The 288,358-nt window shown below is 40.3% G+C and overlaps 1 protein-coding gene and 1 non-coding gene across 8 annotated transcripts; both read left to right on the top strand.

Moving 5' to 3' along the window:
• Positions 1 to 88,089: 88,089 nt before the first annotated feature.
• On the top strand, positions 88,090 to 266,509 carry TBL1XR1 (transducin beta like 1 X-linked receptor 1). Of its 7 annotated transcripts, none has more exons than XM_003256479.4 (16): positions 88,189 to 88,550; positions 189,630 to 189,705; positions 222,275 to 222,377; positions 233,231 to 233,376; positions 235,426 to 235,648; positions 236,555 to 236,687; positions 237,321 to 237,462; positions 239,938 to 240,001; positions 240,090 to 240,187; positions 241,298 to 241,358; positions 249,034 to 249,155; positions 249,296 to 249,370; positions 252,932 to 253,059; positions 254,114 to 254,279; positions 260,806 to 260,907; positions 261,755 to 266,509. In XM_003256479.4, exons 3-16 carry the CDS (start codon positions 222,320 to 222,322, stop codon positions 261,779 to 261,781), a joined length of 1,545 nt encoding a protein of 514 aa, XP_003256527.1. In that variant the 5' UTR covers positions 88,189 to 88,550; positions 189,630 to 189,705; positions 222,275 to 222,319; the 3' UTR covers positions 261,782 to 266,509. The 7 variants fall into 7 exon arrangements, with proteins under 7 accessions (XP_012366185.1, XP_003256527.1, XP_030678699.1 ...); XM_003256480.4 differs by lacking the exon at positions 88,189 to 88,550 and adding an exon at positions 88,607 to 89,332; XM_012510731.2 differs by lacking the exon at positions 222,275 to 222,377 and having other exon boundaries at positions 88,090 to 88,550.
• Positions 160,638 to 160,741, top strand: LOC115837484. Its single transcript, XR_004032516.1, has one exon. It is a non-coding gene; the product is annotated as a U6 spliceosomal RNA (small nuclear RNA).
• Positions 266,510 to 288,358: the final 21,849 nt, after the last annotated feature.

Genomic DNA, 288,358 nt, shown 5'->3' with positions numbered 1-288,358 from the left:
AAATCTTCATCTATGTCTCCCTTCTGTCCCTGCATGCCCATTCTCTGAGGCTGCTGTGTGTCTTTGGTTGGAATTTAGTGCCAGTCTTTTCTGGTCCCTTTTAGATCTAAAGAAGAAAAAAGGACGGCTGGCCACGCTAGCTCACGCCTATAATCCCAGCACTTTAGGAGGCCAAGGTGGGTGGATCACCTGAGGTCAGGAGTTCGAGACCAACCTGACCAACATGGAGAAACCCCGTTACCTACTAAAAATACAAAAATCAGCTGGGTGTGGTGGCGTGTGCATGTAATCCCAGCTACTTGGGAGGCTGAGGCAGGAGAATCGCTTGCACCCAGGATGCAGAGGTTGTGGTGAGCTAAGATCGTGCCATTGCAGTCTAGCCTGGGCAACAAGAGCAAAACTCCATCTCAAAAAAAAGAAAAAGGAAAAAGGAAAGTCCTTTGCCCACTGTATTCCCTCAGTTTCAGTTCAGTTATTAATCCAATGAGTCCATTGGAATGAAAACTCTCAGCTTTCAAAATTTATGCTTCTCTGCTCCCCAGTTAGCACTGCCTCAGGCTAAGTTCCAGCAATGAGAAAGGGAAAGGAGTTTTGGGTTGCTTTATTCTTATTCTTTATTATTTTATTATTAGTTTTTGATACAGGGCCTTGCTCTGTCACCCAGGCCAGAGTGCAGTGGTGTGACTTTAGCTCACTGCAACCTCTGCCTCCCAAGCTCAAGCCAACTTCCCACCTCAGCATCCTACAGGCTACGCCACCACACCCAGCTAAGTTTTGCATTTTTTGTAGAGATGGGGTTTTGCCATATTGCCCAGGCTGGTCTCAAACTCCTGGGCTCAAGCCATCCACCCACCTTGGCCTCCCGAAGTGCTAAGATTACTAGCATGAGCCACTGCACCTGGCCTAAAGTGTGTCTTTGGTACATGCCAGAAACTGTCTCCTCCTGGTTTACAAACTGATGTCCCCAATAAACCCCTCCTTTCTACTATTTAGCCGTCAGGATGGTCTTTTGGAAGGTAACTCTTTCTCTCAAGCGTTTTTGGGAGACTCTCACTTCTATGACTTTCACTTTCGTAAGTGGATGTCTGCAAGATGGGTGACTGAGTCTTCCATCAGTCCCTACCTCCGACTTTTCTCAAACTCCTGACTTTGATTTTTTTTGAGACAGAGTTTCACTCTTGTCGCCCAGGCTGGAGTGCTGTGGCACAATCTCAGGTCACTGCAACCTCCACCTCCCGGGTTCAAGCGATTCTCCAGCCTTGCCTCCTGCATAGCTGGGATTACAGGCATGCGCCACCACACCTGGCTAATTTTGTATTTTTAGTAGAGACAGGGTCTCACCACGTTGGCCAAGCTGGTCTCGAACTCCTGACCTCAGGTGATCCACCTGCCTCAGCCTCCCAAAGTGCTGGGATTTTTTTTTTTTTTTTTTTTTTTTTTTTTTTTGAGATGGAGTTTTGCTCTTGTTGCCCAGGCTGGAGTGCAATGGCGTGATCTCAGCTCACCGCAACCTCTGCCTCCCAGGTTCAGGCGATTCTCCTGCCTCAGCCTCCCGAGTAGCTGGGATTACAGGCATGTGCCACCATGCCCGGCTAATTTTGTGTTTTTAGTAGAGACGGGGTTTCTCCATGTTGGTCAGGCTGGTCTCAAACTCCCGACCTCAGGTGATCTGCCCGCCTTGGCCTCCCAAAGTGCTGGGATTACAGGCATGAGCCACCGCACCCAGCCGTTAGTGCTGGGATTACAGGTGTGAGCCACCATGCCCGGCTCCTCCAGCCTTGCTCTACTGAGGTCTCCTTGCTCTCCTAAGTAGCTCTGAGGTAGAATCTAAGGCAACCCCCCAGACTAGCTCTTTCTCTTTCTTAGTTTGTATCTTGTCCACAGAAACATGCCCCTTTGGCCTTTCATACAAAGGCAGTACAGTTACTTCCTCAATTACAGTCCTCCAGGCCACGTCTACAGCCTCCTGCTCCAGATCTCTTAAGACGGAGTCAGTCAGATACTGGTCCACTCATTCCCCTCACATGCGCAGGGGACACAAATCAAGTACTGTAAGTGGCCAGGAGAAGCCCTTTTCACTGGTCATAGGGTAAGAAAAAGCACCCCCTTTCCCTGCTTCTAGGGTAAAGGGTACTAACAGCACACTGACAACGCTCTGTAAAGATCTAAACATCTTCCCATTTCCAGCTCCACTCTTGTTTTATTCCAAAGTGGGTGACGATTGCAAAACTAATTTTCAGGCCAGGCACAGTGGCTCACGCCTGTAATCCCAGCACTTTGGGAGGCCGAGGCGGGCAGATCACCTGAAGTCAGGAGTTCGAGACCAGTCTGACCAACATGGTGAATCCCTATATCTACTAAAAAAATACAAAAATTAGCTAGCTGGGCCTGGTGCCACATGCCTGTAACCCGAACTACTCAGGAGATGAACACACAAGAATCATTTGAATTCGGGAGGCAGAGGTTGCAGTGAATGGAGAGCATGCCACTGCACTCCAGCCTGGGCGATAGAGTAAGACTTTGTCTCAAAAAAAAATAAAAATAAAAAATAAGTAGTTTTCAACATCTTTTTACTGGTTCTGCCTAATAGATTTCTCCTACAATACGTTTTGAGTTCATATTTGTAACATTTGAACTAAGGTAATATTTAGATGAACTCTAAATATTTAGGAATTTGAAAATATTGAAAATCAAAAATAAGAGTTAAAAATGATTCTTGCCAGGCATGGTGGCTCACGCCTATAATCCTAGCATTTTGGGAAGCTGACACAGGAGGATCACTTAAGACCAGGAGTTTGAGACCAGCCTGGGCAACAAAACATGACCCTGTTTCTACAAAAAAGAAATTTTAAATTAGCTGGGCATGGTGGCACAAGCCTGTAGTCCCAGCTACTCTGGAGACTGAGGCAGGAGGACTCCTTGAGCCCAGAAATTTGAGGTTACAGTGAGCTGATCACATCACTGCCCTTTAGCATGGGGGACAGAGAGAAACCCTATCTCAAAAAAAAAAAAAAAAAAAAAAAGGTTGCTGGGGTCAAAGGTCAGCCTCCACCTCCATGAAATCAGTCAGGCATTTGCAGAATCTTTGAAATACCTGCATGGAGTCATCCCTGTTGACAAACACTAACCTTGTTCAGGCTGTTGCTATTTGAGATGAGTAACCTGAGGCCTAGATGAGTTCAGAGATTTACAGAGGATCACATAGTGATAGGCAGCAAAATAATGACCAAATCACGGTGCCTGGATGCCTATTCCTGTAAATTTATTGCCACTTGTGGCCAGATCCCATGACTCTTAGAGAGATGTATGTACATCCTGGGCAGGCCCTGTGGCTCTACAGTCAGAAACCTGGCTTCAAATCCTGGCTCCTTCATGTACCCCTTGAGTGATCCTGGGCAAATCTCTTATCTTCTCTAAGTCTTGGTTTTCTGTCTGTAAAATGACATTGATACTGGTATAAAGAACAAAATGGGTAATTTATAGGAAAGTACTTTTAAAACTGCTAGGCATTAGGTGAATGCTATAGTTGTCATTATGATTACGGTATTGGGGGTGGAAATAACCACGGTTTGTTCAGGATAACCTTAGTCTTAGAATTATTATGAGACTTATTATAAGATCGCTAATTTATAATGGCGTTTAGTCATAAGAATACATAATCTAGGCCAGGCACGGTGACTCACACCTGTAATCCCAGCAATTTGGGAGGCCAAGGCAGGTGGATCACCTGAGGTTGGGAGTTGGAGACTAGTCTGATCAACATGGTGAAACCCCGTTTCTACTAAAAATACAAAAATTAGCTGGGCATGGTGGCCGACGCCTGTAATCCCAGCTACTCAGGAGACTGAGGCAGGAGAATCACTTGAACCTGGGAAGCAGAGGTTGTGGGAGTCGAGGTCACACCACTGTACTCCAGCCTGGGTGACAGAGCAAAACTCCGTCTCAAAAAAAAAAAAAAAAAAAAAACCCAGAAATACATAATCTAAATAAGTTCCAAAAGTTAGTTTTCCATATAACCTTTATGCAACTGTAAGTCTATACAACCTTGCCTATTAAAAAAGAATTTTAGGCAGGGTACAGTGGTTCATGCCTGTAATCCCAACACTTTGGGAGGCCGAGGAGGGCAGATCACAAGGTCAGGAGTTTGAGACTAGCCTGGCCAATATGGTGAAACCCTGTCTCTACTAAAAATATAACAAAATTAGCCTGGCGTGGTGGCACATGCCTGTAATCCCAGCTACTTGGGAGGCTGAGGCCGGAAAATCGCTTGAACCCAGGAGGTAGAGGTTGCAGTGAGCTGAGATTGTGCCACAGCACTCCAGCCTGGGCGACAGAGCAAGACTCTGTCTCAAAAATTAAATAAATAAATAAATAATTTTAAAGAGTAGAAAGCATGTGTTACACTAATGTTATGATGTTAAAGAACAGTAAAGGAAATATACATTTTGTGTATATTCAAAAGCTGAGTGAAACAGCTAGACAAATAAACAAATTAAGATTACAAGACATCATGAAAGAAGGCACATCTGTCACCACCGGCCTGGGCAAAACAGTATCCAAAGCAAGAAGACATTTGCCTGCCACCAGGCTGTGGAAGAGGACACAGTCTTTCTCTGAGGAATCTCTGTAACAGGCCACAAGGCACCCACTTCAAAGTCACGTGGTGCCTGAAAGTCTTTCTGTCAGGCAGAGGAAAAATGCACACCAGGTGGCTCCCCCAACAGGAGTTCCTGGAACTAATCAATGTCAAAGGCACGGAGAAAGTCAGGGCAGGTCAAGGAGCGTCTTACTGAGGCTCAGAGGGAAGGCCGCTGGCAGAGGCTTCTTCCCCGAGCAGGAAACCACGCCCTTTATCCCTGCTTGATCTCTTTGGATTGCAAAATATATGCAATGCTCTTGTCTGACCTAAGAGCCCTTCAGAAAGAGGGAAGGGTGGGAGGGAGGAGGAGCACTCAACGGGGGGAAAAACTTTAATCTTCTTTGTTACCATTTTCTGAGAGAAGTGAGAGAGATCAAAGGCAAGGGTTTCACTTAGACTGGAAAGCTGTAGTTACCATCCACTTTCAGCCTTCTATAGGGGAGTACATGGCCAATCTTAAATTTGTTTTTATTTATGTTCAGTAAAAGCAAGAGGAGCAAGTTTGAAATTAACTATAAGCACTGACCTAAATGATCCGCATGTGGGAGATGAATGCCTTGTGCAGCATGATGCAATATTATACAGGTAAACCAAAGGGTGTGGTGACCAACAGGCAGCCCAGATCCCTTTATCTCTGCTGCTTAAAGCTACTTCATCTTGCATATTTTCTCAACATAATCATACATGTATATGCTAAATCATGTGTTGGCTACTACAATGTAAAAAGAACATGTTCAAAGGAGGCACAATAATTTTATTTTTTACTTAAAAAGTCTTTTCCTGACTGGGCGCGGTGGCTCACACCTGTAATCCCAGCACTTTGGAAGGCTGAGGCGGGCGGATCACTTGAGGTCAGGAGTTCGAGACCAGCCTGGCCAACATGGTGAAACTCCGTCTTTACCAAAAATACAAAAATTAGCTGGGTGTGGTGGTGCGCGTCAGTAATCCCAGCTACTCGGGAGGCTGAGGCAGGAAAATCGCTTGAACCCGGGAGGCAGAGGTTGCAGTGAGCCAAGACTGCACCACTGCACTCCAGCCTGAGCAACAGAGCAAGACTCCCTCTCAAAAAAAAAAAAAAAAAAAAAGCCGGTGCAGTGGCTCATGCCTGTAATCCCAGCACTTTGGGAGGCCAAGGTGGGTGGATCACCTGAGGTCAGGAGTTCGATACTAGCCTAACCAACATGTCAAATCCCGTCTCTACTAAAAATACAAAATTAGCCAGGCGTGGTAGCAGGTGCCTGTAATCCCAGCTACTTGGGAGGTTGAGGCAAGAGAATCGCTTAAATCTGGGAGGCGGAGGTTGCAGTGAGCCCAGATCGCGCCACTGCACTCCAGCCTGGGCAACAAGAGTGAGACTCGGTCTCAAAAAAAAAAAAAAAAAAAAAAAAAAAAAGACTTTCCCTTCGGTACTATGTTAGGGAGGCTCTGAGGACCATCTCTCTACTAGTCTACTAGTCTAGTTGTCCACAAGTCTAGTCATTCTACTCTGAAAGGCTAAACTGGGCTTAGCCCAGGTACCGTGCAGTTCATTCAGTGCATTTGGGAGAGTCCTGAGCATCCAGGCAGGACATGATGAGTGCAATTGAATGAGAATGGGGAGAGCAATGAACATTCTGGAAAGTTGCCTTGAGATCAAATCAGTGTTCAGTCAGCATCCATTTGCTAAGCTGGGGGTGAACTCTGGATATCCTCTGGATTCATCAGACTTCACTGAGCCATTATCTTCCCTCTGTGACTATGAGCCCCTCCACTGGAGATGTATGCTCCCCCGGGGAAGGAACCTGGCTCCTGGAACATAGTACTGGCTCAATAGATATTGAACTGCTTGATCATCAAATCCTAAATGTATTTTTTGTCTAACTATTTTCCTTAACTTACTTCTTATCTCCCCCAGGGACTACTGCCATATAGTCAGGAATGAGTGAATGAATGAATACATGGATATGTTAATAAACATATTATTTATTGTCTGATTATACATAAAAGCATTTGTATAGTTTGTGAATGTAATAGTGTTTTCTTCCTAATGTTGTTTGCTTGAATATGGTGCCGTTATTCATTATGATAAATGTATCTTTACATTTTTAAGACTTCGTGCTGTTTACAAAATTCTTTCACATACATTATCTTATTTAATCTTCACAGCAGTGCTGCAAATTAGATATTATTGTCTCCCAGTTTAGATAAGACAGGTGATTTGTCCAAAGTATGCAATAAGCACAGAGCTGGACTTGAACCCAAGTTTTGCCACACAGGCCTATAGCAGTCCTTTTACCTAGATTGAAAGGTGAGTAAGCAGGCAAAGGTTATATTCATTTTGTAAACAGATGCTTGTTTCTAAAGATATAGCATAGCATGCACTGCCCACATAGGGGAAGTGCCATCTCTAAACTCCTGGCAGGCTCTCCCACCAGGCACCTGGCTTGTCGCTGGCTAAGCCTGCTTTTGAATGCACAGCTGGTCTTATGCCAAGTCACTCAACAGAACTTACATTTGGCTATAGATACTTGATACCAAAACAACCAGTGAAAAGGAAGAAAATTCAAGCAATTAACCAGTTATTATTTTGTCTACACAATGACAAACAACCTTTGGGGTTGATTTAAGTTAAGCTGCTATATTCATGGAAATACCACAATTATTTCTTCTCCACTTGAATGTCAGCCCACAACAAGGATGCCAGCAGGCTTGAACAGCAGGAGTCAATATTTAAAACTAGGTCTCAAAACGTAGCCTGCGTCCTAAGGCTCCTCTAGGTGCTCTTTTTCCGTGCTAATGATCTCTGTTGTTGGCATTGCTGCTGAAGACATACTTAGTATCCTAGAGCTGTAAGGACCTTTGAAATCATTTAGTGCAGTAGTTTTCTAATTTCAAAAAAGTGGTACTGACATAGAAGCCCAATCAACAAGGCAAATCCAAGCGGATTTGCTTTGGCTGAAGAGGAGATTGTGAGAAGCCTGAGGGAGCCTGCTACAGTTTGGATGTTTGTCCCCTCCAATGATCATGTTGAAATCTTATCCCCAATTTTGGATGTGGGGCCTAATGGGAGGTATTTAGGTCATGGGGGTAGATCTCTCATTAATAGATTGATGCCCTTTCTCGGGTGGAGTGTGGGATAAATGGTGTGTTCTTATTCTATGTTCCTGTGAGAGCTGGTTGTTAAAAAGAACCTGGCACCTCCCCCCTCTGTCTTGTTTCCTCTCTCGCCATCTGACCTCTGCACACACTGTTTCCCCTTAGCCTTTGGTCACAAGAAGCAGCCTGAGGCCCTCACCAGAAGCAGACACTGGCACCATGCTTCTTATATAGTCTACAGAACTGTGAGCCAAATAATCTTCTTCTTTACCTATTACCCAGTCTCAGTTATTCCTTTCTTTTTAATTTTTATTTTTTTGGAGACGGAGTCTCACTCCGTTGCCCAGGCTGGAGTGTAGTGGTGTGATCTTGGCTCACTGAAACCTCCGCCTCCCGAGTTCAAGCAATTCTCCTGCCTCAGCCTCTGGAGTAGCTGGGATTACAGTCGTCCGCCACACCCGGCTAATTTTTGTATTTTTAGTAGAGACAGGGTTTCACCATGTTGGCCAGGCTGGTATCAAACTCCTGACCTCAGGTGATCCGCCCGCCTCAGCCCCCCAAAGTGCTGGGATTACAGGCATGAGCCACCACACTCGGCAGTACACCTGCTCTCTGCATACAGAAACACCCCAGCAGTAACGTGACCACCACTGCTTAGAGAACATATTTCCCAAATGTCCCTGGTCAAAAAAGTGCACAGGAACCCTTGTTAAAGATGCTGATCCTTTTTTTTTTTGAGACGGAGTTTTGCTCGTTGCCCAGGCTGGAGTGCAATGGTGCAATCTTGGCTCACTGCAACCTCTGCCCCTTGGGTTCAAGCGATTCTTCTGCCTCAGCCTCCCAAGTAGCTGGGATTACAGGCACCCGCTACCATGACCAGCTAATTTTGTATTTTTAGTAGAGACAAGGTTTCTCCACGTTGGACAGGCTGGTCTCCAACTCCCGACCTCAGGTGATCCGCCCACCTAGGCCTCCCAAAGCGCTGAGATTACAGACGTGAGCTACCTCGCCCAGCCTAAAGATGCTGATTCTTAGATTCCCTTCTTTGCAGTTCTGATTCAAATGGCTTGGGATGAAACCCAGGTAATGCTTTTGACCAGTGAAGTTTGGGAAACACTTGCTGGATGGAATGGGCTAACGATGTTCTTTTACAGGGAAAGTAAAGAGTATAACCAGGTGGGCCATTCATCACCTGTAAAGCCAGAGATATTTATTTATTTATTTATTTGTTTGTTTGTTTGTTTTAAAGCCAGAGAAGATCTAAGTTTCCTCTCTTCATAATCCAGAAATGTCTGGTATAAAGGGAAAAAAAAATCCATTCCTTTTTCAGCCCACAAGTTTGTAAAGGTGTGTCACTCTGTAAAGTCGTGCTTGACTTGCTTCAGTAGGAATGTGGCTTTAAGATGTTGATCTCTGCTCTCTCACTGACCACCAGTTCCTGACCGTCCACTTCTGCTCAGGCACCCAAGCTACTTGCTCTTTTCTGAAAGGGTCTACTCCAAGTCCTTGATTCCTTCCCAAATTGTAAGTGTACTTTATCCAACACCCCATTCCTAGCCTCCCAACGCAGCCTGGACTCAAGGATCAGCTACATTCATAGTTCACTCACTTACCCACTCTAAACTTACCGTCGTGGCTTGTTTACCTGCTTCCCTGGAAGCATCCCAACCTTCTAGTCTGCTGGGATCACCCTTTCCTTCGATATTTACATAAAACAGCTTGAGTTCCCTTCCCACTTACAAATAAGGTTTGCACCCACCCCTCCACCAACACACACACTTTGTTATAGGAAAGGTAAGTAATTAAATATTTATCTTTGAAAACACAAGGCTCATTTCCTTCCTAGAGACCATCTGGCTATAACCTGCCTCCTCACTGACCTTGACTCCAAGTCAACTCTGACTTGGTTTCTGGTTGCCTTTTTGCTTGTCGTGGAAAAATAGAACCACACTTTTCTTTGGAATAATGCTGTTGTTGGTGATGACAGCATCAAAAGATGGAGTCACAAAGAACACCAGGCCTCTCAACATCACCTCATCTGCTAGTTCCCTACATATTAGTAATACAAGACTACTTTATGAACAGATTGTACTGAAGATTGGAGGACAATTAGTGGGAATATAGCTATATGCTGAATTTGATTGTTTCCAGAGTCCAAGGAAAGGGGATTTTATATATACATATATATATATTTTTTGAGACGGAGTCTCACCCTGTCACCCAGGCTAGAGTGCAATGGTGACATCTCAGCTCAGTGCAACCTCCGCCTCCTGGGTTCAAGCAATTACCCTGCCCCAGTCTCTCAAGTAGCTGGGATTACAGGTGCGTGCCACCACGCCCAGCTTTTTTTTGTATTTTTAGTAGAGACGGGGTTTCACCATATTCGTCAGGCTGGTCTCGAACTCCTGACCTCAGGTGATCCACCTGCCTTGGCCTCCCAAAGTGCTGGGATTACAGGCATGAGCCACCGTGCCTGGCCTCTAGTCCTGTGCTTCTTCTACTGGATTTTCATGTTATCTTCTTCCAAGCACTGTGAAATATTCCAAATACTCCAAGTTCTCCCAAGACAAGGCATATGGCCAGTTATCTTTCAATATCTGACCTTCCCTTCCACAGACAGAGTTTCCACTGAGGCCATGGCTTCCTAATTAAAGACCACTGCTTTATCTAGCAACACCTGCAGCCAGAGGAGGCCATGTGACTAAGTTCTAGCCATGAAATGTGAGAAGGTGATAGGTGCCCTTTTTGTCAGTTTTGCCCTTACAAAGATTGTGTATGCCTGACCCTTTACTTCCTTCCTGCTGGCTATGAGATGGGCAGAACAAAAGTAGGCATCTTAAACCCAGAGATAGCCAGGCGTGGTGGCTAATGCCTATAATCCTAGCACTTTGGGAGGCCAAGGAGGGTGGATCACCTGAGGTCAGAAATTCGAGATCAGCCTGGCCAATGTGGTGAAATCCCGTCTCTACTAAAAATACAAAAAAATTAGCCGGGTGTGGTGGCGTGTGCCTGTAGTCCCAGCTACTCGGGAGGCTGAGGCAGGAGAATCTCTGGAACCCAGTAGGCAGAGGCTGCAGTGAGCTGAGATCATGCCACTGCCCTCCAGCCTGGGCCATAGAGCAAGAATCCATCTCAAAAAACAAAACAAAACAAAAACAGAGATGAACTACCTATTTCTGGACGTCTATGGAGAAAGAAACAAGCATCTACACTTTTGATTATTTTTTTGAGACGAAGTCTCACTCTGATGCCCAGGCTGGAGTGCAATGGAGCTATCTCGGCTCACTGCAACCTCCACCTCCCAGGTTCAAGCCATTCTCCAACTTCAGCCTCCCGAGTAGCTGGGACTACAGGCACCCGCCACCACGCCCGGCTAATTTTTCTATTTTTAGTAGAGACGGGGTTTCACCATGTTAGCCAGGATGGTCTCAAGCTCCTGACCTCGTGATCCGCCTGCCTCAGCCTCCCAAAGTGCTGGGATTACGGGCGTGAGCCACTGCGCTCGGCCTTTTTTTTTTTTTTTTTTTTTGAGCCGGAGTTTCACTCTTGTTGCCCAGGTTGGAGTGCAATGGCATGATCTTGGTTCACTGCAACCTCCGCCTCCCGGGTTCAAGTGATTCTTCTGCCTCAGCCTCCCAAGTAGCTGGGATTACAGGCGCTGACCACCACATTAGGCTAATTTTGTATTTTTAGTAGACACGGGGGTTTCACCATGTTGGCCAGGATGGTTGCAAACTCCTGACCTCAGGTGATCTGCCTGCCTCAGCCTCCCAAAGTGCTGGGATTACAGACGTGAGCCACCGCACCCGGCCAAGCATCTATTTTTAAAACCAATGTATTTTGGCACTCTCTGCTACAGACGCTTAGGTGGAACCCAGTTAAATACAGTGACCATCCTCATGGATGCCAGGGTCCTTACAGGAGACACAACGAGTAAGAGGCAGAGCTGGGGCTTGGACCCAGGGCTCTACCACGGTGCTTTCTTCAACCTTTCTAAAGATTATGACATCTGACATTATAGTCCATGTCTTTTTGTAGTTTTCTTGTTTAAAATAGCTACTAATTTTTCTTCTGTTAAGGTAACACTGTCCAGTGATCTGTCAACGTCTACCTCAGCAGCTGACTTAGCTCAGCCTGGGAGTTCAAGACTACAAAACATTTTCTGGAAACAACACTTTCTTTGCAATAGGTGCATCAGGTAATCTGCTGGCTTGAAACTCACAGGCAGAAAACTTACATCCAACAAGGATAAAAGAGGCTTTACAAATACATAGAGGAAATGGAGGGCCCAGGTCATGAAAGCTAGTCGCTATGGACTCAGTGAATGTACCTCCCTCCCTCGATCGTCTCTAATAATGCTAAGGTCCTCGAGTGAATGAAAGTGAAACAATCTTATCATACCAACAAAAACACAGGGAGGCAGGAATTTAATTTCAAGCCATCATTCTTCACCCTCACTAGGAAGAATAAATCACCATTTGACAACCCTATACTAACTTCATCCAAAGAACAGATATTAACTCTATTTTCTGATTTGCTTAAATAACAAACAATAGTAAACTCATAGAGCATTTGCTATATACCATACAACATTCTACATGATTTTCCCATATTAACTCACAAGTTTGAGTTAAGGTAGGTATCATCATTTTTCTCATTTTACAGATAAGGAAACAAAAGCACAAATATATTTTCCATGCTTGTAAGTAGAGTAAATATATTTTGGTTAGCATAAAAAATGCCATCTTCTAGAGATTCTTTGTTGATGGTGTGCTGAATGATAGTTGTTGATGAAGTGTGTTCCCTCATCAGTTTTCTCCTACCTAAAATTGTACTCCTCTGAAACTAACCTGCTTCTTTAGTGGGCAAAACTATCTGGGCCGGGCATGGTGGCTCCAGCCTGTAATCCCAGCACTTTGGGAGGCTGAGGCCGGTGGATCACCTGAGGTCGGGAGTTCAAGACCAGCCTGACCAACATGGAGAAACCCTGTTTCTACTAAAAATACAAAATTAGCCGGGCATGGTAGCTCACGCCTGTAATCCCAGCTACTCGGGAGGCTGAGGCAGGAGAATCACTTGAACCCAGAATGCAGAGGTTGCGGTGAGCCAAGATCATGTCATTCCACTCCAGCCTGGGCGACAAGAGCAAAACTTCGTCACAAAAAAAAAATAATAATAATACAAAAAATTAGCCGGGCGTGGTGGCCGGCGCCTATAATTCCAGCTACTTTGGGAGGCTGAGGCAGGAGAATCGCTTGAACCCAGGAGGCAGAGGTTGCAGTGAGCCAAGATCACGCCATTGCACTCCAGCCTGGGTGACAGAGCGAGACTCCATTTCCAAAACAAAACAAAACAAAAAAAAAACAAAAACTGAAGTACTAATATGAATCTTTGTTTTAGGAAAAATGAGTGTTTAAATACTTATCTTTCAAAATATGTACTTAATGCAAATTAATAGTTAACAAAGAACCCAAAAAAGGGTTCATTGGATTTTAACCATTTTAGGTATGAGAGAACTCTACTAATGGAATTTATGTGTACTCTCTGTTTAAATAATTTCAGAGATTTTTATAACTTTTTAGTGTCAAACTATTGTGTTGCATTGTCATATTGTTTTATGGTAGCTAAATCTACCATTGAAATGTTGAAATAGTTTCACTTGTCAATTCAAGGTTAAAGAGCCTGTATATCTTCTCTTTTTTAAGTAATATCGTTTTTTGTCTATGCTATATGTGGCCAAGATTTATAATTTTCTCTATGCTCACTTTCTTCTACTTTGAGATAGCAAAGTGATTAAAAACAAAACAAAACAAAGATGTGGGTGGGGTGTGGGTGCTGTGGCTCACGCCTGTAATTTCAACACTTTGGGGGGCTGAGGCAGGTGGATCACCTGAGGTCAGGAGTTCAAGACCAGCCTGGCCAACATGGTGAAACCCCGTCTCTACTAGAAATGCAAAAATTAGCAGGGCATGATGGCAGGTGCCTGTAACCCCAGCTACTCCGGAGGCTGAGGCGGGAAAATCACTTGCACCCAGGAGGCGGAGGTTGCAGTGAGCTGACATCGCACCATTGCACTCCAGCCTGGGTGACAGAGTGAGACTCTGTCTCAAAACAAAACAAAACAAAGATGTTAACTAAATTTCTTAGCAATCTCCCATGCCAGATAAAATGAAATGTAAGTGGATGCCATTGGGTGGGACTTTTAGGAAATCTCTTTAAAAGAAGTATACTGTCAGCTAACAAACATTTTCCATTGCCCTTTCTCTTCTGTCTTTGAGCGTGGACATGATGGCAGAGGTGGTGCAGGGAGCTTGTGCTCATCAGGCCATAAACATACACTAAGGATGGCTGAGGGGAAGCAGAGAAGGAGCCTGGATTGGGAGACACCATGCCAGCCCTGAAATGCCTAGCTCCAGACATCACATAATAGGAAGAAAATATAAGTCTTAATTTTTTTTTTTTTTTTGAGATGAAGTCTCACTCTTGTCCCCCAGGCTGGAGTGCAATGGCACGATCTTGGCTCACTGCAACCTCCGCCTGTCGGGTTCAAGCGATTCTCCTGCCTCAGCCTCCCGAGTAGCTGGGATTATAGGCATGTGCCACCAGGCCCGGCTAATTTTTGTATTTTTAGTAGAGATGGGGTTTTACCATGTTGGCCAGGCTGGTCCTGAACTCCTGACCTCAGGTGATCCGCCCGCCTCGGCCTTCCAAAATGCTGTGATTACAGGTGTGAGCCACCACGTCCGGCCTAAAAGTCTTAATTTCCTTAAAATTCTGTTTTTCCTATCGCAAGGACAAAAAACCAAACACCGCATGTTCTCACTCATATGTGGAAATTGAACAGTGAGAACACATGGACACAGGAAGGGGAACGTCACACACCAGGGCCTGTCATGGAGTGGGGGGAGGGGGGAAGGACAGCATTAGGAGATATACCTAATGTAAATGACCAGTTAATGGGTGCAGCACACCAACATGGCACATGTATACATATGTAACAAACCTGCACGTTGTGCACATGTACCCTAGAACTTAAAGAATAAAAAATAAAAAATAAAAATAAAATTGTTTTTCTGCCTTCTCTTACAGCCAAATGAAATTTCTAAATTGTAAGTGATTAGATAAATAGCAGCAGAGGCTATAAAGGTTTTCAACATCTTGAAGCTTAAAAATTGGGATAGGTCTACAAAGCATGGTTAAACATTCTGTTCTACAGCCACTAGGTATTTTCAAACAGTATCTGAAATTAAATCATCTGTTGGTGAATCAGATCAATTATTCAAAAATAAGATTCAGTTACCAAGAAAGGAAAAACACTAAATGCTACCATCCGCTCTCCATTTATTTCAATAAAATTAATTTGGACATAGAAAAGGAGACATGCACTGATTTTTTTCTTTGAAAATGGACAATAAGTACATAAAGTATTTTGATTCTTTTTTAATGACGAATTCTTGTGCTCAGATACATGCATATAGGTAGTATTGCTCACTCAGGTGAATGGGTTTTAACTTAACAAAGGAAGCAGTAGAAACTGCTGGGTTGGTAAAAGTTAAGTTCCTTGCAATACAGGACTGCAGTCCTCATTTTCTGGCTGGCTGTTGCCCTCAAGTTCTTGAGATCACCCGCAGGTCCCAGCCATGTGCCCGCCTTCGCTAACAACCTGGCAGTTGGCTTGTCTTCAAGCCAGCAGGAGAGTTCACTGATGCTTCACCTTCTTTTTGAGACAGAGTGTCCCACTGTCACCCAGGCTGGAGTGCAGTGGCACGATCTCTGCTCACTGCAACCTCTGCCTCCTGGGTTAAAGCGATTCTCCTGCCTCAGCCTCCCAAGTAGCTGGGATTACAGGTGCACACCACCACGCCCAGATAATTTTTGTATTTTTAGTAGAGACAGGGTTTCACCACGTTGGCTAGGCTCGTCTCCAACTCCTGGCCTCGGGTGATCCACCCACCTTGGCCTCCCAAAGTGCTGGGATTACAGGCATGAGCCACCGCGCCCAGCCTGCCTTCTTTTAAAGAGCTCATTTGATTAAGCCAAGTCCTCCCAGGACCATCTCCCTTGCAATAAAGTCAAGGTGAACCAATTAGTAACCTCATCGTGGGAATCTGTGGAATCACCAACAATGATTCCATCATAGTCACTGTTCCCACTCACACTCTAGAGAAGGGACTTTTACAGGACATGTGTATCAGGGGACAGAATCCTGCGGACATCTCAAAATCCCTCCTACCCCAACAACCTAGAGCATTTTGTTGCTTGAAATTATCACGATTATGTTAAATTTACAGCCCTGAAGAAGGTGGCAATGCCCAGATTCTTACCTAATTATCAGGAAGTGTCATTATCAGCACCGCACTGTTGGGTCCGGAATTGGTGGGTTCTTGGTCTCACTGACTTCAAGAAAGAAGCCGCGGACCCTCGCGGTGTTACAGCTCTTAAGGTGGTGCGTCTGGAGTTTGTTCCTTCTGATGTTCGGATGTGCTCGGAGTTTCTTCTGGTGGGTTCGTGGTCTCGCTGGCTCAGGAGTGAAGCTGCAGACCTTCGCGGTCAGTGTTACAGCTCTTAAGGAGGCGCATCTGGAGTTGTTTGTTCCTCCGGTGGGCTCGTGGTCTCGCTGGCTTCAGGAGTGAAGCTGCAGACCTTCGCCATGAGTGTTACAGTTCGTGAAAGCAGTGTGGACCCAAAGAGTGAGCAGCAGCAAGATTTATTGCAAAAAGCAAAAGAACAAAGCTTCCACAGCACGGAGGAGGGGCCCGAGCGGGTTGCCACTGCTGGCTCGGGCAGCCTGCTTTTATTCTCTTATCTGGCCCCACCCACGTCCTGCTGATTGGTAGAGCCCAGTGGTCTGTTTTGACAGGGCGCTGATTGGTGCGTTTACAATCCCTGAGCTAGACATAAAGGTTCTCCGTGTCCGCATCAGATCAGTTAGATACAGAGTATGGACACAAAGGTTCTCCAAGGCCCTACCACAGCAGCTAGACACAGAGTGTCCACTGGTGCACTCACAAACCCTGAGCTAGACACAGGGTGCTGATTGGTGTGTTTACAAACTTTGAGCTAGATACAGAGTGCCCATTGGTGTATTTACAATCCTTGAGCTAGACATAGAGGTTCTCCACATCTCCACCAGACTCAGGAGCCCAGCTGGCTTCACCCAGTGTAGCTCGCACTCCTCAGCCCTTGGGTGGTCGATGGGACTGGGCCCCGTGGAGCAGGGGGTGGCGCTCCTCGGGGAGGCTGGGGCTGCACAGGAGCCCATGGAGGGGGTGGGAGGCTCAGGCATGGCGGCTGCAGGTCCCGAGCTCTGTCCCGCGGGAAGGCAGCTAAGGCCGGGTGAGAAATGGAGCGCAGCACCGGTGGGCTGGCACTGCTGGGGGACCCAGTACACCCTCCGCAGCCGCTGGCCCAAGTGCTAAGCCCCTCATTACCCGGGGCCGGCAGGGCCGGCCGGCTGCTCCGAGTGCGGGGCCCGCCAAGCCCACGCCCACCCGGAACTCCAGCTGGCCCGCAAGCGCCGTGCGCAGCCCCGGTTCCCGCTCGCGCCTCTCCCTCCACACCTCCCTGCAAGCTGAGGGAGCCGGCTGTGGCCTTGGCCAGCCCAGAAAGGGGTTCCCACAGTGCAGCGGTGGGCTGAAGATCTCCTCAAGTGTCACCGAAGTGGGAGAACAGGCAGAGGAGGTGCCGAGAGCGAGCGAGGGCTGTGAGGACTGCCAGCAAGCTGTCACCTCTCATTGTCACCACTGTTTTGAAGTTAGATACTCAACACTTGAGGATGGCAATTCCTTCAAACTAGAATAAAAACAAATGCACTGTTGCTATACCATCCTTCTATATACATGTCATAAGCAATGCACTTTCAGACCTCTGCCCTTGGGGCTGGCACTCAGGAGTTTTCTCATCAGGCCAGTTCTGCTGCATGGTCTGGAACTGGCAGCAATGGTGGCAACTCTCTCATTAGGGTAAGTGCTTCAGTATGGCTCTAGACCTTATTTATGGAGACTTAGCCATTTACTCCAGCCTTCTCAATTATCCCATCAACTACCTAACATCTTTTATTAAATCTATTTCAGCTGAAATTAGCCAGGGTGAAAAAAAGAGGTACGGGGCGTGGTGGCTCACACCTGTAATCCCAGCACCTTGGGAGGCCAAGGCGGGCAGATCACGAGGTCAGGAAATCGAGATCATTCTGGCTAACACAGTGAAACCCCATCTCCACCTAAAATACAAAAAATTAGCCGGGCGTGGTGGCGGGCCCCTGTAGTCCCAGCTACTGGGGAGGCTGAGGCAGGAGAATTGCTGAAACCTGGGAGGCAGATGTTGCAGTGAGCTGAGATGGTGCCACTGCACTCCAGCCTGGGCCACAGAGCGAGACTCCGTCTCAAAAAAAAAAAAGAAAAAAGAAAACAAGAGCCTTGACCAATATAGTAATTAATAGCAGATGTGGTGATGGGCAACAGACCTTTCAAGAAATGCTTATGTGATGTGGTCAGGTTAAAAGGCAGCGAGGATCCAGACCACGGCAGCAAGGGAGAGAGAGTTACCTAAATGATCACTTGGCCATGTGGAATGAGGAGCCTATCAAAGACAAGCGTTTCAGGGACCAAATAATCATAGTTATACAAGAGACAAGAATAAGATGGCATGTGGAAGATTAAGCTGGATGCTTCTAACTGTTATGAGAACAAAAAGACAGTGGGATGGTTAATGTGATATGTCATTGGCTAGGCTACAGTTCCAAAATACGTGGTCAAATGCTAGTCTGGATGTTGCTGTGATGGGTTTTTTTGTTTTTGTTTTTGTTTTTTGTTTTTGAGACGGAGTTTCACTCTGTCTGGCCTAGGCTGGAGTGCAGTGGCACCATCTCAGCTCACTGCAACATCTGCCTCCCAGGTTCCAGCAATTCTCCTGCCTCAGCCTCCCAAGTAGCTGGGATTACAGGCACCTGCCACCACACCCGGCTAATTTTTTGTATTTTTAGTAGAGATGGGGTTTTGCCATGTTGGCCAGGCTGGTATTGAACTACTGACCTCAGGTGATCCGCCCGCCTCAGCCTCCCAAAGTGCTGGGATTATAGGCGAGAGCCGCCGCACCCAGCCTGTGATGGTATTTTTTAGGATGAAATTAACATTTAGATTGCTAAGCCTGTAAACCTAGCAGTTTGGGAGGCCGGGGTGGGTGGATCACCTGAGGTCAGGAGTTCAAGACCAGCCTGACCAACATGGTGAAACCCTGTCTCTACTAAAAATACAAAAATTAGCTGGACGTGGTGGCAGGGACCTGTAATCCCAGCTACTCGGGAGGCTGAAGCAGGAGAATTGCTTGAACCTGGGAGACAGAGTTTGCAGTAAGCCAAGATCACGCCATTGCACTCCAGCCTGGGGACAAAGTGAAACTCCATCTCAAACAAAAAAAAGAGAGAAAGATACCTGTGATCAGGTGACTGAGAAGAAAAACATTCCAGTTTAATTTACTGTTGGCTCCATTGCACATGGCAATACTAAGAAGCACCCTATAGGAACCTCTGTGTTATAGAAGTATTTTTCTTTTTTCTTTCTTTCTTTTTTTTTTTTTTTTTTTTGAGTCTTGCTCTGTCTCCCAGGCTGGAGTACAGTGGTGCGATCTTGGCTCACTGTAACCTCCGCCTCCCGGGTTCAAGAGATTCTCCTGCTTCAGCCTCCCGAGTAGCTGGGACTACAGGCACATGCCACCAAGCCTGGCCAATTTTTTTGTATTTTTAGTAGAGATGGGGTTTCACCACGTTAGCCAGGATGGTCTCGATCTCCTGACCTCATGATCCGCCTGCCCCGGCCTCCCAAAGTGCTGGGATTACAGGCGTGAGCCATGCGCCCAGCTATAGAAGTATTTTTCTACATCCACATTATGTAGCAGCATTTCTTTGTCACTTTTTAACGTAGCTCCATAACCCCACTTGCAGAAGTGCATTGCCATAGCATGCCAGTCCCACTCAGGGGTGACCTGATGGTCGGTGTAGAAAAATAAATATTCCCAATGGGCATAACTTAAAATAGTACATCTCATAATCCATTTATCTGGAAAGAAAGATGAGTTGCAGGTCAACATTAATTTGTAGCCAATAGCTAATAATTTCACTGGATAGTTAGGGACTTGGGAGTAATAAGATTGGAGGATTGGTGATAAAGAGAACTGGAGCAAAAACCTCTCAACCTAAGTCTAGAGTTGAAGAATAGTTGTGTCTCATGTAAAAACCCATATAGATTGGCGTTGTGCGAAAGATTTTCAATAGATGGTTGGACAAGACCAATGAGCAGATTTTAAAAAATGTGGTATATCTACACCATGGAATACTATTCAGCCGTAAAAAATAATAATCATCATGCATTTTGTAACAATCTGAATGGAGCTGAAGGCCACTATTCTAAGTGAACTAGCTCAGGAATGGAAAACCAAATACCGTATGTTCTCACCTATAAGTTGGAGCTAAGCTATAGGTATGCAAAGGCATACAGAGTGTTGTAACGGACTTTGGAGACTCAGAATGCAGAAGTTGGGAGGTGGTTGAGGGATAAAAGACTTAATATAGGGGCCGGGCATGGTGGCTCACACCTTTAATCCCAGTACTTTGGAAAGTTGAGGCGGGTGGATCACCTGAGGTCGGGAGTTCGAGACCAGCCTGACCAACATGGAGAAACCCCATCTCTACTAAGAATGCAAAATTGGCTGGGTGTGGTGTCTTGCGCCTGTAATCCCAGCTACTTGAGAGGCTGAGGGAGGAGAGTCGCTTGAACTGGAGAGGCAGAGGTTGCGGTGAGCTGAGATTGCACCATTGCACTCCAGCCTGGGCAACAAGAGCCAAACTCCATCATGTGAGCCACCACGCCCTGCTGAAATCAGATTAATTTAAATTTATAGAATCTATTATATCAATAACAGTTGACTTAATGTAGCCATATGCTTGTTGCCTAAAGAACCATGACTTACACTGATGTTATGTGTTGTTAATGAAGCCTACAAAATGGAAACAAAGTATCTCATAATGTTTTTACAAACAGATTCACTGACTTATATATGAGTTGAGGTTGTTAAATAAAATAATAGGCCAGATATAGTGCCTCATGCCTGTAATCCCAGCACTTTGAAAGGCTGAGACAGGAGGATCATTTGAGCTCAGGACCAGCCTAGGCAACATAGTGAGACCCCATCTCTAAAAAAAAATTTTCTAGGCCGGGCGCGGTGGCTCACGCCTGTAATCCCTGCACTTTGGGAGGCTGAGGCGGGTGGATCACGAGGTCAGGAGATCGAGACCATCCTGGCTAACACGGTGAAACCCCGTCTCTACTAAAAAATACAAAAAATTAGCTGGGCACAGTGGTGGGCGCCTGTAGTCCCAGCTACTCGGGAGGCTGAGGCAGGAGAATGGCGTGAACCCGGGAGGCAGAGCTTGCAGTGAGCCGAGATTGCACCACTGCACTCTGGCCTGGGTGAAAGAGCAAGACTCTGTCTCAAAAAAAAAAAAAAAAAAATTTTCTGGCCAGGCGCAGTGGCTCACGCCTGTAATCCCAGCACTTTGGGAGGCCAAGGCGGGCGGATCACTAGGTCAGGAGATCGAGACCATTCTGGCTAACGCAGTAAAACCCCGTCTCTACTAAACATACAAAAAAAAAAAAAATTAGCCTGGCGTGGTGGCGGTCGCCTGTAGTCCCAGCTACTGTGAGGCTGAGGCAGGAGAATGGCGTGAACCCAGGAGGTGGAGCTTGCAGTGAGCCGAGATCCCTGCACTCCAGCCTGGGTGACAGAGTGGGACTCGGTCTCAAAAAAAAAAAAAAAAAAAATTTATTTTTTTAATTAGCCGGGGGTGGTGGTACACACCTGTGGTCCTAGCTACTTGGGAGGCTGAGGTGAGAGGATTGCTTATGCCTGGGAAGTTGAGGCTGCAATGAGCCACTGCACTCCAGCCTGGGTGACAAAGTGAGACCGTGTCTTAAAAATATATACACATGGCCAGGCGTGGTGGCTCACGCCTGTAATCCCAGCACTTTGGGAGGCTGAGGTGGGCAGATCACGAAGTCAAGAGATCGAGACCATCCTGGCCAACATGGTGAAACCCCTGTCTCTACCAAAAAAAAAAAAAAATTAGCTGGGCATGGTGGTGTGCGCCTGTAGTCCCAGCTATTTGGGAGGCTGAGGCAGGAAAATCACTTGATTTGTAATCAAGGATTACAAGGAAGATTGATTGTAATCCTCCGCTGAGGCGGAGGTTACAGTGAGCCGAGATTGTGCCACTGCACTCCAGCCTGGTGACTGAGACTCCATCTCAAAAAAAAAAAAAAAAAAAAAAAAAAAAATATATATATATATATATATATATACACACACACACATATGCATGTCTATTACTAGGACAAAATTTATACTTTAAGAAATCTATAAGTTGGTGTGTATTAAAATTGTCATAATCTAATTTCTGTGCTGGAAATATAAATCATTTTGTGATATATATAGCTATATGTGTATTGTTCTATGCTATAAATATAAGCATCTGTCCTATAATACTATTAATGTCAGAAATCCAAGAAGAATTACAGATCAGTTTCATTTATCATTCCAATGTCTTCATTGAAACCACATTATTGAAGACTTACTGGCACTTTACTTCCTCATTCAGCAATTCGTATGGGTACTGTGCTAGAAGCTGATATTGTAATGAGCAAAATAGACATGATCCTTTGGACATAATTATGAGTCTAGTAGTCTCAGAAAAGACATGCATTAATTAAACTATAATACAAATAAATATAACTACAAACTGTAATGAGTTCCCTGAGAAAAATACTACATGCTCTGGGATCTAGATTATGTAGGAAGTCAGGGAAGAGCTTCTTGAGGATGTGGTATTAGAACTGAGACCTGAAATGGCTAAGCAATAACTAAGTGTTAGAATGTATGAAAGAGGCTGCTCTAGACATAGAGGAAAGCATGACTAAGCAATAACTGTTAGAATGTATGAAAGAGGCTGCTCTAGACATACAGGAAAGCATGACTAAGCAATAACTGTTAGAATGTATGAAAGAGGCTGCTCTAGACATACAGGAAAGCATGTAAAAAGCCTGTGAAGCAAAACTGGGCATACGTTTTAGTTCAAGGCACTGAAAGGAGACTGTGTGGCCGCAGATGAAAGCAAGGGAGAGGGGGACAAGTGGGGGCTCTCAAGGCAGCTACCACCGCCACGAGCCATGCAGAGGCCTTGCCCAGCTCCTCTCTCCAGTCCTGGGGGATTAGACAGGTCAGTAACAACTTTAAACACGATACCAAGAAGAGAAATTAGGTTCGGAGATGATAGCCAGTGCAGGAATTCCATCAGAAATAGTAAAAGCAAGGAGAGATGGAGAGGGAAACCCGAGCCAAAGTCCTTGTGCTACAGCCAAAAACTAGGAGCCCAGATACCAAAAACAGCAAAACCAAAGATGCACATGAGGTTTAGATCAAGGCGTCAGACCAAACACATATACCTTTCTATTCTTTCTCTCCAAATCCCTTTAGCCTACCAAAAAAAAAAAAAAAAAAAGTTTAAATTTTCCCTTGTCTGGGTGCAGTGGCTCACATCTGTAATCCCAGCACTTTGGGAGGCCAAGGCAAGTGGATTGCTTGAGCCCAGGAGTTCCAGACCAGCCTGGGCAACATGGCAAAACCCTGTCTCTACAAAATATACAAAGATTAGCCAGGCATGGTGGCAAGTGCCTGCAGTCCCAGCTACTGGGGAGGCTGAAGTGGAAGGATCACCTGATCCCAGGGAGGTCGAGGCTAGAGTAAGCCATGATTTCATGATTACACTCCAGCCAAGTTAATAGAGTGAAACCTTGTCTCAAAAAAAAAAAAAAAAAAAAGAAAAAGAAAGAAAGAAAAGAAAAGAAAACATTTCTCTTATAAACGGTAATCTTATAAGGGTAATTGTGCTTAAAAAACAAACAAACAAAAATGTACCATCATCTGACCAGAAATTTGAGGAAGAAACAAAGTGATGTGAAATTAAAGGGAAATAGCCAATAACTAAAAACAAAACAAAACAAAAAACCCACCCAGTCTACAGCACAAACAGAAGAGTATTTCAGTGAATTTGTATTTTACAAGCAAAAATTGTTTATAATTTGCACTGACAAGGTATTTATTTTCCCTGCACTCTTTTGTACATTTAAAATGTTGTACATTCTGCATGTATTACATTGGGAATAGTTTCAGGAGGCCCAGCTGGGTCTGCTAGAGGGTTAGTACACCTGGAAAAACAACTCTGGGCAATTGATCTCCAATTCGCCTCTTCGGACAGTAAGCATTCAGGAATGTGCTGGGGTGGTCATGAGTTAGTTTGCATCTGGTGACCATTAGAAATGTAACCAAAGGATCCAGGACAGTTTAAAGTGATCAAGAAGGAGTAAAGCCTCTGAGAGAATGGCAAGAAGAGCTCTTAAGGACCCTTAAAAGTTCTATCGGCCGGGCACGGTGGCTCATGCCTGTAATCCCAGCACTTTAGTAGGCCAAGGAGAGTGGATCACCTGAGGTCAGGAGTTCGAGACCAGCCTGGCCAACATGGTGAAACCCCATCTCTACTAAAAATACAAAAATTAGCCGGGCATGGTGGCATGACACATGTAGTCCCAGGCTGAGGCAGGAGAACTGCTTGAACCCAGGAGGCGGAGGTTGCAGTGAGCCGAGATCGCGCCATTGCATTCTAGCCTGGGGGACAAGGACGAGACTTAATCTCAAAAAAAAAAAAAAAAAAAAGAGTTCTATCCATCAACAGGTGGTACCACCAGTAGCAAGACACCTCTGTGGGAGAGGGCAGCCAGGTGAGTGTCCCCTCCAACAGGGAGATTGCTGCTGTGCCTTTTGCTCCGCATAGCTGTCTGGATGTAGCAACTTGTATCTTTTCTATTTCCATTCAAGGTATTTGTGTTGTTTACCTGGCACACTTCACTGTCTTCCAACTAACACAATCATCTTTATGAAAACTTCACGGCCGGGCGCGGTGGCTCACGCTTGTAATCCCAGCACTTTGGGAGGCCGAGGCGGGCGGATCACGAGGTCAGCAGATCGAGATCATGGTGAAACCCCGTCTCTACTAAAAATACACAAAATTAGCTGGGCGTGGTGGCGGGCGCCTGTAGTCCCAGCTGCTCGGAGAGGCTGAGGCAGGAGAATGGCGTGACCCCGGGAGGCAGAGCTTGCAGTGAGTGGAGATCGCACCACTGCACTCCAGCCTAGGTGACAGAGCGAGACTCCGTCTCAAAAAAAAAAAGAAAACTTCACAATTACATATTTTTAAAAACAAATGAATAGGCCGGGCGTGGTGGCTCATGCCTGTAATCCCAACACTTTGGGAGGCTGAGGCGGGCAGATCACTTGAGGTCAGGAGTTTGAGACTAGTATGGACAATAAGGTGAAACTCCATCTCTACTAAAAATACAAAAATTTGCCAGATGCGGTGGCACACACTTGTAATCCCAGCTACTTAGGAGGCTGAGGCAGGAGAATCGCTTGAACCCAGAGGTGGAGGTGGTAGTAAGCCAAGATCGCACCACTGTACTCCAGCCAGGGCAACAGAGCGAGACTATGTCTCAAAAATAAATAAATAAATATCCTTGAAGAGTTTTTGGGAATAAGGCCACATTCCATAAGCATCCAGCACAACTGATTTTTCCTCCACATTGGAACAGACTGACATTTCTTTGATTAAACACCTGATGAAATGCTTAGCTTATGTTTAGAAGCCATGCTATAGAAACAAATCTATATCTTTAGTCATTATTGTCACACTAAATGTGGTGAATGCTTTTACTACAAGAGGCACATGCTCATTCTGGGAGAAAGCTCACTGAGTTGAATGACAGGCAAAATCATCTGCCATATTTTAAAACTTATTTTTTTTTAATTTTTACCCTATAATCTAATTGAATTTTGGAAAATTAAATAACAGTATACCTCCGCTGTAAAAATAAGAGTCATAGGCCAGGTGTGGTGGCTCAAGCCTGTAATCCTAGCACTTGGGAGGCCAAGGCAGGTGGATCACTTGAGGTTAGGAGTTTGAGACCAGCCTGGCCAACATGGTGAAACCCCATCTCTACTAAAAAAGTATAAAAATTAGCTGGGCATGGTGATGCGCACCTGTAGTCCCAGCCACTCAGGAGGCTGAGGCAGAAGAATCACTTCAACCTGGGAGGTGGAGGTTGCAGTGAGCTGGGATCACACCACTGCACTCCAGCCTGGGCGACAGAGCAAGACTCCATCCCTTCCAAGAAAGAACCATTCCAGGTATGCTCTTAGCTCAGAGGCAACAAAAATGAAAAGTAGAGGAGCCTTAACATAATTGTCAGAGTAATTCATTAAATTGTGAGTTTTAGATAAGAAGCCATGTGAGTCAGAGTTTTTCCTCTTCCACTACAATCAGTAAAGGGTAGCTACTGCTGCTTTCTCCCCCAGTGCCCAAAGTGAACAAGCTGCCTGGAATGTAAGTGTAATGAGTGTTGAGCTAGAGAAAGAAGGGGACTGAAGTGACTCCAGACCTCCACAGTGAGGAAAGGAAGAGAAGGAAAAAGGAGAGCAGATAAATCAGCCACTCATCTCTAGGATAAAACTGTAAGATACTAGGCCGGGTGCTGTGGTTCACACCTGTAATCCTAGCACTTTGGGAGGCCGAGGCAGAAGCTCAGGAGTTTAAGACCAGCATGGGCAACATAGCAAGACCTCATCTCGCTAAAAACAAAGATTTTTAAAATTAGCTGGGTATGGTGGCACACATCTGTAGTCCCAGCTACCCTGGAGGCTGAGGTGAGAGGATCACTTGAGCCCGGGAGATCGAGACTACAGTGAACTGTGATCGCACCACTGCACTCCAGCCTGAAGTGGAGTGCAAGAGAGAGACCCTGTCTCAAAAAACAAACAAACAAACAAACAAGCAAAAACCACTATGGTTTCTAGCTTTCTCTCTTGAAATACTTGTTAAAGGTGAAGCCTGTCACCATATCATGAGGACACTCCATTAGCTATGTAGAGTAATCCCTGTGGAGAAGAACTAAGTCCTTTCACCAATAATGGGCCCCATTTTGCCAGCTATGTGAGTTGAGCAACTCAAAAGCATTTTTCCCAGCCGCAATAAAACCTTCAGATGACTATAATCTTTTTTTTTTTTTTTGAAACGGAGGAGTCTCGCTCTGTTGCCCAGGCTGGAGTGCAGTGGCACGATCTCAGGTCACTGCAAGCTCTGCCTCCCAGGTTCACGCCATTCTCCTGCCTCAGCCTCCCAAGTAGCTGGGACTACAGGCACCTGCCACCATGCCTGGCTAATCTTTTTGCATTTTTTTTAGTAGAGACAGGGTTTCACCATGTTGGCCAGGATGGTCTCAATCTCCTGACCTCGTGATCCACCTGCCTCGGCCTCCCAAAGTGCTGGGATTATAGGCGTGAGCCACCGCGCCCGGCCGATGACTGCAATCTTGACTGCAATCTCATGATAGGCCCCAAGGTACAAATGCTCAGTTAAGCCACTTGCAATTTCCTGACCCCATAGAAACTGATTTTTTTAAAAATGTCTATTGTGGCTGGGCACAGTGGCTCATGCCTGTAATCCCAGCAGTCTGGGGGGCTGAGGCAGGAGGATTGCTTAAGCCCAGGAGTTTGAGACAAGACTGGGAAAGATGGCAAGACCCTATTTCTACAAAAAATTGTTAAAATTAGCCAGGCAGGGTGGCAGGCACCTGTAGTCCCAGCTACTCAGGAAGCTGAGGCATGAGGATCCCTTGAGCCTAGGAGTTCAAGGCCGCAGTGAGCTGGGATTGTACCAATGCACTCCATCCTAGGCAACAGAGCAAGACTCCATCTCTAAAAAAAAAAAAAAAATTCTATTGTTGTTTTCAGCCACTAAGTTTTGATCTAATTTGTTATCCAGCAGTAGATAACTAATACATATTTTGAAGCTTACACTTTATTTTAGGGAAATAACCTTAAGTATTATGGGCATCTAGCTAAATAATCCTCTAAGGCTGTTGTCTTTATGTCTGGCACTGGAACTTGAAGTCTGCAGGAAAGCCATTGGAAAAAAAATACTGGAGTGTGGGGAGCAAGGACTAATTGGAACTCACAGTTACAATCTGGATGAACTAGAAGTTAGGCCAGTCACTCTGCACCTCCAAAGCTAATGAAGAGTTTTCTGCAAAAGAAGTTGGCACCTGGGCCGGACATGGTGGCTCACAACTGTAATCCAAGCACTTTGGGAGGCTGAGACGGGTGGATCCCTTGAGGTCAGGAGTTCGAAACCAGCCTGACCAACATGGAGAAACCCTGTCTCTATTAGAAATGCAAAATTAGCCGGGCATTGTGGCACATACCTGTAATCCCAGCTACTCGGGAAGCTGAGGCAGGAGAATTGCTTGAACCTGAGAGGCGGAGGTTGTGGTAAGCCAAGATCATGCCATTGCACTCCAGCCTGGGCAACAAGAGTTCATCACAAAAAAAAAAAAAAAAAAAAAAAGTGGCAATCTTTGTCAGGGACCTAAACACATAGTGACCAAGAGTCAGAGAAACTGAAGGAAGACCAGGAGCAGAGGAAGTAGGGCACTGAATGCCTGTCCGTTGGCCCAGTCCAACAAGGTAAGCCAGCAGATAAGTGACAACATGTATGAGCTGCAACTACACCTGGTGTCTTTGCATGACCTGCTGAAAAAAAAAGCAGTATGGCTGCTGCTTAACTTCTGCCTTCCAAACCTCACTCCAAATATCTCTTATGTTCCACATAACCAGAAACACAAAAGGAAGGAATTTCTGGAAAACAATTCCACCTAGCCAGCTGACACATTACAAAGCCATTATATACAATACAAGGAAGAACATAAGAAGAAGAAAAGGCCGAGGCAGGTGAATCACTGGAGGTCGGGAGTTCAAGACCAGCCTGGCCAACAGGCTGAAACCCCGTCTCTACTAAAAACACAAAACTTAGGCGAAGGTAGTGGTGCACGCCTATAATCCCAGCTACTGGGGAGGCTGAGGCAGGAGAATTGCTTGAAACCAGGAGGCGGAGGTTGCAGTGAGCCAAGATCACACCATTGTGCTCCAGCCTGGGCAACAGAGTGAGTGAGACTCCATCTCAAAAAATAAATAAATGAATAAAGGATGATTGTGAGAAGTTGAAGATGCATATGGCAAACATTAAAGCAAAGTTTATAAAAGAAAAAAAGACAATAAGCCAGTAGAGAATATTAAATGGAAAACTAAAATATCCTTAATTAATTCACAAGGAGTTAGAAAAAGAGGAAAAAAGGAATTAAAAAGCAATGGTATAAATAGAAAACAAGAAGGAAGTTGGTATTTTTTAAATAAAATATATCTTATCAATACTTTTGTAAAAAGTATTGATAAACATTTGTAAAAAGTATTGATTACAATTACTTACGTAAATGTTTCAGTATATCAAGCAGAGAGATTAAAAGTAAAAAGTTGGAACATGATAAATTGCAAATACTAAACATACAAAAATGAGAATGGCTATGTTTATGTTAGACAAAGTAAATTTCAGACAGAAATATTATCAGAGATAAAGAAATAAATTTCAAGGCAGAGGCAAGTGGATCATCTGAGGTTAGGAGTTCGAGACCAGCCTGACTAACATGGTGAAACCCCGTCTCTACTAAATACAAAAAAAAAAATAGTACCCGGGCGTGGTGGTGGCTGCCTGTAACCCCAGCTACTCGGGAGGCTGAGGCATGAGAATCGCTTGAACCCAGTGGAGGTTGCAGTGAGCTGAGATCACACCATTGCACTCCAGCCTGAGCAACAAGAGCGAAATTCTGTCAAGAAAGAAAGGAAAGAAGGGAGGGAGGGAGGGAGGGAGAGAGGGAGGGAGGGAGGAAGGAAGGAAGGGAGGGAGGGAGGGAGGAAATTTCATAATGGCATAGAGTTAATTCGTATTCATAAAGAAGACATAACAAAACTAAATGTGTATGCATCTCATAAATCCACAATTATAGTCAATGTCAACACTTCTAGCTCACTTGTGATGCAACAAGTAGGAAGTAAGTAATGATAAAGGGTAAGTATATAGTAAAGACAGAGAAGACTTGAACAACAGAATTAATCACCGTGACAAAGTTGAACATTATACCCAACAACTGTAGAACAGGCATTCTTTATAAGGGCTTATGGTTTGTTCACCACAAAAGAGCCTATACTGGGCCACAAGACACATCTCAATAAATGTTAAAAGGAATGAAATCACACAAAGTATGTTCTCTGACCACAATGGAATTAAACTATAAAAAACAACAAAAAACATATGTGGAATATTCCCAAATATTTGGAAATTAAATAACATACTTCCAGATAATTTAGGGGTCAAAGAAGAAATTGCAAGGGAAAGTAGAGAGGTATTTAAGCTGAATTATAATAAAAGCATAGTATATCAAACTGTTTAGGATGTAGCTAAATCAGTGAGTAGGAGCCAGGTGCGGTAGCTCATGCCTGTAATCCCACAACTTTGGGAGGTTGAAGTGGGAGGATCGTTTAAGGCCCAGAGTTTGAGACCAGTCTGGGTAACCCCATCTCTACAAAAAAAAAAAAAAAAAAAAACATAAATAAATAAAATAAAGTAAAATGAATGACAAAGGAGAAATATACAGCTTTAAGTATATTAAAAAGTGAGGCTTTAGAACGATAATCCAATATTCCACTTTATGAAGCTAAAAAAGGAAGACGAAATGAAACTTAAAAGAGAGAAAATAAGTCAAGCGCAGTGGCTCATGCCTGTAATCCCAGTACTTTAGGAGGCTAACGGGGAAGGATTACTTGAGGCCAGGAGTTCGAGACCAACCTAGGCAACATAGCCAGACCCTGTCTCTACAAAAAAAAAAAAGCAAAAATTAGCCAGCCATGGTGGCACATCCCTGTAGTCCTAGCTACTCAGGAGGCCGAGGCATGAGGACACTTAAGCCCAGGAGGTCAAGGCGGCAGTAAGCTATGATTGTGCCACTGCACTCAAGCCTGGGTGATAGGGCAAGATACTACCTCTAAAAAAAAGAGACAGAGAGAGGCCAGGTGCAGTGGCTGACGCCTGTAATCCTAGCACTTTGGGAGGCCAAGGCTGGCGGATCACCTGAGGTCGGGAGTTCAAGACCAGCCTGACCAACATGGAGAAACTCTTGTCTCTACTAAAAATATAAAATTAGCCGGGCATGGTGGCACATGCCTATAATCCCAGCTACTCGGGAGGCTGAGGCAGGAGAATTACTTGAACCCGGGAAGCAGAGGTTGTGGTGAGCTGAGAACACATCATTGCACTCCAGCCTGGGCACCAAAAGGGAAACTCCATCTCAGAAAATAAAGATAGGAACAGATATCAATGAACTAGAAAACAGAAAAATATTTTTTTAAAATCGACAAAACCAAAAGCTGGAATTTAAAGAAATAGTAAAAGTAATTAACTCATGAATGGACTAGAGAGAGACGGGAGGAGAGGGAAGAGAGGAGACAGCTGTGACATTGGAAATGAAAGATTGGACATTACTACAAATCCTACAGACATTTGAAGGATAATAACAGAATACTGCAAGAATCAGTATGCCTATAAATTTGACAACCTACAGGAAATGGAAAAATTCCTTGAAGAAAACAAACTGCCAAAACCAATACAGGAAGATAGAAAAAAGCTGAATACACTTTTATCTATTAAAGAAATTAAATTTGTAACACGAAAGCTTCCCACAAACAGAACTCTGAGCCCAAATGACTTTACTGGTGAATTCTATCAAACACTTAAGGAAGAAATAATGCTAATCTTACACAAATCTCATCTTATAAACATTACTCTTATTCAGTCCTCCCACTCATTTTATAAGCATTACCATGATACCAAAACCAGATAAAATATTACTCAAAAAGAAAACAATATTCCTTATGAATATAAACACAAAACCTACAGCTAAGAAGTACATTTCAAAATTGCAAAGAAATACAAGTGACATTTATACAATGAATACAATACTTAAAAACTGAAAACCAGGTTGCAGAACATAGGAGGAAAACTATGATCCTATCAATAGATGTAAAATAAGAACTGACAAAATTCAATACCTATTCACGATTTTAAAATAATAATTCAGTAAACTGAGAAGAGAAGGTAACTTCATAAATTTGATAAAAACATTTGTAAAAGCCCTCAGGTAACATATTAAACTTAATGATAAAAGATGTATTGTTCTCTCCAGGTTTGTAAAAAAAAGGCTAAGATGGCAATTCTTAAATTTCTAGTCAACAGTGTACTGGGGGTTCTAGCTTGGTAATAAAATAAGGCAAAGAAAATAAAAAAGCATAGGCCGGGCGCGGTGGCTCACGCTTGTAATCCCAGCACTTTGGGAGGCCGAGGCGGGCGGATCACGAGGTCAGGAGATCGAGACCACGGTGAAACCCTGTCTCTACTAAAAATATAAAAAAATCAGCCGGGCGTGGTGGCAGGCGCCTGTAGTCCCAGCTACTCGGAGAGGCTGAGGCAGGAGAATGGCGTGAACCCGGGAGGCGGAGCTTGCAGTGAGCCGAGATAGCGCCACTGCACTCCAGCCTGGGCGGCAGAGCAAGACTCCGCCTCAAAAAAAAAAAAAAAAAAAAAGAAAATAAAAAAGCATATGGATTGAAAAGGAGTAGGTAAAACTGCCTATTTGCAGATGACACAATCAGATATTTAGGAAATCTGAAGGAATTTTTTTTAATTAATAGAACTCATAAGTTAATTTGGCAAAGTAGCAAAATACAGGTTGACATACTAAATTCATGTGTATTTATATATAACAGCAACAAGTAATTGAAAAATAAAAAGTAAATAAAACCATTTCAAATGGCACCAAAACACATAAAATACTTAAAAGTGTCGGCCGGGCCTGGTGGCTCATCGCCTGTAATCCGAGCACTTTGGGAGGCTGAGGGGGGCGGATCACAAGGTCAGGAGATCGAGACCATCCTGGCTAACACGGTGAAACCCCATCTCTACTAAAAATGTAAAAAATTAGCCAGGTGTGGTGGCGGGCGCCTGTAGTCCCAGCTACTCAGGAGACTGAGGCAGGAGAATGGCATGAACCTTGGGAGGCGGAGCTTGCAGTGAGCCGAGATTGTGCCCCTGCACTCCAGCTTGGGCGACAGAGTGAGACTCCGTCTCAAACAAACAAACAAACAAACAAACAAAAAACCTTAAAGTATTTGTAAGACCTATATACTGAAAACTATAAAACATTGCTGAAAGGGGATTAGAGAAATCCTAAATAAACGGAGAGGTACACCATGTTCATGAGTTGCAAGATTAGATATTGATATGATGTTAATTCTCCCCAAAGTTACTTATAGATTTAAAGCAATCTCAATCAAAACCTGAGATATTTTTGCATAAATTGACAAGCTGATTTTTTTTTTTTTTTTTTTTTTTTGAGACCGAGTCTCACTCTGCCGCCCAGGCGGGAGTGCAGTGACGCAATCTCGGCTCACTGCAAGCTCCGCCTCCCGGGTTCACGCCATTCTCCTGCCTCAGCCTCTCCGAGTAGCTGGGACTACAGGCGCCCGCCACCACGCCTGGCTAATTTTTTTGTATTTTTAGTAGAGACGGGGTTTCACCGTGGTCTCGATCTCCTGACCTCGTGATCCACCCGCCTCGGCCTCCCAAAGTGCTGGGATTACAAGCGTGAGCCACCGCGCCCGGCCGACAAGCTGATTTTTAAATTTATACTAAAATGCTAAAGACCAAGAATCGCCAGAAAATAGTCATTTTCAAAAACAAAAAAATTAGAGGACTAATACCACCTGATTTCAAGACCTACTACAAAGCAAAAGTAGCTGGGTGTGGTGGCTCACACCTGTAATCCCAGCACTGTGGGAGGCTGAGGTGGGCAGATCAATTGAGGTCAGGAGTTCGAGACCAGCCTGACCAACATGGTGAAACCCCATCTCTACTAAAAACAAAAAATTAGCTGGGCATGGTGGTATGTGCCTGTAATTCCAGCTACTTGAGCGGCTAAGGCCGGAGAATCACTTGAACCCAGGAGGCGGAGGTTGCAGTGAGCAGAGATCACATCACTCACTGCATTCCAGCCTGAGTGACAAAAAGCAAAACTCCATCTCAAACAAAAACAAACAAAAAAACTACAAAGCAAAAGTCTAATATTGGTGTAAAGATGGGCATATGGGATTAATGAATCAAAATGAGAAGTCCAGAAATAGACCCACAAATATATAGTCAGTTCATTTTTTTACAAAGGTGCCAAAGTAATTCGAAAAGGAAAGGCCAGTTTGTCTTTTCAACAAAATTGCTGAAACAACTGAATATCCACATCTCCAAACAACTGGGGGAAAAAGAACCTTGAATAATTTCTCATATAATACACAAAAAGCACTAACGAGCCGGGCACGTTGGCTCATGCCTGTAATCCCAGCACTTTGAGAGGCCGAGGCGGGTGGATCACGAGGTCAGGAGATCGAGACCATCTTGGCTAACACGGTGAAACCCTGTCTCTACTAAAAATATAAAAAATTAGCCAAGCATGGCGGCAGGCACCTGTAGTCCCAGCTACTCAGGAGGCTGAGGCAGGAGAATGGTGTGAACTCGGGAGGCAGAGCTTACAGTGAGCCGAGATCGCGACGCTGCACTCCAGCCTGGGCGAAAGAGCGAGACTCTGTCAAAAAAAAAAAAAAAAGCACTAACCATTAAAAAATTATAAATTGTACTTCATCAAAATTGAAATTTTCTATTTTTTAAAAGGCACTACTTTTTCAAAAAACACAAAAACAAACAAACAAAAACACTATAAAAGTGAAGCCACAGACAGGGAAAAACTATTTGCAACACAAATAAAGGACTTGCAATCAGGATCTTTACAAATCAATAAAAAGAAGAGAAATAACTCAATTTGAGAATGGGCAAAATACTTGAACAGGCAAACAGGAAAATGTATGAATGACCTCAAAGCACCTGGACAGATGTGTGACATCATTACATATTAGAGAAATGCATTTTTAAATCATAATGAAATACATGCCCACTAAAATGGTCAATTTTTTTTGTTTTGTTTTGAGATGGAGTTTCGCTCTCTCTGCTCAGGCTGGAGTGCAATGGTGCTATCTCAGTTCACTGCAAGTTCCACCTCCCGGGTTCAAGTAATTCTCCTGCCTTGGCTTCCCAAGTAGCTGGGATTACAGGCGTGCACCACCACACTGGCTAATTTTTGTATTTCCAGTAGAGACAGGGTTTCACCATGTTGGTCAGGCTGGTCTCAAAGTCCCGACCTCAGGTGACCCACCTGCCTTGGCCTCCCGAAGTGCTGGGATTACAGGCATGAGCCACCATGCCCAGCTGGTCCAATTTTTTTTAAAATTTTTTCCTTAACTGCCCCTTGTGGAGCAGGGCTAACCCATGGGCAATGTGCTCAGGGTAGCTAAAATGGCCAAAATTCAAAAGCCTAATAATAACAAGTGTTAATGTCCATCAGCTGGTAAGGTGATCAGCAAATTCTGGTATATCCATATAATGACATACTACTCAGAAATAAAAAGGAACAAACTAGCCTCCACTTGGGAGGTGGAGGTTGCAGTGAGCCGAGATTGCATCATTGCACTCCAGCCTGGGCAACAAGAGCGAAACTCTGTCTCAAAAAAAAAAATAAAAAGGAACAAACTACTGCTATATGCAATAGCATGGATGATTCACACAGATAGTATGGTTGTATGGTTAGCAAAAAAGCAAGATGCAAAAGACTGCATATGATATGATCTACTTATACAAAGTCCTAGAAAATGTAAAGCTAATCTGTAGTAATAAATGTCACTACTCAATGGTTTGGAAGATGGAGGAGGATTGATTTCACCAAGGCATAAGGAAACTTTGGAGTTGATAAAATGTCCTATATCTTGTTCAGAGTGGTAGTTATATGGGCATATACACTTGTCAAAATCCATCTAACTATGTACTTAAAAAATGACTATTTTATTGTGTGCACATTATACCTCTATAAAGCTGATTTGTTTAAAATAAAACTGTCATGTTACAAGCGAAAAAAATGTGTCTCTGAAATTCAATAGGTGGGATAAATATAGAATGGACTCAATAGGAGATCAAATTAGTTAACTAAAATATCTAAAGTAATGTTTCTTAGCCAAAAAAGAATACTTGACTAGCAATATCAAGTATTACAGAACAGGTGAATACTTCAGATAATTAAAAAGATTCCATTAATATGGAACTCTAGAAAGAGGAAACAGAAATAAAGAATAGGGAATTTTTTAGAAGAAAAGTACAATTTCCCAGAATTGAAGAAAGTCAGTGAGCTTCACACTCCAAGTACCACTGGCTGAAGATAAAGCAGAACAAATGAAAAAACAAAATTTTTTTTTTGAGATGAAGTCTTTTTCTGTCGCCCAGGCTGGAGTGCAGCGGCACGATCTTGGATCACTGCAATCTCCACCACCTGGGTTCAAATGATTCTCCTGCCTCAGCCTCCCAAGCAGCTGGAATTACAGGAGCGCACCACCCCACCCGGCTAATTTTTGTATATTTTTAATAGAGACGGGGTTTCACCATGTCGGCCAGGCTGGTCTCAAACTCCTGACCCCAGGTGATCTGCCCGCCTCGGCTTCCCAAAGTGCTGGGATTACAGGCATGAGCCACCGCGCCCAGTGGAAAAAAAAAATTTTTTTTGTTTTGTTTTGCTTTTGTTTTTGAGACGGAGTCTTGCTCTGTCGCCCAGGCTGGAGTGCAGTGGCGCAATCTCGGCTCACTGCAAGCTCCGCCTCCTGGGGTCACGCCATTCTCCTACCTCAGCCTCTCCGAGTAGCTGGGACTACAGGTGCCCGCCACCACGCCCAGCTAATTTTTTGTAATTTTAGTAGAGACGGGGTTTCACCGTGGTCTCGATCTCCTGACCTCGTGATTCGCCCGCCTCGGCCTCCCAAAGTGCTGGGATTACAAGCGTGAGCCACCGCGCCCGGCCGAAAAAAAAAAATTTTTAATCAACAGAAATGCTGGTGAAATTTCAGGATCCTCAGGAAAACCAGAAAATTCTAGACACAGTCTACAAAGGAACAAGGATTTGACTGGAATCAGATTTTACATTGACAACATTGATTATCAGAAGATAAGCAATGTCTTCAGTATTTTGAGACAAAAAAACATGATTCGAAGTCTAATTTTTTTTCTTTTCTTTTTTATTTTTAGAGATCGTCTTGCTGCTTTGCCCAGACTGGCCTCAAACTTCTGGGCTCAAGCGATCCCCCTACTCAGCCTACCAAGTAGCTGCGACTACAGGCGTGCTCCACTGTACCTGACTGAAGTCTAAAATTTTGAATCAAGTCTAAGCAGCATTTACTTATGATGGCAGAATAAAGATATTTTCAGACATACAAAATCTTTCCGTCTCCACTTGGTTTACTGCCACCTGATCTCTCTGCTTCTGGTCTTGTCTCAGCGCATACTTTCTCCACTTTGCAGCTGGATGATCTTTTTGTCAGGCAAATTGCATCATTAACTCCTCAAGGAATTTATTTTCCACATTCAGCTCCACTCACTCTTTTTTCCCACCAGCTACTTCTAGTCACACGCGAGCCCTTCCTTCTCCACCCTTTCTCTCTGGGTTATGGTCTCTGAGTCTCTAGAATGTACCATGGTCCATTCTGATTCCCTCTGCAAAAGATTCTCTTCTAGCTCATTCTTCATCTTCCTTCAGGTCTTAGTCTTGACGTTATTTTCACAGAAAAGTATTCCACGGACCCCCACTCCCATTCCCATCGCTCCATCAAATTAGGTTTGACTCCTTTGTTAGTGACCGTAATGGCACCTGTGCTTTTACTTAAAATAATTGTATTATACAGCTATAATTTGTATTATCTGTTTAATGTCTTTTTTCTCAATAAGCAGTAAGCTCTATAAATGCAGCCTTATTTAACCTACAGCTCTGTGGGTGAGAATACTGTCTATCTGTTCCCAATATCTAATTTCTTTTTCTATTTTTTCGTGTGTGTGTGTGTGTGTGTGTGTGTGTGTGTGTTTGACAAGTGCTCACTCTGTCACCTAGGCTGGAGTGCAATAGCACAATCGTAGCTCCATGCAGCCTCAAGCTCCTGGGCTGAAGCAATCCTCCAGCATCAGCCTCCTGAGCAGCTAGGACTACAGGCATGAGCCACAATGTTCAGCAAATTTCAAATTTTTTAAACAGAGGTGAGGTCTCCCCGTGTTGCCCAGGATGGGCTCGAACTCCTGGGCTCAAGGGATCTTCCTGCCTTGTCTTCCCAAAGTGCTGAGATTATGGATGTAAGCCACTGTGCCCAGCCCAGCCTCAATGTCTGTTTTCCACTTCTCCAGTAACAGACTAGATTTTCCAGTCTCTCTTGGCTATGTGACTAAGTGCTGCTAATGAGGTGTGCGCAGAAGCAACACGGACAACTTGTGGGTTGTGCTATTAAAGGAAGCGGGTTTGATTTTTACTTCTCCACTTCTCCTTCCTGCTGGTTAGTTAACCATTATAAACCTTACTAAAGTAGGCCGGGCACGGTGGCTCACGCCTGTAATCCTGGCACTTCGGGAAGCCGGGGTGGGTAGATTACCCAAGCTCAGGAGTTTGAGATCAGCCTGACCAACCTGGCAAAACCCCGTTTCTACTAAAAATACAAAAATCAGACGGGTGTGGTGGCACGCACCTGTAATCTCAGCTACTTGGGAGGCTGAGGCAGGAGAATCACTTGAACCCAGGAGGTTGCAGTGAGCCGAGATTGTGCCTCTGCACTCCAGCCTGGGTGACAGAGCAAGACTCTGTCTAAAAAAAAATATAAAAACCTTACTAAGGTCAATGCCTTAAGGATGGATAATCAATAAGGCAGGAACAAGTATCTCCGACCGAGCGGCCACCTCATACCCATCCTAGAATAATATTCTTGAACTATTACATGAGTTTCAAAAAATACTCCAGATTATATGGCCAGAGCCCAGCCTCCCTCCCAAAAAGTAGTACCCTTATCCCCAAAGAAAGAACTCTAGAATCACCTCTCATTTCACTGATGGTTCTTTATATGCTTTTTCCTTTCACTCATGGGTACTATAAATATTTATTATAGTCAATTATCTATTTATATAACCTTTCAATTTTTTATTATCCAGTTATCTGGATGCCCTCTATAAGACCTGCTGCTTCCATGTTATCAATCTTAAATTATAAAGGGAAAAGAAGATACACCCGCAAAATGCATTCTTACACTTGGAGTCCTAAAGGTGTCCTTTTCCAAGGAGAGATGGGCCATCCATGCTGAAACAAGCAAAATACAAGTTAGTACGGAAAGTTTCTTATTGTATCTTAAGTTTCAAGGGGGATTGGTAAGGACAACTTCACACGTACTTTCGGTGGCCAGTTGCATAAATGTAAGCACGTACGGACCATTGCACTGGCCTCTTAACTCATCTACCTGTTTCCACTATGTACCCCTCAAATCTGTCTGCCAGAAAGATCTTTCTAAAATGCAAAGGATCACGTCGCTTAAAATCTTCTTCTTTTTTGGGGGGGAGGGGATGGGGCGGGCAGGGACGGAGTTTCACTCTTCTTGCCCAGGCTGGAGTGCAATGGCGCCATCTTGGCTCACCACAGTCTTCGCCTCCTGGGTTCAAGCAATTCTCCTGCCTCAGCCTCCCGAGTAGCTGAGATTACAGGCGTGTGCCACCACACTCAGCTGATTTTTGTATTTTTTGGTAGAGATGGGATTTTGCCATGTTGGCCAGGCTAGTCTTGAACTTCCGACCTCAGGTGATCTGCTCGCCTTGGCCTCCCAAAGTGCTGGGATTATAGGCGTAAGCCACCGCGCCTGGCCCTTTTTTTTTTTTTTTTGAGACAGAGTCTTACTGTGTTGCCCAGGCTGGAGTGCAGTGGTGCAATCTTGGCTCACCACAATCTCCACCTCCCGGGTTCAAGTGATTCTTTTGCCTCAGCCTCCCAAGTAGCTGGGACTACAGGCATGTGCCACCACGCCAAGCTAATTTTTTTTTTGAGATGGAGTCTCGCTCTGTTGCCCAGGCTGGAGTGCAGTGGCACGATCTCAGCTCACTGCAAGCTCCGCCTCCCGGGTTCACGCCATTCTCCTGCCTGAGCCTCCCAAGTAGCTGGGACTACAGGCACCTGCCACCATGCCTGGCTAATTTTTTTGTATTTTTAGTAGAGACGGGGTTTCACCGTGTTAGCCAGGATGGTCTCGATCTCCTGACCTCGTGATCTGCCCGCCTCAGCCTCACAAAGTGCTAGGATTACAGGCGTAAGCCACCGCGCCCGGCTAATTTTTGTATTTTAAGTAGAGATGGGGTTTCACTATGTTGGCCAGCTGGTCTTGAACTCCTGACCTCCTGATATGCCCACTTCGGCCTCCCAAAGTGCTGGGATTACAGGCATAAGCCACTGCGCCTGGCCCCTCCCACTTAAAATCTTTCATTGGATTTCCATTGCTCTTGGGAAAGCACCAAAATCCTCACTGTGACCTGACAGCCCCCTTGGGACCCTAATCTTCCTATGCCTCCCTCTCCTGTGCTGAGTGCCTCTCACATTTGTCTTTCTTCAATTCCTTTCAAACTACTATCTTCTTCCTTTTGAAGAGCCTTTACAAAGGTTATTTCTTTTGCTTGAAATAGTCTTCCCTTCTCATGCCTCCCTCAACTTATTTAACTCCTACTCAAATGTCACATTTTTAGGGAAGTAAGCCTCTTCAGACTTATTTGCATTCCCCATCATGTACATTTATATGATTACACTTTTTCTCAGAACTTTTACAGTCTTAATTTTCTGTGTATTTGTAAGCATATTTGATTCAAGTATCGCCACAAGGCTCATGACAGGAAGGACCACGTCTATTTTGCTCACAATTGACTCTTATGGCTTATGAGGGGATTAATAAATATTGGTTGAATAAAATGAATAAATGAATGAATGAAAGATAATTTGTAAGGTAAGGATAAAAGGCCTGTTCTTAGAGCCTGGAATTCTCTTCATTGTTTGAGTCTGATGATGTAACATGAATTGGGAAATGTATTAAGGATTTCTGGATTTTTTTTTTTTTTTTTTTTTTTTTTTGAGACAGTGTTTCACTCTTGTTGCCCAGGCTGGAGTGCAGTGGTGCGATCTCAGCTCACGGCAACCTCCGCCTCCGGGGTTCAAGCAATTCTCCTGCCTCAGCCTCCTGAGTAGCTGGGATGACAGGTGCCCAACACCAGCGCCCAGCTATTTTTTTGTATTTTTAGTAGAGATGAGGTTTCACTACGTTGGCCAGGCTGGTCTCAAACTCCTGACCTCAGGCGATCTACAGTCTCGGCCTCCCAAAGTGCTAGGATTATAGGCGTGAGCAACCGCGCCCAGCTGATTTCTGGAATTTGATTGTTGAGCCTGAAATGTATGTTTAAAAGGCTCCATTTCTCTTTCTTTCTTTCTTCCATTCTTCCTTTCTTTCTCTCTTTCTCTCCATCTCTCTTTTTCTTTCTGTCTTTCTTTTTTGAGATGGAGTCTTGCTCTGTCGCCCAGGCTGGAGGGCAGTGGCACAATCTCGGCTCACTGCAACCTCTGCCTCTCGGGTTCAAGCGATCCTCCTGCCTCAGCCTCCCAAGTAGCTGGGATTACAGGTGTGCGCCACCACTCCCAGCTAATTTTTGTATTTTTAGTAGAGACGGGGCTTCACCCTATTGCCCAGGCTGGTCTCGAACCCCTGACCTCAAGTAATCTGCCCACGTTGGCCTCCCATAGTGCTGAGATTACAAGCGTGAGCCACCGTGCCTGGCCATGAGGCTCCATTTCTATTTGTAACTACCAACTAGAAACAATATGAAAGAGCAGTTGCCCTATAAAAATGTTAGCCAAATCCCTACTTGTGTACATGATATCCTGGAATGCAAACTCAAGTGTGGCAAGAGAGGGAGAGGCTTACATGAGGACAGATAGCATGGTACGGTGGTTATGAGCTCAGCCTTTGGAACCCAACTCTCTGGTTTTGAATCTCCGCCCCATTGTTTATGAGCTATTATTCTTAGGCAGTTTCCTGTTTTCTCTGTGCCTCAGTTTTCCCAACTACAATATGGAGCTAAACAGTGCCTCATAGGCTTATGAGAATTCAATCATTTCACATTAGTAAAGTGCTTCGAAGATTTCCTGCAAGAGGACAAGCGCTACCTAAGTGTTAAATAAACAACACACACTTCATAGGAGTTACTGTTCCCCGAGAGGTAAAAATATATCAGTAGTCACAATAGTCAAGTACTACATATATAAATGCCACTTCAGAGGATATAGGTCAGGTCTACTCCCTTCTCACCATCCTCAATCCATTGTCTTGGGTTAAGGAATTGCGTCACCAAGACTTTCTTGTTATATACAGATGTTTTCCGGGAGCTATAAACAGGGAGTTATTACCACAGCTTTAGCGAGGTCTAAGTGTAAGGTCTAGGATGATTGATTTCAATATACAGAAGTCAGAAAGAAGTAGTTCATTTAGGGCCAGGCACGGTGGCTCACGCCTGTAATTCCAGTAATTTGGGAGCCCGAGGCAGGCGGATCACAAGGTCAGGAGCTCGAGACCAGCCTGGCCAACATGGTGAAACACCATCTCTACTAAAAATACAAAAAAATTAGCCAGGCGTAGTGGCACGTGCCTGTGATCCCAGCTACTTGGGAGGCTGAGGCAGGAGAATCGCTTGAACCCAGGAAGCAGAGGTTGTGGTGAGCGGAGATCGTGCCATTGCATGCCAGCCTGGGCGACAAAGCATGACTCTGTCTCAAAATAATAATAATAATAATAATACATAAGAAGTAGTTCATTTAATCTAACAAATATTTACTGAGAATTTCTGAGATTGGCTAGCTGTTTCCCATTTGCCATGTTCTTGCCCTCCTGGGCACACTGCTGGCTTGCACAGCCCAGGTGCCTTGAATCTAGGAAGGGACCACAAAGAGCTCTCTCTCCAGTGCCTTGTGAGCAGGGTGATGGGAGGCACTTGCGGGCCACGGCAGTTGACAGGTGTGCTTTCTGCATCCACTCTCTTTTGTCCCTTATCTGAGGCTGTGCCGGAGGACTCCGACGGCCTGGGTATTGCAAAGACTTTGGAAAGAAGGTCTCTAAGTGACTGCACAGAGCAGAGCTTCCACCTCCCCTAATTCCAATCTGAGGTTTCTCTGTTATCTGAGTTTAAATTGGAGCCCAGGAGTCATTTTAATGGGGCTTCATCACCAAGCAGCTTGATGAATGGTATTACTATGTATTTAAAACTAGCTTTGGGCTGGACATGGTGGCTCATGCCTGTAATCCCACCACTTTGGGAGGCTAAGGCAGGTAGATTGCTTGAGCACTCATGGCAAAACCTCGTCTGTACAAAAAATAAAAAAAATCAGCTGACGTAGTGATGCATGCCTGTAGTCCTAGCTGCTTGAGAGGCTAGGTGGAAGAATCACCTGAGCCCGTGAGGCCGAGGCTGCAGTGAGCTATGATTGTGCCACTGCACTCCAGCCTGGACAACAGAATGAGACCCTGTCTCAAAAGAAACAAAAGACCGGGCATGGTGGCTCACGCCTGTAATCCCAGCACTTTGGGAGGCCAAGGCAGGAGGATCACTTGAGGTCAAGAGTTCAAGACCAGCCTCGCCAACATGGTGAACCCCGTCTCTACTAAAAGTACAAAAATTAGCCGGGCACGGTGGCGGGCACCTGTAATCACAGCTGCTCTGGAGGCTGAGGCAGGAGAATCACTTTAACCTGGGAGGATTGAATCTAGACAGAGCTGGGATTACAGGCACGTGCCACCAAACCCAGCTAATTTTTTTATTTTTAGTAGAGACGGGGTTTTGCTTTGTTGACCAGGCTGGTCTCGAACTCCTGACCTCAAGTGATCCTCCTGCCTTGGCCTCCCAAAGTTCTGGGATTACAGGCATGAGCCACCATGCGTGGCTGACTCATTATATTTCAAGGGTCCTTTTCTCAAAGACATACCAAAAAAAAAAAAAAAACACACAATTACTACCACACCACTTCTTCCACACTCCCAGGATTCCAGGAACAAGGAGCAAAGCTGGCACAGTTTCTGTCCACTCCATTCACTTGAGAAGGAAGGTCTCTGCACTTTGAGGAAATTACGGTAGTTTCCCCTCACAAAAGGGGAAGAACTTTTGGTCTATGACTTTTTAACTTCATGACAGTTTTCTCTTTCCCTGTGGAAAGAGAATTAAATCCTATCTCTTCCACTCCAACCCCTCAAATAGTAAATTGAGGCTATCAAGACAATTCCAATTCTAGGTTTCTTTTTGCTATAAGGGCTTAAATTGGAGCCCTCGAGTATAGTTTCTTTGCTGAGAAGTATTATGAATGATTTCATATCTAACACTAGCTTTGTTACTGAGGCTATAGATAAATGACTCTCAGCAACAGCAGCCTTTGGCACCTCTGTTCTGGAATATCACATTATAAGTAAAGTACAACCTAGAAAACAACTCAGCACCATAAGAGCCTTCTATAATACAACTAGAATTGTATTACTAATTCTGGGCCAAAGAGTTTATTGCATCAGATGATACAAATTAGAATGAGAGTGCAGAAGAGAATACTATGCAAGGATAATCATCCATTACAGGGCTCATATTTCATAGCAAGTGTTAATTCATTTTCATTGCTAAGTATCCACTGAAAACGCAGATACTATCATAGTAGTATGATCTCTGAATCAAGGGCTCAGATTTTTGTTAGAATCTCATGATTAAACATGTCTTAATTGATAAATTGAAATAATAAAGCTTATTTCACTTAAGGTAATATGTTTTCTGGTCTCAAATCCTTGTTGTCTCCTTTTGTCCTTTAAGCATTAATAGGTATAATCTGGCCGGGCGTGGTGGCTCACGCCTGTAATCCCAGCACTTTGGGAGGCCAAGGCTGGTGGATCATGAGGTCAAGAGATCGAGACCATCCTGGCCAACATGGTAAAACCCCGTCTGTACTAAAAATACAAAAATTAGCCGGGCATGGTGGCACGCGCCTGTAGTCCCAGATACTCACGAGGCTGAGGCAGGAGAATCACTTGAACCCAGGAGGGCAGAGGTTGCGGTGAGCCAAGATCATACCACTGCACTCCAGCCTGGCGACAGAGTGAGAGTCTGTCTCAAAAAAAAAAAAAATCATTTTATGATAGCCATAAAGAAAATTAAATTCCATTACTATTTATTTTTAAAATTAGGCATAGATTCTAAGTTTCCACTCTGAATCACTGACTGTTCTTTTTCCATGGAAGTGTAAAGATTAATAAGGGGCCGGGCGTGGTGGCTCAAGCCTGTAATCTCAACACTTTAGGAGGCTGAGACGGGTGGATCACTTGAGGCCAAGAGTTTGAGACCAGCCTGGCCAACATGGCGAAACCCTGTCTTTACTGAAAATACAAAAATTAGCCAGGCAGTGGTGGTGCACACATGTAATCCCAGCTACTTGGGAGGCTGAGGCAGGAGAATCACTTGAAACCTGGGAGGCGGAAGTTGCAGTGAGCCGAGATCACACCATTGCACTCCAGCCTGGGCTACAGAATGAGACTCCATCTCAAAAAAGAAAAAAATAAAAAGGTTAATAAGGAACTGAAGAGAGTTAGAAATATCTTATCTGCACTTATTTAAGAATATAAAATGAAAATACTACATATGCTTTCTAAGCCTAGCTCCACTGAACTGACACTCGAAAGCAGAGATCTTAGATAAACCTTGTGTTCTAAATTAGTATTGGTTGACTGGCTGTACCTTTGAATCAGTGTATTATATTTCACTTTCCAAAAAACAGCTGCATTTTAATAAGCCTTTTATGTTAGTATGTTCCCCATAGAGAGTTAGACCTGCCAATTGTGTGTGTATTTTTCTAACATCTATAAGACTATCTGAAATAAAATCATAGATTTTAGGAACTGCAAGTTACTTTGAACTTTTCAATTGTAATCTAGGCAGCTTATTTGCCATTTGTCCTGTGGCATCTGCTTGAACAACAAGAAACATTTCAATCAGACTTCGAAAAAGAATAAAATGTAATTTTTAAAACCAACACTTTATTAAATTGGACAACAGGTAATTCAACAAGTAGCAGAAAGACTATTTTATTATCTTAGTTTTAATTGCTTCTTAAAAATGGTTCAAGAGTTTGTATTTATTTATTTATTTTTGGGGGACAGAGTCTTGCTCTGTTGCCCAGGCTGGAGTGCAGTGGTGGCATCTTGGCTCACTGCAGCCCCTGCCTCCTAGGTTCAAGCGATTCTCCTCTCTCAGCCTCCTGGTTAGCTGGGATTACAGCATGCCCCACGATGCCCTGCTAATTTTTTTGTATTTTTAGTAGAGAGGGGGTTTCACCATGTTGGCCAGGCTGGTCTCAAACTCCTGACCTCAGGTGATCTGCCCCCCTCAGCCTCCCAAAGTGCTGGGATTACAGGCAAGAGTTTGGGGTTTTTATTTTGAGATGGAGTTTCACTCTTGTTGCCTGGGCTGGAGTGCAATGGCGCACTCTCCGCTCACTGCAACCTCTGCCTCTTGGGTTCAAGCGATTCTCCTGCCTCAGCCTCCTGAGTAGCAGGGATTACAATCATGTGCCACAATGCCCGGCTAATTTTTTTGTATTTTTAGTAGAGAGGGGGTTTCACCATGTTGGCCAGGCTGGTCTTGAACTCCTGACCTCAGGTGATCCATCCGCCTTGGCCTCCCAAAGTGCTGGGATTACAGGCGTGAGCCACCGCTCCTGGCCAAGAGTTTTGTTTTTAATTAATGTATTGTTTTTTAATCTGTTTTTCCTGTACTTTTTTTTTTTTTTTTTTTAGACTGAGTCTCTCTCTGTCACCCAGGCTGGAGTGCAGTGGCACGATTTTGGCTCACTGCAACCTCTGCCTCCCAGGTTCAAGCAATTCTCTTGCCTCAGCCTCTTGAGTAGCTGAGATTACAGACATGCGCCACCACGCCCAGCTAATTTTTGTTATTTTCATTTTAGTAAAGAAGGGTTTTCACCATGTTGGTCAGGCTGATCTCGAACTCCTGACCTTGTGATCCACCCGCCTCAGCCTCCCAAAGTGCTGGGATTACAGGCATGAGCACGGTTTTTCCTGCACTATTAAACCCAAACTTCCTGGACCACAGGGAAGACTATAGGGGATTTAGGGGAATGGAGAGGGGAGCATAAAAGATGAATGAGCTCCAGCAGGAGAGGCCTTGGGGGCAACCGGGGTTAGTGGGTCCCCGCCTGCAATGCATTGGAAGCACTCAGTGGGTTTTTGAAAATGCAGAGTCTCAAGTCCTACTGAGGAGATTTAGATTCAAAAGTTGTAAGTCATGACCCAGGAACATATATTAAATTTCTCTGGTAATTCTGATGATCATCTGACCTGTTGCACCTCCATTTTAGTTCAGTTCTTCCACTCTACAGGGCAAATGACCGGCAATGGCTTTCACAAAATTAATTAGTAATCAGAATTGAGGTTGGAATCCAAGTATCCATATGCCACGGATTCCCTTATCCATGTTCCTTCAACGTTACCATACTCGAGGGAGAGAGGAATGAAGGGCCCACGGGCTGAGCACTAAGAAATACAGAGGACCTGATGCGGGCAGTGGCTCATGCCTGTAATCCTGGCACTTTGAGAGGCTGAGGCAAGTGGATCACGAGGTCAAGAGATTGAGACCATCCTGGCCAACATGGTGAAACCCCGTCTCTACTAAAAATACAAAAATTAGCCGGGCGTGGTGGCCAGCGCCTGTAGTCCCAGCTACTCAGGAGGCTGAGGCAGGAGAATTGCTTGAACCCAGGAGGTGGAGATTGCAGTGAGCCAAGATTGTGCTACTGCACTCCAGCCTGGGTGACAGAGCGAGACTCCATCTCAAAAAAAAAAAAAAAATACAGAGGACCTACCTACACGCCTTTACCTTGAATAGTCCTGATAGCCTGTTCTGAAGAATCTGACTCAGTAATTCCACTGGGATATTTACGGTAGTGAAAATTGGAAACAACTTAATTGACCAACAATAGGATGTTGAATATATAAATTATAGTACATAGTTATGGCACAAGGGAAAAATATGTGGCCTTTAAGAATGATGATACAGATGTACACTTTTAGCATGAAAATATAGTCACAATACATATACATACAGAGAAAAAATTTCTGAAGTATATACATCAAAACAGTGGGTTTCTCTGGGTAATTGAGATCATAGGAATTTTTTCAAAAGTTTTCTAATCATATTTCACATATTTTCACAACAAATAATCAACACATACACACAGCACATTCACATATAAAACCAGAGGTTTTTTTGGTTTTGGCAATTTGTTACAGTTCATTGATTCTTTGTTGAACCAAATACCAACCCAAACAAGAATAAAGATGAGAAGGTTACATGCTTTACATGCTTTTCTGTGAGCTCTTGAGGGTTTCATAAAGCTGAAATAAAATTATGCACCATGTCTATATTTGAATTGATTGTATATTTGTTGAATGTCTGTGCTTATGTGAAGACTCTTCCTAGCATATAAACGTATCATAATAAATGTTCATTTTCCTTTCCCTTAGGGATTTGATTAGTGGTTTCAGAGGACATGGTACAAAGGGATAAAATAATAAAAAGGTATAACAGTTTTTTTGTAAGAGGAAAGGAGTGAGATTCTGTAATTGACCCAATATTAGATCTACAGCTCTACCAAAAATCTTGCTGTCTACTGTGCTTATTAATAATTTAGCTATAGTGGTACACAAAGGAAGTGGTTTGTATTTACTGAGAAAATATTGAAACCTCCATTGAAGATAAGGTTATACGGTCTAGCAATAAAAATGTGTGCCTGTGCAATATATTACTATATTTTCCAATTTGACTGCAGCCCTAGTAAGTCAAAGGTGGTTATTTCTTCTATGAGACAGGGGTGTGATGGAAAGAACATTTGCTCATTTTATGATTCTAATCTTGTCTCTGCTACTCACTAGTTCTGTGATCTTGGGTAACTGCAACATGTAAAGTTCAGGGTTCAAAACAAATCTGGCTCTCTCTATAGAAAGTGCTCCATTTAGATATGTGTATACCTATACAAGTTTAAGTACATATCTATATATGCAATATTCAGCCCCAAACTAAATATACAAAGTTCTTATAATATATTCGTATACTAGCCGGGCGTGGTGGCTTACGCCTGTAATCCCAGCACTTTGGGAGGCCGAGGCAAGTGGATGACCTGAGGTCAGGAGTTTGAGACCAGCCTGGCCAAGGCGAAACCCCGTCTCTACTAAAAATACAAAAGCCAGTTGGGTGTGGTAGCAGGCACCTGTAATCCCAGCTACTTGGGAGGCTGAGGCAAGAGACTTGCTTGAACCCAGGGGGTGGAGGTTGCAGTGAGCCGAGATCACACCGCTGCACTCCAGCCTGGGTGACAGAGCAAGACTCCATCTCAAATATATATATATATATACACACACACACACACACATACTAAGAATTTCAGAGTCCGTGATCTAGATGTCATTTTTTAAAGGCCATCTAAAAATAGAATATCTTTCATTGAGTCAGAGCCCTGGAACATTAAAAGTTAGACATTAAAAATATAGGAATGGGCCAGGCGCAGTGGCTCACACCTGTAATCCCAGAACTTTGAGAGGCCGAGACAGGCAGATCACCTGAGTTCAGGAATTCAAGACCAGCATGGCCAACATGGTGAAACCCCGTCTCTACTAAAAATACAAAAGCCAGATGGGTGTGGTGGTACATGCCTATAATCCCAGCTACTTGGGAGGCTGAGGCAGGAGAATCGCTTGAACCTGGGAGCAGAGGTTGCAGTGAGCTGAGATGCCGCCACTGCACTCCAGCCTGGACAACAGAGCAAGACTCCATCTCAAAAAATATATATATATATTTATATATTTATATTTATATATTTATATATCTTTATATATTTATATATCTTTATATATTTTTATATATTTATATATTTATTTATTTTTATATATTTATATATTTATATATATTTATATATTTATATATTTATATATATTTATATATTTATGTATATTTATATATATTTATATATATTTATATATTTATGTATATTTTTATACATTTATATATATTTATATATTTATATATATTTTTATACATTTATATATATTTATATATTTATATATTTTTATATATATTTATATATATTTATATATTTATATATTTTTATATATTTATATATTTATATATTTATATATATTTATATATTTATATATTTATATATATTTATATATATTTATATATATTTATATATATTTATATATTTATATATATTTATATATTTATATATATTTATATATTTATATATATTTATATATTTATATATTTTTATATATATTTATATATTTATTTATTTATATATTTATATATTTATATATATTTATATATTTATATATTTATATATATTTATATATTTATATATTTATATATATTTATATATTTATATATTTATATTTATATATTTATATATTTATATTTATATATATTTATATATTTATATATATTTATATATATTTATATATTTATATATATTTATATATATTTATATATTTATATATATTTATATATTTATATATTTATATTTATATATATTTATATATTTATATATATTTATATTTTATATATATTTATATATGTATATATTTATATATATTTATATATTTATATATATAAAATCACTAAAAGAGTGATTTTTTAACTATATGAAAATTAAAGCTTCTCTTTGACAGAAGACACCACAAAGTTGAAAGACAATTGATATACTGGGAGAATATATTTACAACTTGTTCAATGGAAAAAAGAATTAATGTTCACAATACATAAGGAACCCTAAACATTAAAAAAGACCAAAAAAGGCAGGGCATGGTGGCTCATGCCTGTAATCCCAACATTTTGGGAGGTTGAGGCAGGCAGATCACTTAAGGTCGGGAGTTTGAGACCAGCCTAGCCAACATGGTGAAACCCTGTCTCTACTAGAAATACAAAAATTAGCCGGGCGTGTTGGCGGGCACCTGTAATCCCAGCTACTCGGGAGGCTGAGGCAGGAGAATCGCTTGAATCCAGGAGGCGGAGGTTGCAGTGAGCCCAGATCGCGCCACTGCACTCCAGCCTGGGCGACAGTGCGAGACTCCATCTCAAAAAAAAAAAAAAAAAAAAGACCAAAAAAAAACCAAACACCCCAGAAACCAATGCTCTGCAGAGGAAATACCAAAGGCCAATTAGCTTACAAAGAGATGCTTTACCTCAGTAATAAGAAAAAAAAATTAAAACAGCAATGAGATAGATGGCAAAAATCAAAATGATTAATAGGAGTCTAAGAAACACTGTAAAGAATTATACCAGGCCCGGCATGGTGGCTCACGCCTGTAATCCCAGCGCTTTGGGAGGCTGAGGCAGGTGGATCACGAGGTCAGAAGTACGAGACCAGCCTGGCCAACATAGTGAAACCCAGTCTCTACTAAAAATACAAAAATTGGCCAGAGTGGTGGCGCACGCCTATAGTCCTAGCTACTTGGGAGACTGAGGCAGGGAGAATCGCTTGAACCTAGGAGGCAGAGGTTGCAGTGAGCCAAGATCACACCATTGTACCCCAGCCTGGGTGACAGGGCAGGACTCTGTCTCAAAAAAAAAAAAAAAAATTAGACCTTCCCTTACAGTGATGGTGAGAATATACATTGGCAGTGCCTCTTTCTGAGGGCTATTTGTCAGTAGTTCTTAAAATGCATATTCTCTTCAACCCAGCTCTAGCTTTTTATCTTACAGAAATTTGTATGTACACAAAAATGTACGGGCAGGATATTCATTGAAGCATTATTCATAGTAGGAAAAAATGAAAAACCAGTCTAAATGCTCAACAACAGTGGAGTGTGAACTAAATTATAGTGCATCTATGCCATAGACCCTTACACAAAGCAGTAAAAAAGAATGAGAGGAATGTAATTAGAAATTTCAGGAAAAACAAAAACAAAACTCCATAAGAAAAGGTGTGATGCTAATATTTTTTAATGTGCCATGATTTTGGCAGTTGGTAGATTGGAACAGGGAGAACTCATTGTATTCATTCTTTGACTATTACCAGTGTTGTCATATTGGAACAATAGAGCAGGAAATATATCACATTGTTTATCTCTGCAGTGAATAATATTTACATAGTCATGATAACTTAAGTGCTATTTATTACTTTTCATCTTTTAGAATCAACCTATAGTCCGAACACAGCGGCTCACGCCTGTAATCTCAACACTTTGGGAGGCTGAGGCAGGCAGACTACTTGAGCTCAGGAGTTTGAGACCAGCCTGGGCAACATAGTGAGACCTCATCTCCACCAAACATTTAAAAATAAAAATTAGTCGGGCATGATACTGTGCACCTGTAGTCCCAGCTACTCAGGATGCCAAGGTGGAAGGATCGCTTGAGCCCAGGAGATTGAGGCTGCAGTGAGCCATGATTGCACCACTTCACTTTAGCCTGGGTGACAGAATGAGACCCTGTCTAAAAAAAAAAAAAAAAAAAAAAAAAAAGACAAGAATCGACCTATAAAACATTAAATACTTAAGGTTTAAAAGATTCAAAATGTTGGCCAGGCGCGGTGGCGGGCACCTGTAGTCCCAGCTACTCGGGAGGCTGAGGCAGGAGAATGGCGTGAACCCGGGAGGTGGAGCTTGCAGTGAGCTGAGATCACGCCACTGCACTCCAGTCTGGGCGACAGAGCAAGACCTCATCTCAAAAAAAAAGAAAAAATAAAAAAGATCCAAAATGTTACCAACAAAAATTGTTGGGGCTTGGTGCGGTGACTCATGCCTGTAGTCCCAGCAGTTTTGGAGGCTGAGGCAGGCAGATCATCTGAGGTTGGGAGTTCGAGTCCAGCCTGACCAACAAGGCGAAACCCAGTCTGTACTAAAAATACAAAAATTAGTCGGACATAGTGGCCCGTGCCTGTAATCCCAGCTACTCAGGAGGTTTAAGCAGGAGAATCGCTTGAACTCGGGATGCAGAGGTTGCGGTGAGCCAAGATTGCGCCATTGCACTCCAGCCTGGGCAACAAGAGCAAAACTCCATCTCAGAAAAAAAAAGGAAAAAAAAAAAAGAAAAAAATTGTTATCAACCATAACAATAATGCAGTGAAAGTAACACTGACATAATGTAGTGGGCTAGGAAGCAAAATGGCTTTGTGTAAGGATGTGCCAGATACTGCTCACCAGGGAAGATACAGAAGGAGCAAATAATAAGTCAGAGTAGAACTTAGCTCTCATTAATATATTTGTATGCCTTGACATTCTCCTTTGTCTTTATTTGACATTGGAAGAAATAGCACAGAAACTCAGAGGACATTAAGGTGTTTTTAGGGTTTAATTTTAATTTTTTTTTTTTTTTTTTGAGACAGGGTCTCACTCTGTCAGTGAGGCTGGAGTGCAGTGGCACAGTCACTGCAACCCCCTCCAGGATTCAAGCAATTCTCCTGCCTCAGCCTCTTGAGTAGCTGGGATTACAGGTGCCTGCCACCACACCCAGCTAATATTTTTTGTATTTTTAGTAGAGATGGGGTTTCACCATGTTGATCAGGCTGGTCTCAAACTCCCGACCTCAAGTGATCCACCTGCCTTGGTCTCCCAAAGTGCTGGGATTAGAGGCATAAGCCACCGTACCCAGCCTAAAGTGTTTTTAAATAGTAAATAGGTAGTTGGCTATCAGATCAAATGTTTTTTCTTTTTTAATGCTACCATTTTTAGCTATGACTCAAGACAGTTGGCTTTTTGGTAAGGATAATAATTTGTTATAATTGGGGCTTAAGAGATAATTATATTAGATAATTAAGTGCTCTTTAAATCATATTAATGTAATGTTACTTTTCTGTTTTTCTCATTTGGTATTATATTAAATATTATAGAAATATCAAATGTGTTACTTTAATAGATATTGATCTGAATGGGGAAATTAAAGAGGGACACTGGATTCTTTATATGGATATACGTGGGAACATTTTAAAAATATATTTTAATGATGATTCTACTCTACACACCTAAAATGGAAAATAGGATTTTCCAGATAATTAGATTAAAAAATACATTCACAGGTATATCAAGATATTTAGGTCTTTGAGGGCTTTTTTTTTTTTTTCTGAGACGGAGTCTCACTTTGTCACCCGGGCTGAAGCGCAGTGGTGCGATCTCAGCTCACCGCAACCTCCACCTCCCAGGTTCAAGCAATTCTCCTACCCTGCCTCCGAAGTAGCTAGGATTACAGGCGTGCACCACCATGCCTAGATAGTTTTTGCATTTTTAGAAGAGATGGGCTTTCACCATGTTGGTCAGGATGGTCTCGATCTCTTGACCTCGTGATCCCCCCGCCTTGGCCTCCCAAAGTGCTGGGATTACAGGCGTGAGCCACTGAGACTGGCCCTCTTTTTCTTAATAAGTAGAAATTTGACCGGGTGCTTCCTAGCATCTGGAGGCTGCTAGAGACTCTGCTGACTTCAAGGGCTGCCCATCACCAGTAACAAAGGAAAAAGCCAATGGTGGTTGCCATCTCTCTTCTGCCTTCCAAATCTCTCACCAGTATATCTGATTGGCAGAACTCAAGCTATGTCTGAAACTGTGCTGGCGAGGGAGTATGAGAAATGTTCCCAGATTTCCAGCCGCTGCAAAACAGGGGAGATAGAAGACTGTAAAAACTGCCAGATGCCGATAGACAATATCTGGCTCACTTGTGTATTAACAAATCAATAAGAGTAGCTCTGTTTGACTACAATAGAAACATTAAATATGTATAAAGAAGACTGATTATTGGTTAAAGAGAGTTGGAGAAAGGGGGAAGGAAGGGAGAGAAAGCTAAACCTATAGATGGAATAGATTAGACAGATTTTTACTAGAGATCTATTATGACCCTAAAGCAGGAAAATTACATTAAAAGCAGTCCTTTAGGAAAATGAGAGAATAGATTTTGTGTTTGTGTGGTGTTGGAATGGAAAAAAAGAGGAAGTAGAGATGAAATAGAGAAATCTTTTAAGAGACAATTTTAGGAATCCACCAGTGAGAGGCTAGGAAGATTAGAGTAAAAGTGGTAAAGCTGGGTGCGGTGGTTCACACCTGTAATCGCAACAGTTTGGGAGGCTGAGGCAGGCGGATCACAACGTCAGGAGTTCGAGACCAGCCTGGCCAACATAGTGAAACCCTGTCTCTACTAAAAATGTAAAAATTAGCCAGGCGTGGTGGTGGGTGCCTGTAATCCCAGCTACTCGGGAGGCTGGGGCAGGAGAATCACATGAACCCGGGAGGCAGAGGTTGCAGTGAGCCAAGATCGAATCATTGCACTCCAGCCAGGGCGATAGAGTGAGACTCCATCTCAAAAAAAAAAAAGTCCTAAGAGTGGAGACCAATGGGCATATGTGAGAGATATGGCCCCTAGGTCCAGAAAAAGAAACTTGTCCCTAGAATATTCCAGTGTCTATCATCAGTGGCCACATTCTCTGACTGATCTGTGGCTCCAACTTCAGTCTCCTGGGGAGCAGCAAGCCAGCTATGCAGAGCTGGCTCAATCACATCTCACGGTCTCTCCAATTAGCTCCATCAGCAAATAATCCTTTCCTGATAAAGAACCCAGGTCTGCTTCTGCATTTTTATCTCCTTTCCAACTTCTTTGGAGTAATTACACTAAGTATGGAAATGAGGTAAGGTGACCCTAGGAATTCATCAGGTTCCCCTCTTGTCCATTGTCTAAAGTAAAGCTACAAACCCCTTTGTCGCACTCCAACATTCTTACAACGAACTCCATCTTCTACTCCAACTCCACTGGAACACAGCTTCAGTCATGCTGATCTTACCATTTCCTGCATTCACTCATTCATTCATTCACATACTCTTCAATCAACAAATATTTACTGAGGAGCTACTCTGCACCAGGCCTTGCTGAGGATTTAGAAGTTAAACAGCAAAACAATAACAAAAAATCCCTGCATTATGGAGCTTACCTTCTAGTATAGAGTGCGTTAGGAGGTAAGTGCAGGGCTTCAGTCTAGGAGTTTGAGATCAACCTGGGAAAATGGTGAGACCCTGTCTCTAAAAAAAAAAATTAGTGGAATATGATGGCACATGCTTATAGTCCTACCTACTTGGGAGGCTGAGGTGGGAGGGTCACTTGAGCCCAGGAGTTCAAGGTTATAATGAGCTATGATTGTACCACTGCACTCCAACTTGAGTGACAGTGAGATCTTGTCTCTAAAAAAAAAAAAAAGACGGTAAGTGCAGGGAAGAAAAATGCTATAATGCCATTTTCATCTTCATGGAGTTATTTCTCTCTGGTTTTTTTTTTTGTTTTTTTTTTGGTGGTTGTTGTTGCTAGCTTCCAAACCCAATCTTCTTCTCAACATTCACAGCATATTTTCTTTGTATTCTGTGCCTTGGGTAACCCCTTTGGCACAACAACCCATCCTGTTCAATGCCTCTTATTGTCTGTCATGTCTCTGTGTGCTACTCATAACACAACACTCCCCTCTTCCAAAAAAGGATTGTATACAATCAATGTGGTCACATGTAAATACAGGAACTTGAGAATTTTTCTTGTAAATGTTCAGTGAGATCATATGACTTCTGTAGCAAGATGATAATGTTTTATAAGAATCTAATTGATGTATCTGAAGTCATAAAGTAAAACTTGGAAACAAAAAATAAAATGACTAATATTAGAAATTTAGGGTTAGGACAGCAGGCAGAGGTTGCAGTGAGCCGAGATCACGCCACTGCACTCCAGTCTGGGCAACAGAGTAAGACTCCGTCTTGGCCGGGCGCGGTGGCTCACGCTTGTAATCCCAGCACTTTGGGAGGCCGAGGCGGGTGGATCACGAGGTCAGGAGATCGAGACCACGGTGAAACCCCGTCTCTACTAAAAATACAAAAAAATTAGCCGGGCGTGGTGGCGGGCACCTCTAGTCCCAGCTACTTGGAGAGGCTGAAGCAGGAGAATGGCGTGAACCCGGGAGGCGGAGCTTGCAGTGAGCCGAGATTGCGCCACTGCACTCCAACCTGGGCGACAGAGCGAGACTCCATCTCAAAAAAAAAAAAAAAAAAAAAGACTGCGTCTCAAAAAAAGCAAGCAAGAAAGAAAGAAATTGAGAGTTAGGAAAGTAAAGGGAGAGATAGGGTCAAAGCCGAATTGGGACAGATTTATAAGAGATGAAGAGGCCTTTTTAACCAAACCATAGAGACAGGAGAAAAAACATAGATAGAGGGATTTACCTGGAGTAGAATATTTTGAGAACAACATTGTGAGTGGAATACTTAAGAGAAAGAACATGAGAATGTAGATAGGGAAGAGGTGGAGCAACATCTGAAGGAAAAGAATGTGTTAATACAGCTCTGTTTATAATAGTGTCCTATAGGTCACTTGAGGTCAGGAGTTCGAGACCAGCCTGGTCAACATAGCAAAACCCCGTCTCTGCTAAAAATACAAAAATTAGCCAGGCGTGGTGGCATGCGTCTGTAATCCCAGCTACTCAAGAGGCTGAGGCATAAGAATCGCTTGAACCTGGGATGCAAAGTTTGTGGTGAGCTGAAATCAGGCCAGGCCACTGCACTCCAGCCTGCATGACAGAGCAAGACTCTGTCTCAAGAAAAAAAAAAAATAATAATAGTGAGAGGTGGCAGCATGCTGGCAGCCCTCACTCTCTCTTGGCGCCTCCTCAGCCTTAGCGCCCACTCTGGCTGCGCTTGAGGAGCCCTTCAGCCCACCGCTGCACTGTGGGAGCCCCTCTCTGGGCTGGGCTGGCCGGGGCTGGAGCCAGCTCTCTCTGCTTGTGGGGAGGTGTGGAGGGAGAGGTGTGGGCGGGAACCCCAGCCAGCGTGAGTTCCAGGTGGGCGTGGGCTCGGTTGGCCCCGCACTCGGAGAGGCAGTGAGGGGCTTAGCACTGGGGCCAGCATCTGGGAGGAGGCACCAGGTCCCCCAGCACTGCCGGCCCACCCGGGCCACGCTTGAATTCTCGCCAGGCCTCAGCCGCCTCCCCGCGGTGGGCTCCCGAGAGGCCTGAGCCTCCCCGACAGGTGCCTCCCCCTTGTGGCACCCAGTCCCATCCACTGCCCAAGGGCTGAGGAGTGCGGGCCCACTGCATGGGATTGGCGGGCAGCTCCGCCCATGGCCCCTGCGCAGGATCCACTGGGGAAGCCAGCTGGGCTCCTGAGTGGAGTGGGGACTTGGAGAACTGTTATGTCTAGCTGGAGGATTGTAAATGCACCAATCAGCACTCTGTGTCTAGCTCGGGGTTCGTGGATGCACCAATCAGCACTCTGTATCTAGCTAATCTGGTGGGGACTTGGAGAATTTTTGTGTCTAGCTGGAGGATTGTAAACACACCAATCAGCACTCTGTGTCTAGCTTGGGGGTTCATGGATGCACCAATCAGCACTCTGTGTCTAGCTCAGGGATTGTAAACACACCAATCAGCACTCTGTGTCTAGCTAAAGGTTTGTAAATGCACCAATCAGTGCTCTGTGTCTAGCTAATCTAGTGGGGATTTGGAGAACTTTCATGTCTAGCTTTGTAAATGCGCCAGTCAGCACTCTGTGTGTAGCTCAGGGATTGTAAATGCACCAATCAGCACCATGTCAAACAGACCAATCAGCTCTCTGTAAAATGGACCAATCAGCTCTCTGTAAAATGGACCAATCAGCAGGATGTGGGTGGGGCCAGATAAGGGAATAAAAGCAGGCTGCCCTGGCCAGCAGCCGTTGCAGTCAGCTGAGATTGCACCGTTGCACTCCAGCCTGGGCAACAAGAGCGAGACTCTGTCTCAAAAAAAAAAGTGCTGTGACTGGCAGCACCCTATGCCTTATTCCCAGCTTGAAGGTAGGTATAGTGCCTTTCTAACCACAGCAATCAGGTAAGATTGAAGGCAACAGTACAAAGGAAGAGTCAAGAAAGACATTATTCTAATATTGTGAATATACATTGCTAGAAGTAGGAGGAAGAAGAGCAACAACAAAGCAACTCTATTTTTTAAAGTCATTTAAAAAATTCGTTTTCCAGCCGGGTGTGCTGGCTCACACCTGTAATCCCAGCACTTTGAGATGCCAAGATGGGCAGATTGCTTGAGCCCAGGGCTTTTGACCAGCCTAGGCAACGTGGTGAAATGCCAGCTCTACAAAAAAATACAAAAATTACCCAGGAGTGGTGGTGTGAGCCTGTAGTCCCAGCTACTCAAGGCTGAGGTGGGAGAATCACCTGAACCCAGGAGTTCGAGGCTGCAGTGAGCCATGATTGCGCCACTGCACTCCAGCCTGGATGAGAGTGAGACCCTCTCTCAAACAAAAATAAAATAAATAAATAAATAAATGGGGCTTCAGCCATCAGGGCATCTGTTGGTGGTTTCCCGGTGGCAAAAAGCAAAGCATCTGATAAATCAGTAACCTCTTTTTCTGACAATTTAATCTCTTATAGAGTAGAAGAAACAACCAGGGTAACTGCTACTTTGAATTTAAGTCTAGCCAGAAAAAGAGAAAGTAGTTGTAAAATGGATTTTGGGTCTGAGGAGAAAGTGTCCAGGTCACTTTAGATTTTGTGGTAGCCAATGATGTCAAATGTGCTTTTAGACACCAGGAAATTAGATTTTAAGAAGTCGAAGAGGAAGGGCGCGGTGGCTCATGCTGGTAATCCCAGTAATTTTGGGAGACCGAGGCAGATGGATCACCTGAGGTCAGGAGTTTGAGACCAGCCTGGCCAACATGGTGAAACCCCATCTCTACTAAAAATACAAAAATTAGCTTGGCACAATGGTGCGCGCCTGTAATCCCAACTACTCGGGAGGCTGAGACAGGAGAATCGCTTTCACTCTGGAGGTGGAGGTTGCAGTGAGCCGAGATTGTGCCACTGCACTCCAGCCTGGGTGACAGAGCAAGACTCTAACTCAAAAAATAAATAAATAAAATAAGTTGAAGGGAAAAATAAGCCAGATGCAAAAGTCTAAAATTCTACAGGAAAGATTATTTTAAAAGCCTTTAAAAAGCGACATTTTCAACTCAACAAATATTTATTGATCACTACTACCAGGGGCTGTAATTCTCACAAGGAATTTATCATCTGTGGAGGGAGAAAAAAATGAGATAAGCACTCAGGTACCCAGCTACCACTTATTGAACATCTACTGTGAAAAACAATATGATTCATAATTTATATAATATTTATAACATTTACAAATACTCTGCAAGGAAGATATTACCTTCAGTTAACAAACAAAGAGATTAAATGTTTGGACTGGTTAAGCAGATTGCTCAAAGACTCACAGCTCATGAGGAAATCAGAGCTCCAGTCCCATTCTTCTTGCGTTACTGAATCCACCTGGTAAGGCAAAAAGGGAACTTTGCTCTGTTCTGCTTCTCCCATATGTACCCAAGAACACCAAGAGTTCATTTGTATGTATTTGTCCCCTAAAACGGGCAACTATTAACAGCTGACTGCAAAGGACTAAAATTGGTTTCATCTTTGAAATTGAGAATATCTGCTAAACTTCGTAGGAGAATCAGTTAATTGAATGAAAGGCTTACCATCATCATCCCTTCTATATTTAAAATCTCCTGAACTGTCAGGAACTTCAGAAAATCGTCACTTAAAATACAACTGTTTAATGACAGGATGTGTAAAAAAATTGTATCTTACCATCCTAAGAGAAGTTATATATTTTTAAAAATAGATCAACTCTTTAATGTTGAAAGTAACTTAGTTGTACAATGTGTTCAGAAGCTTAAAATGTTGGCTGGGCACGGTGGCTCATGCCTATGATCCCAGCACTTCGGGAGGCTGAGGCGGGTGGATCACAAGATCAGGATTTCAAGACCAGCCTGGCCAACATGGTGAAACCCTGTCCCTACTAAAAATATAAAAATAAGCCGGGCATGGTGGCGTGCGCCTGTAGTCCCAGCTACTTGGGAGGCTGAGACAGGAGAACCGCTTGAACCCAGGAGGCGGAGTTTGTGGTGAGCGAGATTGTGCCATTGCACTTCAGCCTGGGTGACAGAGCGAGACTCCATCTCAAAAAAAAAAAAAAAAAAAAAAAGAAGGTTAAAATGTTTTTTGGTTTTTGTTTTGTTTCATTTTTGAGACAGGGTCTTGCTGTCACCCAGGCTGGAGTGCAGTGGCTCAATTCTCCCACCTAAATAGCTGGAACTACAGGCGCACGTCACCATACCCAGCTAATTTTTAAATTTTTTGTAGAGACAGGGGTCTCCCTAAGTTGCCCAGGCTGGTGTCAAACTCCTGGGCTCAAGCGATCCTCCAGCTTTGGCCTCCCAAAATGCTGAGCTTACAGACATGAGCCACTGTGCCTGACCTAGTAGTTTAAAATGTTAAGTAGATACAATTATAAGAGTTTTTCTTTAAACATTTAATAAGTTACACAATAGATTAAAATGGTTATTTAAAAGTAAATAAAACTGAAGACCTTATCAATTATATACTGGTAAGTTTTGGCATATACATATACATATGAATACATATATATTCAATTTGAGTGAATATATGTTAAACATATATATTTATATATGTTAAACATCTACTTTCTTCTCTGTAGTAAATTCTTTTTTTTTTTTTTTGAGACTGAGTCTTGCTCTGTCACCCAGGCTGGAGTGCAGTGGAACGATCTCGGCTCACTGCAACCTCCACCTCCTGGGTTCAAGCCATCCTCCTGGCTCAGCCTCCCGCATAGCTGGGATTACAGGCATGCACCACCTCGCCCAGCTAATTTTTGTATTTTTAGTAGAGACAGGGTTTCACCATGTTGGCCAGGCTGGTTTCGAACTCCTGACCTCGTGATCTGCCCGCCTAAGCCTCCCAAAGTGCTGGGATTACAGGCATGAGCCACCGTGCCCAGCATGTTAGTTAATTCTTGACTGAATTATTGGAATATTATATTTCAAATCCACATTTACCTATTTAAATTCAACTCATATGTTTTAGTTAAAAATAATAAAGCCAATGAGGTCACAAGATGGGAGTGGTCTAGGAATTAAGTCTTCAGAAGTTCACTGCCTCTGGTACTTGAGGTAGCAGCCCAGGAGGTAGTTTTAGTCAAAGAAGTTCATTGCACTGAAAGAACCACATAGTTAACCACACCCTATTTCCTGTATATTTCTGGATGATGAAAATATCCCATAAACTGAACATGAAGATTATATTATAACAGCTTTTATCGTATACAACACTTGCTTTCCTGAAAGGTGTCCATGCTTTCCTTTCAGTGGCAAAAAACAAAAAACCAAACCAAACAAAAAAACAAACAAACATGTTTAGAAGTAAATAATGGTGAAATTTGGTCCATTCACATCTCTCCCTACACAGAAAATTTTGAGAAACTCATAACACATCTTTAATCAATTATTTGCTTTGTACAGAGACACATGTATATAGAATTCTTCAAAATTCTCTTGTTACCTACAGGGCTGCCTTGCTGTCGGGGTGAACCCAGAACAAGTAGCGTGATGAAGGTTGTAATGGGGCTGGGATCTAGCCAGCTCCCTCTGGCCAAGACTTGATTTCTGGTCCAAGAGGAGGAAGGTGTACCTGGTTCTAATCAGTCCACACAGAATGGGCACAAAGGACCTGGCTGTGTTGCCTGAGGCTCTCTAGGGCCCTGCTCTCATGAATAAGAAGGACAAAGGAGGTAGCCTACAAAAAGACTTTCTTATAGGGGTATGGGAATGAATGTATAAATGTAACCTCAGCTTGGCCCTTATGGGCTCTGTACATTTTTTTTTTGAGACGGAGTCTCACTCTGTTGCCTAGGCTGGAGTGCAGTGGCATGATCTCAGCTCACTGCAACCTCCGCCTCCTGGGTTCAAGCAATTCTCTGCCTCAGTCTCCTGAGTAGCTGGGATTACAGGCATGCACCACCACACCCAGCTATTTTTTTGTATTTTTAGGGTTTCACCATGTTGGTCAGGCTGGTCTTGAACTACTGATTGCAGGTGACCCACCTGCCTCGGCCTCCCAAAGTGCTGGGATTACAGGTTTGAGCTGCCGTGCCCAGCTTCTGTACATTCTTTTCTTTCTTTTTTTTTTTTGAGACGGAGTTTTGCTCTTGTTGCCCAGGTTGGAGTGCAATGGCACGACCTCAGCTCACCGCAACCTCCCCCTCTCAGGTTCAAGCAATTCTCCTGCCTCAGCCTCCCAAGTAGCTGGGATTACAGGTATGCGCCACTACGTCCGGCTAATTTTGTATTTTTAGTAGAGAGGAGGTTTCTCCATCTTGGCCAGGCTGGTCTAGAACTCCCAACCTCAGGTGATCTACCCACCTCGGCCTCCCAAAGTGCTGTGATTACAGGTGTGAGCCACCACGCCCAGCCCTTTTGTACATTCTGAACGCACAGATCTAAGACTACAGAGAGCAGGGCCATAGCATCTGTGTTTTGCTAAAGGGAGTGGGATGGAGTGTAATCAAGTACTAGCTATGCTTGCACACTTCTTGGCCAGTGAGCACTGATACAATTCTTCTGGCCCTCAAAGAACATAACCTTATTTGTCGATCAAAAATCTGGCCTCGGCTGGGCATGGTGGCTCACATCTGTAATCCTAGCACTTTGGGAGGCCTGGGTGGGCAGATAACCTGAGGTCGGGGAAGTCGAGACCAGCCTGACCAACATGGAGAAACCCCGTCTCTACTAAAAATACAAAATTAGCCGGGTATGGTGGCACGTGCCTGTAATCCCTGCTACTTGGGAGGCTGAGACAGGAGAATTGCTTGAACCTGGGAGGTGGAGGTTGTGAACTGAGATCGTGCCATTGCATTCCAGCCTGGGCAACAAGAGCAAATTTCCATCTCAAAAAAAAAAAAAAAAAAATTCTGGCCTCAAATAGACCCCTGGCCAATAATATTTTGTGGCTCTGATGGGAAAAATATTTAATAATTTGTACTCTTCACACCTCCTTATAATCCCTCTTGACCCTAATTACTGCCTGAACTAGAATCCCAGGATGTGAAAAAGTGAAGGATCCTTTGAGATCAAGCCCATCAGCCTCTTGCCTTCTGCATGACAGAACTGAGGCCACTTTGTGCTTTCTTCCCCACTTAATTCTTCTGCTATCTGTTCACATTTTGCATCATTCACAACCTCCTGGGCAAGAAAATATGAGCGAGAAAATCTTGTTCACCGAAAATCTTGCTCTGCATAGCCCCCAGCCCAAACTAAAGAGTATAACAGAAAGAAAATAAGAAAACTACACGCTTTGAGAACTTAAAGCACTGTTGTCCTTCATTATATATTATTTGTACACCATACAAGCCTTTTGTTTCATTAGTAAAAAACTTCTTTGAGAGTAGGGGCTGTGTTTTTAAAATTATCTTTTAATATACATGGAATGTAGTACAGTATCGTGAATGCCCAGGAGTTTAATAAATTATTTGTTGGTGATGAGCAGGTCTATTCCCTGGCCTACCAGGAATATCCCACATAATCATCCCAGACAGATGAGAATCCATCCTTACTTTTAAAGATCTCCAGGGAGTGAGAATCTAAACCTTCTTCCATAACTCATTTCAGTGCCTAATAAGCCTTAGTGTCTGCTGGAAGATTCTTCCCAAGAAGGTGGTATTTAGGAATGCTACATAGTAAATGCTAGAAGGCACTAGAGCCAGTCGCTTGAATTACTACTAGGAACTCCCCTGGGAGGAAGGAGAAGTGTGGGAGCCTAGGTGGGTGCTGGTAGGGAAGGCAGTCAGATGAGGAAGAAAAAGGGCAGAGAGTAGATTCCTTTCCTTCTCAGAGGAAGTGGCATCATACACACTTGGTAGTAGAGTTGTCCAGTGTTAATATGATTTGAGATAGGTAGTAGTCAGGAAGTCGTAGAGTTGGGAGAGCTCTATAATGGTGGAAGGCAAGTCTGCTATTGGCTTCCCAGCTTTTTATACCCCTCCCTGAAGCAGTCTCCCTATGAAAATAAAATTGATGTTACTATTCCCCATTATTATTCCATGGACACCAGGGTTTTCTGTTAATAGAAAAGGAATACACAGGCCAGGCGCAGTGGCTCATGCCTGTAATCCCAGCACTTTGGGAGGCCAAGGTGGGTGGATCACCTGATATCAGGAGTTCAAGATCAGCCTGGCCAACATGGTGAAACCCCATCTCTACTAAAAATACAAAAAAAATAGCCAGGAGTGGTGGCGGACGCCTGTAATCCCAGCTACTCAGGAGGTTGAGGCAGGAGAATCGCTTGAACCCGGGAGGCGGAGGTTGCAGTGAGCCGAGATTGTGCCATTGCACTCCAGCCTGGGCAAGAGCAAAACTCTGTCTTGGAAAAAAAAAAAAAAAAAAGAATCTGCATACCCTAATACCCTAGCTGTGCAAAAAGCAATCTGAATACTTCCTCTGCAAGGGTGCACGTGCAGGAGTGTGCACGCATGAGTATGTACATGTGTGTGAAGAAGCTTGGCTGGCGTGCGCCCCCACACCCAGCTAATTGTTATTAGCCAGAGTGACAGGATGTGAATGAAGGAAGGGTTAGTAGGAAACTTGCAACCTCTCTGGTCAAAGCAGACACAGACAAGGGATTCTGATTAGGGCTGAAAATCAGACCTGAGGCTAAAACAGAGGAACTACAAATTCAGGGAAAGCTTAGAAGAGGAAGGGGGAAGGCCAGGTGCAGGGAGAATAAGTGGGGAAGTACAGGCCAGAGAAAGTAGCACTGTTCAGTTATCTGCACTGGAAGAGGTGACACAGAGTTCTGCCTCCAGGAAAATGGGTTGGCAGGATCCAGTTCAGAGGTCGGTAGGCTTCAGCCCTCTGGTTAGGATGTAGGACGAGGCTTCTGACCACCCTCTGCCCATGTCCTTCCTGAACTGTAGGAAGGGCAACAGGAATGCTGTGATCAGGGAATCTAGGCAGAAGGAAGGCAGGGAGGTGGCCTGGCCTCCCTACTAGGGGTTTAGGATGAAATGTAACTGGATGGAGAAAGTACAGCTGGATAGATTTGAGGAAATATTTAGATAGGGAACAACCAAAACACGTTTCAAATCCTGTTAGGCCCTGATTGTTTGGAGGAGAAAACACAGCCTGCAACAAGCTGGAAGCTTGCTTTGAGGTAACTGAGAGCAGGGGAGGATCGGGCACACAAGGCCGGCAGAAGGGATTGGCACCTCAGTGACAACCAAGAAATTAGTCACTTAGGAGAACTAGGTCATTTTGGGTGAAGAATGACCTGGTTCACCATACCTTAGTGTATCTTTCTCGAGGTCCCCACAAACAGAGAAGGCATTTGATTGGAGAACAGTGGGAAGCAGTGGATTTCAAAAACTAGGATAATACAGCAAGCCCTAGTGATATGAAGAACGTGGAGAGGAAGTGTAGGTGGAAGTGAGTGAGTCATAAACAGTGGTTCGTGAACCTTCTAAAGACTGTCAACTCCTTGGAATAGAACAAAGGCTGCGTACTGTTTCAACCCTTATTTCACATTAGCCCCCACAAGTCATTTTCTACAGCTCTGCAGGAACCTGATGTTATTTCGCCCAAATTGTAAACGATTTATTTTACAAATACTGAATCACAAAACTATGGTTGAAGAAAAGAATCTCCACATAAAAGAAATGAATCCCTAACTTGTACCCTACATTTTTTTCTCCCTTGTGTGTGTACGTGTGTGTGTGTGTGTGTACTGTTGATTAGGATCTATTCCAGATTTCAGCATTTTCTTTAAAACACAAGGGTTTTTTGTTTGTTTTTTGAGACAGAGTGTCACTCTGTCACCCAGGCTGGAGTACAGTTGGCACAATTTCAGTTCACTGCAACCTCTGTCTCCCAGGCAATTCTCCCGCCTCAGCTTCCTGTGTAGCTGGCATTACAGGCACCCACCACCATGCCCAGCTAATTTTTGTATTTTTAGCAGAGATGGGGTTTCATTTTGTTGGCCAGGCTGCTCTCAAACTCCTGACCTCAGGTGATCTGCCCGCCTTGGCCTCCCAAAGTGCTGGGATTATAGGCATGAGCCACCATGCCTGGCAAAACACAACTTTTGAGAAGCTTTTAGGTCAAAAACTTGAATTCAAATCCAAAGCTGGCCAGAGCCCTAAATACTATTCCTACTTTTCTTGGCAAAGAAATTTTCAAATTTCTCTGGCATATTTCTGTGAAAAGTAATAAAATATGATTTATTAAACTTTTTGGTTATAGTGGACCTTTTGTTAACATTTGCTTATATGCTATTATGTGCCTCGTTTAGATCAAATCAAGCTCACTTAGGTGTTTATCAAATGCAAGCCTGACCTGTCTCTGCCAATACAGTACTGGACTTTCCTTAACACTTCACTAGCTCAAATATTTCCTCTATAAATCCAGAATATAGGTATATATATTTTTGAGTCAAGAATATTCACTGTAGAAAACAATGTTTTGACCAGGTACAGGGGCTCACACCTCTAATTCCAGCACTTTGGGAGGCCAAGGCAGGAAAATCACTTGAGCTCAGGAGTTTGAGACCAGCCTTGGCAACATGGAGAAACTCCGCCTCTACAAAAAAAAAAAAATTCGCCAGGCTTGGTGGCATGCACCTGTAGTCCCAGCTATTTGGGAGGCTTAGGTGGGAGGATCACCTGAGCCTGGGGAGGTAGAGGCTGCAGTGAGCCATGATTGCGCCTCCGCACTCCAGCCTGAGTGACACAGTGAGACTCTGTCTCAAGAAAAAAAGACAAAAAAGAAAGAAAAGAAAACAATGTTTTACCACGTGTGAATTTAGGCTAAAGAAATTGCTAGGGTGCAGGGATAGATCTTACTTATTACTAATATTCTAATCTCACATTTTAAAAAATCATCATAGGCCGGGTGCAGTGGCTCACGCCTGTAATCCCAGCACTTTCAGAGGCCGAGGCAGGTGGATCACAAGGTCAAGAGATCGAGACCATCCTGGCCAACATGGTGAAACCCTGTCTCTACTAAAAACACAAAAATTAGCTGGGCGTGGTGGCATGCGCCTGTAGTTCCAGCTACTCGGGAGGATGAGGCAGGAGAATCGCTTGAACCTGGGAGGCGGAGGCTGCAGTGAGCCGAGACCACGCCACTGTATTCCAGCCTGGTGACAGAGCGAGACTCTGTCTCAAAATAAATAAATAAATAATACAAATAAAATTAAAATTAAAAAAACATTATAGTAAAAGGAATCCTAGGCTGGGCACAGTGGTTCATGCCTGTAATCCGAGCACTTTGGGAGGCCAAGGCAGGCGGATTGCTTGAGGTTAGGTGTTCGAGACCAGCCTGGCCAATATGGAGAAACCCTGCCTCTAATAAAAATACAAAACTAGCTGGGCATGCCTATAGTCCCAGCTACTCAGGAGGCTGAGGCAGGAGAATTTGCTTGAACCTGGGAGGCGGAGGTTGCAGTGAGCCAAGATTTTGCAACTGCACTCCAGCCTGGGCAACAAAGCAAGAACTTTTCCAAAAAAAAAAAAAAAAAGTCCAGGCACGGTGGCTCACGCCTGTAATCTCAGCAGTTTGGGAGGCCAAGGTGGGTGGATCACCTGAGGTCAGGAGTTCAAGACCAACCTGGCCAACACGGTGAAACCCCATCTTTACTAAAATATAAAAACTAGCTGAGTGCGGTGGTGGGCACCTGTAATCCCAGCTACTTGGGAGGCTGAGGCAGGAGAACTGCTTGAACTCAGGAGACAGAGGTTGCAGTGAGCTGCCACGGTGCCACTGCACTCCAGCCTTGGTGACAGAGACTCTGTCTAAAAAAAAAAAAAAAAGAATCCTTCCATATTTAGGATGTTTTATAATCCTCTTTTTAAAGCACTTCTCAACGTTTCTGCCAAGCTACACCCAATGGTAGAACTCATATCCCTGGCAAATAAATGCTCTGCCTTCAGCTTAAAAGCTCTTTAAAATATTGTTTTTATCTTGGGCTGGGCCTGGTGGCTCCCACCTGTAATCCCAGCACTTTGGGAGGCCGAGGCGGGTGGATCACAAGGTCAGGAGTTCGAGACCAGCCTGGCCAATATGGTGAAACCCCTTCTCTGGTTAAAAAAAAAAAAAAAAATACAGCCGGGTGCAGTGGCTCATGCCTGTAATCCCAGCACTTTGGGAGGCTGAGGCGCGCGGATCACCTGAGGTCAGGAGTTCGAGACCAGCCTGACCAATATGGTGAAACCCCGTCTCTACTAAAAATACAAAAATTAGCCGGGCGTGGTGGCAGGCGCCTGTAGTCCCAGCTACTGGGGAGGCTGAGAGGAGAATTGCTTGAACCCAGGAGGCGGAGGTTGCAGTGAGCCAAGATTGCACCACTACACTCCAGCCTGGGCGATAGAGCAAGACTGTGTCTCAAAAAAAAAAAAAAAAAAAAAAATATATATATATATATATATATATATATATACACACACACACACATATATCATTATTATCTTAAGACTCTTTCTTTCCCTTTTGAGACAGGGTTTCTCTCTTTCGCCCAGGTAAGACTGCAGTGGCTCTATCACAGCTCACTGCAGCCTCGACCTCCTGGGCCCAAGCCATCCTGTCACCTCAGCCTCCCAAGTAGCTGGGACTACAGGCATCTGCCACCATACTGGGCTAATTTTTGTGAGGTTTGTTTTGTTTTGTTTCTCACTCTGTCACCCAGGCTGGAGTGCAGTGATGTGACCTGAGCTCACTGCAACCTCTGTCTCCCGGGTTGAAGTGATTCTCCAGCCTCAGCCTCCCAAGTAGCTGGGGCTACAAGCATGCACCAAGAGGCCCAGCTAATTTTTATATTTTTAGTAGAGACAGGGTTTCACCACGTTGGTCAGGCTGGTCTCGAACTCCTGACCTCATGATCTACCCACCTCGGCCTCCCAAAGTGCTGGAATTACAGGCGTGAGCCAAAGGACTCTGCCTAATTTTTGTATCTTTTATAGAGATGGGGTTTCACCATGTTGCCCAGGCTGGTCTCGAAATCCTGGAATCAAGGGATCTGCCCATCTCAGCCTCCCAAAGTGCTAGGATTACAGGCATGAGCCAACCTGCCTGGTAAGGCATTGGAGGTTTTTTTTTTTTTCTGAGATGGATTCTTGCTCTTGTTGCTGAGTGCAGTGGTGTGATCTTGTCTCACTGCAACCTCCACCTCCGGGGTTCAAGCAATTCTCCTGCCTAAGCCTCCCAAGTAGCTGGGAATACAGGTGCCCGCCACCATGCCCGGCTAATTTTTTTTTTTGTAATTTTAGTATAGACAGGGTTTCGCCATATTGGCCAGGCTGGTGTCGAACTCCTAACCTCAGGTGATCTACCCGCCTTGACATCCCAAAGTGCTGGGATTACAGACATGAGCTACCAGGCCTGGCCAGCACTGGAGGTTTCTAAAAGTTGTTTTGTGCAAATGTTTTGGAGAAAAGCCAGCAAGTAGGTAGGAGAGTAGTTAGGAGGTTTCAGAGATGACAGATACTGTTGCTAGGTCTAATTTGCAAATATGCATATTTTATTCAATTCATAGAATTTAAAAAGATCTCTAAGATGAAATTCATGTCAAAGCTTCCAGGTATTTACTTACCTAGACTACTAAAAGTAGAAAATTATTTATAATTTACAACCTCCACAGAACATAATCCTAAAATTTATTGTGGGACAACTCTCTTACTATCTTTTGAAGTCACATACCTTGTTCGACACAAGAGCCCTTATCAGGGAGATCTCCCTGAGCTTCCCCAGGAAAGGGCCAGTGCTGTGAGCTCAGTGGGTGCTTCCCCAAGATGCCTTCAGGCAGGCTCCAGACAATTGTGAAACAGGTGAAATCGTTTCCACGCCTTTTCTGCCTGGCCAGTGGCCCACTTCAGGTCTCTAGGCCATGGGGACCAAAGCTTCCCTACTTGCTGCTTTTCTCAGCCCGTCTCCCCTCTTATTTTTTCTTCCCAAATGTCATGTTCCTGTTGAAAACTCTTTTGTCGACTGGGCGCGGTGGCTCGTGCCTGTAATCCCAGCATTGTGGGAGGCTGAGGTGGGCAGATCACCTGAGGTCGGGAGTTTGAGACCAGCCTGACCAACATGGAGAAACCCCATCTCTACTAAAAATACAACACTAGTCGGGCGTGGTGGCACATGCCTGTAGTCCCAGCTACTCGGAAGGTTGAGGCAGGAGAATCGCTTGAACCCGGGAGGCAGAGGTTGCGGTGAGCCGAGATCGCACCATTGCACTCCAGCCTGGGCAACAAGAGTGAAACTCTGTGTCAAAAAAAAAAAAAAAGAACACTCTTTTGTCCTTTGCCTTACACCAATAACCTTCCCCTGTATTCCATTACAAGTAGCCTCTCTGACATGTTAACTCACATTAAATGTATTGTAAAGTTCTTTTTTTTTTTTTGAGACAGAGTTTTGCTCTTGTTGCCCAGGCTAGGGTGCAATGGTGCAATCTCGGCTCACAGCAACCTTTCCCTCCCGGGTTCAAGTGATTCTCCTGCCTCAGCCTCCCAAGTAGCTGGGATTACAGGCATGTGCCACCATGCCAGGCTAATTTTTGTATTTTTAGTAGAGACAGGGTTTCTCCATGTTGGTCAGGCTGGTCTTGAAGTCCTGACCTCAGGTGATCCACCCACCTCAGCCTCCCAAAGTGCTGGGATTATAGGTGTGAGCCACTGCACCCAGCCTAAATGTATTGCAAAGTTCTAATAACTATTTGGAAGTCATGGCTTTCTGTCACTTCTTAGGTAAAGAAGTGTTTTATAAGTTCCCTCCCCTCCTCTCATGTCCTGGCCTTAAAGCCATTTCTTTTTGTTATTTAAGAATAGCTTTAGCGCTTAGTAGCTCAAATTTAAGGTAGGAAAAGAAGACTTTGGCCAGGCTGATCTTGAACTCCTGACCTCAGGTGATCCACCCGCCTGACCTCCCAAAGTACTGGGATTACAGGCGTGAGCCACCATGCCCGGTTTTACAACTGTGTATTCTTATTGCAAAGCCAGGCTCTGTAAAGACAGTGTTTTATCTGAGAGTCAGGTTTACCAACAGGTAAAACTCTTCTTACTGAGGGCAAGCTCTTCCCAAAGACACTGAGATATTCCATTTTTGGCTACGAAGAGAGAAAGGTTGCTACTCCATTTCCCTGGAATACAGTAATGCTGGGTTTCACTGCTCTGCAATATTGTCTTGGGCATCAGTTCCCAAATGGAATGTGGCATGAAACATAATTCTTGCAGAGTTGCTCATGCATGCAGCTATGTGTGGCATAAAAATCCCCAGAGCAAACCTTCAGGTCGCCAAATGGTGTTAGTCCTGAAGTACTTCAGTGGAACATACCTCAAATTTCATGAAGCCTCACCATAGTCAGAACATTATGCTCCTTTCCTCATCTGACTGCCTCTCTCATGGCTTGGGAGGCCCTACTTCAAGTTAAATGGCCAGCACTGCAAGGGAGGGCAGGATCAGACTCAGGTAAAATGGGGAGGTTTACAGATTACGTCTTTAGGGCAGAAAATCAGCAACTCTAACCCATAGGCCAAATCCAACTGAAGCTGGAGCTCCGAATAATTTATACGTTTTTAAATGGTTGGGGGAGGGGGGAGGGGGAAGAGGGAGACAATAGAGAACGTGGCCTACAGAGCTTCAAATAGTTACCATCTGGCCCTTTACAGTACAAGTTTGCTGGCCCCAGCTTCTGAGACCTCACACCTCCCTTTCTCTGCCTTACTCCTCTTTAACCCTTCTTCATGCTCTCTAGAAAGGAGTCCCGCCCCAGCCCTCAGCTCCTGGTTTATATGCTCCACAATTAGAGTTAATCCTCCTATCCAAAGGCAAACCCATTGAATTGACTGCTTTTTCTCAACTAGAGGGAGGAGCTGCTGTTCTGGTTCTTCTCCTTTTCCCCTCCTCACTTTCCCCTGACTATGGGGCCATGGAACAGAGATGCCCTTCCCCAGCCACCCAGGCAGGGGTATTCCAGTTCTCAGCACCTGGGGGAAGGGGTTCCCATCAGCCAGGGGCTTCTGGAGACTCTCGTGTACCCTCTGCAAAAGCACTGGAGAGGTCTGCTCCTTGGGTTAACTCCTTTGGGTTATGACACCTGTGGTCCTAAGAGAGGATTTATAAGAACTCTGGGCTCACCTTCGTGACCCATAATGCTCTCTGGATACCAGCCCTTCAACAGTTTTCTTTCTCCCTTGCCAGGCTTGGATGTGTTTGTAGTATAGAGTGGTAGTTACAGGCATGACCTCATCTACCTAGATAAAAATCCACCTCTGACATTTGCTAGCTAAGGAACCTTGGTCGTTTAATCCGTGTGTGTTGGGTTTCCTCATCTGTGGAGAGGAGATAATAGTAGTCCTTACTTCATGGCCTGGTGCGGTGGCTCACGCCTGTAATTCCTGCACTTTGGGAGGCTGAGGTGGGCAAGTCACCTGAGGTCGGGAGTTCAAGACCAGCCTGACTAACACGGAGAAACCCCCGTCTCTACTAAAAATACGAAATTAGCTGGGCATGGTGGTGCATGCCTGTAATCCCAGCTACCCGGGAGGCTGAGGCAGGAGAATCGCTTGCACCTGGGAGGCAGAGGTTGTGGTGAGCCGAGATCGTGTCATTGTACTCCAGCCTGGGCAACAAGAGCAAAACTCTGTCTCAAAAAAAAAAATAAAGTCCCTACTTCAGGCTGCAGTGAGGTTTACATGAGTTAATCTGCATGAAATTGTTTTGAAGAAGGCCTAACACATAGTAAGTACTCAAGACAGTGCTAGCTCTCACTATTGTTTGAGTTTAAGCTGTGTCCTGGCTGGTCTTGGCCCAGTTCTGCATGTCCTTAGGCTATTATATAGCTCAAGGGGAGGTGAGCTCTCAAACTGAGGCCAGGCGACCCAACAGGGTAGGCAAAACTGTGAAACAGGTGAAATGTTATGAGAGGCTTCCACTTCCCTTACTCTTTGTGTCTTCCTACAGAGAATAATGACTAAAAACACCTTGCTTTTGTACGGAGGTTATGATCTGCTTTCACAAACATTTAATTTGACACATGCAACAGCCCCGGTACATAGACGTCACATGGCAGGCAACTGCAAATGTTGACTGAGTGAGGGAAATGAACTGGGAGGCTGCCAATTTGCTGTATGATTGGGTGTGGTGTACCCTCTGCTCTCTGTTCTGATTGGTTGCAAGGCATACAGAACTGGTCAATAAGTATTTTGACTATCCACTCTGGAAATATGTTGTTAATGTGGTGCTTATTTTATCAATAAGGAAACTGCGTTTCTCAGCCATTTGATGCCTGTCTAAGAACACACAACAGTGAAGGTAGAGCTGTGTCTAAAACCCAGTTTCTCTGGCCTATAATCTATCCCTGTGGCTGTTACACCTATTGCTAAATATGCATAAAATAAAGTTTGTTTTGTTCAGTGGCAATAATTAACTCAGTACTGGCACGCACTGTCTTCCTAGTTTGTTGCTCAAAGAAGACTCACGATATTAGAAGGCTGTCTATAAAGGGGAGTGTATTTGTTTTGTGTTGCTGTAACGGAACACCGGAAACTGGGTAATTTATAAAGAAAAGAGGTTAATTTAGCTCAGGATTCTGCAGGCTGGGAAATTCAAGAAGCATGGTGCCAGCATCTGCTGTTGAGGGCTTTCATGCTGCATCATAACGTGGAGAAAGGTCAAAGGGAAGTGGACATGGGGGAAGAAGTAAAACCCTGATGGACATCTTTCTTTATAAAACCTGTTCTTGTGAGAACTAATCCACTCCCTCAAGAATTAAATCAGTCTTGAGAGAGCAAAAACTCACTCACGGCCCAGAGAACAACACAGAGCCATTCATGAGGAATCTACACCCAAGAGCCAAGCACCTCCCACTAGACGCCACCTCCCAACGCAACCCATTGTGGATCAAATTTATAAACATGAGTTCTGGTGTGGACAAGCCATATTCAAACCATAGCAAAGAGAAGGCTCTTATGCCCCAGAAGGAGCTCTCTGCAGTCTTTGCAGGTTCCCCCTTTCCTCAGAGAACAAGTGATTTACAAGGAAAGACGGTGAGTGAGTACAAGTGCACAGCGACGTTCCCTCTCTTTTTGAAGGAGCCTTGCCTCAGGACACATACTTTCTCTTGTCCTCTGCCCCTTGATAAGCAGTTTCCCTGAGAGGGAAGGGCTGCCTATGGCTAGGTAGGACAAGTTTAGTGGGAGGGAGCTACCAGAAAGTCCAGCTGGGCATGGTGGCTCATGCCTGTAATTCCAGCAGTTTAAGGGGCTGAGGTGGGCAGATTGTTTGAACACAGGAGTTCGAGACCAGCCTGGGCAACATAGCAAGATCCCATCTCTACAAAAAAAATACAAAAATTACATGGGTGTGGTGGTGCATGCCTGTAGTCCCAGCTACTTGGGAGGCTGAAGTGGGAGAGTTGCTTGAGCCCAGAAGGCAGAGGTTGCAGTGAGCCAAGATCACGGCACTGAATTCCATCCCAAGTTATAGAACCAGACCCTTTCTCAAAACCAAAAAAAAAAAAAAAAGCCCATTTGGTTGCATATCCAAGCTTTGATCTTACAAAAAATTAAAAACAAAAGATCAAGCAATAAAATAAAAACATTTTACCAAATAGAGACACAATTTACCAAACTGTGTTCCACAGAAAGCAAACTTTGCATGACCTTGAAAGGTACGTCTTTTTTTTTTTTGTTTGAGATGGAGTCTCACTCTGTTGCCCAGGCTGGTGTGCAGTGGCGCGATCTCAGCTCACTGCAACCTCCGCCTCCTGGGTTCAAGCTATTCTCATGTCTCAGCCTCCCGAGTAGCTGGGATCACAGGCGCCCGCCACCGCGCCTGGCTAATTTTTGTATTTTTTAGTAAAGACGGGGTTTCGCCAGGTTGGTCAGGTTGGTCTCGAACTCCTGACCTCAGGTGATCCACCCACCTCGGCCTCCCAAAATGCTGGGATTACAGGCATGAGCCACTGCGCCTGGCCAAAAGGTATGTCTTCAAGAAGTGTTCAATAGGCTGATAATATTGTTTTTATTTTTTTATTTTTTTTGAGACGGAGTTTCACTCTTGTTGACCAGGCTGGAGTGCAATGGCGCGATCTCAGCTCACTGCGACCTCCCCCTCCAGAGTTCAAGCGATTCTCCTGCCACAGCCTCGTGGCTGATAAGATTTTTACAATGTAAGATTTCTCAGTATTTTATATGCTAAAAAGCAACGCAGACCTCTAGAAGGTGAATTTAACATTTATTAGCAGGATGTTGTGGTGCACAATCCCTGGGTGTTGTGGCCTGTAATCTCAGCTACACAGGAGGCTGAGGCAGGAGAATTGCTTGAACCCAGGAGGCGGAGGTTGCAGTGAGCCAATATCACACCACTGCAGGCCAGCCTGGGCAACAAGAGGAAAACTTTGTCCCAAAAAAACAACAACAACAAGGAAAATAAAAACGTGACATTTCCCAAACATCCTTAATGTTGGAACTCTTTACTTCCAGAAGCACAGACTACATGCCCGTTATGAGTGGAACACAGTTTGGGAAATGCTGACATAAGGAAGTGATAGTAGTTATAATGGCTGTTACCTGACCAACAGATATTTGGGACAATCTCAGAAAGTGCATTTGGCTCACTTTCTAGTAGCTATAACAATATTGGGGGTGGGGTGGGGGTGGTTGGAACTACAGAGCCAGCCACAGACATGAGCAATATACAGTTAATTTCTACAAGAACTGAAGCACCATCAGGAGGAAAACAATACAAAGATTCAGGATAAAATGGAGTACTATACAAATTGAGCTCAGTCATGTGTCTCAGCAATCTGGTAGGAGGGGTGCAAGTTCATATCATTTCCAAGTGGTGCAACCTGAATCTGTGGACTTGAATTGTGGCAAGAACATCCCAGTTGAAGGCAGGAACTTAGTGTTCCCATTGGCTGGCATAAGCAGTGTTCAGCACATCTTAGCAGCTTTGAGAAAAACTGCCCTGATGTCTGCATCTCCAGCCAGAACCACTCAGGTCAATAAGCTACTCAGTCCACTGGAGAGGTGTCTGCTATAATGGGAATGTGTGTGGCCTCCCAAAATCCATACGTTGAAATACGAATCCCCAAGGCGATGATATTAAGACTTGGAGCTCTTTTGGGAGCTCTCATGAATGGGATTAGTGCCTTTATAAAAGAGGCACGCGGGAGTGTGTTTGCCCCTTTTATCACGTGAGGACACAGCAGAAAGGTGCCATCTATCAACCAGGAAATAGGCCCTGACCAGACACTGAATCTGCCAGTGCCTTGATCTTTGACCTCACAGCCTCCAGAACTAGAAGAAATAAATTTCTGTTGTGTAGAAGTCACCTAGTTTATGTATTTTGTGATAGCACTCCCAACTGACTAAGACAGCAACTCAGTTCACCTGGGCCAGTAGAATTGTTTATTTAAGGCATTACGTTTTTTTTAGCCTTAGGAGAGCATAAAGTCAAAGCGATAAAAACAAATCAAACCCATCGTCTTATTGTATTTACTTATTTGTTTGTTTATTTGTGAGACAGGGTCTCTCTGCAGCCAGGCTAGAGTGCAGTGGCGCAAACATGGCTCACTACAACCTCCGCCTCCCGGCTCCAGCGAACCTCCCACCTCAGGCTCCCCAGTAGCTGGGACTACAGGCATGCACCACCACAGCCAGTTAATTTTGGTATTTTTCTGTAGAGATGGGATTTTGCCATGTTGCCCAGGCTGGTCTTGAACTCCTGGGCTCAAGTGATCTGCCCACCTTGGCCTCTCAAAGAGCTGGGATTACAGGCGTGAGCCACTGTGTATGGCCACTATTGTTTTCATTTATGTTTAGAAATACTTGTGCATATTTGTATTTGGTATTTTAACTATTTGTAATCTTTTACGTAATTTGACATTTTAGGATTTCTAACAAGTTATCCTTGTGAAACCAGTTTAAAATACCTAAGTGAGAACTGTAATTAATTTAGATTCATGATTTTAAGTGAAAATATATGAGAATTTTATTAAATCTGAAAACATTTTTGTAATGTTCAGGAGAACTTGATTCATAATATTTTATAATTTATCATATTTATAAGCATTACTTAACTACTTGTGATTCTTTTGTTTGTTGAGCAACTGAAGTATTTTAAAAAGACTGAATACATTAAATGAATTAGTGTAGTTTAATAATTCAAGGAAATTTAATTAACCAAATTGTAAACATTCTCTTAAAAAACAGAGTTAGATTTGTAATCTGAATTTCAAAGCTCAAAGGAAAAGTAGGTTTTCAAATTTGTAATAAATGAAATGGAATTACTATATATTGTCTTCTTTGCCCACAAAACCTGTCTTCAAGAATACCCTATACTGGCCGGGTGCAGTGGCTCACACCTGTAATCCCAGCACTTTGGGAGGCTGAGGTGGGTGGATCACCTGAGGTCAGGAGGTCAAGACCAGCCTGGCCAACATGGTGAAACCCTGTCTCTACCAAAAATGGAAAAAAATTAGCCGGGCGTGGTGGTGTGTGCCTATAGTCCCAGCTACTCAGGAGGCTGAGGCAGGAGAATCACTTGAACCCAGAGGGTTGAAGTTGCAGTGACCTGAGATAATGCTACTGTACTCCAGCCTAAGCGACAAGAGTGAGACTCCCCGCTGCCTCCCCCGCCAACACACACACACATCCTATAACCGGGCCGGGCACAGTGGCTAACCCCTGTAATCCCAGCATGTTGGGAGGCTGAGGCGGGCGGATCACCTGAGGTCAGGAGTTTGAGACCAGCCTGGCCAACATGGTGAAATCTCTTCTCTACTAAAAATACAAGTATTAGCTGGGTGTGGTGGTGGCCATCTGTAATCTCAGCTACTCGGGGAGGCTGAGGTAGGAGACTTGCTTGAACCCAGGGGGCGGAGGTTGCAGTGAGCCGAGATCATGCCACTGCACTCCAGCCTGGGTGATAAGAGCCAAACTCCATCTCAAAAGAAAAAAAAAAAAAGAATACCCTATGCCTAAATTGCTATGAGGCAGCAGGGGTGGTGATGGTGAGAGGGGTAGGGAGTGAGTAAGACAATGGTCTTCCTTTTGTAATCAGTAGATACACTAATAGTACCAAAGCATGCAACAGATGGAATCCAACAGATTGATCATAACTACGCCTGCATTCAGCAAACATTTTTCTAGATTCTAGCCTAAGATATGTGGGTCATATAAATGTGATTAAGGTGTGGTTCTTCTCCTCAAGCAGTTTCTCCTTTTTTCCACTTTGCATTTCTCTGCTCTTAAGTACTTTTTAGCGAACACTTGAATTTTCCTGCCTTGATCTGCTTAGTTTTATTCATTGGAAAAGCAGGTACTGCACTTGGCCTTGAGTTCAAATCCTTGTTTCGCCATTTCCCGCATGACCTTAGACAAACTATATGGTCTTGTTACTTCAGTTTCTTCATCAATCAAATAGAGATAATAATATTATTTACCCGTTATGGACTACATGTTTGTGTTTCTCCAGAATTCATATATGGAAACACTAGCCCTAAATGGTATGGTATTAGGAGGTGGGGCCTTCAGAAGGTAATTAGGTCACAGCCTATATGATGGGATTAGTAATCTTGTAAGAAGAGACAGGAGAGAGCTTGCTTCCTGTCTTTCTGTTTTACACCACTTACACACAGCAAGAAGATGGTCAGCAGCACCCAGGAAGAGGCCCTCACCATAAATTGATCATGCTGGCACTTTGCTATCAGACTTCCCAATTTCCAAAACTATGAGACATAAGTGTTTTGTTTGTTTGTTTGTTTTTTGAGACAGAGTTTTGCTCTTGTTGCCCAGGCTAGAGTGCAATGGTGCGATCTCGGCTCACTGCAACCTCCGCCTCCTGGGTTCAAGCAGTTCTCCTGCTTCAGCCTCCCAAGTAGCTGGGATTACGGGCATGCGCCACCATGCCCAGCTGATTTTTGTATTTTTAGTAGAGATGGGGTTTCGCCACGTTGGCCAGGCTCGTCTCAAACTCTTGACCTCGGGTGATCTGTCCGCCTTGGCCTCCCAAAGTGCTGGGATTACAGGCGTGAGCCACCGCGCCCGGCCAAGTGTTTGTTGTTTAAGCCACTGAGTCTATGGTATTTTTGTTAACAGCAGTCCAAATTGACTGAGGCATTACCTTTTCAGGTTGTTGAGAAAATTAGAGACAATTACATATTAATATACCTTGAAAAGAATTGATAACATGCTTCATAAATGGTAGCAATTAACATTATCTATGGTTTCCATCAATATCCTTATGGTTAGAAAAGTCACCTTATGCTGACCCATGATTTCATATGTTTAGGCTTTTCACTACATCAAGAGCAGAAAAGCACTGGAAAGAAAACATTTGAGGTAGGAGACAATTGAGGTGACAGAGAACTCAATGCTTTTTTACTTATATTCACTCTCTAGGTGATTGCATCTAGGTCCATGATGTCAAATATCATTGCTTTACTAATGAGTCTCAAAGTTATATCTCCAGTTCCAGTGGCACCTCTGAACATCAGATTTATATATCTGGCTACCTATTCAACATCATCATGAGGATGTATAATAGGCACACCAAACACTAAAACAAAACTCTTGATAGTTCCCTCATAAACTAGGTCTTCTTCTAGCCTTTCCCATCTCAGTAAACGGCAACTCCATTCTTCTACTTGTTTCGTCTAAAATCTTGGAATAATTTTTTTTTGGTTGCTTTTTGTTTTTGAGATGGAGTTTTGCTCTTGTCGCCCAGGCTGGAGTGCAATGGCATGATCTCGGCTCACTGCAACCTCTGCCTGCCGGGTTCAAGTGATTCTCCTGCCTCAGCCTTCCGAGTAGCTGGGGTTACAAACGTGTGCCATGATGCCCAGCTAACTTTTTTGTATTATTATTAGAGATGGGGTTTCATCATGTTGGCCGGGCTGGTCTCCAACTCCTGACCTCAGGTGATCACCTGCCTTAGCCTCCCAAAGTGCTGGGATTATTACTGGCGTGAGCCACCTCGCACGGCCCCCAGTTAAGCTTTTAAAAGTGTTGGGATTACAGGCGTGAGCCACCACACCTAGCCTCAGTTGGTCCTTTAAAATGGAAGGTGGTTCAAGTCACTTCTTTGCTCAAAGCCTGCTGGTGGCTTTCTTTTATTTTTTTTATTTTTATTTTTTGAGATGGAGTCTTGCTCTGTCACCCACGCTGGAGTGCAGTGGCACCATCTCGGCTCACTGCAAGCTCCGCCTCCCGGTTTCACGCCATTCTCCTGCCTCAGCCTGCCAAGTAGCTGAGACTACAGGCGCCCGCTACCACGCCCGGCTAATTTTTTGTATTTTTAGTAGAGACGGGGTTTCACCGTGTTAGCCAGGATGGTTTCCATCTCCTGACCTCGTGATCCGCCTGTCTGGGCCTCCCAAAGTGCTGGGATTACAGGCGTGAGCCACTGCGCCCGGCGCCTCCTGGTGGCTTTCTATGACATGAGAAGAAAAAGGTCCTTCACATCTGGTCTGTGTCCCCCTCTCCTGCCACTCCTTTCTTCATGCCAATTAACTGACATCATTTTTATTCTTAGAATATAGCACATTTGTTATATTATTCTTTTGTACATAATATTTCTTTTGCCCAGAACATGCCTTTTTTCTGATAGTGGCATACTCACGCTGCTACTTCCTTTATTTTTTTGCTCACATGTCATCTTAACTGAGCAGCCTTCTCTAAACCCCATATCTAAAATAATATATACTGGCTGGATGTGGTGGCTCACGCCTGTAATCCTAGCACTTTGGGAAGCTGAGGTGGGAGGGTCAGTGAGGCCAGGAGTTACAATGAGCTATGATCATACTGAGAGGTGACAGTGTGCTGACAGCCCTCGCTCACTCTTGGCGCCTCCTCCGCGTTGGTGCCCATACTGGCTGCGCTTGAGGAGCCCTTTAGTCCGCCGCTGAACTGTGGGAGCCCCTCTCTGGGCTGGCTGAGGCCAGAGCCAGCTTCCTCTGCTTGCTGGGAGGTGTAGAGAGAGAGGCATGGGCGGGAACCAGGGCCGTGCACGGCGCTCGCGGGCCAACGTGAGTTCCAGGTGGGTGTGGGCTTGGTGGGCCCCACACTCAGAGCGGTTGGGCAGCACCACTGGCCCGGGCAGTGAGGGGTTTAGCACCCAGGCCAGCAGCTGCAGAGGTTGCGCCAGTTCCCCCAGCACTGCCGGCCCACCATGCTTGAATTCTTGCTGGGCCTCAGCTGCCTCCCCATGGGGCAGGGTTCAGGACCTGCAGACCGCCATGCCGGAGCCTCCTGGCAGTGGGCTCCCGTGTGGCTCAAGCCTCCCGGACAGGTGCTGCCCCCTGCTCTGCAGTGCCCAGTCCCATCAACCGGCCAAAGGCTGAGGAGTGGAGGCGCACAGCACGGGACTGGCAGGCAGCTCCACCCGGGGCCCCAACGCGGGATCCACTAGGTGAAGCCAGCTGGGCTCCTCAGTCAGGTGGGGACTTGGAGAACTTTCATGTCTAGCTGGAGGATTGTAAATGCACCAGTCAGCACTCTGTGTCTAGCTCAAGGTTTGTAAACACACCAATCAGCACCCTGTGTCTAGCTCAAGGTTTGTAAATGCACCAATCAGTGCTCCGTGTCTAGCTAATCTAGTGGGGACTTGGAGAACTTTTGAGTCTAGCTCAAGGATTGTAAACGCACCAATCAGCACCCTGTCAAAATGGACCAATCAGCACTCTGTAAAACAGACCAATCAGCTCTCTGTAAAATGGACCAATCAGCAGGATATGGGTGGGGCCACATAACGGAATAAAAGTAGGCTGCTGGAGCCAGCAATGGCAACCTGCTTGGGTCCCCTTCCATACCCTGGAAGCTACCTGCTTGGGTACCCTTCCATACCCTAGAAGCTTTGTTTTTTCGCTCTTTGCAATAAACCTTGCTGCTGCTCACTGTTTAGGTCTGCACTACCTTTATGAGCTGTAACACTCACCACGAAGGTCTGCAGCTTCACTCCTGAGGCCAACGAAACCACAAACCGACCAGAAGGAAGAAACTCCAAACACGTCCGAACATCAGAAGGAACAAACTCCGGACACGCCACCTTTAAGAACTGTAACACTCACTGCGAGGGTCCGCGACTTCATTCTTTAAGTCAGTGAGACCAAGAACCCACCCATTTCGGACACAATACCGCTGCACTAAAGTCTGGGTGACAGAAAAAGACCCTGCCTAAAACACAATACAATAAAATAGCATATATACCCATTATCCCACTTTATTTTATTTAAGCTTGGTTGTCTTTTACCTGCCTTCCTAGCAGCTAGGTGTGGTCATAAGACCAAGCACTGGCTAATGGAATATTAGAGGAAGTGATAAATGCAACTGCCAGGATGTGCCCTGAAAGGAAAGGCATGGCCCTCTATTTCTCCTTTTTTCTTTTCCAATGGCTGGACTTTGAAAATGATGGCAGGGGCAAGAAAAACCATTTTAGACCAGTGGATGGAAGATATATGTTGAGACAGAACAATCTGGGTCTTTGACATCTTACTCCAGAATACCAGTCACATAAGATAATACACTTTAATCTTGTTTAAGCCATTTTTATATTCCTTTTTTTTTTCACAGTGGTCAAACAATAGCCTAATATAGACATATTTTTTGAAAATCTGTCTGTACTCCCAACCCTCACCCAATGTGGGACTGGAATGTAAGCCCCGTGAAGAGTAGGGGCTGTTTTTGGTTCACTGAGACAGTGCCTGGCACACTAAACATTCAATAAACATTGAATGAATGAATAGCAAAACCATCAACATAATACTAGGCCTTGAGTGCTTCCCTGAGAAAGTATGTGGCTGGTCAGTATAAAGTAAGTGATTGTACAGCAACATGCTGTGTGTGGGGTTGGTTTTCTGTTTTGACTTAATCACAATTGCAGGATACAACCTGCTATTTTCATTATCTGAGAGGCATAAGTACTTGTAAGAGAGTTGTATGTTTCTTTTGTAATTTAAATGAAGACTCTCAAGTAAAGTTTATTGTTGTAATGAAATTGGGTCATAGAAGCATGGAAAACTGTGACAAGGTTCACACTGATGAGGAAAGGTCACAGGCAACACACTATGCACTGAAGGAGAAAAGCAGCTTGTGTACCGAGATCTTGAGATGTGTGGTTGGCATGTGCCTCATCTCAGAAGAACCACAAAGAATTGCACAAGGTAAGTCAAAATGAAACGGAAACATCACAGGGTATCAGCAAGACGCCTGGGGGTAAATGCTACAGACGTAAAGCCACTGAATTCCAGGGTGAGTAAAGATTATAAAATGAGTTATAGCACCAGGAGAATATTTTTGGTATCAAATGTCTTTTTTATACAATTAAGTTTGTTTTGAATACTTTATGTAGATGAGCCAATGTAAACAATTTAAAACATCATGATGATTTAAAAATATATATAGTAATGAGACCCTGTAGTCCTGGGATTGAACCAGTTTAAATTTAAAATGTTCCATGTCTTGAGCGATGAAAGTTGCAAAGGTGTAGGCTATCTTGCCATGCCACACCCGTCTGGGAAAAATATTACTGAAATAAGTCAGGATTTTTTTTTTTTTTTTTTCTGAGACGGAATCTCACTCTGTCACCCGCCCAGGCTGGAGTGCAATGGCGAGATCTTGGCTCACTGCAACCTCCGCCTCTCAGTTTCAAGCCATTCTTCTGCCTCAGCCTCCTGAGTAGCTGGGACTACAGGCATGTGCCACCACGCCCAGCTAATTTTTGAATTTTTAGTAGAGACGGGGTTTCACCATGTTGGTCAGGCTGGTCTTGAACTCCCGACCTCGTGATCCGCCCGCCTCGACCTCCCAAAGTGCTGGGATTACAGGCGTGAGCCACTGTAACCGGCAAAACAAGTCAGGATTTGTTTAGCCATTTTACAATATATAGGTAACTTCTGATAACAGTTACTGGTATGAGGTTTCTCTTCATTGAGTAATTAGCTAGAAAATTCAAGAGAGAACTTTTTTTTTTTTGAGACGGAGTCTCACTCTGTCGCCTAGGCTGGAGTGTAGTGGTGCGATCTCGGCTCACTGCAACCTCCGCCTCCAGGGTTCAAGCGATTGTCCTGCCTCAGCCTCCCAAGTAGCTGTGATTACAGATACCTGCCACCACGCCCGACTAATATTTTGTATTTTTAGTACAGACGAGGTTTCACCATGTTGGCCAGGCTGGTCTTGAACTCCCAACCTCAAGTGATCTGCCCGCCTCAGCTTCCCAAAGTGCTAGGATTACAGGCATGAACCACGGCACCCAGCGGAGAACTTAATGTGTTCCTTTGCTTTACAATTTCTTGGTAATACAGTAATATCTCTTTTCTAGAAACACATTAACATTTAATTCAAAGTGTAATGGGAGTGTTAGATTAGGACAAAGTACTAGGTATTAGTAACAATAGTTCCTTCTTTGTCCTTTCCTCACCCAGTGAGTCTAATCATTGCTTGTATTTTGGTGCAGCCCTGATCCTTTATGCTGGATATGTTGGGACAGCTAGAGGGCAAGGCGACAATACATGTGACCTTTGAGTGATGGTTTATTTCTGTGAGTATTTAATGTTTAAGCCACACTGTTGTTTCAGATAGTTTCCAGAATATATAAATCAAAGGGATCAAAATATGATCTGATTTAAAACCCCCTTTGCTGGAAGAATCAAGGCCTTTCCACATTTGGGTGCCCCTATTTTTTTTGTTTGTTCGTTTAAAAGCACTCCAGGTAGCCGGGCACAGTGGCTCACACCTGTAATCCCAACACTTTCGGAGGCTGAGGTGGGCAGATCACTTGCGGTCGGGAGTTTGAGACGAGCCTGACCAACACGGAGAAACCCCATCTCTACTAAAAATACAAAATTAGCCGGATATGGTGGCAGGCGCCTGTAATCCCAGCTACTAGGGAGGCTGAGGCAGGAGAATCACTTGAATCCAGGAGGCAGAGGTTGCAGTGAGCCAAGATTGCGCCACTGCACTCCAGCCTTGGCAACAAGAGCGAAACTCCGTCTCAAAAATAAAAAAATACTCCTGCTCTCTCTTCAATTAGTATGATCCAACAGTGGTGAGTAAAGTACATTTTACTGCAACGGATTTATAAGTCCCCAGCCTCGATGATCTTCATGATATTTAAATGCAGTCATTTATGCACAGAAATGTCTTGTAAACTACAGGGATATAAACAAATGCATGGATTATTATCATTGTGAGGAGGCTCAACTAACACTGAACAACTTTAGGAGGCAGTTTGGTGTAGGGTATGAGAACTTCAGGCTGGAAGGCCAGATCCTATGAACCTGAAGGAGGGTGTCTCCTCCCTTGTGGAATGAGGGATAGAGGTCATTTAGGGGAAGGAGAAGGGGTGGGGTGGGCAGCTTTGAATATGACGCTTTAAGAACTGGTATGGTTGAGAAGTCCTCACTCACTGAAAGTGGGGTTTGATTTTACAGTCACTGCTGTATGGAGAAGACCCACCCGTGGTGGCACAATATGAAACTTAAAAAATAATCTAAGCCAATAGATATGTTTCATTGAGTGGCTCCACCGAGATAGTTTACTTATTAAAGACAGGGTGTGTTTAGTGATATCTACGTCATTAATCAACTCAAAAAAAAAAGGAAGATACTATATACTCTTTTCAATTCTGAAATAAAGTCTTCTGAAAGGTGTTAGTTCTGAGGTAAACAAGCCTCAGCTTTAGAATCCTATTGAAATGCAAAACTCGCTTTGTGCGGTTTCCCTGTACACTCTGCATAGTGTTTTGGAAACCTGCAGTTATCTAAATTCCCATCGGGTGACATTGTTTAATCCAACATCCCCACTTTCATACATGAAAATAGCTCTAAGGACACACCACTAATACGCTTTGAACTCTCTTTCTAGTGGTTGGGAGTTTCCAATCCTACTCCCTTTCCTCTGATGGTTTTCCTGCTCCCTGCCCCACCAGGTCATTCAGGAAAGGCCTCTGGCAGCTCCCCTAAGCAAGAGCTCAGGGGGGAAAGAGACATTGACCTTGGCCAAGAAAGCACCTGCCTAATTACTGAACTTATTAGGCCACCAGGAGTCCAGACTGGTGCAAGTTACAAGTAGTGTGTGTGTGTGTGTGTGTGTGTGTGTGTGTGTCGCAAAACTTTAGGCGTCTGATATTGAGAGGAAATGATGGTTGCTTTAAAGTGATCACTACATCTATTTTCAAATATTGTGATGAAAAGCAGGAAAACAGAACCCTTCACCTTTAAGAAAGCTGCAAACATTATTTTGTTTTGAAGGCAGTAATAACCGAAATAACAAAAAGGTTTCAAGTCGTATCTTAATTTAAAAGGGTGGCTGCTTCTCCAGTCCTGAGCTTATACAGAGCTCTAAGAAGCACCCCACCCCATCTTTCTGAAAGTCTTAGAAAAATTACCACCCCATTTGCTTTAAAACCTGTGAGGCGCCTCCCTTCTTTAAAAACAACCCTCCCTCAATCATACTGCCACATTATCACTCATCTAAGTTATACTTGCAACCCTCCCTCAATCATACTGCCACATTATTACTCATCTAAGTTATACTTTATAAACCGCCTTGCTGTGCTTCACACATGCAAAAAGTACACAAAGTGGATAAACTTCTACTGTGGATGCCACCATGGAGGTATATATTTAGTAAACATTTAGTTACATTATTTTATTTTTGTGAAATAAGAACTGATCGAGCAAACCTTTCAAACAGACCCACCAGATGATAAATACCACCATATGTTTGATTCACAGTACATTTGGGCATAAACACTTCAATTACAGCTTTGTGTTTAGTATCAAAAACCTTTTCTTGTGTGCGTGTGTTTTCTCTCCAGATCCCGTGCTCTGGATCACATTTTGAAAGTCGCTTATTACAGATAAAGCACCTTTCCAGGTACGCTTCGGAGAACCATATGTATTTACGCACACAAAGGTGTTCACAGAGATTTTCACAAACAAATGTCCATATGATGCCGCGCCGCGCCGCGCTCCCTCACATGCCCGCCGCGTGTGCGCCCAGCCCCCAGCGCCTCCGGGCCGCCCCCCGGACACGCGGGAGCCCGCGGCCTCCTTGGGAAACTTCGCCGGCGGCTCCACCCCGGCCACTGCGCGGGCCTCCCCGCCCCCACCCGTCTCGGGCCCAGCGGCCCACACCCGAGCACACCCAGGCCGGCCCGCGGCGGTGGGGGCGGGGCGGGCAGCCCGGGGCCCCGAGGCGCCTTCGAGTGCCCGCGGGGCTCGCCTGATTTTTAAAAGAATGCGCCGCACGGCCCAGCCCCCAGTGCCGCCGGAGCGGACCGGGAGAGAGAGGAGCGCGGCCGCTGGAGCCCCCCCTGCCGCGCCGCCACCGCCTCCCCGCGTCCGCGGCGCCCCTCCCCCGCCGGCCCCTCCCCCGCGCGCCCGCCCGCCCGCTCGCCCGCCCGCCCGGCGCAGGCCGCTCGGGTTTGTTTTGCTGCGCGGCCGCCGCCGCCGCCGCCGCCGCCGCCGCGGGCCTCGCGAGCTCATTTGTGCCTGGCTGGTCCCCATTCCTCTCTCCCCAGTGTTGAGTGTCTGAGCCGTTGGCTGCTCCGAACCGTTTGGCTCTTTCCCTTAGTAACAGCTTTTACCTTCTGCCTCAATTCCTCTCCCCGCTCGCGCCCTTCCCCCGCGCGCCGCCTCCCCCCGCCGCCGGCCGCGTGCGCCCCCGCCCCTCCCCCCGCGGCGGGAGCACCTCCGCTCGCCACCTGGGGACCCGCGCCGCGCTCCCCGCCCCCGCCCGCCCGGCGCCCATCCCCCGCGCCCTCCGCTCGCTGGGGTTATAATTGCCTCTCACCCCCCGGAGGGGTTATTTTGGGGGTGGTTGGAGGCGGTGGCGGCGGCGGCGAGGAGGGGAATTTCCTTGTGCCTCCATTCCCGGGAGGGGGGAGCGGCGTTGGAGGCCACCGTTTCCAGGTAAGCGCTGGGGGCCGGACCCTGGAGTGGGGGCGGCCGGGGGCCTGGGCGGGGGGCGCGGGCCAGAGGCGGCCGGGGGCGCTGGGCCGCGGGGGGATGGGCGCGAGTGGAACATGCATTTTTCAACTTGGCCCTTGGGGGAACTGGGCTTGCGTGGGGGAAGGGAAGGCAGGGAGGGCACTTGGGGCGCCCCCATCCCCCCGTTTTCCTCTCTCAGGTTTCTTTGAAATGCTCACGTGCCTGCCCACCCCCCTACCCTTTCCTGGTCTCGGGGGATCCTCACCCTAATTATGTTGTCCCCGAAAATGTGCACCTCGGCCTTCTCCCCCTCTTCCTCCCTTCGTGCATTTACACCCCCTTTTTGTGCGTGTGTGTTTGAGGGGGGGAGGCTTTCAGGAAAGGATTTGCAGCAAATTGAATCAAGGAGCCATCATGAGGCCGACTCCTTTATAGCCTATTTTTAGCAGAGGAGAAGGAGCTTTTCGGTGCATGCTATTTTGTGAAACCTCCGGCGGCAATGGAAATCTCCCCTCCCCGGGCGCGTCCCCGGCCCGGGCGCGTCGACCCCGGCCGGCGTGCTAGGGGCTGCGGGCGGCTGTTGGGGCCGCGCGTCCGGGGCGGGGGCGCCGGCCGGGGGAGGGGCGCGCGGCAGCCGGGCCTTGCTCCGGGACGTGTTTATTTGTAACTTAGTGCTTTTTGTCGTCTTAAGGAGGTATTTGGTGGAGGCTCTTTGAAGTTGGGTTCAAGAGTGTAGAATTGGCAAAGTTATTGCCAGCTTCTTGGTAAGTTTTGGGTGGCACAGAGTCACGTTATTTTCTGACAGTGTGTAAAGGCCACGTTGTGAGGGTGGTTTCTCGGTAACTTCCTCTTTGCAACCGATTTAATTTTTTGAACAGAAGCAGACTTTTATTTAAGTGGAATATTAATCTTAAATGGCAGCTCGAGGGAAGCCATGCATGTGTTAACGTGTTCAGTATTTTTGGAAGTTCTTAATTTGCTGAAACAGGCATCACTTCGCAGTGACAACCGGGATTAAATTTAGGTTGTGAAAATGGTGTATTTCATGTAAAATTTGGGTTGTGGCTTTTAAAAAATGCTCTCTTTGTTAGGTTATCTAAACGTCTCTAAGATAATTTGGTGGTTTACAAATGAGAAATGTTGGAAACTAGTTAAAAATTAGGTGTTCTCAATGTCTGGAGTTTACTTGAAATCTTGGACTGTTCAGGCACCGGGGTGAAGAGTTTTAGTACCTATGTGATTTACAGTTGAGTTAGGAAAGTTTGCTATTCACTTTCTTGTTTTCCAAACAGGAACCGTATGCTGATCTTAAACAAGCTTGTTAATAAAATGTGGTGGGTGACAGGTTATTTTTAGTCTGAATTTTTAGACTGAATGGTTTCTCCACCCCCCACCTCATATAATTAAGTGATCTTCTTCCCCCTCCGTTTTTCCTAAAGGCTCCTTCACGAGTTTGGATAATAAGGCCCTCGTGGTGTCTTCATCCACTTACCTGAAACAACTTGGAATAAATAATTTCGATTACACGTTGAAGATACAATGAGTGACTGGGTTTTCCAGTGTGATTCATTTTCATTTTTGTTAAAATAAGACCCATGCTACATTGATGTATTTTAGTAATACCGACTTTCTGGGATTGTATGTTCTCACCATTTTAATAGTTTATAGTCTGGGAAAGTAGGGCACCTTTGTCTCCCCGAAAACATGGTGTGTGTTGGGTGGTATCACGGGAGTTGATGGCAAGCTTCCCAAATTGTTGAGAGTTCTAGAAATAGTTAGCATTTACCTGTGGGGGAGGGGCTGCAGGAAGAAAGTATGCCTGAGAGCAGTTAGGCGTGTGATGTGTGATTAGGCTTCTTGCTCTTAAATCCAGGTTTTCTTGTTTGGAATATGATTTTTTTTCAACCCTATCCTGCACTGAGATGTATGTAATCACAATCATTAAATTCGTAAATAACTACTATTTTTTTGACGTTTGAGTTGTTAGAATCAGACCTACAGGACAAAATACTAAACTGTGTGGGGGATGAAAACTACGTGCCTGGGAAAAGTTTTTCTTACTGTTAAGGAACTTAATAAAGTGACATATTAATGGCGTAAAAATTGTTGCAAAGCTCACCGTCAGTTTATAAGATATTTTTCTTTTAACATACACCAGCTTTGGGTATTAATGCGGGAGACACTGGTGGTAAATGGAGTGGCCCCTTGCAGAGATGATATTTTTGCATTGGTTGCTTCAAAGAAGTGTTAAGCATTTTAATACATATGTCTAAGAATCTTTTTGATATTTGTATTCTCGACACCTAATTAAAGGTTTTGCATGATTACCATGACACCAGTCTCCCGAAAGAACTAGAGGTAACTGCTTCCTGTGTTCTAGGAGCCTTTCAAGCTAACATGTAGAAAGGGCAGAAGATAATATAAACATAGGGGTTACTGATAAAAGGAAATGTATTAATAGACCTTTTGAACATCAACTTGTTGATTAAATGTATCAGTGCAGTATATATACAACCTTGTCAGATGAGTAGCTGACAAAGGAATCTCCCTTGTACAACTTGTAGCAGTACTATTATAAAGAATTCCTGACTTGACACATTTTGATGATGTTGGTTGAAATAATTTGTTGGGTTTGTTCAATTTTTGGTGTCATTTATATAAAAAGAATAGAGAAGAATGTGAATGGTGGGAAGTCACGGGAGAGGCATGGCAGAAACATTGGTATTCACTAGAACTTGTATTTTTCTAGTGCATGTGAATTGGACTCATTTCACAAATAACATTTACAGTATAAGTCACTGAAATGCAAAAAAGGAAAGCAGCTAACACGAGACATTTATGCTTTATGCTCAGACATTCTGGTAGTAGAGGAGGGCTAGGACCCTAGAGCTGTGTAGTAAAGAATTGTTGAGTATCGTTCAGTTTAGGTACCACGAAGATGGTATCTCCTGCTCTGCCACCAGTAGAAACTTGAAGTTAAAACGAAAAGACTCTCTGAGAGAGCTGATGCTGGAGAGATTTGGCTGTTTACCCCTCTGGGATTGGATTCGGTAAGAGTGCAATTAATTGCCCTGTTACCATAGAGCCAGAGGAGAGGGACTAGGTGCTCCGAGCTATGCTCTAGGAGGTGTGAGGTGCTTTCTATGCCATTTATACCCTATGTTAATCCTATGAGGTAGATAGTGTTGTGCTTTTTTTGTGGATGATGAAACAGAGATGCAAAAAAGTTAATTCACTTGTTCAAGGCCACAAAATGATTAAATGAACACTAGGATTCAAACCTGGGTCTGTCTTAGATGTCTGAATCTGCGGAATATTCCCAGCTGTTTTGTTAGTCTTGATTCGTGTAGATATCCTTCCAAAAACTTGTGTTTCTAATCAAGTTTATGATCTATAGTTGAGCATCTGTACTAACTGGGTCAAGTGATTGCATGGGTAAATGAAATTGATAGAACTCATATCATTGTGCTGAATTCCCTAGCACCATTTAATAAGATGCAGTCTTGCTGGGCACGGTGGCTCACGCGTGTAATCCCAGCACTTTGGAAGCTGAGGCGAGCGGATCACAGATCAAGAGATTGAGACCATCTTGGCCAACCAACATGGTGAAACCTCGTCTTTACTAAAAATACAAAAATTAGCTGGGCGTGGTGGTGGGTGCCTGCAGTCCCAGCTACTCGGGAGGCTGAGGCAGTAGAATCGCTTGAACCCAGGAAGTGGAGGTTGCAGTGAGCGAAGATCGTGCCATTGCACTCCAGCCTGGGTGATAGAGGGAGACACCCTCTCAAAAACAAACAAAAAATTTGTGTAAGAAAAATCATTGAAGTCTTTGTGTTGTAGCATAGTGGTTACAGTGAGTTCAAACTCAGGCTCTATCCTTTACTAGCTGTGATGTTGCAGTAGTAGCTCCTGATGCGTTTTATTTATTTTTTAAATTTTTATTTTATTTTATTTTTTTGAGATGGAGTTGCGCTCTGTTGCCCAGGCTGGAGTGCAGTGGCGCGATCTCGGCTCACTGCAGCCTCCGCCTCCTGGGTTCAAGTGATTCTCCTGCCTCAGCCTCCTAGCTGGAATTATAGGCATGCGCCATCACGCCCAGCTAATTTTTGTATTTTTAGTAGAGGCGGGGTTTCACCATGTGGTCTCCATCTCTTGACCTTGTGATCCGCCCTCTTTGGCCTCCCAAAGTGCTGGGATTACACAGGCGTGAGCCACTGCGCCCACCTTCAAATCTTTTTTTTTTTTTGAGACAGAGTCTTGCTCTGTCGCCTATGCTGGAGTGCAATGGTGCGATCTCTGCTCACTGCAACCTCTGCCTCCCGGGTTCAAGCGATTCCCCTACCTCAGCCTCCGAAGTAGCTGGTATTACAGGCGCCCGTCACTTGCCCGGCCAATTTCTTGTATCTTTAGTAGAGATGGGGTTTCACCATGTTGGTCAGGTTGGTCTTGAACTCCTGACCGCCCTCCTCGGCCTCCCAAAGTGCTGGGATTACAGACGTGAGCCACCGTGCCAGGCAAACTCTAAAAGGTCTACCTTTTAGGCTGTAGTGATTACTTTGGGTAGGTGGTTTTATTTTATTTTTCCTGACCACCTTTTATCTGTGTATTCTTTTCCGTATTATCAGCTGCTGTCAAGATAGTTGTCCTTGGAAGTTCAGTTCCTCTATGAGCCTTGTCTTATGTTCACTTCCCATTTTTAACCATACTTAGTTTAGCTCTAATATTCACTTTACTAATAGTCAAAGTTCTATGTATCAGGACTATACAGGTGCTTTGACAAGTACTGTGACAGTCTGAGTGCTGATGCCTGAATTTAACAGTGAGAAAATTGAGGCTCAGGTAGTGGGGGACAGAGCAGGAATTTAGGCCCAATTTGTGTGAATTCTAGGCCAGTGTTGTTACCTAGCAGTCTGTCTTCTCAATGAATGAATGGTTGTAGGTCTGGATTATTAAGTTTTTATTTGGTTGCCCTGAGCAACCTTTCTTATTCATTTTATCTTCTGTAACTACTGACAGTGTAATTTATTTAAAGTACTGGTTTCATCTTGTCAGTTCCCCTGCTGGAGAACCCATAATGGATTCTCTTTGCCAACTGGATTGAATTTGTATGCTTCAGTCTGGCTTTTTAAGAAGGTTCCATTCTACCTATTCAGCTTTATTTCTCACTCTTAGTTGGGATTCTTGCTGGCCTCTCAAATACTGTAGTTTTTGCCATACTCACTGCTTTGCTTTTGTGCATGCTGTTCTTTTTGTCCTTCTTATAGCCTAGTTTCAGTCCCCCTTCTTCATGGATCCTTTTCTGGCCATCTTGGCTCAGGATATTTCTTCTCTGAGATTCCATCGCACTTAATGAAGATCACAAATCCCCCAACGGTTTATTGTTTTGTTGCCCCAACTACAATGTTACATTTCTTGAAGGGATGGACCTTTTTCCTTCTAGCATTTGGCAGAGTTCTTAATACCATTTTCATGTTAAAATGGATTGTGAGGGCCTGTGTTAAACTGGGAGCAGTGACAGCCCTGTTTCACTGTAATGTGGCAGCAGCATCTTTTTGAGTTAGACCTTAAAGATTTAGGTGTACTATAGTCACATTTAACTGTTCATTTAAATTTTAATGCTGCTGGAGTTGCAAAGGAAGAAAAATTTGTTAGTTTCTTAGAGTTAGATAAAAATGGATGGTTTTGGCTGGGCACGGTGGCTCATGCCTATAATCCCTGCACTTTGGGAGGCCCAGGCGGGTGGATCACCTGAGGTAAGGAGTTTGAGACCAGCCTGGCCAACGTGATAAAATGCGTCTCTACTAAAAATACAAAAAATTAGCTGGGAGTGGTGGTGCACGCCTATAATCTCAGCTACTCAGGAGGCTGAGGCAGGAGAATAGCTTGAACCCGGGAGGCGGAGGCTGCAGTGAGCTGAGATTGCGCCGCTGCACTCCACCTAGGCAACAAGAGCATAAACTCAGTCTCAAAAAAAAAAAGAAAAAAAAAAAAAAGAAAATGAATGGTTTTGCCCTTTTAATTCTGGAATAGTAGCCACAGTACTGGGGAAAACCTAGTCTAGTTAGGAATTGTGTCACAATAAGTTGACTTTATCTGGTTATATATGTGTCAGATAGTTAGGTATAATGATGTTTAAGATTTTGGACTCTTTTTTTTTTTGAGATAAGAGTTTCATTCTTGTTGTCCAGGCTTGAGTGCAATGGCACATTCTTGGCTCACTGAAACCTCCGCCTCCTGGGTTTAAGCGATTTTCCTGCCTCAGCCTCCCGAGTAGCTGGGATTACAGGCGTCTGCTTACACGCCCAGCTAGGACTTTATTTTCTTAATCTGTTAGGTTTTTTCCTTATTATTTCCTCAGTAGTGTACCTAAGTTAAGATAGTGTTTTTAGATCTCACTGTTTTACAGCATTCTGAATGCACTGGAGTTTCATTTGAACCATTACTATTAATTTATTAACATTCAGTATAGGGTATATATATTATACAGTGTAAATGAGTTTAATCTACCAGAAGAATGTCTCTTAACCATTTCCCTTTAGTAAGTTTTTATGGTAAGTCTATGCTATTATATTGGTTCCAGCCAACCAGGGTAATTGACTATAAAGGCAACTAATTTGGTATTACATCCTTCTGAAATTTTAGTTTTTTTTTTTTTGCCCTGTCTCCCGGGCTGGATGCGATCTCCACTCACTGCAACCTCCGCCCCCCGGGTTCAAGCGATTCTCCTGCTTTAGCCTCCCAAGTAGCTGGGATTACAGGTGTTGGCCACCATGCCCGGCTAATTTTTTTGTAATTTTAGTAGAGATGGGGTTTCACCATGTTGGCTAGGCTGGTCTTGAACTCCTGACTTCAGGTGATCCACCCACCTCGACCTCCCAAAGTGCTGGGACTAACAGGCGTGTACCACCACGCCCAGCTAATTTTTGTATTTTTAGTAGAGATGGGGTATCACCTTGTTGGCCAGGCTGGTCTCGAACTCTGGGCCTTGTGATCTGCCTGCCTCGGCTTCCCAAAGTGCTGGGATTATAGGCGTGAGCCACCGCACCTGGCCTGAAATTGTTATTTTTTATTTTTATTTTGAGACAAAGGCTCATTCTGTTGCCTAAGCTGGAGTGCAGTGCCATGATCTTGGCTCACTGCAACCTCCACCTCCTGGGTTCAAGCGATTCTACTGCCTCAGTCTCCAGAGTAGCTGGGACTACAGGAACGTGCCACCATGCCCGGCTAATTTTTTTGTATTTTTAGTAGAGATAGGATTTTGTTATGTTGGCCAGGCTGGTCTCAAACCCCTGACCTCATGATCTGCCCACCTCGGCCTCCCCAAGTGCTGGGATTACAGGCGTGAGCCACCGCACCCGTCCAAAATTTTTAATATTTATGTATAGAATGTAAGCTTTTCAGCATGATTTTGAATCAAACAAAATGAGTTAGATTGAAAGCTCTGCTTTCTGAGAGCTTAGATTTGTAACTCAGAATTAGTGTAGACTGTAAGGGTCATGCTGAAAGGTTAATACATTTTAGTAAACATAGAGTACCCAGATTCAGGAGATTTATGTGAAATGAATAGGTTTGAGGGATGGGGGAAGAGGAATACCTGTTGAACATCTAAACTGGGAGGTTTGCCACCTTTTTTCCCCTTTATTGAAGGTTTCAGGAGGTAGAATTTAAAAACTAGAAAACTTTGGGAAGCAAGGGTCAGAGATGGTCATTCCAGAATCTTAATAGAGTAATTTCTTTTTTTTTGATGGAGGTTTGCTCTTGTTGCCAGGCTGGAGTGCAATGGCGCAATTTCGGCTCACTGCAGCCTCCGCCTCCCAGGTTCAAGCAGTTCTCCTGCCTCAGCCTCCCGAGTAGCCGGGATTACAGGCATGCACCACCATGCCTGGCTAATTTTGTATTTTTAGTAGAGACGGAGTTTCGCCATGTTGGCGAGGCTGGTTTGAACCTCTGACGTCAGGTGATCTGCCCACCTTGGCCTCCCAAAGTGCTGGTGGGATTACAGGCGTGAGCCACTGTGCCCGGCCAGTAATTATTTTTTATATGAAATTGTGCTCTGGGCCGGGCACGGTGGCTCATGCCTGTAATCCCAGCACTTTGGGAGGTCGAGGTAGGTGGATCATGAGGTCAGGAGTTCGAGACCAGCCTGACCAACATGGTAAAACCCCGTCTCTACTAAAAATACAAAAATTAGCTGGGCGTGGTGGCACGTGCCTGTAATCCCAGCTACTCAGCAGGCTGAGGCAGGAGAGTAGACTGCACCTGGAATGTGGAGGTTGCTGTGAGCTGAGATTGTGCCACTGTATTCCTGCCTGGGCAATAGAGTGAGACTCCATCTCAAAAAAAAAAAAAAAAAAAATGGAAATTGTACTCTGGACTCCTAAAGTTTTTTTTTTTTTTTTTTTTTAAGTCTTTAAAATTTACCTTAAAATGGTGGATTTTTTTTTAACTTTTTAACAAACTAGATATCAATCTATTTGATATCTTTGGTATTTTGTCTGAGATCGGATGTGGAATCAATAAGTGCTTTTTTCCCCCCGATACCTTTTGTGTTTCTCTTCTCATTGTATCTTTTTCAGCACAGTAGAGAGCGGGACATTGTAAAGAGACAATCAGTGACTCAGTTTCTGAGTGGATGCTTTTGTTTTTGTTCTTAGTTTGCATCTGCTTGAATGGGGTAGCATTTTAACATGGGTTTAATATTAAGCAAACAGTATTTTTAAACCAATTCTTTGTAAAGCCATGGTTACATGAGTAAATCACTTAGCTTCTATAAATGTCTATTAAGATTATCAGATGAAATGTTACCTGAAAGTTCTCTTATTTGTGCAAATACTTGAATGAGTATACTCGATACTTTAATTCCTTTATTAAGATTCTAGGGTTCTTTTTTTTTTTTTTTTTTTTTTTGAGATGGAGTCTTGCTCTGTTGTTCAGGCTGGAGTGCAATAGCACAATCTTGGTTCACTGCAACCTCTGACTCCCGGGTTCAAGCGATTCTCCCTGCCTCGGTCTCCTGAGCAGCTGGGATTACAGGCGCCCGCCACCACACGTGGCTAATTTTTGTATTTTTAGTAGAGATAGGGTTTTGCCATGTTGGCCAGGCTGGTCTCGAACTCCTGACTTTTAAGTGATCTGCCAGCCTCAGCCTCCCAAAGTGCTGGGATTACAGGCATGAGCCACTGCACCTGGTCAGGATTTCAATTTTATGAGTTTTGAGTGGGATCTACATGGAAAATTTTAAGTACTAAAAATCTACAGCCTTTCATAGAATAATACTCTGGGAAGTATGTGACATGAGCATAAGCAAATACCTTGCCAGATGGGGTATAGTAATAACATATTTTAGTGGTTACCTTCAACTGTGAATAGAACAGTTTACCGGTTAGGGAGAGGTGTGTTATTCTGTTCCTTTAATTTCAACAGGCCAATTGGGAAGAGTATATACTAATGTTGTTGTTACATTTTTGTTTAGTGGCTATCATATGTCATTAACTCACAGTATAAGGCAGTTGACTCATCTCCTTTGGGTTTCTGAAATAAGGTAATGAGAATAGATAATGAATTTATCTTTTTCTTTTTCTGCAATTACCTTTTTATCTGGTAGAACTTATCAAAAATAAGGATTTGAGGATACGATTTGTAGCTGTAGCGGTGCTCTTTGGCACTCATTCATATAACAATGTAATATACATGCTTAAGATTTTTCCCCTAGTAAAATGATGGGTTTTCTTTAAATTACTGTTCTCTGTCCTCTTTAGTAACTGATGTACATTTGTAAAATTATAGACTGGGGTTAGGAGTGCAGACTGTTATTGTATTGTGTTCTTGTGCAAAAAAACCCCAGGTGTATCATGGGAATACATCTTTGACCTTGGACTTCCTTGTGTCCTGCTAGCAGAGGTCTCTAGTTTTGACACCTGGTAAGAGATGTCTTTGTGTGAATTGTTCCTTTATTTATTTATTTATTTATTTATTTATTTATTTGAGGCAGGGTCTTGCTCTGTCACCCAGGCTGGAGTGTAGTGGTGTGAACACGTCTCACTTCAGCCTCCAACTCCTGGGCTTAAGTAGTCCTGCTACCTCAGCCTCCTGAGTAGGTAGGACTACAGACGAGCAGCACCATGCCCAGCCAATTTTTTTGTTTTTAATTTTATGTAGAGACAGAATCTCAGTATGTTGCCCAGGCTGGTCTCGAACTCCTGGGCTCAAGCAGTCCTGCCTCTCAAAGTGTTGGGATTATTGGTGTGAGCTGCTGCGCCCAGCCAATGCTTCTTTTATATATTTATTTAGATTTGGTGTTTGATTTTTTGTTAATAGTTAAAGGACCTTCTCAAAGATACTTTTAAATGAAAAGGCAAAGGGTCAGAAAATACCATATGGTTGGCTGCTGTTTTTTTTTTTCCCCTTTTGGAGACAGTCTTGTTCTGTTACCCAGACTGGAGTGCGATGGCGTTGATCTCGGCTCACGGCGACCTCCGCCTCCTGGGTCCAAATGATGCTCCTGCCTCAGCCTCCTGAGTAGCTGGGATTACAGGCTTATGCCACCATGCTTGGCTAATTTTTTTGTACTTAAGTAGAAATGGGGTTTCGCCATGTTGGCCAGGCTGGTCTTGAACTCCTGACCTCAAGTGATCCACCCTCCTCGGTCTCCCAAAGTGCTGGAATTACTGGCGTGAGCCACTGCCCCTGGCCGGTTGGCTGCTATTTTAACTTAAGGGGCAGAAGACTGGAAAGGAGGATACATGCAATACAGTGTGTATGAGTATGTGTATTTATATATGCTTGTTGTGTGTACTTAGAGTGACTCTAGAAAGCTGTGGAAGAGACTGATAACAATGGTGTTGGGGTGGGTAGATTATGTAGTCAGATGTCGGAGAGACTTATTTTCGTATGTAACCTTTTGAACTGTTGATGTTCGTATTACCATTTTGAAAAAAAATAATTGAAAAATCGAGGCATCTGGTTAAGCTTTTAAAATCTTTATTTCTTTGGATTTGGATAGGATGATCAAAAGAAAGGGGAAAATGACGTTAATTTCTCCTGTGCTTTTGTCTATTTCTGTAAACACATTTCATTTTTCAGACTTCGTGGCAGAATTAGAGTAGTGGTATGATTAACAAGTGTTGTTTCTGTTTCATGATTGGGTCCTTAGACCAGTAGTGAATCAGTGATGATTTTGTTTTTTTTTTTTTTTTTTGAGCCAGGCTGGAGTGCAGTGGTGCGATCGGCTTACTGTAGCCTCCGCCTCCAAGGTTCAAGTGATTTTCCTGTCTCAGCCTCCTGAGTAGCTAGGACTATAGGCATGTGCCACCATACCTGGCTAATTTTGTATTTTTAGTAGAGACAGGATTTCACCATGTTGGACAAGCTGGTCTTGAACTCCTGACCTAAGGTGATCCACTGGCCTCAGCCTCCCAAAGTGTTGAGATTACGGGCGTGAGCCACCGTGCCTGGCCAACTGGTGAATTTTGAATCCTATCCAAGCTTGATACTTAGAAAATAATTTAGTGAAAACTTTAGGAGGTTTCGGTTATCCAGAAGTACTACATTTTGTCTTATTTCAAAGGTATTGCTTTGCCGAGGGTTTGGACATTAGGTGAATATTGGGGTTCTCATAGTAGTTGATTTTAATAATTATAGTATTTGGCACAATGGGATTTGTGGAACTATGGCTTCTGATACTGCACCGATCCTCTCATGACTTACTAACTTAGATGTATGTGTTATTGATGTCAAGGTGGCAGATATATTAGATTTTAATGCTATTTTGGTTGCAGTTGGTGTCATTTGTAATTGTGTCACTTGCAGCTTTTTGTTGGCTATTTAGTTTACCAGTAAAGGGGCTTGCCTTCTAGTTGTGCTCATTTTCAACTTCAACTGGAGCAACCTCAGAGAAAGGGAGCACCTGTTTTTGTGCACAGAATTCTGCTGCACTGTGACTTGACACTAGCCTTCCTTTGAGGGCACTGTCAAGGCCTTCTTCTCAGCAGTAACAGGAGACTAGGTAGGAGAGTCTGTGTCTCATTTTTGGCAGTGAACTCTCAGTATGTTACTGTGGTGAAGAGCTGGTCTCGAGCTCCTGACTTCAGGTGATCCACTTGCCTCGGCCTCCTGAAGTGCTGGGACTACTATAGGTGTGAGCCACTACGCCCGGCCGATTAGATGTTTCAAGAAAAAAAGATTTGTACCTTTCTTAAAAATAAAGTTTTTTGGCTGGGCGCAGTGGCTCATGCCTGTAATCCCAGCACTTTGGGAGGCTGAGGTGGGTGGATCACCTGAGGTCAGGAGTTTAAGAAAAAAAGTTCGCAGGGTGTGGTGGCAGGCGCCTGTAATCCCAGCTACGGAGGCTGAGACAGGAGAATCACTTGAACTCGGGAGGGGAGGTTGCAGTGAGCCAAGATCGCGCCACTGCACTCCAGCCTGGGTGAAGGAGAGTGAAACTCCGTCTCAAAATTTTTGCTTTCTGGAGTGGAATCCCTACTTTTCTCCAGGCAACACTGCTCTGGTTGACAACTGACAACTGCTTTGATCAGTCACTTCAAATATACATGTTAAATTTTACACAAACGTTAACATGGATTCTCACTAAAAATCCATATGGCACAACACAGGGTATGTATACATGCAGAAATAACTGAAAGGTTATCAGGAACTTATGCACACATATTTTATATACTCTCAGTTTTCACTTAAAAACATGCTTTTATAAACCTAAATGAATTTATTACTTAATTTTATTCAGTGAATTTAGAAAATACTCGTTCAAAGGAGTATAGAATCGTACTTTTCTACTTCTATGGATTTAGAGTCAGTACTCAGAATGAGAAACATCGACGTTCTGAGTGACAGAGCACGGATTAGTTGTATTTATTGGTGCTAATGTCTTTAGGTTGTATTCTGAAGCTGTATGAGGATTCTGAAGTTCTGGTGCCTCAATTTTGTAAGGCATAAATAAGAAGTAAGATACAAATGATAAGGAATTTTGATTGCTCTTAAATGTAAATTTAAGAGTTTTGGAGGGAAAATCTGAACAGCTGTGGCTTAGCAACCCTGAATGCTTCTCATAAAGGACAGTAATTAGAAACAGAAGAATGACCATTACATAAAGTTTCTTATATCCCATTAGGGAAGAAGTTTGGATAATTATATTTTAAAAAAATTTACATGCCATAACATGTTGCCTGCATGAAGTTACACTATTTGATTGAAGATTAAGCATTAAGCTTCCTTCCGTGACAGTCTTAAATTAACATCCTTGCCAATGATGACCACTAGTCTTCTGTTTCTAGCACAGGCCTCTCCTTGATTGAGAGTTATTTGTTGTCTCATCTCACTAGGCAGAGATCCTTCCTTGGAGACAGGCGTCTCTCACCCATCTTGACCCTCAGCATCTGGTATAGTTGCCTGGCACTCTTTAGCCTTTCCATTGTTGAGTTGAATCCCATGAGGCTCTGACTGAGGCATAGGTTTGCTAGTGCAATAGACTCTTGTTGCTTTTGTGAGTGATTCACATATACAAAACTGGAAAGGAGATACATCCAGTTTCAAAAATTAATTGTCCTTCGAACTTACTATGTTCCTGCTGTCAGAGCTTTCTTCTTTTTTTGACACAGGATCTTACTCTGTCACCCAGGCTGGAGGGTAGTGGCACAGACATGGCTCACTGCAGCCCTGACCTCCCCGGGCTCAGGTGGTCCTCTCACCTCAGCCTCTTGAGTATCTGGGACTACTACGCCACCATTCCCGGCTAATTTTTGTGTTTTTTTTTTGGTAGAGATGGGGGTCTCACTATGTTGCCCAGGCTGGTCTTGAACTCCTGGGCTCAAGTGGTCCACCTGCTGTGGCTTCCCAAACTGCTGGGATTACAGGCATGAGCCATCGGGACTGGCTGTGCTGTAAGAATTTTGAGGGTCTACTTGATAACCTAGCACCCTGCTCTTTGGTTTTGGTCATCTGCAGAATCCTTTTGGCTTGATAACAGTGTAGAACTTGCTAGGACAAACAGGGAATATACTCAAAATGTGGGTAAAAGATTCAAAGACCTTGGCCTGACCGTAGCAGTTAAACCTGAATTGGGGAGTTATTTGGGCTTGCCCACTTCTTCCTGATATTTATGTACTCTGCAGTCTCTTTAGACCCTTCATCATGTGTTTTTTGTTTGTTTTGTTTTTGTTTTTTTTCCTAACTTGAACCCTTATCTTTACCTGATACTGGCATATGATTCTTGCCTGGCTTTTTTTCTGATTCATGGTCTTGCATACCCAGTCCATACATCTACTGCTGTCCTTCTCTTTGACAGTGGTTTTCCCTCAGAGGTCAAAGGATGTGTACACTCTGTGCCCTTTGTCTCTTTAAACCAGTTGCACAAGTGATTCTGTGGCCCAGATTGGTTCTTTCTGACCTCCTCCTCTCCTGATCTGCTAGCATGGAACCTATCACAATCTAGCATGGGGGACATCTTGTATTTTCCTGTGTTTTCTACTGTTGAATGTAGGCTGGCAGGGACGTTCTTTTTTTTTTTTTTTTTTTTTAGACAGAGTCTGGCCCTGTCACTCAGGCTGGAGTGTGGTGGCGTGCTCTTGGCTTACTGTAACCTCCACCTCCCGGGTTCAGGCGATTCTCATGCCTCAGCCTCCTGAGTAGCTGTGATTACAGGCGTGTGCCACCACGCTTGGCTAATCTTTGTATTGCTAGTAGAGATAGGGTTTCACCATGTTGGCCAGGCTGGTCTGGAACACCTGGCCTCAAGCGATCCACCCACCTTGGCCTCCCAGAGTGCTGAGATTACACCTGCGCCAGTTCAGATTTTCTTTTAATGACAATGAGATGTGACAAGACAGAGTTGGAAAATAGAGGAGGTTCAGAGTTGGAAGAAATAGAGTAGGTGATGGCAACACCAAGTTGTCAGAGTGAGCTGGGGCAACATCCTCTACTTCTAGCTAACTGGTGAAAATATCCAGGATAGCGGGTCTGGGGCCCAGTGCCCTGGGTCACGCCTCTAATCCTAGCAGTTGGTGGTAGGCTGAGGTGGGTGGATCACCTGAGGTCAGGAGTTCAAGACCAGCCTGACCAACATGGTGAAACCCCTGTCACTACTAAAAATACAAAAAATTAGCAGGGTGTGGTGGCCTGTAATGATAGCTACTCCGGAGGCTGAGGCAGGAGAATCCCTTGAACCTAGGAGGCAGAGGTTGCGGTGAGCTGAGATCACGGCATTGCACTCCAGCCTGGGCGACAAGAGCAAAACTCCGTCTCAAAAAAAAAAAAAAAAAAAAAAATTCCAGAGTCATCTGAGATCTTGATTATTTAGAGACATTTAGTTGGGATGAGGGGTCTTGGTAGATTTGATTCTGTTATCATTTGGAACCTTCCAGAGTAGGGGATGACGCCTTTGTCTTTGAGCTACTTAGAAACCAGAATTTACTGTCAGAGAATATAGGATTTTCGGTTTTAAAACTTTGAACTTAAAATGATTGCAACAATATTTTAGTGATATTCTAAAAAAATTTAAAAATAAAAGTTTTAAAAATTCGTCAGCAGATTAAAAAAACTCCAAGGATAGTAATATTTAAATGAGTAACATGTTCGGTTTTCCTCTGAATGTTATTAAAACAGACAAGGTACTATTAAATATGGGGGGAATGAATGTATTATGGGCTTTTCCCGTTTTTACTCTTTGTTTACTTGTCTGTAGATTACTTTCCAGTTTTTACTCTTTGTTTACTTGTCTGTAGATTAAAGTAGATACTTTAATCTTTTGTATCTCTGGGCTCTGTTTCTTGTAGTGGGTATGCTTTTTTTTTTTTGAGACGGAGTCTTGCTCCGTCGCCAGGCTGGAGTGCAGTGGTGCGATCTCAGCTCACTGCAACCTACGCCTCCCAGGTTCAGGCAGTTCTCCTGCCCCAGCCTCCCAAGTAGCTGGGATTACAGGCACGTGCCACCATGCCCAGCAAATTTTTTGTATTTTAGTAGAGATGGGGTTTCACCATGTTGGCCAGGATGGTCTCGATCTCCCGACCTCGTGATAGCCTGCCTTGGCCTCCCAAAGTGCTGGGATTACAGGCATGAGCCACTGTGCCCAGCCTGTAGTGGGTATGTTTTTTAATTTGTTGCTTCTCTACTTGGTTTGTTCCCTTTTTTGTGTCAGATATGCTGGTGAAGCTGGCTGCCTTATTTTATCTAGCCTCATTTGCCTTTCTTGTGTTTTCTTCCAGATGATTCATGTGTATTTTGCTAGTAGATATATTGGTTGGTTGGCTCCTTTGTTCTGACAAATCAACATAGAAGTGACTTGTTACAAGTGAGAACTGGTAATGGCAGGAGCCATAGCAGCATACTAATGGTCTTTGATAAATACGGTGAATGCACATGGTAGGATTTAAAGATCTTGGTTTGAAGCCCTCCCAAGAGTAGTTGCAAGTTTGAGGTTGGGTTTAGGAATAACTTCTGCAACCTTTAGCTTCACTCCTGGGAGAAACTTTGGATACATTTTACTTGCCTCTCTTGAGCTTCAGTTCCCATATTTGCAAAATGCCATGACTTATCTCTTAAGAATTTAGTTAGAATAAAAGAGATACCATAAGTTAAAAGAATACTTGGTTGTGCTGCGGCATGTGTCTGTATCCGGAATAGACTCATATGTAATTGGTAAATAGGAGAATTATGTCAGTACAACAAGGAAATTGCTCTGGTTCATACGTGATTTTCCCCAGCATATTCATGTTTTGCATCAGGTAACAATAGTCGAGCTCAAAGTACACTAAGAGCTGAATGAAACAAGCCCCGGGTGGCCACTTGTGAATTCTTCCTGTTGGCCTAGTTTGGCCATGTTTTTTTAGTCTTTGAAGTTTTTGGAGGGGCTTGTTGTGCGATTCTCCCCAATCTCTTCGCAGCTCGAAGTATCTTTTTTTTGAGACGGAGTTTCGCTCTTGTTGCTCAGGATGGAGTGCAATGGCGTGATCTTGGCTCACCACTATCGCTGCCTCCCGGGTTCAAGCAATTCTGCCTCTGCCCCCCGAGTAGCTGGGATTACAGGCACCCGCCACCACACCCAGCTAATTTTTGTATTTTTAGTAGAGACGGGGTTTCACCATGTTAGCCAGGATGGTCTCGATTTCCTGATCTCAGGTGATCCACCAGCCTCGGCCTCCCAAAGTGCTGGGGTTATAGGCCTCCCAAAGTGCTGGGGTTATAGGCGTGAACCACTGTGCCTGGCTGATAATCAGGTTATAGAGGAAAAGAAACCACAGCAGTTCCACGGGTGAAGAATATTTATACCCTACCCAATTTGATCCTGGAACCTTTTCCACAACTTGTCTTAAAATATGGTCCCATCTCCTTTATTTTTCCAATGGATGGCTGGATTCCTGTATAATTAGGGCTTCTCCATGTTGGTCAAGCTGGTCTCGAACTCCTGACCTCAGGTGGTCCGCCCGCCTTGGCCTCTCAAAGTGCTAGAATTACCTGCTTAATGTGCTTCCTTCACCTGAAAGTTGTATCTTTATTAGGAACTTAATGTTAAACATTTTTATTTGTATTTTTATTCACATTGCTTTTGTTAATATTTTGGTTACAAAGTGACATAGGAGTGGTCTTCCTTTTTTTTTCTCATAAAGTGCTTGTTACTTTTAGCATGTGACCGTATAAAGTCAAGTTTTCCAGGAATGCATATATTGTTTTATAGAATGCACAGAAGAAACATTTATACTTATTTTTAAAATCTGGTACTACATTAGATGCCCAGTAAATGTCATTTTCTTCTCTTTCCCCTTCCTTTAAGGGTTTTTTATCACACTCAGTATAAAGTTCAAACATCTTAGCCTATGAGGGTCCCTCCTCCCCAACCTCTGCCATGTGATCTGGCCCCTGGCCACCTCACAAACCTTATCTTGTTTCACCTTGTTCACCATGCCCAGCCATTCCAGCTCCACACCCACTGAACAAGCTTATTCCTGTCTCAGCGTCTTAATTACTTTGTTCTTTGCCTCATACTCTGCCCTGAGATTGTTATATAGCTGATTCTTTTATGTCATTCACTCTCAGTTCCAATGCCAACACCTCAGAGAGGTTACACTGAAATTACTGCCCACCCGCGGCAGTTTTCAGCCATAGACCCTTATTCTCCACGTAGCAGTTTTGTCTCTCTGAAGTAACTTTGATCATTTTTTTTTTTTTTAAACTTCTCTCCAGAATTTAAACTGCATGAGAACAGGGAGGGGCACTATTTTATGTGTCATTCTGTCTGCAGCTACCTAGAACAGGACCTAGCAGGTTCGTAATAAATACTTGAGTGGATTGTTGTCTTAGGTATGTTTTCATGATTAGCTGGTAGTCTTAAATTGGTTCATCCTTACAATTAGAGTACTGGAAATAATTTATTAAAAGGTCAGCATTTAGGGGAGGGTCAGAAGAGGTTTTACTAAATGTTTAAATTTGGAAGCCCAGGGACATATATGAGTGCCGTACTTGAAGATGGCAATCGAGTCAAATAATAGCAAAAACAGGTAAATGGATAATTGATGGACCAATCTGAAAATGTGCTTTGTACTGATAATCATAAATGAGAAGTTAATGTTTTATTTTTATTTATTTATTTTTTTGAGATGGAGTCTTGCTCTGTCGCCTAGGCTGGAGTGCAGTGGCACGATCTCAGTTCACTGCAACCTCCACCTCCTGGGTTCAAGTGATTCTCCTTCTTCAGCCTCCTGAATAGCTGGGATTACGGGTGTGCGCCACCACACCCAGTTAATTTTTGTATTTTTAATAGAGATGGTGTTTCACCATGTTGGTCAGGCTGGTCTCGTACTCCTGACCTCGTGATCTGGCTGCTTTGGACTCCCAAAGTGCATGGGTCAGAACTCCTTTATATGATAGAAACCTCATGCAAACTTTTGGCTTAAGTTAAAAAGGGGATTCATTGGCATTGGCATATGGAATCCAAAAGTGGACTGAATGATTGGGAAGAGCATTGAGTCTTCTGGGATTTAGGAGCAACCAGAACCAGACCCATTTGGATGTCAACAGCCCTGCTTTTTTCCTTTTTTAAAAAATTGAGATGGCTTCCCTTTGTTGCCCAAGCCGGAGTATAATGGTGCAATCACTGCCTCTTGCAGCCTTGACCTTCTGGGCTCAAGGAATCCTCCCACCTCAGCCTCCTCAGTAGCTGGGACTACAGACGTGCCCCACCATAGCCAGCTAATTTTTTATTTCTTTTTTGAGACAGAGTTTTTCTTTTGCCCAGGCTGGAGTGCAGTGGTGCGATCTTGGCTCACTGCAAACTCTGCCTCCCGTGTTCAAGCGGCTTTGCTGCCTCAGCCTTCTGCATAGCTGTGATTACAGGCATGCGCCATCACGCCTGGCTAATTTTTTGTGTTTTTAGTACAGATGGGGTTTCTCCATGTTGGCCGGGCTGGGTCTCGAACTCCTGACCTCAGGTGATTCACCCGCCTTAGCGTCCCAAAGTGCTGGGATTACAGGTGTGAGCCAGCATGCCCAGCCATAATCAAACATTTAAATAATATTAACATTTAAGAAAATTAACCGGTGGCTCACACATGTATTCCCAGCACTTTGGGAGGCCGAGGTGGGCACATTACCTGAGGTCAGGAGTTCGAGACCAGCCTGGCCAACATGGTGAAATTCCATCTCTATTAAAAATACAAAAATTAGCCAGGCATGGTGGCGCAAGCCTGTAATCCCAGCCACTCAGGAGGCTGAGGCAGGATAATCGCTTGAGTCCAGGAGGTGGAGGTGTTGCAGTGAGCCAAGATCGCACCGCTGCATTCCAGCTTGGGCGACAGAGCAAGACTCCATCTCAAAAACAAAAAACAAGAAAATTAACAAGTTGCGTATTCTGAACAACTTGTTATTTTATTTATTTTACTTTTTTAATTTTCCCCCAGATATCGGTGCTGCAAATTTATTTATTTATTTAACTTTTTTTTTTTTTTTTCTAGAGATGGAGTTTCGCTCTGTCACCCAGGCTGGAGTGCAGTGGCGCTATCTGGGCTCACTGCAAGCTCCGCCTCCTGGGTTCACCCGCCATTCTCCTGCCTTAGCCTCCCAAGTAGCTGGGACTACAGGTGCCCGCCACCACGCCTGGCTAATTTTTGTATTTTTAGTAGAGATGGTGTTTCACAGTGTTAGCCAGGATGGTCTCGATCTCCTGACCTCGTGATCCGCCTGCCTCAGCCTCCCAAAGTGCTAGGATTACAGGCGTGAGCCACCGCGCCTGGCCTGCATAACTTATTATTTTAATGCTTCATCAGGTCACCAAAATAAGTAAATGGGTTGCCATGTAGAATAAGCCTTTTGTGACTTAAGAGATTTGTTTCTGGATTTCAGTTGCTTCATCTTTAACACATTGTGTTGAATCTCTGAGAGGTTTTTTCTGGACCTAATGCTCTTTTTAACCCTATGATTGCATATATAATTAAAAAACTGACTGTGTTCACCCAAATTACAGGGAGTATGTACAATACTGAACCCTGCCTGCACTGGTTTTTCTTAAAACATTGGCATTTTCCAGGCACGTTCTCAATTTTGAATACATTAGTCTCAATATTTTTTAGATATCTGAAGAGGAAACTTCTATTTTATTCATTAAACTTGTGAGTTCAGGTGCATTTGTTACATTCTGTTTCATGGAAGAGAGAATTAAAATAATGTCACCAAACACATTTTTGAGAATGATTTTTTCCTTTAATATCTTTATTTTCATGGTATGATTCCTGAATGTCAAAGCCAGTTCTTCAGCAGCTAAGCTTTTATTTTGCTTTGTCTTAGAAATTGTGTACTAAAAATATGTTTGTTAAGTACTATGATACAATGTTATTCACATTTATAATCTTTTAAATTCTAAAATAAGTTTCAGGAGCTGCTTATATTAAGTGCTAATTGAGAACCAGTGTGCATTAAAATAATTTACCATAAAAAATAAGACGTGAGAAGAAGGCAGGTATCAGGGAATAAAGATGCCAAACAGCTTGGTCGTTTCTGGCAAACAGTTTGTTTTCTGTCTAGCATACAGTTTTTAAGTTGGTAAGTGAAGAGAAGGAGCTGGAAATTGGTAAGCAGGGCTCATATCATAAAGTGACTTCTTTGCTGTGCCTAAAGACATTCCTCTGACAGTGATAGGAACTAGTAAGGATTTTAAATGGAACGGCAGGATTATATATACTTCAACCTTGAATGTGTAGTGTGTGAAGGATGAGATGAGGATTTGGGAGGGAAGGGCCTTAGCTCTGGACAGGGGAGAAAGTTGAACTGGTAGTAGTGTAATAGGTGTGAATGACACCAGTAATTCTTGGAGTATTGCAAACTAGTTCGTGTTTCTGAATTCTGCAAAAAAAGCAATTGGAGATTCACAAGAGAATGGTATTGAAAAGAGATAAGCATCCGGGTCTCCTTTCTGGCTTGCTACTGCCTCTCTTTTTCTGGGGAACAGGAGTATGAAGATTGGGAGTTTGTTGGGATGGAGAATTAATTTGCTTCTGAATATCTAATGGACAAAAGCTAAAGCAGGCGGGTGTGGAATGGGAAGTTGCTATTGAGAATGAGGAATCCTTTGTCATCATAATAACCTTTTTTTTTTTTTGAGACAGAGTATCGCTCTGTTGCCCAGGCTGGAGTGCAGTAGCACGATCTCAGCTCACTGCAAGCTCCGCCTCCTGGGTTCATGCCATTCTTCTGCCTCAGCCTCCCCAGGAGGTGGGACTACAGGTGTCCACCACCACGCCCGGCTAATTTTTTTGTGTTTTTAGTAGAGATGGGGTTTCACTGTGTTAGCCAGGATGGTCTCGATCTCCTGACCCCGTGATCCGCCCGCCTTGGCCTCCGAAAGTGCTGGGATTACAGGTGTGAGCCACCGCACCTGGCCTGTCATCATAATAACCTTAACCAAGAGATACATAAGTTAGATGCTTATTTGAGAATAGTCACGTGAAAAATCTATTGGTATAAGTAATTCATGAAGTTGCTAGTGGATGTAATTTTTGAATTTCAGATTAGTCCCTTTTTCATATATTTTGATATTTCTAAAGATTTCACAGTAATATAAAAGTCATTAGAATTTCTTTGATAACATTGGAGTGTTAATCTGGATTAAATAATGTATAATTGATTATAATTTAAAAATATTAACTTTTGAAATAATTTTAGACTTACAGAAAGTTGCAAAGATAGTACAAAGTTCCAGTGTGCCCTCACTCTGCTTCCTCAGTGTTACAGTCTTACCTAACCATGGTGTATTTATCAAACGTAAGAAATGAACATGGATATAATACTAAACTATAGGCGTTATTTGGATTTCCCCAGTTTTTTCCACGAATGTCTTTTTTTTTGTTCCAATAGCCAATCCAGGTTCTCATGTTGCATTTAGTTGTCTCCTTAGTCTCCTCTGACCTGTGACAGCTTCTCAGTCTTTCCCCTTTTTCATGACCTGGACAATTTTGAAGAGTACTGTTTTGTCTGATATTTGTAATGATTAGACTGAGGTTATGGGTAGAATACCATAGAGTTGATGTGCCTGTCTCATCACATCATATCAAACAGGGGACACTTATTGGTATATGTTAATCTTACCTCTTGGTTAAGGTAATATGTGCCAAGTTCCTTCGCTCTGAAATTACTGTTTTTCGCTTCTCAACCTGCTCATTAGAAGTGAGTCTACTAATCTAGCCCTCATGCAAAGCAAAGGGACGTTAAGTTCTACGTACTAGAGGGAAAAGCATGGGAAAATTTGTGGATATATGTTAAAATCACCACGGTAATTAAGAAATATGGTGTTTTGTTTTGTTTGAGATGGAGTTTTGCTCGTGTTGCCCGGGCAGGAGTGCAGTGGTGCGATCTCGGCTTGCTGCAACCCCCGCCTTCCAGGTTCAAGCGATTCTCCTGCCTCTGACTGCCGAGTAGCTGGGATTGCAGAGATGCAGCACCACGCCGGGCTAATTTTGTATTTTCTTTTTTGTTTTTAGTAGATACGAGGTTTCTCCATGTTGGTCAGGCTGGTCTTGAACTCCTGACCTCAGGTGATCCGCCCCTTTGCCTCCCAAAGTGCTGGGATTACAGGTGTGAGCCACCGCACCTGGCCAAAGAAATATGTTAAAACCACTGTGGTAATTAAGAAATACTTTGGGGAGATGCTTTGAGGCTGTGCAGATAGCCATTTTTTTCCTTGAAAGTTTTGTCCAATAATTTTAGCATTCATCAGTGGATCTTGTCTGGAGCAATACTTACTATGGCTCTCCTCTTTTCTCTTTTCTCTTCTCTTCTCTTTCTCGAGATGAGGGTCTTGCCTTGTCACTCAGGCAGGAGTGCAGTGGTACGATCATGGCTCACTAACCTTCAGCTCCTGGGCTCATGTGATCCTCCTGCCTTGGCCTCCCAAAATGCAGGGATTAGAGGCATGAGCCACTGCATCTGGCCGATGACTGTGGTTTTCTAATGGTGTGATTTTTCTAGTTCCCTTATTCCTTTTTACATGCATTAATTGGGTTTTTTTTCTTTACAGGAGATTTGTTCCTTTTCTCCTGTTTATTTACTTATTATTCACTCATTCCATGATTTATTTCAGTGTGGACTTGTGGATATTTTTGTTCTTTGGGCTATAAGGGTTATAATTTTTTTTTTTTTTTTGAGACGGGAGTTTCGCTTTGTCTCCTGGGCTGGAGTGCAGTGGCGCAATCTTGGCTCACTGCAGCCTCTGCCTCCTGGGTTCAAGTGATTCTCTTGCTTCAGCCTCCCAAGTAGTTGGGATTACAGGTGTGTGCCACCACACCCAGCTAATTTTTTGTATTTTTAGTAGAGACGGGGTTTCACCATGTTAGCCAGGATGGTCTCAATCTCCTGACCTGTCCACCTGCCTCGGCTTCCCAAAGTGCTGGGATTACAGGTGTGAGCCACCCCATCTGGCCATTCTTTGGGTTATAATTTAATGTTACCACTACTTGATTTGCTGCTACAGTTGTTCCACCTTTTGCCACTGGCACCTCTTTCAGGCTGGCCTCCTGTGCCCTTTCAACATGCTGTGTCCTTTGATTTTTTAAGCAGTTTCTTACTTTCTGACATAACAATTTGCTCCAAACTCATCTGGTATTTTTCTTTCCTAGCCCTAGAGTCAGCCATTTCTCCAAAAAGCCCTGGATTTCTTTTATCGGAATCACAGCAAACGGTTTTTTTTTTTTTTTTTTTTTTTTTTGAGACGGAGTCTGGCTCTGTCGCCCAGGCTGGAGTGTAGTGGCGTGATCTCGGCTCACTGCAAGCTCCGCCTCCCGGGTTCACGCCATTCTCCTGCCTCAGCCTCCTGAGTAGCTGGGACTACAGGTGCCCGCCACCATGCCCAGTTAATTTTTTTTTTGTATTTTTAGTAGAGATGGGGTTTCACCGTGTTAGCCAGGATGGTCTCGATCTCCTGATCTCGTGATCCACCCGCCTCGGCCTCCCAAAGTGCTGGGGTTACAGGTGTGAACCACTGCGCCCGGCTAACAGCAAACTTTTATTCTAATTCAGGAGGTAGTCTCTTCATAGGGATTTTATGTATGTATGTATGTATGTATTTATTTATTGAGACGGAGGTTCACTCTTGTTGCTCAGGCTGTAGTGCAGTGGTGCGATCTCAGCTCATTGCAACCTCTGCCTCCCAGGTTCAAGCAGTTCTCTCTCAGCCTCCCGAGTAGCTGGGATTACAGGCATGTGCCACCACACCTGGCTAATTTTGTATTTTGAGTAGAGATGGGTCAGGTGTGTCTTGAACACCTGACGTCAGGTGATCCACTCGCCTCGGCCTTCCAAAGTGCTGGGATTACAGGTGTGAACCACTGTGCCTGGATTTTAATAAGGTATCAGTATTTGCTAGAACATGATTGTATAATAGTTTTTTCTTAAGGCTTTTGAACCACAGTTATTCACTCAGTGGGCTTCAAAAAGGTGTTTGCTACATGCCAGCATTGTTAGAACTAGGGATCCAGGGACAGGTAAGACATGATCATTGGCTCGGCATGGTGGCTCATGCATGCAATCCCAGCACTTTGGGAGGCTGAGGTGGGTGGATAGCTTGAGCTCAGGAGTTTGAGACCAGCTTGGGCAACACGGCGAGACCTCGTCTCAACAAAAAATACAAAACTTAGCTGGGCATGGTGGTGCATGCCTGTATTCCTACCTAGTTGGCAGGCAGAGGCAGGAAGATTGCTTGAGCTGGGGAAGTGGAGACTGCAGTAAATGACACGGTGAGACCCTGTCTCAAAACAACAACAACAAAAACAATTGATTTCAAGGACTTTAGAATGTAAATGTGAGAAAGACCTTTTTCCCCTGCCCCGATTCTGTTTCATTGAGTGCCTATTACGCTCCAGGCACTGTGCCACGTCAACAGGAAATAAGAGCCTGGTAAGCATAGTACAGGCTGTTTTTAGGAGCACATGGGGAGGGGTTATTAACCCAGTGTTGGGCCAGGTGGAGTGTAGAGCAAATCTTGAAAGATTTGCTAGATACGAGGTTGTGGAGGGGTGGGGGAAGAAGGACATTCCAAAAAGAGGAATATTAGTGGAAAGACCGCCAGGGATAGTAATTTATGAGTTAGGTCTAGAGGTAAGTATTCGTGTGTGGGACGGTTGGTGTGGGAGTTGGAGGTAGTGATGACAGGATCCTAGGTCATGAGAGGCTTGTGGATAAGCCAAAGCTTTGGAAAGTTGAGGGACCTAGTGAAGGAATTTGAGTGGGACTGCAGTGTAATCAGATAATCCTGGCAGCACCTGGAGAATGCATTGGGCTTCAGGAGGCTATTGTCATGATAGAGGTGAGAAATGAAAGTCTTAACTAGGAACAGTGGAACAGTGGAATAGTGGTTCTCAGACTTGTGTGCATCAGAATCACATGGAGGGCTTGTTAAAACACAGACTGCTCAACCCTGCCCCCCAGTTTCTGATTCAGCAGGTCCCAGGCTAGGACCTAAGAATGTGCATTTTCAGCAGTTTCCCAGGTGATGCTGATACTACTGATAAAAGGAGTATTTTAGAGCCCCTGGGTGGGATAAAGGGAGTGAATTAGGCGGAAGGATTTAAGTAAGTGGTCATTATGGATCTCTTCATCTCCTCATCTTTTTGTTGGCAGTGCTCATGCACTTTTGGTGTTCATCTCATTTATATCTTTTAGAGCTGCTGACTGTTTTGACCAATGAAGAAAGAGTGAGGGATTAGTGTTTGGAAACAGTTATATGGGTATGTGTGCAGTTTGTCTTGTATTACCTTTGGAAAAGTTGTACCACTCCATTACTGGATGTCTTTGTCATTTCTCTATTAAGCTTCAGTTATAACAGTGGTTTTGTAGTAGCATTGCCTGAATGTACATGTGGTGCATAGTTTACAAAATGTTCTAATATGGTAGCATTATTTTGAATAGTTTCTTATTCTGTGTATCTGCCATGATCATGCTTTTCTTAGCTTTGACTCTTTAGTGTCTTCCTGGAACCCTTGTGATAGTAACTGAAATGTAAATCTGATTATTTTTATAACTGAATCTTAACATAATGAAATAGTGCTTTTTAAAAAGCAGAGAAAATTGTAAAATTCAAAGATTTATCCACTTTTGTGGCTGCAAGGTGATTATAACTTATTTCTCCTTTAGGCTAATGATTACAAAAGTATAAATTCTAGATTTAAAATCTAAAGAAATTGGTATCCATGGAATTTGGTCTTCACTGATGTTGGAACATACTGAAGTGATAAATTCCCACTTTATCGATATTGATTAATGAACAACATTAAGAAAATAATAAAATGTAATTACTATTACCACCTTAACGACTGAAATGGAATTTTTCATTTTTGTAAATATGTGGTCAAGCTTTAGGGATTCAAGAATCCTAAAAATAAGAAAAAAAAGTTAATCACTTAGTCTAAGATGATTGACTGACTAGAGGGTAGTTGGATTGGTAAGGCAAAGACAGGGTGAGCCTACATTTGTTCCCCCTCTCCAAATCTGTATTTTCCTATTATGGAAAACCATAAAATGGCTAAAGATTTCAATGAAGTGAATACTTTAAATAATTGTAAATCAAATAATGCAGCTTTTAGATTTAATAAGTAAATGTAATTCAGAAATGATTGACTTTATTTTAATACTTATTTTGTAAAGTGTATGTTTATTGTAGCATTAAATGTACACAGGTTTGTAGAGAGAGCAAAGTTCAGTATGTTCATATCCTTTCATGAACACCAAGTGAAGCAGTAACAACTGATTGTGAAATATGTTGTATTTGGAGCCTTCAGAAAATGGTCGTGGCTGGGCGTGGTAGCTCACACCTGTAATCCCAGCACTTTCGGAAGCCCAGGTGGGTGGATCACCTCAGGTCAGGAGTTCAAGACCATCCTGGCTAATATGGTGAAACCCCGCCTTTACTAAAAATAAAAAAATTAGCCGGGTGTGGTGGCGGGTGCCTGTAATCCCAGCTACTCAAGAGGCTGAGGCAGGAGAATTGCTTGAACGTGGGAGGCGGAGGTTGCAGTGAGCCCAGATTGCACCACTGCACTCCAGTCTGGGCAACAAGAGCGAAACTCCGTCTCAAAAAAAAAAAAAAAAAGTTTTTCTGTGTTTTCTTCCATGTTGATTCTTTTTAACTTGAAGTAGTAATGTATTTCTTAGAATTTTGTGTGCCTAAATGAACACTTTAATTAGAAAAAGATTCATAAATTATTTTTAATTTACCTGTGACAGAATCCTAGTTTCTATTATATAACATGGCCTAATTTATATTGTTTATATATTTATCTCATTACATGGAAGAATTTAGCTTAACTGAAAAGATGCTGAAGGTTTTTGGTTGTTTCCCATTTATTATTTGAAAGTCCAGAGTAGTAATTATAAAACTTGTGTTGGAGTTTTTGTCCTATAACAACACTTTTTTAAGATACTTAATTTTTTTTGTTTTTTTTGAGATGGTGTTTCGCTCTTGTTGCCCAGGCTGTACTGCAATGGCATGATCTTGGCTCACTGCAGCCTCCACCTCCTGTGTTCAAGAGTCTCAGCCTCCCAAGTAGCTAGCTGGGATTACAGGCATACACCACCACACCAGGCTAATTTTTGTATTTTTAGTAGAGATAGGGTTTTTCCATGTTGGTCAGGCTGGTCTCTAACTCCCAACCTTAGGTGATCCGCCTGCCTTGGCCTTCCACAGTGCTGGGATTACAGGCTCCCAGTGCTGGGATACACTGCACCCGGCCTAAGAGACTTAATTTTTAAAGAGCAGCTTTAGGTTCACAATAAAATTGAGAGAAAAACACAGAGGTTTCCCATACCCTCTGCCTCGTGTCCCCAGTTATCAACATCCTGCACCAGAGTGGTACATTGGTTACAGTTGATGAACCTAAGTTGACATCATTATCACCCAACGTCCATAGTTTACATTCGGGTTCACTCTTGGTGTTGTACGTTCTGCGTGTTCGACCGATTGTATAATGAGATTTGCATCTTGCCTTATAGTAGAGAGGATTTTCACTGCTCTAAACGTTTTTTGTGCTTCACTTATTCATCCCTTCCCCCACTTCCTGGCAACCTTCTGGCTGCCTCCATAATTTTGCCTTTTCCAGAATGTCATATAATTGGAATCATGTAGTAATGTAGCCTTTTTAGATTGACTTCTTTCATGTAGTAATATGTATTTAAGATTCCTCCATGTCCTTTCATGGTTTGATAGCTCATTTCTTTTTAGTGTAGAATAATATTCCATTGTCTGCATGTACCAAGTTTATTTATCAACTTTGACCTACTGAAGGGCATCTCGATTACTTCCAAGTTTTGGCAATTATGGATAAAGCTATTATAAACATCCACGTACCAGTTTTTGTGTGGACATAAGATTTAAACTTACTGAGTAGATACCAAGGAAATGTTTGCTGAATCATGTGGTAAGAGTATGTTTAGTTTTAGTAAGAAAGCGTTAAACTGTCTTCCAAAGAGGCTGTACTATTTTGCAATTCCACCAGCAATGAATGAGAGTCCTCTTGCTTCACATCTTCACCAGCATTTGGTGTTTTCGGTGTTCCAGGTTTTGACCATTCTAATAGGTGTATAGTGATATTTCATTATTGTTTAAATTTGCAATCCCCTGATGGTGTATGTAGTAAGTCCATTCTCACACTGCTATAGAGAACAGCCCAAAACCGGGTAATTTATATAGAAAAGAGGTTTAGTTGACTCCCAGTTTTGCATGGCTGGGAAGGCCTCAGGAAACTTACAATCATGGCAGAAGGGGAAGCAGGCACTTCTCATGTGGCAGCAGGCAAGAAAGTGTGAAGGAAGAGAAGGAGGAAGAGCCCCATATAAAACCATCAGATTTTGTGAGAACTCACTATCATCAGAACAGCATGGGGGAAGCTGCCCCCATGATCCATTCACCTCCCATGAGGCCCTTCCCTCAACACCTGGGGATTACAAGATGAGATTTGAATGGGAACACAAAGCCAAACCATCTCAGTATATGATGTGGAACGTCTTTTCACATGCATATTTACGTATGTATGTGTTATTTGAATAAAGTCTCTGTTTAATATTCTGGGCCTATTTTTAAAATAGGGTTGTATGTTTCCCTATTGGTGAGTTCTTAATATATTTTTCCTTTATTGTATTTTATTTATCTCATTATTATTGTTATTATTATTTTTAGAGATGGGAGTTTCACCGTGTTGCCCAAGCTGGTTTCAAACTCCTGAGCTCAGCCAATCCACCTGCCTTGGCCTCCCAAAGTGCTGGGATTACAGGTGTGACCCACTGTACCTGCCCTATGATCCATTTTTTTTGGACAGGGTGTGGCTCTGTTGCCCAGGCTGGAGTGCAGTGAGGTTATCTTGGCTTCCTGCAACCTCCGCCTCCCAGGCTCGAGCAATCCTCCCGCCTCAGCCTCCTGAGTAGGTGGGTCTACAGGGGCATACCACCATGTCCAGCTAATTTTTTGTAGAGATAGGCTTTTGCCATGTTGCCTAGGCTGGTCTTGAACTCCTGGCCTCAAGTGATCCTCTTACTCAGCCTCCCAAAGTGGTGGGATTACAGGTGTGAGCCACTGAACCTGGCTCTGTTTTGAGTTAGTTTTTGTGAAGAGTGTGAGGGCTGAGTCTAGATTGGTTTTTTTGCATGTGGATGTTTAGTTGTTCCAGCACTCTTTGTTGAATAGACTGTCTTTGCTCCATTGTATTGTCTTTGTTACTTTGTCAGAGATCAGTTTTCTAGTACAGATGTATTCTGGGCTATTTTTTCCCACTGATCTATTTGTTCTTTCACTAATACCATATTGTCTTGATAACTGTAGCTTTTTAGGAAGTCTTGAGGTCAAGTAGGGCAAATCCTTTCATTTTGTTCTCTCCTTCAAAAAAACTTCATATAAACTTAAGACTTAAGTTTGTTGATATCCACAAAATTTGCTGAGATTTTGATTGAGATTGTATGGAATTTGTAGATCAAGTTGGGAAGAAATGACATCTTGACAGTATTGAGTCTTCTATCCAAGAAAATGGAGTATTTCTCCATTTATTTAGTTCTTTGATTTATTTCATCAGACTTTCTTCATATAGATCTTATCCATATTGTTAGATTTGTGCCTAAGTAATATAAATGGTTTTGTGTTTTTCACTTCAAATTGGAAAGTGATTGACTTTTGTATATTAACCTTGTATCCTGCAAGCTTAACTGTAATTGCTTATTAGTTCCTGGAGTTTTTTTTGTCAGTTCTTTCAGATTTTCTGTGTAGACAATCATGTCATCTGTGAACAAAGATAGTTTTATTTCTTCCTTCCCATTCTGTACCTTTTTCTTATTGTGTTAGCTAGAACCCATAACAAATTTTTAGATAGAAAAAGAAGGAAGGCATTAAAGTTAACTAAAATGTAGTGCTATCATACATTTATTTGCCACGGTAAAAAAAATTTAAAAAACTTCAACAAACTCGAAAATATGTTTAAAAATATTTTGAAGTAAATATACATTTTTTTTCCTACAATGCTGTAGAGTATTTGAAATTTTTAGGGATACCATAGTCTTGTAGTTCATAATTTTTATTCAGCCCAGCTCCAGAAGATGTGAAGAATGTCACTGAAATTTTGATAGAGATTTCATTGACTCTGCAGATAACTTTGGGTAGTATGGACATTTTAACAATATTCTTTCAGTTCGTGAACATGAGACATCTTTCCATTTATTTGTATAATCTTTTTCAATTTGTTTCTTCAAAAATTTAGAAGTAGGCTGGGCGCAGTGGATCACGCCTGTAATCCCAGCACTTTGGAAGGCCGAGGCGAGTGGATCATGAGGTTAGGAGTTAGAGACCAGCCTGGCCAAGATGGGGAAACCCCGTCTCTACTAAAATGCAAAAATTAGCCAGGTGTGGTGGCAGGCGCTTGTAATCCCAGCTACTCAGGAGGCTGAGGCAGGAGAATCGCTTGAACCCGGGAGATGGAGGTTGTAGTGAGCCAACATTGCGCCACTGCACTCCAGCCTGGGCAACAGGCAAGACTCCATCTCAAAAAAAAAAAAAAAAAAAAAAAAAAAAAAAGTAACTGAAAATAGGGAGTGATGTGTAAATTAAGCCATTTAAGTTTTAGCGATTTAGGGACCATTTGAAGGTCTTTGCAGGAGGGAATACTCCGATAGCCAACATTGTGGTAGTTGTAAACATGAACAGTTTTTAATGTCAAGTCAGGGAGTCCTAACCAAGCCACAATAATGAATTTTACTCAGCTCTGGAACAAGAATTTTGAAATGTTATGTTGTTTTACGATATGTTGCTGAGCGTATGCATGTGCAAGGTTGGTGTTAAGAAGGGCGTATAATCTGCTGGGCTTTCTCTATTGTTGATTGTTGCTAATAATTCTCTGGTCGAAGAAAAATATTTCCTTTTCAGGAACATATTAGGAATATATTTGAGGTGAGTAAAGGTATATATTCTTTTTTGTCCTTGGGCAAGAAGTACTGAGTTTTTACTGTTTAATGATAATAACAGATGTAAACTATTGATACATTTTGCGTATTTATGTGTACCTATGTGTACAGAAAGTGATACATATGAATTGAAGCTGATTACTGCTTTAGAAAAGATTTGTTGGCTAGGTAATATATTCACGTTGTTCAAAATTCATAAGTATTCTCTCCCCTACCCTTAGCCACCAAGTTACTTTCCTAGAGCTAACCACCGTCATCAGTTTTCTTTGTATCATTCCAGATATTTTATATTTATAAAAGTAATTAAGTGTATACATCACACCCTCTCCCCAGTATTGTTTTAAATACAAATATTAGGGTACTAGTCACTTTGATGTGTTTTTTTGTTTGTTTGTTTTGTTTTTTTGAGATGGAGTGTCCCTCTGTCACCCCGGCTGGTGGCACGATCTTGGCTCACTGCAAGCTCCGCCTCCCAGATTCATGCCATTCTCCTGCCTCAGCCTCCCGAGTAGCTAGGACTACAGGCATCCGCCACCACGCCCCTCTAATTTTTTGTATTTTTAGTAGAAATGGGGTTTCACTGTGTTAGCCAGGATGGTCTCGATCTTCTGACCTCGTGATCCACCTGCCTCGGTCTCCCAGAGTGCTGGGATTACAGGCGTGAGCCACCGTGCCCGGCCTTCACTTTGATGTGTTTTGCTGTTTTTACCTTAAGTATTTTACATCTTCTCACATCTACACAAAGAGCTTTCTTTTTTTTTTTTTTTTTTTTTCAGATTTTTTTTTTTTCCAGATGGAGTTTTTGCTCTTGTTGCCCAGGCTGGATGGTAATGGCATGATCTCTGCTCACTGCAGCCTCCACCTCCTGGTTTCATGTGATTCTCCTGCGTCAGCTTCCCGAGTAGCTGGGATTGCAGGTGCCCGCCACCATGCCTGGCTAATTTTTTTGTATTTTGAGTAGAGACGGGGTTTCCTCATGTTGGCAGGGCTGGTCTCGAACTCCTGGCCTCAAGTGATCCGCCTGCCTTTGCCTCCCAAAGTGCTGGGATTACAAGCGTGAGCCACCGCGCCCGGCCTCTTTTTTTTTCTTTTAAGTGGCTGCAAGACATTTTACTGTATTGGTACTCCATAGTTTAACCAGTCCCTTCATTGATGGATATTTAGGTTGCCTCAGTCTGTGGCTGTGGCAATGTTGAGTGAATAACCTTGGTACATAGATCATTCCCTATGCATAAAAGGATATCTGTATGATAAATAAATAATTGGAATTGCTGGGTCAAAGGATATGTGCATTTGTAAATAATTAGGGTAGTGACTGCCAGACTGACTTCACAGAGGCTGTACCGGTTTACATTCCTGCTCTCAATGTGTCTCTGCCCACGTTCTTGCCAACATGGTGTTACCAAATGTTTTGCTCTTTGATAATCTGCTAGTGAAGATATTACTTGAGTTTCTTTCTAATTTCTTTTTTTATTTTGAATAAGATCAAGCATCTTTTTATATATTTAAGTTATTTCTTCTTAGTGGACTGTTTTATTTTGGTCTCTTCCATTTTTTATTGTGCTGTAATTTACATAAGGCAAAGTACACACTTGTAGATGTATAACTCAGTAAACTTTCTTTTAGTTGAGGTATGATTTACTTTCAATAAAATGAACAGATGTTAAGTGTACTGTTTTGATGAGTTTTAACAGCTTTATCTGACCATGTAACCCACCCCAGTCAAGATTTAGAACATTTCCATCACTCAGAAAATTTCCTCAGGCCCCATTTTGTTTTTCCTTCTCTCCATCTTAGGCAATCAGTTTTCTAATTTTTGTTACTATAAATTAGTTGTGCCTATGATTTTTTAAAAATTAAAACATATTATCCACCCATGTAACTACCAACAAAATTGAGACATGGAACATTTCATGCCTTCTAGCAGGCAGGCTCCCTTGTCTGTTCTCCCAGTCAGTATCTTGCCCACCAAAGGTAACCAACTGTATTGACCTGTGTTCACTAGAGACTGGTCATGTAAATCTGTGCTTCATCATTTATTGTATCAAGCAGTAGTTTCTTTTTCATTGATACACACGCACAAATGTAATACTACTACTGTCTGTTTTACTCTTTGGACAGATATGTGGAGTTTTCATCATTGGGCTATTCTGAATAAAACTACTGTGAACATTGTAAAGCACTTAACGTCTTTTTGATGTATTAGAAATGAAATTGATAATAGGATGTAGATATATGTTTAACTTTAGAAACTGCCATAACCATTCCTCAAAGTGGTTGTGCCAGTCTGCTCTTTCGCTAGCAATGTTTGTGAGTTCTAGTTGCTCTGTGTTTTTACCAACACTTAATATTTGTTGGTTCTTTTTTAGTTTCAGCTATTTGAGTGGGAGTGTGTGGTATCTTATTGTGGTTATAATTTGAATTTCCTTGGTGACAGATGATGTTGAGAATATTTTCATGTGCTTATTGTTGATACTTGATTCCTAACTGGGTGATGGGTCTTAGATTTTTCTTTTTTTGAGTCAGAGTCTCACTCTGTCACCCAAGCTGGAAGTTCAGTGGCATGATCTCGGCTCACTGCAACCTCTGCCTCCCAGGTTCAAGTGATCCTCCTGCATCAGCCTCCCGAGTAGCTGGGATTACAGGCACCCACCATCGTGCCTGGCTAATTTTTATATTTTTTTGCAGAGATGGGGTTTCACCAAGTTGGCCAGGCTGGTCTCAAACTCCTGACCTCAGGTGATCCACCTGCTTCAGCCTCCCAAAGTTCTAGGATTACAGGTGTGAGCCACCACGCCTGGCCAATTACTGCCTTTTATGTAGGGTTTGACATTCTTAGTGCTGAGTTCAGAATCTTTTACTTGCATTTGATTCACTGAAAAGTGGAATTAACCTAACTGGCTCATAAGGTAAATAAAAATGTGAGATGTGTGTAGGAAATAACCTGTTTGCTGACTGCTTGTAGAAGTCTTTTCTTCAGTCTGGGTTTTGGGGAAAAGAGAACTTAAGGGGCATGTAGACTAGCTGAAAGAAACACATGGAAAAGCAAGGAGTCAAGGACTGGCACAGGGGTTATCTAAGATAATAGGCAAAACAGTCAGAGAAACAGGAAAACAAATTAGACTATAACAAATGGAAAATTATGGTGTTAAGCATTTACCAAATTTCCAAAACAGAAACACAACAAACCTAGGTGTGTTTGTGTACATTTGTGTATCTAAGATTAACTGGGTTTGTTTTAGTACTTAATATGTATTAATTTTTTTACATTTCGAGAGAATGTTTTAGATCTTTGTTATTATTTTTTTTGAGACAGAGTTTCACTCTGTCACTTAGGCTCGAGTGCAGTGGCGTGATCTCGACTCACTACAACCTCCATCCTCTGGGCTCAAGCAGTCCTCGCACCTCAGCCTCCCAAGGAGCTGGGACCTCAGGTATGCACTACCATGCTTGGCTAATTTTTGTATTTTTAGTAGCGATGTAGTGTCACCATCTTGGCCAGGCTGTTCTCGAACTCCTGACCTCAGGTGATCCACCCTCCTCAGTCTCCCAAAGTGCGTGGATTACAGGTGTGAACCACCACGCCTGGGCTAGAATGTTTTAGCTCTTTATAAACATATTTTATGATTTAGGACTGAGTTTCAAACAATAAAAAATAATTGAGAGCTTGATGAAAAAGAATTTATTGGAAAGTATCCCATCAAACCCAGTGTAAGTAATCCTGGAATTGGAAGCAGACTGGGAACTATGGACTCAGTGAAGATTGTTCTGGACATTATTTGATTCTTCTTTCTTGCTGCCAACTGGATACTTTTTTTTTTTTTTTTTTTTTTGAGACGGAGTCTCGCTCTGTCGCCCAGACTGGAGTGCGGTGGCGTGATCTTGGCTCACTGCAAGCTCCGCCTCCTGGGTTTGCGCCATTCTCCTGCCTTGGCCTCCTGAATAGCTGGGACTACAGGCGCCCGTCACCACGCTTAGCTAATTTTTTGTATTTTTAGTAGAGACAGGGTTTCACCGTGGTAGCCAGGATGGTCTTGATCTCCTGACGTCATGATCCATCCGTCTTGGCCTCCCAAAGTGCTGGGGTTATGGGAGTGAGCCGCCGCGCCTGACTGGATACTTCTACTTACATGGTTTGCAAAGCAGCTAACAAGGCTTCCAACAGCTCTTTAATTTACTTTGTTATTTGAGCTTCTTGAGAAAGTACTATTATTTTGTTCCCTCTTGGTCCATTTTCCCCACTCTTTATTGGATTAAGTAATGTGCTCAGGGTTACATGCATATCTAGCTCTCTAACCTTGCTCTTCACCACTACTTTATATTAAGTTAAATTAAACCATGAGGTTAAATGCATTAATGTGGTGGTATTAACGACCTTGACCTATTAATATAGCTTAAAAAATTTTAAACAAATAGACATCCTAAATTTTACTGCAAAAAACGTAGCATCCTTATGAAGATGCAAAACTAGTGTCTTGAAACTCAGGGGCCAGCATCGCTTCACTTGGAAACAGTGGCTATCATTAGTCTTTGCTAAGCCCTGTGCATCAGGTGGCAGCAGGGACATTACTTACTTAGGACTTTCGTAGGAGCTGGTACTTCGTAACACTTAACGCTGATTAAATTATTTACCTGGATGACTTTTTTCTTTTCCTACCTGATTTTTGCACACTGACATATCTTTAGTGCTTCAAAAGGCTACTATAAATTTCGTGCTTATTTTAAGAAAGAAGAGAGAATGGATATAAAAACTCATGCTGCTGAAAATGTGGTGAGAATTTTGTGTCTTGGTTTTTCAAGTAGTTATTTTGATCAAGCTTGTCATTTATATGTGTATAAATTATATATATTGACTTTTCTATAGTATTTCTTTTAAATAAATCATACAGTTCTCACAACAGCATTGAATGTGCTTTATTTTAAAATAGAGGGTCCTTATTTTATAAAATGCATACTCCAGTTGTGCTGTAAGTGGTAATTTACTTACAATTTTTAAGATAATCTTTTTAGCATTAGAGAATTGATATAATTTCAAGTAGCTACTGCTTTCAGTATTGGAAGTGAGCTATTTACTTTCCTCAGCAGCAGGAGAATCAGCCTCAGCTTTTTAAACCTATGGTAGAAACTGATTTCTCTCTCTCTTTTTTTTACCCATTGAGAAAATCCAACTGAGTTCCACATAAGTAAATACTGTCTTTATCACTGCAGGAATTAAAAATAAAAAATTCTTCTTGTTCTTTTTACATTTTAGTAGAATTAAAACTTTTAATAGGGTATCTCTACATTGAGGCTCTTTGAATGCTAATAATTTTAGAGACCATATTGTATTTATTATAGCTTAGTTTTGGAGGTGGGAAAATATGTCCATTTAGTGGCCCAGTAGTTTAATGTGCCCTGCAGGATGGATGTTTCTCTTCTTGATTTATATTGTTTATAGAAGAATGATATCTCTTTAATATTACTTGAGGGGCTGGGGACGTTAGGTTAATTTCTTGGGTTTATATAGCCTTAGGCTGTTAGTAGTGTCCAATTTTCTTTAATCTAGAGGTGCTCAACCAGAATCCCTAAAGCGCCACAGATGATTTTCTAATCATATCTATATGCGGGTCTGTCAGCTTCTTAGCTCTTCCTGGTTACTGCTGCTGAAATGTCTCCTGGGAGCAACACCATAGCAACAGGATTTTCAGGGTCTAATATATAATATGGAATTTAGGAATATACCATAGGGATGAATGGCTCTTCTGTCAGTTGTAGTCTTGTTTTATTTTTTTATTTTTTGAGATGGAGTCTCACTGTCACCCAGGCTGGAGTGCAGTGGCGCGATTTTGGCTCACCGCAGGCTCCGCCCCCCAGGGTTCACACCATTCTCCTGCCTCAGCCTCCCGAGTAGCTGGGACTACAGGCACCTGCCACCTTGCCCAGCTAATTTTTTTTGTATTTTAAGTAGAGATGGGGTTTCACTGTGTTAGCCAGGATGATCTCGATCTCCTGACCTCGTGATCCACCCGCCTCGGCCTCCCAAAGTGCTGGGATTACAGGCGTGAGCCACCGCGCCCGGCCCTGTAGTCTTGTTTTAAATTCCTGTATTGGCCAGACGTGGTGGCTCACGCCGGTAATCCCAGCACATTGGGAGGCCGAGGCGGGCGGATCATGAGGTCAGGAGTTCGAGACCAGCCTGGCCAACATGGTGAAACCCTGTGTCTACTAAAAATACAAAAATTAGCTGGGCGTAGTGGTTCGCACCTGTAATCCCAGCCACTGGGGAGGCTGAGGCAGGAGAATGGCTTGAACCCAGGAGGGTGGAGGTTGCAGTGAGCCAAGATTGTGCCACTGCACTCCAGCCTGGGCAACAGAGCAAGACTGTCTTAAAAAAAAAAAAAAAAGAAAAGAAACAAATCCTATATTTACAGTGGAATTTGCAGCAGGTTTTTTGTTTTGTTTTTTTCTTTTCTTTTTCTTTTTTTAGAAATAATGTTATAAAAAATATCCAGTTTTCCATGTAGATTGTTTTATTGAAAACTACCGTGGTGGGACCTTAAGATACATGAGATAGCCTCACAGTTTTCCAGCCTACCTGTGAGCAAACCTATTAGCCTTGGGGGTGGGGGGAAACAACTAAAATAAAATACTTACAAGGATAGTATTTATGATCTTCAAACAAACCTCATTGACCTATACTTTACATATGATAAAATGCATTCATTTGAAGTGTATTGGAATAATATACAAATGTATATACCTGTGCAACTACCACAATTTAAGACGAAGATCATGTATAAAACTGGAAAAGTTCCCTTGTTCCCAGTTGCAGTTAGTCCCCTTTGGCACGCCCATCCCAGGAAACCACTAATTTGCTTTCTAACACTGCAGGTTAGTTTTGCTTCTTGAGAAATTTCATATGAATGGAATTCCATTCCATTTTGTGGTTGGGAGAATAAAGATCCCTCTAAGACATCCATACTGTAATTCCCAGAACCTGTAGGTATTTAACCTTCCATGGCAAAGGGATTTTACACATGAGATTAAGAGCCTTGATGCAGAGAGTGATGCCAAGGTAATCCTCATTTAAACCAACAGGGTCACCTATAACCCAGAGTGTTCTGAATTGAGTACAAATGTGCTATTTCTTTGTTAAATTCAGAATTTTATAGTATTATGTACTGAATCATGCCAGAAGTCTAATCTCATCATACAGATCCTTAAAATCTGTAGTGAGAGGGCGATAGGACTAATGACTGCTGAAGAATGGTCAGATGCACACATTTCTTGGCTTGGAAGATGGAGAACGAGGCCCTGAGCCGAGGGAATGCTGGTGCCTCTAGAGTCTAGAAAGGTCAAAAGAAACTAATCTCTTTTAGGAGCCTCTGGAGAGGATTTTTTTTTCTTTTTGTTTTTTGAGATGGAGTCTCATTCTGTCACTCAGGCTGGAGTGCAGTGACACAATCACAGCTCACTCCAGCTTTGACCTCGTGGGCTCAAGCAGTCCTCTTACCTCAGCCTCCCAAAGTGGGATTACAGATGTGAGACACTGCCTGGCCCAGAGAGGAATGATTACACCTGTTTACACCTTCATTTTAGCCCAGTGAGACCTGTGTCAGACTTGTAACTTACAAAACTACAAATTAACGAATTTGTGTTGTTTTAAGCCACTACGTTTGTGGTAATTCATCATCTAGCAAGAGTAGAAAGTAATACATACACTGTGTATTTTGTGCTTGACTCCTCCCTCCTTGAATTGACATTTTGTTGTGTGGATGTAGCACAATTTTTTGTCTATTCCCAGTTGATGGATATTTGTGTTGCTTCCAGCGTTGAGCTATATTCTAGTGTATAGTAGTATATAGAAACTAGTGTCTCCTTGTGTTTTAGTTTTTACTTTTGAGGACATTCATACATCTTTTTGTGAACTGTTCAAATATTTTGCTCCTTTGAAAATTTGGGTCATATGTCCTCATGTAATTGTTGTGGCATTCTGTTTCATATTCCAGATACAAGTGTTTTGTCAGAATTATATATATATAAATGTGTGTGTGTATATATATAAATGTGTGTGTGTGTGTGTGTGTGTGTGTGTATATATATATATATATATAAATTTTTTTTTTTTTGAGATGGAGTCTCACTCTGTCCCTAGGCTGCAATGGCGTGATCTTGGCTCACTGCAACCTCTGCCTCCTGGGTTCAAGGGATTCTCCTGCCTCAGCCTCCCGAGTAGCTGGGATTACAGGCGCCCGCCACCACACCTGGCTAATTTTTGTGTTTTTAGTAGAGACGGGGGTTTTGCAATGTTGGCCAGGATGGTCTCAAACTCCTGACCTCAGGTGATCCGCCCTTCTTGGCCTCCCAAAGTGCTTAGATTACAGGTGTGAGCCACCATGCCTGGCCGGAATTACGTAGATTTCTTCTTCAATATATGTCTTGATTTTTCATTCCTTTCATGCCTTTTTTTGTTTTGTTTTGTTTTGTAGAGTAGAAGTGTTACATTTTCATGAATTCTAGGTTTTTTTAAAATGGTTTCTGCTTTTTTTGTTCTAAGAAAGTTTATCCTGTATTTCTATTTAGAAGTTTATAGTGTTAGCTTTTAGATTAAAAAAATGGTTTACTTTTTTTTTTTTTTTTTTTTTTTGAGATGGAGTTTCACTCTGGTTGCCGAGGCTGGAGTGCAGTGGTGCAATCTCAGCTCACCGCAACCTTCGCCTCCCGTGTTCAAGCGATTCTCCTGCCTCAGCCTCCCGAGTAGCTGGGATTACAGGCATGTGCCACCACGCCTGGCTAATTTTGTAATTTTGGTAGAGACGGGGTTTCTCCATGTTGGTCAGGCTGGTCTTGAACTCCTAACCTCAGGCGATCCGCCCTCTTCCCAGAGTGCACAGATTACAGGCATGAACCACTGCACCTGGCCAAAACTGATTTAATTTTTGCGTATGGTATGAGGTAAAAGTTGAAGTTCATTTTTTTTTTCCATGTGACTATTCAGTTGTTTTCTTATCATTTCTTGGAAAAAAGAAAAAACTATCTTTCTCCTTTTGGAAGTCCTTAGTATCCTTTAAGATCAGCTTTTCTTATATATTCACATTATCTATAGACAATGACTATTTATTCTTTTAAATTCATACACCTTTTGTTTCCCAAATTAAATTTCTTTCATAGATACAGAACAATATAGATCAAAAAAATCTTTTCTTGAGTCATTTTTGGTAATTCATGTCTTTCAAAGGAGTTTTATTTCTTAAAGAATTTATTAGCTTAATATTCTTTCAATTAATGTGGAGTCTGTGGCTATGTTTTTTTATTTTTCATAATTCGCAATATAAATCTTGATCAGTTTAGTGAGAGGTATCAGTTTTATTGATTTGTTCAAAAGACAGTTTTGTTTCACTGCTTTTTCAGTATTGTGTGTCTGTTTTCTGTTGCATTGATATTAGCGCTTTCTTTCTTAGTTTAATTTGCCCTTTTTCTAGCTTCTTAAACTTAGATCAGTCATCTCAAATTCGTTTTGTTTGTGAAATAGTGCACTTAAGGTGTTGCTTTAGCTGCATTTTACTATTTTTGATATGCTCTTCTCTTTTCATATACTTCAGAATGATTTTTAATTTTCATTGTGATTTCTTCTTTGAGCCTTTGTTTATTTTGGGAATATGTTTATCTGATTTCAAATATTTGGTAACTTTGTATGGGACTTTTTTTTTATTATTATTATACTTTAGGTTTTAGGGTACATGTGCACAATGTGCAGGTTTGTTACGTGTGTATCCATGTGCCATGTTGTTTTGCTGCACCCATTAACTCGTCATTTAGCATTAGGTGTATCTCCTAATGCTCTCCCTCCCCCCTCCCCCCACCCCACAACAGTCCCCGGAGTGTGATGTTCCCCTTCCTGTGTCCATGAGTTCTCATTGTTCAATTCCCACCTATGAGTGAGAACATGCGGTGTTTGGTTTTTTGTCCTTGCGATAGTTTACTGAGAGTGATGTTTTCCAGTTTCATCCATGTCCCTACAAAGGACACGAACTCATCATTTTTTATGGCTGCATAGTATTCCATGGTGTATATGTGCCACATTTTCTTAATCCAGTCTGTCGTTGTTGGACATTGGGGTTGGTTCCAACTCTTTGCTATTGTGAATAGTGCCACAATAAACATACATGTGCATGTGTCTTTATAGCAGCATGATTTATAGTCCTTTGGGTATATACCCAGTAATGGGATGGCTGGGTCAAATGGTATGGGACTTTTCTTTGTAGCCAGAGAAAATACTCTGTGATTTAAACCTTTTAGATTTGTATCTGTTTTTTTTTTTTTTTTTTTTGAGACGGAGTCTTGCTCTAGCGCCCAGGCCGGAGTGCAGTGGCGCGATCTTGGCTTACTGCAAGCTCCATCTCCCGGGTTCACGCCATTCTCCAGCCTCAGCCTCCCGAGTAGCTGGGACTACAGGCACCCACCACCACGCCAGGCTAATTTTTTGTATTTTTAGTAGAGACGGGGTTTCACCATGTTAGCCAGGATGGTCTCAATCTCCTGACCTCGTGATCCGCCCGCCTCGGCCTCCCAAAGTGCTGGGATTATAGGTGTGAGCCACCGCGCCGGGCCGATTTGTATCTGTTTTGTACTCTGCGTGTGATCTCTTTTGTTAATGTTTTATTTGCACTTCAATGTTTTGTATTATTTTTATTGGATGTTGTTTTCTGTAAATACGAGTCCAGTTTGTCAAGTGTTGTTTAGATCTTCTGTGTTATTAATTTTTAAGTTTTATTTTTTACAGAGAGAAGGGTGTTAATCTCCAACTCTAAATATGATTTACCTATTTCTTTTTAAAAAGTTCTGTCGGCCGGGTGCGGTGGCTCATGCCTGTAATCTCAGCACTACGGGAGGCTGAGGCGGGCAGATCATGAGGTTAGGAGTTTGAGACCAGCCTGGCCAACATGGTGAAACCCCGTTTCTACTAAAACAAAAATTAGCTGGGCATGGTGGCAGGCGTCTGTAATCCCAGCTACTCGGGAAGCTGAGGCTGGAGAATCGCTTGAACCTGGGAGGTAGAAGTCACAGTGAGCCGATATTGTGCCATTGTACTCCAGCCTGGGCAATAAGAGCAAAACTCCTCCTAAAAAATAAAAAAAAAAAGTTTGTCAATTTCTAGATTACAGATTTCCAAATTAAGGTGTTAGGTACACACATTTAGAATTTTTATGTTATCTTGATGGATTAACCACTTTATCATCAAGAAATGTTCCTCTTAGTCCTTGCTCTAGAGTACCTTGTTTGATATTAATGTATCAATAATCAGATTACACTTAGAGCTTCCTTATGCTTAATTTTATCTGAGATATATTTTCCATTTTTTATTTATCATCTGTTTTCATGGTTAACATGGGATTCTTTTAAACAAGATATAGTTGGATTTTTGTTTGTTTTTAAATCCAAGCTGATAATGGGATTTAGATAATTTGCATTTAACATAATTATTAATGTGGTTGATTTATACCATATTGATATTTGTTTTCTATTTGTCTTATCTGTTCTTTTTTTTTTCTTTTTCTTGGCGCCTTGATTTAGTAATTTTTAGCACTCCATATTATTTCTACTATTGTCTTATTAGCCATACCTCTTTGTTTATTTTAGTGGCTGCCCTGCAGTTCACTTATTGCATACCTTTTTTTTTTTTTTGAGATGGAGTGTTGCTCTTGCTGCCCAGGCTGGAGTGCAGTGGCGCGATCTTGGCTCACTGCAACCTCCGCCCCCTGGGTTCAAGTGATTCTCCTGCCTCAGCCTCCTGAGTAGTTAGGATTACAGGCGCATGCCACCACGCCCAGCTAATTTTTTTTAGTAGGGGTTTCATCATGTTGGCCAGGCTGGTCTCAAACTCCTGACCTTAGGTGATCCATCCGCCCTGGCCTCCCAAAGTGCTGGGATTACGGGCGTGAGCCACTGCGCCTGGCCTTTATTGCATACTTTTTACAGTCTATGTTCAAGTAAAATTATTGCATTTCACATATAGTGTTAGATTTTTTATAATAGTATACATCTATTTCTCCCTTTTATGTTCTATTTTTGCTGTACATTTTATATGCTATAAACACTGGATATTATTTTTACTTTAAACAGTTAATTACTCATTTAGAGGAATTTTTGAAATGAAAAGTCTTATATGTGCATGCATATTTACTAGTTCGGGCACTCCACATGCCTTTGGGAAGATCGAGGTTTTCCACATGTATCTGTTGTTTTCTTTCTGCTGAATAAACTTCCTTTAACACTTCTTCTAGTCAGGTCTCTTGGTGAGAAATTCTATCAACTTTTAGTTTGTCTGGTAGAGTCTTTGTTTCCTCCTTCATTTTCAAGGATATACTCATTTTCACTGAGTATAGAATTATGTGTTAATCTTTTTACTTGAACACTTTATTTATTTTTTTGAGACACTGTTCACTCTTTTGCGCAGGCTAGAGTGCAGTGGTTCGATTTTGGCTCACTGCAACCTCCACCTCCTGGGCGATTCTCATGCCTCAGCCTTCCCAGTAGCTGGGATTACAGGTGCCTGCCACTACGCCCAGCTAGTTTTTTTATTTTTAGTAGAGATGGAGTCTCACCATGTTCATCAGGCTGTTCTCCAACTCCTGACCTCAAGTGATCCACAAACAGTGTGGTTCTGTTGGGTAGCACCAGCTTAATAGGAATGTGAGCCAGAATTGCAAAGATCTAAGCAGGCTTTTAGGAAAGCTGTGTGGAAAATGGAAAAAGAGCAAAGGGAGATAGAAGCAATAATAAGGTAATTAGGGATAATCAAGAACAAAGTAAATGGGCTATCAAATTCTGAGATGGCTCTAAGAATGATGGTTAGAGAAATCTATATAGAAAATAAATAATATGTAGAGATATATAGAACCTAGGACCAACATGACTTGAGTAGTAAGGAAATAAAGATGACAGCTTTCTGCAAAAAGCTAAGAAAAAGAGTGGGGCGGCCGGGCACCATGGCTCACGCCTGTAATCCCAGCATTTTCGGAGGCCGAGGTGGGCAGATCACGAGGTCAGCAGTTCAAGACAAGCCTGGCCAAAATGGCGAAACCCTATCTCTACTAAAAATACAAAAATTAGCTGGGCATGGTGGTGGGTGCCTGTAATCCCAGTTTAAACCCCGGAGGCAGAGGTTGCAGTGAGCTGAGATCGTGCCATTACACTCCAGCCTGGGCAAAAAGAGCAAGACTCTGTCCAAAAAAAAAAAAAGGTGGGCCTTAAATTAGTCAAGTAATTGGCTCTGGGGAAATTAATGAGAAGATAGATCTGGAGTGAAAAGTAAAAAGCATAATCTAAAGTGAATGTAGCAACTTAAAAGGTTCGTGGACTGAAAAAGGGTGACAGCTGGGAGCATCTTTGGAAGAAGTTTTCAACATAGCCAGGCTGAATAAACTTTTAATTTGCTATAATAGTTAATTTATTTCTCATTCACTCATACTGTTAACCATTTGAATCAACTTGGAACAAATTGTATTCAGTAGTATTATTTAGGACAAAAGAGTACAGTTTCTTTCTTTCTTTCTTTTTTGAGATGAAGTCTCGCTCTGGTCCCCCAGGCTGGAGTGCGATGGCGCTATCTTGGCTCACTGCAACTTCCGTCTTCCAGGTTCAAGTGATTCTCCTGCCTCAGCCTCCCTAGTAGCTGGGATTACAGGTGCCTGCCACCACGCCTGGCTGATTTTTGTATTTTTAGTAGAGACAGGGTTTCACCATGGTGGCCAGGCTGGTCTCAAACTTCTGACCTCAGGTGATCTGCCTGCCTTGGGCTAGGATTACAGGTGTGAGCCACCGTGCCCGGCTGGGAAAATTCTTTTTATCCTCAGGTGATGAAAAATTAGTCTGAGATTTCACAGTGGCTGAGACAGAGCATATACCTCAGGTGTTCTGGAGTACAGCTGGTTTCACACTCAGCCTGTTTTTCATTTTATTTTGTAAACCAGTGGTCCCCAACCTTTTTGGCACCAGGGACCAGTTTTATGGAAGACAGTTTTTCCACAGACAGAGGGTAGGGGGGTGGTGGTTTCATCAGGCATTAGTTAGATTCTCATAAGGAGCATACAGTCTAGGTCCCTCAAATGTGCAGTTCACAATAGGGTTCACACTCCTGTGAGAATCTAATGCTGCAGCTGATCTGATAGGAGATGGAACTCAGGTGGTAATGCTGGCCCCACTGCCGTGGACTGGTACCCACAGCTGCAGCCGGGGGGTTGGGGACCCCTGGTGTAAACCATCACCAACTAAGAAAATCAAATGCAACTGTTTTTAATACTGCTTTTGATACACACTGGTAATATTAAGCTATACTGAAACATAAATACTTGAAAAATACTTCATAAGGAGAGGTGGTTCAATGTGAAAAATGTGTGGCTCTGAGAGTCATAGATTTGGCTTTCTTCCCAGCTTTGCTTTTATATACCACTGTGACCCTTCACAAGTGACTCAACTTTCTCTTCACCACAGCGGTGCTATGTATAAAATAAAGGAGTTGAACAGCATGTTTAAAGTGTCTGATTCTGTGATTCTATGTGTTTTTGTTTATTATTACTAGCTTTTCTGAGCTACCTCAGAAACAAGTATATTACATATAGTTATAACCTGATTTGTAAGAAAGAATGTTTTAAGTTTTGAACAATTCACCTTCCAGTACAGTGAGATCTGATCTCAGATTCTCACACGTTCCAGTTTGTGTCTTAATTTTCAAATGAAGGTAAAATAAAAAGCTTTGTGACTGTTTCTCCTTATTAATTCTTTATTACTTTCGTTTTTTTTTTTTTTTTTTTGAGACAGAGTCTTGCTCTGTCACCCAGGCTGTAGTGCAGTGGCGCAATCTCGGCTCACTGCAAGCTCCGCCTCCCGGGTTCACGCCATTCTCCGGCCTCAGCCTCTCCAAGTAGCTGGGACTACAGGCACCCGCCACCACGCCCGGCTAATTTTTTGTATTTTTAGTAGAGACGGGGTTTCACCGTGGTCTCGATCTCCTGACCTCGTGATCCGCCCGCCTCCCAAAGTGCTGGGATTACAAGCGTGAGTCACCGCGCCCGGCCTACTTTCTAAGCTTACCTTAACTGGAATTATGTCAGCGTCCTTAGATAATTACTTTCTGTTAGAGCCTGCTCAGCTGCATGGCATCTAGACAAAGGCCTATACAGGACATATTTTTCCACACAGAAAGGTCATTTTGGGAGTTCAGGTTAGTTAGGTAGAGCTGGGAATACTACCAAGAAATGGGAAGAAACATTCTACAACATTAAACTATGTGACGTGGAAAAACAGTACCTGAATCTGAGGACTTCAAAGAGACATGATATTTTGTTTTGTTTTCCTAGGTAACTCAGTCTGTAGTTGTTGAAAGGATTGGACACTGGTCAGTTTTCAGTTTTAGTGACCTGATAGCTTTTGGTCTCTGGATTTGGCATGCATGAAGGCATCCATCCTGCTTGGAGTATTTCATAGCAGCTGCACATTCCTGTTGTCTGGCTTATTTTGCCGAGTTTTAAGGAACTGAGGACTCTGTACTCTGTTAAAATATCAACCTCTTTGACACCACACTGTTTGCTCCTCTGTTGTATTCTTGAATACCATTCCATATGTCTCTCTAAGGCCAGTTTGTTAATTAAAAAAAATCTTCCTTACTACTGGGCTTTTCAGTTTCTGGGGAAGATAAATAATTAGGAGGGTGCATTTGGCTCTTGGTTGACAACATGTTGATTGTTCTGAAAACAACCCTTTTTGACACTAAATTCTAGTTTGATACTCTTGTTTGGAATCAGGTAAGAGAAAAAACGGGACTTTGTGGTTTAATTATTGAGTAAATTGTATAGTACGCTACGTATGGCATGTTCTCAAAGTAGATAAGCTGGGATGATAACAAATATATTAATACCCACTTTAAGATTTATTTAAATTGACATTTCCTTAGTTATATTAGAATAATTTTAGAGCAGAGGTCAGCACACTGTTAATGTAAAGGATTAAGGGTTAGATAGTAAATACTTTAGGCATGTACTGAAGTCTGCTGTTAGGAAGCAGCCATGGATAGTATGTAAATGAATAGGCACGGCTGTGTTCCAGTAACGTTTTATTAATGATACATCCAAGTTTGTATGATTTTCACAGGGGCGTTGTGTCCCCCTCCGCACCCCCCCACCCCCAACCATTTAGGAATGTAAAAATTATTCTTAGCTTGTGGGCCATACGGAAGCAGGTAGGATTTGGCCCACGGGCTATCGTTTGTCAACTCCTGTTTCAGAGCAACAGTGATGAGATTTGTTTCGGTTGCTTGCTTGTACTATTTAAGTGATTAATTGTAGAATTAGTATAATACAAAATTAGTTAAAAAGCTTTAAAATCTAGGTGGCCTATTAGTAAATTAGCCATTTTAAACCCCAGTTTTCTTATATGTAAAATGAGAATAAGTATTATAAAATATATTCTTCATTATAAACAACAGAACTTACCCTGGCTTCTGTAATCAGAGTAGGGAATATTAAATATTATTAAGGTATATTAGGTGGTTCACAGAGTCATTGGGGGAGTGCTAGAGATATAGATTTAAGTCCAAGCTTCGGGGAACATTGCCTGAAACCATGTGCAGAACGAGATTTGAGAAAGCCAGGGATACTGAACACTAAATACTAGACACTCAGGTTGATTGCAGATGCAACTGTTGTTGCCTCTGGTGCTGTTCCATTGACAGGTACTGCACATTGCAATCACTGGGAAATGGCTAGCATTGGCTGTTGCCATCATCAAAAGCCAAATATGTCGCCGTCTTGGGACTGAGCAAGAAATGGAAGCTCCGCTCATTGCTTACTTCTAAAGCAAAGTCACCTGGAGTTTTTTTTTTTTGTTTTTTTTTTTTTGAGGGAGTTTTGCTCTTCGTTGTCCAGGCTGAAGTGCAATGGCGTGATCTCGGCTCACCACAACCTCTGCCTCCTGGGTTCAAGTGATTCTCCTGCCTCAGCCTCCCGAGTAGCTGGGATCACAGGCACGCACCACCACGCCCAGCTGATTTTGTATTTTTAGTAGAGACAGGGTTTCTCCATGTTTGCCAGGCTGATCTCAAACTCCTGACCTCAGGTGATCCACCCGGCCTCCCAAAGTGCAGGGATTACAGGCGTGAGCCACTGCACCCAGCCAATTTTTATTATTTTTATTTTTTTCTCGAGTCTTATTCTGTTGCTCAGGCTGGAGTGCGATCTCGGCTCACTGCAATCTCCGCCTCCTGGGTTCAAGTGATTCTCCTGCCTCAGCCTCCCGAGTAGCTTCTGTTACAGGCACGCGGCACCATGCTCAGCTAATTTTTTGTATTTTTATTAGAGACGGGGTTTCACCATATTGGCCAGGCTGGTCTTGAACTCCTGACGTCATTATCCACCTGCCTCAGCCTCCCAAAGTGCTGGGATTACAGGCGTGAGCCACCGTGCCTGATGGAGGTTTATTTTTGAGATCAAAGAGTATGCCATGTCTTTAGCCATAAGGGAAGCTGGGAATTTTAAATTCCAATTTCTAGTTTAGATAGTAAGTAGATTTCAGAACGTGGAAATATCCACAAATTAAAAAGTCTTTTCAAACTTGATAGATGTCCACAGCAGTAAATACTTAACTGTCCCCTATCAGCATGTATACCTCCTTTTGTACTTAAACTTCCAACATCCTTAACTAGCTGTCATCTAAAAAATCTACAATTTATAAAAAGTTTGTGTTCTATTCTAAATTGGTGAGTTGGTTATTTAGATCCTAAAATTGATTCTTCATTCAGAACAAAAAAATTATAAATAACGGACTTGTTTCCAAGGTAGCCAGAATAAGGTTGTTGACAAAAGCTAAGGGTCTGTTTCACAGAGATAACTTTCTTAATGGTGGAAAGATTCTGAGCGTTATCATATTGCTACCAGGTAGCTCTGTGTTCTCTGTGAAATGTGGTACTGTTCGGTGTGGAGGTGAGAGGAACTCAAGAGTTAATTGTTGCTTATAGTAGATCACATTATTCAAAAACAGTTGCTTCCCTTCTTTACTGGCTTTTCCCTACAGGACCTCCTACTTGTGGGAGGAGTACTTGCTTGTTCCTGTGGACATCAGGAATGGCCGTGGAACTTGATTTGGCCACTGGAAGATGAGTAGAAGTGATTATTTGTCATGTCTAAGCTGAAGCCTTATTAGGAGCCATTGCATGAATGATTTTTGCTTATTTTCCTCAGCCCCAAGAAAAATGGGTCAGATAAAGGCTATTTCTTTTGCTAGATTCCAGAATGAAGAAGATGCCTGTAGCCAACCTGTAGCTGACAACAAAAATGAGCAATACGTTTTGCGCTGTCTGTTGAACCCAAGACCCTTTCAGAGTTAAAACTAATTTAATAATCATAAGTACTTTCTTTCACTGTGTTGACATTTGCACTTCGGCTCGAAAGTGATGTTTTGGAAAACTTGCTGGTTAGGAAAAAATCAGTGCAGTTTCTTCAAACTATGTTCTGCACCACCATCACCACATATTTATGGTAAACGAAGTTTTACTTGGTGGGGCATGGTGGCTCATCCCTGTGATCCCAGCACTTTGAGAGGCTGAGGCAGGAGAATTGCTTGAGCACAGGAGTTTGAGACCAGCCTGGGCAACATAGGGAGACCTCGTCTCTATAAAAAAACCTTGGGAGGCTGAGGCAGGCGGATCACAAGGTCAGGAGATCAAGACCATCCTGTCTAACACGGTGAAACCCCGTCTCTACTAAAAATACAAAAAAATTAGCTGGGCGTGTTGGCGGGCACCTGTAGTCCCAGCTACTCGGGAGGGTGAGGCAGGAGAATGGCATGAACCCGGGAGGCGGAGCTTGCAGTGAGCCGAGATCGCACCACTGCACTCCAGCCTGGGGGACAGAGAAAGACTCCGTCTCAAAAAAAAAAAACAAACCCAAAAAAACCCAAAAAAACAAAAAAAAAAACCAACCAAAAATGTTAGCTGGTCTTGGTGGTGCGTGCCTGTAGTCCCAGCTACTTAGGAGGCTGAGCTGGGGTGATCCCTTGAGTCCAGGAGGTTGAGGCTGCAGTGAGCCAAAATCACGCCATTGCCCTCCAGCCTGGGTGATAGAGTAAGACAACATATCTTAAAAAAAAAAAAAAAGTCTTAAGAATGTCCTTGATGAAGCAGTAAAAAGTATTAATCTAAAAAAAAAATCTGAATCGTTTTAATGGTCTTTGTGATGAAATGGGAGATGTTCATAAGATACTTATGAATGCAAAAGTATGATGGTTTCAGAGGGAAAACTCTTGGGCATTATTTGAGTTATGAGCAGAATCAGCCTTCTTTAATTTTCGCTTGAAACAGTGACTCACCGGTGATTCTGACATGAGCATTTGAGAGATATTTTCTCAAACAAAGTGAGCTTTTACTTTAAGGAAAACAACGGACGGTATTTGTTGCCAGTGATAAAATCTGAGATTTCATGTGATAGTTTGGGTTTTGGAAAATTATTAGGTACTGTGAGCTTGATAGCTTCCTGTTATTTAGACTTTTTCTGATGATCTTGGTGAAAGTAATAGTGAATACAATTTTTTTGTTTGTTTGAGACGGAGTCTCGCTCAGCTGCTTAGGCTGGAGTTCAATGGTGTGATCTTGGCTTACCACAACCTCCGCCTCCTGGGTTCGAGACCAGCCAGGTGAACATGGTGAAACCCCTATCTCTAAAAATACAAAATTATCTGGGCATGGTGACGGATGCCTGTAGTGCCAGCTACTCGGGAGCTTGAGGCAGGAGAATCACTTGAACCCAGGAGGCGGAGGTTGCAGTGAGCCGAGATCGCGCCATTGTACTTCAGCATGGGCAACAAGAGCAAAACTCCCATCTCAAAACAAACAAAACATATCATATGAAAGCCAGAAAACTGACTTAACCTGAGGCAGTATGGTGAAGATGTACTGCTGTACAAGCCAAATGAAAGCAGATTGCTTCTGAAATTCTGTTTGTAGAGATAGAAAAACCTTTGCCAGAATGATAGCTGCATATCAGGTACTGAACTAAGCAGATCACATTTGAATACCAGCTCTTCCTTGTAGTCATTAAGATTAAAACACAGTCATCCTCTAAAAATACTTGTTTTCTGTATTAGCCAGACAGTTGTATTAAGTAGGTACCTGCTAGGAATTGCAATCCTTGCATCTTTCAGTTCTTTGACAATTCTTTCAGGAATGCAAATTACTTTTGTTTGGAGGGAGAGCTCCTGGGATCTCCATCAGACTTCCTGATAAAAACTACCCTGCAACTCCATCTGTCATGGCATCAGTATGGGAATTTTGTCTGTTGGAAAACTAAGACTGCCCTTTGCAACTATATGTTCAACACGTGGAGAAGATAACCAATAAATTGGGAGGGTTAATCTACTCTGATAAATGGACTTTTGACCAAAACTTTATTATTTGACCACTGTCATTCCTCTTTCTGACAAATGTGCCACATTGGTGCTATCTGGGTCTTTTAGAGATTTAAGAGTTAGCTTTTATAGTCCCAGAAAGGTCTGGGTGTTTCACTTTTCAAGTGCATGGTTACCTTAATAAGTGGCTGTTGATCTTTGTGGAAAGCCAAGAGGGAAATCACAGTACTTGTGATGTAATTATAGAGCTTTGTCTAAAGGGTACCTTGCCTTACTGCCTTCATTCTAGAGGGTCTGCGAACTTTGAGAGGCTGTTATTTTTCTGTCTTGGTGGCTTATGTCCCCCTTGTCAGGTCTCTGTATTCCATACATATTTGTTTACCCAGGTTAGGAGTCAGCAGACTTTTTCTATAGGCGGCCAGATATACAGTCACTGAAAAAAACAATGCAGTGCTGCCATTATAGTGCTAAAGCAACCATAAATAGTACATAAATGAGCTTTTCTGTTCTATTAAAACTTTATTTACTAAAACACAGTGGGTCAGATTTGCCTCCGGTTGTAGTTTTCATACCTCTGGTGTAGATCACATAGGATTATAGTGGAATGTCTTTATGTTACGGTTTTAGGGACTTTCCAAGGTTCCTGCAGACAAACCAGTTTGATAACCACTAGGTTCCTGTTCTTTAAGCTTGCCTGGTACCACTTGAAGTTATAATTAAACAGTCAACAAAATCAGACTGTGCATTTGAGTTTTGGTTTTAAAGCCTTAGAGCAGGGTTTGGCAAACTGCAGTCTGCAGGCCAAATGTGGCCACCCTGTTTTTTTGTGATCCACAGGTTAAAAATATTTTCCATAATTTAAAATAATTGAATAAAGAAGATCAAAAAAGAATATTATTTCGTGACAAGTTAAAAATTACATGAAATTCAAATTTTCCTGTATAAAGTTTTATTGGAATACAGCCGCATTGATTAATTTATGTATAGGTTGTGACTGCTTTCTTTTTATTTTTTATTTTATTTTATTTTTTTGAGGTGGAGTCTCCCTCTGTCGCCCAGGCTGGAGTGCAGTGGAGCAATCTCGGCTCACTGCAAGCTCCGCCTCCTGGGTTCATGCCATTCTCCTGCCTCAGCCTCCTGAGTAGCTGGAACTACAGGCGCCAGCCACCATACCCAGCTAATTTTTTTTTTTTTTTTTTTAAGTAGAGATGGGGTTTCACTGTGCTAGCCAGGATGGTCTCAATCTCCTGACCTCATGATCCACCCGCCTTGGCCTCCCAAAGTGCTGGGATTACAAGCGTGAGCCACTGCGCCCGGCCAGGTTATGGCTGCTTTCACTTCACAACTACACAGTTGAGTAGTTGCAACAGAGACCTTTGGCCTTGGAAGAATTACTATCTGGCCCTTTACAGAAAAACGTTTTCTAACCTTGGCTTAAGAGGATGGAGAACGATTCTTTAATGTTGTACTTAGTAACTGCCTCTTTCTTTGTCAGTGCCATGAGTCAAAAATTTATGCCGTGAATATGTCACTTTGTGTTTTTTTTTTTTTTTTTTTTGAGGTGGAGTTTCGCTCTTGTTTCCCAGCTGGGGTGCAGTGGTGTGATCTCAGCTCACTCCAACCTCCGCCTCCCGGGTTCAAGCGATTTTTGTGCCCCAGCCTCCTGAGTAGCTGGGATTACAGGCATATACCACCATGCCCGGCTATTTTATTTTCAGTAGAAACGGGGTTTCTCCATGTTGGTCAGGCTGGTCTTAAACTCCCTACCTCAGGTGATCCGCCTGCCTCCTAAAGTGCTGGGATTACAGGCATGAGCCACCATGCCCGGCCTGAATATGTCACTTTCTTAACTCCAACACCGTTAGAAGCAGTCATCCCCACTCCACTGTCCTCGTATATCTGTGGCATGACCTTCATAGTTTTCTACCAGTCTCACTTGGTCCCCAAAGCGTTGTTTTCTTTAGTCACTTCATTGCAGATGACCACAGTTGATAATTTAATTTTGTTAGAGCCTGAATGAACTATCAGAGACCCATCTTGTATAATTAACGGTACCCTCAAACTGAATTGAAACCTAAACAATTGGATAATATTCTCAGATTCCCATTACCTTGAAAGTTTGCTCATTTACCTACTTCACAGGGTAGTTATAATAATTTAATGAGATAAATATAATCTAGTATTTTACTGAGTTTTCACTTGCACAGGCACTGAGCTAAGTGCTTTTCACACATAACAAAAAGTTTAATTTCAAAGGTCAGCTGATAATTATTTTAAATTTAGGAATAAATACCCCCTGCCCCATCATCACTTCCTGTACTGTAAACTTACAGCATTTACAAATTTTAAAATCACATTAAAGTAAAAGTGGTTGACATAAATTAATATCTTTGCCTATAATATTCCTTCCCTTTTTTTTTTGACTTGCAGATACAGTTGATTTTCATTATTCACTGTAGTTATGTTCTTTATAGTTGCCTTGGACACCAACTTAGCAAATACTGAGCCATCGTTCCTACGGGAATATGCAGGGTTAGGTTCCTGTAGGCCTCGGTCATAACATTTTTGTCAGCTGATCAATAGTAACTTTGTGTGTTTCTGTTTAAAGATAACTTCCTAATATATATTGTTAATTGATTAATATTGCATTTAGAGTCAACAGCACTAAAACTCATATAAACAAAGCTTATTTCCCACACATATTTTCTCCACAGGCTTCTTGTACTTAGCAATACTAGACAGCCCTAAGCATAGTGATAAAGTGCTATTTTAAATAGTGAAATGACCAACAGAAAGCACAAACGTGCAAAAATGTGGCACTAAATAGATCACACAAAGGACATTTTTTTTTTTTACAATATGATGGCTGAAACAAGGCAGAATGCTGTCTTTTTTGTCTTCAGGTGGGTAAGTGCACAATGGGCACCTCAAATTTTTCACCATTTTGTGCATGTCTGCATATGACTGCAAAAGTGCTGCAAGTATTAATTTTGGTGCCAGCAGGCAAATTCATAAATGTGAAATCCATGAATTGGTGAGGATTGACTGTATTTCCCTTGATGCCACTAATTTATTATTGTAAATTTATTATCTTAAATTTTTATTTCACTTGCTTCTTAAACTTATTTATTTTAATCGTAAATAGACATAAAAATTTACTGTATTAATTGTTAAAAAATATATAGTTCAATAGTGTTAAGTAAATTCCTACTGAGGTAGGAGACGGGACTTGACTCCAGAGTTGGGGCTTGGACTTTGCACCAGGTGAAGACTAGCTGAAGCAGGGAAGAGACGAAAACACTTCTCCATAAAGACATGCCCACCTGTGTCATGTCAGTTTATCATTGCCATGGCAACACCTGGAAGTTTCTGTCCCTTTCCATGACAACGACCTAGAAGTTACCACACTTCTAGAAATTTCTGCAGAACTTGTTCCTTAGTTTCCGTGTAATTAAGAGTAGGTATAAATGTGACTACAGAACTGCTCCTGAGCTGGCACTCTGGTCACACTCCTTATGGGGGAGCCCTGCTCTGCAAGGAGCAGTACCTCTGCTGCTGCTTCCACTAAAGTTGCTGTCAAACACCACTGGTTCACCCTGAATTCTTTCCTGGGTGAAGCCAAGAACCCTCCTGGGCTAAGCCCGAATTTTGCCTATTGTCTACCCTGCACCACAATCAGTCTCCAGTATTCATCCTGCTAAACTGAAACTCTGTGCCCATTAAGCAACTTCTTCTCATTCCTCTCGCCTCTAGCCACTGGCAACCACTATTCTTATTTTCTGTCTTTATGAATTTGAGTATTATAGGTACCTTATGTAAGTGGAATCATGTAGTGTTTGTCTTTTTGTGAACTACCTTAATATACTTAGCATAATGTCCTCACAGTCATCTGTGTTGTAGCATGTGTCAGAATTTCCTTGCTTTTTAAGGCTAATATTTCACTGTATGTATAGACCATGTTTTGTTTATCTGTTGATGGACACTTTGGTTGCTTCCGACTTTCGGCTATTGTGAATAGTGCTGCTGTGAACACGGGTGTACAAATGTCTCTTTTGAGATCCTGCTTTGTTTTGGTCCACTAACAGTTTATCTTTTATATGCCATACATACACATTGTAAAAATGAGTGAACCAACCAAATGGAACAGATGTACACTGTAAAGTGATACGTTGAAAGTTCTTAGTTTGAGCTCATTCTGTTCACCAAATACAGCTGTTGTTAAGACTTTGATATGTAACCTTGCAAATGTGTTTTTATGCACTTTCAGGTGTATATAAAAATATATGAAAAATAATATGATTTATATGTAGTTTAATAACACTTGAGATCATATGCATACTGTTCTGTTGATAACCTAATTGTGAATATTCATGTAAATACAAATATATTTTGTTCTTCTACCTGGTATTCTGACTTACCGTAACTTTTTAGAAATCAAAATCAGTTTTTAAATTATTTAAAAGTAATGCATGCATGCAGCAGAATATCCAAACAGGATAGAATGATATGAAGAAAACTAAGATCTTTTTCCCCCATCCCCAAGCTTTCTAGAGGCAGCCACTGTTAATAGTAATGTTTATTTCTTGCTTGCTTTATTTTAAATGATAAATTATACTAAGGAGTCGATATTAACTATGGGACATATTTCATTTGAAAGCTTTGAGAAAATTAGTGCATTTATTCTTCCTTACATTTTCTTTTTCCAGTTAAATATATTATTTTTACAAGATAAGGATTAGAGCAGGGGTGTCCAATCATTTGGCTTCCCTGGGCCACAATGGAAGAAGAAGAATTGTCTTGAGCCATATATAATATACACTAACGATAGCTGATAAGCTAGAAAACAGAATCGCAAAAAAATCTCATAGTGTTTTAAGAATGTTTATGGGGGGTTGGACAAGCTTGGATTAGAGTTTGCAACTACGTGATTTTGAACTTCCTTTTTTCCTGTAGGATGATTTTTAAAATTGAAAAACAGAAGTATTGTTATGACTGTTATTCACTTATATTTATGAAGAAGGAAATAATACTGTCGTTTAACTTGTTTTAAAGGAGAATCTCCCACTGTCAGTGACAAGGGTATACTCTTGTTTTCTTTTTTGCTTGTTATTTCTGGTTCATACTCAGCTGCCACTGTTTCTTCCAGGTCATGTTGTGTTTTCTTGGATTCCTTTGTTGTTTTGCCACTTTACCTTTTCAGTTTTTTCATATAAGTAAAATTTCAGTTCTTGAATGTCTGAAAATGCCTTTATTTTGACTCTGTGGCAAATCTGACTTGACAGCAATGCTTTCAACCTTTTTCATGTCGTAAATTGATAGAAAATGGTAATATTTGTGTGGTGGATGAGACTGCTTGTAGCAAAGGCCTCTGGCTGCTCACCTGATAACCTGTTGGTAGCACGCATTTGGGTTATAGGAATATACGTTCAAGGTACTTTTTTCCTTTTTTGAGATGGAGTCTCACTCCGTCACCCAGGCTGAGGTGCAGTGGCGCCATCTTGGCTCACTGCAACTTCCGCCTCCGGGTTCAAGCGATTCTTCTGCCTCAGCCTCCCGAGTGGCTGGGACTACAGGTGTGTGCCACCATGCCCAGCTAATTTTTGTATTTTTATTAGAAACGTGGTTTCAACATATTGGCCAGGCTGGTCTCGAACTCCTGACCTGGTGATCCGTCCACCTCGGCCTCTCAAAGGGCTGGGATTGCAGGCGTGAGCCACCGCACCCGGCTGTTGCAAGGTATTTTTCTTGTAGAACTTGGTAGACACTGCTATATTGTCTTCTAGCACCCGTTATTTCTGATTAGAAGATGAGCGTTAAGGTGATCTTAGTTTTGTTCTGGAAGCTTTCTTGGCATTCTGAAATTTTACTGGTGAGACTCCAGTTACAGGTATTTTTCATTTGTTTTTAATGTTACTCTGAGTGTTTTCAGTTTGACAACTGAATCATTCTTCAGCTCTTGGAAAGTTTAACTTGCCCCCTCCATCTCTCTCTGTTCTTCACTTTTGCATGTCTTAATGTTTAAGTAGATGTTGGACTCTCTAGATTGTCAGATTTTCGCTTTTTTTTAAACTATGTTTTTGTTTTTTTTGCTTTACTTTCTGGGAAATGTTTATATTCTAGGCAAGTAAATTTGGTGTTTAGTTATGTCCCATTTTATTACACAGTTGAGTTTTTATGCTTTATTTTTTATTTTTTATTTTTTTTTGAGATGGAGTCTTGCTTTGTCACCCAGGCTGGAGTGCAGTGGTGTGATCTCAGCTCACTGCAACCTCTACCTCCTGAGTTCAAGCGATTCTCCTGCCTCAGCCTCCCAAGTAGCTGCGGCTACAGGCATGCGCCAGCACTCCCAGCTAATTTTTGTATTGTCTCTTTTTTCTTTTAGTAGAGACAGGGTTTCACCATGTTGGCCAGGCTGGTCTCGAACTTCTGACCTCAGGTGATCTGCCTGCCTTGGCCTCCCAAAGTACTGGGATTACAGGCATGAGCCACCACACCCGGACAGTGCTTTACTAATTTTTAATAGCCATTGCTATTTGTTTTTTTCTTAAATGTGGCCTATTTTTTTTTTTTAATCTAGCAGTGTGTTTTTTGAGTCCCTATGAGGATATTAATGAGAATTAAAATATGTTTGTCTGTTCCTTGATTTCTGTATGTTCCTCTTGCACCTTTTATACTATTAGGTTTCGGCAAATTTTTGGTGCATCTTGGTTAGTATTGTTGGTTAAAGTATGTTTCTGTTGCAGTATGTATAATCGTTCTTTTTCTATGAGGCTTCTCTCTTGAATAGTAGCTTTGGTGACAGGTTCTGTGAAATGGGGTCAGGTATGGACCAGCAGTACTCCTTTTAGGGAGTATCGGTGAGGAGTCAGCAGGCACATGGTACCCTGCTCGCTTGGGTTACTGTGGTGTCTTCAGTACTTCCAAGGAGCAGTGCTTTGGTATATTTCACTCAAATGGTGAGAGATCCCTTCGTCTTTCCCTCCTTTTTCTCCCTTTTTGCTTCCAGCGCCTTTTATTTCTCTTTCAGCATTAGAGGTCTGGTGTTGCCTTCATCTTTGTGCTGTACTGCTCTCTCCGGCCTGGCTACTCTCACAGAAAGCCTTACCTGGCAACGATGCCCACTTTTTTTTCCCTTCCAGACAGGGTCTTGCTCTGTCACCCAGGCTGGAGTACAATGATGTGATCATGGCTCACTCCAGCCTCAACCTCGAGGCTCAAGTGATCCTCTCGCCTCAGCCTCCCAAGTAGCTGAGATCACAGGAGTGTGCCACCACCCCAACTAATATTTTTACTTTTTATAGAGATGGAGTCATACCATGTTGCCCAGGCTGGCCTCACACTCCTGGGCTCAACCAGTCCTCCCACCTCAGCCTCTCAAAGTGCAGAAATTGCAGGTGTTTGCCACTGCACCCAGCCAATGCTTTTATAGAGATTCCTTCTCTGACTTTATCCTTACCTTTAAGAGCTGCCACCAATCAGCATTTCTGTTAACAGGGTCAGAGGATGGGGTCATCTGTCCAGAGTGTGGGTAATGCAGTGCCCTGATGAAATACCATCATTGTTTCCTTCTCCTTGTAGTTGTGATTAGTATATAACTTGGAACTTCTCTAGTACGGCCTTGAAAAGACTTTCATGTCTTAAACTTGGGGTTTTTGGCAGTGTGCTCTACTTTCAACCTGACCAAAATTCTTTAGAATTTATCATCATCCAGTGACATCTACTCGCTTTGCAACAGTGCTGTTGTTTCATTTTATCTTTGAGACAGGGTCTTGCTCTGTCATGCAGGCTGGAGTACAGTGGCATGATCACAGCTCACTGCAGCCCCAACTTCACAGGCTCAGTTGATTCTTCCACCTTAGCCTCCCTAGTAGCTAGGAGTACAGGTACTGCCACCATTCATGGCTAATTTTTATATTTTTTTGTAGAGTCGGGGTTTTGCCATGTTGCCCAGGCTGTTCTCAAACTCCTGGACTCAAGTAGTCCACCTGCCTCAGCCTCCCAAAGTGCTGGGATGACAGGCCTGAGCCAAGGACCCTGACCTGTTATTTCATTTTAATTTAAGTCTTTTCCCTTCATTTTGTGTGGGGCCTTGGGAAGGAGGAGCAGTAGATACATTTGTCTGCCTTGAACTGTAATTGGCTAATTTATGAGTGTAAATGTTCCCAGACATGTCTCTCTTCTTAAAAAATGTTTGATTTTGTTTATTTTTAATTAATTAACTAATTCATGTATTTATTTTGAGACAGAGTCTCGAGTTCTATTACCCAGTGGGGTGCAGTGGTGTGATCACAGCTCACTGCCTCCTCAACCTCATGGGCTTAATCAATTGATCTTCCTGCCTCAGCCTCCCGAGTAACCGGCACTACAGGCGCCCGCCACCACGCCCTGGTGATTTTTGTATTTTTTTTTTTGTTTTGAGACGGAGTCTTTCTCTGTCCCCCAGGCTGGAGTGCAGTGGCACGATCTCGGCTCACTGCAAGCCCCGCCTCCCGGGTTCACGCCATTCTCCTGCCTCAGCCTCCCGAGTAGCTGGGACTACAGGTGCCTGCCAACACGCCCGGCTAATTTTTTGTATTTTTAGTAGAGACGGGGTTTCACCGTGTTAGCCAGGATGGTCTCGATCTCCTGACCTCGTGATCCACCCGCCTCGGCCTCCCAAAGTGCTGGGATTACAGGCTTGAGCCACCGCGCTCGGCCAATTTTTGTATTTTATGTAGAGATGAGGTTTTGCCATGTTGCCCAGGCTGGTCTCGAATTCCTGGGCTCAAGCAATCCACCCGTCTTGGCCTCCCAAAGTGCTGGGATTACAGGCGCGAGCCACCATGCCATGCCGGGCCATGTCTTTTCTCTTAATGTACATTACTTCTTTAGTATATAGTGCCTTAGAAGAATTAATCAGTCATCTTTCCCTCCCATAACATTTTAATTTTAATGTATGCCATAATGCTTAAAGCTGTTTTCTGGGCTTATGGCCTGTTATAGAAGTAAACATGCATAGTCATTGTCATATTGCTTGCCGTCACTTGCTGAGTGCTTTTTCTGTATATAAGGTTATATATGTGAGTCAGGTCATCTTTTTTGAGAGACAATATATATTGGAGGATATTTATCCAATTACTCATGACAACGGTCAGAAAACTGATAAAGTTGAGTAATTGTCTTTAGTGAAGCATAGTAAAGCAGGGAAACATTTTTGAAAATGATTTAGTAAAAGCCCTGGGGGAAGAGAGTGAAAGACAGGACCAGCCAGTTCATTTTTTCTTCTTTACCGTATTATGGTTGTACACTGTAGTTTTAGGGCACACTTCTGCAGGGGAGAAATATGGTACTTATGCCCCAAATGCCTTTTCACGTGATGCCTTTTAAACCCTGTTTATTTATTTTTTGATAATGTAGGACATTATGATAGATTTTACTGCTCCAATGTTTTAAACATCAGGATTTTGATTAAAAATTGAGAGGATGGCCAGGTGTGGTGGCTCATGCCCACAATCCCAGCACTTTGGGAGGCCGAGGCGGGTGGATCACTTGAGGTCAGGAGTTCAAGACCAGCCTGGCCAACGTGGTGAAACCTTGTCTCTACTAAAAATACAGAAATTAGCTGGGTGTAGTGACTGGTGCCTGCTTGCCACTAGGAGGCTACTTGGGAGGCTGAGGCTGGAGAATCGCTTGAATCCAGGAGACGGAGGTTGCAGTGTGCCGAGATCTGCGCTTTTGCGCTCCAGCCTGGGCAATAAGAGGAAAAAAAAATTGAGAGGCTTTGTCAGTGCATACAACAGTAAGACAGTGCTTTTGTCTATGGCTTTTGGACTTTTGGACTGTGATTCACAGGTACGTATTTCTGCCTTGTACATGTGTGTATATAAAACTGAAATTAGTTTCATGAAACAATATTTGCCCTTCATGTGATGCACTCATATTACATTCATTAAAAAAGGATATGGCTCACTAAATTTATTTTATGATCCACAAACTGATTGTGACCTGCAGTTTGAAAACCCCTGATTTTAGATACTGATCTATTGGAATAAAAGGAAGATGGAGAGATTTGGATTCCAGTAGATCTTGGTTCTTGTAGCTTAACAGTTTTAGGTAATTTCCTTATTGGGAAGGAATAAAAAGCACTCTGGGGTTAATCCCAGAAGGCCAATTCCAGCCCTCTGGAATTAACCTCCAGAGTGCTTTTTATTTATATGGTTTAAAAAAAAAAACAACTTTCCACCAGAATGTAAATGCCAGTAGAGCAGGAATCTTGTCTTTGTTGGAAGTTGTCAGTGATTTCATTACAGTTGCTTATTTTTGCAGCTGTAAGCTGGAAATAATATCTTGTTAGCTTGGTTGTGATCACTAGAAATATATACAAAGTGGGCCGGGCACGGTGGCTCACTCCTGTAATCCCAGCACTTTGGGAGGCCGAGGTGGGCGGATCACGAGGTCAGGAGAGCGAGACCATCCTGGCTAACATGGTGAAATCCTGTCTCTACTAAAAATACAAAAATTAGCTGGCCGTGGTGGCAGGCGCCCGGTAGTCCCAGCTACTCGGGAGGCTGAGGCAGGAGAATGGCGGGTGAACCCAGGAGGCGGAGTTTGCAGTGAGCCGAGATCGCGCCACTGCACTCCAGCCTGGGTGACAGAGCAAGACTTCGTCTCTAAAAAAAAATATATATATATATATACACACACACACATACACACAAAGTGAGGCCTTGTGCGGTGACTCACACCTGTAATCCCAGCACTTTTGGAGGCCGAGGTGGGTGGATTACGTGAGGTCAGGAGTTCGAAACCAGTCTGGCCAACGTGGCGAAACCCCATCTCCACTAAAAATACAAAAATTAGTCGGATGTGGTGGTGTGCAGCTGTAATCCCAGCTACTCGGGAGGCTGAGGCTGGAGAATCTCTTGAACCTGGAGGCAGAGGTTGCAGTGAGCCGAGATGGCACCATTGCACTCCAGCCTGAGTGACAGCACTGCACTCCAGCCTGAGTGACAGAGCAAGACTCCGTCTCAAAACACACACACACACACACACACACACACACACACACTGCCTTGCAGTGCCAGGAGTGATACAGATATTTAATAATTGGAAGGCTTTTATTATCATCATTATTTTTACTATATACCCGTTAGTATATTAAGTAGGCTCTGAGATTCAGCCTTATTCTTGCTTTTAGAGAGACAACATGTTATTACTGGAGACATATAGATATAACTGCCATACAGGGTGAGGTGGATGTTAGTGGAGTATGTAAGAGGTATTGTAACTTAAAGGAGGCAGTCAGGGTAGGGAAATTACAGATGTATTCCGTATTTAAAAATTTTAAGGAACAGAGTCTCTTAAATTACCACCAGCTAAATGGGGTATTTCTTTAAGGAAACATAAGGGGGAAAGACCGGAATTATCTTAAAGCTGCAAAGCCAAGTGTTTCAGGAAATTGTAGTACTGTTTTGCCTATAACTGATTGTTTTCACTTTCTGGCTTCATGGATAATTGGCATGTGTTCTAGAATGTAACACATTCTTAGGGACTGAATTATCATGTATTCCCCTTAGTAGCAACAGTACTAGGCTTCCAAGTCTAGTATTCTGCCATAATTCTGTTTTCTCTCTTTCTCCCTGCTCCCAGTAGACCAGACTTTCCTCTGATTTATGGTTCCTCCTTGTTGCTATGTGACTTGTGCGGACCTCTTTCATACTCTTGGTTCCTTGACTCCAGGTTTTTTGTTTGCAAGCAACAGAAACAGTCTAGTTATCTGAAGCAAAAAAAGGGAAAGATGGGGAAGTTCATTGAATTAACAAAAAACAGAGGAATAAAGAATCTAGGTTGTAGACATCACAGTGGGCTGACTTGGCAGTGGTTAAGAATCAGTTTGAATTATTTTCCTGTATAATTTCTCTCTTTACATTCACATATCTAGGAGACTGTCTGATTTGCCTAGCTGGAGTTATGTTCCAGTCCTTTGCCCGGGGAAGAAAAGGGCACTGTGATTGAAAATCCCAAGACTGTGCAGAAGAAGCTGTGTAGTTTCTCTAAAGCAAAAGCGGAAGACTAAAAACAACAGACGTCCAATCTATAGTGTTAACATGGAGTGTTACTTTTTTTTTTTTTTTGAGACAGGAGTCTCACTCTGTCACCCAGGTTGGTGTGCAGTGGTGTGATCTTGGCTCACTGCAGCCTCTGTTTCACCCTCCCAAGTGGCTGGGATTACAGGCGTGCGCCACCATGCCCAGCTAATTTTTGTATTTTTAGCAGAGATGGGGTTTCACCATGTTGGCCAGGCTGGTCTTGAACTCCTGACCTCAAATGGTCCATCTGCCTCCGCCTCCCAAAGTGTTGGCATTACAGGTGTGAGCCACCACACCTAGTGCATAGAGTGTTACTTCTGTGCATGTATGCGTATATTATTATGTAGAATAACATGTAGTGTTACTTCTGTGTGTCTGCGTATGAGTGTATTATTATAGTCCAACTCCAGAGAGAAGAGACGTATGACTGTTAATCATACCTAGTATAGATTGTGTTTATTGGGCACACACCTGGTGTAAAAAGTGAGCAGAACTTTGATGCAATGTGCAATGAAAGCTCAGGGTGTATATCTTGAAACTATGTCATATTGTTGGGGGGGGTGGTAAATACAGATAATGTCAATCCAAGGATTGTGGATTCATTTATTTATTTTATTTATTTATTTATTATTTTTTGAGACAAACTTTTGCTTTTGTTGCCCAGGCTGGAGTGCAGTGTCGCGATCTCAGCTCACTGCAGCCTCTGCCTCCCAGGTTCCAGCTATTCTTGTGCGTCAGCCTCCCGAGTAGCTGGGATTATAGACGTGCGCCACCATACCCGGCTAGTTTTTTGTATTTTTAGTAGAGACGGGTTTTGCCATGCTGGCCAGGCTGGTCTCAAACCCCTGACAGGCAATCCTCCCGCCTTGGCCTCCGAAAGTGCTGGGATTACAGGCGTGAGCCACTGCGCCTGGCCGATTCATTTATTTTAAGTAGTGAAATTATATGATTGTATTTATCTCAGAGCATTCATTCTGGAGGTAGTATATGTATTGAGGTGAGGGTGAAGGGCCGTGTGAGCAGATACAGGCATCAAGAACAGTAAGAAAGCTATTGGGTTGAAATCTGAATTTATAAGGCTCTCCGTGACTGCCCCTGGCTACCTCTGATTTAATTTCCTACCATTTGTTTATTGCTTGCCACTCTGTAGCCACCCTTACTTTTGTGGGAATCAAACTTGTTCTTGCCTTAGAGCCTATCCCTGGTTGTCACTTTGTTGGATTCTTGTTATTTGTACCTCATTTCATGTTCTCCATCTCCTTTCTTGGCCATGTTCTCTAATCCCATTTTGTCTCTCTGACTTTTCACTATCATATCATCCGGTTTTATTTTTTTTAACCACAGTTATTACAATCTGTCAACCTTTTTTTTTTTTCCCCATCTCTGTTAACAGTGGCAGTTGGACAAGGTTTGATTGCTAAAGAAAAGTCACATGATCCAAAGTAACAGTGCTCATCAATCTGTGGTTTATTGCTGAAAAACGATAATTAAAGCAAGTGCTTTCAAGTTAGGTTGCACATCACAAGCAAAGGGTGCCTCCCATCAGTGGACCTGAAGGGGCTGAGTGTGAGGTTCAATTGTCCCCCTTCTGTAGGGCCATATGGATATCTTTCTTTCTTGGATCAAGATCACTGATGTGCGCAGAGAACACCTTGGAACCAGGGATCCCACAGTGGAGTCTCAGTGGGGCTTATATTCCTGCTGGCCACATAGGCATATTTTTGCTACATAACCAGCCTTCATGGCAGAAACCTCAAGGGGCTCACCAAAGCCAGGTGCAAACCATCAGTCTCACGGTTAACAGTAAACAATGCTGACAAGCCGGTACAGACAGGCCATAGCTCATGGGATTCATGGTTTCAGAGCAACATTATTAATCAGTATGTTTCGTGCTTTGACCAGGTATCAGTGCCATGCCATTACCTCTCTTATTTCAGGAATGTACACAGGACAGTTCCAGCCTTCTGGGGTTAAGAATCAGAGTGCTTTTTGTTTCCTTTTTTTTTTTTAAACTTCCACTTGAATGTAAATGCCAGTAGAGCAGGAATCTTGTCTTTGTTGGAAGATGTGATGATTTCGTTAATGTGTTTTAAGATTTGACAAAGGATATTCAGGGCGGGGTGCGGTGGCTCACGCCTGTTATCCCTGCACTTTGGGAGACCAAGGAGAGTGGATCACTTGAGGCCAGGAGTTCGAAACCAGCCTGGCCAACATGGTGAAACCCTGTCTCTACTGAGAATACAAAAATTAGCTGGGCATGGCGGTACATGCCTGTAATTCCAACTACTTTGGGAGGCTGAGGCGGGAGAATCACTTGAACCCGAGAAGCGGAGCTTGCAGTGAGCCGAGATCACGCCACTGCACTCCAGCCTGGGCAATGGAGTGAGACTGTGTCTCCAAAAAAAAAAAAAAGGATATTCAGAATGACAACATGTTTTTTTCAATTTAGTTTTTTTTCTTTTCTCAACTTTTAGATGTGGGAATAAGTATCTTTGGAAGACCAGGCACTTTATGCAGTGTTGAGCTCAGGAGGCAGTGAATGTTAAGGAATGGGTATAAAAGTGAGTGTGATTCTCGTTCCCATCTTGCTATTTCTTTATTTTTCCTGGACTCTCTCTTAAGGGTCTTTGTGATTAGGCAAATAGCTTTTGACTTTTTTTGTGTGTGTTGCTATGTGTCTTTGAATGAAGAGTTAGGCATTCAGTATGTTCTCTTTGAAGTGTCTCCTACGCTTGACATGGATTCCCCTGATTTGCTGAAGAAGTTCTCAATATATTCTCTGAAACCTAGTTTCTGTTGCCATTGTGCAACTGACTGCGTGATAAGCCTCAGTAAGTTTTAAACTTTTTTATTTTAGAGACAGGGTCTTGCTATGTTGCCCAGACTGGTCTCTGACTCTCTTGTCTCAAACAATCCTCTTAACCCCAGCCTCCCAAGCAGCTGGGACTATAGGTGCAAGCCTCTGTGCCCGGCTCAGTAATTTAACCAATTTCACAGTACGTCTAAACCCCAAATATGGTGGCCTTTTCTTTCAAAACATTTCTAGATGGACCTTTTCTGAGGAGTTAACAATTGTTTTAGTCTGGGCTTTGATAATCTCTTTATAGGTCTGTTTTTGCCTCCCTTTCAGGTAATTATTTTTTTAACTCGTTAACTTGTTTTGAACACTTGAGCATTTTATATGGTTCAAAACTTAAAATGTACTAAAGTGTATACAGCAAAAAACCTTTCCACATCTGTCCCCTGGCCACTGTGTTCACCTCTCTGGAGTGACAGGTATTATTAGTTTTTTATGTGTCCTTCCGGAGATGATGTTACTATATACAGAAAAGTATGTAATACGCTCTCTCCTAACGTATTTCCCAAAAACATTGTAGAATATTATATGCACTGCTTTTATTGCCTGTCTTTCCTGGTGATCATTCCCAAATCGGTATCTGAAGAGTTTCTTCATTGTTTTTTTTTTTTTGACTGAGTAATATTTTATTGTAATTTTACCAGGCCCCTGTTGATGGAGAATTGGTTGTTTCTTTTTCTAATGCAGCAGTGAATAACATTGTATATAAGTTATTTTGCATGTGTGCAAATGTTTTGATGAATAAGTTCCCCACAGTAGAATTTCAAGGTCAAAGGATATGTGCATTTTTATTTTATTTATTTATTCTTTTTCTTTTCTTTTTTTTTTTTTGAGATGGAGTCTCAGTCTGTCGCCCAGGCTGGAGTGCAGTGGTGTGATCTCGGCTCACTGCAACCTCCGTCTCCTGGGTTCAAGCGATTCTCCGGCCTCTGTCTCCCGAGTAGCTTGGACTATAGGCGCGCACCACTACGTCCAGCTAATTGTTGTATTTTTAGTACAGACACGGGTTCGGCATGTTGGCCAGGCTGGTCTTGAACTCCTGTCCTCAGGTGATCTGCCTGCCTCGGCCTCCCAAAGTACTGGGATTACAGGTGTAGCCACTGCACCCTGCCGGATATGTGCATTTTTAAATGTCACTGCCAGGTCGTCTCCATGGAGGTTGTAGTTATTGATACTTCTACCACCAGTGTGTATTATAACACTATAGAGTGTTATAAAACTTTTTGTCTTTGCCAAACTGGTAGATGAAGAATGGTATGTTGTATTTTTTTTTTAAGATACGCTTTTCATTATGATATGCAGAATACATTAAAAGGTACAGACTACAGATGGTGAAGTTCACAAATTGGACAAACCTGTGTAACCACTATACCAGTCATTACTCTATCCCCAGCCTCTGGAAAGGTAACCATTATCCTGACTTAAAGTATCTATTCATTATTCTTGTATTTCATATAAACATACCGTGTGTGCTCTTGTTTATGGCTTGTTTTTCTCAGCATTATAAGAGATTTATTTTGCTGAGATTCATCCAAATTCTATCAGAAGTTCTCAGTGAAATCTTAATTTGCATTTCTCTTGCAAGGAGGTTGAGCACTTTTTAATGTTTTAAGCTTTAAAATTTTTATTTTCTGTAAGCTGTTTACATTCTGTATCCTTGAGTAGGGAATCATTTTCTTACGGATCTCATTACATGTAAAGGAAGCTGATTGTCTCGGATACGAGTTGTAGTTGTTTTCTTCATCTAGTCCTGCTTTTGATTTTGCATATTATAGTTCTTGCCATAAAGGGTTTTTACAAAAATTATAATACTATTTTTTGTGGCCATTTACCTTTTTTCTCAATTACTTGTTTTTTCCTGTGGGCCTACTGTCTTTTGAGCATCCCATAGCCCTTAGTTAGATTACACTTTAATGTCACCAAAGATTAAAGTGCAAAAACCACTTCTAAAAATGACCGTGCTGAACATGAAATTTGAATCATGTGTAAGTGGAGTTATAGAAGAAATAGCTGACGGGGAGAGTGTTGCAAGAATCTTCATGTGCAGCTGGAGAAACTTAGTGAAGGCGAATTTATGGACATAAATGAGGAAAGTGGCTGTGATGAAAAAGGCGACGGCCTCATAGGAAGTGTCACTGGCCAAAAACTTTACAATAAAGGAACTCTATCAGAGATATTTCATGACATTTAAAATTCAAGGATAAAATGTTAGAAGCTTTAGACTGTTGTGTGAAAATGCCCCAAGAAATTTCCCCAAGAAATAGAAAAGATATTTGCTCTGTGTCATAAGTGGCCAAGTGCGGTGGCTCAGGCTGGGCGCGGTGGCTCACGCCTGTAATCCCAGCACTTTGGGAGGACGACGGGGGCAGATTGCTTGAGCTCAGGAGTTCTCAACCAGCCTGGGCAACATGACAAAACCCCATCTCTACTAAAAATACAAAAATTAACAAGGCGTGGTGGGATGCATCTGTTGTCCTAGCTACTTGGGGGACTGAGGTGAGACGATCACGTGAGCTTGGGAGATCCAGGCTGCAGGGAGCTGTGTCTGTGCCACTGCACTCCAGCCTGGGTGACAGAGAAAGACCCTGTCTCCAAAAAAGAAAAGATGCCTGCTCTCTGTGTCATAAGTTATATGAGAAGAAAAGTCGCTATTCAGAGTTCTCAATAAGCCATTTACCAAGAAGTAAAATAATTCACATCGGTTCTAATGTTTTAAATTACAGTGTACTAAAAGAATTTTTTTTTTTTTTTGTCTTTTTTTCCTGAGACGGAGTCTTGTTCTGTCACCCAGGCTGAAGTGCAGTGGTGTGATCTTGGCTCACTGCAGCCTCCACCTCCTGGGTTTAGGTGATTGTCCTGCCTCAGCCTCCTGAGTAGCCAGGACTATAGGTGTGCACCACCACGCCCAGCTAATTTTTGTATTTTAGTAGAGATGGGGTTTCACCATGTTGGCCAGGCTGGTCTCGAACTCCTGACCTCAAGTGATCTGCTTGCTTCGGACTCCCAAAGTGCTGGGATTACAGGTGTGAGCCACTGCACCCGGCCCGTTTTACAATGTTTTGATTGTATGTTGATAACTGATAACGTTTTTAATATGTTGACCAGATTTTTAAAGTAATGGAACAATTCACACTGAGTAAGATCACCTTGTTCAGTTTCGAATCTTGGTGATTTTTACAGTCCCACACTACCATCCAAAATGTGAACTGCCGGTATATGTTTAAACAAAAAACCTCCCAAACTCCTTAAAGTGACTCAATAGTGTTTCAGACAGTGAATTCTTCATTGTCTCTTCTAACCTTCAGGCCCATTGAAGATTAAATAGAACTGCATGTTTGATACGCTTTTCTTGTACTTAGGACTTGAGTTTCTGGAGCTGCTATAGATCTCAGTTCTTCCCTAAATTGCCAGTTGTTGATACTAGTAGTCTAATGAGCTATGTGAAAAATAGTGTACAAGACAGCAAGTAACAACAATGATTGCAATCCAAAGTGTTTCTTGAGCACCTGCTATACCAGGTACTGTGTTTTTAGGTTTTGGAGATAAATAACATTAGGTCCCCTGTGTTGTTTTTTTTCTTCACACTCTATAAAGGGTAGACAGATGAAAGGATAGTAGAAGAAGTTATATCATAGAAGAATTTTTAATGATACTGAGAATTACAGATAATTTTAAACACTTTTAAGATGTTGCAGTTCTGTGCTGTTTTATATGATGTTGGAGATACCATAAAAGAAATGACTCGAGGGACTTGGGAACTAGATATACAAGTTGAGCTTTTGTATGTAGGTCAGGTGGCAGTATGTTGAGATATATACCATAACACAAAGGGTTTTTTAATGTAGTAATACATTATGGAAAGAATTATACTTGGACAGCAGGTTCCACACTGATTATAATCTACGACAGACTACTCTTTAAAACAATCAAACTTTTGTATTGTTGAATGCATTTTATGAGAAGAGAACTGTAGGTTAGTTCACCAACTGAACGTTGTTTTTGCTGAAACTGGGTTTTGCTAAAACTGCCATTCTAATGTTCTTATTCCTTAAGCCTAAACTTATATGGTTAAATATTACAACTGTACATTATGTACAGCCATTTGAAAAGGATTTGATTTGGACATTTCTCTGTAAAAGCTTGACTTGTGCCTTTTTTTTTTTTTTTTGCTGAAAATGGGGGATGAAATCAAGGATATATTGATTTACTAAAGACATTTATTGAATATTTATGGAGAGCCAGTGCCAAGAATTCTGAGGGATATGAAAATGCTTGTTAGTAGGCTACCCTGGAACTTAGTTTAGTAGGTAAGAAAGTCTTGAATGTGAATAGCTGAACAAGTAATACAAGTTGGCAGTATTTTATGGGTGTTACAAGTGATGACTTAGGTTCAAAGGAATAAGCAGTTATTTCTAGCTGGAGGAATCAGAAGGCTTCATGGATGCAGGACTTGAAAGGCATCTTATGGACATATTAGTAGAAGATGTACTAATTGGAGCAAACAACATCGGGAAAGTCCTGATGATTTAAAGCTTCTCTGATGTATCTTAATTTTATTACATAACCGATGTTTAACAAATGATTGGATTGTTAATATTACCATTTTTTGGTCTTAAAAAGAATATTGTTGTGTTAGATGATTCAGGATAGTATCATAGTTCTCAAAGCGTGATTCTTGGCAGCATCAACATCTCCTGCTAACTTGTTGGAAATGCAGATTCTTGGCTGAATCCCATATCTAGCCGTTGAGTCAGAAAGTGATGTGGGATCCAGCACTCTGTGCTTTAACAGGTCTTATTTTGAGAGAGGCATTTCTACTTAATGACTACCTTTTTAAAAATGCGGTAACTGATGCTCACTTTGGCAGCACATATGTTAAAATTGGAATGATACAAAGATTAGCATGTCCCCTGCACAAGGATGACACACAATTTTACAAAGTGTTTCATATTTGTTACGCACTGCATGCCTGTATCAAAATGTCTTGTGTACTTCATAAATATATACACCTACTGTGTACTCCAAAAAATTAAAAACAAAAGAAATGTATCTATATCAACTGTATTGGCTAATAATGATTAATAGCCCGTTCCATAATTTGATTAAAAGTCATTCCTTAGCTTACTATTTGAAGTATAAAATCTTTGTCAGTTTGGAGGGTAATTTTTTTACTTGGAAATTTGAAAACTTGGAAATTGAATAAATTAGTGAGCTATTTTAATTGTCTTATCAGTGAATCATAAAGAAAATTGCCAGCACTTCTCCATGGCACATCAAGTATACTGGCTGTTTTATTGCCTCCTAGAATTTAAAAATGAGTTACTGTAGTCATTGGTTTTATATATATATATTCATATATGAAACATGTCCTGATGTATATTTTTCATTCTTGTGAAATAAGACACTTGTCAGTTTTATACTAAGTGTTTTTTAAAATCCTGTTAATTCATTATTTCTAATTAAATGCTAATAATTGAGGAACTGCCAGACTATTTTCCAAAGGACTGCAGCATTTTGCATTTCCACCAGCAGTGAATGAGGGTTTTAGTTTCTCATCTTTCTCATATCCTTGTCAACCCTTATCACTGTTCTTTTGTTGATTGCCATCCTAATGGGTGTGAAGTAGTACCTCATTGTGATTTTGTTTTGCATTTCTCTGACAGCTAGTGATGTTGAGCATATTTTCATATGCTTATTGGCCATTTGTACTTTACTCTTTGGGGTATCTGTTCAGATTTCAAAATTGGCTTGTCTTTTATTGAGTTGTAGTATTTCTTCATATATTCTGGATGCAAATGGTATGATTCATATCTGTGATATGATTTACAAAACTTTTGTCCTGTTCTGTGGGTTTTCACTTTCTTGATGGTGTCTTTTGAAATGAAAATGTTTTACATTTCTATGATCTCAGTTTATTGTCTTTTTCTTTTGTTTCTTTTACTTTTGGTGGCATATCTATGAAACCATTGCCTAATCCAAGGTCATAAAGATTGACCTGTATGTTTTCTTCTAAGTGTTTCAGACCCAGTTTGTGATAATTTTTTATATGGTGTGAAGTAGGGTTCTAAATTCATTTCTTTTGCATTTAGCTGTTCAGTTGTCGTGACACCATTTGTCAGCCTCAGTTACAGTGACAGATTTTTATGAATTTTTATCTAGACTTTCTAGATCTTACTAGCAGTTGAGGAGATTTTGAGTTTTACTATTCTCATTGCATTGTCAATTAAGAGAATAAATTTATTAAGTATTGAAGAAAAAGATGCTGTGAGTAAAGCACTGTGTTCCCTTTTTAGGAGTCTTGAAGGAGAAACTGGAATAGGTTTTTGAAATTGATAGGTCACACATTTTTAAAATGAGAATGACAATGAAATTGATAGGTCACACATTTTTAAAATGAGAATGGGAGAAAGGCCTTCCAGTAGCTAAAGATTTGTTTATTTAGCCCTATAGCACGTAAGAAATAGTTATAGTTAGACATATTTGAATCATAGAGAAGAATGATTTTTCAAATAATTACTAATAGAACTCCCTAATAACTTGGTAAAGTAGTGCCAATTATTGGAGGAGCTCTCAAGTGAGGTTGAATGATGGGTCATTAAAAGTACAGAAATGATTTCTGCATTGAAAACAAAGGCTGTTGACAGAGTTCTGGGATTTCTAGTTAGTCATGTGACTATTCTAGGATTTCCATTTTCTTTCACATTTGTGAAGGTTTTCTGCTTGGGATCCATCCTTCCCCAGACTTCTGTCAAGTTATTGGAAGGAAAGTGAGAGAAAACAGGAGGTTATTGTCTTGCAGGATTAAATGATAGAAATACTCCAGTTTTTGATTAGCTAATGTTATTATGCCTTACCCTGAAAATTGGTCTCATCACTTGATCTAGTTCTTTATGGCTTCTTTAGTTCTTTGTTCTCTAAGTAACACAGTGAAGAGTGAGAATGAGAGACACTAGCAACAGTGACTGTTGAGATGAGAACGAAACATTAAAGTATCCTCTAACATCAAATTTTTTGTGCATTGTTGTGGTTTGTATATTGTGAATTGAAGAAAGCTGTGTAAATTGTGGGAAAATGTAAATTGTGATAGTGTAAATGGAATTTCTTTATCATCCTTTCATCAAAATAAAGTTAACTTTACTGATTCAGGGAATTGTGTTCTTATTTTGTAAATGATCCACTTGAAGAGTAGATTGTTCAAAATGTACTCAGGAGAAAACGTACTAGTGCATATTTGTACTTTTTGATGGGTATGTTTGAATCATACGTTTTAAGGTTTGGAGAAATCTGATTATATAATCTGATTGAGGCAAATGAATGAATTCAGTCACCTGGTTTTCAGTCAGAATATTTTGAGAATCTTTTAGCTATAATGCTCTCAAACTTCAAAGTAAAATATTAATCAAAGCAGAATTGGAAGCATGAGAAAATTAGATATCTTTTTTCTTTGAAGTGAGATTTTTGGAATAATCTTTTAAATAGGAAAACCTCTTTGAGCTTAGCCTCTTCCATGTTTAAAATATTTATCTTGTTTGCCCAACTGTAGGGGTTTTCTCCGTTAAAGATTTGAGCATAGTCTGAATCTCCTTGGTTTGGAAATAATTGGCTCCAAACGAAAGCTTCTTATCAGTGATGTTGGTGTGGGTATGCTCAATGAGTGATGTAAATCAATTAATATGAAGATGTTATATAACTTTTTAATGCTTGAATTTCAAACTTTTGTTAATGTATGTACTTATGATTAGGAAGGTAAATACTGTTTTTAGTATGATATGAGTTCTCCCTTGAAGTTACTGTACATTTTTTGAAAAACTGTTACAATATATTAATCAAGATTTTCTTTTTGTCTGTTTTTGAATGGACTACTTAAAGATTGCTGCTGTTCACAGGTTTCTCTGCAGATTTCTTATAGGAGTTAGCAAAAGACTTCTATTTCCCCTCCTCTCAATCAAAAGATACAAGACACATGTGTGCGACACAAGACAAAATGTGGGGAGAATATTGCTCATGGTGTTTGGTTTTCTGTGGCTGACTTTTTTCATAATGTTTAACAGTTCTATTACTTGAATTTAGAAAGGGATTCATTGTGCTAAAAAGTACCTCCACATTCAACTGTAATAAGCCACATTACTAAAACACTGTTGGAGTTGGAAGATAAAGATACTCTTGATGCTAATTGTTTGGTATTTGTGGATGAGCCTGAAACGACTAATATTTAATCACGAGTCTTTTCTGCACTTATGTGATCTTCTGTGCTTTGATTTGCAGCTATCTCCACTGTTTAAAGAACCTGTTGCTCTTTGCAACTGCCTTATTTAGCCCTATCTGCTAGAAGCCATTGATCCAAGAACTCTGCTTTTCCTCACACTCGACTTTAATAGCATTATGAAAGCTAGCCCAGTAAAATTGAATTTCCAACAATGTGGCTTCAGTTGTTGGTGGACTTGCAGTATTTTAGGTCAGATATCTTTCTTCTTCAAGTGCACAAGAGGTCAACTTAGTATAGAGTAAAATTTGACATCTGTGTTAGAGGCACATCTCATGATAATGTTAAGGGATTTCGGTCATTACTTTGCAATTTTCAGGGTACATGCTGAACTTCTTGATGCTCTTCTCTTATTTCTATTACATCACCTCTTCTATGACCCCAATCAGGCGTGACATTCTTAACTGAATTCCTAGATGCTTTAACATAGGCTTACAGTGTTTTTATCTGTCTTATATAAGTTGTATTAGAGGAGGAGGGAATATTTTAATTGTTAGGTACTCTATAGTACCTAACAGAATGTATTCCATTTAGTAAACACAGTCTTAAGTAATAAGTAAATTTGACAATAATGCTCAGAAGCAGCATTTTGGTGAATTAATCAACATTGTACAAATATACCTTAAGTATACTTTGAATTAATAGGATAAAACGTTGCTTATTAATACTTTAGATTTCAGCACTTCCCATGGTTTCACCTTCGCATCCGTTAATTGGAATGCTGGGATCATCCTAAATGTATTTGTTTGTAGGACTGGGATGAGGGTTGTTCTTGCATTGTGATTCTTTCAATCCCATTCTCTCTAGGACTTCTAGTAATTCTAGGTTTCCAGTAATTAATGGCTCTTTTTATTAGTTGGAAGTTTCATGGATTTTTTTTTTTTACATCTTTAGCTAAGAACATTCTAAACCACTTGCAGTATCTAAACGTGTCAGACATGAAGGTACCCTTAATGGAAACAGGCTTGCCTTCTCTAAACCTCACAAGGAACAGCCTCGATGGGATTGTGAGTTTCATTTCCCATGTGCCAAAAAGAGGCAGAGCTCAGAGCCAATGATGAAAGATGCTACCTAATCCTTTTCGACTACAAAATTTATATTAATTACCAGATAAGACCTTTTCCCTCGGGGAGTTTAGTATTTAAAGAGAACGTTAATGCATGTAATTTGTAATCTGCATGAATTTAGTCTGGCTAAAAAAATTGCACATTGTTTGGAAGGGAGGCTAATGTTTGAAAGAAAGATGTGTGTGAAGTCAAATTGGGACTTATTTCTAGAGGAGATAGGCTATGGATAGGCTATGGAAGGGAAGAAGAAGATTGACATCCAGCAAGATTTCTCAATGGACTTTATTTTTAAACTTTTATTATGACAAATTTGAAAATAATAAAAGGAATAATGAATTACTGTATCCTGTTGGTTAGCTTCAACAGTTATCTGCATACGTTGAATTTAGTTGTCATGTTTCTTGAGACTTGAATCTGGCATAGTTCCTCAGCCATTCTTTGTCTTACATGACATTGATAGTTTTAAAGAACATTCCTCAGTTTATGTTTGTTTCCTGAGGACAAGATTTAGATTATGTTTAACTGTGATTTTAAAGGAATGAAAATGATAGAATTCTATGACAAGCCTTAGGTTATAATGGAACTAATTCTGGACCAAGAATCAGGAGTCCTGAGTCCTGACTCTTAGAAAGGAATTGTAGTATGCAGTATTTGAAGAATGTAGACTTTGGAATAGTGACACAGCTTTAAATCTCAGCTCTTTTGAGTAGCTGTATAATAATTGTATACATTTAAGCAAATTGATTAACATTTTAGGGCCATGTATAAAATATGACCAATAAATTGCTGCCTTTTCAAGTTGTTGGGAGTAAATGAGATAACATGAAGTACAAAGATGCTACACTATATGATAGTGATTAAATACTGTAAATTTCAGCTGGTCCGAAGGTAGTGAGTTATCTCAATTGATTATGTAGTCAGTAACAGATTGAACTTGTTCTATTCTGTTCCCCCCTTTTTCACTATTGCACTCAACTAGTCTAAAAATAAAATACAGTAAATTTGGAAAAGAGGAAAATCAATGAGTTAAAGCTGCCAAAAAGGAAGTTTGAGTGGAAAAGATTGCATGTGACCTTTGATTTTAAGGATGGATTGACTTTGGATAAAATATCCAGGTGTGGAGAATCCACTGGAAAATCTTAAGTGTAAGGGAATATAGTCAGATTAGTGTGGGAAATAATGTTACAGTGAAGAAGTTAGAAGAATCTTGGGAGTTAGAGTTTGAAGGTCTGGGTTGTAGTACAGCCTTTGCCATTAGCTGGTTTTATGATTTGGGGTAAGTTATTTAACCCGCCTAGACCTTGTTCTCTAACACTATAAAATGACTGGTATGTTATCAGCATTCTTTAGAAACATCCTGGTAAGACAGAGTAGTAAGAGAAAGCTTTCATCAGGAAGGAGGTCATCTGCATCTTGGAAGGTAGACAGCCTCTAGATAGGAGAAGAAGAAAAGGGAAAGCCATTAGAACAAGAATGTCGAGTTAAAGAAGGCATAACTGGAGGTAAAGACCTATTGTATCACCGGGAGGAGTGCATGTTGGAAAGTAATGAGAAGTTAAGGTTATTAATTCTGTGCTCCAGAAGTAGGCTCTATATAGTTATGTTTGCTGTTTAGAGTTGATGCAGTTGGAAAATGGCCCTATTATTTAAATAATGGTTGGTGAGACACCTGCTGGAGTATAACTAGATTCACTTTATGCAGTATTTTTGGATGATCAAGTCCCCAAGGGCTTTCTGTTAGCGAAAGGAGGATATCCCAACTCTCTTCTCCTTGAAATTTGAAGTAACTAATACCAAGGGCAATGGCTGCATTACAATAAAATGACCATGTGGAAAATGGGTGAGGTTGGTATAGACCACTAATTCCATACACAGGGCCAAGGATTCTTTGGAATGTTTCTTTGTGTCATGTGGTTGATTCTAGAGCTTCTGGAGACCCAGCCATGCAAGTGTGCCAGTTGATCATGGAGGAACATTAAATGGTCACAGAAGTATGATCTAAAATAATCTGCAAAATTGGTAATTGGTGCTGTTGCCTAGACTGGGATCTGGACCAGCAGTGTATCACAATGTAGTGAATGGTCATTGTTCAGCAAATTTCAACAATTTCTGCCATGGGACAGTTAAGAAACAAAGACAGTATATGAATAACCATTCTATGTAGGTTTCTCTGCCTCAGGATTCAAAACCCCCCTTCCCCTAACCATTCGTGTCTATTTACTTATCTAAAGAAAATCAAAAGAAGCCCTAATTATATAGGAATCCAGCCATCGATTGGCAAAATAAAAGAGATGGGACCATATTTTATGACAAGTTGTTGAAAAGGTTCCAGGATCAAATTGGGTAGGGTGTAAATATTCTTCACCCGTGGAACTGCTGTGGTTTCTTTTCTTTTAAAACCTGATTATCAGCCAGGCGCAGTGGTTCACGCCTGTAATCCCAGCACTTTGGGAGGCTGGGGTGGGTGGATCGCCTGAGGTCAGGAGTTGGAGACCAGCCTGGCCAACACGGTGAAACCATCATCTCTACTAAAAATACAAAAAGTAGCTGGGTGTGGTGGCGGGTGCCTGTAATCCCAGCTACCCGTGACGTTGAGGCAGGAGAAGTGCTTGAACCCAGGAGGCGGAGTGTTACAGTGAGCTGAGATCATGCCACTGCACTCCAGCCTGGGGTACAAGAGTGAAACTCCGTCTCAAAAAAAAAAAAAAAAAAAAACCCAACAAAGAAAAATCCCTGATTATCCAGGTTTTTCTTTGTTTTTATGAGCTTGTACTTTCTATAAGTCCCATTTTTCTTGTTATTATGTGGAGTTGCTGTCCGGTTTGCAGGCAGTATGCCTGAATGGTTACAATGCTAAATCCTAAGTATCTCTTGATTTTATAAAAGTTTAGTTTGAGTAATCGAAAAAATAAGACATTTGCCATATTTTATAATGTATTCATTTTGTCTGTACTCCCCCATTAAAATGTAAACTTCAGGGTGGTTTCTTGACTGCTGTTCTTAGCACCTGAAATGAAGCATGGCAAATAGTACACGTTCAGTAACTAGTTATTAAATGAATGAAGAACTGTGATATTTGACAGCATTACGTGCACCTAAGCCTAATAAAGAAGGGAATTCACAAATGGATTCTCTTTTAAGTCTTCCTAATGTCTTTCTTTTTATTTCCTTTCTTCTTTCTTCCGTTAATGAGCTTTGTTTTGATCAGTGAAAGGGTGAGTCTAAGAAGCTGCATTTTAATTTTTCAGGAACCTAGTCATGCCTTTGGATAAAAATACCATGGTCACACTTCTAGCTTCGATGAGAAAAGGGCCTCATTAGGTCATTTTGAGTCATTAGGCTCAATGTTAAAGCTACTCAGCGATGAGGGCATGAAAAGCGTATAGTTGTTTGTTCACAGTGCTTGTCCTTAAATAGGCTCTTACATGAGTGAATGAATGAATGTTCAAGAACACTTTAGAGACTTTGAAAAGATGAGTGATTTTGAAATAACAGACTCTAGGATCTGGAACTTCTGTACTGGCGTGGAATAGAACTAGTTTCTTAGAATGTTGGGTAGTCATTGCTTGAGCTTTCTACTAATATGTCCTGAGTTTCTGGCTGAGAAAGGTGGATAAAATGATAAGTGAGGTAAAGAAAGAAAGTCACAATTCATATACTACCTATAAAAGATTTATAAATGGCCATTGGCCCTAGATTCCTGGTTTCCGATTTCTTAACTACCTACCATAGACTCCTGGTTTCTGATTTCTTACTACCTTGCATAGTATAAAAATAGCAAATTGAGGGGGTCAGAATGTTCAGTGGTTATTGGTTGACATTCACCTTTTTTCCTTCCCATTGAACCCATTCTGCTCTTTAATACTGCTTCTTTGCCCTTGGAAAGAAATAGCCAGTTTTACTTGATATTTCTTCCAATCAGTGGCATAGTAGAGTTTATTAAAGCTCTAAGTAAGATTTGTTGAATTCTTTCAAATTAGAAGATTAGTCACTGTACTAGTGGAATTTGAAGTCAGACTGAATCAAAGTGTTAACATCTTCATTACTGCACTAGAAAAGATGCATATTGATAGAATTTATAGAGCACATTAGATTTCCCTGTGTAGCAAACAATCTGGAAGACCTGAGAGCTTATGCTGCCTGTAAGGAACTATGCTGAATGGGAAACTGGTATTTTCTATGACTGTTTTAAAATTATTTTGATGTCATATCTCAAAGGGAAATTTTAGACTATGCAGATAATTCAGCAATCTGCATGACTTTCAATACCAAAATAAAGGTACTATTTTAAAATACTGTATAATTATGGAGCAGGCTTAATGGAAGCCTTATTAAATTTACCCATTATTTGCTGTTGCTGAAAATATCTTTCCCAGGAATTCAGTGTTGCTATTCTAGGCAACAGTTTCATTGCTTCGCAGCTACTATTTGGAAGACAGGGAACAGGAATAATAATACTAGACTGATGTTTGTTTAAATAATGGACATTTGATTAATCCAGTACCCACTATAAATTATTGGTTGTGATGTTAGCTAAAAATGGGCATCATTTCTTCAAAGCCATAATCTTGACCCACTCCTGCAAATTCTTTTTTCTCCCTTCTCTTTTATATTCAGTATTTATTCTAGAATCGTTACCCCATTTTCAGAATGCCAATAGCAGTGTGTTTAGAAACAAGGTCATGTTTTTATGAAATAAACTCCATAATGTTCATAAGCACACAAAATAAAGCATTCTGGACTTTCAGACTGGGTGGATTGATAGTTTATTTCAGCAAATCTTTTACTTCTGGTAAAGGACAGTTCAGGGTTTCCCATCACATAGAAAATCTCGGAAAAATAGCAACAGCTACAATATATGAAGTGCTTTTTATGTCCCAGGTACTATTACGTGCTTGATAATGCATTATCTTTAGTTAACATAACTCTCCTCTGAGAGAAGATACCATTACAGTCTTGTTTTACTGATGAGAAAACTGAGGTTTAGAGAGGTTAAATAACCAGCCTGTTGTTTGATTCTCAGTGGAAGGTAGAGTAACAGTATTATTGTAGTTCTGTTCTACCCCTTACGTTCTCCAGTCATTGTTCTGGGCATTCAAGTTACAAAGCTGGATAAGGCATCTTTCAAGATACATACCTTCTAGTGAAGGGAGACAGGCATATAAAATGGATATCCACAATGGTTACTAGGATGTGAGTGATCTAAAATTTAGCCAGAAAATACAGCATTTCCAAAGTCTGCTAATGTATGAGGAGTTTGGGAAACTAAAAACATACACATGTCAAGCTGCATCCTAGAAATAGAAGGTCATGGTGCTTAGTGCTTAGTTACAGGAAATGAGGGAGGAAAAGGAGCCATATCTCTAGTTTGGGTGACAAGTTGGGTGAAAATGGTGCCATACACCAAGGTAGGAAATATGAGAAGAGGAACAAGTTTGGGGTGGGAGATGAATTAAATTTATACATAGAAAATTTGAAATGCATTGTCTGACATGGGTTGGGGGGACAATGATGATGTCCAGTTGGTTTCAAGTAAGTAAAATACCATTTTAAACAAATTGTGAGACAGGAAGGTACTGTTTTTCAAAATTCCATTGCCCTTAGCGTGTTGAATTCCATCAGGTTTATTGCCTGGGTTGAAAAATGGCTACTGCTGCAGGAGGCATCATATTTAAGCAGGAAGAAGTGCTGCGTCTGTGCTTTATTTTCAGTAAAGCAAAAGCTTCCCCTGGCCTCCTCATCCCTTCTCTAGCGGACTTCTGAGGTCTTACCAGCCAAAACTGATCAATATGGCTGCCTCTGGCTGCAAGAAAGGTTAGGAAAGCAAGTATTTATCTGGGCCTGTTGCTGCTTTGAAGAAAATTAGAATTATGTTAGCAAGGAGGCTGACGGCATCTGAAGAGTTGTTAAATGAATAGTTAATGAAGCAGTGCCTCAACAAAGAAACCCATTATTACCTCTTGCTTCAAACTAATGATGCATTAAAAACAATTTGGGCTTTAGACCTCAAAGTTGCAGGGAAGGAGTGAAGTGAGGAGTACAGATAGTGTGATTGAAGGGGGTTCAGTAGGCAGCATAGAGAGATTTGGGAAGAATTGACCAAATTTTGCGGTTGTGGTGGACAAAGGAGGCAGAGCAAAGAGGTGTGACTCTCAGGCTTTTGGGTTGGGTAGTGAATAGCAGTAAGCAGCACAGTATGACTACGATAATGACTAGTGTTTTTGTGCCTTCCAAGACTTTTTGGTAAACTTCCAAAAGGAGAAAAATTATGTATTTTAAAATTTCGGTTTCTCTTATAAATACTGATTATGTAAATTAAGTAAATTTAATCTGACTCATCAGATGAAGTTCCTGATTTTTAAATGTATCATCAGTTTTTTAACAGTTACATCCATATAGTATTGCAGGAAGTAGTTAGTTGTATAAAATACTATAGGTCAAAAGTAAATGGAAGCTGGGTCAGGTAGATGGTTAAAAAGTGTACTTACTGGTTGATGGCCTTACACCGTACTCTGGTGGGGGCCCAAGATCCTTACTGTATGGACTCCATCCTGCCCGTGGCACTGTGGCAAAAAATCATCATCATTATTATTATTTTTTTCCCCAAAGTAACAAATTCTTACTCTGTTGCCCAAGCTGGAGTATAGAGGTGTCATCATGGCTCACTGCAACCTCAAACTCCTGGGCTCAAGGGGTCCTCCTGCCTCAGTCTCCCAAGTAGCTGGGACTACAAGTGCACGCCACCCTGCCCAGCTAATTTTTAAAATTTTTTTTATAGAGATGGCGTCTTGCTGTGTTGCCCAGACTTGTCTTGAATTCCTGGGCTTAAGTGATCTTCCCATCTCAGCATCCCAAACCACTGGGATTAGAGGTGTGAGCTACCGTATCTGGCCAAACTTTTTTTTTTTCTTTTTAATTTTAAAAAAGTGACATACGACACTATGTTTTTGTCATGTGCAACACAAATCTTTTGAAATACATATATTGGCTGGGTGTGGTGGCTCATGCCGTAATCCCAGCACTTTAGGAGGCCAAGGCAGGAGGAACTCTTGAGCCCAGGAGTTCAAGACTAGCCTGGACAACAGTGTGAGGGCCCGTCTCTACAAAAAGTTAAAAATTAGCTGGGCTTGCTGGGCAGCTACTTGGGAGGCTGAGGCAAGAGGATCTTTTGAACTTAGGGTTGGGGAGGTGGGAGTCAAGGCTGCAGTGAGCTATGATAACGCTGTTGTACTCCAGCCTGGGCACCAAAGCAAGACCCTATCATATATATATCATATGTCATATATATCTCCATATATATGATGTATATATGGATATATGTATATGTGTATGTATATATATATATATATATATAGGAATGGTTGAATCTAGTGAATTAATAAATGCATTACCGCATAGTTACTGTTTTTTGGTAAGAGCACATAACATCTACTCTACATTTTTCAAGAATATGCCTTTTTGTTGTTGTTGTTGTTGTTTTGAGACAGAGTCTTGCTCTGTCCCCCAGGCTGGAGTGCAGTGGTGCTATCTCGGCTCACTGCAAGCTCCGCCTCCCAGGTTCACTCACGCCATTCTCCTGCCTCAGCCTCCCGAGTAGCTGGGACTACAGGCGCCCGCCACCATGCCCGGTTAATTTTTTTCTATTTTTAGTAGAAACGGGGTTTCACCGTGTTAGCTAGGATGGTCTCGATCTCCTGACCTTGTGATCTGCCCACCTCGGCCTTCCAAAGTGCTGGGATTACAGGCGTGAGCCACCGCGCCTGGCCAAGAATATGCCATTTTTAACTCTAGTCAAATTGCTGTATAATTGATCTCTTGAAGTTTATTCTTCTTGTCTTAACTGTAATTATGTATCCTTTGACCAACATTTATCCAGCTTTTCCCCCCTTACTACCCCTGCCTCTACTACTTTTTCTACTCTTTACTTTTATATGATCAACTTTTTTATATTGCACTGAGTAAGATCGTGTGACAGTTGTCTTTCTGTGCCTGGCTTGTTCACTTAACCTGATGTCATCCATGTTGTCATATATGGCAGAATTTTATCCTTTTTAATGGCTGAATAGTATTCCATTTGTGTATATGTACCACATTTTCTTTATTCATCTTTTTTTCTTTTGAGACAGGGTCTTACTCTGTCACCCAGACTGGAGTACAGTGCCATGATCTTGGGTCACTGCAGCCTCTGCCTACTGGGCTCAAGTGATCCTCCCACTATAGCCTCCTGAGTAGCTGGGACTACAGGCAGATGCCACCACGCCTGGCTGATTTTTCTAGAGATGGGGTTTCACCATGTTGCCCAGGCTGGTCTCAAACTCCTGGACTCAAGCCGTCCACCTGCCTTGGCCTCTCAAAGTGCTGGGATGCTGACATGAGCCGCTGTACCAGGCCCTGGTTCATCTATTGCTGGACACTTAGATTGATTCCATATCTTGGCTATTGGGAATAGTGCTGTGATAAACACGGAAGTGCAGACATCTCTTCAACATAGTAGTGATTTCACTTTCTTTGGATATTTACCCAGTAGTGGGATTGCTGGATCATTAGGTGGTTATTTCTGTTTTTAATTTTTTTTAGAAACCTTCATATTATTTTCAGTAATGGCCATACTGGTTAAATTCCCACCAACAGTGCGTTAAGGATTCTCTTTTCTCCATATTCTCACCAGCACTTGTTGTCTTTTGTCTTTTTGATAATGTTTATACTGACTGGGGTGAGATAATATTTCATTGTGGTTTTGATTTTCTTGATGATTAGTGATGTTGAACATTCTTTCATATACCTGTTGATATTCGCATGTCTTTTGAGAAATGTCTATTCAGGTCTCTTGCCATTTATTTATTTTTATTAATTTTTAAATTGTTTATAGAGATGGGGTCTCCATATGTTGCCTAGGCTAGTCACAAACTCCTGGCCTAAAGTGATTCTCCGGCCTTCACCTTCTAAAATGTTAAGATTACAGGTGTGAGCCACTGTGCCTGGCCATTTTGCCCATTTTAAATATTAGGTTATTTGATTTTTTGTTAGTGAGTTGTCTTAAGTTCTTTTAGATATTATTTGTCAGATAATATAATTTGCAAATATTTTCTCCTGTAGGTTATTGTTTTTCTCTGTTTATTGCTTTCTTTGCTGTGCAGAAGCTTTTGGTTTTATGTAATCCCATTTGTCTATTTTTGCTTTTGTTGCTTGTGCTTTTTGAGGTCCTATCCAAAGAAAATCCTTGCCCAGACTGCTGTCAGGAAGTTTTCCTCCTGGGTTTTCTTTTAGTAATTTCCTAGTTTTGAGTCTTACATTTAAGTCTTTAATCCATTTTTTTGGTTTAATTTTTGTATATGGTGAAAGATAAGGGTCTACTTTCATTTTTCTACATGTGAATATTCGGTTTCCCCAAAACCATTTATCGAAGACACTGTTCTTTCCCCACTGTGTGTTCTTGGCACCTTTGTCAAAAATTAGTTGGCTGTAAATGTGTGGATTTACTTTTGGGTTCTCTCTATTCTATTCCATTTGTGTGTGTGTGTGTGTGTGTGTGTGTGTGTGTGTGTGTGTGTGTGTTTTGAGACAGTCTAGCTTCATCATCCAGGCTGGAGTGCAGTGGCACGATCTCTGCTCACAGCAACCTCCGCCTCCGCCTCCTAGGTTCAAGCGATTCTCCTGCCTTAGCCTCCCGAGTAGCTGTGACTCCAGGCGCATGGTACCACGCCCGACTAGTTTTTGTATTTTTAGTAGAGACGGAGTTTCACCACGTTGGCCAGGCTGGTTTAGAACTCCTGACTTCGTGATCCGCCTGCCTCAGCCTCCCAAAGTGTTGGGATTACAGGTGTGAGCTACTGCGCCTGGCAGGTCTTTGAGGGCTTTCACAAAAAGTATTCTCATACTTTTTTCTTGAAAAGTAGAAATTTGGCCGGGTGCCTAATTACTTGTTTTTAAAATAGAGACTATATGATCTACTGTACAAAATTGTCAGATTTAAATGATACTGAGTGTGCCAGCAACGTAGAGTTTAATACTCATTTTGTCACCTCTGATAAGAACGTCGAACCACTTTCGATCTCAATCTGTATGCATAAAACAAAGGGGATTGAATGAGACAGCTTTTCTTTAACTGTCCTATGATCAAAACAAGTTTTCTATGCTATTTAAAAGATACTTTAGGCCGGGCGCCGTGGCTCATGCCTGTAATCCCAGCACTTTTGGACGCTGAGGTGGGTGGATCACCTGAGGTGAGGAGTTCTAGACCAGCCTGGCCAACGTGTCAAAACCCCGCCTCTACTAAAAATACAAAAATTAGCTGAACGTAGTGGCAGACGCCTGTGTAATCCCACCTATTCGGGAAGCTGAGGTGGGAGAATTGCTTGAACCCGGGAGGCGGAGGTTTTAGTGAGCCGAGGTGGTGCCACTGTTCTTCAGCCTCAGCAGCAGAGTGAGACTCCCTCTCAAAAAAACAAAAATAATAATAATAATTTGATTTTGTATCTTTGTTGTCTTATTTCTTAGAAGGCAGGAGATATTTTCTTCTTTCGTTTCAGGGCCTAGTTCTTACTTTTTAAAAGGCTTCAAAGGATCTTAGCAGTCAATCCAATAAACCCAGTCATTGCTTGGTGGTGGTGAGTCTTAAGAGGCTTAAGTTGTAGGCCGAAGACCACTGGCACCGTAGAGGCAGAGTTGGGATGAGGACCCCGGTGCATTGTAAAAGGTTCCCCAAACCCTTTCTCTTTCTGTGAATAAATGACCCTGGTTTAATGTTTAGCTCTGACTCATCTGAAATCTAAAGTGAAATGCTGGCAATATTAACAGCCACCATGTAGGGTATGGCAAAGAGATTCCTGACACGTGAACTGCATCTGGTTCGGGAAGGTGTGGTGCATTCTTAAAACAGCATATCCTTGGTGGATTGGGTGCCCTGGAAGATATGTCCAGGAGATGCTTATAAGATGATAGTGGGCCTGGCGCAGTGGCTGAAGCCTGTAATCCCAGCAGTTAGGGTGGCCTAGACGGGCAAATAACTTGAGGTCAGGAGTTCAAGACCAGCCTGGCCAGCATGGTTGAAACCCAGGCTCAACTGATCCTCCCAGCTATTTTGTCTCTACTAAAAGTACCCAAATTAGCCTGGCATGGTGGCATGCACCTGTAGTCCCAGCTACTCGGGAGGCTGAGGCAGGTGAATTGCTTGAACCCAAGAGGCAGAGGTTGCAGTGAGCCAATATAGCGCCACTGCACTCCAGTCTGGGCAACAGAGAAAGGCTCTGTCTTAAATAAATAAATAAATAAATAAATCATAGTGGTTTCTCAGTGGAACTCAGGTGTGTCTAACCCAGGGTAACTTTTGCATTGTCTGTGGATTCTTTGCCCTTTGCATACCTACCTGAATAATGATATGGTGATGGTGATGATAGTAGGGAGAGGTGCAAAGACAATAGCTCCTGGATTGCATGTCCTCCTGTTGTGTGCCTGGCGTGATGCTGCCCTGCTAGCCTTTCCTGTCCTGTAGCTTTCTCGGTGAACACATGCCAGGTGTGGCCTACTTAGGCTTTGCGAATTTGTCTAGTTGAGTCCGAGTTGTTAGAGCAGTTCCTTTCAACTGGTTGATTTGCTTGACATGAGATCAAGGAGGTGAAAATCATACACAACACATTTTTATCCTCTTTGTGTGAAAGATATTTTCCTCTTCTGGACCCTATCTAGAAGAAGTATTCCTTAGACAATTTCCGGCTTCTTTCTGTCATGAAGAGGAGGTAAGATTTTTGTCCTCACACTTATCTGCTTCCCAAAATATCCCCCCCGCCCCGTTGTCATTAAGTTCTGACCACTCCTTCCTCTCATCTCATTTAATTCTTATTCATGTCTAGAATTGTGTTTTAGGTACAATAGTAGGCATAAGTCACAGACATACTGTCATTTATTCCTATGCATTTACAATAGAAGGTATTGAAAAAAATTCAGCTCAGTGTCTTCATAGTTCTAGCTTTATGCATTTTCACAGGCATTTGTCCTTTGCCGCCTCTTTGTCTTCTGCTGAAGAATAGTGAATGCAGTAGGGGGAAAAACCACAAACAAAACCAAGACCTGGGATTCTTGAGCAAAGAAGTTCTGGTTTGTGTTTTGTTATTTTTACCTAGTCAGGTATTTTAAATTCGTAATGGTGGGTATATAGCTCTAGATACATTGTAAGCATTTGTTGGATATTTACAAATTGTTGCCTAAACTGTAGAAGGGCGTAAGTCATTAGACATTCTATTTTAGTGACAGTTTTCTATTTTTCTGTATCATGTGTCTTGGAAAAACTTTGAAGTTCTTTGATGTTAATTTTGTAAGAATGTGTGTCTGAAAATATTTTGACTGAATAGACTCTGGGCAACAGTTAAGAATTTCTTTGATTTGGCATATCTTTTCTTTAGCATTTGATAGCTTTTATGATGGCCTCCATATATAACATGTCAATTATAATGTCTGATAGGTCTCCTAGGAGTTGTAGCTTCACAATATATAGGAGTCATCAGGTACAAATAGATACTGCAGAGAAAAAATTAGAGTAATTAAAACATAAATGACGTATTTTGTGAATAAGGAAGTGTTCTAGGTATGGCTTCCAGTAGTAAGCGGACAACACCAAGATATAAGGCACATCTTCATACATCATTGTCTGAACACAGCAATGGAAGCTTCCTGAGTATCTTGCTGTCTCTCAGTTGAAATACAAACCAACTCTGGCTCTGACCATCCTATTTTAATATTGCAACCCAGGGGTTCCTCTTTCGCCTCTCTTCCCCCCAACTTCTGAATCCCTTTACCCTGCTTGGACTTTTTGTTTTTTCATAGCATTTATGATTGTAACATTACACTTATTAATCAAAATTCTGCTGGAATTTAAACTGTGAGAGGGCAGGGATCTGTGTTTTATTTACTGATGTATTTTAGTAAGTTTTGTCCCCAGTGTTGGTGAATTAATAGTAACTCGATCTAAAGGGCTAACTTTTAATGTTAACAATCTCTAGTAGAAAGGTTAATTACAATTTGTTTTTTCTTCCTTTTTCCTTTCTTTCCCCACCTCTTCTTTCTTCCCATAGTTCTGTTGTCTACTGCAGGACAAATCTTACAATCATCCCAAAATACAAAAACAAAACAACCTTCTGTTTAGTCTTGGAGGTAACCGTAGGCTTTAAATTACGTTTCTTCCTATTCTCTTAAAGGAGAGTCAAGCTTGCTTCATAGTTTGTAATTTCTTGAGTAACTAATGCATTTCTAATGGAGAGAGTTCATTTAGTGTGCAGATTCTTTGTTTCTGATTGAATCTTTGGTTGCTTTCATATTCAATTTATGTTCAATTAAAAAATTGGGAAAAGGTATGAAATTGACAATTTTAAATGTAATTTTGTTTATATATTGTTTTTAAAAATTAATTACAAATATACAATTTACTTATTTTTTTCCCCCATATTTATCTGTGAATTGGATTATGATTTAGGATTATTAGAAAATGTGAAAAGAAAACATGTTTGACAATAACATTTTCATCTCTATTATAGAAGTGATTTTTGGTATCCAGATCTCCTTATCCCATCAAGAAGCTAAAATACAAGCTCATTTTCTGTTAATTTTTAAGATGGGCATAACATTTCTTCTCATCACTACTGGGTGGACATTAGCTAGTATTGCCACAACTTATGGCCAGTGTTTTCTCTTTCTTCCTTCCTTCTATTTGCTCTGGCAAAGAGGACGCATTTCCAGGACCACTCTCGGCTAGCCCGGTGTCTTTATTGTCTGTTTCTTTGTTGTTTGCATTAATAAAAATACTTACCATTGGTATTTTTTAAACTAATGGAAATTCACAATTCAAACAATTTTTTTGCTTAGGGAATTGATTCTTTTTGTTCTTTTAATACTGTACTATTTTTAACCTTTTTGCTCCCTTTTAAACTATACATGCAGTTATAATTAACTGATATTAGTATTATTTCTATGCGAAAATGCCTTTAGGCATTCAATAGGATTATAAATCCTAGTTTATTTTCTTTACAATAAGCCAAACACTATGTTCATACTTGTTATCAAGCTGTCTAATACACTATATAAATGAAGACACTGAGGGCTTGCTTACGGTTGTATGGATATGATGTGAAAGAGCTGAGTTTTTAAACAGAACAGAAAGCCTTATTCTTTCCATTCTTACCCCCACTGTCTTTTAAGTTTCTGAAGATGGCAGAGGAAAGTCGAAGTTTAATACTCATAATTTTCTTATTGAACTTCATTATTATATATAGTGCCACATAAGATACTATGTTTGAATTCCTTAGAAAATTTCCTTTTCATAGAATGGTTATATATTTTTAGTAGTCAGTGTTTAAATAGTAAGCGTTTTTGCTTGGTCTGTTAATTTATTTGATTAAAAAAATGTTTACCTCATCTAACCTAAAAGCTTCTTTGCTTTGTCCTGGATCTGTAGAAATTTGGATGGTTCTGGGAATTGCTTCAGAGTCAACAAACTATGACCTGTGGACCATATCTGGTGTGTTATCTTTTTTTTTGAATAAAGTTTTATTAGAAAGGGTAATGCCCATTCATTTTTTAATGTACTGTCTGTGGCTACTTTGCTCTATAATAGCAGAGTTGAGTAGTAGTGACAGAGACCAAATGGCCTGCAAAATAAAAAAATATCTACTTACTGGCCATAGTTTGCCTTAGACCATTGCATGCCTATGACTGAGAAGTAAGATGGAGTAGTTGTATTCAGATAATCTCAGTTGGTGTTTTAGTATCATAACTTGGGTGCTGGGCAGAGAGAGGAGCAGTATATATATATATATGATCTTAAGAAAGGTAGTTTCCTTTCATGATCCCCAGATGGTGTATCTATGTGTGTGTGAACCAGAAGTGGCTCCTTGAATGGGTCAGGCAGATAACACAGCTTGTGTTTGCTGGTTCAAATGTATCATTTTAAGTTTGGTGAACAAGTTAAATTGAAAGCATTTTGGCAAACCAACACCGGATGAGAACTTGGCATTCTCCAGAATTAAGAATATTCCACTAACAAAAAACCCATACAACCTTGATTTCATAAAGGAATGTATTTCTGGCAGCTGTTTTGATTGGAATGTGGTAGTTAAATGAACAACTTGTTTTAATTTACCGAAGGAAAAGCATTTGCTGATATTGTCTAGATTATGCCAACTTTCAAAATATGAAATCAGAGAAACCAGTTTTAAAACCTTTTTTCATGTGAATCTGTAAGGAAATGTTTTCAGAAAGGACTCATAATAGCGACTTTTTGAGTTCCTCAGTAGTGGATAAATAGAAACATAACATTTCGGAATTCTGAACCTAATATCTAGTTCAATGTAAGTATATATATATATATTGTGTGTGTCTATAGCACTTCAGAATGACAGTTTTCAGTTTAGTAACTATCTGCTGACATATTCTTAATTTTTTTTTTTTCAAGAGGCCTATTGCATTCTATTACAAAGTAAAAATTGAAGATGTTTAGTTGTGAAGAGTGTTTGAAGAACTGCTTCATTGAGAAGGTGTTCATTATCACTGTGAGGTTATGCTAGTCAGGATGACTACTATGTTTGGGCATACTCCAAATCTGTTGTAATTAAAAAGTTTTATAAATGATATATATATATCTCTCTCTATATATTTTAGTAGTAATGCTGTTGTGTTAACTCACTAAAAGACATAATGTACCTGGACTCAATAGCCTTAGTAGCACACAGGATGGCAGAATCTGAATGGGCAGTTTGTGCCCTGCACAGAGGTACACAGCCAAGGGAAAAGTGGGCACTGAAATCCAGGCCAAGCTATTTCCCTGTTAGCGGACTGTCTTCACAGAGGAAGGAGCTTCCTTTATAACAATTTATTTCTATTATTCAATATGCATTACATCTTATTCCAATGCTAGTCACTGATTAGCACTTTTTATTCCACTCTCCTAAGTTACTTTACGGATGAAAAAGCCAAGGCACTGAGGGAGGTTATCTAGTTACTAAGAGTCAGAGCCAGGGAGTCCAAACCTACCTGTGTGGCTCCGCAATTCCAGGCTCTTAACCTCTGATACCACGTGGCTTCCTTTTTGTAATTTATTCTGCTAGAGTCTAATTTGCACAAAGGTACTGCAGAAGCTAGTGCTGGCGCTGATAATACACTTGAGTGCTAAGTTAGAAAGGGATGGGGAACACGTTGAACAAACTTCAGCTCATTTGCCTAAGTGCCCACTAGAACTTCCTTGATGAATCACATATCCAGGTTTTGTTTGAACATTGTCATTGATTTGTGCGATGGTTTCCCCTTATATTGAATAGGAAAAAAATACCTTTCTATAACTTCTGCCTACTACTTGAAATTTTGTCACACATAGCTGAGGCTCATTTGGGCTTTATGTATTTGTATGCATTTTCTTCTTTTTGTTTATTATGTTTTGTAGTCTTTCTAGGCCCCTTTCTGTTTATGGTGTCTTCATTATCATTGTCCTTACTTTTCTGTTCATTTTTGGAAGACAGATTGAGCTTACCTTTTGTCATCATTAATCTTAAATTAGATTAATAAAGCACTTAATTTAGTCTGACATAGTATTAACATATTTCTCCCTCTAGTTCTGAACACCTCTCACTTTGCAATTTAGTATTTGAAAGAAGCGACTTTCCTGCCTTAGGTTAATAATTAGAATCTGACTAGTAAAATTTTCCATCCTGTCCCCTCCCCTGCCACACCCACCCCCCACCCAGTGGTTCTCAATCCCCATTGGAATCACACACATGCACACACACACCCACACACTGACACGGAGTGGGTGGGAAGGATTTTAAATGCAAGTGATGTAGATCCTACCCTGACCAATTACATCTGAGTGAGGGGCTCACCACGTCATAGTTAGGTTCTAATCTGGGGCATTTCTGTAGAACAGAATTAATCAAAGACTCAGTCTTCTTGGCAGAGCCGTTCTCATTTCTGTTGGAAATGTGTTGTTCAACTGAATGATTTGTCTGTTGTAGCCTAATTAGCTATTCAAATTCTTAATACCTTGAATCAGATATTCAAACCTTAGGAAGAGTGAGAAATCTAATAAGATGTAGGAATGTGGCCGGGCGCGGTGGCTCACGCTTGTAATCCCAGCACTTTGGGAGGCCGAGGCGGGCGGATCACGAGGTCAGGAGATCGAGACCACGGTGAAACCCCGTCTCTACTAAAAATACAAAAAAAAAAAAAATTAGCCGGGCGTGGTGGCGGGCGCCTGTAGTCCCAGCTACTCGGAGAGGCTGAGGCAGGAGAATGGCGTGAACCCGGGAGGCGGACGAGCTTGCAGTGAGCCGAGATCGCGCCACTGCACTCCAGCCTGGGTGAAAGAGCGAGACTCCGTCTCAAAAAAAAAAAAAAGATGTAGGAATGTCAGTTTTCTCTTCTAACTTAAGTGCCAGTGTACCCACCTATGTGGTCTTAGGCAACAAAGCTTGATATCCGCGCCCCCCCTCCCCCCGCCCATATTATTTCTTAGATCCTCGTTGCTGTTTCTACTGGTCCACCCCCCTCTCCGGCCCCCCACACTTGTTTCTTTCTTCCAAACTACTTTAACAAAGGGTTTAGCAGCTATCAAACTTCATGTAAACAAGAAAACAGTGTCATATCTGTGGTATTTCAAAGGCAATGTAAGTTACACCATTAATTTAATAACTTATTTTGGGGAAAACAAAATTAGTTATATTTACACATTAATGCTCTACTCACTTTAAAGAAAAAGTAACTTAAAATCATAGATACATTTTTATATTAGTTTTCAAGTATCTGTAAATTTGGAGTATAAGCGTTTTCTCATGTTCAGAATCCCTATCACTGAAGGTTTTGTGAACTGGAAGCTTTTGATGCATAGGTGTTAGTGCCTAAATAATAAACTTGACTTACGTTAGCATTAGAAGCTGTTCAAACCAGCCTTTAATTTTAAGAACTCTGTGGGTCATTGTAAGAGTTTGTGCTATTGTCTTTAATTGCATTGCTTACCCTGTGACAGACAAATTTAGAAATACTTGAGAGTTTTTTGTTTTATTCTTGCAAAATAGTTTATTTTTGTGTAATCTTAACATAAAATTCAATGACATGTGATGTTACCAGTGAAACTAATTCAACTAAGGTAGTAATTAGGCGATTAGACACCAGTGCATGTTTAAATTGTTTTCTCTTTATGTGAGTATGTGGTCTTGAGAATAGCTTGTTTTTAAAAATTGGTGTCAGATAACTTTTGAATCAGTTTTCCCCAAATCGCTTAAGTAACAATGGGAAATGAAAACATAGGCAGTAATTGCAAAGCTGTGCGTGATCTGACAGTGAGTCTGATCTGAGGGTCACTTAAGATATCCCTGCTGTTACAGCTCCTTCTGCTTTTCACCTGCCTTACCTTCTGGCTGTCTAGAATATTATCTGAATATGTAATTCCATGGGAAATGAGGATCGGGTGAGGACAGTGGAAGATATAATGCTTAGAGGCTTTGATGTATGCGTAGTATGTTGTTGGAGATAACATACTAACATTCCTTTTTTGTAAAAGGGATTAAGAAGATTCAGTTGAAACTCTGATTTACAAATATGTATATATTTAATTGTTCCATTAGGAGGTAATACTGTTTTTGTTTCTTAATTGTGCTTTCAATCATGTGCTAAACAATAAACAATTTAATTTGAACTTTTTCTGTGACTTTTCCTGGGAGTTAATTTAATGATAATTTAATAAAAATCTTTCTAAGCAGGGTCAATTCTGGTAGAATTCTTATATGTTTCTCTCTCTTTTTTTTTTGGAGACAGAGTCTCGCTCGTCACCCAGGCTGGAATGCAGTGGTGTGATCTCAGCTCACTGCAACCTCTGCCTCCTGGGTTCAAGTGATTCTCCTGCCTCAGTCTCCCGAGTAGCTGGGATTACAGGCGTCTGCCCCCATACCTGGCTAATTTTTGTATTTTCATTAGAGATGAGGTTTCCCCATGTTCGCCAGGTTTAACCTTCTGACCTCAAGTGATCTGCCTGAACCTTCTGACTTCAAGTGATCTCCCTGCCTTGGCCTTCCAAAGTGCTGGGATTATGTTTTTCTCTTAATTCATGGGATGACTTTCCCAAATTCTGTACATTAAAACAAAATAATTTTAACTTTATTTATTAAGGATACCAGATATACTTCCTTGAACTTGTTACTGACCACTAGGTTCTATATTAGAGTGTGTTGCTACCTTAAATAATAAATAAGTTTTTATTGTGTTTGTACCTTTGTCTAGGAAAAGGGCCCGTAATGTCCATTAGCTTTTCAAAGTTATCGATAAATTAAATAAATTTACTTCTAGAGACTGCAGTGTAGTATTTTTGAAGAACAGTCAAAATATATCATTTGCTGTTCTCTAGAATTTTTCCATCTTAAAAAAACTTCCTAATTGTGCGTAGGTGGCAGATCTTAGAAGATGTCTGCTAAGTCAACAGTGTCTTTCTATGCTGTAAGCCTTATCTAAAATTAATACTTCATTTACTTTAGATAAAATGCTCTGAAATACATTTTTGGAAGCAAAGCTTTTTGTTTGGAGACAAAACACAAACCTTACAGCCATTTATTTTATTACAAAAAGTAAATAGATTTAGTTTATATAGTACACAAAGGAGGTGATAGTTTTTACACTAATAATCTGATCATGTACTTCTTGAGTTTTTTGTTAATGATGGAAGATCCACCTTCTTGGTCACCTTCTGGAAGTGGTATTAAAATTACTGGTATATAACCAGGTTCTCTCAAGCATTTTCAAAATAACAATCCACTGGTGAGTTTTTCCTTCCCAGTGTGATTTATTTGTTCAGTAATTCAGTCTCTACTGCATTTTATTTTCAAATATGTTTGTATCTATTTCTCAATATCTAGATACTGTAACATTTTATCAACATGTATCTTAAGAATCATATATGTTCAAGGCATTATTTTTAGTTCTGTTAGGGAACAGCAAGATGATTAAGTCAGTCCTGGGTCTCTAGAAATTTGATCAGAGAGGCATGATTAAAAAATAAGGCACTATGCGGTTGTGGAAAGGGAGATATGTTAAGCTGGGGCTCATTTCTCTGTCTGGATGGTGGGGTGGATAATTAATGGAGGAAGCTGATTCGGCCTGATCTTTGAAGCAGGGATAGGAAGATTTGTGAGCAGAACCATAGTCAGAAGGACATTTCTGGTGAGGAGCGAGGAATGTCAGGGCAGCCAAAGAGTGCAGATAACACTGCACACAGTGATCTGCTGTGGTGAGAGTAGAGAATGTTGAGTAAAAGTAGAAATGCAGATAGACAGGACACACATGTTTTGGACTTGAATTCCTTTAATACAAATAGTTTCAGTGGTTTCAATATACATTGTCAGACTATCTTAAATGCACCTTAAGTTTTGTAATTCCTTTGTAAAGTATATCATTATATCTTCTAAAATTTAGATACTTATTTTAATTTACGTGGTGTGCTTTATAAATGCATTGCATGATGGCTAGGACATAGGTAAATGAGTTGACTAGGAAAACATCTCAGAAATAAAATATATGGCCCTGCATATGTTTCTAGAAATTTTCCAGATTAATTTGCAGGTGCAGTTGGTATACCATTTTTCACATATTTATTCACCCTTCAAATCCTAGAATCAAATACTTTTTAACCATGTCATCAACTATTAAATCACTATTGTGGTCTTTCTCCTTAAGGACTTGTAGTATTAATAGGAAAAGTTTTTTTTTTTTTTAAGTTTTTTTATTTTATTTTTTTTTGCACACAAAACAATAAACATTTTCTAAAAGTACATACTAACAAAAAGATGCATATCAAACATATTAGGAAGGTTGCACATGGGAAGACGGGGAATAGAAATGGGGGGTGGGAATTAAAGATTAATAGGAAAAGTTAAATGAATGAATGAAGACAAAGGTAGAGAAAAGGTCATTAGTGAAAACCGAGATTTAGATACATCTGTGAGGGTGATGAGAGACTCACTGATGACCGAAAAGTTAGAAAAAGAAACTGGAAGAATGATCTGATTTAGCACTAAATTCTATAAAGGTAGATGTATGTAAGTTTGTGTGTTATATGTGTACCATATCTTATTAGTCAGTTTATGTTCATTTATTTATGTTCATTTCAAAGTAAAAAAAAAATTCTAATGGTTAATACAGGGGTTCAAATTTGTACCTTCATTTGGTTCTAGTATAAGAGAGTCGTGTAGAACATATTGTACATAATGCTATTTGGAGGAAAAAGTGGAGGTTCTACAAAGCACCGGTGATACATCCATTCATTCATTCTGTTTCCTGGAATTGCCATTATTTCAGCTTAGTATTGCAAGTTTATTTGTCTTAGTCCATTTTCTGTTGTTATAACAGAATACCATAGATTGGGTAATTTATGAAGAAAATAAATTAATTTCTTATAGTTCCAGAGGCTAGAAAGTCCAGGCTTGAGGGGCCGCCTGTGGGAAGGGCCTTCTTACTGCTTTATAACATGTCGGAGGGCATCACATGGCAAGAAGGCAAGAGCGAGTCAGCTCAGGTCCCTCTTGCTCTTCTTATAAAGCAGCCAGTCCCATCATGGGGGCTACACCCTGATGACCTTATCCTAATACTAATTCCTGTCAAAGGCCCCACCTCCAAATGCCATCAGCATATGAATTTGGGGATTAAGTCTCCAACACATGAAATTTGAGGGACACAATTAAAACACAGTATGTATTCACTTGTGTTTAATTAAGATTTGTAGATTTTATTACCTAGTTTTAACCAAGCCTCACCAAAACAGGCTCATGAGTTAATCTTGCAAAAAAAAAAAATTGCATCTAAAACCAAAATAGTAAGAAACAAGAAAATGGCAGAGCCAGTACTTAAACTACAAGAGCGAACTCTTCACTTGCTATAATCTAATCATTTAACAGATGTCTGGAAAAAATAGCGATTATCATGGCTGGGCATGGTGGCTCACGCCTGTAATCCCAGCAGTTTGGGAGGCCAAGGCGGGCGGATCACCCGAGGTTGGGAGTTCGGGACCAGCCTGACCAACATAGAGAAACCCGCATCTCTACTAAAAAATACAGAATTAGCCAGGCATGGTTGCGCATGCCTGTAGTCCCAGTTACTCAGGTGAACTGAGGTTGCGCCATTGCACTCCAGCCTGGGCAACAGCAAGACTCCATCTCAAAAAAAAAAAAAAAAAAAAAAAAAAGAAAAAATGGCAGAGCCAATACTTAAACTACAAGAATGAACTCTTCTCTTCCTATTATCTAATCATTCTATAGATGTCTGAAAAAAATTAGCGATTATCAAGAAAGGTGTTTGAAATCTAGATTATTCGGCCCGGCGCAGTGGCTCACCCCTGTAATCCCAGCACTTTGGGAGGCCTAGACGTGTGGATCACTTGAGGTCAGGAGTTTGAGACCAGTCTGGCCAACATGGTGAAACCTTGTCTGTACTAAAAATACCAAAATTGGCCAGGCGTGTGGTGGCTTGTACCTGTAGGGCCAGCTACTTGGGAGGCTGAGACCAGGAGAATCACTTGAACGCAGGAGGTGGAGGTTGCAACGAGCTGAGATTATGCCATGGCACTTCAGCCTGGGTGACAGAGTGAGACTCTGTCTCAAAAAAAAAAAAAAAAAAAAAAAAAGTACATTATTCACTGTTGGTATTGATGCGCTTTGTTCTACGATTAAGTTGTACCTTTAGATACCAGTAAATGATGTAAAACTATCATTAAGACATTAAGGATATAGAATGTTATGAACAAAAATATAGCACTGTAAATAAATAAATAATTTATCTGCCTTTTACTTATGTTGGAAATTTTTCTTGTTTGTTTGAGAGAGAGTCTCAGTCTATCACACAGACTGAAATGCAGTGGCATGGCCATCTCAGCTCACTGCAACCTCCGCCTCCCAGGCTCAAGTGACCCTCGTGCCCCAGCCTCCTGAGTAGCTAGGACCACAGCCATGCGCCACCATGCCTGGCTGATTTTTTGTATATTTGGTAGAGATGGGATTTCACCATGTTGCCCAGGCTGATCTCGAACTCCTGAGCTGAAGCGGCCCGACTCGGCTTCGCGAAGTGCTGGGATTACAGGCATGAGTCTCTGTGCCTGACCTCTTGTATGTGTTTTTAAATACACGTTATTTAGTAGTACCTGTTAAATAAATAAATTGAATGCATGTATGCCAAAAATTTTTGTGACAAAAGTGCTCTGTTGATTTTTAGATAACAAGCAGCCCTATATAACTTTAGCTCAAAAAGTGACAAAAACTTTATACTGAAATAGTCGACATTCATAACAAACGACTTTGAGGTAAACAGAGCCTAGTGGTATCTAGTCATGATGTCTAAAGAACATTTCCTCAGTCTGCTAGAAAGGACCTACCAAGTAGCTCACAAGTGCCTCTAGGCAACAAACCTTGGGGGCTCACGCCCACGCCCTGTTTTGAAGCACCAGGGATCGGTGGGATAGTGTATGTGGCATAATCATCATTTACTTAGTTATCTTCTTACTTCACCTAATTGGTGTAGGAGCTAAACCTCCCATATATCGTAGTAAACTCCTTTCTGTGGTGTCAGCTTGATTTTACACTTTACAAAAACGGTACTCCATGGCGGAAACTGTACTGGTGTCAGTGTTCCAACTAAGAGTCTCCTCTGACATGGTATGTGAAGTATAACTTTTTTTTTTTTTTTGAGACGAAGTCTCGCTGTTGTTCCCCAGGCCGGAGTGCAATGGTGCAGTCTTGGCTCACTGCAACCTCCGCCTCCCTGGTTCAAGCGATTCTCTTGCCTCAGCCTCCCGAGTAGCTGGGATTACAGGTGCCCACCACCACGCCTGGCTGATTTTTGTATTTTTAGTAGAGATGGGGTTTCACCATGTTGGCCAGCCTGGTCTCAAATTCCTGACCTCAGGTGATCCGCCTGCCTCGGCCTCCCAAAGTGCTGGGATTACAGGTGTGAGCCACCGTGCCTGGCCTCGAAGTTTAACTTTTATATTTACACAAAGGGTTTGTGGAATATAATGTGCCCTGACTTAGCAATTGAGAAAACTGGATAAGCCCTATAAAGTGTAAAGTCTAAAGAGATCAAAGTTAGTAAGTTTTGATTGAAATTGTTTCTAAACCAATGATATATTTATTATTAAACAGGATATAGAATGCAAGTTTATGCCATTCTTGGTGGCCCATGATTATAGATTATGAACATACTAATTGGACCGTAATGCAATAATAATTACACGAGTTGAGCTGACTGGTGGTGAGACCACTTGTGTGCAGATGAATCTCATTTTGTTCACTGTGCCAACCTCTTATGAACGTTCTAAAGACTTGCGGAGTATTAAGCACTCAAAAGTTGCTGCTGTTGTTTATGATAACAATTACTTGGGGGAGAAAGAAATTCACTGATAGGGACCTTAAAGAATATTTCAAACATGTAACATTTGGTATGGAAAATCTTTTAAACTGAATTTGTTTTAGGGCACATTGAATACTTTACTTTCCTTTTCCTCAGCATCAACAACAGCAACTTGTGATTGGCGGTGACCGGATATTCAGTTGCACATCCCCACATCAATGCACTGCCAATGGTAAGACTCTCCAACTCCCAATGTCAGAGTGTTTCTTATTCTCTTGTTTTTAGAATCTTTTGAGGATTTTGAAAGTTTCTCACAATTTGACAAAATACATGTGTTCCAAGCTAAGTAAGTGTTTTTTTTTTTTTTAATTTTTATTCTTTTAAAATATATGTAGTTTAAAGTATTTAAAAATAACTTTTGAATATTTGGTAAAGGAAAAATTGCTACTTGTGAAAATTACTATTTTCTTTTCTTTTCTTTTTATGTTTTTTTGAGATAGAGTTTCATTCTTGTAGCCCAGGCTGGAGTGCAATGGCGTGATCTTGGCTCACTGCAACCTCCTCCACCTCCCAGCTTAAAGCGATTGTCCTGCTTCAGCCACCCAAGTAGCTGGGATTACAGGCATGCACCACCACGCCCAGCTAATTTTTTGTATTTTTAGTAAGAGACAGGATTTCACCGTGTTGGCCAGGCTGGTCTTGAACCCCTGACCTCAGGTGATCCGCCCACCTGAGCTTCCCAAAGTGCTGGGATTACAGGTGTGAGCCACCACGTCCAGCTGAGGATTTCTGTGTTCTGTAGTTTTAAAAACGTCTTAGCTACGGTCATCAGGATGAAAAATACTGTTACGTCGTGATGGTCTTGTGTTTTGTCAAATGAACTATATTTTGTGTATAGTATTTTCTTGTTAAAAATACAACAGTGGCATTTTGCTCTTCTATTTTTGTCCATCATTTCACTAAAATAGATTGTTTTTGTATATTGCATTTATCCTAATATTTTTTAGTTATGTGCATTTAAATGGCTAGGATTCTACCTGTTATAATTAATCATTTTAAGGAGAGTCATTCTTATCTACTTAAAAAGATTTTTAAGAAGCCTTTCACTGTAGAATATAAATGTCAATCATGTGATATAGCAGAAAGAGTACTGAACTCTGTGGGAGCTGGCATTTGCTTTATTTCCTGAATATACTATGAATCTTTGATTTTTGGCAGATACTCTTATAAAACTTAGGTGATGGAATTGGACTTAATTTCTAAGGTTTATTCTAGCTGTATGTCAGGTGCTTATCATTGTTAACTAGAAGTCAGAGTGATTCTCTCTTAAAAAATAATTTCTTACCAAAATAATATTGTTGTGTATTTTGGGGATAAATAAATAGAAGATAAATGAATTTTTACTTTTTTAAAGAATCAAATAATAACATCTTACATTTATAAATGTTTTCTGTAGTTCATTACCAACATTTTATTTTTACTAAATTAGGGAGGCATAGAAACTGATTGAGGTTTATAGAATTTGGTGGGAAATGATGTATCAGTCTGAAAGAAAAACTATTAAAAGTTAAGAACCAGAATAAGTGGGTAAGATATTTGTGAAAATATTCCCAGAAATAGTTCCTATTAGAGATGGATTTTTTTCAGTATGTTGATAGGAGGAGGGTTTTCTCTGTCTAAGCTCTTCTGAATTCCTATTGGGGAAAAAAGGTTGACCTCTTCCTTTCCCTGTTCTCCTCCGCTGCATCCTGCTCACCCTCTTCCCTTTCCTCTCCTCCTCTCTCCTTACTCTTTTCTCTCTCAGGGGTTGATAGGACATGTTGAAGAAAATAAGATGTCCCCACCCCCCAAGCCAAGCTTTACCTACCACAAAGGATGACATGGTTTTTGTTAATTTATAAAGCACTTGCTGGGGTCTTTAGATTGCTCTGGCAACTCATTAACCACTAGATCTGCTGTTTCCCAGGGAGCACTAGAGTTTCTCATGAAAGAAAGATCCATGGTAAATCAACTTTGGTATTTGGAGTGTCTGCTCTTGGCTTTTTGTTCACATGAAGTTTTTGTTCAAATGAAGTTCACATTTGAAACCTGTTACTCTTCTTTGTTGTCAGATCCTTAGTATTTGTGGCACGTCTCTCTTGGCAGTCAAACCAGTTGGGTTTCTGAGATACAGGTGTCATGAAGCTACCTATCTCTTACAAGTGCCTATCCTTAAGTGAAAAATTTTTATGTGCTACTCACGTAGACTGTTTTTGTAACTGCTCATGGACTATTTTAAATTAGATCATCCCAAACATGTTTGTCAGTTTTGTTGAAAATCTCTGAAATCATTTTAATGTCATGATCACAGAAATTTAAGTGTGTGTGTGTGTGTGTATGTATGTTAGTGTGTGTTAGAGATGAAGGAGACCAAGATTACAGCAAACTTGCTTACAGTCTAGCTAAGGACACTGAAGCCATTTCTATACATTTTCACAGATGTGCTAGTAAATTTATAGGTATTGGTTCAAAATGGTGTGATTTTCCCATGACCCTCAGAAATGCAATAATAATCTGGGTTGAACCTGTGCTGTGTAGTATGTCATATTTATTTTCTCTGAAAATGCCAGAGTGCTTAGTGTGATTATATACAGTTACCTCTACCACCTCCCTACCTACCCTCAACAGTGTTTTTTTCTCTTAAAATTTAAAAAGTTGATATATAGTAGTTGTACTTGTTTAGGGTACATGTGATATTTTGATACTTGTATAAATATAAAATGATCAAGTTAGGATAAGTGGGATATCCATCTCCTCAAACGTTTTTCTTTCCCTTATTGAACATTGTTCTTATTAAAATAATGTGAGGGATTCATGACATCCTTTTTTGCCTTCACTCTTCTTTTACCTAGACACAAGTAATTTTAAATCTAATTGCACTTTACGGCCAGGTGCAGTGGCTCATGCCCATAATCCCAGCACTTTGGGGGAGGCCGAGGCAGGCAGATCACTTGAGAGATCAGGAGTTCAAGACCAGCCTGGCCAACATGGTGAAACCCCATCTCTACTAAAAATACAAAAATTAGCCAGGCGTGTTGGTACATGCCTGTAATCTCAGCTACTTGGGAGGTTGAGGCAAGAGAATCCCTTGAACCTGGGAGGCAGAGGTTGCAGTAAGCCACTGCACTCCAGTCTGGGTGACAAGTGAGACACCGTCTCAGAAAAAAAAAAAAAATCTAATTGCACCTTAAATCATGATTTATAGCTGCTTTCCTATATAAAATGTTTCATAAATGCTTTTTTGTAATTATCTCATATTGCATTAGTAGGACCCATTGGCCAGCAGGTGTATATTATTATTTTGACTTTTTATTTATTATTTTTTGAGACAGTCTCACCCTGTTGCCCAGGCTGAAGTGCAGTGGCGTGATCTGGGCTCACCACAAAACCAAAACCATATACCCATTAAACAGCACCCGCCCTCTCCTACCCCCCTGCAAGTTCCCAACACCCCCCTATCCCCCCAGCCCGTCCTCTGGCAACAACCTTTTATTTCTGTTTCTGAGTTTGCTCGATACCTCATATAGGTAGCACCATATAGTATTTGTCTTTTGAGATTGGCTGCTTTTATTTAACATAATGTCATGATGGTTCATCTGTATTGTAGCCTGTGACATTATTTCCTTGTTTTTTTAAGGCAGAATGAGATTCCATTGTATGTATATACTGCATTTACTTTATTTTTTTATTCTTTTTTATTTCAGTCGGTTTTTGGGAGAATAGGTGGTGGTTGGTTACATGGATAAGTTCTTTAGTGGTGATTTCTGAGATTTTGGTGCACTCATCACCCAAGCAGTGTACACTGTACCCAATGTGTAGTCTTTCATCCCTCTCCATCCCCCACCCTTTCCCCCTAGTCCACAAGATCCATTGTATATTCTTATGCCATTGCGTCCTCCTCATAGCTTAGCTCTCACTTACGAGTGAGAACATGCAACGTTACGGTTTTCCATTCCTGAGTTACTTCACTTACAATAATGGTCTCTCATTCCATCCAGGTTGCTATGAATGCCATTATTCCATTCCTTTTTATGACTGAATAGTATTCCATGGTGTATATACACATACCACAATTTCTTTATCCACTTGTTGACTGATGGGGTGGTTCCATAGTTTTGCAGTTGCAAATTGTGCTGCTATAAACATGCGTGTACAAGGGTCTGTTTCGTATAATGACTTCTTTTTCTCTGGGTAGATACCCAGTAGTGGGATTACTGGATCAAATGATAGTTCTACTTTTAGTTCTTTAAGGAATCTCCACACTGATTTCCATAGGGGTTGTACTAGTTTACATTCCCACCAGCAGTGTAAGTGTTCCCTTTTCACCACATCCACACCAACATCTATTATTTTTTCATTTTTTGATTACAGCCATTCTTGCAGGAGTAAGGTGGTATCGCATTGTGGTTTTGATTTGCATTTCTCCTATTTTTAGTGATATTGAGTATTTTTTTCATGTTTGTTGGTCATTTGTGTATCTTCTTTCGAGAATTGTCTATTCATGTCCTTAGCCCACTTTTTTTTTATAGGATTATTTGTTTTTTTCTTGCTGCTTTGTTTGGGTTCCTTGTAGATTCTGGATATTAGCCCTTTGTTGGATGTATAGATAGTGGAGATTTTCTCTCACTCTCTGGGTTGTCTGTTTACTCTGCTGATTGTTTCTTTTGCCATGCAGATGGTTTTTAGTTAATAATTAAGTCTCATCTTAATTTATCTTTGTTTCTGTTGCATTTGCTTTGGGGTTCTTGGTCATGAAGTCGTTACCCAAGCTAGTGTCTGGAAGGGTTTTCCCAATGTTATCTTCTGGAATTTTTATGGTTTCAGGTGTTAGATTCAACTCTTTGATCCATCTTGAGTTGATTTTTATATAAGGTGAGAGATGAGGATACAGTTTCCTTCTTCTACATGTGGCTTGCCAATTATTCCAGCACCATTTGTTGAATAGGGTGTTCTATCCCCACTTCATGTTTTTGTTAGCTTTGTCGAAGATCAGTTGGCTGTAAGTATTTGGCTTTATTTCTGGGTTCTCTGTTCTGTTCCATTGGCCTATGTACCTATTTTTATACCAGTGCCATGCTGTTTTGGTGACTATGGCCTTATAGCATAGTTTGAGATCAGGTAATGTGATGACTCCAGATTAGTTCTGGTTCTTTTGGCTTAGTCTTGCTTTGGCTATGTGGGCTCTTCTTTGATTCCATAGGAATTTAGGACTGTTTTTTGTACTTCTGTGAAGAATGATGGTAGTATTTTGATGGGAATTGCATTGAATTTGTAGATTGTTTTTGGCAGTGTGATCATTTTCACAATATTGATTCTACCCATCCATGAACATGGGATGTGTTTCCATTTGTTTGTGTCATCTATGATTTCTTTCAGCAGTGTTTTGTAGTTTTCCTTGTAGAGGTCTTTCATCTCCTTGGTTAGGTATATTCCTAAGTATTTTATTTTATTTTTGCAGCTATTACAGTAGCTGTAAAAGGGGTTGAGTTCTTGATTTGATTCTCCACTTGGTTGCTGTTGATGTATAGAAGAGTTAGATTTGTGTACATTAATTTTGTATCTGGAAACTTTGCTGAATTCATTTATCACTTCTAGGAGCTTTTTGGAGGAGTCTTTAGGGTTTTCTAGGTATACAATTATACTATCAGCAAACAGCAACAGTTTGCCTTCCTCTTTACCGATTTGGATGCCCTTGATGTCTTTTCTTGTCTGATTGCTCTGGCTAGGACTTCCAGTAAGTACTATGTTGAATAGAAGTCATACCACATATTCTTTATCCATTCATCTGTTGGTAGACATTTGGGTTGCTTCCACCTTTTGGCTGTTATGAATAGTCCTGCTTTGAACATGGATGTGCAAATCTCTGTGAAATCTTGATTTCAACTCTTTTTAGAACTAGAATTCTTTTTGGGATCTCAGAAGAGGGATTGCTGGATCATATGGTGATTCTAGGTTTTTTTTTTTTTTTTCTGTGAAAAACTTCTGTACTCTTTCCAGAGCAGCAGCACTATTTTACATTCCTACCAGCAGTGCAACAGGGTTCTACACACTGGGCAACATTTGCTGTTTGTTTGCTGGTGCCCATCTTAATGGGTGTGAGGTGCTGACAATAATTTCTTAACACTACCAACTATCTACTTAGCTTTAATTTTTCTGAACTGCTCCTAATATGTTTTTACAGAATCAACAAAACTTACACATTATGTTTGGTTACTGTGTATAGTTATGCTTCTACCTATTTTTTCCCTTTTATTTGTCCTGTGAAGTTTTCTACATTCTGTATTTTATTAATTAGATTCCTGTAGTATAATATTCATCTTTCCCTTATATTTTCTGTAAATTGGTGGTTATAGCTAAAGGCTTCATCTAATTAATTAAGATTAATCTAATCTTAATTTAGATTTTTTCCTTTATTATTTTGGGAGGTTGGGGTGGCAGAATATTTCACAGGTGGTGCTAAGTATAGATGGAATAGCTCGAATCTGAAATGCTCCATCTGAAATTTTTTGAGCACTAACACGACACTCAAAGGAAATGCTCATTGGAGCATTTTGGATTTCACATTTTCAGACTGGGAGTGCTAAATACTGCAGATATTTCAAAATCTGAAACACTTGTAGTCCCAATCGTTTTAGATAAAGGACACTTACTGTATGCTTGCATAAAGAAGCACCCAATGTTTGTTTTTTTATTCCTGACAGTAGGCGACATTGATGATCATTCCTAGAACCATCATTTCCATGAGGGCAAACAGAATGTTGATATTCCAATTATATCAAGCTTTTATTATGTGTAACATTTCTATAAAGAGAAACTTTCCCCAACAGATATTTCATTACTCTGTGGCACAGATTGCACAGGGAAGGCATATGAAATGCATGATTCTTTCTTTTATTTACCAGTTTTCAAAGTACTGAGTTGTTTCCTGGAAGCCTTGCTAGGATTGTTGAATACCTTTCTAGGTAACAAGTGAGGATTTTTTTGAGTTATTGTGAGCTTGTGGATTTAAGCATTTGATATGTTTTATTGCACTGAGTTTGTATTCTTATTGATGTCATTGCCTTGGCCAAAAGAGCCTTTTCAAGTTGACTGCTGAGTCTTTTTTTGACACGCCTCTAGTATTCTCTCTCTGGTAGCTTCCTTGCTTTCTGACAAAACAAGATGTTGGCCAAAGCTCATCTTGTACATGCCCTTCATTGGTCCTCAGATGAGCTATGTCTCTAAGAAGTCCTGATTCCCTTTTAGTGAAAAAGAATGTGTATATTATATAATATGCAATAGTTAATATGTAAACATAATAGAAAATAATGTATTAAACAAAAATAGAGTATAAATGACGTATAAAGTACATGTACTTTATAAGTACTTTAAGTACATGTAAATATAGAAAATAAACATAATATAAAATTATACATATTTTTATATTTATAAATGTATATTTAACCAGTATGAGTAGTGACTGTTGTTTTCATTTTTCTTTTTTTGTCCACGTCTCAGTTGGATTACAGCTAAGTATTACGTTTTAAAGTAAGTCCTTGTGTAATCTGCCCCCCTGCCCACCACCAATTTGATATATAGTTGGGTCAGCTTGTCCCTACCCTCCCCTATCTCCCCAATTCCTGCTCCCCTTCCCCTTTTCTTCTTCCCTTCCCCTCTCCCTCTTTTCTTTTTCTTTCTTTTCTTCTCTTCAACTAGGTGTCACTCAGTCACCCAGGTAGGAGTGCAGTGGCGTGATCGTGATTCACTGCAGCCCTGACCTTCTGGGCTCAGTCGATTCTCCCACCTCAGCCTCCCAGAGTAGCTGGGACCACAGGTGCGTGCCACCATGCCTGGCTAATTGTTTTAACTTCTATTTTATTTTATTTTATTTTATTTTGAGACGGAGTCTCGCTCTGTCGCCCAGCTGGAGTGCAGTGGAGCGACCTTGGCTCACTGCAACCTCCGCCTCAATCGTTCAAGTGATTCTTCTGCCTCAGCCTCCTGAGCAACTGGGACTACAGGTGCATGCCACCATGCCCAGCTAATTTTTGCATTTTTAATAGAGACGGGGTTTCACCATGTTGTCCGGCATGGTCTCTATCTCCTGACCTCGTGATCCACCCGCCTCAGCCTCCCAAAGTGTCTGGATTATGGATGTGAGCCACCACCACACCCGGCTGACTTTTTTTTTTTTTTTTTTTTTTAGTAGAGACAGTGTCTCCCTGTGTTGCCCAGGCTGGTCTTGAACTCCTGGGCTCAAGCAATCTTCTTGGCCTCAGCCTGCCAAAGTGCTGGGATTATAGGCCTGAGCCACTATGCTGGGGTCAGGCCAATTTGTTTCATTTTATTTCTAGTATTTAGGATTTAAAAATATTTGTTTTAATTTTGTTTTATAATCAAAGGAAACATTTATACCACTTCAAAGTGAGATACATTCTTCCTTCCTCCTTTTGTAAGTAACCAAGTTTTAAAAATCAAACTATTTTTGGTTTATCTTGCTCAAATGTAAACAAATCCATGTGTATTCTTAAATATTCTGGAGATCGCTTCATAGCAGGATGTAGATAGTCTTTATTCATTGTTTTACAGCTGCATTCTACTCCATTACACAGATAGCTGTTTCAAGAGTGTAAGTTTTTAGATAGGAACATGAAATGTGCATGTCAGTTTGCCAAATTCCCTTCTGTAAAGCATTATGCCGTCTTATCTTCCTTCCAGCAATATACGAGGTTCCCTCTTTCCCCATTAGCAGACAGTATATATGATGTCTTTTTTGATACATAAATGTCTTTTAATCTGATAGGTGAGAAATAGTATCTCACTATTGTTCTAATTTGCATCTTTTCATTTATTTTATAACTGTTTGCTAGTTTATTTTAGAACTGTTTGCATATCTTTTTCTTTGAACTGTTGCAAAGATAGATTCTTATTTTCCAGAAAATTCTACCAACTGTGTCGATCAATCCCTGGAGCCCTTCTATTTCCTCTTGTTCTGATTGTATAGTCATCCCGCAACTTCTAAAAATTAATTTGGTTTAACGACCGGACTCTTCCACAAAGAATAGAATGATGCTGAGTAGTTCTCTTAGGTTTGATTCCTGAGGAACCAGACCCTTGAATGTAACCCTTTATTGGAAAGGTGGATCTAGAAAGTTCCTGTGGAGAAACCAGAAAGGGAAAAGGAGGCTGATACCGAGTGCCTGAAAGACTAATTTTTTTGTTCAGTTGGACTCAAATCATGTGGCATCCTCGGGGGACAGTGTAGAACATGTCTCTTTTTTCACCCAAGGGGCAAGAAACCTGGGGTAATTTGTCCACTAACCCCCATTCCTTAGTCAGGGAGTTAGGCAGTTAGGCTTTGCGGAGGGCAGGGCAGCAGCTCCTGACCTGCTGTTTGGCCTCAGGGTGCTTTGCAGTAAAAAGCTACCCAGCTGCTTGGGAAAGTTGAGTGATGAGGGAATGTGGGCTGGGCCCTGCCAGCCTCTTCTGCATTGATGAATATTCTAGTCTACTGGCAGTTACATTTATCAGTGTAATTAGTAAATCACCTCTTTCACTCATAAACCACCCTGCTGTATTTTGTTAACATACCTTCTCTCAGAACTTGATGATTCTTAAAAAAACTGAAAGAAGTTATGACTTGCCAGACTGAAGACAAGACCCCAAGGAGTTGTGGCCCTGCCAACAGGTCGCTGCCAAGAAAGAGTGTGGTACATAGCAAGGAGTCAATGATTATTACCTACTTATAATAGCATCCGTGTAGTCAATGATTATTACCTACTTTATATAGCATCCACAAATTAATTTGTTCTATTTACTGTAGGAAAGTTCATTGTTATTTTCATTTTTAATCTTTTACCATCATGATTAGGAAGTGGTATTATTAAATGTGAAGAAAGAACAACATTGTCACATGATATTGTATGAACCATTTTCATTTGGTTGAGAATGTGTGCCTCTGGAGAGCTGATTCCCAAATCAACAGTAAGAGGGTTACATTGAACACCTCTTAGTCTTTAGGCTTTTTTTTTTTTTTTTTTTTAAACAAATGAAGAAAAGCAGAGAACACACAAATTGAAGTTATATTTAACTTATTCCTTGTATCTTTGTCATTAGAGGCTGAAATAACTGAGCCTAAAATGGAAGCTGTGAAAGACTGTGGTAACACGTGAAGGGCAGAGAAAGCTTGGATTCTTACACGGATTTAATCTTTACACAGGTTGAGCATTGGTTATCCAAAACGCTTGGGACCAGAGTATTTCAGATTTCATATTTACTTGGATTTTGGAATATTTGCATATCTATAATGAGATATCTTGGGGTTAGGATCCAAGTCTAAACACGAAGTTCATTTATGTTTCATATACTCCTTATATATATAGCCTGAGGGCACTTTTATACAGTATTTTAAATAATTTTGTGCATGAATCAGAGTTTTGACTGTGACTTGTCATATGAGATCAAGTGTGGAATCTTCTGCTTGTGGCGTTATGTCACTGCTCCAAAAATCGCAGATTTTGGAACATTCTGGATTTTTGGATTGGGGTGCTCAATTTATATTAACTGTAGTAGAACTTGTTATGGTGAATTACTATTTTCATTTTAAAACATTTTTCATGTTTCAAATAATTTTGCTGTCCTTTCTATAAATTCTCAGCACTATTTAGGAATAAAATACTAGCTGTCTTATCTCGAGAAACACAGAGTAGTGTGAGAGCAAGGACATACACCCACAATAGAGGGATAGATGTTTAACACGGTAATGTTAAAACAAAAGGTGTCCTATCACTGAATATTATCTGGCTTATTTTTAAGTTTTCCTGATTTTCTTTGGGTGTACTATATTAAATTTGGTCTTACTGGATTTTGACTATTTGGGGTTGGACAGCATGGTCCCATATAGCCATAAAATTGGAACCTGAAGGCCATTTCTTATTTCAATGGTGTATTGAAGCCATTTGAAGACTTCCCCCCTCCCATTCTTTTTTCCTTTCATTCATCCATCCGTCCAGTGGATAATATTGCATGATTAAAAAAAAAAAAATCTTGCTTGAGACAGAAATTAACATACTAAAGTTAGTGTGTAAAGGACAGGAACTTCTAGTTTTATACAGATTCCATTTGTTTACTTCTTCAGCTTCTGTCCTTAAGCCAGTTAATTTTAGTTATATCTTTTGATTTTAATCCTGGTTCATAGGAACAGAAATCCTTCACCATGCCTATTTCCTCTCTTTTCCTATGATTTACTAGCACCTGTAAGGAGGGTCTTTAAAACAAAAAGGTTAGAATGCTAAAGTTTTTATTTCACAATCCTCTATATATTAGGCATTCATTTCTTGTCAGATGTTTATTGGGATCATTTTGAGTTTATTACAACCTGATATTTTTAAAAATGACTTAGAGCCTAAGGGCTTGTGATTATAGAACAGATTACATAGAGGTACTTTAAACGTGTAAGAGAAAAATGCAAAAACCATTTTGATTAGTTTAAATTTTTTTTTTTTTTTTAAAATAAAACAGTAAGTAAAAATCAACCCCAAAATGGAAGGGTTAGTATAGTTGACCCTTGAACAACACAGGTGTGGACTATGTGGGTTCAGTTCTACTCGTTTTTTTTAAAAATAAAGTTGCATCTAGTATGCGTGCCTTTCTGCCTGTCCTTCCACCTCTTCTACCTCTCCCACCCCTCAGACAGCAAAACCAACTTCTCCTCAGCCTTGTGAAGAGGATGAGGACCTTCAGGATGATTCACTTCCATTTAATGAATGGTAAATATATTTTCCATATGATTTTTTAAATAACCTTTTCTCTAGCTTCTTTTATTGTAAGAATACAACATCTAATCCCTACAACATGTAAGGTGTGTTGTGTTTATGTTACTAGTAAGGCTTCTGGTCATAACTAGGTTGTTAGTAGTTAGGTTTTTGGGAAGTCAGAAGTTATGTGTGGATTTTTGATTGGCTGGGTTGATAACCCTAACTCCTGCTTTGTTTGTACAAGGGTCAACTGTATATGTTCCGTGATAGAGAGTAGTTATCTTACTTAAATATAGTTAAAACCATGTAAAGTCGTTAATATTATTGATGAGAAAACCATTATTTTTTGTAAAAAAAATTGTGGGCTCTAATTATAGTAGAGAGATGAAAATTTATTTCAGAAAACAGACTTCCATTGCTCCAACCCCATGCCATGTAACAGAGCAGACACTTTCATTACCCCCTGGACATACAGCTTATGTATGTATGTATGTAAGACTGACTACCCATATTGAGACACTTTGGCCCTTGTTTGCTATTGGCTCCCCTCCCCCACCGTTTCACTTCTGTATTTAGACTTATCCAGTATGGTAACCACTAGAAATACGTAGCTGTTGAACACTTGGAAATAAGACTAGTCAGAATTGAGATGTGCTGTAAATGTAAAATGCATGCTGGATTTTGAAGACTTAATTTTTTTAAAGTAAAATATCTCAATTTTAAAATACTGATTATAAGAAATAATGTTCCAGATATATTGGGTTACATAAAATAATAGTATTAGAATAAATTCTGCCTGTTTCTTTTTAACTTTTTCATGTGGCTACTAGATAATTTAAAACTTACATGTGTGGACTTGGCTAGTGCTAATATCTGGAGATATTGGGAGACTGGAATGACTTTCTGAGGGTTCCTAAAATTAGATATTGGGACTATGTTACAAAGCTAAGTAAGTTCTGTTGTTTAGTTCTCATTTTACAAATGAAGAACTGATGTTTAGAGAAGTGATTCCATATCATATACTTTGTCATAGTTACAGAACCAAGAATTGAACCATATCTCCTCATTTGCACTCTAACATTCTTTTAAATTTTGTGTAACACAGATTATACAGAGTTGAATCATCAGAGTTTTCAGTGGACCTCAGGCACCCATAGAATAATAGGATTGAAAGCACCTTGATGATAGGTCTCTAGATTTTTTCATTACTTTTGAGAGCTAAAGATATTTATTTTGGGAAAATTTTCTTTTATTAAAACTTAGAATTTTATTGTCATCTATGTGTAATCTCTTATTCAGGAAGATCATAGTGTTTGCTATCATTTTTCTATACTTCCTATTGTCTTAGAATTTTTTCCCATATTTTTTCAATCATAAAGTTTCCATTTGGAAACTTTTTTTATAGTGTCTACTTCTGAGAACTTGTCTTTCCTGTCTTTTCACGGGCATCTTTGAGAATTCTGACACCTGGATCATGTCAGGATTAATATCTGTTATTGTCTTTTCCTTTGAGAATGATCAAATTTTCTTCATCTGTACCCTTCCTAGAGAATGTTGTTGTTTTTAAATGAAAGCAAGCAATTAACATTGATAGGCTCAGACTCCCAAGTTCTGTGGCACCCATGGGCAGTGGTTCCAATGTCAGTTCAGTTTTCAAAGTCTTTGCTAAGCTACTATGAGTCTGCTTCCTGATTGAGCCTCTCAGGAGTTAGTATGGAACCTGAAGGTGATTTGTATCTTCAGGTCTCAAGATTTTTGTAGTGCTTCTTTGGATATGTTCCACATGCACATCTTGGGATGAATTTGGAACTGGTGTTGGTTCATAGGAAGAATTACAGGATCCACTTCAGCTCTCTCTCAGGGATTTTTTCTTATGCTTTTCAGTTCCTAGAGGCCTCATTTTTTCTGGTTTAGTTTGACTTTTTTGATTGAAAGAAACTGGCTCAATCTAGCTGGTAAGGGTTGGGGGGAACACCAAAAAAGTAGGCCAGTTACAGTGTTGAACAAGTGTGTTCAGAAGAACAGTAGAGAGTTACAATTCCACAAATGGAGTAGTGGCTGCTATGGAACAGATCCTCCCACAAATAGTAACTACCATCTCTGGACAACATATGAAAAACAAACATTATGAGGACACCGTAGAACAAACCTGAAACAAGTAGAAGTCAGACTGGATTGGATTCTTAAGAGAATGGCATTGGAGTTTTCCTTTTATTGACGGATCTTTGCCTGAGGACAGGTTCCCGTTGGCAGAGGAATTAGAGAATTGTTCAGAACTAACGTTGCACTGCAGAGTAATGGGGTCCAGCACAGGGAAGGAGGAAATCCAGGAAGAAAATACCCATAGAGGTGGAGTACCAAATTTGGTTTATAAACTCTGCTAAAATAATGGGGTTGGCCCCTAAACTGGTAACAGTTCAGGTGTCTATAAACCAAGAAAAAGGATTATCAAGTTGTTCTGTGTGTACAATGGAATACTACTAAGCAATAGGAAGGAACCAAGACATCGATGTCTTCAGCAACTTGGATTAATCTCTAAAACATTATGATGACTGAACATAGTCTTCACAAAACAAGCCATCATATGTGATTCTACATATATCCTAAAACCAGACAGACCTCATCTATTGTGCATGTGGGGTGGGGCAGGCAAAACGAAGTTATGAAGGGGAAAGAAGAAGAGGTTGGCAGGTGGTAGGAATGAGTGGTGAGGACAGGGATTAAGTGGGGAATTGCACGTGGCAGCTTTCTACGGTGTTGGCAATGTTCTGTATTCCGTTAGGGATTTACGTTACTTAGTTACCTACGTTTGTCAAAACTTACTGAATGCTATAGCCAGTATATGTCCATTATATTTTGTGTAAGTTTTCTCTTTTCTCTTTTCTTTTTTTTTTGAGACGGAGTCTTGCCCTGTCGCCCAGGCTGGAGTGCAGTGGGGCAATCTGGCTCACTGCAACCTCCACCTCCCAGGTTCAAATGATTCTCCTTCCTCAGCCTCCCGAGTAGCTGGGATTACAGGCGCCCACCACCATGCCCAGCTAATTTTTGTATTTTTAGTAGAGATGGGGTTTCACCATGTTGGCCAGGCTGGTCTCGAACTCCTGACCTTGTGATCTACCCGCCTCGGCTTCCCAAAGTGCTGGGATTACAGGCGTGAGCCACCATGCTCAGCCAAGTTTTTCTTAAAAAACAAAACAAAACAAAACAAAACAAAACACTTTTCTGCCTGTGCATTAAGCTCTGACCTGCTTATGATGCAGAAAGAGAGAGATGAATAAATAAAAGCAAGAAGACAAAACATACATACTAACTTGATCATTTCAAAGTGCTGTAGCAAAGACTAATTAAGGTCATTTCTAATACATACATTTGGAGGGGATGGATACATAATTCGACTGTGCTCAGATTCAAGTATGATTAATGGGAGATGGAATTGCTAATTTCGAACACGTTTTCGAAAATGCTACGGGAGGAAATTATTAAGAGTTTGTTTCCACTCTCTTAACTGATCAATAGTCATTTATGGATTATGGCTTAGGACACTTTTTTCAGTGTGTTGTATTTATTTTTCAAAAAAAATGCTGTGTGATTTTTATGGTGGAATTATTAGTGAGATTGGATTGATTAGAATTTATTTTAAAATATAATCTCTTTGGAGGCCAAGACGGATGGATCACAAGCTCAGGAGATCGAGACCATCCTGGCTAACACGTTGAAACCCCGTCTCTACTAAAAAATACAAAAAAAAATTAGCCAGACATGGTGGCAGTCGCCTATAGTCCCAGCTACTCGGGAGGCTGAGCCCGGAGAATGGCATGAACCTGGAAGGTGGAGCTTGCAGTTAGCCCAGATGGTGCCACTGCCCTTCAGCCTGGGCGACACAGCGAGACTCCGTCTCATATGTATATATATAATCTCTATCTTAGAAATTTAGTAGTGGTCTGTCAGTGAGTTGTTGGATTAAAAAGCACTGTGACAGGATTTTATGGTTCTTTCATAAAGTTTTGAGAGACAAGTATAGTTGTATTAAAATTCCATGCTGTAACATCTAGTGTTATGTATAACTGTTATAAATACCAGTTCATTTTCTAGCCTCTGTTAATTTGCTGTTAGGAAAGTTATTCTGATAGCCTCAATTTTTAAATATATATATCAGATTAAATTGTACGTGGGGATGAGAGAAAAGTAAAATATTAATATTAAAATATAATTTGTAATTACAAGATACAAGATTTTTAAATTTATTTCATTTTCTCTCGTATTTTTTTTTTAAGCACTTCAATTTTAAATTCATTTTAGAACATAACGTGAAATTACTTGATGTTATAAGGGTTTGATATTTTTCTAGCAACCAAAAATTTGGACTTCTTTTTTGGTCTTTTGTCTTTTTATCACTCCAAATATATTGTAATAATTTTTTTGTTTAAATCACCATTTGTATATATTATAACTTTCTCAAAGTAAAAGTGCTATGTTGTGCTTAGCTCTAGCCATTTTGTTGCAAGAATTGTATATTACTGATAACCTAAATGAGGCATTTTGGTCTTTGAGAAAATTGTGTTGTATGCTGACTTTGGAGATGGTAGAATTACAAATGGGTGTTCATGCCTTGCAGATAGAAATTTAGTGGTGAACAATCAAGGGGGTTTCATACTGTGTACCAGCTAGTTACTTAAACATCAAATTTTCCTTAACTTCTAATTTTAGTACCAGTGTCTTCCTAGAGGAGAATATTTTACCCAAACAGAAACAATAGTTCAGTTAGACTTAAATTTTTGTAGGCGCTGATTTACATCTATATAATACTGACTAAAGACAATACTCTATGTATTATATATATTATAATATCTATACTATATTATATATACAGTTCTGTAATTATACTGACTAAAGACAGTACTATTAATTGTATCTTATAATTAGTTGTTGTATTTTCATTATTAAATATCTTTTTTTTTTTTTGAAGTCAGGGTCTTGCTCTATCTAGTCAGGCTGGAGTGCAGCGCAGTCATGGCATACTGCAGCCTCAACCTCCTGGTTTCAAGCGATCCTCCCACCCCACCCTCCTGAGTAGTTAGGACTACAGGCATGCACTAATTTTTAAAACTCTTTATAGAGATTAGGTCTTGTTATGTTGCCCAGGCTGGTGTAGAACTCCTGGGCTCAAATGATTCTTATCTCTCAGCCTCCCAGAGTGCTGGTATTAAAGGTGTGAGCCACCACAACCCACCTGTTATTAAATATCTGAATGTTTAAGTCTCTGAAAAAAAATGATGGACAAGGTAAGGTAGATGGATAAAATTGCTGAAAACAGCTCATGATCAAAATAGAACCTTAAAGAGTTATCTGTATATCCATGCGATTTCTGCTATTTGCCATCATAATACCAGAATTAAAATGAAAAATAAATTTAAATGAAAGTTTTGCTTCAAAGATTTCTGTCTCAGAGACACATTGATATTACATCCATCTTAAGACTAGCCAAGAACAGGAGAGAAATCTTATTAATGATTCTGAATGTCGTGTTAGGAGATACTATATATTGCCAAGGTGAAATGTTCAAATGACTAAGTAGTGGACTTGCATGTATGTCAAGTTAATTTATAATCACTTTAGGTAATTTGCATTTAAGAAAAACTTTAAAAACAAGCTTTTTCCATTGAATGTTTCATATCTTTACATCCTTTAAAAGGAGATTTCTAAGATTTTCTTGATTGTAGAGATATGTTTATTGGTTCTCATATCCTTGAAGTGTTAAGTCTGCCAGGTAAGAACCTTAGCATCAACATAAGCAATGAAGTATAAAGGAATAAATATAAAGTAGAACATGAGCTGATCTTTGAACTTAAAGCTAGTTGTTAAGTTTGTCAGACCCTGGAGGATTTGCTAGAACCAGGCAGTTAATTATATTTAGGAAATTTAGTTAGAAAACCACAGTTTTTGAGGTACCAGGACCTATTGTTACTGATAGATGTTTGATTCTTTCAGTATAGAAAACTTAAACATGGAGACACTCCTTTTAAAAAAATGTTTCTGTGTGTCACTGGAGAAAAAAATTTTTTTTTTCTTTCAGTTAGCTTTATTGTCAGAAGGAGAAGCCAGATTTCTGTTTTGAGAGAACCAGAAAAAAGTATTATGAGTAGGGAAAATATGCTCATTAACACAGAAGGATATCACAAGCATACTTGTTGTTTTATTGCATGTTAAATTTAAATAGTTTAATTTACTCTAATCATTTTTCTTGTCATTTTATTCTTTATTCAGTTATTTAATCAGGGACAGTTGTGGGCACTTTATCACTTAAAGTAAGTACTAGCCCAAAGGTGTACTATTTTCTAGATTTACTTGGGCAGTCTGGCCAAAGGTGAATAGGTCCTTTCGGGCCATAATTTGGGTTGCTCATTACTAATTCAGCACAGATGATAATGATAAAGCCTGATAATGGTACTAAGGCTGATATATTCTAAAAACCTTTCCAGCAGTTAAAAGTTAGAAAGCAATCACTTTTTGCAATTTAAAATTTTGTGTATGTCCTTTTTATTGAGGACATAATTATGTCCTTATGAAAATTATTTTCAACCTTGTTCCCTACTGCTGTTTCCAGTGTTAACAGTTAAACCTTACTGTTAACAAAAATCTTACATTTCATTGATTCTTCCTAAATTCATCTTTAGGATCACTCAGTGTTAAAGCCAGAGGAGCCCTTTCAGATTATCTAATTCAGTGCCCTCATTTTACAGATGAGGAAACTGAGGCCTTGGACTAGAACAGAACAGTCCAGGACTCTATTACATCATGCTGCCTGATATTTGTCTTTATGGAACTCAGCAACATCACATACAGGGTGAGCTTTTTTTTTTTTAAATGAACACATAAAGTGACTTGCTACCCTCATTAGTTACTAGTCCTCATTCTTGTCTAACTCTTATTTTCCTTTTCTACCCATATTTATTTTAATCGATTATATAGACCCAATTACTTGTGACACTTTTTTATTTTGCTACTACCTCTTCTTGACGTTTGATTATAAGAGTTTTTTCAGAGGATTTCTTACCAATGATGACTGCCACTTTATCAGGCACTGTAGCAACAGTCGATTAAAATTTGTAACAGGAATTATTTGTGGAGTTTTACATTTAGATTAAAAAAATTACAAATAAGTAAGTCCAAGAGTGTGGATGAGATCTAAGCAGCTATAATACTAGATACAAATTTATTTATTTATTTTTTTGAGATGGAGTCTCGCTCTGTCGCCCAGGCTGGAGTGCAGTGGCGCGATCTCGGCTTACTGCAAGCTCTGCCTCCCGGGTTCACACCATTCTCCTGCCTCAGCCTCCTGAGTAGCTGGGACTACAGGCGCCCGCCACCACGCCTGGCTAATTTTTTGTATTTTTTTTTTTAGTGGAGATGGGGTTTCACCGTGTTAGCCAGGATGGTCTCGATCTCCTGACCTCGTGATCCACCCACCTTGGCCCCCCAAAGTGCTGGGGTTACAGGCGTGAGCCACTGCGCCCAGCCGATATTGTTTTATTTTAATCAAGGCATAATTGTGTGTAAATACTGCTTGAATTATACTTTATTTTTTTTTGAGATGGGGGTCTCACTCTTTCGCCCCAGCTGCAGTGCAGTGGTGGTATAATCATAGCTCACTGCAGCCTCAAACTTCTGGGCCCAAGTGATCCTCCCACCTCAGCCTCCCAAGTAGCTGGGAGTACAGGTGCATGGCACCATACCTGGCTAATTAAAACCAATTTTTTTTGTAGATACTGGGTCTCCCTATGTTGCTCAGGGCTCAAGTGATCCTCCTGCCTCGGCCCCCCAAAGTGCTGGAATGACAAGTGTGAACCATGCACCTAGCCGAATTATATTTTATATGCTGGAGCATGAGAGCTATGTTTCATTATTTATGAAAGTTTAAAAATATATTTGAATAATGTTTTAGGTGCCTTATAAGATACAGGCTGCTGATTTGTTTTGTTTTGTTTAAAAAAGGCAAAAGATTTATTCATTCTGAAGAGAAACCAGAGCATGACAGACTGCTTTTTAGATGCTTATAATTTGGTAGTGGTTGAAAAAATATGCATATTAAAAGGTGGCATCATAATAATGTTAACACTCAGTAGCTTATAAATGGCATTTCCATGGATTCCCACCTGTGAGGTGTATAGATTAGGTTTTATTCTCTTTCACAGTTGAAGAAACAGGGGCTCTGGGAAGTTAAAATGTTAAAATGACTTGATGTAATGTCTTAATGTCAAAAGCCAGTAGCATTAAGAAGAAAATGTCAACGTTCTGACTTCTGGTCTAATAATTTTTTTACTGTTGTCCAGTTTTGAGAAGAGTAATAAAACTGCACTTAGGGGTACAGGAGGAAAGTAGCCAGACATCTTTAATGTTGGTATTTGAATAGGTATCATAAAGAGATAATATTTGAAGAAGAGTAGATGAATTTCAACAAGTGCAGTTGAAACAGAACTAAAAGCAGAAAAGTGGAAATTTGTGGGACTTGCTAGAATGATACCAATATACTCACTTGAAGAGTAAAGTGCATTTAAAGGTGGTAATGTATGGCTAGATAGGTGTTTTGGAACCATAGAATGGAGAACTTAGGAGACTCTTAGGCTGTTGTAATAATACAGGTGATAGTTACGTATAGATTTTTAAAGCTTCATTCGTATTATGTGAATATAAGTTTCTTTCCCTTTCCTCAAGGACTCCATCTCACCAAAAGTCCCTCATTTTCAGGTGAGATATAAAGTAAAAGTTAAGTATTTTTCCCTTCTGAAAATCTTGTTTTATGATGGATTTAACATAGTTTCTTACCTGCTCTATATTTATAAAAAGTTTCAAGTTAATAATACTAATAAAACTGTTATTATAAGACTACTGAAAGCAGTTTAAAATTTGTTTGTGGTTCTTTTTTGTCCTTAGATTATATTCCCTAGAGATGCATGCAGCGAAAGTACTGTTGGAAGGTGTGTTAGTTTTCTTTGTTAGTAGACAGTTTTACTGGTTTACAGTATTAAAAGATTCTTTCTCATTCATTTTGTATGTAGATAAGGTGGGTTGACTGTGGCTCACTTCCAGTTGTCTGCTCATTTGGAGAGCCAAGCTGTTGAAGTAGGCCCCATATAGACATGCTCGTTGAGCAAGAGAGCTGGCAGACACTTGTAATGTCTCTTAAATCTTGTGATTGGATATAGTGTGTATCACATCATCTGGAATTCCACTGGCCAAATTATGTTACATAGCCAAGGTCCAAGTTGTTGGGATGGGGATGAATAACTCTATTGCAGGAAAAAAGAATGCTTAAATTCTGAACCAGTAATACATTCAACCTCTACAGCCACTTAAGTTGATTCTTTCCATGTGTTGATGCCATCATAGTTACTATTATTAGGGTTAGTTTTGTTTTTTGTTCTAAGGGGGTTCTCTGATAACCAAGGTAGACAGATGACTGAAGGTAAGAAGAAAAGGCTTTTGTTACCCTTGTCTATACCTGTCTTCTACAGCAAGGAAGGGGCAAATGATGGAATCTGTATTTGTCATCCCAGGCTTTCTCAGCTTAGTGTGACTGTTATAGATTGAATTGTATCCTCCTAAATTCATGAGTTGGAGTCCTAACCTCCAGTACCTCAGAATGTAATCTTACTTCGAAATAGGGTCCTTATAGAGATACTTAAGTTAAAATGGGATCATTTAGGTAGATCGTAATACCTTATGATTGGAGTCCTTATCAAAAAGAGAAAACTTGGGCACATATAGAGGGAGAACAGTGTGAAGACACAGGGAGAACATGGCGAAGTGACTAGAGTGATGCATCTACAAGCCGAGCTCTGTAGTCCGAATGTGTCCCTCCAAAATTTATGTTGAAACCTGATCTCCGTTGCAGTGGTATTAAGAGGTGGCTTTTTTAGAAGTGATTAAGACATAAGGGCTTTACCCTCAGTGAATAGAATTGTGACCTTATAAAAGAAGTTGAAGGGAACCCCCAGGCTCCTTACACAGTATGAGGAGGACACGGCCAGAAGGCACCATCTATGAAGCAGAGAGCCTTCACTAGGCACTATATCTGCTGGCACCTTGATCTTGGGCTTCACAGCCTCCAGAACTGTGAGAAAAAACTTCCGTCTAAGGTGTTTTTTTGTTTTGTTTTGTTTTGTGTTTTTGTTTTTGTTTTTTTTTCCAGTAGCCCCAATGGACTAAGACACCAAGGAAGCTAGGAGAGAGGCCTGGAACAGACATCTCCTTAGTACACCTTCAGAGGGAATGCGGCGCTGCGAACACCTTGGTTTTGGACTTCTATAAGACAATAAATTTCTGTTCTAAGCCTCTTAGTTTATGGTACTTTATTGTCACGCTAATTTAGAACTTTGCTAGAAAGCATCTTTAAATAGAAGTTTGGCAGCCAAGGCAGGAAGAAATTAGCTTGAGGCTAGCTTATTTTTTAACCTTTATTGTGTAATGAGTAGTCTAGCTGTTAAGTAGATGCAGGAGGAGGGGTCTGTCTATTTAGACTGGGAAACATACCTTCAAATCTGTTACCTTTTTCAGCCTGAAAAAGTGAAATATACTTGAGTTAGTTCTTTCTAAGCTGGAAATCTGTATTGAACCACACAATACTGATTAGTAGGGAAGTTTTGAAAGCTAGAAGATATTATGAATTGTGTCCCCACAAAGATATGTTGAGGTGCCAACTCCCAGTACCTGTGAATGTGACTTATTTGGAATGGAAATAAGATCTTCGTAAATCAAGTTAAGATGACGTTATTAGCATGGGCCCTATTCCAGTATGACTGGTGTTTTTATAAAAAGAGGGAAATTTGGACACAGACAACACACAAAGAGGAGAATGCCATGTAAAGACTCAGACACAAAGCAAGGTGGCCATGTGAAGATGGAGGGAGAGACTAATTTTGCTGCTACAAGCCAAGGAATGCTGGGTGCTACAGAAGCTGGAAGATGTATAGAATGACTCTCTTTTAGAGACGTTGGAGGGATCGTGGCACTGCCAAGTCAGTTCACTTTGGGCTTCTAGCCATAGAACTGTGAGACAATTAGTTTCTGTTGTAATTTTAAGTGGCCCAGTTTGTTGTAGCTATCACAGTAGCTCTGGGAAACTGATGCAGGAAGGACATGTGGGTTTTGAGAGTACTTTGTGGTCTTTGGGGCTGTTGTCTTACATCATTACATTTTGTACAGATTATCAGAATGTCTTTAGTTGGATAAACCACAAATTCCTAAACTGTGTTGTGCACAGTGTTTACCTTCACATGTTTTAAAAATATTAAGGTACTTAATATTACTCAAGTTTGAGAAAGATTGAGTTAAAATGTATTTATGTCTTTATTGTGATATAAGTAAGTTCCTTGGAAAGCAAAACATTAAGCTATTATTCATTAACATTTTGTTATATTAGGTTGTTCAGCCTGTCACCTACCTGGCTTTAAGGAATGAAATCCTTGGTGGCGGTGAGGGTTGGGGAGGTAGCATAGAAAACTTGGAGTATAAGTCTGTTTGAAAAGGGCAGTGGGCTCCGTTGATGTTAGAATGTGGGGGATCAGATTTCGGGCTCAGGAGAATGTGGGGATGAGTAAGTTGTCAAGGCAGAGAGTTTAATTAGTGAAATAGTGCCAGATTTTGAGGTGGTTGGTAAGAAAAAGGTTGATCTAGGGAAAGGGTTGATAGAAGCATAGGGAGAGCTGTGCTTATTCACATTTTTCCCTAGGCTTAGGCCTCTTGTTGGGAAAGAGGTTGACCATGGCTCATATGCAGGGATTTTGGAAAGAAGGAAAACCCTATCATCTTACGCTTGAATATCTTCTAATATATCCACGGCAATTATTGATGTGGTCAGGAATAGCAGTGTGAGTGTGGACTATTTTCTTGGCGTTATTAAACAAATGTGCCTCTCTATTCTCTAGCTCTTTCACTCCCTACATCTCCTCTGTTCTTTCTTATGTGTCCTCAAGGTAGACAGGGACGGGTATGGAAACTGTACCAAGTATAACTTGGAAATCTGGCTATAAAGAATTTCAAATTTTTTTGCCCAGCTAGCCCCACTCCCTTTATTCCTTATGTAGCAAACAGGTTGAGTATGTAATGAATCAATTCTCTAGTACCAAAGACCTGCATTCTTTGTTGCTGTGTATGTGGTAAGGAACGCTACCCCATGTTTGGAGTCTTGAATAGGTTTTCTTGGGAAATAAATGCTGCAAGAGAGAGACTAGTTTCAAGTTTTGGTTTGAAGGAAAGGGATTGTAACCCTTTGACACCTTCTACAATACAAGTGATGAGTCTGGGCAAAACAAACAAAAACATGCTGAATCCCACCAGAAGGAAAGACAGTGTGTTGCGGTAGCAGTGTGCCTTTACTGCAGCTTCCATACTCTCCTACACCTTCTCCTAGTAAAGTTTGGTAGCAAATGGGGTAATTTTGGCTATGAAGCCCACTCTTCACTGTATTGTTCTTTTATATTAATGGATTGCTATATTGTTACAGTGTTAAGGGCCTAGAACAATGGCAGGTGTGTAGTGTAGTACGCAGTAAAACATTTGTTACATGCATGATAGAAAAACTAAATTTAAGTAAAATGAATCTTTCCAAATAGAAGTCCATTTATAGAAGTGTAGTCTCAGAAAATTTATAATTTTCATTCCTCTAATACGTTTTAGAGTTAGTAGATGCCATGTGTTATATCAAAACTAGAACTTTGGTACTCTGATATTTATGGCTTTTAAGTACCTTTTTTGTTTATTAAGTATAAACTTATCAATATGTATTCCAACATGAACACAACAGAAACCAAACTAAAGATTCAGGTTGTGTTAAAATATGACCAATACTGTGGGCTAAGGAGCCTGTTTTCCAGTTTTTCCAGAGAAACTCTTTGACAAAAATATTTGTCACCAGTATTGCCATGAGGGAATCAATAGGTGTCAAACATTTTGGTCTTAGGGCCTTGTTACAATCTTAATTTATTGATGATCTCAAAGAGCTTTTGTTTATGTGGGTTACAGTTATCAATATTAAATATCAGATATTAAAATGGAAATTTTGTATTACTTACTAATGTATTTTTTTCTTTACTTTTCCTTTTTTTGAAATCAAACTCTCCTTGTCAACCAGGTTGGAGTGCAGTGGTCCTATCTTGGCTCCTGCCCCAGCCTCCCAAGTAGCTGAGATTACAGGTGCATGCTACCACACCTGGCTAATTTTTGTATTTTTAATAGAGACAGGGTTTCACCATGTTGGCCAGGCTGGTCTCGAACTCCTGACCTCAAGTGAGCCACGGCGCCTGGCCATTTCATTCATTTGCAAGAAAATGTCTGCCAAATCCCCAGTCTGAATAACTATATTGTCATTTCTTCTTTGAAATATAAACGCTGTTCCATGAAAAAAGTGGCTAGTGTAACTTGCAATTCAAACCATTGCAGTGCTGTTTTTTGAGACAACCATCATTTTAGTATGCAACGAAGTAACTCTGTGTTACTTAGCACTTTGTTATGCACATAGCATATTAAAAATATGTGTATTTGAACATTTAAGATTCTCATAATACCACCTTTTCTGCTTCATTCAAGGATATTCTTCAGGGATTTTTTTTTTTTTTTTTTGAGTGCGTAGTGGTGAAAAAATACAATGACTACTAGTAATACCATCAGGTCTTGATTCGTAATACTAAGATGTGAGCAGTTTTACCGACTATTGCTTTGTAACATTGGTGCAAATGCCAGTGGGGTGAAAAATGCAAGTAATATCTTGGTAATACCATAAAAGTAATTTTGACCTCACAGTTCCCTTAAAAAGTCTCGGGAACTCCAGGGGTCTACGGATCCCAATTACTATGCCAAATAAAAAGTTGATCACATTTTGTCATTAGTATAACAAAATACCGTATCTGATTTTAAGTTTCGAACACCTTGAACAGCCCTAACAGTGAAGTACATTGCTATGTGTCTTTTAAGAAAGAATCTTCTAAGAAGGTACTATTCTATTAAGAAATATTAAGAGTTAACTTTGCAGTTAGAGTCTGTAACTTGACTGGGTAGGGCACATATAAGGAATGTACACAGTAGGGCCTCAGTGTGGTTATGGAGTGATGTACTTCTCTTCTCCCCAGCCCATGTGCCCTGTGGGCTTTGTTTGCTTGTTTTTTAAATAGTACATTTTATATGACTACTGCCAACTGTTTTCTCTCACCCTGTGAAATTGACCTATGAGACTTTCATGGTGGATTTCTCCTAGTTTTCAGTAAAAGTTGGAAGCCTTCTCCAATTTATGTTAGTTATCTTTACTCCATTTTCTTTTCCCTTTTTCTTCTAGGTTTACTAGTAGCTGGGTTGTGTGTGAGTGCACTTATGTATGTGTCAATCTATTAGCTGTGTACCAAACTCGATTTGAGCAAGCGTTTATTGCCCTGTGGGGGATGGATGTTGATCTCTTTACAGTTTTTTTTAAAACTATACTTCGATGCTTGGGCTGTATCAATCACATATTTCTGCTTCTTGAACAATCTTTTGGACATTTTTACTCTTGCCCTTCCAGAGAATTGACTGAGTATAACCAATCCATGGACACAAGTTTTGATTTACTTACTAGTCTGAGTTACTTAGGATTTTTTTCCCTCATGAGGAACCAAGGAATAACCACATCTTCTTTCTAATACAGTGTTTCATAAACATTACTTTGGGTAGTATTTATTACCCCGGCCTCCTTTTCTCTTTGTTCTTCCTATAATATTTGAGTTTTAAGCAGAGTTCCCATCTATTCAGGTGATTAACTGTCCTTGTAAAGCTTTTAGCATGTGTTCCACTCTTTTAAGATTCTCGGATGAAACCCCGTCTCTACTGAAAGTACAAAAAATTAGCCGGGCATGGTGGCGGGCACCTATAGTCCCAGCTGCTCAGGAGGCTAAGGCGGGAGAATGGTGTGAACCCGGGAGGCGGAGCTTGCAGTGAGCCAAGATCGTGCCACCACACTCTAGCCTGGGCGACAGAGTGAAACTCTTGTCTCCAAAAAAAAAAAAAGATTCTCAGAACATGTCTGTTCCAAAGCTAGAATAAGTAGTTAGTTTTAGTTGAGAAAGTCTCATTAGCTTTCTATTGTAATACAGATTCCTATTCAGACAAACTTAGTATTTTATGCTAGTGAGACAGATTTTGACAGGTCTTGATTTTATTAGTTTATTTTCATTTTTATTTTTTTTGAGACAGAGTCTCACTTAGCTGCCCAGGCTGGAGTGCAGTGGCGTGATCTCAGCTCACTGCAGCTACCGTCTCCTGGGTTCAAGCGATTCTCCCATCTCAGCGTCCTGAGTAACTGGGATTACAGGCACCTGCCTCATGCCGGCTAATTTTTGTATTTTAGTAGAGATGGGGTTTTGTCATGTTGGCCAGGCTGGTCTTGAACTCCTGACCTCAGGTGATCCGCCCGCCTTGGCCTCCCAAAGTGCTAGGATTACAGGTGTGAGCCACCACACCTGGCCAATTTTTATTTTTCATACCTGACTTTCTAATTCTTTGCCAGACTGACATTGCCTTACCTTAAGTTCTGTGACTGATTACTGCTTAGTTGTTGAAAATATGTACCAGAAGTATGACCTATCTTCTTATCTCTTAGTGTTTTCATTTCTTGTCCTTCTTTGTTCCCCTGTTGATACACCTTGACTGTAATTTATTCAGTTTTTCCATACATACTTATTATTTCCTAGGATATGTATTTTTATGTTTTAGAAGGATCTTAGTTATAATCTGTGTAAATAATCACTTTTATACATTTAGGGAGTTGAAGTCAACGTCTGTCAGCAATGAAGCACCTCATCAGAGGTCTTTTGGGTATAAAAAGAAATAAATTTGTAGCTAATGACACTTGGACTTAAATCAAAGTTGACTCATCGTATAATGGATGCTAGTTTACTGCTTTCAAGCCTCAAGAGCTTTGCTGAGACTTTTAAAAATTGCTTAATTGAGATTATGAGTCAGTGTTCCCTATCATCAAATAAACAACAAATATTCTGTTTTTTAAAAAAGCATTTTGTGAAAACCATTCTTACCTGTGGGCTGTACAAAAATAGGTGACAGATTGGATTTGACATACAGGCTGTAGTTTGCAGATCCCTGGCTTAGATGACAGTTGAAACCAATTTGATACTAGAAGGCTCAGTTAACTAATGAATAATTGATTTGGTGTGTTGTTTTTCTCTGTCTTTCTCTTTTCTTTTTTCTTTTTCCTTTTTCCTTTCCTTTCCTTCCCCTTCCCCTTCCCCTTCCCCTTTCCCTTTCCCTTTCTTTCCTTTTTTTTTTTTTTTTTGTCAGAGTTTTCCTCTGTCGCCCAGGCTGGACTGCAGTGGTGCGATCTTGGCTCACTGCAACCTCCACCTCCCGGGTTCAAGCTATTCTCATTCCTCAGCCTCCTGAGTAGCTGAGATTACAGGCCTGCGCCGCCATGCCTGGGTAATTTTTTTGTATTTTTTTTGTAGAGATAGGGTTTCACCATGTTGATCAGGCTGGTCTCAAACTCCTGACCTCAGGCGATCTGCCCGCCTTGGCCTCCCAAAGTGCTGGGATTATAGGTGTGAGCCACCATGCCCAGCTGGTGTACTGTTTTTTTTTTTATGTCTTTATATGTTGGTGTTTATAAAGGTTGATAAGTCCTAATAAACATCATGTGCAATAGGTACTGAAATATTTCTTAATGAGATGAGCTTATTGTTTTCCCTGTTCCTAATTCCTGGAGATGTCTGTCTGAGATCTGACCCTGATTTTGGTCTTCTAATACATTTTTTAGGCCTATAAAAATGCCTTCTTAAAAACTGCTTTATGACCTCATACTCTCAGGTAGCTTGCAAGGTTCCTGTTACAACTCTGTAACTTATACTGACTCAAGTCTTTGAAGTGTAGAAGTAGAGGAGACTGTCTGATTCAATTTTCTCATTTTATAGATGACACAGAGACCCAGAAAATTCGCATCATTTGTCTAAAATCATATAGGCCATCCAAGATGTTATTTTTAATTTACATCCGAGCTCTGGATTCCAATGAAAAAGAGAAGGAAAAGTAAAACTTAAATTAAGTTTGTCACGTCCAAGTTATAATTATACTTTAGTTTTGGACTAACTTATGTTTGTAAGATAAAGTAATTTCGATTACACATTTGACTTTGGATCATGCAAAGGGTGTCTAGATCTCTTAAAAACGTGCTGTAGCCAGGAGATTTAAGAAGATAATCTTATTGCTTTCTTTGTGTCCATAACTCTTTCACTGTTTTTTTCAGTCATCTAAATTTAAAATTATGTAATCGAGGATCACAGTTGGGCCCTGGCTTCAAGAATGGAATCAGAAAAGCATATGCTGTCTGTCTTGATTGAGGGTGACGTTTAAAGTAGTACTGGATGTGTAGAAGAACTAGGAGAGGATTAAATATTTGGAGCAGTAGTTGTCCAGCGAGCATATGCTGAACTCAGTTTTGTGATGCTGAAAATGCTGTACATATTCAGTTCACTGAATGAGTCGTAGCTGGATTGCCTCACTAGTCCTGTGTTTTTGTAATATTTGCTGAATTATTGTCTTCAGAGTTATGCAGTAAAATGATATTTCATGGTGAACATTTACAATATTAAGTGAACTTTTGAATATAGCCACCAATTGGCTAAATATTAAGACTAATTTTGGATTTGCTTTTGGCTACTTTAATATAGCTGTGGTTTGAATTAAGTAGTTGATTGCCCGTAAGTGATTGGAATTTTAAATAAAAGCTTTTATGAGTATACAAGTGATTTCTGAGAGGAGGAAAGTTACAAAGATCTAATTTTTGGGAGGATCTCAGTTAGTATTTAAGAACAAGTAAATATGATCAGGTAGAATATACAAATAAATCCTTTGTGAATTTAGGAAGTGTCTATTTTGAATATCCTGTTTATTTAATAAGCCATAAGCTCTTTGAGGGCAGGACTTCATTTATGCATGGTATACTCTTCATCAGGCCTGATACCTGGGTGGTAAAGTGTAAAGACTGGGTGAGTGTCTCAGTGCTGTTTTGTGACCTAGTTTAAAGACAGTTGTTCTAAAAGATACCATAATGGAGGAACTATAGTGGTAAGTCTTCTTGTGTACTCTTTGAGATCTGATTCCTAGTATCTAGTACTCGTGCAGGCAGGTGAAGACCACATCACATCCTAGAGCATTCATTTGGCTATATAAATAAACCATAATGGACAAGTTCTGCAAAGGCTTATTAAGTCCACTCATGAAGTAGTGACATTTTCTCTAATTTCACTCTTTGGCACATAGGCTTTTAAGTTGTTTTAGAATTAAGCCATTCAAGGTCTTTTTCCTTTAAAAACCTTACTTTTAATTGCCGGGAACTGATACAGCACTATGATCAATTAAATAATCAGTTTATAGCAGTTTGGACAGATAACTTTCCTGCTCTTACTCAGTATTTTTTATTATGACTTAAAAATAGATCAGCAATATATATTTCTTACAGGAATTTTTATAAGCAATAATTAATATCATTTTGATTTGTATTTTTCTTTGCCCTGGAATGCATTAGGTGGTGCTGGTGCTGAAGCATCACTTGTTACTAGTTTCAGCTGGGAAATTCATGGCCTTTGCTAATCAGAATGAGCATTGTGAAAAACCTTTGCAGGTTGGATACTTTCATCCAAGTTTTGGACTGAATGATATTAGGGGAAAAGAATACTTACTCTGTTTCTTTATCAGTCTGTCTCAGTTGGATTCCACCTAGCCCATCTCATTTTGGGAAATCCTAACAATAAAATAGTTGCTAATTGTTCCCTGTGACAAACATATTCATGCTTGATCAAATTATGATTTAATTTCTTATAATTTTATCATGGATGGGGTTGGATGTTTTGTTTTTAAAGTCATTCAGTTCAGCATGCCTTCAGAATTGACTGAGTGCCTGCTATGTGTGCCCAGCACCTTACTGGTGGTTAGGCTAAAGTTGAGCAAGGTGTCCTGCCAGAACATTTACCATCTAGTGTACTGTAGTACATCTAGACCAGTGCCCTGGGCCAGTGTCCTCAAAGGAGTATTTGACTTATTCCATTAAGCATGTAATAAACCTTCAAGTTATATAAAGTTAATTGTACTCTTTGAATTAACTTTTTTGGTGAAGAGGGTACCTTTTCTTTAGATGAAGATACTATAATTGTCACTCTTCCTCTGTGGTTTTCCATCTCAGTAATTGACAGTACCAACCGTTCAGTTGTCCAGAGAGAAACCTTTGATTCTTTCCTTTTCCTCAACTATGCCTCAACTATGCATCCAGTCAGTTACCATTGAGTCTACCTCCGAAATATTTTTGGAACCCCAGTGTTCCTTTGTGACAGTCCAGGATTTAGTCTTCTCCTGAATTACTGCAATATCTTCCTAATTTGGCTCCCTAATTCCCCTTACTCCAATCTAGCTGTTTATAGTCTGTGCTTCTCCCTGCTCTTCCTGAAACTGTGTAATGGATTTGTTTTCTCTTAGTGCTGCCTTGAAGGTCCTCCTGAATATAGTTTCTGCCTGCATTTCAAGCCTTACTGGTCTCTGTCCTCACTGAGCCCTTCCACACCTGCTGCAGCTCATGGGATTCTTCTGTTAACTTCCTCCCTTCCCCAGGCACCCTTGTTTTCAGGCCCCTCCTTTAGTCTGAATACCAAGGACACTTCTTCTAAATGTGTTCCTAGACTGCTAACTTTAGTTAGGGCTTCTTCTGTGTGTGTCCACTAGAAAATTGTCATTGCCTGCCATTTGTCTTTCTCCCTATGAGATAAAAGCTTGGTGGGTGGTACTTAGTCACCACTTTCTCCTCAATGTAGGGCAGTAGCAGTTTGTCACATGGTAGCCTGCTCAAATACTTGTTAATTTGATTTTTTTAAAAATCTATTAACTATATCATAAAGAAATCCATGATGTCGCAGGACAACCAGCATAGTTCCACGTTAGATATTTCTTTATGCTGAATAGATGTGAATATATCATTTTTAAAGAGGAATCAGCAAACTACACTCTGTGGACCAAATCTAGCTCGCTCTCCTTTTAGGGGGATCACAAGCAAAGAAAGGTCTTTACATTTTTATAAGTGCTTAGGAAAAAAAAATCAAAAGAATAATACTTTATGATACAATGATATTATGAAATTCAAATTTCAGTGTCCATAAATTGAGTTTATTGGAACACAGCCAGACTCGTTTGTTTACATATTGTGTGTTGCTGCTTTTGCATCACACAGCAGAGTTGAGTAATTGTAACAGGCTGTATGGCTGATAAAGCCTGAAATATTTATTGTTTGGCTCTTTATATAAAAGTTTCCTGACCTCTCCTTTAAATCATTTCTGTGACATGAGAACAAATAAGTATAATTAGATATATTTGAGTCATGCCTCAGTTTTCTTTTTTCCCCCACTTCGTGTTAAGGTTTAAGTATGTCCAGTAAGAGAGCATCATTTGAGTTTTGGGAACTGTATTCCAGCCTATCTCATACATACCTAGAGCTTTTTGAGATTGAACATTACAGATGAGATGTTGAGAAAATAGAGACTTCATATCCTGCCAAGTTTCATAGATAAAACTGGAGTGGATAACTCATGGTTCTACCCCACCCAATGGTCTTTTCCCAAGTAACTAATATTCTTTTTTAACTAAATTAGCCTTCTTGCAAATAACTAACATTTTTTATTTTTAAAATTTACTTCTTTTTACAGTTAAGGAGAAAAAATGAGCAACTTTTTATGCTATTTGATAAAATCATTAAAATATTATGCTAAAGCCCTCTTAAAAGTTTTGTTTTATTTTTGCCAATATGTTACTTTGAAGAAAAATAGCACCAGCCATGTTTTGGTTGTATAATCATTTTCCTAACTATTGGAAGCAACTTTGTCAGGTTTTATTATTAGGCAATGTAGAACCTTCGTTTTACATCATTTAATAAAATCAAATGGTTTTTACAACATTGTTTACATCTTGTTTAAAAATATTTTACTGAGAAAATAATTAACTTTGTTTTATTTTTAGGGTTATATCCTGTGTTGTGACCTCATGGTTTAAGTGGGAATAAAGATGAGTATAAGCAGTGATGAGGTCAACTTCTTGGTATATAGATACTTGCAAGAGTCAGGTGAGTACTTTTATAAAGTAAATAGGCCTCAAATTATTTTAATATTCTCAAAATAATCTTTTATGCATTTGAAATTTGTATCAGTCCAAACCGTTGAACTTTGTATGTTTCCTTAATGTCTGGACTGCCATTTTAAAGCTATGTTTTACTGCATGGTTTAACTCTCTGACTCTTTCAAATATGTTGGAAACAAGGCAATTATTTGTAACAGTTTGGCTTTCGCTGTTCAAAGACCATTTTTATAATTTGTTATGAGGTGAGATTATTGCATATGTTTAGTAGGAACATAAAAACTTTTAGCCACCATCAGTTTGATAATGTATATCCAGAATCCTCAGTTAAATGTTGTTGGTCCTAATTGTAGTTAGTATTTTGGAAATTAAATTAACAGTATTTTCCTAGAATACTTTCAAAATTATTATTTGAATTAAGTGTATCCTTGATCTGAATTGTTATTATTGTAATGGGAGTAATTATAAATAGAAATCATTGAAAGCCATTTGCAACTAATATTAAATCAATCACCAAGTTTTATTGACAGATAAAACAGAAGGAATACTGCAAGGATAAATGTGGATGGATTAGGCAAAAATTTAAAAGAGGGACACATGGTTGGGTATGGGTGGAGGTATAGGATGATGAGAAAGATTAATTGCCAATGGAAGTGCCGATTGCTACTAAAAAATGAAAGCATTTGGTGATTTCAAATGTCGTGGTCTAGAGATTGAATTTTAGAAATTATACCTTAAAGTTACAGTTTTAGTAGTAAGGTGAGGTGCCCCATAAAAAAGATAATTTTGGTAGTCAAGTGTGAGGGAGGATGGAAGGATAAAGTAGAGGTCTAAGCCTATAGAATATTGAGCCCTCAGTTTATGGTTTTGAGACTTGAATCATTCTTCTTGTATAGCATAGTTAGTTGTCCTTTCCTATACAAGGAATACAAACATGGCTTTTGGTCTGAGAGCCTATTGCTTGCTGAGATGTTCCCAGCTGTTCTTCAGTGCTGAGCATTTTTGAGGGGTAGGGGTTTTCTATTCCCAAACACCATCACTGCCCCTCTCTGAGGTGTAACAGCTGTGAAAGTGATGTCCAGAAGGACAGGGAGGGAAAGAGAGATTAGTATTCAAGCCCACAGAGAATAATTTATAATGAAGCTTTGAAGTTAATAGCTCTTGTTTTGTTTTCTTTGTTTAAACTGGTAGACTGGTAGTGAAGGCAGATCTAAAGAATGTTTTGAATAGGATAAAATGATTAATAAAGTGAAAAAGTAGTGACTAGTGATTGTTACATATGTAACTTGTAAACAAGTTTAACAATTTCAAATACTTGTGTTTGAAAGTTGTTGTGTAGCACTTTCAACCAAAATGAAAAAAAAATGTTGGGTTAAAGCAAACTCTGCTTTCTACTTTTAAATTTAATCACCTTTTAAGCCAGAGCTTTGAGACTTTTGGACACTGGAGCAAAAACCACTGTGAAGGATCAGTAGATGGGAAATATATTGTAAAGGCTTGTTGGTGTATGGTAAAGACAACTATTTAGGTTGAACCATATAAAATTACTGCTGTTGGAAGTTAGAAACAGTTGAATAGCTCAGCAGTACCTTGTGGTTCAGTGGTGTTAATGAGAGCACTAATATTTTTCTTTTTCTAAACAAAAGTCCACAAATTGATACTTGATGTTACTGTAAGAAAACAGTAAAAAGGAGCAGTAAAATAATATTCTCGGTTAATTTCTGAACGAGTAGATTAAATATTATTAAAAGTTGTGCGTTTGTTTGTTTGTTTGTTTTTTGAGATGGAGTTTCGCTCTTGTTGCTCAGGCTGGAGTGCAGTGGCGTGATCTCGGCGGCAGGTTCAAGCGATTCTCCTGCCTCGGCCTCCCGAGTAGCTGGAATTCTAGGCATGCACCACCACGCCCGGCTAGTTTTGTATTTTTAGTAGAGATGGGGTTTCTCCATGTTGGTCAGGCTGATCCCAAACTCCTGACCTCAGGTGATCCGCCCGCCTTGGCTTCCCAAAGTGCTGGGATTACAGGCATTACACCCGGCCCAAAGGTGTTCTTAAACTTGCTTTTCTTCTTAGAGAAAACACCCTTCAAAATTCCATGTTTTAAGGTGTTTTATGTTGAAATAAAAATAAACCAAGAATTAAAAAAAATTTGTATGGTAGACTGATATATCAAGTTCTCCATAATTGTTTAGTATGTTCTTTAGGTGTGCTCTGTGTATTCTTTAGAAAGTTTTAGACTTTGCAGTGTAGTGGTGATGCCAAATGACATCTCTAAAAATGTGAAAACCAGTCCCTTGGTAAAAATTGTAACTTTTTATTTACATTGTGATTTATAGGGAAAAATCAGACTCAACTGATGACATTTTAACTTATGGCAGTTTTCTCAGGACTGCAACTTGCCATAAATTTAAGAACTGCTTATGTAAGAATTTTGAAGTTTGAGCCTCTGACTACCTGCATCAGAGTCACACTGAGTGGGGCCTGGGAATCTGCATTTTACAAATGCCCCAAGTGATTCTTTTGGCTTAATAAAGTTTGAAAGCCACTAGTCTATATTAGTTGCAGGACAATTAGAACTTGACAAGAAAATGACAAGTATTTAGCATATGCACAATATCTTGACAGAAAAATTATGCTGAGTATTCAAGATAAAGTAGAAAACATGGAATGTACATCTGCTGAGGTTTGGGCTATGAGAACATATCCTAAAGAGGGGCTGTCACTGAAAGTGTATATTTGAAATTGCATCCAGAAATAGGATATGGAAGAGAGTTTGAGAATGTTATAGTCCTGTGAACTCAGGACAGGGTTCAGACAGAACTCAGAATCTTACCCATAACAAATGCCATAGTAGCTTTAGATTTGGGCATTTGCCACTTATTCCAAAGCTTTTTCTTGGTTCTGATCTCCAATTCTATCCTTAAATATGGCTACTTTTGCAATAGATCCTAATTCAGAATCACCCAGTACAGTAATGTCTGAGTTGTTTTGGGGATTCATCATGTTTATCACTACAACCTACAAATGATACTTACGGAGAATTAGTCATTCAGTATCTAAGAAATGCGACATAAATTACTCTTAGGTTATAACTATGTTTCTTGAAAGATCTAAAGTAATACCGAAGAAACTGGAATCCTTATACTGCTGCTTTCCCTGCAGTAGAGCACTGAATTGGATTAAGAGACAGCAGAAAAGGGACATTGTGGCAAAGGAAGGATTTGTGCAGGGACATTCAAAGGACTGGTTTGTGAAGACTTCCAAAAAGCAAAAATAAAATTTCCGCCTGGCCTGTCTCATTATCAAAGACTGTCCAAAAACACATTATAAAAGTTTTTATGTTTTGATAAATATGTGGTTTAGTAATACTGTTTTTATGTAAGAACTTTTAACATTTGTTCTCTGCATATTGTTCATTGTTGACTGTGGTATCTCTCTGCAGGGGGAAAATCACTTAAATGGTTTTAGTCTTAAGTATTTTTTACTGTTGTCAATACTAGAAGATAATATCTGTTGAAAGTTTCCCTTCTCCAAAATTACATAAATTCTGAGATTCATTTTTCTTACCTATAAAATACGTTGCTGTGGAGAAGGGATTTACCTTGTGATATTCAGCCTCAAATATTTGATGGACATCTCTGTTTTAAATAAGCCATCCCTCGGACTCATCAAAACTAATTAAAGAAAAATATATTTATTGTAGGGTTTTTATTAACTATTGTAACTTTTTATTTTTTGCAATTTTATCACTAGAAAGTTCACCCTACGCAAATTTCTTTGGTCCTCACCATTCTGCCTTTTTATGAAGTAGACTTCTCTATTCAACAAATATTTCCTAGGGAATAAAATGATTTTTTTCTCTTTTGAGATGATTTGAAAATTGAGCGTATTTAATATATAATACTGTAAGTAATGATTAACTTGATTCAAAAGTATTGTTCCTTTAATTAGTGTTTGCCCAAGGGCATTAATTTCATTGCCCTAATAACGTATCTAGCAACCATATGCAGGTAAATACTTAGTGGTACATGCTAAGTTGCATATAGTAGAACCTGATACAGTGTTAATTTTAGAGGCACTAAGCTGGTTTGGACCTTTTTAATCTCTCCCCCACCTTTTGCATCACCATTGACTTCTTTAGTTATTTGCAGTTGTGGTTTATTTTTTTTCTGAAGAAATAGTTTCTGGCAGTTATTTTTGAACTTTCTGACACCTGTTTTTCTTAGAAGAAAACCTGTTTTCTATAAGAAGTCATTTTATCTTCAGTTGTGTATTTGCTTTAGGGAAAGAATTCTTGATACTAGGTTTAACTATTACAGTCTAAGAGCTCTGTAACTTCTCCATTTATATTGTACTTGACTGTTGGAAGCTGTGAAACAGTTGCATCTTATAATTGAAAGACTTAACTGGAATTGCAAAATCAAAATGTCCTTGTTACTAAAATGAGTAACTTTCTAGATGGCGATTCTGAATATTATTACTTTTTAAAAATTTATTTAAAAAATAACCGATGTTGCATACTGTCTCCATTTATAAGAAAGATGATATATAAGAAGGAAATATATAAAATCTGTGTTAGGGTTCTCTTGAGGGACATAACTAATAGGATATATGTATATATGAAAAGGAGCTTATTAGGGGGAATTGACTCACACAATCACAAGGTAAAGGCCCACAATAGGCTGTTTGCAAGTTGAGGGGCAAGGAAGCCACTGGTGGATCGGTCCAAGTCCCAAAACCTCAAAGGGAGGGAAGCCAACAGTGCAGCCTTCCATCTGTGGCCAAAGGCCCGCGAACCCCTGGTAAACCACTGGTGTAAGTCCAAGAGTCCAAAAGCTGAAGAACTTGGAATCTGATGTTCAAGGGCAGGAGGCATCCAGCACGAGAGAAAGATGAAGGCTGGAAGACTCAGCAAATCTAGTCTTTTCTATGTTCTTCTATGTTCTTCCTGCTTTATCCTAGCTGTGCTGGCAGCTGATTAGGCCGTACCCACCCAGATTGAGGGTGGGTCTGCCTCTTCCAGTCCACTGACTCAAATGTTAATCTCCTTTGGCGTACTCTCACAATTATATCCAGGAACAATACTTTGTATCCTTCAATCCAGTCAAGTTGACAGTATTAACCAGGATGATATATAAGAAGGATGATACATGTAGGCTTCAAGAATTTGGTTTATGAAGGATCTCCTTATCTCTCTTGCACCCTACCTCCCTCCATTTTTTCCCCCTAACTTTTTCAACAGGATTTCCCGTCTCCTTAGAAATACTGGCCTTGTACCATATCATTTGTTTTTTGAGATGGTGATTATTACTTCAAATGTTATATTTTTAAGATCACAAGTCAGAACCATATACTATTATTTTTTAATTTAGAAAACGTGATCACAGTAGGCACAAACTAACCTTTATGTATAACATTAAAGCTCTGACCTGTACTACCATGTAACATATAGCTCATTCATTCATTTTTCTGTTTCATTGTAGCAGTTTCACATTAGCCCTGTAATGGCTAGTGAATATTACAGTGCAGTTTCTTTGTTGACTCAGATAAAGGTAACTGGGCCATTCCTTCCTATGTACCTTATGCCCGGTGCCATTTATGAACAGACATTACCAGTGTATTCGATGGAGTCAGGTTAAAGTGGTTATCAGTAATGTGCTTCTAGTCAGGAAGAACTGCAGTGAAGAGAGCTCAGCATCTGGTATGTCCACCTTCAGTCTGCCTTTTAGTTTTTATCAGTAGATGACCAGCTACAGAAGTGCAAGTAGGTATATAGTTTTGTTTTATAATCAAATGAAATATAGAATAGCCTTGATTTTACACACATGGTTGTATCCATGACTAATTAACAATAAACAACAAGCAGTTATCATAAATGCTGATAATTACAATTCTTTTTTTTCCCAAATAAGTTTTTCTCCTCTTTTTGTAAGCTGAATTACCATTTTTTGCTGACACAGGAAATTTGTATTACACATTCCTGCTAACACACTTATCAAAGGACAATGGTCCTTTAATAATTGCCAAACAGAGAATTTGTTCAATGTTTTTTAGGACTAGCCAGCATAGTGAGAGTATAAGGAAACATGTAAATTGCTTTTGGCATTATTAATAATTTTTTTTGGAAAGCAATTTGGCAATGATGAAAACCTTCTTTAAAATGCTTATATCCCCTTCAGCTTTTGAGGGAATCCATCCTAAGGAGAAAAAAACAACACACATTGTACATGGCAAAAGCCTATACATATAGATAGTTGAGGTAAGATTCTTTTAAAATAGTGATCATTGGAAAAGTTCGAAGGTCCAGCTATGGCGTGAATAATTTACTGGCTGAATATTATGATCCTATTAAAATTATTTCAGAAAGTATTATTTATATAAAATGTTTATAGTTACATGTATTTTTAAGGGCAAAATTAGGGCATGAAATTTTATGGCTAGTATATAAGTACTAGATCTAGCTCTTCAATAGCAAAGATCCCCTGTGTCATTTTTTCCCCTTCCTATTTACCTTTTCTAAAATCTGGATCTGTAGGGCAGAGTTGGAGTCAAGAAAGCATTTGATGATGAGAACATGAGTATAATTTGCTGGGCTTTTCTGACTTGAAGCTTATATAGGACCTTGGATCAATCAAATTTTCGTTTCAGACTAGGGCAGTATGTTGTGGTCGTATTTAAGCTTTGCCTTTTTTACCAGTTTGTCTCATCTAGTCATCCTGTACGATAACCATGGTGTTCAGAGTCCATTTTCTTATTCTTATGTTGCCTATTTGCAAGGTAGAGTTGGCAGGCTCTATATGACGAACTCCCCTTTGAGAACACAGTCCCTAACATCCTTACGGAAAGCACTTCCTGAAACAAGCAATCTATAGAAAATGGCTGTTTTGTGATCTCATGCGTGCCACCCCACTCCCTGCCAGCTGCCGTTGCTCTTCTCTGTCACTGAATGACTGTATACTTCATGTGTTTCAGTCTTATTTCTTTCTGGAGTCTCTCTTCTTCCTAACTCTCAATACCCTAGTCAATGTTTAGAGTACTTGATTACAGAGGTACTATCAGATTTGCTCTTACCCTTGGAAAGAAGGGATGCTATTTTAGATGGTCATGCTGGATTTTAACATCTAACAGATTTAGGTGGTCTCTTTTGCCTCCTATTATATAAATCAAAAGCTGTCACTGGAAAAAGCCTTTTTCTGCATATATATTTACAGATAAATGGAAATAGCTTCTGGCACAAAACTAGTTCAAGTTTTAGATTTTTCCAAGGAAGACTTAAGTCATATGCTTTTTCTGGAGTCACAGATTTTTTTTTTTGATTCACCAAAATACATTATAGTATAATTGCATTCTAATTTAAAAAATGTTTATTGAGGACTTGTTGACTCAGGTAATGTGCTAGTTTCCCAGAATTAAAGGATTACTAGACTTAAACCCTTTTGTCAGGATCCCAGTCTATTAGTCACACATAGGCAAACAACCATAGCCACAGAGGTGATAACCAGTGTGGTAAGTGCCACACATACAGAAATTCTAGGATCAGCATAGGAGAGACTGATTAGCCCTGGTGTAGTGAAAGAGGACTTCACCTCCATTCAGATAGGAGAAAGAGCAAAGGAGGACATAAGGCTCAGAGGCATGATATATAACACAGCATATTCAAGATGTTAGATGTAATTTGCCACCACTTGAATTTATTGTGTAATGGGAGTGAGACGGGGTGTGTAGTATTGAGATGAGACTGGAGAGACAGAAGAGCCAGATTACAAAAACAACTGCCATAATTAGGTGTTTGGCCTTTATTATGAAGGCCAAGGGGATCATTGAAAATTCTCAAGCAAGAAGTGATATGTTCAGTTTTTTGTTTTACAAGTAGTAGTCTAGCTGTAGCTTGACATATGTACTGAATTGAGGAGGAGGGGAAAGAAATGTATATAGCAAAGGGTAATGGGGACTAAACACAGATCTGGCAGAAAAGGTAAGGTGATGAACATCTACAGATGGTAGAGTGATAGGATTTGGTAAATTGTCAAATGCCAAGGACCGAGAGAGAACAGGGAGTTAGGATGACTATGACTTTCAGGTGTAGTGAAATGAGATCAGAAGTTTCTAAGGAAAAGTGGTTTTAGGGAGGAGAAGAAGAAACTTGATTTTGAACATAATAATTTTAAACTGCTATGTAATGCCATGGCTAGAAATAAAGAAAATATTCTAGTTGAACTCAACATTTAAGCAGAGCGTTTAAGTTTGGAACTTCTCCAGGGTAAACATTAATGAGAAGTGCCAAAACAATGCTAATGACTACTTCAGGGATGTTTCCTTGCTATCTGAGAGCATCCTAAGTACATCTGCAGTACCTTGAGATGCGTGTAAGCACCTGTGATAGTTTTTCTCCTGGTCTGACAGAACAAATTCAGGATATCTGCAACATTCTAGCCAGAAATGGGCACAGTTCCACCTGCAACTCTTAGACTATTCTTGGACATATTATTACTTTAAACTTAAACTCTATAAGCTAATTAGATAGAGTCTAAATTTAACAATTTTGACTATTTAAATTGCAGCCATGAATATACAGAAATCATGTACCTTAAACAAATTTATAAGCATTACATAACTCAAGACACTTTCAAAACCTTGGCAGTAAATATGGCAATAAGATGGCTCAGTGTTTCAGGCACTGCGTAACCACTTTCCAGGACCCCGAGTTGAAAACAAAACAGTGATGTAGTCTTTTACTTTCTATCAGGAAACAGAAGCTCACTCGCTCCCTTAGCTTTATCCTTGACCATATTTTAACTGTTCAAGAGGAGTAGTAGAGTCTCTGAATGAATTTGAATCTGTACTTTCTCATTTATTAGTTGTGATTTTCCGTTAGATTATAAAATAATAAAATTGTATGTGTGTACATAGTATCTAGCATATGATATAGGCCCTCTGTAAATGATGTCTTCTCTCTCGAAGTTTTCTTAAATCTCTTAAACTGCTTGGCTGTTTGGCTGTTTTTACTAGGGATGATTTACTGTGAATTTATTCAGGGAGGGGGTATATAATTGAAAACAGGAATCTCCAACCTCACTGCTTAAGGATTTTACTGCTATGTCTCTCATTGTTTCTCCCCATCCTCCCTCATCCTTATTCTGTTTTCTACCTTGGTGATCTTGAATCTACTCATATTCAGGTAGTTGTGGGCTTTCTGATAGGGACAATTCAAAACGGTGCTTCTCCGCCCCCACCCCTCCCACCCCCGCACCGCCCCCCGATTGGTATCTCTATGAGCCCAGATTAAGGTGAAAACTATGAAAACTATAAATGCATTTAATTATGATCTTGCCTATGGGCAAAATCAGGGGCTAAAATCAAGGTCTTAGAGGTAACATTTTTTCCACTTGCCTTTTCCGCTGTGGGTTAGATGTTGTGAACATAATGAGTTAGGTGTTCCACAGAGAGAAGGAGGGGGTTACAAGGAAAATCAGCTTAGGTGTACTCTGACTACCAAATAACCAGATTTTCCTAGCCACATGCTGTTTGTGAGCCCACAGTATATTATACTAGACTGTTCATAAGTACCACAAGGAGTATAAGAGTGGAAGCACAAAATCCAATAAAGAAATGTACTAAACACTAAAAAACTAGGCTAGATAGGCTAGCCAACAGAGATACTATATAGATTAAATCAGTTTAACCAAGACCCAAAATAGGCCCGTATTTATTTCCTTTGTTAGGAATAAATGTTTATTAATATTCTATATTACATGTACAATTTAATTGAATTGTTTAAAATACTTTATAGAAATTACTACTTAATGATAAGTGGTGATTAATATTTCAGTAAAGAAAATAACCACCCTTGGTTTATCAGCTTGTTGGAATTTTACCTTTGATTTTTGGCTAGATATTAATAAAAAGCAAGGCCAACATAAAGAGATTTTTATTAAGTAAGTGCTTTGGTTGTAAGTATTTCAAGTTAAAAGTAAGTAAGTGCTGATGGAGACCTATAAACCAGATAATCATTTGCTAGCTATTCATTTCTTAAATATTTCATATAGATGAGTTATTACTAAGTGGCAAAGAATTGGTATTTTTTAAATCACTTAATTCATACATAAAATGAGATTTAACCGTTATGATTTTTTAATATTTAAATTTTTATTAGTTTTAGTGTTCTAAGTAGTTTCAAAGAGCTCCAAAATATTGAATTTATCAGATGTTTGACAATTTATATGTAGAAATTTAAATACTTCAAATTTTACCCGAGTGCTAGATTGCTTTAAAGACATTATTGAATTATAACTACATAGTAGATAACAATTACATGAAGTAAATGAAGATCATTCAGAATGAATGAATTCCTATTTAAAGCATATTATGTGTACCACTTTTGAGAAATGCTGAATACTTGAACTGGGCTGGGATGAAAGATTTGAAATAAAGTTCTTTAATTCTAGATTTAAAAAATATTAAAATATACTACAGAAATATTAAATGTCCCTTAATCTATCTTGGGCTGATTTATCTTAAGTGAAGCAATTGAATTACATGATTTCCAAAGGGTTGTTTTACCTTTTACGTTTGATGCTTTTTGTTAAGAAAAGTTGTGTACCATGACATTTTAGAAAATTTGAAGCTATATAATCAAGTATTTACTAGAAATTTTAAAGACTACATTAAGAGAAAAAGAAAATATGTAAAGGCTGACATGTTTTTACATACACACACTTGACCTTAGTCTGGGATTTTAAATGGGTAGAATGGGATTTCGAAAGATTATAGTGATCTTTCTTTGTGTGTCATTTAGCATGTTGCCACTAGGAAAATAAATTCTCATGCCTTTTCTTTTGTTTTTAGGATTTTCTCATTCAGCATTTACCTTTGGTATAGAAAGCCATATCAGTCAGTCCAATATAAATGGTGCCCTCGTCCCACCTGCTGCATTGATTTCTATCATCCAGAAAGGTCTACAGTATGTAGAAGCAGAAGTTAGTATTAATGAGGTAAGGAAGACTTATTTCAAATACTGATTTTTTCCTCTTAAATATACCGTTAAGTCAGCGGTCTTGCTTGCTTATTCAATATTCTGACTTTAGCTTCACAGGGTTAACAAAAGTGCAGACAGTTCATCCCTAATGTAGTAGTCAGGTTGCACCAGCAAGGTGTTGGCGCCTAGTTGTAAGGACCATTATCTGTAGTTTGTTTGCCTTAATCTGTTTTTATAAGTAAACACTAATAAATAATTTTTATTAACACAACAGCATTGTGCTGTGGAATGTTAAGATCATAATTATTGGCCTGAAAATTGTAAATTCTCACATTATTTGAATATACCCTAATTTAAACCAGTTTATAATTGAAGCCAACTCTGGATGGTACTGCCTCTCTAAGGACTACATGTGAGTAGTTTGTTTGGCTTAGGGGTCAGCATACTGTGGCCCATTAGCCAAATGCTGCTCTCTGTTTTTGTAAATAAAGTTTGATTGGAACACAGTCACACTCATTTACATATTGTCTATGGCTACTTATGGCAGAATAGTAGTTGAGACAGAGACCTTATGGCCTGCAAAGCCTAAATTAATATTTACTGTCTACTTTTTTACAGAAAAAGGTTGTAAACCCCTGGTCTAGTTTAAAATGTTGTTTTTGTTTTTGGTTTTGTTTTGTTTTGGTTTGTTTTGTGTGTGACGGAATCTCGCTCTGTTGCCCAGGCTGTAGTGCGGTGGCACGATCTCAGCTCACTGCAACCTCTGCCTCCTGGGTTCAAGCGATTCTCCTGCCTCAGCCTCCCTAGCAGCTGGGATTATAGGCACCCACCACCACGCCCAGCTAATTTTTGTATTTTTGTAGAGACAGGGTTTCCCCATGTTGGCCAGGCTGGTCTTGACTCCTGACCTCAGGTAATCTGCCCACCTCAGCCTCCCAAAGTGCTGGGATTACAGGCATGAGCCACCACGCCCAGCCTAGTTTAAAATTTTTATGTATAGTGAGGAGCTTTTACCATTACTTTTATTTCAGAGATGAACATGTTCCCCTTTTGTGAGTATTTTTTAAACTGAAGTATCTATGATTTCTGTATCAATGATTATTACTAGAATTAGAAATTACATAATATACTAAAATGGATTTGTTTCCTCAGCTCTTTGAGTGACCATCCACTAACACAAAACTAAATTTTTTCTTAAAATGTGTAAATTTGACATGGCGCTTATTCCACAGTGTATCTGTGTTGGGTTTAGTATCTCTTTAAAATTATTTATAAGTTAAAATACTTTGTCCTGTTCCTCAAATATTACATTACAATGGACAGTTCAGAAAGACATGCTGTGTTTTTGCAGCTCACAGTACCCTACAGTAACACTGTAGATTGTCACTGGTACATGTTTACCAGTTTAAGTGAACCAGACTTCACATATGCATGTTCCCAGCTAGTTTGTACTGTTTGTATTTCCTACTTGCTCTGTGTTTGTGTCTCTTCTTGTGCTTACTTGGAGAACTCTTTATTAGGAATTTCCTAATATCAGTAAGTGGAGCTTTGGAAATTTCAATAACTCCTTAATATTCAAGAGCACTATAGCCCATGAAGTCTGTTTCTGCTTTAATACTTGAATCAAATCACAAGAAACTTTTAGCTCAAAGTTTTTAATTTTTTAAAAGATGTATTTACTATAATGGGGCACCAGGCCTCTGATCATTATATGAACTATTCCATATTGTTTGTTGCTTTGACTAACGGAATTTCAGAATCTAATTAATAAACCTTTTTATGAGCTCGGCCTACATCTTATTATCCCTTTCATTTCAGCTCTATCTGTACAGCTCTGTACTGTAATAATAGTATGAACTAAATGAAAAGGAAAATGTAAGCACTCATTTCCAGTTGCTGCTTGTAGTTTCTTTATTCCCTCTGGACTAATTATATGAATTCAGAAAGTTCCTAAAAATGTTTTTTTAGGAGTGAAGATTTTCATTTCATTTCTGATTTTGTATAAATACAAATAACTTTAAATATTGCCTTTGATTTTTCTTCTCTCACAATTTTCCAAATCCAGGATGGTACCTTGTTTGATGGTCGACCAATAGAGTCTCTGTCCCTGATAGATGCCGTAATGCCTGATGTAGTACAAACAAGACAACAAGCTTATAGAGATAAGCTTGCACAGCAACAGGCAGCAGCTGCTGCAGCTGCCGCAGCTGCAGCCAGCCAACAAGGATCTGCAAAAAATGGAGAAAACACAGCAAATGGGGAGGAGAATGGAGCACATACTATAGCAAGTGAGCTCAGACAAGAATTTTTTTTTTAATTACATGAGTTTATTTATTTTTTAAACTTTTAATTTGGGGTACATGTGCAGGTTTGTTATATAGATGAACTTATATCACAGGGGTTTGTTGTACAGACTATTTCATCACCCAGGTACTAAGTCTAGTGCCCAATAGTTACTTTTTCTGATCCTCCTCTTCCTCCTACCTTCCACCCCCCAGGAAGGTCCCAGGAGACAAGAATTTTTAAAAATTTCTTCTCAGAGGAAATATTTTGCTTTAACAGAATGCCCCGTCTTCTATGCCGAAATAATTTCATCTGTTACTTGCACCAACTTGTTTCCCTAACTTGTATCACACAGTTCAATTCAGAGTTTTATTCCTAAAGCTCCGAAAAGCTAGATTTACTTTTATTTTCTTTTTAAAATATTTAGAAACCCTTTCCCATTGTTAAATGAATTTTTACATCTACATTTGATTTCTAAATAAAATTTGTAATACTAGTTATCAGCAAATAACCATAGAGCTCTGACATTGAGATAAAAGGCAACTCATGTTATATGAATGATATCAGCAACCCCTACTGGCAGGAACTCAGAATAGTACTGGTAGACATTGTATTTAATTCAACGATTTTATCGTTTTATCCATGTTTAGGTCTAATCAATTAAAGTCTCCCATCCCACTCCCACCCCCACCCCTCTAAAAAAAAAAGTATGTGGTCAATACTTAATTAAAGATAAGAATTTATTTTCTGTGTGACTAAGACTGGGTAGTCATGTTCAGGTTAACTTGATATAATTAAGAAATGTTACACTGTATGCGATAAAGGAAGGTATTTGCTAGTTAAGAATTCACCCATCCACCATGTTGTAATACTGCCTAACTGGAAATGCTTACTTGTGTTTCATGATGCAGATAATCATACTGATATGATGGAAGTGGATGGGGATGTTGAAATCCCTCCTAATAAAGCTGTTGTGTTGCGGGGCCATGAATCTGAAGTTTTCATCTGTGCCTGGAACCCTGTTAGTGATCTCCTAGCATCAGGGTATGTTTCTCAAAGTGATACTAAAATGGCTTTTAAAAATATCTTATTGGGCCGGGCGCAGTGGCTCACGCCTGTAATCCCAGCACTTTGGGAGGCCGAGGTGGATGGATCACAAGGTCAGGAGATCGAGACCATCCTGGCTAACACAGTGAAACCCCATCTCTACTAAAAATACAAAAAATTAGCCAGGCAAGCTGGTAGTCCCAGCTATTCAGGAGGCTGAGGCAGGAGAATGGCGTGAACCCTGGGGGGCAGAGCCTGCAGTGAGCCGAGATCGTGCCACTGCACTCCAGCCTGGGCGACAGCGAGACTCTGTCTCAAAAAAAAAAAAATCTTATTGAACATTTTATAAACGTATGCATTATTCAGGTTTTCTGTTGTTGCTTAGTTGTGGCCATTTTGTCTCTATAAATTTTTTATTCCTTCATGAAGTAATTGTAGAATTTTTAATTAAACTTACTATTTCGAGAATGCTTGGGGGTCCCAACATGTAGAATGGGAAAAATACTGAAATGAAAATCCATGATATTCTAGTTTTTATTTGCCTTATTAATATTCAGATGTAAATATGTTACCTTGTTCTGATACGTGAGAATGTCATGAGGATTTAAAATATATTGCATACTTTTATAGGTCTGGAGACTCAACAGCAAGAATATGGAATCTTAGTGAGAACAGCACCAGTGGCTCCACACAGTTAGTACTTAGACATTGTATACGAGAAGGAGGGCAAGATGTTCCCAGCAACAAAGATGTCACATCTCTAGATTGGAATGTGAGTATCACTGTATCCATGATGGATATAATTACTAGTATACCTAACCCTCAGAGCCTCAGACTCATGGCAGGGTTTGTCTATTTTTTCAGTATTTGGGGTTTTATTAACTAGTAACAACAAACCAGGAGTTGTCCCCTGCCAGCCCTCTCTCCCACTGTGGGACACAGACTTGCCTTAGACCAAGGTTCAACATGGAGCTCTTCAGTGTATCCCGCAGCATATTCTTGGTTAAATTGTTACTTTTTACTCTGTACTTCATTTTCCTTAAATGTCAAGTAGAAGTATGAAAATGGTACCTAAATATTTGAGATAATAGGCAAAAATTCTTACCATAATAACAAACAACATACTAAATCTATAACAACCGAGTCTTTAGTTAGGGGATAAAAGAATTCTGTGTAGCAAAAAACATGTTCTTGTTTTTCTCTGTATTCTGTGAACTGATAGAACTTCATTACCAATTTCCTTTTAGGGATCATTAGTCTAGACAGCGTCTAAATTTTATTCCCACTGTAGGAATCTTATAATTTTCTGATTCTGTGTATGATTCGACATCTTTCAGGACAACTTGACTACTGTGACTTATAAAAATCTTTGACTTCGTTGTTGATAAATTCTCACCATTTTAGTTTTAAATACATCTCTTACCTCGCTCCGCTACCCCCCACCGCTCCCCCAAAACTCTTAGGTTATTTCAGCATTGCAAAGAATATCACGATAGTCGTTCTTTGCTCAGCAAATGAATGTTCTTTTCTCTTCTGTTTAACAACCCTTTGTGGGCTTTCTAAAGGATCTTCCAATTATTTTCCCAAGGAATGAGATCTATCTTTAAAATGATTATTCCTACTAAAGTTCTCAGTTTCTGTGAAATGTTTTTTCAGAAATCATAGCTAGGTATTTTTAGCATTTTCTTCCAAAATTGCCAGCAGCATATTTACTCTTACCCTCCATATGACAATTCTAAAAATTCCAAAGGGGTTTAACACACTGTAGTATTATTTACTTGTAAGATCAAGATAGAATTATTTTCTTAATATGGGCCCTTATTATATTTTAGTTCAGATATCTTATAGCTTTCTTATGCTACCTGGTCCACTGGCCATGTTAATTTAATGAAATTTATAGTTTGCATTGAAAAGGATGGTTAATGAATATTGGTTTGTTGAGCTTGGTAGTTCTGAACTGCATTTTATAGTTTTGAAAAGTGTGGGCTTTTTGAAAATGTGTTATTCACGGTGAACTTGGAAAACATTATCCTCAATTAATGATTCTTTTCCATGGCTAAAGCAAGAGAGCCTGTGAGATTTCTCATCTTTACAGTATTCTTTTCCTAGTTGAGCAGTTCATGAACTAAAACATTTAGGGACTGATAGTTTAGAGGAAACTTAACATTGTGTAGGATGTGGAAATAAGCTTTTACTGTTGACTTCAACATGGCTCCCCTTCTTCTTCAGATAGAGCCCTAAGGGATGGCCACATCCTAGCAGAACTGAGTCTGCAGTTCCCAGAACCAGCATTTGTTTTTGTTTGTCACTTAGCCGTACTGCTAAATGGCTTGAGAGATGTGAAATAGGTGATCTTGTTTTGGATGCCCTTACCAAAAACCATCAATAGTATGTCAAGTAATGCAGGATTTCATTCTCCAGTAATGTTTACTCATTCGAGCAATAGTCTGTTTACTGTAATCTATAACTTTTGCGTTTGCATAGAGTAGGTTAGATCTGTCCTTTTATTACACAATTCATCGAGGCAAGGCGCACAGCAAGGGAATATAAGTTGAGAGAAATTTATATGGACTTTTCCTCCTGGTAAAGTAGGCAGTTGTACTTATTTCATTAACTATAAAGTCAGCCTGCACTCTTTTCTGGCTCTTTTCCTTGTTGCTCTTTTTTATTGGCGAATATTTCATAGTGGGAAGGGATTAATAATAGAAAGGAACATTCAAGTGTTCAAGAATCTGATCATTTGAAACAATGATATTGTTTGGATCATACACACACACACTTTCTTTTAGACAGTAAAGGATTTAGAGGAATGGCCATATAAAACCTTCTAATCATATTTTAAAGTTTTTCTTTTTTACTTCTAATAAATCATTGTAAGATTATGAATTTGATATTCTTCCCAGTCCACCACCGTACCTTCATTCTTAGTTGTGTGAGTCTGTGAGAATACTTTTGGCATGCATCAGGCGGGGTGATACAGATCCTGGTCCAGAGCAATCACTGTCAGTTGTTGAACTTTGGATATAAGGCCCCGGTACAACATTAGTGTCACAACAGTGGAAGGGTTTCATAGGCCTTTAGTGGCACTCACAAGTAGGCAAAACTGGCAAGTTTTGAAGCAGAGAATGTCTTCATTCTCTTCTGTACCTGGGATTTTCTGTACCCGGGATTTAAACATGAAATACTTTAACAACAATTAAATACCGTATCTAGGTTATATAATTAAAGAAATGTTTTTCTCTGGCAGAGTGAAGGTACACTTCTAGCAACTGGTTCCTATGATGGGTTTGCCAGAATATGGACTAAAGATGGTAAATGAAGCATTTTCCTTTTTACTTTGTTGTTGATCTAAAGTTAGAAAATTTAAAATAATGTTAATGTTTTTCTTTTGAATTTTAGGTAACCTTGCTAGCACCTTAGGGCAGCATAAAGGCCCTATATTCGCATTAAAATGGAATAAGAAAGGAAATTTCATCCTAAGTGCTGGAGTAGACAAGGTAAAAGCTCATTAAGTTCTGTAAAGGTGAATGTATTACAGAGTTTAATTGAAAGCAGTATTTTGTCTTAGCTGCCAATTACATAAACATTCCTATTTGGGAAATTCACGTATGAATTTATGATAGAAATACTTTTAGGTCTATCAGCTCATTCCTGAATCTACTTACCAAAATGTCCTTATCCTTTTATCTATGTGAACACTTATAATTTTACCTGGAATTTGAACCATAAACAATGTCATACATCCTGCACTTTTTGCTTCCCTTCTACAATTTCTAGTTAGTCTCACCAGTGAATATGGCTCTGGAGTGAATCCATGGGAAATTCTAGAGCCGGTCTGTTAGCCGAACTCCTGGTACTTAATTGAAGCTAATATGAAATGCAGGATCTGTCTAGCCTTCTTTGTCTAACTTGGCTGGTGAATATAGATGAGTTGGAAATAGGACCTTCTTCCTCCTAAATAAAGGTGTAAGATTATCTTAATCCAGGAAAGGACATGCTAATAATTGAGTGTGGTGTCAAACAGGGAAGTGGAGAGAAACTGGTTCACTCTTTATAAAATTCAGAGAGCAATAAAAAAAAGTGGCAAAAGAGGAAGAAAAGTGAAGTAGGCTGGGAAGGAGAGAGACTGAGTCCTGTTAATAGTCACTGCCACTAGACAATACGTTAGGTTCTTTAAGTACTGCCAAAATTCAAGCTGCCTTTTTGGGTAAATAGGAGCTTTCAGAATCTTTCAATATTGAGAAGTGATTACGTTGTTAACCAAGAACTTACTCTTATACTAAACATCTATACGAATCTTACATTAAATGTACTATTGCAATGGAGTTTTTTAAGCAAAATTAGTATAATGCCTGGCGCTTTGTAGACTACCAGTAATTGCTATTTGAAGTAAGTTGACCAATGCAACATCATCAGAGAAAAATCAAACTGCTTAATAGTCATTTTCTCTCAAAGTATATAGCCTTGTGGTACTATTTGGGGTAAAGTGTTTAAAATTAAATCTACTCTGACATTTCATATTGCTGTAATACAGTTAGGCATATAATTTACACATGTATGTTAAACTTCTTTCCATGAGTTTATTTTTCTTTTCCTTTTAATCTCAGACTACAATTATTTGGGATGCACATACTGGTGAAGCCAAGCAACAGTTTCCTTTTCATTCAGGTAAATTTCTTATAATTTACGTGAAAGCTGGAGCTTGCTTCTGTTTTTCTAATTAAACTTTTAACAGTATATGATTTATTTTAAATGTTGAAATATCAAGTATCAGTCTTGTTACTAGTCCTTTCGAGAGTTGATGTTCCATGACATTCAGACTCTTAATTGTCAGAGGATCATCCAACGTTTTCTGTGAAATGTACCATAAAGAAAGCATTTGCAGCCTGGTGCAATTAGGGGTGGCATTATTTAATGGAAAGAACATAGATTTTTGAATCAGAAAATCTAGGTTTGAATGTCAGTTCCACCCCACTTAAGAAGCATTATTAAGACTGAGCAAGTCACTTAACCTTTCTGAGCCTCCTTTTCACTGTCTGTAAATGAGGGATAATAATAATAAATACCTATTTGTTATGGGGATAAGGCTAGCTGATATACATGAAAATACTGTATAGACTCATATAAGTTTAGGTATTGTTGTCATTTTCTCATTTTGGATCCAGGTACCTGAGTATTTGTCTACAGGAAGTAAAAAATAGACTTTCCCAATGTTGTTGGAATATTGGTGGCTTAGATGGATTTCTCTTTTAAGAAATACTCAATCTGGTACTTTTACCTGATTAATCAGACCTCAAAAATAGTGCTCTGTCCTGCATGATACACAGCCACACACCCAGACATTCAGCTTGAGTAGAGCCAGCCATATTTTTGTGCCCGCGCTCCGTTTAAGCCTAGAACCTTTGCGCTGCTTTTCAGTGAGTTTCCCGACGGCAGTAACTAAATGATGTTAAACTGGAACAAGATACCCACTGGTTTTAGTACTACCTGATTTAGCTGTCTCTTTGATTTTGTTGTGCTAGAAAAAATTTCAATTTGGAGACTGACTAAAATAACCCTGCTTATTCTCAAATCTTTGATGATATCCTTTAACAAACAGTGAGCCAGTGGCATAGCATCAACTTTAAAATGGAAATTTGTAACTTCAGGCATTTTGCTTTTTTTTCATTCTCTGTTTAGTGTGCCTAAACAAGCCAAAATAAGGTACAAAATGATTTTTCTGTAGTATCTGAATAAGTTTGCAAAAATCGTTAAACAATTCAACTTGATTAAAGCTCACCACTCTAATAAGCATTTACACATACATTTTTGTTCACCTGTTGTGCTTCCTTTTCACCTTTGCTTCTAGTTTTCAGAATTCTCTCAGGCTTCTGGCTGTTAATCATAATAATTTCTCGTACATCCTAGGAGTAATGTAAAGTTGAAGTAAGTATGTTTATGGTACTATTGCTAGGTACCATATGATTAGTACCAACTCTGTGTTGGAGATGGTGCTCTTTCTATCCCCTTTAGTCCTAACTACAACCTGATGAGGTACATAGTATCAAAGTATTTTTACGAAAAAATAAGCTTCAGTTTACCCATCGTGTTCTTTCTTACCATACTTTTGTTTTAAAGAACAATTTTATTGACGTACAGTTGACATAAAATGAACAGTATGTATTTTACTTGAACAATTTGATATATTTTGACATATGTATACACCATTGAAACTATTACCGCACTCAGGATAATGAATACATCTGTTACCTTCAGACGTTTCTTCTTGCCCCTTAGTGATATCTGTCTCCCATCCCCAGCGATTAGATTACATTGTATGATTGGGATCATACAGTATATACTCTTTTTTGGTCTTCATTCTGCATAATTTTTAATTCCTGCAGTATACAAAGTATATCTTATTCAACTGTTTATGTTATCAGTAAGGCTTCTAATCAACAGCTGGCTATTAGTTGGTAAGATTTTGGGGAGTCAAAAGCTATGTGCAGATTTCCAACTGCACAGGGGGTTCGTGCCTCCTAACCCTCACATTGTTCGACGATTAACCAGATCATATGTTCAAAAAGCTAAGTAGAGACAGAAGATATGTTATTAAACTTCTAGAGACAAAAACAACATGTGAGATGAAAAATGCACTGGATAGGATAAACCACAGATTTGATGCTGCGGAAGAAATGATATATGACCTTGGAGGCAGCATAGAATCTATCCAAAAACGCAGAGAACATAGACTGGAAAAGAGGGTGTGGGGACAGAGCATCAGTGAGTTGTGATACAACTTTGGGCAGACTAATACCTATTTAGTCAGAATCTTAGGTAAAAAGGTAGGGGAGGGAAGAGGGGCAGAAAATAAGATTATTTAGCCCATTTAAAATTATCACCTCAAGGCAGATGGTGACAAGTTAAAGGTGTGCACTATAAATCCTAAAACCACCACTAAAAATAAAGAATTACAGGTAAGAACCCACCAATGGAGAAGAAAATGTAAACATAAAAAATATCCAATTAATTCAAATGGAGGTAGAAATACAAAAAGGGGAAAGAACAGAAGAGATAAACAGAAGTACAGTAAATTTAAATGTAACCATATGACAAAGCAAAATAAGTGTAAATGGCCTAAATATTAAAAGGCAGAGATTGTGAGACTGAATCAACAAGCAAGACTCAACTATATACGGCCTATGTAAAATATACTTCAAATACAAAAATATCAATAGACTGAAAATAAAATGATGTAAAAGTAAATACCATGCTATCACTAATCAAGTGTACATTTATACATTTCAAGTGTACAAGTATACATTTCAGCAAGAGACAGCTGAAATGGCTACATTAATATTAGACAAACTAGATTTCAAAGCTGAGAAGATTTACAGGGAAAAAGGAGGTTATTAATGCAATGATAAACAGTCAATTCAACAAAACATTTTAAAATGATAATGCATTTAATAACACTTTCAAAACATATGAAGCAAAAACTGATGGAACTTCAAAGGAAATAGAAATTATTGTGCTTCCAATTGTTGAAGACTTTAGTATTCTTCTCTCAATAATTGATGGAATGAGAAGACGGGAAGAAGGAAGTAAGGCTATAAATGATTTGAAGATTATCTGATAACTTGACCTAAATGACATTTATAGCAACAATGGAATTAAATTAGAAATCAGTATTAGAAAGATCTCTGGAAGAGCCCAAATACTCAGGAACCCACATTTCTAAATAACTCATGGGCCAAAGAAGAAGTCAAAATTAAGTTAGAAAGTTTTATATTTGACTACAGATTTTATAAATTAATAATATACTAAAATCCATTGAATTGTATACTTTAAACAGGTGAATTGGTATGTGAATTATATGTCAATAAAGCCTTTTTTTAAAAAATAAAGTCAGTAGTAAATGCATCCTTCTTCGCCCATAGGTTTGTTCCTTCTCTTTTAAAATTATGGAGGCTACGTGGGTTAATGAAAGTAAATCAGAAGAGGGGTGGAGCAGACAAAAATGTTAACTTTAGCTCCAAGATTTTAAGAAATTGTGTTACTGGGAAAATTAAGTTTTCATAGCCTCTTATCATGTGTAAAATGAGACCGGTACTAGTGAACACACCTCTCTCACTTGTCAGTTACATAAAAAAATTTTTTTTTATGTTAGAGATTTCTTTCTAAAGAACTTGTACTATCAAGACTCATTTTAAGAGTAAATATAAAATAAGGAGGTACGTGTTCTTTGATTACATCAATCTGTAAGCACTGTATTTTACGAGGCAGGCATATCACAGAAGCATTAATCACACAACTCACATTGCAGCGTTTCCTGCATCTCAACAATCTTGATTTGGTTATGTAGTTTGGTTTTGTTTTTCTTTTTATGAACCTACCAGCGTATTTGTTTTAATGCTACTTTTTGTTTATTTTAGCCTCCTCTCTAACATGTTGCAGGCTGCCCTGTATAAAATTAACACCTCTGGAACATCCTGACATATATTTGGCCTTCTTAATAACACTTTAGTGTATCTTTAACTGTCTTCTAATTAGATTTTTCAGGCCTCCCCCATTTTTTGCACTCGTCAACAATTGAAAGATTATTTACCAAAAAAATTAAAATTTTTAGAATTGTATTTTAAGTAATAATACTTAATGTTAAAATGAAAGTGCACAGTAGTTACTGAATTAGGTTCCATGGAGGAAAACAAAGTGTAAACCAGACACTCCAAGAAAGGGAATTTAATACAAAGAAATAGTTGCAGAGGTGTTGGGAAGAGTGAAAAACTAAGGAATAGGAGGTAACCCAGAGACTAATTGAAGGAGTCTAAGACTCTAGAGGAGAAGGCAGGATCTGAAGTGGGGACTGGGATGTAGAGGATAGGCTGTCTGGCAATGCTCGACACCCAGCCTGAAATGATGGCAATCATTCCTGTCTTCTTACTACTACTAACTTTGGACTCCTCACTTTGAACTCCTGACAGTGTCTTACATTGTATGAACCCATCAGGAAACCACTAGGCACAGGAACCTGGGACATAACTTACAATAGCCCTTCTGGGTTGCACATCCTAGCAGGGCACAGTGCAGTAAGGAACGAATGAGAGTTGACTGCCAAATGAACAGGACAGTCATCCACATTGCTGTCAGAAATGGTGATACACACAAACAGAGGCAGAGTTCACACATCATGCTGATAAAGTTGGCACGTAACTTTTGTTTACTAGTCGATTTAGGTTGGGTTTCTCCAAAAGGCAGGCCCTGTGCCAAACATTTGAGTGAAGTGACTTATTGTGGAAAACCTCTTAGGAGAATTAAGTGAAGAAATATGGGAAGCAGGATTGGGGAGAGGGAGGAAGCCAAGGAAGGAAGTGATTTCTCGTGAAGAAAGGCCCAGTCTCAGCCTGGTGCAGAGGGGAGCTTGCACCTCAAAGTTTTTCTTACATTGAACCAAGGGTGCTAGGTCTTTAGATCTCCCCTCCCTCCCTCCTTCCCAAAAACGTACACAACACCAGCTTGGATGCATGTCATCTAGGGAGGACTCAGCAGCAGAGCAGGGCAGTTCTGTGAAGTTTGTCCGTGGCAGCCCTTAGCAGTGAAGCACTCAGTTGGGAATTGGACACAGCACAGGCAAAAAGGCTTATGGGCAGGAAGACCAAACACCAGCTAAAGCAGTGCTGCTTCATGACTAGAGTAAAAATACAGCACTCAGCCTGACAACTCTGAGGTGTGATTTTTGACTGTGTTTACTTTGTTGAGAATTCTCATGATTTGAAATTTTGTATAAAAAGTGAATTTATGTTAATAATTTTATATGGCACTGTGTTTCTTAAAAGGTTGATTGAGGGAGGATTAAATATTTTAAATATAGTTATTCGAAATTTCATATACCCTCCATAGTAAGTTCCCATTAAATATTTTCTTTCCATCTATTTCCTTTATGAGCTTACTCTATCCAAGTGGTGTCCTGATACCTAGTTTTTCATTGTAGAACTATACCCAAAACTAATTATTTTAATTTCTGGTCATATTACTACAATTAGCTTCTTTGTTCTTTAGTACTTAGTACTTTTAGATTTGGGGCTTACCTGATTTATCTTTAGCCAGGCAATGAAATCAATTTCACTCTTTCCTGTTGTCCTTTATCTTAAAAAAAAAAATCTCAGTATAGTTCTGATTAAAATTTCCTTTCTGAGTCCTAAATGCTTTAAATCTTCTTTTCCCATTCTTTTCACTTCTCCTATCCATAGTTACAAGTTCTTACACATGACATACCTCTTGACTTATAAGTTTAACTGCTTAAGCACCTGTTTATGTTTCACTTTTAACATAGCCAGTTACTATTATACTTGGATATACACAGTGAGGGAGTTTGTGGCTTTGTTTTCCCTTTCCATAGACATCTCTAATCTCCTTTATTAAATGCTTTGTATTTCTACTAATTAGTATACATAGCTAAACTTTTTGTTTTTGTTTTTTTGAGACATAGTAGTCTTACTCTGTTGCCCGGGCTGGAGTGCAGTGGTGCAATCACAGCTCACTGCAGCCTTGGCCTCCCCAGCTCAAGCAGTCCTCCTGCCTCAGCCTTCCAAGTAGCTGGGACTATAGGCATGGACCACTACACCTGGCTAATTTTTTATTTTTTATTTTTTAGAAATGAGGTCCCACTGTCTTGTCCAGGCTGGTCTCAAATACCTGGGCTCAAGCCGTTTTCCTGCCTTCACTACCGAAGTGCTGAGTCACACCTGGCCACATAGCTCAACTTTAACCCTCCTGTTTTTCTCCTTTAAGTTTTTTCTTTAAATTAGGGTTGACAAACTTTCGCTAAAGGACTTGAAAGTATTTTAGACATCGTAGGCCATAAGATCTCAGTTGCCGCTAGTCAGCTCTGCCCTTGTAGAGAAAAAGCAGCCATAGGTAATATGCAGCTTAATACATTTGTCTAGGTTTCAATAAAACTCTTATTTATGGACACTGAACTTTAAATCTCATTTCACATTTGTATGTCTTCCTTTGATCCCCTCCTCCCCCATTGCACTATAAAAGCCATTCTTGGCTCATGTGCCATAGTTTGTCAACCCCTGCTTTAAATGCAGTGTCTTTGATACGCTTCTGTTGCTTAACCCAGTTACTCGCTTAACCCAGTTACTCACTGTTACTACCGTAATCTGTGTTGCTAATTACGGAGATCCTTTGCACCTTGCAGGAGGGGAAAAGGATGTTCAATAATTTCAGAGCTAAACTCAAAGTATTAAATGCCAGCCTGCTTTGGGGCTTCAGAGATTTTTAAATTCATTGATTTTAAGGGGCATTTGATTTTAAGAGGTGTTTGACAAGAACAGATTTTAAGAGGTATTTGACAAAAGTTGCTTAGAAGAAAACTATTTGCAAATCGTGTGCCATATTCCATTTGTTAGTTGAGTAGATGATAATGGGAATGATACTTATTCAGCATAACATTTGTCTAACTCTTGTAATTTACAAAGTACTTCCACACACATTACCTCACCTGGTCTTCACCATGGGTACTAAGGATAAAGATAGTACAAGTTTAGTATCCCTTATCTAAGTGTTTGGGACCAGGATTGTGTTGCATTTTTTTTTATTTTTATTTTTCTGATTTTGGAATATTTGCATATACATAAGGCAATATCATGGGGATGGAACCCAAGTCTGAACATGAAATTAATTTACGTTTTACATACACCTTATAGTATAGCCAGATGGTATCATTATACAGTATTTTTACTAGTTTTGTGCATGAAGTAAAGTTTGTATTAAGCATTTAATGTGTGGAATTTTCCACTTGTGGCATCATATTAGCATTCAAAAAGTTGCAGATTTTGGAGCATTGTGGATTTTGGATTTTCAGATTGGGGTGCTCAGCTTGTGTGTTATCCTCACTCTTGTGTGTGAGGGTAACACCTGTGTGTTACCCTCATCTAAAGAGGATGTATCATAGAGGTTAAGCGACCTGCTTGTGTCCACTAATTATGCAGTGACAGAACCATTGAACACTCACAGATTTTAGAAATGAAAAGCATGATATCACATTTAATTTTATCGTTTTATAAAAGAGAACCCAAGACCCACAGAGCCAGCTCTGAGGGACCTTCATCTCCCAGTTACTAGGCCAGCGTACTTTCTCTTAGGGTCTGCCTCACCTAGAAATAACTAAATTGAAATTTTTTAATGTTGTTATATATAGATACTTTTAATTTTCTCTTAATATCTTAAAAAGTATAAAGTAACATGTTTAAGTGCCTGTTAGTATATTTTATTAGTCAGCAATGGTTCAAAGCTAAAACTCTTGGATTTTAGTACATGTGGAATAAATGCAAACCTAACCTTTGTTCCTTTGCAGCACCAGCATTGGATGTTGATTGGCAGAGCAACAACACCTTTGCTTCTTGTAGTACAGATATGTGCATTCATGTCTGTAAATTAGGACAAGACAGACCTATTAAAACATTCCAAGGACATACGGTAAGAAACCTTTTTTCCACATTAAAGTGGTCATGATTAACAAGTAATGTTTCAGAATAGTTTTGAAGTATGTATGTTTAATATTCAAATAGCTACCCAGTCTATACAATGAAAATGTGAATATTTACTATTATTTTTAGAATGAAGTAAATGCTATCAAATGGGACCCAACTGGCAATCTCCTGGCCTCCTGTTCTGACGACATGACTTTAAAGGTAATTTGCTTAGTAGGGAGAAATGGGATGGCGATGTCACACAGTATGGTTGCTCTGGCTGTTTTAAGACCATTTAGAATGTCTGTCTTACATGGAGTGTTTATGCCTGGATGAAAACTCCAACATTTTAAATGGCTAACCATTGTTTTTTAAATTGTATAGTTTCTTTTCTGAAATACATAATACTATTTGAATGTAGCAAATTATATTAAAATGATGGCTTATGATATGATGAGACATACGATACCCTATTAGTTAGGGCTCTCCAGAGAACAGAACCAATAAGAAGATAGATAGATGGATGGATGGATGGATGAGAGATTTACTGTGAGAAATTGACTCACGTGATTATAGAGGTTGAGAAGTCCCACAGTCTGCTGTCTACAAGCTGGAGACCCATGAAAGATGGAGGTGTGGTTCCATTCCAGGGCCAGAGAAGGAGTGCCAATGGTGTAAGTCCCAGTCCAAGAGCAGAAGACCAATATACCAACTCAATAGTCAGGGTGAGGCAGAGGATTCTTGCTTCCTTGGCGTTTTTGTTCTGTTTAGAGCCTCACTGGACTGAGTGATGCCCCCCCACATTGGGGAGGGCGGCAGTCTGCTTTTCTCAGTCAGCTAAGTTAAATGCCCATCTCAACTGGAAACACCCTCAGACACAGCTGGAAATAATGTCTAACCAAATATCTGTACCCTGTGACTCAGTCAAGAAGACAGATAAAATTAGCCATCACCAAAAGTAAGAAAGGTCATGCTATAAATTGTCCTCACCATTAGAAAGTCATATGTTGAGGCAATTAAAGTTTATTTGCATATGTAAAGATTTGACTAATAAGTACTCAAAATCTTTGTAGCATTCATGGATTTGATTGAAATTCTTTGCGTTGTATTAATTTGATTTTGCTGTGGCATGAATATATATCACCATTGCTGGGAAACTGATATATAGCAGAGAATCTCTCAGTGAGCGAGCCTAGTTGACATACCAACATCCACATCTCAACATGGATCTCTGTTTTTCTTGTTGTATGACTAAAAGCAAAACTGCTATCTTGCACCTAAGCACATCAGATTCCTCAGTTGGGGAAAAAAGCATTTGGAGATGAAGAACAACCTAAAACTTATTTCCAAAATAAATGAAGTTTTGAGCCCTCTCCTGCAACAGCTAACCCTCTACTGATAACAGTTTGATCCTTGACTTTGCAATACCAAGGACTGCAGATGTGATGACCCTTACAGATATGAAAATCATGAGGGAAGACTGCTTTTCCTGCTACTATGAACGGATTAAATTTAACTTCGGGAAGCTTGTGAGGTTTTCTCCTTTAAGTATCTGCTATGTTTTTAGTTAGACAGTTCTTAAGTCTGGGCTCCCTTACAAAATTGCTAGTAGTAATACTTAATGCTTTCATCTTTGGCTTTTCCTTATGTGCACACGTATTAATGCTTATAACATGAAAAAAAATTCTTCTGGGACTATGTGTGACACATATGAGGAAATGACAGAAGGGCAGTGTCCAGAGGGCCTTGTGCCACATACTGAGTTGAAGCTGGAGAGAGGTTAAAACTAGAAATTGTTAGAGAGCTTTTCTTCATCCTAAGAGTGTTTAAATGTCACCAAGGATTTTAAAGTAAAAACTAGGATGGATGGATAATGTGTAATGGGCCGTTTTCTGAGAAGAGGGAATGCCAGATGGAATGAGAAGGTGACGTTGAGTCATGAGAATGGAGGAGATAGGTGGGACTGATGCTTAGAGAACTGTAAGCCCGAGATTAAAAACTGGGAATTCTCAGCAGATAGGTGGTCTTTAAAATCCTTGGGCATGGCCGGGCCTGGTGGTTCACTGTTGGGGTTCAATCAGGCTGGTGGGAAAAATATTAGAGATAGTTACAGAAATAGACACATATCTTCTTGGAAGGCTGAGAAGTAACTTCAGTAATAGATCTGGCTGAATGTGGCCTGGTTCCTTTACCTTTAGTTAAACAAATTAAAGTAGTAATAAAGGAAGGCAGAGTAGTTTACCTAGCTAGCTTGTTTACTCATATAATATTAAGACTAACCTTTGATGTGCCATGGGTGCTTAAGTGCTTTTTACTTGGGAAGTCCACAATGTCAGTTACCCTCTAATGGTGTTGACTCAAGCCTTTGTGAATTAATCTTACTGAATAAATTCGAGTCTCACTAGCTGATCAGGGCCATGGTCGCAACTGTTTACAGAACTCTCCGGGGAGTCTGTAAGTGGCTCGGACACCCTCAGCTGGACTGGCAAAACAGAATATCTGTGTGTTAGTGTACTTTATTCATCCATCGCTAGGTCGGGGTCTACAGGCAGACCCCCGCAGCTAGTGCCCCCTTGAGAGGCATGTTGCCACAGCTCATGCCTGTAATTAAAGCACTTTGGAAGGCCGACGTGGGCAGGTCACTTGAGGTCAGGAGTTTAAGACCAGGTGGGTCAACATGGTGAAACCCCATCTCTGCTAAATATACCAAATTTAGCCGAGCGTGGTGGCAGGCGCCTATAATCCCAGCTACTCTGGAGGCTGAGGCAGGAGAATTGTGTGAACCCGGGGGACGGAGTTGCAGTGAGCCATGAGCTTTCCAAAGGAAACTGAGAAGGTGACCAAAGTGGAAAAAGAAAGTTTGTAGAGGAAACTATTTCCAGGGAGGTAAGAGTTGAGAGTGGCCAACAGTATCAAATTCTATGAATTAGAAAGGTCTAATGAAATCAGTTCTGAAAACAAGTCATTTAGATGTATTTTACTTGGGGTTGTAAATACATAGGGCACCAAAAACACTGTGATGCTTCATTATCTTTTAATGGTTATGTCACGGAAATGTAAAGTTGAGCTGATTTTTTTTCTTGGTTGGCCCTTGGGTTTGTGGTGTTGTATGTTTATGTGTTAAGGAGATAACTGCAGGACCTACCATGTCTTTATTGAGTGATTTTTTTTTTCCCAGAAATACTCTTCATGTTGATTTCTATGAATTTTTGCTCAAAAATAATAGACACTTGAAATCTATATACATAGGCCTATTTTCATCTCAGTAAAGACTTATTCTCTACTTTGACTACTTTTTTCTACTTTTTTTTCCTACTTTTCATTTGAGCTTTATTTCCTATGTTAGTTTTTATGGTTCTCTGTGAGTCCTCATTGTTTGTAAGTTGGTTATTTATTTTCAGTTCTCCATTGTAAAATTTTCCTGATTCTAAAATTCTAAGAGCAGTTTATGATGTAGATCTTTTACTTAAGGGACAGTGTAAAAACTGTGCCTTCAACATTTTAGGATTGTTACTAATCTCAGAACAACTATAGTTAATTCAGTCTTCAAACTTCGTAATAGTGAATATTTTTAAAGGGCTGAAAGCTAACTTTTTTTTTTTTTACAGAGATGCAAATATTAAATATATTGCATTTCAATTTCTTTGTAAATATTCTATCATCATTCTGGTTATATCACTCATATTTTAGACTGTCCATATAATATTTTAAGTGTCAAGATAATATTTTAAATGTACTCATTGTATGGAAAAATAATTACATACATTTTTCTTTTTTGTTTAGATATGGAGTATGAAACAAGACAATTGTGTCCATGATTTGCAAGCACATAATAAAGAAATTTATACCATCAAATGGAGTCCAACAGGACCAGGGACTAATAATCCAAATGCCAACCTTATGTTAGCAAGGTGATACTTCCGTTTTATTCTTCCTTTTATGAGTCTTCTACAAATAAGACTTCTAATAAATATGACAGAAGCTTAGGGGAGATTTCATGAAGTGGAAACTTTTTTTTTCCCTAATTTCAGTAGTTTTTCGTGTATAGGTGGTTTTTGGCTACAAGAATAAATTCTTTAGTGATGATTTCTGAGACTTTAGTGCACTGGTTTTGCAAGCAGTGTAGTGTACCCAGTGTGTAGTCTTTTATCGCTCACCTCTCTTCTCAACCTTCTCCCCACCCCCACCTCCAGTCCACAAAGTTCATTATATCATTCTTACACCTTTGTGTCCTCATAGCTTAGCTCCCACTTACAAGTCAGAACATGATATTTGGTTTTCCATTCCCGAGTTATTTCACTTAGAATGACGGCCTCCAGCTGTATCCAAGTCACTGCAAAAGACAATATTTCATTCCTTTTTATGGCTAAGTAGTATTCCATGGTGTATGTATACCGCATTTTCTTTATCCCCTTGTTAGCTGATGGGCACTTACGTTGGTTCCTTAAGGGGAATCTTTAAACACTGAGTTTTATTATTTCAAGTTATAATGATATTTTATATTGAAATAATCACATAATGACTGGTACCAAATACTGATTAAAATCCAAGCAATTGAGGCATAGCAAAATCTTCAGTATCTTTAGAAAAAAAGATAAATGGAAAAATGTGGTCACTTCGGTGTTCAAAACCATGCGAAAGAGGGATTATTTAGACAGAGAGGAATACAGTAAATGAGCACATTTATGTTTTTTACTCCTGGACTTGGGAGATTCCTTTAAGTTGTTTTTTTTCGCTTGTTTAGCTTTTAATTTCTAGAACACTTGCTCTTCTTTCTAAATTTATTATTTTTTTGTCACTGACTTGAAGCTCACAGAATATTCTTCCTAATAGTCCAGTCGGTCTGCTTCTCATAAAGAATTTTGGCTCTTAGATGTGGCTGAATATGGGAGGTTGGGTGGGAGCAAGGCTGGGGGGCGTGTATTTCCTTACTTATAAATTAACTTTCTTTCCCTCCCTTTTCAGTGCATCCTTTGATTCTACTGTTAGGTTATGGGATGTAGACCGAGGGATATGCATCCATACCTTGACAAAACACCAAGAGCCTGTGTACAGTGTAGCTTTCAGTCCTGATGGCAGGTATCTGGCAAGTGGTTCTTTTGACAAATGTGTACACATCTGGAACACACAGGTATGTCTCCATTATTTAAATGGTCAAGTACTCTTACATTTAGGTAGAAGCATTTGCCTATACACTCTCCCTCACCATTTGGTTGTCATTCCTCATGTGGCATTAATTGAATTATTGGTTTTAAAATAAGATAGAAACTAATGGAAGTTACATCTTTATGGAGACCGGAATTTTGAAATGGATTTAGATCGTTTATTATTTCTTATTGTATTCTTTTGTTTTTTTCCAACGGTTTTGCAGATATCAAATGTGAATGTTTAAGATGTATTTATTTAGATAAATGACAGATTTTATTTTTCAAAATAGTTGTCTCTGACGGAGCTATATATGAGCAGTAAAAGTCAAAGGACCAGATTTTATGGCTGAATGCAATAATTTATGAGAAAGAAACTTACAACTACATTACCTTTTCAGGTAGTATGTATAGTGTTTCAGAGATTCTTAAAAGTGGAAAAGCAGCCTGTTGCTTTCAATTTTTTAAATCTTCTCAGTGTTTTAGTTTTTATGCTCTGTGTACTATACTTTTTTAATAGCAGTCACTGGACTCACCCCTCCTTTCAGTTATCAGATCTTTGTTGGTTGTAGTGCACACATAATACGTTGTTATGGTGTTTATCTCTTTCTGTAGGTGTCTGCCACCATAGTTCATTTCACAAATCAATTTTCATAACTTACTTAGAAGATTTTTAAATTATTTTATACATGCATACAGTTCAGAAAAAACCTCAAGCCTTGTGTAAAGGTATACACTGAGAAACTTTGTTCCCATTTCTGTCTTCCTCTCCTGCTGGTAACAATTTTTATTAGTTTTTATTTCTTCCTAACTTCTTTTTATGAATGAAAGCGTTGTGCTTCTTTCATTTTACACTACCACTGACAATATAAAATAATATTTTACCTCACAATTCAATCCATTAGTGATAAATGGTATTTCAGCATAGTTTTAAATTTGCATTTCCTTATGAATGACATTAGGAATCTTTTTTTATATATTTAAGCATACTTGTTAATTTTTCTGTGAGCTGTTTGATGATGTTTTTTCCATTCTTTTCAAGTGGGTTATTCATTGTCTTTGATTTCTAGCAGCTCTTTATAGACTAAAAAACTAAACCCTGTGTAATGTGGTTGCAGATTTTTGCTAGTTGAACAAATGATTATTAAGCCTGAATCTTACATTACATTTTAATAAAATTTTTTAATATTTATGTTTGTTTTTCTTTAAATAGAGATGGGATCTTTCTATGTTGTCTGGGCTGACCTCAGAACTCCTGGGCCCAAGGGATCCTCCCACCTCAGCCTCCCAAAGTGCTGGGATTATAGGCATGAGCCACCATGAGCCTTCTAATAAAATTTTAGGCTGCACATGGTGGCTCACGCCTGTAATCCCAGCACTTTTGGGAGGCCAAGGTGGGCAGTTCTCTTGAGGTCAGGAGTTCAAGACCAGCTGGTCAACATGGTGAAACCCCATCTCTCCTAAAAATACAAAAATTAGGCGTGGTGACATGTCTGTAGTCTCAGCTACTCGGGAGGCTGAGGCAGGAGAATTGCTTGAACCCAGAAGTGGAGGTTGTAGTGAGCCAAGATCGCACCACTACACTCCAGCCTGGGCAACAGAGTGAGACCCTGTCTCAAAAAAAAAAAAAAAAAATTAAGTAAAAATGTTCTGCTTTAATTTTTATTATTACTTCCTTACCTCTACTCCCATATTTTCTGTCTTTATGAATATATGCCTGTGTTGGATATGTTCTGTAACTATAATATATATATGCCTTAAAAACTCTTTCCTAAATTTTAGTTTAACTTTGTGTTTGTGGGAAGACACTCATCATGCACCCAACTAAACTTCATTTTTTATTAGTATTTTTTTTTTTTTGAGACGAAGTCTCGCTCTTGTTCCCCAGGCTGGAGTGCAATGGTGCAATCTCAGCTCACTGCACCCTCCGCTTCCTGGGTTCAAGCGATTCTCCTGCCTCAGCCCCATGGGTAGCTGGGATTATAGGTGCCTGCCACCACACTCGGCTAGTTTTGGTATTTTTAGTAGAGATGGGGTTTCACCATGTTGGCCAGGTGGTCCCAAACTCCTGACCTCAGGTCATCCACCCACCTCAACCTCCCCGTGTGCTGGGATTACAGGTGTGAGCCACCATGCCCAGCCTCACCCAACTAAACTTTTTTAAACTGAACAATAGTTAGAGAGTTGATGAAAGTGAATCTAAATCTAAATAATATAATTTCCACGTATATTCAAGTTAGTATTTGTTCATTTTCACTTTTAATAATTGTACATTTCAAACAGAAAATAACACTCACATACCTACTGCTCAGATTTAATTGATAAGAACATGTTGCCACACTGTTGCGAATCTCTTCCTTCCTATTTTTACCTGATAAAATGTTATAGATACAGATAAAGTGTTCACCTCCATTTTCCTCTTCCTTCCTAGAGGCTATAGCAACCCTGAAGAGAGTGCCTGTCATTCCCATGATAAATGATATATACTACTATTTTCTGTGGTAAAATTGTAATTAATCATGCTGTTGTGAATCTTGTACCTCTTTTCAAGCTAGTGTTTTTTTACCACTTTTTTGAAATATCACATTAATACTTGTACCTCTAGAATGATTATTTAGACTATTCCAGAGCATTATATGAATATATTAATATATTCATTAATAATATGTTCATAATATGAATATATTAATATATTCATTAATAATATATTCATAATATGAAAATCTTAATTTTCAAATTTATTTTCCTATTGGGGGATTTAAAAATGTACAACATTGCTGGAACATCCTTACACGTTTCCTTGTGCACATGAATGAAAGTTTCTGTAACGCTTCCCTCTCTCTGTCTCTACACACACACACACACACACACACACACACACACACACACACACACACCTGTGCATGGCATATCCTGTAAGTGGAAATCATGGCCCATAGGGTATATTTATGTGCTTGTGCCTAACTGCTCTTCAGCATGCATACACCCATTTACATTTCTAATCACAATATTTAGGATTTCCCATTTTCCTTTATCCTTAGGTTATCAGACTGGTAAACATTTTTCCGATTACATGGATATGAAACATTATTTTGTATTAATTTGCATTTTCTTGATTGTCGATTAGTTTAAATATCTTTTCAAATAGTTATTATACAGTTGGACTTCAGCATTTTAGTTCACCACCACCACCACCATTTTTCAATTGTTTTATATTCTATACTGATTAGTGTTCATTATGCATTCTGGGTACTAATCCTTCCTGGTCATATGGATTCCAGTGATCTCCCAGTACCTTGTTGTTTGTTTTCTTCATGTGGAGTGTTTATCGTGTAGAAGTTTTGTGGGGTTTTTTGGTTGTTGTTTTGTTTTGTCTTGAGGTAGGATCTCACTCTGTCGCCTAGGCTGGAATGCAGTGGCAGATCAAGGCTCACTGCAGCCTGGACCTTCCTGGGCTCAGCTAATCCTCCCCCCTCAGCCTTGCAAGTAGCTGGGATCACAGCTGCATGCCACCATACCCAGCTAATTTTTGTATTTTTTTTGTAGAGACTGGGTTTTGCCATGTTGCCCAGTCTGGCCTCAACCCCCTAGGCTCAAGGGATCCACTCGCCTCAGCCTTCCAAAGTAATCCTGGGATTACAGGCATGAGGCATCACGCCCAGATGTTATGGAAGTTTTTAATGTTAATGTTTAGATGTATTTATCTTTCTCTTTTTAAAATTAATTGATTATTTTTAGAGATGGGGTCTTGCTGTGTTACCCAGGCTGGACTCCTGAGCTCAAGAGATCCTTTCACCTCAGCATCCTGTGTAGCTGGGTCTATAGGCACATGCCACTGTCCCCGGCTAGATCTTTCTTTTTTGATAGCTTTTTTTTTTAATAGCTTAATACATTTTTCCTTATAGATATCACTGAGATCTGATATTTTTTCATGAAGTGTCTTAAGTTTTATTCCTTTACATTTATGTTTTTAGCCCCTTGGGAACTGATTTTTATATATGGTGTGAGGTACAGATATTTCCATTTGGGTAGTCAGTTGTGTTAGCACCATTCATTGTCCCCTTTCTGTTTTCATAATGCCAATTTCATATACCTAGTTCATGTATATGCAGTTTGTTTATACCCTCTTTTTTATTCCACTTATGTATTTGCCTTGTCTGAATCAATAGCATAGTTTTAATAATTCTAACTTTATAAATCCCTCTTGTTATTATTCTTCAAAACTGTTTTTCTGTTCTTGCCACTTTAGTCATCCATATTTCCAAAACAGAACATACAATTTTGGATTTTGTTTATGAGTGCCTTGAATTTGTAGGTGAAATTAGGGAAAATTGTCATTGAGTTTTATCACCCGTAAATATGTTATACCTCCATTTATTTGTCTTTTATTCCTTCGGTAAAGTTTTATAATTTCTCTGAGGATCTTTTTTCCTAATGTGTTTTGAGGTGCCTTATGGTTTTTATGTTACTGTGAATGACCTCTTTTAAAAAATATATTCCTTTTATATACTAGTTGTTGCTAACATTTAGAACATTTTCAGCGAACTCATTTAGTCCATTGTGACAAAATCAGTTTTAATGAAATTTGGGCGTAGAACTGTAGAGTGCTAATGGAAGATACTACAAGACATTTAAGGGCATTTGACCAACTGTTCATATTATTTTGTTTTCACTATTGTGTACCAAAAGTCTTACTGTTTCAAACTTTGAAAATAGTAAAATAGTTTTCAGTGCAGGAGAAAATCATTATCCTATTGTTGTATATACATCTAGGTTTTTTGTTTTCCTCTTTCTTGTGTGATGAGTTGCCTAAGCATTTGATGAGTAAATTGTGAAGTCTTGTGCCAGCATACATACAAATTTGAGGTAGATGCTGATGATCCGAACCATTGGCCTTTTTAAATGTCTTAGCTCTGCCTTGTTGACCATAATGTTTTGGTTCGTTATAGCCCAGTTCAAGCTTAGAGATTGGTAAGTGCTTTTTAAAAGAATGTTTTGTTTTTTTAACCCCCAAGTTGGCTGTAGATTGAATGTCTGTAGGTTGACTATAGATTTTATTTTTTATATCTCAGCAAACTAGATTTTGTTGGTTCTACTTTTTTCTCTCCTCATTAACTATAGATAATCAAAGCCTACTATACTTGAACTTAATCTCATAAATTATGAGAAATTTTAAGTAAACAAAACAGTTGAGCCTTCCCAGCCTGATAATCAGTAGCAATGTGTCAGTACCAATGCATCTGTGATTTGTACCACATTACTGGGCTAAATTTGAAGAGGAAAGCTCGATCAAACATTCTTCCAGCTTAGTTGTCATCTTGGATAGGCTGAATGGGAGGTATTTTCAAGGTGCATGGTTTGTTGCCATGTTGTTTTTAAGTAGATCTGCTACCTCTAGCTTGACTTTAGGTTACCATAAAGCTGCAGAGGTCACTTTTCTGATTTGTCAGCGCAGAACACCTGAAGCACATATTTCAGTTTTCCCAACAGAACCTCTGATCTTTGTCCTGTTATATTGACTGGTTTCATAGAAGAATATGTTTTTGGATTGAGTTTTAATTCTTCAGTGGCAGCTGAATAATAAAATAACATTGTTACATTTATGATTCAGCTTAATGATTACATTGTTAGTATTCCTGCCTGTTTTTTGTTTAAACTTATAACGTCTTTCAAGAATAGTGTACATATCTGTCTGGGCACTGTGGCACATGCTTATAATCCCAACATTTTGGGAGGCCAGGGTGGGTGGATTGCTTGAGGCCAGGAATTCAAGACCAGCCTGGGCAACACAGTGAGACCTTGTCTCTACAAATAATTTTTTAAAAATCAGCTGGGCATGGTGGCATGCACCTGTAATCCTAGCTACTCAGGAGGTGGAGGCAGGAGGATCACTCTAGCCTAGGAGTTAGAAGGTGCAGGAGCTATGATTGCACAACTGCATCCAGCCTGGGTAACAGAACAAGACCCTGTCCTAAAAAAAAAAAAAAAGGAACATATATACATTATTTTAGCTTCTTTTATAATCCCCTAGCTTAGGAACTGGTCAGTAAATATAGAGTGAATAACAGACTTATACTGGAATTATCTTTACTAGTTTGTTATACTTCCTCTTTAAGATGTTTTGTCAAATTCTGAATTTATTTTGTTTCTCTACACGTTAGCTAGACTCATGCATCATTTAGCAACAACAAAAACTTATTTCATGTGATAGACTGAATGTTTACTTCTAGCTATTGTTGGCTATGTCAAAGAGACCAGATACCTTAGTCAAGAATGGTTATCAACACTGGAGAAACTGAATATGTGTGTGAGTAATCTTTTGAGAACAGGCTGGTATTATCTTTTTATAAAGGGATCATTACACGTCTAGAATTTCAGAACTTATTTTTATAGTTGAAGCTAAGTCCCTCCTCTGATTGCTAGAAATAAAGCCATGTAATATTTTTATTTCAGCATTTGGATTTATTATAATATGTATTATGATTTTTAAGATTTTGTTTTTCATTCTTTTAGACAGGTGCTCTAGTTCACAGCTATAGGGGAACAGGTGGAATATTTGAAGTTTGCTGGAATGCAGCGGGAGACAAAGTTGGAGCCAGTGCATCAGATGGTTCAGTAAGTATAGTAAAGTGTTTCCAAAGAGGGTGTGAGTGGGTATGCACATCAGAATGCAGCTTATTGTTAGTGATACCAAAGTGTTTTTTTCAAAATACATTTTAAGGTATGATACTGATTTTTTTCTTCCTGAGGCTGTAAACTTTTCATGTGCATTGGATTCAAATAATGTAAACAAAATTTAGGCTGTCCTTACCAAATACCTTATAATCTAGAAATGGACAGTTATTTTGAATGTGAACCTTCATTTATGAAATTAGGTATACCAGAGTAACATTCTGAGAAGGATTGAAATGTTTAATGTGTATTTCTACCTTCTCCTCTTCACAGAAGAGTTTTTTTGGCCCAGGGAAGGCAGGACTAGAGGCACTTGGTTCCTGTGTTGAGGAATGTGTGATACTGAAAGATTTTCAGGATGAGGTTAGCCAACTCTTTACAACAATGCAAATATGGCTTCCAAAGCTGTAGAAGCAACAGAAGGTGGGAAAAGGGCAGCTATTTACTGACGCTGTAGCTGAATATAATCTGTGATATCTTTCATTAGGGTCCAATAGATAGGAAATAGTCTGTTTTGAGCATTTTCCCCCTCCTTTTTAATCAACAGAGAGTATAAAAATCCTAGCCGTGGTTCTTCCCCCATAGTTTGAGCTCATGGTTGTTCTCTTGATCTGCTTAAATGATCTGTCTGATTTCTGTCAGTTAAGTGCTCATTTCCATGATTATTATGCTTTACCAATTTTATAAACGTGGAACTAAGAAACATTTCAAATTGTACTATAGAAAAGTTAAACATAAAATGTACAATAAAATTCTGAATACACTGGTTGATTATTTTAATTTCTTACAGGTTTGTGTATTAGACCTTCGGAAATAGCGCTACTAGTTGGAAGCCATGGACCGACTATGAATGTGTACATAGCCAAAATGACTGTCCCTGACCCATGTACTGCTATAGTCCCACTTGAACCATGGCCAGTCCACTGCAGCCAAATCTAAAAGAAATATATACATAACAGTGTATATAAACAAAATTGCACCCTGAAGATGACAGAGTTTTGTCACAGCTTGTGAATTCTGTTCACCAAGTGCTGGAATCTAATCTGCTGTGCCCCTAAAATAGCATTTAGAAGTTTTGGATATGAAAAACAGAAGAGAGAAAAATATACATTATAAAAGCAGAACATACATATACCAGTTTTTGGATACTAAATGACAGCCTTGTTTCTCCCCTTTGAATCAGCAGACACCATGGATTATATTCTTTTTTTCCCTTCAGTAGTGAGCAGTTTGTATGTACAGAGAAAATGGACTTACAAAAACTTGCAGCAGTAGTTTGTTCTTGCTTTAAAATTTCGTTTTTGGTTTAGATTATGGATGCATGAAGTAAGGGAGTGAATCAGTTTCTTGTTTATATTTTTTTCACCTTTTAAACAAAAAATTCTTTAAAATATTTTAATGCATTCTTTTGAAGAGGTAGATGTTTGGTACATTTTATGGCTCCCAGAGCATATATTCAGTTGGTGCATGTTGTGGAAGGGGGAATTGGAAATTAAATGAAAACCTATGACTTTGGTCATGTCAATCTGTAAGACACATCAGTAAAAGGGTATTATGCTCTGTTGGTTTTGTTTTTTTGTTTTGCTTTTTTTTTTTTTCTTTTTTGTTTTTTGGTGATGTGGCTTAAATGCAATAGTTTCTTTTTTGGGACATATTTCTGCCAATTAAAGACTAGAAGGGCACAAATTTTTTTTTAATTACCATAGAGAAGATACATTAAAAAAAAAAGATCTTCTGATGTTTTGTAGCCATAACTAAATTATGGTAAAAATGTGCACTATTGTGAAAAGGAGCAAAGTAGTTTTGGGTTTTTTGTTGTTTGTTTGTTTTGCTTTGTTTTTTAAGAGATTAAAATGTTTCTGGATAAGGATTAGCTTCTCGAAGTGTCCATCATTCTGTGTAGAAGCTTAAATATGTAATGTAACCAAACTCCAGTATTAAAAATCTCTCATGTTGTTTTCTTTATACAAAGCAAGATAACGGCATATAACACTGCCATTACATGGCAAAATGTTTGCTACCTTAGTTTAAAAAACAATCTCAAACAAAAGACTTGCTTCAAGGTGTTTTTAAATAGCAGTGATTCAGAATTTTTTTTATGAAAGTATAATTGCACTAACCTTCTTCCTGCTGCTCTGATTCTGTGTTTGTGGTACTTGTGACTACGTTTTTTCAAATATAGATAGATTTAAGCTGCTAATTTTTTTTTTTCCAGTAATCACTACTATATCATGTCTTTTACTCTGTTTATAATATCAAGTATTTTCTTAAAGATATAGATATTAAACGTTGTGCTCATGCAACTTAGAGTAACATATACAGACAAATGATTGCATGAGGCCATGTTTATATGTGTGACTAATAAGGCTTGTCATGATTAACATAATCCAGGTATGTCATTTCTGAAGAGAATAGTCATCAAATTTATATCTCAAAGATTTTAATTAAGGAATTGCTTATTGTTGAGCTTAGCAAATTAATAACACTATTTCTGTCACTAATTATTTTGAGGCCTTTTAGTACTAAAATTTTAACCTGTGTTCTAAGTAGAAACTGATACCCAAGTAATGCAGCTTTGATTTTCAGCATTCGTTGCTTTGCTATTTTTACAAAACAGCATTGATTGAAGCAAGTCTTGGTTTTACTAAGGTAGGGTAGCATTTGCTATTGGTAAAGAGAATAAGTACACTTAATTTCACAATACATTGTTATATGTACCCCAGTTGTTGTTAGTGGGGACTATGATACTGTAATAATATTTTTAAAAATTTACATCAAGAGAGGCAGTCATTCACGATGGTTTTGTGCCAGCTCTTTTTAGGGTTTTGGATCACATTAGAGATATTTAGAACATATTACCCTGTGACTTACGTAGGAAACCTAATATGCTGAGTATCTGGCACTTGAATTCCTGCTTTTATTGCTGGAGGTCCACATCTGTGGTTGACCTCTGTTATTGTTTAAAAAAAATAAAATTAAAAAAATCTGTGCAATAATTTTAAAATGTGCTCCCAGGAATAGACACAAATGTTTTGAGTATCTTTTAAGCTGCATTTTCCTTTAGCGATGCATTTGTCAATTGCACTGAATTTAAATCTGAAAGTCAGAGGTGATTATTGATAGTACTTTTGTATTTTGATATGGACAGTTTATTCATTTGCATACAGTTAATGACTGTTTCCCAGCTGATTAAAAGATAGTCAAGAAATTCTGCAATATAGCTGCCAAAATAGACAGCTACATTTTTATGATATTGTCATCTTTTCTGTTTTTTTTTTCTTTTTTTTCTTTAGCTATTTTACTTAAGCATAATAGCCACAATAGGACATATAAAAGATTATAAATACAGAGCTTTATTATCCTGACGTCTTGGGTCTTTTAAGTATACACTTTTCTGAAAGGTATCCATTTCGTAGGCTTGGGTTCTTCATGAGCATATGATTGTTTATTTTTGCTGCTGTTCTCAACATCATCATTGCCTGCTGATGTGCCACGATGCTGCTCCAATAGACAGAAATAAGATTGTCTCTAATTTGAGCAGTAACATGATTGCAAGAGACCAAGTTTCACAGCTTGTAAAGTTCTGTATTCGGGATTCTTGCTTATTTTTCTGCCTGTGTTTTTCTGAGATCTTATTCCTGATGATCAATTGAATCCAGTAGTTTTTCTATGCTATTTGTTGTTGCATAAGCTACTGTAAGAAACTTATCATAAGGAAAAATAGAAAGGAAAACTTGAATCAATACTCATTGATTAAAATGGAATAAAGAAAGAGCAGCTGCCACTTTTAAACAACATAAAGGAATATCTTTTTTTGTCTCCGTGTAGGAACTCCTGTAAGTTCTTATTATTTGTTCCAATTCCTATTTCCTGCCATTGACCAGATAACATCATTGACTTTCAAATGACTTTTAGAAGTGGTAACTCTTAATTTCCTAATAGATACTAGATTGTATTGAATTCTGTTTTAATTATTCTCTAGGTAAGTATGTTTTAGGATTAAATACCTTTTACAGATACTGAAAGTGCCTCCTTTTGTGGTGTAAAAAACAAATTATGGTGCAAAAAGTAATCACTAGATTGAATTACATGAAGGTTTTTTGCTTTTTGACATACGAAAATGTCAAGAGAAAGGCCAAAGATTTGTACTTTTTCACTTACAGAGCACTCCTTTTTCCCTTAAACTTATTTCTGTCAAATTAGATTTAATGAGAGAGTACTATTTTTAAGGAGCTATCTGTTTATGTAGAATGATTTTGTTAAGAGTAATGTAAACTATTATTGAGTAGAGGCCTAAAGAGGACTGTGCATTTTTGCTGTTTAAAGGAATCACAAATGATCATACTTAAGTGAGCAAAAATGACAAGTTTTACTAGCTAAGTAGAGAAATAAATCTCAAATGCAGCGCTACAATTTTCATTATCTTAAGCACATTGTACATTTCTACAGAACCTGTGATTATTCTCGCATGCTAAGGATGGTACTTGCATATGGTGAATTACTGTTGACAGTTTCCGCAGAAATCCTATTTCAGTGGACCAACATTGTGGCATGGCAGCAAATGCCAACATTTTGTGGAATAGCAGCAAATCTACAAGAGACCCTGGTTGGTTTTTCGTTTTGTTTTGTTTTTTTCCCCCTTCTCCTGAATCAGCAGGGATGGAAGGAGGGTAGGGAAGTTAAGAATTACTCCTTCCAGTAGTAGCTCTGAAGTGTCACATTTAATATCAGTTTTTTTTAAACATGATTCTAGTTAAATGTAGAAGAGAGAAAAAAAGAGGAAGTGTTCACTTTTTTAATACACTGATTTAGAAATTTGATGTCTTATATCAGTAGTTCTGAGGTATTGATAGCTTTCTTTATTTCTGCCTTTACGTTGACAGTGTTGAAGCAGGGTGAATAACTAGGGCATATTTTTTTTTTTTTTTTGTAAGCTGTTTCATGATGTTTTCTTTGGAATTTCCGGATAAGTTCAGGAAAACATTCTGCATGTTGTATCTAGTCTGATGTACTTATCCATCTCATTACAAACAAAAACACACAGACTGCATTTGTAGCTCTGTAATCCTTGAATACAGGAGTAAATTTTCTTCTTTCCTGACTTTGACATTGTAGCTATACTGTTCTCATTTTTATTTTTACAAATCCTTTGGGTCTAATTCTGTGAGCCTACCTATAGCACTGGATTAAAATGTCTGCATCATTTCTTTAGTTATCCAGTTAACTTTAAAACTGTTGTAAAAGTGTAAACCAGCCCATGACAGTTTTTCGTACATGTTAAAGAACTTCATTGTTCAGTTTTCATGATTATTGTATAAGGAAGACTGATATAGATGTTCTATGCTGTCCTGGACCATGTTAATTACACTTACGATGTATTTTGGTTCCACATCACAATGATTTGTCCCCAGTGACCCTTTTATCCTTTCTAGGCACATTTTTTTTGTTGTTGTTGTTGCAGTTCCCCTTTGCATTGTATTGCTTTGACAACTGTAATTTGAATCAGATCTGAAAGAGGTCCAGAATAAAATATATTTTGATATTATGTTGGCTGTGTACATATATAAAACCTTTGATATCTTTGTAGTTTGTATAGACTATTTACTAGTCAAGTAAAGAGAGAGGGATGGTATTTCTTGTTTACAGTTTCTTGTTTACATTTTAATTGCTTTTACTTCTCCAGTGTTCTCTTGTAGAATAAACCTTTTTGCTCCGAGTTAGCCTTCATAACCTATAACACATTCATTTTCTCCCATACTGGTGTTACTGATTATAACTGCCATCAGAACCCAAACCACTGTTTTTCATAAACATACTGTTTCCCAAGATAATATACTTTAAAGTAAGCCCATAATAAAATTACAAATTTTACTATTTTTATTACTTCTTGCAGGAGATAAGATTTTTTTAAATGAAGGGGTTATTTACTATTTTTATTAAAGTATAATAGAGCATCTAATCAGCTAAGGGATTGTAATTTTTAATTCTTTTGAAAAATCAATATTGTATTTAAAAGACGTTATTTCACATAAGCTAAAAGAGACCTTAGATACATTTGTTTGCTTAGCCACACGGTTGAGCACAAAACAATGTGTAGATGTGTTGAAGATTAGGGCAGGAGGCTCAACTTCCTTAGTGACCTTTTTTTGCTTCACAACAAGCCAATTATAGGTGAATCATTTTCTCTCTTAGCTAGTTGTTACTACAAACTTTATAAGAAAAACAACTAGACACCACCTAGTTTTAATTAATACCAACTCCTTTAGAGTTAGAGACTTTTTAAAAAGAATCTGAGCATATTTTCTCTTTTTTTTTTTAAGAACTTACATTCTCCAGGTCTTCTATTTTTCCTGTTTGTTTCCTTAAACAGAAATAAGTTCAAGCATAGTTTTATGTTTTATTAGAAATAAACCACTGCAGTTGCTAGAACTGACATGCTTTCATTTTCAAGGGGTTAACTTTTATTGCATGGCATAGATTATTAGTAATATCCTGCATTGTATACTTTTCCAAAAAGGGTTGGACTCCTAAGGATTAGAATCCTTATAAGCTTGAGGGAAAGCTGAAATTAATTCGAACAGTAATAGAAGGGATTATTTTTAATTTCATAGTTATACTTTACAATGGATTAGATTTATTACCTAGTATAATCCGTAGCAGATCAGATCAAAGTTTACTGTTTTACCAATATATTCATTTGAAAAAATACAGTGGAGGAAAAGACACTTTAGATGGTAGTTTTATGGTGCTTTTCTCTGCTGTACCAAAGTGCTTTGTCATCAATGAAATGTTAACCCTATGCTACTTTTTCTGCATGCTTCTTAAATGTCATCTTAATGCTTAATTGTCCTAACTTGTAATATTTTTGTATTAAATTTTTTTAGGAGTTCCTTGTAATTTCTTTACAATTTAAAATATATTAAACACAAAGTGTTTAGTAAAGTACAGAAGACAATTACTAATGTTTCTTGGTTGTTGGGTTTGTATGATCCATTGGGCAGACCATGTATATTTTAAGAACTAAGACCAATGGGGTGGAATCTATACCAAAAAAGATACCACAGTCCTATTTTAAAAAAAAACAAAAAAAACAAAAACCTTTCTACCATACTAATCTAATGTCAGAATGAGCTGCCTTAAGAGATGCTGTGCTACCCGAAAGCTGTAAAGCATAGGTTGGATTGCCACTGGGCCGGGCTACTGTGGAGAAAACAAGCACTGCCTGAGCACCTCAAATAGACTTGCATTAAAAAATCTAGTCATGGCCACGTGCGGTGGCTCAAGCCTGTAATCCCAGCACTTTGGGAGGCCGAGGCGGGTGGATCACGAGGTCAGGAGATCGAGACCATCCTGGCTAATACGGTGAAACCCCGTCTCTACTAAAAATACAAAAAATTAGCCGGGCGTGTTGGTGGGCGCCTGTAGTCCCAGCTACTCAGGAGGCTGAGGCAGGAGAATGGCGTGAATCCGTGGGCGGAGCTTGCAGTGAGCTGAGATCGCGCCACTGCACTCCAGCCTGGGGGACAGAGCAAGACTCCGTCTCAAAAAAAAAAAAAAAAAATCTAGTCACACTGAACTTCACAGTCAAATCAGACATTTAAAAACAGGATCAGCTTCCGGGATCTCTCACATTCAATTTTGGGGGTTTTGAAAAATCTACACATTGCCAAGACAAGACCTTTTCCCTAAGCTTTTATTGGTTTACTTTACATTCACTTGCTGGACCAGGTCAATTATCTGATTTTCCAACCTGGGTCCATGAGGAACAGTGCTCCCTGTAGAGAGGGAGGAATAGCTAAAACTAGCAGAATGAAGAGCTGCCATTGGGATGGCCTAGAGTCATCAAATAATTCAAGTTAAGTTTAATATGACATAAAAATTAACTATGTAATATGGTTTTTAGTATTTCCACCTGAAGTTGAAATATTTTAGTGTGTGGGAATAAACTGAAGTTGGACAGATTGGGTGTTGAAATAAATGAAGTCTGATAAGTGTCAATTAGCGGTAAGTTCATTCTACTTCTTAAACAGTGTTGGTTAACTTGGAGTGTGCATTAGAATCTTTTATGCCTTGTCCTGCCCATTGACCAATACGGTAGCACAAGGTAAGTGTGTTGCTTTTCATATGCTTGTTTGGTTTTGTGTCATAATGTGGGAGGCGGTTGTCACTGGCATATGGTATATTTATTGTAGAGCACATGCTGGTTAAAGAAATTTAAATACAAGGGATAAATAAGAAATTTTCATTTTCAAACTCCCAACCAAGTCCTTAGTGGTATCCACTGTTAACAACTTGACATATGTCCTTCTAAAACATTTTCAATACATACTTTAAAAAACAGAAAAATACAAATGAGATCATAATCATTGAATTCAGAAACTCACTTGTTCATGGAAATCATCAGGGACCATTGTCCCATCCACTTGAATACTTCCCTGTACTGTAGATGTAGAATACACTGTATGGTTTAAAGAGCATGAATTCTGCCTGCCTGACAACCTGGGATGAATCCAGACTAGCTGCTTGGCCTAAGGAGTTGCTGTCCTGGTTTCCTTGTCTGTAAAATGGGGATAATGATAGTTACTTATCTCATTGATGGGTTATGAGGATTACAAAGTTAATATATCTGAAGCCCTTAGAGAATGGCGCCTGTTGTATAAAGCATACTATATGTTACCAAACATTTTTATTCCTAATGGTAAGATTTTATTGTACACCAAGATTTAGCCCCCTATAATGTAAATTTACTTTTTCACCGTTAACATTACAAACAATAGAGCAATAAAATATTCATATCTATAGAACAAATACAAGTCAATTCTGATGTACACTCGTTTAATACACACTTCAAAGATTATTTAAAACTCGCCTCCCTTGGCCGGTCATGGTGGCTCCCGCCTGTAATCCCAGCAATTTGGGAAGCCAAGGCGGGTGGATCACGAGGTCAAGAGTTTGAGACCAGCCTGACCAACGTGGTGAAACCCCGTCTCTACTAAAAATACAAAAATTAGCCGGGTGTGGTGGTGCATGCCTGTAATCCCAGCTTCTCAGGAGGCTGAGGCAGGAGAATCGCTTGAACCCGGGAGGTGGAAGTTGCAGTGAGCCGAGACCGCACCTTTGCACTCCAGCCTGGGTGATAGAGTGGGACTGTCTCAAAACAAAAACAAACAAAAAACAACCCTTGCCTCCCAGCCACTTTCTGGCACTAACAGCATATTATTTCAAAGGAGCCATTTAAGAATTTGTAGAAGAGATTTTCTCGGAAGAGTGCTTTGTATATTTATTCAGTGTAGTACAGGAAAGAGAGTAATCTAGACCTGTAAGTAACAATCTGGGTTATGGGTTAGTAGAAAACTAAATTTTTAAAGCCTCTGCTCTTTAGCATTTAATGACTAAATACTAATGATGTGATGAAGATTTTTCTACTGTAGAGCACAATGTACAGGCTAAATCCAATTATAAACTTCATGGAGCTACCAGACTTAATAGCATATATTAATATTGCTGGAAGCCAGATTCCTGGTCTTTTTGCTGAATTAGCAGACATTTGGATTTTTTTGTAGGGCTCTTTAAATTTTAAGACCACTTTCACCCATTTTGCCTTTCAAAGTCCTGAGTCCTCTTTTTTTAAATTCAGCAAATATTTGTTGAGTAATGTTTTCTAAGAAGTGTGTCTGGCACTGGATATATGGTAGTGAGCAAGAAAACGGGTCTGTTCTTGTGAAATGTAACTACAATGGAAGATAGTTTATTAAGTGCTGTAACAGAATTTGGTTGAAGCCCGCTGGGCACGGTGGCTCACGCCTATAATCCGAGGCTGAGGCGGGTGGATCACCTTAGGTCGGGAGTTCAAGACCAGCCTGACCAACATGGAGAAACCCTGTCTTTACTAAAAATACAAAATTAGCCAGGCGTGGTGGCGCGTGCCTGTAATCCCAGCTACTTGGGAGGCTGAGCCAGGAGAATCACTTGTACCTGGGGGGCAGAGGTTGCGGTGAGCCGAGATCGCGTCATTGCACTCCAGCCTGGGCAACAAAAGCGAAACTCCGTCTCACAAAAAAAAAAAAAAAAAAGAAAAAAAAGAGAATTGGGTTGAAGCATCTGAAATTACTTTGTCTAAGCCAGAAACTGCCAAACACTGACAGTTTCAAGTGGTTCAACCTAATCCCAGGTACTGTGTGTGCAAATGGCAAGGGGAACCTAAACACTTGAGTTTTGATCCTTCACTCTATGTCCCAGGACACCCTCTTCGTGATCCACATTACACTTGTAATTACATATTTTATGTCTGTCTTCTAGTGGTCACTTATAATTTTAAGTAGTATGTATTTACATCTTCAGTTATTACTTTAAGCAGTGTCCATTGGTTTCTTAACCAAGAAAGGTAAAGAAATGAGGCACTTCATGCTTCCTAAGAGGTTTGCTTTGATTTTTACTTTTTAAAGTCAATTGGCATATTTTTGCTGTTAACTATTGTTAAAGTCAGCAACTCAGATGTTGGAATGTTGTGCCAGCCACCATCCCTCTCCTCAAACCCTCATCTGTGAAGTTTCCAAAGAAACAGTATGTTAATCAGAGTACTTCTTTGTTAATATGCTACATGAACCACTGCTGTCATCCCGTTCAACTCTCTAGAGAGAGGCTGGTTTGGATTTGGATTTAGGGCTTTACCAATCAAAAGCGTAGCCTATTTAGCTTCATCTGGAAACTCTAGAAACCATCTCAGGTTTCACCCAAGATCCTAATCAGAAGCTTCGTTGACAAGATCTCCTGTGAATTGTATGCACATGGAAGGTTGAGAAGAACTAGTTTAGGGTCTAGGTCAAAATAGAGGATCTTCTGCTTCTCTCTTCTCCACATCTATCCTGAATTCCTTGAGACCAGCAACAAATCTTAAAACTATCGTAAATAACAGTTGCTACTAGGGGTAAAGTAGAGGAAGAAGTCCCCAGAGGGAACACAGCTTACCGATTCAGACATGGGGTGGGAAAATACTAGAGTATTAAATGGCTTTAAAGGGTTCTCATTAAAGATAGTAATCTTGCCCATATTAATAATGTCACTATCAATATCTAAGGCTCTGACCAAATGATCAAATTAACCAGATTATCTTGGGTGAGATACCCTCTCTGCTTTTGTCCTTGACAGTAAATTGGAGATTCATAATTACCTGCCTCATGTTGTGAAGAATAAATGAGACAGTGCATATATTTATTAGTCCCCTACCCAACACATAGCAATGCATGTGAAGTATAACCATTTTCATTCCCTGGTCGTGGAGGATGCTAGGATGACATGTGAGGAGCAGAATGTCCCACTCCCTTGTGTTGTTCTGTAGCCACAACTGTTAATGCTCAGTTTTATATTGCAGTAAATTCAGCACTGACTTTGAGATCACAGCTACTTCATTCCTGAGTTCTTCATTTGGAACTGTCCTTTGGTTGAACAGACTTCATTTTCAGATAGGGCTAGTGAGCGCTGCCTTCCTTGAATCCCTGTATATTTGAGACTTTTTGTCTTGCCTTACACAAAAATGAATACTTGTGTTATTTCGGGGTCACATTTTCTTCCCCTTATAACTCAGGTGATTAGTACTGAAGTATAAGTCAAGGACTCCCAACAGGAGAATCAGTAGTGTTCTACCCAAGACCTACTGAAGCAGAATGTAGGCAGTGAGGAGCCGAAATCGCGCTTTATGCCCGCTCTCCAGACATGCTAATGAGCGCTAATACTAGGGAGCCGTTGCTGTGCTGCCCCACTGTCTTCTGCCAGTCACTGCTGCTGTGGAGATGTTTGAGCCCAACAGAACTTTTCCCTTCCCATAATTCTTTTATACCTAGATTGCCAAGGATTCTTTGGCCTTGAAATTCAGTAATTTCTCAGAATATGCCTAGGCATTGATCACTTCTGAAGCTGTCTAAATGCAGTAAAGCCTTTGTTCATGTTTTTTTTTTTAAATTCCTAAGAGCTTGCTTATAATTCTGAGTATGTCTTTTTTGTTGTTGTTATTTTGTTTTTTTGTTGTTTTTCGGTTTTTCGGAGTCTCACTGTGTCGCCCAGGCTGGAGTGCAATGGTGCAATCTCTGCTCACTGCAGCTTCTGCCTCCTGGGTTCAAGCAATTATCCTGCCTCAGCCTTCCGAGTAGCTGGGACTACAGGCACGCGCCACCACGTCCGGCTAATTTTTGTGTTTTAATAGAGATGGGGTTTCACCATATTGGCCAGGCTAGTCTCAAACTCCTGACCTCAAGCAATCCACCCGCCTCAGCTTCCCAAAGTGCTGGGATTATAGGTGTGAGCCACCGTGCCCGGCCTCTGAGTATGTCTTCGGTAACATTTTGTTGACCCTACTGCAGGCCCAGCTGAAGTGAGTAACCATGAATACACAATGGCACCAATTTGCACCACTGTGATTTTTTTCTCCAGTAGTGCTTACAAGGCATGGGGAAATGGATGTCTTAAACGGTGACCAAGACTAGCAGGAATCCTAGTTATGGAGCATTTAACAGTTGACATTTTGCAAGAGAGTTAGTACTCTTAAGTACTTTGTGGGATGGGGGGGCAGTAACTCTGGTCAGTGAGGATATCCCTGGAATAGGTATGCATAACGTTTGTAAGTTCAAGTTTCTGTTGTCTGTCTGGAAGGATTTCCATGTCTAGAAGGAACCAGCTGTGGCCTAACTGAAAGGCAAGGGCAGCTGGCTGAAGTCTGAACTTAAGTATGTCTGGTGTGTAGACTTCCTGGGTAAGACCGGAAGCTCTGCTGCAATGGGAGGGCCTATCAAAAGGGTTATAAAGTTAAGGTTGCTCAAAGTTGAGATTTTTGTGGTGCTGAGTTGGTTTGCGGCATGCTGTGAGATAGAGGCTACGCAGCAGAGGACCACGGGTGGTCTTACAGGAATTGTGAATTTTCATAGCAGAGGAAGCTTTGCCTCCTCTCCACATTCAACCACGTTCTTTGAAATTCTTGGATCTCCTGTAAAGTTTCTTCTCCCTTTTATTCATGCAGTTGCCTCTTCTGGAGTACCTTCTCCCTCTTCATTTGCCTCACCCTCAATCAAGTGAGTGCCTCAGACCAGTACCTTCCCATTCTTTGCCCACTTCTTTCTGTCTCTGCCTCCAATCTGAGCGAGGTGCCCGTTTCCCCATCAGCTCTGTTTATAGAATTGCTTCTTGTGCTAGCTACTCTATTTGAGCTCCTGAGGGGTAAAGACTGTCATACTTATCTCTGGGTCCCCAGAGCCTAGCACACTGCCTGGAAAACACTGCCTGGAAAATTGTAGATGTTTGATTAATTAATTTGAGGTGTTGACAAGAAGGGGGAAGGTTGCTATCAAGGGGATGGATTATAAAACACCATATAATTAGGCACTCTTGGAAAGTAAATTGTAAAAATGAGAAGATGGCAAACTGCAGTGAAATAAAGCATCACTTTTTTTCTTAGCCTGAACAAGTTACTTTACAGCTGAACATCAATTTCTTATTAGTAAGAAAATATTTGTGTAAGATATCTTGCTTTTGAGATGGTTTTAAGGATTAGGAATTATGTAAATCCAGCACAGTGACTGAATAAATTAGTTTTTTATACATGGCATGATGATTATTACTATTTTTACTTTTATAAACATACCAGAATAAACTTTTGACAGGGTGATTTGTTGAAAACAATTTGTTGTAATTAGATTTATAAAGCAGTACTATTATGGATAGGAATGTAGAAGTAGTTTATTGAACAAACCGTTCTTAACAATTTTAAATTATTATGATGGGACATCTTAAAATATGTCATTGTTTTTTGCATGCAGCCTAGCTGGGTGATAATGGTGTGTGCGTGTGTGTGTGTGTGTGTGTGTGTGTGTGTAATCAGTTCCCTTGTGTTACTTTATCTGCAGTTTTTTTCCTCTTGCCCTTAACATCTATCAGTTGTTTTTTTGTATTGTCAAGAATTAGAAAATGCTCTTTTAAATGCAACTCTGTGCCAAACATCCATTTTGTAATCTATTATTTATAGAAAAACAGCAGAAACACCATCGATATTAAGAACCAAGGTTTTAAAGGCATAGCATTTCACATTTTCTTTTGGCTTCTATTTCAATTATCTCACTAGGCTTCAATTTTAAAACATTAGTCAAGGTCAGAATAGCATTCTACTTTTCTGTTTGTGTTTGACCATTGTTTTTCTGGCATAGACCTTTTGTTCTGCATAATTCTTATTTCTTATGGTATTAATATGTGTTTGTTATAGAAAATTTCGAAGTAAAAAAATTGGGGTGTATGTGTCCACACACATGTAAGAGAAAATTACAGGTGTAAATTTTTTCTAGCTTTGAGCAGAATTCTTAGGTGCTACTAAATCTAGGCAAATAAGCCGTTTCTGTGAGAAATAGGGCATCCTAGAGACAGCCCAGGTGGAGCAGGTAGTATAAGTGAGAAAGAAAACGTTGTTATATTGTCACTGAGATTTTAGAGTTGTTATTGTAGCATAACCCAGCTAATACCGATCGATATAGTCTCTATCCCAAAGCTGACCCACCAGGACATTCTCTCCACATAATGTTCTATACAACTACATACTGTTCCAGACACTTTACTATGCATTTATAAACAAACCAGTACGTTGTGTTTTAACATAAAAGAGATGGTACTAAACATGTTTTTGTGTGACTTGATTTGATTTCATTTAGTATATTGAAATAGTTTTCCATGTATTTATTTAAAAAGCTTTATTGAGCTTTAACATAAAGTACACATTTAAATTGTGCGATTTTATGTGTGTTGACATATGTATATGCCTGTGAAACAGTTACACTTAATGAACATATCTGTCTGTGCAACAATTACACTTCAGAAAATGAACATATCTTTGCCAGGCACGGTGGCTCACGCCTATAATTCCAGCACTTTGGGAGGCCGAGGCGGGTGGATCATGAGGTCAGGAGATCGAGATCATCCTGGCCAACATGGTGAAACCCTGTCTCTCCTAAATACAAAAATTAGCTGGGCGTGGTGGCGGGCGCCTGTAGTCCCAGCTACTTGGGAGGCTGAGGCAGGAGAATCGCTTGAACCAGGGAGTCAGAGGTTGCAGTGAACTGAGATTGCGCCACTGCACTCCAGCCTGGTGACAGAGTGAGACTCCGTCTCAAAAAAAAAAAAAAAAGATACTTTTGAGACGGAGTTTCACTCTTGTTGCCCAGGCTGGAGTGCAATGGTGTGATCTCGGCTCACTACAACCTCCACCTCCCAGGTTCAAGCGATTCTCCTGCCTCAGCCTCCCTAGTAGCTGGGATTACAGGCATGTGCCACCACGTCCAGCTTTGTATTTTTAGTAGAGATGGGGTTTCTCCACATTTGTCAGGCTGGTCTCGAACTCCCGACCTCAGGTGATCTGCCCACCTTGGCCTCCCAAAGTGCTGGCATTACAGGCATGAGCCATCACGCCCAGCCAAAAGCATATCTTTTATCTAGCTTTGAGCAGAATTCTTAGGCGCTACTTCACAGTCCACTCAATTCGGCCTCCATCCCTGACTCCCACCTGCCGTAGAAGGCCCAACCCCCGTCTCAGCCCTACTCTACTCCTGCACTATAGTTGTAGCAGGAGTTTTCCTGCTCATCCACTTCTACCCTTTAATAGAAAATAACCGATCAATCCAAACCTTTACATTATGTCTGGAGGCTATTACTACCTTATTTACAGCAATCTGTGCTCTAACACAGAATGATATAAAAAAAATTGTAGCATTCTCCACCTCAAGCCAGCTAGGTCTTACAATAATCACAATTGGCATTAATCAGCCACACCTAGCATTCCTTCACATAATATGGGGTGATAGACATTGGAGACGTGGAAGGCTGGGGGTGGGTGAGGGAGGAGAAATTACTTAATTACTTAATGTGTACAATGTTTGGGTGATTATTACACTAAAACACCAGACTTTCTCACTACAACACATCAAAACTGCACTTCTACCCCTTAAATTTATACAAATAAACGTATCTGTCACCTTTAAAAGTTTTCTGTTGCCTTTTGGGAATGAATTCCTCTGCCCGGACCCCTACCTGTCCTGCCTCACTGTTCTCAGACAACCACTGGGTTGCCTTCTGTCACTATAGGTGGGTTTATGTTTTCCAGAACTTTATGAAAATGGAATCATAGTTTACTCTTCTGGGAGGGAACAGTCTGGCTTCTTTCACTCTGTGTAATTTTTGGAGATTCATCCATGTTTCATCCGTCATTCCTTTTGGAAATGAACTACTTTTTGCTGAATATTCTGTTGTAAGGATGTACTGTAAATCATTTAACCAATAACCTGTTGATCAGCATTTGGATTGTTCCTACTTTTTGGGCCCTTACTGATGATGTTGCTGTGAAGATTCATATACAGGTCTTATTTGTGTACAGGACATGCTTGCTTTCATTTCTCTTGGGTGAATATACCTAGAAGGAAATACTATGTGTATGTTTATTTTCTGAAGAAACTTGTCAAATCCTTTGTGTGTGTGTGTGTGTGTGTGTGTGTGTGTGTGTGTGTGTGTGATGGTCTTTTTCTCGCCCAGGCTGAGTGTGAAGGCACAGTTGCGGCTCACTGCAGCCTCTACCTCCCCAGCTCAAGCAGTTCTCCCACCTCAGCCTCCTGAGTAGCTGAGACTACAGGCATGAGCCACCACACCCAGCTAATTTTTTTTTTTTTTTGTAGAGATCTTGCTATGTTGCCCAGGCTTGTCTAGAACTTCTGGGCTCAAGTCTTCTGCCTCTTCCTCCTAAAGTGTTGGTATTATAGGCGTGAGCCACTGTACCCAGTGTGGCCAAATTGTTTTCTAAAGTTGTTGTACTACATACTATTTTACATTTTTCAACCAACAGTATATGACAGTTCTTGTTGGTCTGTGTCCTCACCAACTTGGTATGATCCAAGCTACACAGCAGGCTGAGCCTGGAGGATCATTTTGAGTCCAGTCTTGAGAAAAGCATGTGTATTATAAATCTAAAATTATTCAAAGAGTTGCAAAGATAGTACAATGTGTTCCCTTACGTGCTTTAGCCAGAATCCCCTGGTAGTAATAACATTTGGTATACTGATCAAAACTAAGGAATTAACATTGGTGCAATACTTTTAACAAAGCTAGAATTTATTCACATTTTTCCAGCTTCTCATCAATGTCCTTTTTGTGTCCCAGGATCCAGTCCAGAATACCACATTGCATGGGGTCATTATGTTTTCTTTGTTGCTTTCCATTTGTGACACTTTCTCAATCTCTTCTGTTTTTTTATGTCCTTGTCAATTTTGAAGAAGTCTGGTCAAGTATTTTATAGAATGTCCCTCAAGTTAGGTTTGTCTGATGTGTTCTCATGTTCAGACAGGTGTTACGGATTTGGGGGAAGACTCAGACTTTAAATGCCCCTCTCATCACGTCATTACAGGGGGTGCATGATAACATGATTTATTATTGGTGACTTTGATCATTTGGCAAATGTAGTGTCTGCAAGATTTCTCCACTATAAAGTTACTGTTTTTGTTTTTCCATACTCTGTTCATTAGAAGTGATTTTTTAATTCCAGCCCATGTTCAAGGGAGAGAAATTGAGCACCACCTCTTGAGGGGAAGAGAATCTACGGATGTACGTTAAAACCACCACACTAATTCATACATATTTTGGGAGGATACTTTGAGGCTATGCAGATAACCTGTTTCTCCTTCAAGCATGGCCCTCTAATTTTCACATTCATAAGTGAATGTTAGCAGCATCAATTATTACTGTGGAGTTTTAATCATAATTATTTTCCTCTTCCCTTTTGCATTTTTAGAGGCAGGGTTTTGCTCAGTTGCCCAGGTTGTAGTGCAGGGGCGCAATTGTAGCTCATTGTAGCCTCCAACTCCTGGACTCAAAACAGTCCTTCAGGCTCAGCCTCCTGTGTAGCTCGGACTACTGGTATGCACCACCATTGTCTCCCTATGTTGCTTAGGCTAGGCTGGTCTCCAACTCCTGGACTCAAGTGATTCTTGCACCTTGGCCTCTGAAAATGCTGGGATTGCAAATGTAAGCCTCTCTGTCTGGCTTTACATTTATTGTTTGTCATTCTTCCATAAGGAAGATTTATCCCCTCATTCATTTTTTTTAGTTATTTATATCAATGCAAAATTTGGGAATCCCCAAGGCCACCCTCGCTTCTGACACCAACTGCAAACTCTGGGGTCTCCAAGAATACCCTCCAGATCAATACTTCTCTAGAAGTATGTACAGAACTCAGCAAAGCCATTATAGTCATGGTTATGGTTTATTACAGCAAAAGGATACAGATTAAAATCACCCAAGGAAGGAGGCACAAAGGGCAAAGGCCAAGAGACACTAAGTGCAGAGTTTCTAGTTATCTTCTCCCAGTGGAGTTGTGTGGGCAGTGCTTACCCCTCCTGGCAATTGTGTGGCAACACGCATGGTACTGCCAAGTAGGGAAGCTCTTCCAAGCCTTGGCGTACACATTTTATTTGGGCTGGGTCACATATATGCATGAGTTTCAAGCCTCAGGTCAGAGATTGAGCCTGATACCCAATGGCTTAAGGTGGCCCACCACAATTCACCTTAACATAGATTATTTGCCAGGTCCCAACCCCTCCAGGTAAACAAAGACACTCTTATCAGGCAGGGTATTCAAGGGCTAAGAGGGTACTTCCCAGGAGCTGGAGGCAAAGGGTGAAACTTTCATTAGGCAAGGCTAATTGTTTACTGAACTATCAGGATAGAGTCATGGATATTTATTTTATTCTAGAGGTTAGAATCCAGTCGTAAAGTTAGGATACTTATTTTATTGCCCACATTATAACTTCCTTAGCCACTGGGAATTCTTTCAGGTTGACTCCTGTATCCTTTCACCATGCCACTGTCCTTTTTTAAAAACGCTTTGTTACTTTCTGGCATTTCAAAATATTCCAGGCTCATCTAGTATTTTCCAGGCCTCAGTCATAGATAAACCATTTCTTTAAAGACCTTAGATTCTTTTATTGGAGAATAGTATTTAGAAACCAAGATCTGGGCTTTAGGTGTGTTCATTGCTTCCGAGGTATCATGGCTTCTAGGTCACCTCATATATGTATGTATACTTCACCCATGTATACTCACATATCTCTATTTCTGTATTGCATAAATATGCATTCTTGTGATATTGCGAACACTAATCCCACGCTACACAGTTCATTCTAGCCTTTCCCCCTGGCTTACCTGTCATTTCTTTCTTGTAACCTGGCTCTTGTTATCTACAATTTATTATTTGTTCAACTCTAGTATACATTTAATATAGCTTCAGAGCTACTAACCTATGCTTGTGTCAAAAACAAATTTACTCCAACTGGAGTACAGTCTTTTTCATACAATACCAATTTTCTGTAGTAGGCCATTCTTGCATTGCTATAAAGAAATATCTGAGACTGTGTAATTTATAAAGAAAAGAGTTTTAATTGGCTCATGATTCTGCAGGTTGTACGGGAAGCATGGTGCTCTGGCATCTGCTTAGCTTCTGGGAAGACCTCAAGGAGCTTTTACTCGTGGCAGAAAGTGAAGTGGGAGCAGGCACTTCACATTGTGAAAGCAGGAGCAAGGCGGGGGTTGGGGGGAGGGACCCCACACTTTTAAACAACTAGATATGTGAAGTGAGAAAGACAGCTCATTTATCACCAAATTAATGGTACCAAGTCATTCATGATGGATCTGCCCCCATGAGACAAACACTTCCCACTAGGCCCTACCTCCAACATTGGGGATTACATTTCAATGTGAGATTTGGGCAGGGACAAATATACAAACTATTTCCTTCTGCCCCAACCCCCTTAAATCTGTCTTTCTCACATCACAAAATACAATAATCTCTTCTCAACAGTCCCCTAAAGTCTTAACTCATTTCAACATTAGCTCCAAAGTCCAAAATCTCATCTGAAGATGAGTTCCTTCCACCTATGACCCTGTAAACATTCCCATTCCAAAAGGGAAAAATTGGCCAAAAAAAAAAAAACCATAATAATGTGTTACAGTCACCATGCAAGTTCAAAACCTATCAAAGCAGTCACTAAATCTTAAAGCTCCAAAATAGCCTCCTTTGACTCCAAGGCACACTGGTGCAAGAAGTAGGCTCCCAAGGCCTTGAGCAGCTCAGCCCCTGTGGCCTGTTGAACCCTGCAGCTGCTATCACAGCTTGAGTGCCTGAGGCTTTTCCAGGCACAGGATCAAGCTGCCAGTGGATCTACCATTCTAGGGGCTGGAGGATGGTGGCCCCTTTCCCACAGCTCCACTAGGCAGTACTCTAGTGGGCATTTGGTATGGAGACTCCAACCCTTTCCTCTTCACACTACCCTAGTAGAGGTTCTCTGTGAGGGCTCCAACCCTGCAGCAGTCTTGTGCCTGGACATCCATCCTTTCCCATACATTTTTGAAATTTAGGGGAAAGGTGCCAAGCCTCCCTCACTCCTGCTGTCTGTGTGCCTACAGGCTTAAAACTATGTGAAAACTGCTAAAGTTTATGGCTTTCACCCTCTGAAGTGGTGCCCTGAGCTGTATCTGGGCCTCTTTGAGTGCCAGCTGGAGCTGGAGTGGCCAGGATGTGGAAGCAGTGTTCTGAGGCTACACAGGGCAGTGGGGATCCTGGGCCTGGCCAAGAAAACCATTCAGTCCTCCTAGCCTTCAGGGCCTATGATGGGAGGGGCTGCCTGAGAGATCTCTGAAATGCCTTTGAGGCCTTTTCCCCATTGTCTTGGAAATTAGCATTTGGCTCCCTTTTATTTATGCCGATATCATTAGCAACTGGTTGCTCCACAGCCTGCTTGAATTCCTCTACTGAAAAAGATTTTTCTTTCTCCGCCATATGGCCAGGCTGCAAATTTTTCAAACTTTTATGCTCTGCTTCCCTTTTAAATATAGATTCCCACTTTTCATCATTTGTTTTCTCTCACATATGAGTTAGGCTGTTAGAAGCAGCCAGGCCACACTTGAACACTTTGCTGCTAAGAAATTTCTTCTGCCAGATACCTTAAATCATCACTCTGAAGTTTCAGCTTCCACAGATCCCTAGAGCAGGGGCACAATGCAGCCAAATTCTTTGCTAAGGAATAACATGTGACCTTTGCCCCAGTTCCCAATAATTTCTGATTTCCATCTGAGACCTTGTCAGTCTGGACTTTACTGTCCATATCACTGTCTGCATTTTGGTCACAATCATTTAGCCAATCTCTAAGAAGTTTCAAACTTTCCCTCATCTTCCTGTCATTTGAGCCCTCCAAACTCTAACAACCTCTGTTCATTACCCAGTTCCAAACCAGTATTTTCTTAAGTTAGTTAGATTCGTGCCTTTTTTCTCACCTCTTCAAAGAGGTTATGTAATGTAATTGTAATGTAATTGAATTCATTCTTCAGTCTGGATTTCATCCTGATGTTTTAGTTGAATTACTTCTTAATTTGCATGTAGTAAAATTTACTCTTTGTGGTATACAATTTGATGGGTTTTGATTAAATGCATACAGTCATTTACATATCAACCATCAAAATACCATAGAGAAATAGTTCCATCACTGTAAAAATTCCTGTGTGTAGCCACTTTGTAATCATCACCACTCTTTCAACCCTCAAACAATCATTGGTCTATTTTCCACATAGTTTTGCCTTTTATATGTTGTCATATAAATGAAATAATGCATAGCTTTTTAAATCTGGCTTTTTTCCATTTCTAAAATGGATTCATGATTTGTTCATTTTGTTAGATTAATCAATATTTATTCTTATTGCTAATTACTTCTCCATTGTATGGGTATATCACAATTTATGTATCCATTTACTTGTTGAACATTTTGGTAGTTTCCAGTATTTGGCAGTTATGGGTAAAGTGGCTATAAACATTTATGTGTAGGTTTTTGTGTAACCAAAAGTTTTCAGTTTACTTGGGTAAATGCATAGGAATGGGATTGAGAGGGAGGTTGTATAGTATATACAAGTTTAACTCTATAGGAAATAGCCAAACTGGCAAAGTAACTGTACCATTTTTTTAATTCTCATCACAATTTAATGAGAGTCTGTTGCTCCACATCCTTGATAACATTTGTAATTGTCAGATTTTTTTAGTCCATTCTAATAGGTGTGTAGTGGTATCTCAATGTGGTTTTAATTTGCATTTCCCTAATGATTAATAAAGTTGACTAAGTTTTCATGTGTTTACTTCCCAGCCACATATCTTCTATGGTGAAGTGTCTGTCCAGAACTTTTGCACATTTTTAAATTGGAATTTTTTTCTTTTTCCTTTTTATTGAGCTTTGATAGTTCTTTATATATTCTGGATACAAGTCCTTTATCCGATACTTTTTTTTTTTTTTTTTTGAGATGGAGTCTCACTCTGTTGCTCAGGCTGCAGTGCAGTGGTGTGATCTTGGCTCACTGCAACCTCTACCTCCTGGGTTCAAGTGATTTTCCTGCCTCAGCCTCCCAAGAAGCTGGGACTATAGGCAGGTGCCACCACGCCTGGCTAATTTTTGTGTTTTTGGTAGAAATTGGGTTTCACCATATTGGCCAGGCTAGTCTCAAACCCCTGACCTCAAGTGATCCACCCACCTCAGCCTCCCAAAGTGCTGGGATTACAGGTGTGAGCCACTATGCCCAACCTGATTTTTTTTTAATGGTGTTTTAAAAAATTATTTTATTTTATTTATTTAGAGACAAGGTCTTGCTCTGTTACCCAGTCTGGTGTGCAGCAGGGTGGTCATAGCTCACTGCAACTTGGAAGGCAACACTTGCACACAAGTTATCCTCCTGCCTCAACCTCCTGAGTAGCTGGGACTACAGGTGCATAATACCATACCTGGCTAATTTTGTAATGTTTTATAGAATTGAGGTCTTGCTATATTGCCCAGGCTGATCTTGAACTCCTGACCTCAAGCAGTCCTCCTGCTGTGGCCTCCCAAAGTGCTGGGGTTACAGGTGTGAGTCACCATGCCCAGCCTTAATGGTGTCTTTCAAAAAGCAGACATGCTTAATTTTGATGAAGTCCAATTTATCATTTTTAAAGCAATCAACATTTGGTGTCATATCTAAAATATTTTGCCTAACCAAAGTTCACAAAAGTTTTCTCTTATGTGACTTATTAATTTCAGTTTTACTATTAGGTCTGGGATTCATTTTGAGTTAATTTTTGCATATGTTGCAAGATATGGCTCAAAGTTCATTTCTTTGCACATGGATATCCAATTCTTCCAGCACCATTTGTTGAAAAGACTATTCTTTCTCCACTGAATTGCCTTTGCACTTACTTTGTCAGATTTATACTTAAATATTTTATATATATACTTAAATATTTTATATTTTTTTGTATAGACAATACTGTTGTTCTAAAATTACAGTTTCTAGTTTTTCACTGCTGGTACATAGAAATCCAATTTATTTTTGTATATTGACCTTCTATTCTGCAGCCTGGCTAAATGTACTTATTTGTTCTGATCGCTCTTTTGGGGTTTCTCTGGAAGTTTCTATACAGATAATAATGTCATCTGTTGATAGACATAGTCTTATTTCTTTCTATAATCTGCATGCCATTTAAAATACTTTTTTTTGTCATATTGTACTGAATAGGACTTCTAGTATGATATTGAATGGGAACAGTCAGAGCTGACACCTTTAAATTTTTCTCTGATCCTGGAGGATGAGCATTCATTCTTCCACCATAACGTATGATGTTACCTGTAAGTTTTCTCTAGATGCTTTTTGTGAAGTTGAGGAAATACTGTTTCTAGTTTGTTGAATATTTTATTACAGATAAATGTTGAATTATAAATGCTTTTCTTACATGCATCAAGATAATCATATGGTTTTTCTTCTTTAGTCTGTTGACATAGTGAAGTATATTGACTAATTTTTGAAAGTGGAACCAAGCTTATATTCCTGGGATAAACCCCACTTGGCCATGATGTACTGTCATTTTTATATGTTTCTGGATTAATTTGCTAATGTTTTGTTCTAAGTTGATGAGGAATGATGTGAAGATTTATTTATTTACTTTGTAATGTCTTTGGCATCAGGATAAGGCTGGCTTCATAAACTGACTTGGGTAGTGATCCTTCCTATTTTACCCTCTGGAGGTTTGTGTGTACTGTAATTGGTATTAGTTCTTCCTTAACTACTTGAGAGAAATCACCAATGAAGCCATCTCAGCCTAGATTTTGTTCTGTTGGAATGTTTTTAACCATGAATCTGTTTCTTTAGAAGATTTAGATTATTCATGTTTTCTATTCTTCTTTCATAGTTTGTGCCTTTGAAGGAATTTGTCAGTTTGCCCAAGTTTTTGAATTTATGAGCTAAGGTTATTTGTAATATTAACGATATTATCTTTTTAATGTTTTTAGGGTCTAATAGCTACTTTTTCAATACAAAATTGGTATGGTGTCCTTCCAGTATTGGTAATTCGTGTCATCTCTTTAAAAATTTTTTCAGACTGCTAGAGGTTTATTTATCCATTTTATTGCATTTTTCCAAGAACCAGGTTTTGAGTTATTTTCTCTATTGTTTTCTATTTTCAGTTTGATTAAGTTTCTGCTCTTATTTCATTTCTTCTGCTTGCTTTAGGTTACATTTGCATTTTTTTCTAGTGTCTTAAAGTGCAAGCTTCAATCTTTGGAGGCTTTTTTGTTGTTGTTGGTTTTTGTTTTAATGCTATACATTTCTTTCTTTCCTTTCTTTCTTTCTTTTCTCTTTTTTTGAGACAGAATCTCCCTCTGTCACCCAGGCTGGATTGCAGTAGTGTGATCTCAGCTCACTGCAGCCTCTGCTTCCTGGGTTCAAGCGATTCTTGTGCCTCAGCCTCCTGAGTATTCAAGCGATTCTCATGCCTTAGCCTCCTGGGTAGCTGGGACTACAGGCGTGCGTGGCTACACCTGGCTAATTTTTGTATTTTTAGTAGAGACGGGGTTATGCCATGTTGGCCAGGCTGGTCTTGAACTCTTGACCTCAGGTGATGTGTCCGCCTCGGCCTCCCAAAGTGCTGGGATTACAGATATGAGCCACCGCGCCCAGCCTACATTTCCTTCTAAAGACTGCTTTAGCTATATCACACAGCTATTGATAAGGTGTGTTTTTATTTCCATTCAGTTTAAACATATTTTATAATTTTCTTTGTAACTTTTTGCCCAATGGCTCTTTTTGTAATGTGGGGGTTTTTTTTTACATTTTTTTTTTTAATTTTTAAAATTTTGTTTAATTAAAAAAAAGAGACACAATGGTACTGGTATAAAAATAGGCATATAGACCACTGGAACAGAATAGAGAACCCAGAAATAAAACCCAAATACTTAACAGCTAACTGATCTTTGACAAAGCAAACAAAAACGTAAAGTGGGGAAAGGACACCCTTTTCAACAAATGGTGCTGGGATAATTGGCTAGCCACATGTGGGAGAATGAAACTGGATCCTCATCTCTCACTTTATACAAAAAACAACTCAAGATGGATTAAGGACTTAAATCTAAGACCTGAAACTGTAAAAATTCTAGAAGATAACATTGGAAAAACCCTTCTAGACATTGGCTTAGGCAAGGATTTCATGAGCAAAGACCCAAAAGCAAATGCAATAAAAACAAAAATAAATAGCTGGGACTTAATTAAACTAAAGAGCTTTTGCAGGGCAAAAGGAACAGTTAGTAAACAGACAACCCACAGAGTGGGAGAAAAATCTTCTCAATCTATACTTCTGACATGGGACTAATATCCAGAATCTACAGTGAACTCAAACAAGTCAGTAAGAAAAAAACAATCCCATCAAAAAAGTGGGCTAAGGACATGAATAGACAATTCTCAAAAGAAGATATACAAATGGCCAACAAACATATTTAAAAAAGCTCAACATCACTAATGATCAGGGAAATGCAAATCGAAACCACAATGTGATACCACCTTACTCCTCCAAGAATGGCCATAATCAAAAAATCAAAAAACAGTAGATGTTGGTGTGGATGTGGTGATCAGGGAACACTTCTACACTGCTGGTGGGAATGTAAACTAGTACAGCCACTGTGGAAAACACTGTGGAGATCCCTTAAAGAACTAAAAGTAGAACTACCATTTGATCCAGTAATCCCACTTCAGGGTATCTACCCAGAGGAAAAGAAGTCATTATATGAAAAGGATATTTGCACACACATTTTTATAGCAGCACAATTCGCAAATGCAAAATCGTGGAACCAACCCAAATGCCCATCAATCAACAAGTGGATAAAGAAACTGTTATATATATATGATGGAATACTACTCAGCCATAAAAAAGGAATGAATTAATAGCATTTGCGGCAACCTGGATGAGATTGGAGACTATTATTCTCAGTGAAGTAACTCAGGAATGGAAAACCAAACATCGTATGTTCTCACTGATATATAGGAGTTAAGCTATGATGACGCAAAGGTGTAAGAATGATACAATGGACTTTGGGGACTTGGGGGGAAGGGTGGGACGGGGGGAAGGGATAAAAGACTACAAATAGGGTGCAGTGTATACTGCCCAGGCGATGGGTGCACCAAAATCTCACAAATCACCACTAAAGAACTTACTCATGTAACCAAACACAACCTGTACCCCAATAAACTATGGAAAAATTTAAAAAGTTTTTAAACTTTTATTTTTAAAATTTTGTTTAATTAAAAAAAAAAATAGAGGCAGTGTCTCCCTATGTTGCCCGGACTGGTCTTAAACACCTGGGCTTAACAGATCCTCCTCCCTTGGTCTCCTAAATTGCTAGGATTACAGGTGTGAGCCACCACGCCCAGCCATAATGCATTGTTTGACTTCCAAATATTTGATTGTTTTCCAGATAGTTCAGTTTTTGATCTCTCACTTAATTTTGTTGAGTTTAGAGAACATAGTTAGTATGGATTCAGTTGTTTTGACTTTACTGAGGTTTGTTTTATTACCCAGAATGCAGTGTATCTTGGTGAATATTCCACATGTACTTGTAAGAATGTGTATTCTTCTGTCGTTGGAATGTTCTGTCAGTTAGGTCAAGCGGCTGACATCCTAGCTGATTTTCCATCTACTTATGCTATTGATTAATCTGAGAAGAGTGTTGGCGTGTTTGAGTAAAAGTCTGGATTTGTCTATTTCCCCTTTCAGTTCTATCATTTTTTGCCTCATGAAGGCCTTTTGTTCAGTACATACATAGTTAGGATTCATAGACCCTATGCAACAAGTAAGTCCTTTTTGCCTCTATATCCTTCAGACTCATTTCAAAATCTCTAGGTCATGATAAAAAACTATTGGTGTATGAGAAAGAATATTTAAGTTGGATTGATCCAGAAGCCCTGGCCCGCTGCCACTTCTCTGCCACTTAGTAGCTGTGACAAAATATTTTGCCCTCTCTCATTTTCCTCTTCTGAAAATAATTAGGATTAT

Source organism: Nomascus leucogenys, chromosome 11, assembly GCF_006542625.1.
Source record: "Nomascus leucogenys isolate Asia chromosome 11, Asia_NLE_v1, whole genome shotgun sequence".
Lineage (NCBI taxonomy): Eukaryota > Metazoa > Chordata > Mammalia > Primates > Hylobatidae > Nomascus > Nomascus leucogenys.
Note: the sequence above shows the minus strand (reverse complement) of the source record. Positions and strands in the feature narration are given on the sequence as shown.

Bases quoted from the DNA above. Each gene is read 5' to 3' on its own strand.
- TBL1XR1 (XM_003256479.4), top strand. From the start codon at position 222,320: ATGAGTATAAGCAGTGATGAGGTCAACTTCTTGGTATATAGATACTTG. The intron at 241,359-249,033 runs GTAAATTTCTTA...GTTCCTTTGCAG, and splicing joins ACAGTTTCCTTTTCATTCAG to CACCAGCATTGGATGTTGAT. The intron at 249,156-249,295 runs GTAAGAAACCTT...TATTATTTTTAG, and splicing joins AAACATTCCAAGGACATACG to AATGAAGTAAATGCTATCAA.